This window comes from Xenopus laevis, chromosome 7S, assembly GCF_017654675.1.
Source record: "Xenopus laevis strain J_2021 chromosome 7S, Xenopus_laevis_v10.1, whole genome shotgun sequence".
Taxonomy (NCBI): Eukaryota; Metazoa; Chordata; class Amphibia; order Anura; family Pipidae; genus Xenopus; species Xenopus laevis.
Genome location: NC_054384.1, coordinates 110,562,229 through 110,835,816, shown reverse-complemented (window position 1 = coordinate 110,835,816; position 273,588 = coordinate 110,562,229). Strand labels below are relative to the sequence as shown.

The 273,588-nt window shown below is 43.1% G+C and overlaps 5 protein-coding genes, 14 non-coding genes and 1 pseudogene across 31 annotated transcripts; 8 read left to right on the top strand and 12 right to left on the bottom strand.

The window, feature by feature from the left end:
• Positions 1 to 35,098: 35,098 nt before the first annotated feature.
• LOC108697281 lies at positions 35,099 to 43,448 on the bottom strand (annotated as a pseudogene).
• Positions 43,449 to 44,510: 1,062 nt separating this feature from the next.
• LOC121396694 lies at positions 44,511 to 44,567 on the top strand. Its single transcript, XR_005963134.1, has one exon. It is a non-coding gene; the product is annotated as a U7 small nuclear RNA (small nuclear RNA).
• Positions 44,568 to 54,062: 9,495 nt separating this feature from the next.
• Positions 54,063 to 98,242, bottom strand: LOC108697869 (intermediate filament family orphan 2). Of its 2 annotated transcripts, XM_041571766.1 has the most exons (9): positions 97,625 to 98,240; positions 66,858 to 66,918; positions 66,470 to 66,565; positions 63,379 to 63,519; positions 62,767 to 62,915; positions 55,810 to 55,930; positions 55,541 to 55,633; positions 54,978 to 55,108; positions 54,063 to 54,384 (listed from the first exon to the last, which is right to left on the bottom strand). In XM_041571766.1, the coding sequence occupies exons 1-9, from the start codon at positions 98,119 to 98,121 to the stop codon at positions 54,279 to 54,281; spliced, it is 1,395 nt and encodes a 464-aa protein (XP_041427700.1). In that variant the 5' UTR covers positions 98,122 to 98,240; the 3' UTR covers positions 54,063 to 54,278. The 2 variants fall into 2 exon arrangements, with proteins under 2 accessions (XP_041427700.1, XP_041427701.1); XM_041571767.1 differs by lacking the exon at positions 63,379 to 63,519 and having other exon boundaries at positions 97,625 to 98,242.
• A 14,820-nt stretch (positions 98,243 to 113,062) lies between these two features.
• On the bottom strand, positions 113,063 to 206,363 carry ubr4.S (ubiquitin protein ligase E3 component n-recognin 4 S homeolog). Of its 10 annotated transcripts, none has more exons than XM_018228327.2 (106): positions 206,230 to 206,363; positions 196,879 to 196,976; positions 196,604 to 196,707; positions 195,240 to 195,369; positions 195,005 to 195,144; positions 194,826 to 194,925; positions 194,547 to 194,688; positions 194,331 to 194,455; positions 193,867 to 193,991; positions 193,719 to 193,778; positions 193,025 to 193,212; positions 192,668 to 192,767; positions 192,429 to 192,569; positions 192,088 to 192,205; positions 191,226 to 191,413; positions 190,650 to 190,809; positions 190,332 to 190,417; positions 184,319 to 184,488; positions 183,910 to 184,192; positions 183,655 to 183,781; positions 183,453 to 183,532; positions 183,227 to 183,355; positions 181,650 to 181,832; positions 181,292 to 181,414; positions 180,675 to 181,014; positions 179,753 to 179,850; positions 179,197 to 179,354; positions 177,467 to 177,679; positions 177,281 to 177,382; positions 176,794 to 176,894; positions 176,458 to 176,656; positions 176,156 to 176,344; positions 175,876 to 175,939; positions 175,605 to 175,796; positions 175,165 to 175,235; positions 174,873 to 175,020; positions 173,330 to 173,554; positions 172,904 to 173,074; positions 172,457 to 172,639; positions 171,268 to 171,426; positions 171,031 to 171,183; positions 169,698 to 169,925; positions 165,474 to 165,631; positions 164,629 to 164,800; positions 164,342 to 164,543; positions 164,092 to 164,255; positions 163,787 to 164,003; positions 162,905 to 163,121; positions 162,721 to 162,753; positions 159,626 to 159,689; positions 159,386 to 159,520; positions 158,122 to 158,296; positions 157,894 to 158,037; positions 157,117 to 157,238; positions 156,884 to 156,995; positions 156,510 to 156,640; positions 155,011 to 155,188; positions 154,628 to 154,732; positions 152,554 to 152,709; positions 151,297 to 151,465; positions 151,109 to 151,205; positions 149,407 to 149,514; positions 149,184 to 149,300; positions 148,204 to 148,413; positions 147,970 to 148,119; positions 147,616 to 147,843; positions 146,955 to 147,033; positions 146,627 to 146,845; positions 146,368 to 146,536; positions 145,861 to 146,005; positions 145,233 to 145,318; positions 145,072 to 145,159; positions 144,776 to 144,969; positions 144,451 to 144,690; positions 142,915 to 143,053; positions 142,666 to 142,791; positions 142,450 to 142,578; positions 142,028 to 142,371; positions 141,583 to 141,673; positions 141,399 to 141,483; positions 141,039 to 141,166; positions 140,786 to 140,915; positions 139,426 to 139,583; positions 139,235 to 139,344; positions 138,892 to 139,033; positions 137,550 to 137,631; positions 137,291 to 137,464; positions 136,982 to 137,103; positions 135,218 to 135,415; positions 134,926 to 135,006; positions 134,273 to 134,360; positions 133,498 to 133,625; positions 132,213 to 132,320; positions 132,015 to 132,134; positions 129,985 to 130,175; positions 128,389 to 128,562; positions 128,038 to 128,137; positions 126,695 to 126,913; positions 124,920 to 125,033; positions 122,718 to 122,860; positions 122,493 to 122,618; positions 121,363 to 121,557; positions 119,142 to 119,366; positions 115,359 to 115,449; positions 114,245 to 114,407; positions 113,063 to 113,397 (listed from the first exon to the last, which is right to left on the bottom strand). In XM_018228327.2, the coding sequence occupies exons 1-106, from the start codon at positions 206,352 to 206,354 to the stop codon at positions 113,333 to 113,335; spliced, it is 15,492 nt and encodes a 5,163-aa protein (XP_018083816.1). In that variant the 5' UTR covers positions 206,355 to 206,363; the 3' UTR covers positions 113,063 to 113,332. The 10 variants fall into 10 exon arrangements, with proteins under 10 accessions (XP_018083816.1, XP_041427698.1, XP_018083819.1 ...); XM_041571764.1 differs by having other exon boundaries at positions 152,566 to 152,709; XM_018228330.2 differs by having other exon boundaries at positions 152,554 to 152,691.
• Positions 206,364 to 209,730: 3,367 nt separating this feature from the next.
• emc1.S (ER membrane protein complex subunit 1 S homeolog) lies at positions 209,731 to 231,831 on the bottom strand. 2 transcript variants are annotated; one of them, XM_018227049.2, is made up of 24 exons: positions 231,588 to 231,831; positions 229,995 to 230,119; positions 229,720 to 229,785; positions 229,543 to 229,633; positions 227,848 to 227,976; positions 227,154 to 227,280; positions 226,876 to 227,025; positions 225,539 to 225,709; positions 224,436 to 224,507; positions 223,792 to 223,845; positions 223,573 to 223,695; positions 223,396 to 223,492; positions 223,201 to 223,317; positions 222,203 to 222,211; positions 221,775 to 221,974; positions 221,114 to 221,263; positions 220,138 to 220,299; positions 219,909 to 220,028; positions 219,482 to 219,619; positions 219,184 to 219,357; positions 218,893 to 219,103; positions 212,698 to 212,782; positions 212,210 to 212,339; positions 209,731 to 211,873 (listed from the first exon to the last, which is right to left on the bottom strand). In XM_018227049.2, exons 1-24 carry the CDS (start codon positions 231,677 to 231,679, stop codon positions 211,694 to 211,696), a joined length of 2,973 nt encoding a protein of 990 aa, XP_018082538.1. In that variant the 5' UTR covers positions 231,680 to 231,831; the 3' UTR covers positions 209,731 to 211,693. The 2 variants fall into 2 exon arrangements, with proteins under 2 accessions (XP_018082538.1, XP_018082540.1); XM_018227051.2 differs by lacking the exon at positions 222,203 to 222,211.
• A 147-nt stretch (positions 231,832 to 231,978) lies between these two features.
• Positions 231,979 to 238,908, top strand: mrto4.S (MRT4 homolog, ribosome maturation factor S homeolog). Of its 2 annotated transcripts, XR_005963097.1 has the most exons (9): positions 231,979 to 232,159; positions 232,243 to 232,301; positions 233,100 to 233,203; positions 235,569 to 235,650; positions 235,960 to 236,027; positions 236,577 to 236,728; positions 237,116 to 237,192; positions 237,850 to 238,461; positions 238,767 to 238,908. XR_005963097.1 is itself a non-coding variant. In XM_041571763.1 (8 exons), the coding sequence occupies exons 1-8, from the start codon at positions 232,132 to 232,134 to the stop codon at positions 238,000 to 238,002; spliced, it is 723 nt and encodes a 240-aa protein (XP_041427697.1). In that variant the 5' UTR covers positions 231,979 to 232,131; the 3' UTR covers positions 238,003 to 238,908. The 2 variants fall into 2 exon arrangements, 1 of the variants encoding a protein (XP_041427697.1); XM_041571763.1 differs by having other exon boundaries at positions 237,850 to 238,908.
• Positions 238,909 to 241,839: 2,931 nt separating this feature from the next.
• akr7a2.S (aldo-keto reductase family 7, member A2 S homeolog) lies at positions 241,840 to 266,928 on the bottom strand. The gene is made up of 7 exons (XM_018228337.2): positions 266,523 to 266,928; positions 263,045 to 263,232; positions 261,809 to 261,913; positions 260,960 to 261,056; positions 243,513 to 243,612; positions 242,896 to 243,025; positions 241,840 to 242,175 (listed from the first exon to the last, which is right to left on the bottom strand). The coding sequence occupies exons 1-7, from the start codon at positions 266,728 to 266,730 to the stop codon at positions 242,014 to 242,016; spliced, it is 990 nt and encodes a 329-aa protein (XP_018083826.1). The 5' UTR covers positions 266,731 to 266,928; the 3' UTR covers positions 241,840 to 242,013.
• On the bottom strand, positions 245,157 to 245,213 carry LOC121396692. Its single transcript, XR_005963133.1, has one exon. It is a non-coding gene; the product is annotated as a U7 small nuclear RNA (small nuclear RNA).
• LOC121396691 lies at positions 245,706 to 245,762 on the top strand. The gene has a single exon (XR_005963132.1). It is a non-coding gene; the product is annotated as a U7 small nuclear RNA (small nuclear RNA).
• LOC121396690 lies at positions 247,601 to 247,657 on the top strand. The gene has a single exon (XR_005963131.1). It is a non-coding gene; the product is annotated as a U7 small nuclear RNA (small nuclear RNA).
• Positions 248,237 to 248,293, bottom strand: LOC121396695. The gene has a single exon (XR_005963135.1). It is a non-coding gene; the product is annotated as a U7 small nuclear RNA (small nuclear RNA).
• On the bottom strand, positions 248,881 to 248,937 carry LOC121396697. The gene has a single exon (XR_005963137.1). It is a non-coding gene; the product is annotated as a U7 small nuclear RNA (small nuclear RNA).
• Positions 249,653 to 249,709, top strand: LOC121396685. The gene has a single exon (XR_005963126.1). It is a non-coding gene; the product is annotated as a U7 small nuclear RNA (small nuclear RNA).
• Positions 250,285 to 250,341, bottom strand: LOC121396686. Its single transcript, XR_005963127.1, has one exon. It is a non-coding gene; the product is annotated as a U7 small nuclear RNA (small nuclear RNA).
• On the top strand, positions 251,059 to 251,115 carry LOC121396683. The gene has a single exon (XR_005963124.1). It is a non-coding gene; the product is annotated as a U7 small nuclear RNA (small nuclear RNA).
• On the bottom strand, positions 251,933 to 251,989 carry LOC121396699. The gene has a single exon (XR_005963139.1). It is a non-coding gene; the product is annotated as a U7 small nuclear RNA (small nuclear RNA).
• On the top strand, positions 255,207 to 255,263 carry LOC121396698. Its single transcript, XR_005963138.1, has one exon. It is a non-coding gene; the product is annotated as a U7 small nuclear RNA (small nuclear RNA).
• Positions 255,845 to 255,901, bottom strand: LOC121396689. Its single transcript, XR_005963130.1, has one exon. It is a non-coding gene; the product is annotated as a U7 small nuclear RNA (small nuclear RNA).
• LOC121396688 lies at positions 257,500 to 257,556 on the bottom strand. Its single transcript, XR_005963129.1, has one exon. It is a non-coding gene; the product is annotated as a U7 small nuclear RNA (small nuclear RNA).
• Positions 258,560 to 258,616, top strand: LOC121396687. The gene has a single exon (XR_005963128.1). It is a non-coding gene; the product is annotated as a U7 small nuclear RNA (small nuclear RNA).
• Positions 266,929 to 273,588: the final 6,660 nt, after the last annotated feature.

The window sequence follows — 273,588 nt, the reverse complement described above, 5'->3', positions numbered from 1 at the left end:
TAAAGTGTGTTTATTTTAGCCAGGAGACACAAAGTGCTCCTATTTCAGCCAGAAGACAAAATAAAGTGCTATGATTTCAGCCAGGAGACAGAATAAAGTGCTCTGATTTCAGCCAGGAGAACAAATAAAGTGCTCTGATTTCAGCCAGGAGGTACAAAGTGTGCTGATTTCAGCCAAGAGACAAAATAAATGTTCAGCTTTAAGCAAGGAGACAAATTAAAGTGGATTTCAGCCAGGAGACAGAATAAAGTGCGCAGATTACAGCCAAGGTGCACAATAAATACTCTGATTTCAGACAGGAGACAGATTAAAGTGCTCTGATTTCACACTGGCGACACAATAAAGTTTGCAGATTTCAGCCAGGAGACACAATAAATGCATTTTCAGCCAGGAGACAGATTAAAGTGCTCTGATTTCAGACAGGAGACCATAAAGTGGTATGCTTTCTGCCAGGAGACACAATAAAGTGTTCAGAATTCAGCCAGAAGTGATAAAAAAGTGTGCTGATTTCAGCCAGGAGACAAAATAAATGCTCTGATTTCAGCCAGGACACTGAAAAAATGTTCAGCTTTAAGCCAGGAGACAGAATACAGTTGTCTGATTTCAGCCAGGAGGTACAAAGTGTGCTGATTTCTACCAGGAGACACAGTAAATGCTCTTTTAGCCAGGAGACGGATTAAAGTGCTCTGATTTCATATAGGAGACAATAAAGTGCTATGCTTTCAGCCAGAAGCCATAAAAAAAAGTGTGCTGATTTCAGCCAGGAGATAGAATAAAGTTCTCTGATTTCAGCCAGGAGACACAATAAAGTTTTCTGATTTCAGCCAGGAGACAATAAAGTCGCATGCTTTCTGCTAGGAGACACAATAAAGTGTTCAGTATTCAGCCAGAAGTCATAAAAAAGTGCTCTGATTTCAGCCAGGAGACACAATAAAGTTCTCTGATTTCAGCCAGGAGACAGAATAAAGTTCTCTGATTTCAGCCAGGAGACACAATAAAGTTCTCTGATTTCAGCCAGGAGACACAATAAAGTTCTCTGATTTCAGCCAGGAGACACAATAAAGTTCTCTGATTTCAGCCAGGAGACACAATAAAGTTCTCTGATTTCAGCCAGGAGACACAATAAAGTTCTCTGATTTCAGCCAGGAGACACAATAAAGTGCTCTGATTTCAGCCAGGAGACACAATAAAGTGCTGTGCATCCATTCAGGGAACAGAATCAAGTATTTGGATTTCAGCCAAGAAAAGGAGTAAAGTGCTTCACAATTGGGAACTGAATAAAGAGATTTGCATTCAGTCACAGAACATAATTCAGTGAGATACTAGGAATACACAATTTTAGGATTTCACTTCTCCTGAATCCAATCAGAAAAGATTTGACTGTATCCAAATCCTAAATTGCATATGCAAGTTCTGGGAACATTCCCATAATAATTAGAGTTTGCTTCAGCCAGGCGCCAGGTATTTACCAAATCAGAATTTTTCAAAAATTGTCTCCTACTGGATTTTTATCTAATACTAATAATTATATAATCTGGAGTCACAATACATTTGCATCTAGCGTCACTTTCTATAACTTTCCCTTTCCATAAAACATTGCTGATCTCCTTTGAACTTCCTAACAATTCCCTAACAAATAAGAGGCATAAGGGGTCGGGGCACACAGGCAGATTCAGAGAGATTAGTCGCCCGAAGAAGAGGAGATTCTCTCCAAATCTCCCCAAATCTGCCTGTGCGCCCGACCCTAAAAGGCAAATGGGAATAAACCTGAAACCAACGTCGGAACTAATAACTGAAAACTTAGAAAAACTAAAATCACAGATAATTGACCCATAAAGAATAAATATGTCTAAAAAGAAAGTGTTCCTGCAGAGCTGAGCAGTAAGTCACATGAATAGAATAACAAGGAGCCCCAGTCCTGTCAATCATCCAGTCTTCAGTGATAAAGTAGAATTCTACTCACCTTGTATTTAGGGCAATGACACACTGTGCTATTTGTTGTCTGTGTTTTATAGTGACTATAAATGCCCTATAGACTATAGACACTACTGAAGTGCCCACATCATCTAATTCAGGGGTGCCCAGACTTTGTCACCTCCCAATCTGCTCTTGCCCAGTGGCCTGAGTGCAATAAAATCTTCAGAGAGGCCCAGCGCACCCCCATCCCCATTCCCCGTCTACCTTCCACTTCCGCCCATTTCCCACACTGACCCCGGATTTAATAAAACTCTAGTTATTGATATACATTAAAAGGAAGAATTGGAACAGCACCGTTGCTGCCTGACGAAAATTCTGGCTTCCTATCTCTTAGGGCAGAGACACACTGTCACATTTCGGGGAGATTAGTCGCCCACCGACAAATCTCCTCTTCTTCAGGGCAATTAATCTCCCCAAACTGCCTTCCCCTGCCGGGCGGGATGGCAATCAGAACGCTTCGTTTTCCAAAGTTGCCCAAAGTTTCCTCATGAGCCAACTTCAGGCAAATTTGGAAAACGATGTCACTGGGCAACTAATCTCCCCTAATCTGACCGTGTGTATCTTCCATAAATCCTAGGCATGCAGTAGAAAGTTAGTACACACATATACGTGAACCAAAATGGCACCCTCTAGTGGAAACAATTAGATACACTAATGCACGGGTGTCCTTAAAGGGACACTGTCATCAGAAAACATGTTTTTTTCAAAACATAGTGCTACTCCAGCAGAATTCTGCACTGAAATCCATTTCTCAAAAGAGCAAACAGAATTTTTTATATTCAATTTTGAAATCTGACATGGGGCTAGACATTTTGTCATTTTTCCAGCTGCCCCCAGTCATGTGACTTGTGCCTGCACTTTAGGAGAGAAATGCTTTCTGGCAGGGTGCTGTTTCTCCTTCTCAATGTAACTGAATGTGTCTCAGTGGGACCTGGATTTTACTATTGAGTGTTGTTCTTAGATCTACCAGGCAGCTGTTATCTTGTGTTAGGGAGCTGCTATCTGGTTACCTTCCCATTGTTCTTTTGTTTGGCTGCTGGGGGGGGGGAAAGGGAGGGGGGTGATATCACTCCAACTTGCAGTACAGCAGTAAAGAGTGACTGAAGTTTATCAGAGCACAAGTCACATGACTTGGGGCAGCTGGGAAATTGACAATATGTCTAGCCCCATGTCAGATTTCAAAATTGAATATAAAAAAATCAGTTTGCTCTTTTGAGAAATGGATTTCAGTGCAGAATTCTGCTGGAGCAGCACTATTAACTGATGTGTTTTGAAAAAAAATGTTTTTCCCATGACAGTGTCCCCTTAAAGCATGCAAACATATCCACTGTAATGACACAAAAGAGAAATCACCGATATTTTTAACACATAATACACAAAATCAAAGACATAATGTTATTGCTGCTATACAGTAGAAATCCAATCAGCTTCCATAGAACATTACACATTTTGGGAACTCTCTACAGAACTCCATGACAAACAATAAAGTCCTTGGCCAACTTACTGGATCCTTTTGTGTCACCCACTGACAGCCAATCACAACCTTTATCACAGGCTCTTAAACAGGTTTTCTGTACATCTATTGGACCTGTTATCCAGGGGTTTCTGGATAACAGATCTTTCCGTAATTTAAGGTGTTTAAGTCTACTAGAAAATCATATAAACATGAAATAAAGCCAATAGGCTGGTTTTGCCTCCAATAAGGATTAATTATATCTTAGTTGGGATCAAGTACAAGCGACTGTTTTAATATTACAGGTATAGGACCCGTTACCCAGAATGCTCAGGACCTGGCGTTTTCCAGATAACGGATCTTTTTGTAATGTGGATCTTGATACATTAAGTCTACTAGAAAATCATATAAACATGAAATAAAGCCAATAGGCTGGTTTTGCTTCCAATAAGGATTAATTATATCTTAGTTGGGATCAAGTACAAGCTACTGTTTTATTATTACACAGAAAAAGGAAATAATTTTGAAAAATTTGGATTATTTGGATAAAATCGAGTCTATGGGAGATGGCTTTTCTGTAATTTTTAGCTTTCTAGATAAAGGGATTCCAGATAATGGATCCCATACCTTTACTATATCTATATCATAGCATCTATTCTGCAGTTTATAATTGTAATAGTGTCTGTATTGTATAATGTCTATTGCCTGAACTTGGTTTTACAGAAAACCCTGGATGAAATGTCATCAATGAATTCATCTCTCCCAAAATCTAAATCTAAATCTAAATCTAGAAGCTGATTATCAGTGGGAGGGCATATCATTTCACTGGGGTCATTGGCACGTAAATATGCTACAAAAAATTCCAATTTAAAGGGAAGTTCATCTTCCAAACACTTTTTTCAGTTGAGTTTTTCAATTACTTTCCATTATTTATTTTTTACATTGTTTTCAAAAGTTAATGTTTGTGTCTCTGGCGTTTGAGTCTGGCAGCTCAGTAATTCAGGAGCAGATTCTGAATTGTTGCAATTAGATCCATTTAATTGATACATTTTGGAGGTTTTTTATTGAGATCCCTATTTTTCTAAGTATTTCTAAGTTAAAAATCCGACCAACTCCGATTGCCCGAATGGACCTTATTTATTTTAAAAAGTCCGAAAAAATAGGTTTGGGCAAAAATCCAATAACTTCGGGGCTTTGCTAAAAAAGTACGAATTTTTCAGACTTTTCCACAAATACTACAAATTTTTCAGAATTTTTGGTCTGAAATCCCCAAATTCATCAGATATTGGTACGGACCTTCCCTATTGACTTATACAGGACCTCGAGAGCTTTGAGATGCTGGACTTTTGGAGTCGGAATTTTAAGACCATTAGACTTTAATAAATTCGGAAAAATTCAAGTTATTGTTTTTTAATCCAAAAATTATGAATTATTCGAATTTTGGATAGTCGGAGCTTGATAAATAACCCCCTTAATTGATACATTTAGTAAATACAATTAGTTGATCCATTTCTCAGTAGGATCTATGGGGAATATCAGAGGCAACTATTGTATCAAGTCTAACAGTTGCCTTTAATGAAACTCAGGGATTCTGCTCAGCAGGGACAAAGATAAGAAATGTGTCAACTAAATGTATCAATTTAGAACAGTTTATAGGGTCGGCGACCCCCCACTCCCAGAGCTGCTTTAGAAGGGGAAAAATAAAACTTTATACATCAATATCAGAAAAACAGTCACACACAGAAAATAGAAAGTAATTAGAAAGTCTTTATTTCTGGTGATCAGTCTGAAAACAAGTGTTTGAAGTTGAACGACCCCTTTAGGGCAGGGGCACACGGGCAGATTTGGGGAGATTTAGTGGCCTGGTGACTAATCGCCTCTTCTTTGGGGCAACAGTCTTCTCGACCTGCCTTCCCCCTGCCTTTTGCCTGCTATAATGAGAAAACGCCATACACCGGGTGTTTCAGTAAATCCATTTCACGCGCGGATCATCCTACTGAGAGGTTGGAGCTCATGAGTGTCGTGTAAGGGTAAAACTGCTCTGTACATGGGACTGATCAACAGCTGCCCTGCGTGTATTGTAATAACCTTTATATCAGATTTAGCTTATTAACTATCCCATGCCGCCCAGCCGCTCTGTGGGGAGCCTGTGCTTTTGCGCCAACGTGTGGTAGTGCGGGCGGGCGCTAGGACCGCGTGGAGCGCACAGCCTAGGGGCGCCCGCCCAGCGAATCCGGCACTGTCTATCTATCTCTCTATCTATCTATCTATCTATTATCTCGATATATCTATCTATCTATCTATCTATTATCTATCTGTCTATCATCTATCTATCTATCTATCTATCATCTATCTATCTATCTATCTATCTATCTATCTATTATCTCTATCTATCTATCTATCTATCTATCTATTATTATCTGTATAACATCAGTACATACCATGGCACTAGGGTTGCCTCCTGTTTGGTTTTGACCCGAACAGTTCGGTTTTTGTAAGGTTTTCAGCTTTATGAAACCTGAAGAATAAATTGGCCAATACATGAAGAACATTTAAATACTAAGATACTCACCTAAACATGGCTTAGTAACTATCAAGTCCAGTTCATTTCTTATTATTATAGATAAAAAAAAAAGCAAATCAATCAAAAATAAGTATTTTTTTTTCTAAATTAGCATTGCAGTATTTCAGAGCTTTCTGGTTAATTGATTTCTGTATAATAGATCTCATACCTGTAATTAAAGGATTGGGTTTATTCATCAAGCAGAATATAGATAGAGATCATAGGGGTGCCATCTCTGTGGTCTTGAACTGTGGATAAACCATTGAGAATAGTGGATAGAAATCCAGCCAATTGAATCTAAGTGATGCAATAACCTTGCCCTGGTGTCATAACTCCACTTACATCATTGTGCTCATCTCTGATGTCATCATGCCTGTTCCTACATCACTGCCCCACCCCCATGTTCGGGTTTAGCCATCAGCAAAGGTGGCAACCTTCCATGGCACATAGATCCCTTTAGTTGTGTAGTAAGTCAGGCAGTGGAAGAAAAGGCCATACTATAGTTTAATATATACAATGTTATAATAATGAGAAAATACTATATTTTTGCATAGGATTGGTATGAGGGGTTTGTGCATGTTGCTTCATTTTTCCATTTATGATTTTTTATGATTTTTTTTATGATTTATGATTCCATTTATTTGCATAGATAACCATTACTAAAAGGCAAAAAGGCATGAAGGTTGGTGAGCGCGGGATCGGCCAATGTGATATTTGCAGATAAGAGAAATATAATTTCTGACAAATCTCACGTACTTGATACATCTCGTGTCGCACGCCTGCCTTTGTTTTGTGTTTTTATTCATTTTTACTTTCCCTTTTTCTTCCCCTTCTCCTCGCTCCTATTTTATCTCACGAGGCGGATAGAGGGGAGGGGAAGTTTAATCTGCCGACACTTTTCTTTTCTTTTTAATGTGTTTTTTTCTTCGGGGAGGTTGGGGCCAACAGCGGCCGGATCTGCTTCGCTTGTGTATTTTAAAGGCAGCGGAGAAAAATCAAAATATTTGAAAATGTATTTCATGGTAATTATGTGGGATTTTGTGTCTGGGTGACAGTACTGAGAGGCAGACTGAATGCCTTAATTTGTATAGAAATTGTAATCATTTGTTCATTTCAAGGTGAAAATTGCATTTTTTAATTTAAATTGTATCCTGCCTGATAGTCTATTATGCAGTGAAATTGTCTGTACGAATCAGAACGTCACGGCTGTTACTGAGCCACTTATTTGCCTCATTCGCTTTGTACACAGTCACTGCCTGGGCTTAGGGCTCGGTGGCCACATTGCCTGGCCAACGGGGGAGGGGCATTCATTTTCACTTGCTGAGAGTTTAGATATTGAAGTTTTTTTATGAGAAACGGAAAGAATTAGTGTCGTCTCTTTTCCGGACAACAGGGATATTAAAATAAAAATAACAGGTTTTTCTTATTTACGCCCCACGTGTTGCGTTGGTATCACTCTGAGCTTTACAGTAGCCACGGGTATTATATGGGTAGCCCATGCTCATTGCTCATTGATTGCTACAAGCTTCATAGAAATCAATCATTTAAATACTAATCTGCTATTTACTATTGGACCCAACGTTTCTGAGGATAAATATAGGGGCATCTGATAATCCTCTTTTAGTTTATATAACGCCAAGATAACTTCAAAATTACTCCTCAACCTGCAGCCTCCAACTTAATAACCTCACAGGTATTTCATGTGCAATATTCAACACTGTACTGTCTGTAAATATACAGAGAAGGAATGTTCTGGGCACACAATAAGCTATACCCTCATACTGTACTGTCTAAGGGAATCAATATGGCACCTCCTCCCATATGTATAAATACAAATATACAGAGAAGGAATGTTCTGGGCACACAATAAGCTATACCCTCATACTGTACTGTCTAAGGGAATCAATATGGCACCTCCTCCCATATGTATAAATACAAATATACAGAGAAGGAATGTTCTGGGCACACAATAAGCTATACCCTCATACTGTACTGTCTAAGGGAATCAATATGGCACCTCCTCCTCCCATATGTATAAATACAAATATACAGAGAAGGAATGTTCTGGACACACAATAAGCTATACCCTCATACTGTACTGTCTAAGGGAATCAATATGGCACCTCCTCCTCCCATATGTATAAATACAAATATACAGAGAAGGAATGTTCTGGGCACACAATAAGCTATACCCTCTTACTGTACTGTCTAAGGGAATCAATATGGCACCTCCTCCTCCCATATGTATAAATACAAATATACAGAGAAGGAATGTTCTGGGCACACAATAAGCTATACCCTCATACTGTACTGTCTAAGAGGAATCAATATGGCACCTCCTCCTCCCATATGTATAAATACAAATATACAGAGAAGGAATGTTCTGGGCACACAATAAGCTATACCCTCATACTGTACTGTCTAAGAGGGAATCAATATGGCACCTCCTCCTCCCATATGTATAAATACAAATATACAGAGAAGGAATGTTCTGGGCACACAATAAGCTATACCCTCATACTGTACTGTCTAAGGGAATCAATATGGCACCTCCTCCTCCCATATGTATAAATACAAATATACAGAGAAGGAATGTTCTGGGCACACAATAAGCTATACCCTCATACTGTACTGTCTAAGGGAATCAATATGGCACCTCCTCCCATATGTATAAATACAAATATACAGAGAAGGAATGTTCTGGGCACACAATAAGCTATACCCTCATACTGTACTGTCTAAGGGAATCAATATGGCACCTCCTCCTCCCATATGTATAAATACAAATATACAGAGAAGGAATGTTCTGGGCACACAATAAGCTATACCCTCTTACTGTACTGTCTAAGGGAATCAATATGGCACCTCCTCCTCCCATATGTATAAATACAAATATACAGAGAAGGAATGTTCTGGGCACACAATAAGCTATACCCTCATACTGTACTGTCTAAGAGGGAATCAATATGGCACCTCCTCCTCCCATATGTATAAATACAAATATACAGAGAAGGAATGTTCTGGGCACACAATAAGCTATACCCTCATACTGTACTGTCTAAGGGAATCAATATGGCACCTCCTCGTCCCATATGTATAAATACAAATATACAGAGAAGGAATGTTCTGGGCACACAATAAGCTATACCCTCATACTGTACTGTCTAAGGGAATCAATATGGCACCTCCCTCCTCCCATATGTATAAATACAAATATACAGAGAAGGAATGTTCTGGGCACACAATAAGCTATACCCTCATACTGTACTGTCTAAGGGAATCAATATGGCACCTCCTCCTCCCATATGTATAAATACAAATATACAGAGAAGGAATGTTCTGGGCACACAATAAGGTATTGCATTGATATATATATATATATATATATATATATATATATATATATATATATATATATATATATATATATATAGTATGGAAGGTAACCCGGGGATGTTGATTGAAGCTAAACACTGCAGGTTGCACAGTCATACATACAGTTCTTTCCCAGAGGAATGTAAATTGGTGATGCCCCATTGGGGGGGCCAGTATGTGCCCTGCTGAAGGAGACTATAATAAACATGAAAATAATAATCAGGATTCTGTTCTTTTTAGCCAATTTAGTGTTGTTATTTTTTTTAAGTGCTCTAATGTCCCATTAGCCTGTTCTGCCCAATTCCGGCACAGCTGAGCAACTGTCACTTTAAGTCTGGCCCCAGCTGTGAGACGCCACTCGGCTTTGGGAGAAGAGACCAAATGAAGTTCCGTGCGACTGTGGATGTGCAGGAAACAGGCTGCTTATGTATTCATGAGCTACGAGGCGGATAAATAAAAGGATTCATTACCGAGGGAAGTGTTACTAATGACATATACCTGTCTCCGCTCCCCTCCGAAAATCGAATGCGACACAGTCAGATGGAAAATGCGTTCTCTTTATCCAGGATCCTCCGCTCAATGGGAAATTTCCACCGCCGGCCTCCAGCTAATTCTCTATTCACTAAAGGCCACATTTATAATTCCGTCGCTATTATGTCCTACCAGGGCCTCTGTACCCTCGGCCGCGACCTTACGATTAGCTGCAAATTGCAAATGGGTCACTTCAGCGAGGGAAATGGGATCTGGATTTATATCCCCTTTACACAGACTGAGGTTTCACTGAGAGCTGGAGCAGGACACACAATGTAACAATCAATTTGCTTTGTGTTACTATAGTGTAATATTGTAGCTCAGGATGGAAAATGACACTTCCAATTGCTCAAGTGATTTCTAAACTGGAAGATCCCAACTATCACGTTTTTCCCGTGATTTTTACAGCTCCTGAACCAGCAAGTGTATTTAGTTGTAATATTGGTGTGTAGGTGCATCTCAGGTGATTTTGCCTGGTCATGTGATTTCAGAAAGAGCCAGCACTTTAGGATGGAACTGCTTTCTGGCAGCCTGTTGTTTCTCCTACTCAATGTAACTGAATGTGTCTCAGTGGGACCTGGATTTTACTATTGAGTGTTGTTCTTAGATCTACCAGGCAGCTGTTATCTTGTGTTAGGGAGCTGCTATCTGGTTACCTTCCCATTGTTCTGTTGAGGATAAAAAATAGCCACACAATATTAAAGGGAAACAAAACTAGAAATGTATTCAAAATCAGTCATCTGCCCTAGTAAGTTTGATCCGCTCAGGAGTGTTTGACATGAATAACTCGGCCTGTGAGACCAGTGCTTTGAGCAAGAGACGAGCAACCGAGCAGGAAGGTGCCAGTCTATCACAAATATGAGGTAAATGATTAGGGTTCACCAGGGCCGTTATCAGGGGGCACTGGGGGGACAATTGTCCCGGGCCCGATGGCTTCTGTATGTTAAGGGGGGCACGGCCATGCTGCATTTCCTCAATTAGCTGGGCCCCCCTTGAGCTGCCAAAGTAGGTTTTGAGTTGCAATGAAGTAGGAGCCCAGTTGCACCAAAGAATTAGCCTAGTCGTTCCAACTAGGAGTCAAGTTGCACCGAAGTAGGAGCCGGTTTGCGCCAACTAGGAGCCAAGTTGCTTTGAAGTAGGAGCCAAGTTGCACCCAAGAAGGAGCTGAGTTATGCCAAACTAGGAGCCGAGTTATTCAGTATAAGCCGAGTTGCCCCAACTAGGAGCCGAGTTGCGTCGAAGTAGGAGCAGAGTTGCACTGAAGTAGAAGCCATGATTCACCCAAGAAGGAGCTGAGTTGTGCTGAAGTAGAAACTGAGTTGAAACGAAGTAGGAGCCGAGTTGCATTGAAGAAGGAGCTGAGTTGCGCCAACCAGGAGCCCCACAAATTCTGATGGTGGCGTTGGCTTGGTGATTTTATGAACTTGCAACTAAAAAACTTCTCTGTCTGCACTAAATTTGAACCCTAAAAGTCAGGTGAACTTTTATATACGTCTTTGCCCCTCTAATGCCGGTGGAAGAGGGAAACGAGGATTCTGTCCTACCCTCGGGCACTGACACTAGTGTTTTCCTATTAGCAAAGAAGTGTCTGAAGTTACACAAACCATTAGCCATTGGCTGGACTGGTAACACTGTCTGTACAAGTACAGGTAGAATCCCCCCCCCCCCGCAACATTCACACTTGGGAATTCCCAGGGCAAATTCCATGTGAATAACAGATAGGGGAGGTGATTATTCAGGGGGTGTTCTCACTGTTCTGGTCCCTGTCTGCATATCCAGATCTCCTTGTTCAGCACCTCCATATAAACCTCTATTAACCCCCATCTCAGGTAAAGTCTATTCCATCATCCGCAATGCGAATCTTTTCCTCTGACATCACCGCGCGTCCCCTAATCCTTCTTCTCTTCCTCGTGTTCCCGTCTCTGGGATTAACTGAAACCGACATTGTATAGAAACTGTCATCCCTGTGTATCCAGTGTCACCCAACTCCCTCTGATTAATTCACACAATGTTCTCTCTCCCGTCTCACATCATCCGCTGCACATTCCCTATTCCCCCCAATACTCTGGGATTTCACATTGTATTGTCTATTTAATATGGGAGGGAAATGACCCCCCAGTTTTATTTACACAAAGTCCAATATGTCACTAATAGGATTCTGTGCCTGAAATATTCACTGGATTATACAGACAAATAACTGATTATATTTTATTATTATTATATGTAATACAGGATACTGAGTATAGTTGTGTATGGATTTAACCCCCAAATTCAACACAATGTTTCCCTGGGTACCCCTGGAACTATAGCAGGGTGACACCCCAATGTTTCTATATATCTGTAACCTTGTTATGAGCTAAGGGGGCCCAGTCTGAAGGTCAGTTAGGGGGAGATTTGGGGTGAGTGCTTATTTGTACCCTGGGTACCCCTGGAACTATAGCAGGGTGACACCCCAATGTTTCTATATATCTGTAACCTTGTTATGAGCTAAGGGGGCCCAGTCTGAAGGTCAGTTAGGGGGAGATTTGGGGTGAGTGATTATTTGTACCCTGGGTACCCCTGGAACTATAACAGGGTGACACCCCAATGTTTCTATATATCTGTAACCTTGTTATGAGCTAAGGGGGCCCAGTCTGAAGGTCAGTTAGGGGGAGATTTGGGGTGAGTGATTATTTGTACCCTGGGTACCCCTGGAACTATAGCAGGGTGACACCCCAATGTTTCTATATATCTGTAACCTTGTTATGAGCTAAGGGGGTCCAGTCTGAAGGTCAGTTAGGGGGAGATTTGGGGTGAGTGATTATTTGTACCCTGGGTACCCCTGGAACTATAGCAGGGTGACACCCCAATGTTTCTATATATCTGTAACCTTGTTATGAGCTAAGGGGGCCCAGTCTGAAGGTCAGTTAGGGGGAGATTTGGGGTGAGTGTTTATTTGTACCCTGGTACCCCTGGAACTATAGCAGGGTGACACCCCAATGTTTCTATATATCTGTAACCTTGTTATGAGCTAAGGGGGTCCAGTCTGAAGGTCAGTTAGGGGGAGATTTGGGGTGAGTGATTATTTGTACCCTGGGTACCCCTGGAACTATAGCAGAGTGACTGTTACCCCAATGTTTCTATATATCTGTAACCTTGTTATGAGCTAAGGGGGCCCAGTCTGAAGCTCAGTTAGGGGGAGATTTGGGGTGAGTGCTTATTTGTACCCTGGGTACCCCTGGAACTATAGCAGGGTGACTGTTACCCCAATGTTTCTATATATCTGTAACCTTGTTATGAGCTAGGATTCTCGGCCTGTGCCTAGTTAGTTCCATTCATCTAGATTTGGTCTCCAACATAAAGAGAACAGTTTGTATATCAGAAGTCAGACACAAATGACCCTGTAATAAGTCCTTAACCCTTTGTGCTCCTGTCTGTAACCAGTAAAAGGGAAGGAATAGGCAGAATCCTGACCTGAAACTTGGCAAGGCCCCAATATACCTTTTATATGAGCTCTGTCCCTGAATTCATCTGGGGGTATCAGTTGCCTTTTTCCCCAAAAGCCGCTGTGTTTCTCCTGGTGCTCAGCCCTCTTTGTGTTTAAACTGAACGGACAAGCCCCGAGCTCTGAATGAAATAGGAGAGAAACATAATAGTAGAAAAATCCAGAAATTTGTATATGTATATATAATAATATATTTATATATATATTTATAATATATATAAACTCCTTGATAAACATTTGTTATTCCAATCATTCCTGTTTCCCAGGGCACAAGGCTGGTGACCAGAGTGAGTTCCATACCTCCCAACTGTCCCTTTTTCAGAGGGACAGTCCCTCTTTTGACAGCTCAACCCGCAGTCCCTCATTTGTACTGGAAAGTCCCTCTTTTCTCTGCACTGAACAGCCAGAAAAAGAAACAAAGTTTTTCACTTGATTGGCTTTTAGCAGAGAGCCCAGAACAGCTAACAGGTGCAAATAAGATACTTTGTAACAATTTTGAGACACAAAAACACAGTTAAGATAAGGAGAAATATTTTCAATATTTTCATAGCGTGCCAAATTTTGTAAAACAAACATGGTAATTAGGGGGTGTGGCCACAGAAAGGGGTGTGGCCAAAAATTGTGCCTCTTTTTACTTCCAAAATGTTGGGAGGTATGGTGAATTCAAGTGAATCAGGACCTTGCGTCTGCACTTTACTCGCACACTTGGTTTTCGGGGAGATGTTTTCCAGGCAGAATTCCTTTGAAGCTTTAGGGTACATTTTGGAATTGTTCCATTGTCCTTTGATGGTCCATCGGTAACATATTCAATTTCACTGAAGTTTTAACATAGACATTCAGATATATCCCAAAATATCAATATTATTGACGAGAGAATCAATAGAGAAATAACTTATCTCTCTGCTTGGAATGAAAACAACATGCCAGAGTGTATATATATATATGGAAAGTTGAATGGATAGTAATATACTATCAAGATGTGGTCTTGTTACTAGGACACAATACAAGGAGAATCAATTAAAGGGTTGTTCACCTTTAAATTAACTGTTAGTATGACGTAGAGAGGGATATTCTGAGACAATTTGCAATTGGTTTTCATTTTTTATTATTTGTGTTTTTTGAGTTATTTAACTTTTTATTCATCAACTCTCCAGTTTGTCATTTCAGCCATCTGGTTGCTATGGTCCAAATTCCCCTAGCAACCATGTATTGATTTGAATAAAAGCCTGTGATATGGATAGGAGAGGCCTGAATAGAAAGATGAGGAATAAAAATTAGCAATAATAGAACATTTGTAGCCTTACAGAGTATTCATTTTTAGATGGGTCACTGACCCTCATTTGAAAACTGGAAAGAATCAGAAGAATAAGGCAAATAATGAAAAAAAATCAGAACAAATAAATGATAAAGACAATTGAAAAGTTGCTTAAAATTGGCCATTCTATAACATACTAAAGGTTAACTTAAAGGTGAACTACCCCCTTAAACGGGAAGTAAAGTGTAAAATAGAATAAGGCTAGAAATGCTGTATTTTGTAAACTAAACATAAACATGAACTTACTGCACCACAAGTCTAATCAAACAAATGATTTATGCTTTCAAAGTTGGCCACAGGGGGTCACCATCTTGTAACTTTGTTATACATCTTTGCAAGACCAAGACTGTGCACATGCTCAGTGTGATCTGGGCTGCTTAGGGATCGTCATAAATGATCAAAACAGCACAAGTCAAATAATATCTGCCAGAAGCCGATACAACAAGACTGATTAATAATCAGAATATACAGACTGCACTGGGTCCTGTGTTGTCATGTAATCTAATGTGGATTTTATAGTTTTTGTATTGTTTAATATAAACTTTCTCCAACTCTGCAGAACCAGTGGCTGCAGCAAAATAATCCTCCAAATAGAATCCCAGTTTATCTGTTTAAATCTGGCTCCATGATCTTTGTCCCTGCAGCTGGAGTTGGAAACAGTAAAGGGGATGTAAAGGCAAAAATAAAATCCAATACAAATCTCTACACAGTCGCTGACTGCTCTACAGGGAAACAAACAAAGCTGCTTGAGTTCTGCATGGCTGGGAAGTAAGGCGGGGGCTCCCCCTGCTGTTCATAAGTATGATTGTTTCCCTGCAGAGCAGTTAGGGACTGTCTGACAATTCCTATCCACAGCAGTAAATGAAGGGAGAATTTCACTGCATACAGTCAGGTTTCTTATAAAAACGATACACATTATTTAATTAAAGTATATTGGAGATTCTTTTTCATTAAAGAAAGTAAAAATGGGATTTGATTTGTTTGCCTTTACATGCCCTTTAATGCAGGTGTCCATCTATTTTGCACGCCCTCTTCTCATAGTGAAACTGAAGCTGTTTAGGAGTCATTTCCAGGTTGGCCGAGTCCCTGCGCTTCAGGTTATTGTCTGAATTCAATTAGTGGCTCCCAGTGACTTGGAACCTGATCCGCTCCAACCCCAGGCTCAGGCCATTCACCTTTTCACCGTTTCCAGCTCTTCTCATTGACACTTTGTTACCAGTAAGTCCCAGACATAAGACTTTACTAATGAGCGGAACCACACGCATGAAACAGCCGCCCGGCAAAGCAAACCCGACCCCTAATTCACTTTATACACAATGAGCTTCAGTCCATCTTCAAAGCCTTTAGCTACAAATTAAATGAACCTGCTGAGTCCCCCACATTCCCCATTGCACAGACTCCAGGTCGTCTAATTGCTCCATCCATTCCCACTAAATGTATTTCCAACCAAATATAAGGAAATGATTTTATCTTAATTAACCCCAATCTGCCTCCAAGACCCACAGGTTAAGTCAGTGACCCAAAAGTATTAGTTATAGGAGAACGGATTAACCTGGATGGGTAGAACAGGACTGTCTGGCACCCAGGGGGTTAAGTTAGGGCACTTGTTGATATTTTTTATTTTTACCTTAATATTTGGGCCTTTAAAATCTATAAAATACTCAGCCTCACTGAGATCTCAAAGGGGTAGTTTACTTTTATAGAAACCGTAACAGCAAAAAATTAAAGCATTTTATAGGAATGACAATATAATATAGTATTGTCCTGCACTGGTGATACTGGTGTGTTTGCTTCAGAAACACTACTATAGTTTATATAACTGGCAGCCATTCAAGCACAGGATAGACAGTAGATAACAGATAAGTACTACTATAGTTTATATAAACAAGCTGCTGTGTAGCCATGGGGGCAGCCATTCAAGCCCAGTAGATAAGAATCTCATTGTATACTACAGAGCTTATCTGTTATCTACTGTGTATCCTGTGCTTGAATGGCTGCCCCCATGGCTACACAGCAGCTTGTTTATATAAACTATAGTAGTACTTATCTGTTATCTACTGTGTATCCTGTGCTTGAATGGCTGCCCCCATGGCTACACAGCAGCTTGTTTATATAAACTATAGTAGTACTTATCTGTTATCTACTGTGTATCCTGTGCTTGAATGGCTGCCCCCATGGCTACACAGCAGCTTGTTTATATAAACTATAGTAGTACTTATCTGTTATCTACTGTGTATCCTGTGCTTGAATGGCTGCCCCCATGGCTACACAGCAGCTTGTTTATATAAACTATACTAGTACTTATCTGTTATCTACTGTGTATCCTGTGCTTGAATGGCTGCCCCCATGGCTACACAGCAGCTTGTTTATATAAACTATACTAGTACTTATCTGTTATCTACTGTGTATTCTGTGCTTGAATGGCTGCCCCCATGGCTACACAGCAGATTGTTTATATAAACTATAGTAGTACTTATCTGTTATCTACTGTGTATCCTGTGCTTGAATGGCTGCCCCCATGGCTACACAGCAGATTGTTTATATAAACTATAGTAGTACTTATCTGTTATCTACTGTGTATCCTGTGCTTGAATGGCCCTGTAGCATCAGCTTATATTACAGCCAGGGAAGGTCATTTTCTGCTGGATAATTAGTGACGAGCCCTAAGCTTAGCTTCTCAACAGCCAATCAGAGCCCACTGAGCATGTGAGTGTCACAGACACTTTCCAAGATGGTGACCCCCTGTGACAAGTTTGAAGTCCTGGATCATTGCTGCTATTGACAAGCTGAAACTTTAGCCTCGTGCAATAAGTTCACTATAGAAAATATGGCACTTTTAGCCACATTCATTTTTAGAGTTTAGTTCTCTTTTAAGGCGATACCCAAAGCTGCATTATTGATTATTGTTGGGCTCAGGAGAGAATTGTTAGTGATTCCTATGGAGGTAAAACTGACGGGGCTCAGTGCACAAGCAGTAGCCAAAGTTAGAGGATATGTTTAGTCCAAGTGTTACTGGGTTCCATCACTGTGACATTGCACTGGCCGAGCAGAGGGAGGCAGAGATTGGGCACATGAGGGGTCGCTCAGGTTTCACTAGTCCCAGGGAAAAGTTGACAGTTGCTCAGAACTAGTTGTGAGGAGGGTGGGGGCGGCAGTTTCCCAGGCTGGGAGAGAGAACGGGCAGCTGGACTTACTCTACCACCGAAACGGGAGAAAGTGTGAAGTTGTGCCAAGGGCTTATCATGTCATGAAACAACGGGGTTAAAAGGGCAGAGTGGCCCCGGCCAGACTTTAGTGCAGCTGTTTGTCCCCCGGCCCAACACTCATTGTTTGTAAAGACTCTGATGTGAACCCCAAGCTCCTGAAATGCCTCAACTCCAGCTCACGGGTCCACGTTATTTGGGCAAGTAGTGGCCGGGGCATTGCTGCACCTCTAGTGGCTCATAGATCCCTCGCTGGCCTCCAGGGGGCGCCGTTGTACCTCAAAACTGCCACTGAGCTGTGACATAAATGAATGTTCTGGAGGGGCCAGGCCTTGGTTTGGGCATTAGATGAGCAGCGATGACGTCATCATTACACACTGGGAAGAGTATGACATCATAGTACAGGGATTAGTGACTTTTCACTCGTCGTGACTGATCACTGCCGGCACCAATCAGTAAGTACCTGACAAATTCCCTTTTAGTCTCACCCAGGAGGGAGAATCCACAAAAATAAATACATTGAATTTATACGGATTTACTTTAAAATATTTTATTTGATTTTCATATTAAACAAATGACAGCAAATGTTCTGCAGATGAAGAAAATATGTTGCATAATATTGATTTACTTATCAACGATTAACTCGAGAGGGATGTGGCTCTTAAAGGGGAACTAGCGCAAAAATGAAAATTCAATAGAAGCTTCATCAGACTGAAATATGAAACTTTCTAAATACAATCAATTAAATATTCTTTAGTGTTCCTGAAATAATCAAGTTTATCTTCACTATTCCTCTCTCAGCATCTGTTTCTCTTCATTCTCTCTTCGTGCAGCAGTTGGGTGTCAGATATTCATTCGGTTCAGGATTCGTCCGAATTCTTCTGTCTGGCCGAACCGTATCCTAATTAGCATATGCAAATTAGGGGCGGAGATGGAAATTGTGTGACTTTTTGTCACAAAACAAACAAGTAAAAAAGTCAGTTCTCCTCCAGGTCTGTCCATCCGTTTGCCTCTGCTACACTACTTCAGGAGTCAGAACCAGCAGTGCAGAGAATATAAACCGCTGCTCTCAAATACATTTACACATAACCTTAAAGGCACGGAACATGTGTAATGAATCCTGATTGGACAGGACATTGATTGGGTTATTCTACTCAGTACAACAAATAACTGAGGTCTCGGGGTCAGAGACCTGTTCTAGGGATCATTTAACTGGGGATTCCAGTTCCACAATTTCCTACTGCAGAGTGGGCACAAGCAACTCCCACCCTTATATGGTGAGTCCCAGAATTATTTTGCTGGGGGGAGGGGTCCGTGTCCCTAATATTAAACCACTGTCACCCACTTATACCAGCGGCAGTGCCATTTATTCCCCCAAACCAACCCACCCTTTGTGTGCCATTTATATGTGTCTAATGTTCAGCTCTCCCAGAACACAGAGGGTTAACGTGACCCAGTGTGGGGCAAGGAATTCTGGGAAAGTTCCCAAGTTTATAGCAGGTGAGGGGGCGCAGGGAGTTGTCGGGAGCAGCTGTCTCTGTCCGTCCCCAGCAGTCTCAGGATTAATCACTTGGCAGTGGAGGTGTTGGGGGCGGAAGAAGGATTTTGGGGCAAATTCTTTGGGAACAACGTCAATGTCGGATAAATTCTCCTCTAACTCTTTTTTCCTCTTTAATGAGGAGCTGATCTGAGTCTCCCCATGTGGTCCCAGGACTCGGGCCCCTCATGACTCAGACGTATCAGTGACTCTTGTTCCTTTACCGGAGATTCCACCATATTGTGTGAGGTCACCGGAGATATTTCTAAATCTCCTCTCTCTTTGTCTGAAAGGGAACGTTTGGGACTTTCTATTTAGTGTGACTGCCAGTAAAGTGAAAATAGACCCTTTCTATGCTGATGGTGAGATCTCCTTTCCTCCCCACCGATGAATCACTCATTCCCCCTCTCTTGGTAGGGAATCCCATAACCTGACTGTCCTTACAGTAAAGAACCCCTTCCTATGCTGATGGTGAAATCTCCTTTCCTCCCCACCAATGAATCACTCATCCCCCCTCTCTTGGTAGGGAATCCCATAACCTGACTGCCCTTACAGTAAAGAACCCCTTCCTATGCTGATGGTGAAATCTCCTTTCCTCCCCACCGATGAATCACTCATTCCCCCTCTCTTGGTAGGGAATCCCATAACCTGACTGTCCTTACAGTAAAGAACCCCTTCCTATGCTGATGGTGAAATCTCCTTTCCTCCCCACCAATGAATCACTCATCCCCCCTCTCTTGGTAGGGAATCCCATAACCTGACTGTCCTTACAGTAAAGAACCCCTTCCTATGCTGATGGTGAGATCTCCTTTCCTCCCCACCAATGAATCACTCATTCCCCCTCTCTTGGTAGGGAATCCCATAACCTGACTGTCCTTACAGTAAAGAACCCCTTCCTATGCTGATGGTGAAATCTCCTTTCCTCCCCACCGATGAATCACTCATTCCCCCTCTCTTGGTAGGGAATCCCATAACCTGACTGTCCTTACAGTAAAGAACCCCTTCCTATGCTGATGGTGAAATCTCCTTTCCTCCCCACCAATGAATCACTCATCCCCCCTCTCTTGGTAGGGAATCCCATAACCTGACTGTCCTTACAGTAAAGAACCCCTTCCTATGCTGATGGTGAGATCTCCTTTCCTCCCCACCAATGAATCACTCATTCCCCCTCTCTTGGTAGGGAATCCCATAACCTGACTGCCCTTACAGTAAAGAGCCCCTTCCTATACTGATGGTGAGATCTCCTTTCCTCCCCACCAATGAATCACTCATTCCCCCTCTCTTGGTAGGGAATCCCATAACCTGACTGTCCTTACAGTAAACAACCCCTTCCTATGCTGATAGTGAGATCTCCTTTCCTCCCCACCAATGAATCACTCATTCCCCTCTCTTGGTAGGGAATCCCATAACCTGACTGTCCTTACAGTAAAGAACCCCTTCCTATGCTGATAGTGAGATCTCCTTTCCTCCCCACCAATGAATCACTCATTCCCCTCTCTTGGTAGGGAATCCCATAACCTGACTGCCCTTACAGTAAAGAACCCCTTCCTATGCTGATGGTGAGATCTCCTTTCCTCCCCACCAATGAATCACTCATCCCCCTCTCTTGGTAGGGAATCCCATAACCTGACTGTCCTTACAGTAAAGAACCCCTTCCTATGCTGACAGCATATCAATCCTTATATGTAGCCTTTCCTTATCAAGTTAGATCTCCTTTATTAATTTAATTGATCTCATCTAAACCTTTTATAATTCTACAGTAATGATTATTTGTAAAGAGTAGCAAACCTGTAGCCTGTACCAATGCAAGGCTTCCAACTGTTTCATACACAGGCAGAAAGGCTTATTAGGTAATAATTATTGCAATTTTATTTTTTATGTAACATTCAGGGGGTTTCAGGGCCCAGAGCAGGATTTACTGCCCTTTATGTGTGTGACCCCCATAAGTCTTATAAATAAATAAAACGATATTATATAAACACAACTGTTTCCCTAACCAGGTATAGTAGCAGTGCCCTCCTCTGGCAGCATTGAGGTACTGCGGGGTCTGAATACTGTCACTTCTATCTGCCCAATCAATCAGCTTTTTGTCAGGTTATGCCTGGGGCACATCTCCTTCTTTACATATTTCCATTCAGATGAACAGGAGATAAGTGTTGAGTCAGAGCTGGGGAATGAAGTGCATCTCAGGGAGAGATCTATAACTACACGGTTATCTCTCCAGCCAATGTCATTATATTAAATCATTATATGTCATTATATGAAATCATTATATGTCATTATAGCACTGACGTTCCTGAGCAATGTCCTTGGGTTCAAGGTGAAACGGGCCACATCTCAGCTTCTTTTTGCCACGTTTCTCTTGCCTTCAGGCAGCGCCACAAACCCAATCAGATTTATCTTAATGTTAAAAATACAGCGACGTCCCGGTGCATCTGATGCTATTGCTTCTCTCCTGCAGAAATTCCACCTTTTCCTATATACGTGCCGAGAAATCTCTAGCGTGAAAATAAAAATGCTACCTGGTTGATTGAAGAAATGAAGAGCAGAAATAATATTTTGTTGCCAGACCCAGACCCCCATGTGGACCCCAAATATTGTGCTTCCAGCAAGGTTATCGCTTCTATGAAACAGGTGAAAGCTGCTATAGCCAAACCCTTTCATCATCAATTTCATTTCAAAAAGTCCAACCAGTTTCCTTGATCAGATGCCAAAGATCCAGATGTAGAGAAGAGCCACAATTGCTGCCTCCCACCACTGAGGAGGAGGAGGAAGAAGAAGAAGAAGAAGAAGAAGAAGAAGACAATGACTGCAGGGTATAGGCCATAGCCAATGTGTGTGAGTTACTGGGAGACCCCACTGGCTGCAGTACGATGAGAATGAGACAGCACCTCATTGAATGCCTGGAGAGGGGAGAGATGACCCCATTCCCCAAAAAGGCTCAACGATCCTCACAGAGTGTAACAAAGAGACAGAAGAGAGACAAAAAAGAGAGAAATGCTAAATGCAGTAAGGTCCAGGCAAAGACACCAACAGATACAAGTGTGGCCCCTACACACAGTAATGTGACCTTACAGTGGCTCCTCATTGAGTGTGAGTGTGAGCTGATACTGCACCTCTCATGTTATGCGGTACTTGCATTTATGCACCTCTAGTGCAACTATTCAGCCTTTTGCTTCCTCTACTCAACTGAACTGCACCTCCCATCAGCCTGGAGGAACATGCCCAGGATCCCTGCAACCTCCCATCACTAGTTGCAATGGGTTAATGAAGATCTGGAGGAAAGAAGTGAGTGCAAATGAGACAAATACAGATGTGGGTCTGTATGGCATTAAATCCATGGCCCCCACTAGGCTAAGGCCCTGGCTATGAATTAGGGCTCTGGGGCCAGAACCTCAACCCAAATCTACTTACAGATTCCTCCTTTTCCTCTGGACACAAGATCAACTTGTGGGGTCCCAATTAGCCAAACTCCCCAGTCTGATTTTGGCATGTACAGTATGACTGGCAGTAGCCCTGCCTCTGTCCCCCAGTCACCCCTCAAACTGCAGGGCCCCCTATAGTTACACCAGTGATGTCCTGCAAAACCCGACTGAGACTTTATAGAAACCAGTTTTACATTAAGGGGCTGATCCTGCTCTAATGCCCAACAATTCTCTCCCTCCTCTTATTTTATCCCAAACTCTCAGACCTGGATTTCACTTTTTGTGCTGAAAGATCCCCCCCCCCTTCTCCTGCGCTGGAGCCTGAGATGCAGAATATGCCCGAGAGCCACTGCCGATGCAACATCTCCGCTGCACTGTGGGTTCACCCCTGCAATTTCACCTGCTTTTTTGTCTTTTGTGACGGAAGGGGCCGGCATAGAAAGAAGCAAATCCTATAACTATTGGGGTACTGATGCGGCTGCACTATGGGGAACAGGGGATCACAGGAATCTGGAATCACATCTCCAGGGCTAAAGGGCTTAAAGGAGAACTAAACCCTAAAATGAACGTGGCTAAAAATGGCCTATTTTATATAGTGAACTTATTGCACAAGGCTAAAGTTTGAGCTTGTCAATAGCAGCAATGATCCAGGACTTCAAACTTGTCACAGGGGGTCACCATCTTGGAAAGTGTCTGTGACACTCACATGCTCAGTGGGCTCTGATTGGCTGTTGGGAAGCTAAGCTTAGGGCTCGTCACTAATTATCCAGCAGAAAATGACCTTCCCTGGCTGTAATATAAGCTGATGCTACAGGTTTGCTGATTATTCAATTCTGATGCTAATTGCACTGGTTTCTGTGCTGCCATGTAGTAACTCTCCCCCATCCTCCCTCTTCTCTCCCCTTCTATATTTCTCCTCTCCCCCATTTGTCTCTCTACTCCCTAACCCCCTTTCCCTTCTCTCCTTCTGTCTCTCATCCCCTCTCCTTTCCTTTTCTCCCCCAACTGTTTGGCTTTACTCTCCCCCATCCTCCCTCTTCTCTCCCCTTCTATATTTCTCCTCTCCCCCATTTGTCTCTCTACTCCCTAACCCCCTTTCCCTTCTCTCCTTCTGTCTCTAATCCCCTCTCCTTTCCTTTTCTCCCCCAACTGTTTGGCTTTACTCTCCCCCATCCTCCCTCTTCTCTCCCCTTCTATATTTCTCCTCTCCCCCATTTGTCTCTCTACTCCCTAACCCCCTTTCCCTTCTCCCCTTCTGTCTCTCATCCCTCTCCTTTCCTTTTCTCCCCCAACTGTTTGGCCTAACTCTCCCCCATCCTCCCTCTTCTCTCCCCTTGTATATTTCTCCTCTCCCCCATTTGTCTCTCTACTCCCAAACCCCCTTTCCCTTCCCTCCTTCTGTCTCTCATCCCCTCTCCTTTCCTATTCTACTCCCAACTGTTTGGTCTTACGCTCCCCCATCCTCCCTCTTCTCTCCCCTTCTATATTTCTCCTCTCCCCCATTTGTCTCTCTACTCCCTAACCCCCTTTCCCTTCTCTCCTTCTGTCTCTCATCCCCTCTCCTTTCCTTTTCTCCCCCAACTGTTTGGCTTTACTCTCCCCCATCCTCCCTCTTCTCTCCCCTTCTATATTTCTCCTCTCCCCCATTTGTCTCTCTACTCCCTAACCCCCTTTCCCTTCTCTCCTTCTGTCTCTCATCCCCTCTCCTTTCCTTTTCTCCCCCAACTGTTTGGCTTTACTCTCCCCCATCCTCCCTGTTCTCTCCCCTTCTATATTTCTCCTCTCCCCCATTTGTCTCTCTACTCCCTAACCCCCTTTCCCTTCTCTCCTTCTGTCTCTCATCCCCTCTCCTTTTCTCCCCCAACTGTTTGGCCTTACTCTCCCCCATCCTCCCTCTTCTCTCCCCTTCTATATTTCTCCTCTCCCCCATTTGTCTCTCTACTCCCTAACCCCCTTTCCCTTCTCCCCTTCTGTCTCTCATCTCTCTCCTTTCCTTTTCTCCCCCAACTGTTTGGCCTTACTCTCCCCCATCCTCCCTCTTCTCTCCCCTTCTATATTTCTCCTCTCCCCCATTTGTCTCTCTACTCCCTAACCCCCTTTCCCTTCCCTCCTTCTGTCTCTCATCCCCTCTCCTTTCCTATTCTACTCCCAACTGTTTGGTCTTACTCTCCCCCATCCTCCCTCTTCTCTCCCCTTCTATATTTCTCCTCTCCCCCATTTGTCTCTCTACTCCCTAAACCCCTTTCCCTTCTGTCTCTCATCCCCTCTCCTTTCCTTTTCTCCCCCAACTGTTTGGCTTTACTCTCCCCCATCCTCCCTCTTCTCTCGCCTTCTATATTTCTCCTCTCCCCCATTTGTCTCTCTACTCCCTAACCCCCTTTCCCTTCTCTCCTTCTGTCTCTCATCCCCTCTCCTTTCCTTTTCTCCCCCAACTGTTTGGTCTTACTCTCCCCCATCCTCCCTCTTCTCTCCCCTTCTATATTTCTCCTCTCCCCCATTTGTCTCTCTACTCCATAACCCCCTTTCCCTTCTCTCCTTCTGTCTCTCATCCCCTCTCCTTTCCTTTTCTCCCCCAACTGTTTGGCTTTACTCTCCCCCATCCTCCCTCTTCTCTCCCCTTCTATATTTCTCCTCTCCCCCATTTGTCTCTCTACTCCCTAACCCCCTTTCCCTTCTCTCCTTCTGTCTCTCATCCCCTCTCCTTTCCTTTTCTCCCCCAACTGTTTGGCCTTACTCTCCCCCATCCTCCCTCTTCTCTCCCCTTCTATATTTCTCCTCTCCCCCATTTGTCTCTCTACTCCCTAACCCCCTTTCCCTTCTCCCCTTCTGTCTCTCATCCCTCTCCTTTCCTTTTCTCCCCCAACTGTTTGGCCTTACTCTCCCCCATCCTCCCTCTTCTCTCCCCTTCTATATTTCTCCTCTCCCCCATTTGTCTCTCTACTCCCTAACCCCCTTTCCCTTCTGTCTCTCATCCCTCTCCTTTCCTTTTCTCCCCCAACTGTTTGGTCTTACTCTCCCCCATCCTCCCTCTTCTCTCCCCTTCTATATTTCTCCTCTCCCCCATTTGTCTCTCTACTCCCTAACCCCCTTTCCCTTCTCTCCTTCTGTCTCTCACCCCCTCTCCTTTCCTTTTCTCCCCCAACTGTTTGGCCTTACTCTCCCCCATCCTCCCTCTTCTCTCCCCTTCTATATTTCTCCTCTCCCCATTTGTCTCTCTACTCCCTAACCCCCTTTCCCTTCTCTCCTTCTGTCTCTCATCCCTCTCCTTTCCTTTTCTCCCCCAACTGTTTGGCCTTACTCTCCCCCATCCTCCCTCTTCTCTCCCCTTGTATATTTCTCCTCTCCCCCATTTGTCTCTCTACTCCCTAACCCCCTTTCCCTTCTCTCCTTCTGTCTCTCATCCCCTCTCCTTTCCTTTTCTCCCCCAACTGTTTGGCCTTACTCTCCCCCATCCTCCCTCTTCTCTCCCCTTCTATATTTCTCCTCTCCCCCATTTGTCTCTCTACTCCCTAACCCCCTTTCCCTTCTGTCTCTCATCCCTCTCCTTTCCTTTTCTCCCCCAACTGTTTGGCCTTACTCTCCCCCATCCTCCCTCTTCTCTTCCCTTGTATATTTCTCCTCTCCCCCATTTGTCTCTCTACTCCCTAACCCCCTTTCCCTTCTCTCCTTCTGTCTCTCATCCCCTCTCCTTTCCTTTTCTCCCCCAACTGTTTGGCCTTACTCTCCCCCATCCTCCCTCTTCTCTCCCCTTCTATATTTCTCCTCTCCCCCATTTGTCTCTCTACTCCCTAACCCCCTTTCCCTTCTCTCCTTCTGTCTCTCATCCCTCTCCTTTCCTTTTCTCCCCCAACTGTTTGGCCTTACTCTCCCCCATCCTCCCTCTTCTCCCCCCTTGTATATTTCTCCTCTCCCCCATTTGTCTCTCTACTCCCTAACCCCCTTTCCCTTCTCTCCTTCTGTCTCTCATCCCCTCTCCTTTCCTTTTCTCCCCCAACTGTTTGGCCTTACTCTCCCCCATCCTCCCTCTTCTCTCCCCTTCTATATTTCTCCTCTCCCCCATTTGTCTCTCTACTCCCTAACCCCCTTTCCCTTCTGTCTCTCATCCCTCTCCTTTCCTTTTCTCCCCCAACTGTTTGGCCTTACTCTCCCCCATCCTCCCTCTTCTCTTCCCTTGTATATTTCTCCTCTCCCCCATTTGTCTCTCTACTCCCTAACCCCCTTTCCCTTCTCTCCTTCTGTCTCTCATCCCCTCTCCTTTCCTTTTCTCCCCCAACTGTTTGGCCTTACTCTCCCCCATCCTCCCTCTTCTCTCCCCTTCTATATTTCTCCTCTCCCCCATTTGTCTCTCTACTCCCTAACCCCCTTTCCCTTCTCCCCTTCTGTCTCTCATCCCTCTCCTTTCCTTTTCTCCCCCAACTGTTTGGCCTTACTCTCCCCCATCCTCCCTCTTCTCTCCCCTTCTATATTTCTCCTCTCCCCCATTTGTCTCTCTACTCCCTAACCCCCTTTCCCTTCTCTCCTTCTGTCTCTCACCCCCTCTAATTTCCATGGACAAAGGTTCCAGCCATTACATTCGTTAGTTTGAGGTTGGAGATTTAAGACCAGGGTGTGAGGGAAACGTCTTCTTTACCCACTTGAGCAGGTCCAAGTCACTGGGCTTTGATTCCTCTGAGACTGGAGCAGATGAAATGGGAAATGTATTTTTCTTTCCTAGAAATAAAGTCCATAAGAATGAGAGATGGAGGAAGCTCGTTTATGTGTAACAAATGGCAGATGAGAGGCAACTCCTGAGCCGGCAGCTAATGGATTTGGGCAGAATGTATCACAGAGACCCGGACAGACATAAAGAAACTCAACTCTCTCTTTTATGCTTCAAAAATAAGAAAATTAATCTCTTAAACGTGATTCCGGGGATGAAATTCAGAGAAACGAGTCGACAGAAGAATCTGCTGAGCCGACAAAACTCTCCTATTTCAGGGCGACTGTAGATCGGGGGGCAGAGGTTACGGGAATGGGACACTGGGAGATTAATGTGTTTTATTTTGGCCCAGTAGGAAGTAAATCCATTAATGCTACAGATCTATCAGGTGAATCTAAATAGAGAAAAAGCTTTGAAATCAGAAAGTGAGAAATTGTTACCGTTTCTTCACTCCAATCTGGAATCAAACCCGGGAGATTTTCCTGGCGACTGAAGCTGAGCCAAAGTCACATCCCATTTGGGAAACAAATATCCTAAACCCTCATAAAACTGCAACTAATTCCAGTACGTGACTCAGACTAGACCTGTGGGCTGACACTCACAATATCGATCTCGTGCCATTGATACTGAGCTGGAGGAAGACTTTGCTACTGTTAATGGTCTTGATTTTTCTGGGAAGGTAAAAATGGCAGCCAACGGAGGAGGGGCCACAGTATTTGTGGGCGGGGCATATTCATTGTTGTTCCAACTTTGAGTTTGGTTTAATAGAAAGAGAAATTAATGTAGAAACTAAATGTAAATATTCCAAACTGAGTGGTCCTTTAGTGCAGAATTAGTCAGGATTTACCTACATCAGTCTCACCTGTGATGTTTCACATATTCCTAATCCCTCGTGGGCTGGACCAGAATTCAGAACAGTCTGACACCAGTTTCCAATCCCTAGTGGGATGGGCCAGGATTGGGCAGAGAGAGAATTCCGACACTTGTCCCTAGTGGGATGGGCCAGGATTGGGCAGAGAGAGAATTCCGACACTTGTCTCTAGTGGGATGGGCCAGGCAGGGCCGCCATCAGGGGGGGACAGGGGGGACAAGCGTACCGGGCCCGGGCATGAAGGGGGGCCCGGCAGCGCTGCATTTTTTTGAAGATCCGGGCCCCCCTTACGAGCGCCCGAGCCGTACGTCTTGCCTCTTCAGTGCCGAATGCGGAAGTGCCGAAAAGCCGAAGCCGATGCGACGAAAAGACCCGAAGTCACGGAAAAAGCCGAAGTCCCGAAGCGCCGAAAAGACCCGAAGTCACGAAAACAGCCGAAGTCCTGAAGCGGTGAAAAGACCCGAAGTCACGAAAGGAGGCGAAGTTGAAGTACTGAAGCCATGAGTTCAATCCTACTGAACACCAGTTTGTGTTTTTTTTTTTTTAATCCCCTGGCCACCAATGTATTATTTTAATATTCTATAGGCCCCTGCCACCAATCTTTTTTTTAAAACTTTTGTTTTTGGGGCCCCAATTTTTTTTTTAACTCGTAAGGGGCCCCTTGCCACCATTGGTTTTTTTTGGTTTTTTTTTAAAAAAAAAAAATTAATTTTCTTTTTGGTGGCCCCAAATTTTTTTAACTTGTAAGGGGGCCCCTGCCACCAGTTTTTTTTTTTTTTCAAAAAAAATTTTTTTTTTTTAAATTTTTTTTGGGGCCCCAATTTGTTTTTAACTTGTAAGGGGGCCCCTGCCACCATTTTTTTTTTTTTCAAAAAAATTTTTTTTTCTCCAAATTTTTTTTTTGGGGCCCCAATTTGTTTTTAACTTATAAGGGGGCCCCTGCCGCCAATGTTTTTTTTTTTTTTCAAAAAAAAATTCATTTTTTTTCAAATTTTTTTTTGGGGCCCCAATTTGTTTTTAACTTATAAGGGGGCCCCTGCCGCCAATGTTTTTTTTTTTTTTTCAAAAAAAAATTAATTTTTTTTCAAATTTTTTTTTGGGGCCCCAATTTGTTTTTAACTTAGAAGGGGGCCCCTGCCACCAATGTTTGTTTATTTTTTAGTTTTTTTTACATTTTTTTTTGTTGGGGCCCCAAGTTTTTTTTAACAGGGGGCCCCTGCCACCAATGTTTTTAAAAAAAAAAAAATTTTAACTTAGAAGGGGGCCCCTGCCACCAATGTTTGTTTATTTTTTAGTTTTTTTTACATTTTTTTTTTTTTGGGGCCCCAATTTTTTTGATAAGGGGGCCCTGACCATCAATAGCTTTTTACAACTTGTGTGGGGGGGGGGTTACTTTTTTAGCGCTGATGTCTGTGTGGTCTTTTAACTGCTATGTGGGCGGGATATGGGGCGGAGCTTGGTCGTCAGTGTGGGCGGGGCCCAGGGGGCCCCAAAAATTTTGTTGTACGGGGCCCCGTGATTTCTAATGGCGGCCCTGGGGCCAGGATTGGGCAGAGAGAGAATTCCGACACTTGTCTCTAGTGGGATGGGCCAGGATTGGGCAGAGAGAGAATTCCGACACTTGTCCCTAGTGGGATGGGCCAGGATTGGGCAGAGAGAGAATTCCGACACTTGTCCCTAGTGGGCGGGACTAGGATTGAGCAATCAGAATCCCAACGCTCGTTACAATGTTTCCAATCCCGGGATTGTGGAATGAGACGGGTCTGACATTAGTTACAATGTTTCTTGCGCCCACAGCCCATCCTGGATTTATTAGAGGAATGATTTTTATTACCGGTTGGGAATGAGTGACTTTGGGATCCATCCAGATCGTGTCATACGGAATCTCCCATTACTTCCCAACACGGGACATCAAATGGTTTCAATTGGCTCCAGGCGGCTCCACTAACCTGAATCAGATGGAACTTGTTTTATCCTGAGCTCCTTCTGTTTCTTATCAATGTTCTACTAAAGGGGCAATTGTTTTATTTCCTATTACTTGTTGAGTGGAGCCTCAGTAAGAACTCACCGACCCCCCTTTCCAGAAAGGATAGAAAATATGGAATTGTATCAGCTTTGGTCTAAGGTCGTCTCTGCTGAGAATATTTTGGGGATAACGCTGACATGTCATTGGCAGAACCTCCTATCAGGTACAACTTATTCCCCTTCAACATCCAGAATAACCGGCACTTCTCAGAGTATTCACCAAACATCTCTGATCCCAGTTATATAGTAGTTCTGATTCTCTGTACTTCCTGCTCCTGGGCTGTTCTCTTTCCCATGGTCAGACAGGAACCTCCCCCTGGGTAAGTGAATCTCCCCCAGTACTTACCCAGGTACAGAGCTCTGATTCTCTGTACTTCCTGCTCCTGGGCTGTTCTCTTTCCCATGGTCAGACAGGAACCTCCCCCTGGGTAAGTGAATCCAATCTCCCCCAGTACTTACCCAGGTACAGAGCTCTGATTCTCTGTACTTCCTGCTCCTGGGCTGTTCTCTTTCCCATGGTCAGACAGGAACCTCCCCCTGGGTAAGTGAATCCAATCTCCCCCCAGTACTTACCCAGGTACAGAGCTCTGATTCTCTGTACTTCCTGCTCCTGGGCTGTTCTCTTTCCCATGGTCAGACAGGAACCTCCCCCTGGGTAAGTGAATCCAATCTCCCCAGTACTTACCCAGGTACAGAGCTCTGATTCTCTGTACTTCCTGCTCCTGGGCTGTTCTCTTTCCCATGGTCAGACAGGAACCTCCCCCCTGGGTAAGTGAATCTCCCCCAGTACTTACCCAGGTACAGAGCTCTGATTCTCTGTACTTCCTGCTCCTGGGCTGTTCTCTTTCCCATGGTCAGACAGGAACCTCCCCCTGGGTAAGTGAATCTCCCCCAGTACTTACCCAGGTACAGAGCTCTGATTCTCTGTACTTCCTGCTCCTGGGCTGTTCTCTTTCCCATGGTCAGACAGGAACCTCCCCCTGGGTAAGTGAATCCAATCTCCCCCAGTACTTACCCAGGTACAGAGCTCTGATTCTCTGTACTTCCTGCTCCTGGGCTGTTCTCTTTCCCATGGTCAGACAGGAACCTCCCCCTGGGTAAGTGAATCCAATCTCCCCCCAGTACTTACCCAGGTACAGAGCTCTGATTCTCTGTACTTCCTGCTCCTGGGCTGTTCTCTTTCCCATGGTCAGACAGGAACCTCCCCCTGGGTAAGTGAATCCAATCTCCCCAGTACTTACCCAGGTACAGAGCTCTGATTCTCTGTACTTCCTGCTCCTGGGCTGTTCTCTTTCCCATGGTCAGACAGGAACCTCCCCCGGGTAAGTGAATCTCCCCCAGTACTTACCCAGGTACAGAGCTCTGATTCTCTGTACTTCCTGCTCCTGGGCTGTTCTCTTTCCCATGGTCAGACAGGAACCTCCCCCTGGGTAAGTGAATCTCCCCCAGTACTTACCCAGGTACAGAGTTCTGATTCTCTGTACTTCCTGCTCCTGGGCTGTTCTCTTTCCATGGTCAGACAGGAACCTCCCCCTGGGTAAGTGAATCCAATCTCCCCCAGTACTTACCCAGGTACAGAGCTCTGATTCTCTGTACTTCCTGCTCCTGGGCTGTTCTCTTTCCCATGGTCAGACAGGAACCTCCCCCTGGGTAAGTGAATCCAATCCCCCCAGTCACATGACCAGGGGCAGCTGGGAAATAGACAAAATGTCTAGCCCCATGTCAGATTTCAAAATTGAATATAAAAAAATCTGTTTGCTCTTTTGAGAAATGGATTTCAGTGCAGAATTCTGCTGGAGCAGCACTATTAACTGATGTGATTTGAAAAAAACAGGATCCCTTTAAGGTAACTTTGATTATGTTATAGAACGGGCAATTCTACGTAACTTTTCAATTGATCTTTATTATTTATTTGTTATAGTTATTTGTCTTTTGCTTCTGACTCTTTGCCGCTTTCAAATGGGGGGTCACTGACCCCATCTAAAAAACAAATGCTCTGTAAGGCTACAAATGTATTGTTACTTTTTATTCCTCATCTTTCTATTCAGGCCTCTCCTATTCATATTCCAGTCTCTTATTCACATCAGTGCATGGTTGCTAGGGGAATTTGGACCCTAGCAACCAGAAAATTGCAAATTGGAGAGCTGTTGAATAAAAAGTTAAATAAGTCAAAAACCACAAATAATAAAAAATGAAAACCAATTGCAAATTGTCTCAGAATATCCCTCTCTACATCATACTAACAGTTAATTTAAAGGTGCAAAAGGGCTCATTTTCAGCCAGTGGGTAAAGTGCAATTTCGGATGCAAATCACCATAGTTCAGGTCTTTTTTTACCCACAATGCATTGTTTTACATCAAAACAAACAATTTCGGGAACATTCGTTGGTCGCGGTGGTTTCTACGGAAGCGGATTTGCCTGTACACCGCCGCTGCCTGAGGAGATCTCCTCAAGGGTTAAATTTATAAGCCAGTATAACCAGAACGGGGGTGTTTCATGAGATATGGGGGTTCATTAGCAGCACATACAAAAAAATCAGAAATATATCGACAGGAGAAGCTCCAGCCCCAGATCTCTGCAGCCCCTGGATCTAATTAATTTCATGTTAAATTAACAGATAATGATGTCGGCGAGGAAACAATGCGCGTCCAATTGTGAGCGGGGGATTGTGTGTCCGACAAATAAAAGCGTCCGATACGCTGGGGGAGACAGAATACAGACACACGTCAGCCCTCGACATCGAATAGACTGACGGAATTAAAGTTAAAACTCTCCAATAAAGAAATGAGGGGAAAGTGGAGAAATTAAAGGGGAAGCTAAACCACAGCATGAGTTTCCCGATTATATCGGCTGCAATGTCAATGTATAGAGGAAACACTCCCTGTAAGTACTGGGTGTAAGTATAGAGGAAACCCTAATTCATATACAGTTTCCATAAATATTGGTAAAACAGGTGTCAACCTCTGGGCATTTTGGGAGCCTGAAAAGTAATTAAAAGGGGAGGTTCACCTTTAAATTAACTTTTAGTATATTATAGAATGGCTAATTCTAAGCAGCTTTTCAATTGGTCTTCATTATTTTATTTTATTTTTTTTGTTTTTCAATTATTAGCCTCCTCCTTCTGACTCTTTGCAGCTTTTAATGGGGGTCACTGACCCCATCTAAATACAAATGGTCTGTAAGGCTACAAATGTATTGTTATTGTTACTTTTTATTCCTCATCTTTTCAGGCCTCTCCTATTCAAATTCCAGTCTCTTATTCAAATCAGTGCGTGGTTGCTAAGGGAATTTGGGCCCTAGCAACCAGACGGCTGAAATTACAAACTGGAGAGCTGCTGAATAAAAAGCTAAATAACTCAAAACCCACAAATAATAAAAAATTAAAACCAATTGCAAATTGTCTCAGAATATCCCTCTCTACATCATACTAACAGTTAATTTAAAGGGAAACAACCCCTTTAAACGGTTTGGGGGTCCTAATGTCCCTTTGTCTGGGACGTTCCACTGATCTTACCAATCCCCTACAGCAACCAATCAGTGCTTGCTTTTAATACCACACCTACTATGGGTCACAAAACAAATAATCACTGTGCTTTTGTTATTGTCTAACACAGTAGACATTGTGTGAACTACAACTCCCAGCCAGTGCCACAGATAAACACAAACATATGAGCCTAGGAATTAGCATCTGAGGGTTTGGATTTTTTTTAAAGGGGAAGTTATCACTTATGCATTGTCGCGATTGTCCAATTAAAGGAGATGCTAGGATCAAAATGCAAATATTAATGAACTAAATTAATATTAATTAATGAATATGTGACTTGTAGTTGCACCTTTAACCTGTTGTTGGCAGCACAACTCCATAGACCAGCGCCTCCCACTTTTAAATAACAGCAAATTAAATTAAATAACTGATCAAAGTTGTTTTCACCAGCAGGGGGATCTCTGCAGCGCCATTAACTTTCATGAAGGTATTACTTCCCCTTTATCCCGATTTCCAGTTCCCAGTCGGTCACATGACAACGTGTGACATGAAGCCTTTCCCCGAGTTTCTCCAGTGAATTAGGATTGGGCATAGGGCGCCCCCTTGTGTTATTATTAAATAATGACATTCATGGATTCAGTTCAAATAAAGTTACACTATTATAATCCACTTTAAAAAAAATAAAATATTATTCTGATAAAATCTGTAAAATGAGACGTTTGGGGGATTCTTTGTGTCCATGTTCCAGAGGAACAACCGGATATTGGCTGCAGCTCCGATTTCTCCCCTGGGCACTTGGAGTTGGTACAGCCCTCCAGTGGGTACAGGCAGGACCGCCATCAGAAATCACAGGGCCCCATACGACAACATTTTCTGGGCCCCCTGGGCTGCGTCCACCGCAAGCCCCACCTACAGGTCCGCCCTCCCCACCCCACAGGTCCGCCCCCACCACACGTTAAAAAATAAAAAAAATATTGGTGGCTAGGGTTCCCACATGTTAATAAAAGATAAAAAGATATTGGTGGTCAGGGCCCCCCATAAAAAAAAACATTTGTGGCCAGGGCCCCCCCATTAAAAAATATTGGTGGCTAGGAACCCACATGAGAAAAAAAATTGGTGGCCAAGCCCCCCCCCCACATTATAAGAAAATTGGTGGCCAGGGCCCATTAAACATCCATGCCTTCACAAAATCAGCAGCTGGGGGGCCCGGCTAATCAAGTAAGTGTGACGTGGCCGGGCCCCGAGGGTCCTTACCCTCGGGGCCCCCCTACAACTCTCCCCCCTGTCCCCCCTGTCCCCCCTGTCCCCCCCCCCTGATGGCTGCCCTGGGTACAGGCACAGCTCACTGCAAATATGGGTAATTCCATTCTGTCAGGGGCACGTGGGTCTCTTTAATGACTTGTGGTGAGGTCCATCTGAGGATGAAGTGCCGCCCCCCCGGGCTTGTCATTGGTTCCTGGAATGGAATAAAACTCAGAGTGGGAGGTGCTTATCTACTGAATAAGAAGGGGAGGGGATACACAGCCACTCCCAGTGCAGGAGGTACAGTGGGTTCCTGGGTATCTGGGGTGCATGTGGGGGAGGGGTGGGGATTACATGGTCTCATTTTGGGACAATATTTGGTTTTTTATCACTTACCAGAAGCCCGAGATCCCCCAAAAGGCTGCTGAGCCACAAGTGCGCCTGTGGATTTATCATTTATATAGAAATTCCCAGCCGAGTGCCGAAGAATCTGAGTCGCCTCCATCACTACATTCCTGAGACCAGACACAGAGATTTCATTACAATCTGATACATTTATTTCCCCTATAGATACATGTGTCTTTACTCAATTCAGCAGGAACAGACCCTAAGTTTGCTCATAGTCTGTACAGAGAGATCCCATAAAACTATGGCAGCATAGGTATTCCCTGTACTAAGCACAATTCAGCAGGAACAGTCCCCTAAGTTTGCTCATAGTCTGTACAGAGAGATCCCATAAAACTATAGCAGCATAGGTATTCCCTGTACTAAGCACAATTCAGCAGGAACAGTCCCTAAGTGCTCTGTGCTGGGCAGTGACTGCAGGGAGTTCTATACAGTTTATTGGGACGGAGCAGCAGCTTTACGTTACGGGTTCTCCCCTATGTTTGGGGTCTGTTACTCTCATTTCTCATCTCTAGATTTGCTCATTAATATTTAGTCTCATTAGAGCCGAACGTCCCCCAGTATTGGGCAGGTATCAGCGCTACTCACTTGTCCTGAGCAAACACTGCCCCCGTGAGGCCGTATGGGGAGGTGGAGTCAATAAGGTGCAGGACTTCTCTGTAATTGTTTTCTGGATAAACGTAAACCGCCACCACCGGCCCAAATATTTCCTGTAAGAGAAGGAAGAAATAAATGAACAGGGGCAATGAGGCACCAGGGGGTCCAATCAGAAGCAAAAGCCCCAGGAACAGGATGTGGGGGGGTGTGTTAAAGGCAAGTGGGCAAAATAGGAGATTTTTTTTATTCTTAGTTGGCTGGTCCCATGGCCCAGTGGGTGATATCTGAGGCACCTGGAGGGCAAGGCCCTGGTAGGTCACATTCTTGCATGGGGGGAGTGTATTTCCTGGTGCACATGTGCTTTATAGCAGCGACTTCCCCTTTACAAAGGGGAATAAGGACGTGGTGAGGTCACATATTATATATACAGTGGGTGCTGCCATACTGCCAGGCGTTGCTATGGAAACAGGCGCTCGTACCTCCTGCAGGATCTTCTCCTTGGGGTTTTTGCTCTCAATGATGGTCGGTTCCACGAAATACCCCTCGCTGTCGTCACACTTCCCCCCTGCTAGAATGGTGAGGTCCGGGGAGGATTGGGCGTGTTTCATCCAACCCTGTATCCGCCTGAAAGACTGAGGAAAGGGCAAACGTCATGAATTCGGCCCCTCGACCCTTATTGGCAACTGCCATTGACCAGGTCTTGTGCCCCAACCCCCCACCAGCCAGAAACCTGCTTGATCTTCTTCAATTGTGCCCCTGTAGTTACGCTATTGCTGTTCATTTGGTTGCACTCTACCTCCCAGTGCAGTGCTTGGGCTCTGCCCCAAAATCCTCTAGAGCCACCAAAGTAGTAACAGAGATCAGAACCGACCCATAAACACTGCTGTGCTGCCCTCCTGCTCCCCATACTCAGCATCATCAGCCTGTGCAAAGATTAGGGAGTCCTGCTCCCAAGAGCTTTCAATCTAGAGGGATAGAATCATATAACAGATTCCCCTGGATAGAATAATGCAGAATATCCCCAAATCTTGTGAAACCCCTCGCTGGGGCAGAAGGAGGTCCCTTACCTTTTGGTCGATGACAGCGGAGAGGAAGGAGGTGAAGTCGTCAGGCTGAAAGAAGGAAAGAAGTGTCAGCAGTGCGGATCAAACAGCACAAGGTGGAACTCGACACAAATCCCACAGCTGAAGGGGCGCTCGGCACCTGACATCGGGGAGGGATCAGATCCGGCTCCCCCTAATCCAGTGTCAGGTTCAGAGAGAGGAGGATGAGAAGCGCTTGGCGGAATTAGCGGCGACTTTAATCTCATCAAAGAGCAGCTGAGCGGGGGGGATAAATGACAAATTCACACTCACGTTCCCCACTTTGATCCCAGCGAGTTCCTCCAGCAGCCGCTCTCTCATCCGGGGCCACAGTGAGTCGGACACGTAGAGCCGGGAATAGGCCGAGCATTTCTGCCCCCGAATTCGAACGCCGAGCGGATCGTCCCATTCACCGCACTCTCCAAGTCGGCCGAGCTGTGCACAAAATGGAAATTCTTCCCTCCGCATTCTGTCCGACCCGGGGGAGATTTATACATCAATTCCATCCCATTCCCATCAATGTGCCTGTCCCCCTATTCATTACCTGCCCCCCACCTCCCCAATAACGGGGTGCAATGCTGATGATCTAAAGCACAGAAAGGAGGATTGTGGGCAATAAACTGGGCACTTTGTGCACCCCCTGTTCCCCAGTATTGAACCCTCATATACCCGAGGGGGTAAAGTCAGTGAATCTACTAAAGGAACAAGCAGCGAATCTCTCTATTGCAAAAGCCACTGGTGTATTGGGTCCCCTCCTGTAACATCAAGTGGGACCAAGTAAATCCCTTTATTTAGGGACCTGTCTGAGTCTCTCCCCCCTGGGACTGAGCCCTCACCTCCAGCCAAGCGGGGAAAAGTCCGATACACATCCAGGTTCTGTGCCACCTGCTTCCATAGGAGCTTGAAGGTTCTGAGTACAAAGAAAATCAAAATATTAATAAGATTATAGGAACTGCAAGGGCACATAGTAACCAACAACTGTTGGGTTTGGGTTCTACCAATCTTCCCCTACTGTTTTCATTTTTGTCTCTATCTTGTCCCCCATCTTGTCCTACTGTCTCCATCTTGTCCTACTGTCTCGATCTTGTCCTACTGTCTCCATCTTGTCCTACTGTCTCCATCTTGTCCTACTGTCTCCATCTTGTCCTACTGTCTCCATCTTGTCCTACTGTCTCCATCTTGTGGAGAGTTGGGGTGAGTGCTTATTTGTACCCTGGGTACCCCTGGAACTATAGCAGGGTGACACCCCAATGTTTCTATATATGTGTAACGTTGTTATGAGCTAAGGGGGCCCAGTCTGAAGGTCAGTTAGGGGGAGATTTGGGGTGAGTGATTATTTGTACCCTGGGTACCCCTGGAACTATAGCAGGGTGACACCCCAATGTTTCTATATATCTGTAACCTTGTTATGAGCTAAGGGGGCCCAGTCTGAAGGTCAGTTAGGGGGAGATTTGGGGTGAGTGTTTATTTGTACCCTGGGTACCCCTGGAACTATAGCAGGGTGACACCCCAATGTTTCTATATATCTGTAACCTTGTTATGAGCTAAGGGGGCCCAGTCTGAAGGTCAGTTAGGGGGAGATTTGGGGTGAGTGATTATTTGTGCCCTGGGTACCCCTGGAACTATAGCAGGGTGACACCCCAATGTTTCTATATATCTGTAACCTTGTTATGAGCTAAGGGGGCCCAGTCTGAAGGTCAGTTAGGGGGAGATTTGGGGTGAGTGCTTATTTGTACCCTGGTACCCCTGGAACTATATCAGGGTGACTGTTACCCCAATGTTTCTATATATCTGTAACCTTGTTATGAGCTAAGGGGGCCCAGTCTGAAGGTCAGTTAGGGGGAGATTTGGGGTGAGTGATTATTTGTACCCTGGGTACCCCTGGAACTATAGCAGGGTGACACCCCAATGTTTCTATATATCTGTAACCTTGTTATGAGCTAAGGGGGCCCAGTCTGAAGGTCAGTTAGGGGGAGATTTGGGGTGAGTGCTTATTTGTCTCTTCCATCTCTTACCTCTAAGTCCCTATAAACGATGGAGTTGGTGCTGACGGAGATGCTGATTGGCTGCTCGTGCGTCAGGTCCATGGCGTATTTGGCGTTGAATCGGAAGAAGTCGATTAACTCGGCAGCAGCATCAATTTCTGCCTGAATCACAGTTTCCCCTAGAACAAGAGTGTGAGTTTGGGGGTCACTTTGCAAGTGGATAATGTGGTCAGTTAGATATCAGGGGGGGGGGGTGGGAATGAATAAAAGAGGAAATTACTGCACTACAAGTCACATGTTTGTGTGGGTAGAAAAGAAAGAGTTAATCAGATCCAGTACGGACAACTCCCAGCACCCACAGATGATACAAGTCCTGTGTATGTGACGCTCACCTGCCCAATCATAGTCTTGGCCAGAATCTCCGCCCTCCTGGGGCCGCTCAGAAGATCCGCAGCTTTAAAGAAGATCTGCGCCCGGTCCTGTACGGGTTTCAGGTCCCATTCCTTGCGCACGGCCAGCGCCTGCATTGATGGCTTTATTCAGCAACTCCTGGGGGGCGACACAAAGTGGGAGGAGTCAGCTGGAATAAACGGCTGTACTATAGGGGCGACACTGGGGTTGGGGGGTGCAGAGATAGGAGCATGTGGGGGAACTGGGAAAATGATTGGGCAGAAATACATTGGGCCTGGCCTCCTTCTTAATGTTTCATATGTAGGGTATTTAAAGGGGAAGTTAAACTTCACATGATGTGGCAGACATTAGCAATACAAGCACAGTTGCTCGTTACTACTCAGCACAGAAATGCGGGGGTGCAGGGACCCCTTAAACAAGCAGCCATGTTGCGGGTGTAACACAGGGCCTGTTGAGTGGGGGAGAACACATCTGAGTAAGCACTCACCTTATCCGCATAGCAGTACTTGGCCACTCAGTGAGAATGCTTGAAGGGCTGAAATACACAAGGAGCCGGGAGTTATCAGTTAAAGTGACGGCAGCAGCATTTGAAGCATTGTGGGGGGATCTACCCAGTTACTCCAACTACAGATTCATTTTTCTATGTAGTGTCAGTGACGAATTATTGGCCCCCGATTTTACCGACACTTGGTACCGCACGTCCTTAGTCCAGACCTCCTCTCCCCCCATGACACACGGGATTTCTTCTGTTTTATCTGTCAGCTCCTGTAATGCCTTATAATACAATACATCATAAACTGGGGGTGCAAATGCACGGGGCAACTCTTTTGTATGGTTTTTCCAGTCTAGGAGCCATAGCCACCAATCAGATGCTTGTGGTGCTCTGATTGGCTGCAGGTTGCTCTAGCCCTGTGAATATTCCAATGCTCCGATTGGCTGCAGGTTGCTCTAGCCCTGTGAATATTCTAATGCTCTGATTGGCTGCAGGTTGCTCTAGCACTGTGAATATTCCAATGCTCCGATTGGTTGCTCTAGCCCTGTGAATATTCTAATGCTCCGATTGGTTGCTGGCTGCTCTAGCCCTGTGAATATTCCAATGCTCCGATTGGCTGCAGGTTGCTCTAGCCCTGTGAATATTCTAATGTTCTAATTGGCTGCATGTTGCTCTAGCCCTGTGAATATTCCAATGCTCTGATTGGCTGCAGGTTGCTCTAGCCGTCTGGATATTCCAATGCTCTGATTGGCTGCAGGTTGCTCTAGCCCTGTGAATATTCCAATGCTCTGATTGGCTGCAGGTTGCTCTAGCCCTGTGAATATTCCAATGCTCTGATTGGCTGCAGGTTGCTCTAGCCCTCTGAATATTCCAATGCTCCGATTGGTTGCTGGTTGCTCTAGCCCTGTGAATATTCTAATGCTCTGATTGGCTGCAGGTTGCTCTAGCCCTGTGAATATTCCAATGCTCCGATTGGTTGCTGGTTGCTCTAGCCCTGTGAATATTCCAATGCTCTGATTGGCTGCAGGTTGCTCTAGCCGTCTGGATATTCCAATGCTCTGATTGGCTGCAGGTTGCTCTAGCCCAGTGAATATTCCAATGCTCCGATTGGCTGCTGGTTGCTCTAGCCCTGTGAATATTCTAATGCTCTGATTGGCTGCAGGTTGCTCTAGCCCTGTGAATATTCCAATGCTCTGATTGGCTGCAGGTTGCTCTAGCCCTGTGAATATTCTAATGTTCTGATTGGCTGCTGGTTGCTCTAGCCCTGTGAATATTCCAATGCTCCGATTGGCTGCTGGTTGCTCTAGCCCTGTGAATATTATAATGTTCTGATTGGCTGCAGGTTGCTCTAGCCCTGTGAATATTTTAATGCTCTGATTGGCTGCTGGTTGCTCTAGCCCTGTGAATATTATAATGTTCTGATTGGCTGCAGGTTGCTCTAGCCCTGTGAATATTTTAATGCTCTGATTGGATGCAGGCTGATCCAAGTAATAACCCACAAACAGACAGGCTTTCGGTTATCAGCTTGTTAGAAAATATTGTATGTTAATCATTAATGAACTGTCTGGGAATCTCGCCGTCTGTACAAACTAACCAATTTAACAAAAAAAAAATTTAAAAAAAAAAACTCTAAACACTCAAAAGCCTGCCCTTCCCCTGGTAACAGATTAACCTGTGTCTATTTTGGCATCTATGGCCAAAATAACATTCCAGTCAAATATCTGCAGCCCATACAGGAGGCAATTGGGACATCTGATGGGTTTAGTATCTGTTTGAGGACCTCCCAGGAGCTGTGCAATCTCTCTCTTAACATGTCATACCTGCCCCCCTATAAGTACCATCAACATTTTATTATCTGCACTGTCCCTTTAATGTTTACAAGCAAAAAGGCAAGTTACGTACCTGCTGGAGGGCCGCCCTTTCCAAGCTGCCAGGTTTAAACTCCAGGATTGGCTCGTTCTTCACTTCCACTGCTGCACAATGATGCCGGCGCCACCTACAGGAAACAAGAGACAAGATCAGGCTTTACCCATAAGAACCCCAAATACCCACTGTATCCCCCACTGATTTACACTGACATTGTCTGACACACACACTGGAGCCCCTAAATCAGCCCTCCAAGTCCTATATCTCTGCTTTATAGAACCAGATGGAGGGGGGTGGGGCACCCAGTGAGATTGGGGAAAAATAATTCTGTTTGAAAAATAATCCAGTTTTGTGAACCCTACACAGGTAAATACCCCCCCCCCCCCGGCCACCACTAACACTGTCTAAACACAATAACAAATTATCAGTCCCCCCCCTTCCACCTGTTTGTAGATTTGTCTCTGTTACAAACTGAAAACATTCTCCCCTCCCACCAGAACTGACAGTCGCTGCCTCCCAATGCAAGTGCCACATAGGAACATACTGACACCACAATTAGGATAAGGGGCAGGGGCCCCCAGTTGTAGCTGAGCAGGTTGGACATGAGATTGTGGCCCCAGTTAGTGCATTAGGGGCCCCAGTGTAGCAGCATTTTGTTCCCTGTCAGTCAGAGAAGCTGCAGAACCTCTTGGGAGCGGCAACTGTCAGTCATTAAAGGGATCCTGTCGTCGGAAAGCATGTTTTTTTCAAAACACATCAGTTAATAGTACTACTCCAGCAGAATTCTGCACTGAAATCCATTTATCAAAAGAGCAAACAGATTTTTTATATTCAATTTTGAAATCTGACATGGGGCTAGACATATTGTCAATTTCCCAGCTGCCCCTGGTCATGTGACTTGTGCCTGCACTTTAGGAGAGAAATGCTTTCTGGCAGGCTGTTATTTTTCCTTCTTAAAGGGATAGTGTCATGGGAAAAAAGCAGTAAAGAGTGATTGAAGTTTATCAGAGCACAAGTCACATGACTGGGGGCAGCTGAGAAATTGACAATATGTCTAGCCCCATGTCAGATTTCAAAATTGAATATAAAAAAATCTGTTTGCTCTTTTGAGAAATGGATTTCAGTGCAGAATTCTGCTGGAGCAGCACTATTAACTGATGTGTTTTGAAAAAAGTTTTTTTTTCCCATGACAGTATCCCTTTAACAATTAAGAGAAGCTTCAGTTCAGCTGCAGAAGACGAGGTTTCATAGATACTTAGTTCTAGTCGTGCAACCACAAGAGCTGGTGATCTAACCCCGCCCCCTGCAGGCCAGAGATCATGTGACAGTTTTGCTCTGCAGTGGGGGTGCCCCAGGGGGTGCAGGAGCAGATCTGGACACTTACCCGGCACAGGAGCGAGTGAGGAGCCCGCGGAGCTGCAACATGTTCCTGCCGGGTCAGTGACTCCCCTGGGACTGAGCTCACCTTGCGCTTCACACACAGAACAAGCTCCGCCCGCTTCGTGTTACTAGGAGGCGTTCCAGCAGGCGGCAGAGCAAAGGGTTAATGTAACGAGTATTTGACCCGCTCCGGGGGCAGGAGAATAACGCAGGAGTGTCACACACCGGGGGAGGAGTCAGCACGGTATAAAGTAAGACAAGTGAGTCATTGGAGCGCAGAAATAATTAGCGTCTACACACCAGCCAATCGGAAGCTCCGTTACGTCTCTACGTCACGCTTAGCCCTGTGTTGCAGGTTCTTGGAATCATCCATTCCCACACATATAGGGGAGGACTGCTGCCGTAAAACCACGGGAAGGGCTCAGGGCGGCCGAATCTATTCCTGGATGACATTCTAGTTAATAAACAAATCTCAGACTGATAAATTAAAGGCGCATTAGGCTGCGAGAGAGCTATAATCGCGTGCTGTATTTCTGGCGTGCGACTTTCCCTCCCTCGCCTCGTTTTGACCACACTCCGATGTAGGCGTTGAGAAACCATGAGAACCAATCAGCTGTCTCGCGGAGGAGCTGTTGTCCAATGAAATCGTGAGCAGTGACAGACGCCTCTGTGGTGAACTGGGGCAGACCATTCAGTTGCAGGGGGGCAGCTGTTATTGGGTCACATCAAGAGGCCCAGGGTAGTGGAATATCAATTCTTGTCTTGGCTTCTCTTACTGGGGCAGTACGCGCAATGCGGGGCCCCAAATGGGCAATAACGGACTTTGCTAATGCAGCACGCATGCGCACAACACATGGGATGAACTAATTTACATATTGAAAATTCACCACCAATCAGAAGCCTGTATTCTGCACATTCATCATTTAATGTTATTTATTGGATTATTTAAGGGTTTAGGTGCCGGTACATTGTATGTCGTTTCCATATATACCTGATGTGTAAGTGGGGGATCCCTTGGAGCCGAACTGGAGAATCACGTGACTGTGTCTCCCTAAGGAGCACAAGGGAGGTACTGAGTGGGATACAGTGAGTAGGGAGAGTGTAGGGAAGTGTTACAGCTCTTTTACTATTTGTCTAGCAGGTTCTTACTCTGTAGGAGCCACACACTGTGTGTAATGATAGAACTGAATAATTATATGTGAATTTAAAGGGGAAGTCAATCCTGCGTAACATAACTTTGCTCAGCTGTTGTTGGACTACAAATTCTAGGAGGTTTACAGTATATAAAATTGAAGCATGCTGGGAACTGTAGTCTTAAAGGGGCAGTAAACCCAGCTACATCTCCATCCCACAGCGCCCCCTAGTTTTACATAGAGTTTGCCAAAAACTGTCATTTTCTGAAAATTCACCAATGAGAATTCTACTGCTCAAAAATTATAAATGCAAAAGAACTGACCAATGAGAATGATTCCCAGTCCCATGTCAGACCTGTTGCTGTTATGTTACATATAGAGACAATTATGTCTGTCCTTCATTATATCAACTATTAATAATCACAGATCCGCACACACAAAGTGATCTGCAGTGAGGAAAGTGCCCCTTCTTTTTATTTCTTCAAACCACCAATATCAACGTTTCGGGGGGTACAACCTCCCTTCATCAGGATTTAAGTACAAATGTGACCAATCACCTTTATAGACGTAACCCCGCCTCTTCCCTCTTACTCACCCGATCACATGTAGTAAATGTGTTAATTGACTCTTCGTGTAAAAAGATATTTTTGATTAAAAAAATCCATTCTCAAAAGTCCAAGTCCCACATAAATAGTGAATTTTCTCCAAAAGCCCAATCCCCAAGTGTTAAACATAATTCAAAATACTTTCCAACAACCTTAATCAAAGGGGTAACAAGATACTTTAGCATTGCTCTTTAATACCTCTGATGTTCTTAGTATTATTCTCTATCCATTGACGATAGATAAGATAGGCTTTTTTTACTATTATTTTATTTATTATATATTTTTATTATTTTATTTAAATCAGTCACTGGCTGCGGAGACTGGGGGTTCATAGGAAGCAGACAGGCCTGTGATTGGTTGGCTTCTACGCATGCAATTTCAAAAAAACGAAATAAAAACGGTTTGTCTTTCCTGTCTCACTGGTGAGTTGGTTCTCCTTGTGTAAATGTGTTTTCATCAACTTCTATAGAGAAGCAGTTTGGCACGTAAAGCAAATGGAAGCTCAGGGGTAAAGCTCCGCTGACCAACTGCCACATTGACCAATAGAAATGTCTGTATGATAATAGCAAGGTGCCTGACATGGGCCTGGGATTAGCATTCTCATTGGCCAGTTCTCTTGCATCTATAATTAAGTATTTCTTTAACTTCTGCAGAGAATTAGGGGGATCTAAAAAAACCTATACTGGAAGGAATTCTATAAATGATAGAAACACAGGCACATATACCTTTATTACAGCATAGCTTGACACTAACAACATGGAAATTAAACTACTCTCACAAATAAAACCAGCAGCCCAGTATGAGGTGCAACTACAATGAATCAACACGGGGAGAGTATAAAGTCACTATGCAAATCAGTATATTACATATAGAGAAAACTTTACAATGGGGAAATTTCTTCCCAGATGGACTGTTTTGCATATGCAAAGTGACTAAACTGCTGGTCCCACTTTGTGCTCTCCCTATAATAAACAGACTGTGTATTTAACCCCATTCACTTTGCCTTTATTGCAAAAAATGAAAAAAATAAATAAATAAAAAGAAAATAAAATTGGGTCCTTATATTTTGACAGATACAATGAGAGCTCCAATTTGTATAATGAAGAATATAATGCTTTTAGCAATTGTGCAGAGTTACATTTCCAATCTTTGTGCTCATCCGCTAATTTGCATTGGTGCAAATAGGAGAGTGCAGTGTAAAGCCTGATATCCTGCTCCAAAGACAATGTATGATAGGAAACTGCAGTCTCAATTCCCAATCAGTCTTATCATAGAATTCAACTAACGTCCAGCTCTAAGTGCCAATGCAGGGCTTTAGTTTTTAAGTGAAGCAGCCAGACAGGACTGTGATTGGTTAGTGTGTATGCATGTTTAATAGTGAAGGCGGAGACTAGAGCAAGCAGCCGGAGGAAAGAATAATATTGTCAGTCCCTTAGCTCAGGTCACTATCAGCGAAGAGCAGACTGAGCATGTGCAGTAGTTTGGCAAGAGATGGAGAGATACTGTGGGAACCTTCAGAAACATGGATCTTTATTTCTATAGAGATTTAGTCACTTTGGGTTGGTACAAGAGCCCAAAACACACATTTGTTTAGGCTTTAGTGTCCCTTTAAATTTCTTCCTGTGGACTTAAAAGAAAACTAAAGTAGTCTTATCCAAACTTCCCTGTCCTTATTAATTCAGAGGCCTTAGGGTCAGGCCACACAGGGCGTTTTGGGGAGATTTGGTCACCTGGTGACTAATCGCCTCATTTTTGCGGCGACCAATCTCCCCAACCGCCTTCCCTGAATATGCGCCGGCTAAAATGAAAAAAACCCGGCGCTAATCACACGCGGGGATTCGTTTTCCAAAGTCGCCCAAAGTTGCCTAGTGAGATGACTTCGAAAAACAAACTGCCGCGTGTGATTAGCGCCGGCGTTTTTTTTGTTTTTCATTTCACCAAATCTCCCCAAAATGCCATTTGTGGATTGACTCTCAGAGTTTCAGACTTGAGGGTTTCTAATCTTGTATCTCTCACCAGAAATCTTACTGAAGGGGCAACTGGAAGTAACGGATTCATCAATTCCGACGTTGAGATTTCCCATGAGCTCCAGGCGAATATATTGGCTATTTTACATTAAAAAAATTGAAAGAGTTTCCTTTGGATTTTAAAAATTATCCTTTATTTATCCTTTATCCTTTAGTGGAAATCTATTAAATTGGCATCATTTTTTTTGAAAAAAATTAACGAGTTGAAATCTAGTGACCATTGTGTGTATATGGTTTATATTAAGAAGGTTTTCTTGGAGTTCATAATAGAAATGGATTTGCCCGACACAAGTGTTGCTTAGATGAAGCTCTCGTGGATTTCCTCATTTCATGAATATGTTGGTCTTTAGCTAAGAAACAAAATCACCCACTTAAAAAATGGGCTCATAAATGGTCAATGTTATTTGAAATCTAATACAGGTATGGGACCTATTTAATTTCAGGACTTTCCTGATAACGGATCTTTCCGTAATTGGGATCTTTAAACCTTAAGTCTACTAGAAAATCATATAAACATTAAATAAACCCAATAGGCTGGTTTCGCCTCCAATAAGGATGAATTGTAATTCAGAACTTCCTGTATAACAGGTTTCTGGATATCGGATCCAATACCTGTAATGTCAAGAAGTAAATGTAAATTTATTATTAATGGAGTTGCCTGAAACCCAGGAAGGTCTGGTCGAGTATTGAATGTTTTCTGCAGCAAAAAATAAATATTAAAATCAAATTATCTCCCTCATTTGCTTTAAAGAATTTTGGTTTTAAACTGCCAGTTCCTTGCATTGAAATTCTTCCTAAACTCAATTCCTTATTCATCGCTGCCACAAAAAAAAAATATCTTTTGCTTTTTTGGTTGAAATAAGCTACTTTCAACCAATCTTATATGTTTTGTATTTTCAGCCATCTGGTTTCTAGGGTCCATATTCCCCTAGCAACCATGCACTGATTTGAATAAGAGACTGGAATATAAATAGGAGAGACCTGAATAGAAAGATGAGGAGTAAAAAGTAGCAATAACAATACATTTGTAGCCTTACAGAGCATTTGTTTTTTAGATGGGGTCAGTGACCCCCATTTAAAAAATGGCAAGAGTCGGAAGAAGGGAAATAATTAAAGAAAAACTATAAAAAAGCAAAATGTAAGACCAATTGAAAAGTTGCTTATAATTAGCCATTCTATCGCATCCTGAAAGGGAACTTAAAGGCAAAGCACCCCCTTTAACAGTAATTTTGTATCTTTATTAAACTTCGTGCTTTATGTTATGTGTATCATTCTGCATTATTGGATTTGTATAAAACTCACGTATGTCTGAAAAATAATAAAAATTTGAAGGAAAATGAGAAAAAACATCTGGACGGCTTCATGCGATTGTTTAGAAACCCCTATGAGACCGAGTGCAGCAATGTTTGTCTGTTTGGGAATAAAATGCACAACCCCATTGTATTGTTGGGTCAGTCTCTATACACAGTCTCTTATACAAAGAGGGGGACTGGGTTCTACCCATTTCTCCTGATCATCAGAACTTCTTATCATTTTACTTTGTAACATAAGGTCCTTATATTGTGGAACTGGTGTCCCATGAGCACTGGGGCAGTATGGCGTCAACCGGGGCAGTATGGTTTCAACCGGGCAGTATGGTTTCAACCGGGCAGTATGGCGTCAACCGGGGAGTATGGCTTCAACCGGGGCAGTATGTAGTCAACTGGGGCAGTATGGCTTCAACCAGGAGAACATGGCATCAACCGGGGAGTATGGCTGCAACCAGGGGAGTATGGCGTCAACCGGGGAGTATGGCTTCAACCGGGGCAGTATTGAGTCAACCGGGAGAACATGGCTTCAACCGGGCAGCATGGCGTCAACCGGGGCAGTATGGAGTCAACTGGGGCAGTATGGCTTCAACCAGGAGAACATGGCATCAACCGGGGAGTATGGCTGCAACCAGGGGAGTATGGCTTCAACCGGGGCAGTATTGAGTCAACCGGGAGAACATGGCTTCAACCGGGCAGCATGGCATCAACCGGGGCAGTATGGAGTCAACCGGGGGAGTATGGCTGCAACCGGGCCAGTATGGTTTCAACCGGGCCAGTATGGCGTCAACCGGGGCATTATGGTTTCAACTGGGGGAGTATGGTGTCAGATGGGGCAGTATTAGGGAACACCCTACCAACTGTCATGCAAATGTATATTGGGTGCAGATTGATTCTGACTGACCCAGATCCTGTATTTGTGACGCCCATTAATTTTTTAATACATTCATATTATTTATGTAAAAAAAACCGACACACAAATCAAGTTCCTGGGATTTTTGGCATTTATTGAACGTTTTTTTTTTCTTTATTTTGTAACCAAAGACTTCCATTTTTAAACCCCCAAATTTGTAGGACAAACTTAACAAAAACAAAAAAACACAATTATGTGACTATTACAGTTAGAACCAGAAATACCCCAGGGGCAGGGGGAAATAATATACCGAAAAAAATATTCTTATAAGACTTTTTCTGTACAAAAAACGCTTTCCCACGACAGTAACACAAAGTGAGACACAGAATAAACTGCAGATATTGCGAATGAGAGAGATTTGCTTTTTGAACATAAAATCACTTCCGATTCTTTAACTTTCTCCAACTCTGCAGAACCAGTGGCTGCAGCAAAATAATCCTCCAAATAGAATCCCAGTTTATCTGTTTAAATCTGGCTCCATGATCTTTGTCCCTGCAGCTGGAGTTGGAAACAGTAAAGGGGATGTAAAGGCAAAAATAAAATCCAATACAAATCTCTACACAGTCGCCGACTGCTCTACAGGGAAACAAACAAAGCTGCTTGAGTTCTGCATGGCTGGGAAGTAAGGCGGGGGCTCCCCCTGCTGTACATAAGTATGATTGTTTCCCTGCAGAGCAGTTAGGGACCGTCTGACAATTCCTATCCACAGCAGTAAATGAAGGGAGAATTTCACTGCATACAGTCAGGTTTCTTATAAAAACGGTACATATTTTTTAATTAAAGTATATTGGAGATAGGTTTCTTTTTCATGAAATAAAGTAAAAATTTAATTATTTCGCCTTTACATGCCCTTTAAACCTAAAATATTTCCTATTTATGGGGTTTTAGCGAATGGCGACGTCTGACTGTTACCTATGGCTTGACTTCATCCCAAGAAACAAGAACGACAGAGGTCAAGGATTTATAGATGAAAATCCCATATTTCTGTAGTTTTTGAATTATTTTCCAGAAATTTGAAAAGGTTAAAAAAAAAGATCTAAAAATAAGGATCCAGCAAATCCAGGATTCCAATATTTTTTTGGAGGATTTGGATGCTGCCCAATCCTTAGATTTGAATGTAAAAAATACTCAGCATTCCTGTACCCACCCATCCTCTACAGAAGCTCCTAAAGGTTCAAATGACAATTTTTTTTTTCGAATTTTTGAAAACTGTAATACAAATTTAAACTGGGCAATGTCTCAAATTGTGAAAAGAAAATGACCTCAATATTTAAGGGCAGATTTATCAAAGGTTGAATTTCAAAGTTATGTGAACTCAACTTAAATGGGAGGTTATTTATGAAAAAACCGTGAACGTCTAATATTCGTTCGAATACGAACCACCCGAAAATTTGAGTCAAAGTTTTCCTCCGAAAAACAAAAGCATGGATGTCAGGAAGGCAATTAACATCTGCAAAAGGTTCAATTGACCCCTGCCCTTGACTTGTTCATGAACTCGGCAGGTTATAGGTGGCGAATATTTGAATTAAAACAAAGGTCGAAAAATCTCACTTTCAAATTCAAATTCGCGTTGGTGATTGAAAATTAAAATTTGAGTTTTGACCAAAAAAAAAAAAAAAGAGAATTCTAATTTACCATTCGAACCTTAATAAATCTGCCCCTTAATAAACTCTGTCTTAAAAAAGAAAGAACTGAAACAAACACATTTTGTCTCACAGATCAAAAATTTATGACAAATGTTTAAAAAGGAGCTTCGGACAGTTGTTTCGGCAATTTCTGTGGGAAGGGGTCAGTATTTCATGGAATTCTGGATTTGGGAGGTTCCTACTGATTTCTGAAGTGAACAATTGGTTTAGCATTTTCGATGTTTCGGGAAAGAGAAATAACAGATAAATACGGAAATCTCTAAAAGACGATAAAGAAGGAAATCTCTTGGATTTATGAATTCAAAAAGCAAATCTGGAGATTTCAGATTTTAGACTGGGAATAATCGCAAATGAGAGGAAACAGATTCACATTTTTTTCTACTATTGCTTTTTCTGAAAATTTCGAATTCTTTTTCAATAAACTCGCCGGCCACACGAGGTACTAGCGCAGCGAATATTCAACATTTGCTTCAATTGCCCCGAAAACAAGTAGGGATGCACCAAATCCAGGATTCATTTCTGGATTTTCAGCAGGATTCGGCTGAAGCTTTTTGCCCGGCTGAACCTGATCCTAATTTGCATATGCAAATTAGGGGCGGGAAATTTCATGACTTTTTGTTACAAAACAAGGAAATAAAAAATGTTTTTCCCTTTCCTACTTGTATTCGGATTCGGTATTCGCCAGAATCTTTCGCAAAGGATTCGGGGGTTCGGCCGAATCCAAAATAGTGGATTCGGTGCATCCCTAAAAACAAGGATTTTAAACAAATGAAAACAAATGAAATTTTTAATGAAATTTTTAATGAACAAAAACACTCATCGGATAGGGATTTTTTTTTTTGTAATATTTGTAAAAATTTCTATTGCCTTTATTGTTGCCTATTAACCCCAGTCTATATTTTAACCCTATAAAACCACCGTAAAAAAACTCCAGTTAACAACGGTCTCTGTGAAACGATTCCTGATTGGCTCCTTGGAGCGAGCGGCACCCGCTAACAATCTCGTGCAATAGAAATCTGCCGCTAACTATAATAACAATGGGGTCTGAATACTGAGAGAATACGGAGAGAGAGAATTTTTTTAATATTTTTTTTATCTTTTCAAAAAGTTTTATTCATAAAAATAGAATATTCACAATTTTTTGCTTTATAAATAGATTACAGTGAGTTTATGGTTATAGGTCAATTTTCCCAGGAATTCAATATTTTTATTTTTCTGTTTGAAATACATTCCACCCCAACATGTAAATACAATTTCCCAATAACACTCGTCCGCGATTCTAACGTTAAATTCCAACTCCTTAAAATCTTTGGACTTTCTATACCTGCACCGACATAAAGCAATACTTATATAATCACCACCACCCCTTCCTTATGTGCACACTCGGCTTTAGTTAGGGCCAAAAGGGGCCCCAATTTAAGACATCAGTTCTATGGCTTCTGCCTTTGGTTACATTTTTTGGCTGGTAGCTTTAGGGTTGTTGTCGGCATCTGGAATATCCCCCAAAATTCAAGAAAAACCAAAATTCTAAAACAGCCCCGGGAAGACGTATCCGGACTAACAAATTCAGAATTCCTGCCAGGAACGGCGCAAAGCCGACCCAAATTTCAACTTCTCCGTCACCGACGGCCGGTCTCTTCCAAGCATCGGATCTAAGAAATAAACATCTGTTCCCCTACAAAAAAAAAAAAAAACCTTGTACGAGGCCAAAAAAATTCTACAAAAAAGGTGTCAATGTGACACAAAATCGCGTAGAAAATACGAAATCTATTTACAACTCTGCTGATACAGAAAAGGAATGATTGGCTGCGCATGAGGAATTTCTGACCCGGGAGGAATTCATCATTATTTTTAAAACATTGCAAAATTTTTACAAAAATCAAAAAAATTAAAGATTTTTTAAAAAAAAAAAATTCGCAAATTCTGATTTGGGGAAAAATTAAAGGGGGATTCTTCCCCACTCCCTTCGATATTCAGGGCATGGCTTAAAGCTTTGGCTACAATACAGGGAGGGAAGTCTGTTCCGCGGGGGCGGAGTTCTAGCGGAATTCATTATAATCACAAGGCCACCGAGGTTTAATTAATAACAAACAAACAAACATATCTTATATACAGAAATGGCTTTAAAGGCAAAGTTATGCATTAAAGAAGAAATAATGTTTATCTCCTATTTGTATTACGGGATTGCAGGAGTCGCTGCCTCAGGCAGGTCGTGGGCTCCGCTTTATCCCGTCCTGATACTTTAAGGATTCGCCATCACCCGCTCCGGGAGCCAGGAGGGGCGTTTTCATAGAAGTAGAGGTGCAAAGTGGGGTGCAAATATCCTGCCCTGCCACCGGCATCAATATATATCATCTCTTCTTAATCAAAGGGAAAGTAAACCCAAATATTGTAAAAAAAAAAAAAAAAAATCGAATTAAAATTGTTTAACTTTAACTCCTTGTTACGAGCTCCACCCATTCTGTTTGTATGTGTCACATGACAGAAGGTAGAACCCACCTGGATAGGAAGAACGAACTTCTTTCCAATAATATTTGGTTTAACTTCCCCTTTAATGAGTCACTATGCCTGAGCGCAGGGCAGGAAAAAAATAAATCTGCTTTTTGTCATCATTGTCAAAATATAATTTCCCCCATTCGTGGAACGGGTTAACCCTATAAGTGCTACAGTCCGAGCCCCAGCTCCGGAACACAGTCTTTTACTCCTGGAACTGGATCTCGTGGTACCAAAGAAGCCCAACGTGTAGAACCGTAGGCCGTAACTCCAATAAAAGACAGAGGCAGCCCCTCCTGGGGCAAATAAGGCAAGCGTTTTGCATAGTATTCCTACACAGCGCAACTGTCATCTGCCTTTTCAACTGCAGCGCCACCCGGGGGCCTTAAAGGGGAACTGCCCCTGAGAATCCATAAAAACCTTTCCTTGTTATATCTGGGAGCCAACAGCTTTGTATTGATAATGGGAGGTGAGAAGACTTTAACACCCTATACCCATTGGGGAGGAGGCCTCAGGGTGGCGCTACAGGGGGGAAGGCACATTTAAACAGCGCGATTGTGTTTTCTTTAGAACAAAAATCAAATGAATTATTTACACCTTTTGTTTCCATAGAAGAATAGACATTTACAGCACCAGCATCAGGGGAGGGAGAGTCTGTCGGGTGACTGGAACCCTCTACAGTCCCCTCTTGCGGGAATCAGGGTCTGTGATTGGTTCATGGTCTGCTGCCACTCCCACAAGGCGGTGCTTATCAGCTAATGGCGCTGTCCGATTCTACCTCCTTCTCAAACTCGTCCTGAATCTCGTCTGAGTTCCCGGAGTCGCTGCTCGACACGGAGCTGACGGACGGAGAATTTCTGCATCAGACAAAAGGAAAAAGAGAGAAGAATAAGTCGGTCACCAGTGGAAAAGGGTTTGGCAGCTGCCACCCACTCACCCACTAAATGGCAATATAAGGGGCTGAGTTCAATGAAGCAAGTGCAGAACAAAAGGCTAAAAGCTTGAGACAGGGGTCTTCTTCCAGTGGCTACAAGGCTAGAGATCCAGAGCATTGGCTGCTGGTGCATGCTGGGAGCTGTAGTCCAGCTACAGGCTAAAAACTAATGATGCACCGAATCCACTATTTTGGATTCGGCTGAACCACTGAATCCTTTACAAAAGATTTGGCCGAATACAGAACCGAATCTTAATTTGCATATGCAAATTAGGGATGGGAAGGGGAGAAAATTTATGCTTCCTTGTTTTGTGACAAAAAGTCACTCGATTTTCAGCTGGACAGAAGGATACGGCCGAAAAAGGCCGAATCCCAAACCCACGGTGCATCCCTACTAAAAACCCTTGAAGTAGAAGGCCAAGCTCTATATAATATAGTCAAGGGATCTAAGTCAGTGTAGGATTCCCCTATACAGGCAACAGAAAAGCTTGAAATGCCCCATATGGCATCACCCACCTGCCCGCCGACCCCTTTATGAGCCTCCGGCAGGTTTCCATCTGTACGTCGAGCCCTCGTTTCATGCTGCACATTTCCATGTATTCGTGTAGGTGTCTGTTCATGTCGCTTTTTGCCGTGGCCAATTCCATCTGTCGGAAACGGGAGAGAGATAAAGACAAGACAGGAGTCAGCTAAGGGTTAAACCAACTCCTTGTTATCCTGCACGTTCCTTTCCCACCACTAGATGTCACTATAGTCACACACTTGGGACTTCTGCGTCGGCTGCTGCTCCCCTAGTTCCTTTCACCAAAATTAATATTTAATAGGGGGATTATTACATGAAGCTTCAAGGATTAGCAGTGACACAATACAGGGGTTAAAGCTGCATTTGTGCATATGATTATATATACAGGTATATAATATACACTTTAACTCAGTTTGTTGGACTCTCAGGCTCAGCTCATTTATTATGGTCAGAATATAATTGTAGTGAGAGTAATTTACAATGGAACCATTAATATTGATTTTATTCCTCCCCTCCCCCCATACAATCTGTAAGACTTGTGGGGTCCCTGTCTCACCTCTATCTGCCCAATCGTTTCCTGATATTCTTTGTCCCGGGTTGTTAGGAAAGTCTCTGCTTCTTCGATCAGATCCCCCAGGGTTTCCTCTTGCTAAACGGCAGGGGACAAACAAAGGCACATTAAGGATGTGATCAGCTGAGGATTCTGGGAACTTGAGGCAAAGGCAGATGGTGAACCAAAAATTTTGCACCTCTGACAAATGTATCAGTAATGACTGCTGAGTATCAATAACAATCTGGGCACAGGGGCATCACTTGGGCACTTACCTCTCCCTGTGCCTCGACTGTCGGGTTGCAGTTGGTGAAATCCTCCCAGAGAAGCAGAGTGTCTTCATTCTCCTCCCACGTCAAACTATCACAGTCGTCATCAAAATCGTACGTCTCACGTCTGTCAGGGGCCGGAGAGGAAAATTGGGAAAATACATCAATTTTACATTTCTTAAAGCAAAACCCTCTGTATTATTACTATTTGTGAGACAACAGCTCGTCTATTGTATACAGTAAGGAGAAATAAATTGTTATAATTTAATTAATTGTTATTGTGTGACTGTGAGATAGCAGGTATAGTAGGGAGAGATGTGTCTATGTAACAGTGGATATAAGTCTCTGGGAAGGGAGGTGAACTGTGGGATAGCAAGGTATAAGTAGGGAAGAGATGGTGTCTATAGTAACAGTGGATTAATAGTCCTCTGGGAAAGGGAGTGTGACTGGGGGATACAGGTATAGTAAGGTGAGAGATGGTGGTCCTATAGTAACAGTGGATAATAGTCTCTGGGAAGGGAGTGTGACTGTGGGATAGCAGGTATAGTAGGGAGAGATGGTGTCTATACGGTAACAGTGGATAATAGTCTCTTGGCAAGGGAGTGTGACTGTGGGATAAGCAGGTATAGGTAGGGAGAGATGGTGGTGCTATAGTAACAGTGGATAATAGTCTTCTGGAAGGGAGTGTGACTGTGGGATACAGGTATAGGTAGGGAGAGATGGTGTCTATAGTACAGTGGATAATAGTCTCTTGAAGGGAGTGTGACTGTGGATAGCAGGTATAGTAGGGAGAGCTGGTACCTATAGTAACAGTGGATAATAGTCTCTGGTAAGGGAGTGTGACTGTGGGATAGCAGGTATAGTAGGGAGAGATGGTGTCTATAGTAACAGTGGATAATAGTCTCTGGAAGGGAGTGTGACTGTGGGATAGCAGGTATAGTAGGGAGAGATGGTGTCTATAGTAACAGTGGATAATAGTCTCTTGGAAGGGAGTGTGACTGTGGGATAGCAGGTATAGTAGGGAGAGCTGGTACCTATAGTAACAGTGGATAATAGTCTCTGGTAAGGGAGTGTGACTGTGGGATAGCAGGTATAGTAGGGAGAGATGGTGTCTATAGTAACAGTGGATAATAGTCTCTGGGAAGGGAGTGTGACTGTGGGATAGCAGGTATAGTAGGGAGAGATGGTGTCTATAGTAACAGTGGATAATAGTCTCTTGGAAGGGAGTGTGACTGTGGGATAGCAGGTATAGTAGGGAGAGCTGGTACCTATAGTAACAGTGGATAATAGTCTCTGGTAAGGGAGTGTGACTGTGGGATAGCAGGTATAGTAGGGAGAGATGGTGTCTATAGTAACAGTGGATAATAGTCTCTGGGAAGGGAGTGTGACTGTGGGATAGCAGGTATAGTAGGGAGAGATGGTGCCTATAGTAACAGTGGATAATAGTCTCTGGGAAGGGAGTGTGACTGTGGGATAGCAGGTATAGTAGGGAGAGATGGTGTCTATAGTAACAGTGGATAATAGTCTCTGGGAAGGGAGTGTGACTGTGGGATAGCAGGTATAGTAGGGAGAGATGGTGTCTATAGTAACAGTGGATAATAGTCTCTTGGAAGGGAGTGTGACTGTGGGATAGCAGGTATAGTAGGGAGAGCTGGTACCTATAGTAACAGTGGATAATAGTCTCTGGTAAGGGAGTGTGACTGTGGGATAGCAGGTATAGTAGGGAGAGATGGTGTCTATAGTAACAGTGGATAATAGTCTCTGGGAAGGGAGTGTGACTGTGGGATAGCAGGTATAGTAGGGAGAGATGGTGCCTATAGTAACAGTGGATAATAGTCTCTGGGAAGGGAGTGTGACTGTGGGATAGCAGGTATAGTAGGGAGAGATGGTGTCTATAGTAACAGTGGATAATAGTCTCTGGGAAGGGAGTGTGACTGTGGGATAGCAGGTATAGTAGGGAGAGATGGTGTCTATAGTAACAGTGGGATAATAGTCTCTGGGAAGGGAGTGTGACTGTGGGATAGCAGGTATAGTAGGGAGAGATGGTGTCTATAGTAACAGTGGGATAATAGTCTCTGGGAAGGGAGTGTGACTGTGGGATAGCAGGTATAGTACGAAGAGATGGTGTCTATAGTAACAGTGGATAATAGTCTCTGGGAAGGGAGTGTGACTGTGGGATAGCAGGTATAGTAGGGAGAGATGGTGCCTATAGTAACAGTGGATAATAGTCTCTGGGAAGGGAGTGTGACTGTGGGATAGCAGGTATAGTAGGGAGAGCTGGTACCTATAGTAACAGTGGATAATAGTCTCTGGTAAGGGAGTGTGACTGTGGGATAGCAGGTATAGTAGGGAGAGATGGTGTCTATAGTAACAGTGGATAATAGTCTCTGGGAAGGGAGTGTGACTGTGGGATAGCAGGTATAGTAGGGAGAGATGGTGTCTATAGTAACAGTGGATAATAGTCTCTGGTAAGGGAGTGTGACTGTGGGATAGCAGGTATAGTAGGGAGAGATGGTGCCTATAGTAACAGTGGATAATAGTCTCTGGGAAGGGAGTGTGACTGTGGGATAGCAGGTATAGTAGGGAGAGATGGTGTCTATAGTAACAGTGGATAATAGTCTCTGGGAAGGGAGTGTGACTGTGGGATAGCAGGTATAGTAGGGAGAGATGGTGTCTATAGTAACAGTGGGATAATAGTCTCTGGGAAGGGAGTGTGACTGTGGGATAGCAGGTATAGTAGGGAGAGATGGTGTCTATAGTAACAGTGGGATAATAGTCTCTGGGAAGGGAGTGTGACTGTGGGATAGCAGGTATAGTACGAAGAGATGGTGTCTATAGTAACAGTGGATAATAGTCTCTGGGAAGGGAGTGTGACTGTGGGATAGCAGGTATAGTAGGGAGAGATGGTGCCTATAGTAACAGTGGATAATAGTCTCTGGGAAGGGAGTGTGACTGTGGGATAGCAGGTATAGTAGGGAGAGATGGTGCCTATAGTAACAGTGGATAATAGTCTCTGGGAAGGGAGTGTGACTGTGGGACAGCAGGTATAGTAGGGAGAGATGGTGTCTATAGTAACAGTGGATAATAGTCTCTGGGAAGGGAGTGTGACTGTGGGATACCAGGTATAGTAGGGAGAGATGGTGTCTATAGTAACAGTGGATAATAGTCTCTGGGAAGGGAATGTGACTGTGGGATAGCAGGTATAGTAGGGAGAGATGGTGTCTATAGTAACAGTGGATAATATACTCTGGGAAGGGAGTGTGACTGTGGGATAGCAGGTATAGTAGGGAGAGATGGTGTCTATAGTAACAGTGGATAATAGTCTCTGGGAAGGGAGTGTGACTGTGGGATAGCAGGTATAGTAGGGAGAGATGGTGCCTATAGTAACAGTGGATAATAGTCTCTGGGAAGGGAGTATGACTGTGGGATAGCAGGTATAGTAGGGAGAGATGGTGTCTATAGTAACAGTGGATAATAGTCTCTGGGAAGGGAGTGTGACTGTGGGATAGCAGGTATAGTAGGGAGAGATGGTGCCTATAGTAACAGTGGATAATAGTCTCTGGGAAGGGAGTGTGACTGTGGGATAGCAGGTATAGTAGGGAGAGATGTGTCTATAGTAACAGTGGATAATAGTCTCTGGGAAGGGCGTGTGACTGTGGGATAGCAGGTATAGTAGGGAGAGATGGTGTCTATAGTAACAGTGGATAATAGTCTCTGGGAAGGGAGTGTGACTGTGGGATAGCAGGTATAGTAGGGAGAGATGTGTCTATAGTAACAGTGGATAATAGTCTCTGGGAAGGGAGTGTGACTGTGGGATAGCAGGTATAGTAGGGAGAGATGGTGTCTATAGTAACAGTGGATAATAGTCACTGGGAAGGGAGTGTGAGACTGTGGGATAGCAGGTATAGTAGGGAGAGATGTGTCTATAGTAACAGTGGATAATAGTCTCTGGGAAGGGAGTGTGACTGTGGGATAGCAGGTATAGTAGGGAGAGATGGTGCCTATAGTAACAGTGGATAATAGTCTCTGGGAAGGGAGTGTGACTGTGGGATAGCAGGTATAGTAGGGAGAGATGTGTCTATAGTAACAGTGGGATAATAGTCTCTGGGAAGGGAGTGTGACTGTGGGATAGCAGGTATAGTAGGGAGAGATGGTGCCTATAGTAACAGTGGATAATAGTCACTGGGAAGGGAGTGTGACTGTGGGATAGCAGGTATAGTAGGGAGAGATGTGTCTATAGTAACAGTGGGATAATAGTCTCTGGGAAGGGAGTGTGACTGTGGGATAGCAGGTATAGTAGGGAGAGATGGTGCCTATAGTAACAGTGGATAATAGTCTCTGGGAAGGGAGTGTGACTGTGGGATAGCAGGTATAGTAGGGAGAGATGGTGTCTATAGTAACAGTGGATAATAGTCTCTGGGAAGGGAGTGTGACTGTGGGATAGCAGGTATAGTAGGGAGAGATGGTGCCTATAGTAACAGTGGATAATAGTCTCTGGGAAGGGAGTGTGACTGTGGGATAGCAGGTATAGTAGGGAGAGATGTGTCTATAGTAACAGTGGGATAATAGTCTCTGGGAAGGGAGTGTGACTGTGGGATAGCAGGTATAGTAGGGAGAGATGGTGCCTATAGTAACAGTGGATAATAGTCTCTGGGAAGGGAGTGTGACTGTGGGATAGCAGGTATAGTAGGGAGAGATGGTGTCTATAGTAACAGTGGATAATAGTCTCTGGGAAGGGAGTGTGACTGTGGGATAGCAGGTATAGTAGGGAGAGATGGTGCCTATAGTAACAGTGGATAATAGTCTCTGGGAAGGGAGTGTGACTGTGGGATAGCAGGTATAGTAGGGAGAGATGTGTCTATAGTAACAGTGGGATAATAGTCTCTGGGAAGGGAATGTGACTGTGGGATAGCAGGTATAGTAGGGAGAGATGTGTCTATAGTAACAGTGGATAATAGTCACTGGGAAGGGAGTGTGACTGTGGGATAGCAGGTATAATAGAGAGAGATGGTGCCTATAGTAACAGTGGATAATAGTCTCTGGGAAGGGAATGTGACTGTGGGATAGCAGGTATAGTAGGGAGAGATGGTGTCTATAGTAACAGTGGAAGGGAGTGTAACTGTGGGATAGCAGGTATAGTAGGGAGAGATGTGTCTATAGTAACAGTGGATAATAGTCTCTGGGAAGGGAGTGTGACTGTGGGATAGCAGGTATAGTAGGGAGAGATGGTGTCTATAGTAACAGTGGGATAATAGTCTCTGGGAAGGGAGTGTGACTGTGGGATAGCAGGTATAGTAGGGAGAGATGGTGCCTATAGTAACAGTGGATAATAGTCTCTGGGAAGGGAGTGTGACTGTGGGATAGCAGGTATAGTAGGGAGAGATGGTGCCTATAGTAACAGTGGATAATAGTCTCTGGGAAGGGAGTGTGACTGTGGGATAGCAGGTATAGTAGGGAGAGATGTGTCTATAGTAACAGTGGGATAATAGTCTCTGGGAAGGGAATGTGACTGTGGGATAGCAGGTATAGTAGGGAGAGATGTGTCTATAGTAACAGTGGATAATAGTCACTGGGAAGGGAGTGTGACTGTGGGATAGCAGGTATAATAGAGAGAGATGGTGCCTATAGTAACAGTGGATAATAGTCTCTGGGAAGGGAATGTGACTGTGGGATAGCAGGTATAGTAGGGAGAGATGTGTCTATAGTAACAGTGGATAATAGTCTCTGGGAAGGGAGTGTGACTGTGGGATAGCAGGTATAGTAGGGAGAGATGTGTCTATAGTAACAGTGGATAATAGTCTCTGGGAAGGGAATGTGACTGTGGGATAGCAGGTATAGTAGGGAGAGATGGTGTCTATAGTAACAGTGGAAGGGAGTGTAACTGTGGGATAGCAGGTATAGTAGGGAGAGATGTGTCTATAGTAACAGTGGATAATAGTCTCTGGGAAGGGAGTGTGACTGTGGGATAGCAGGTATAGTAGGGAGAGATGGTGTCTATAGTAACAGTGGGATAATAGTCTCTGGGAAGGGAGTGTGACTGTGGGATAGCAGGTATAGTAGGGAGAGATGGTGCCTATAGTAACAGTGGATAATAGTCTCTGGGAAGGGAGTGTGACTGTGGGATAGCAGGTATAGTAGGGAGAGATGGTGCCTATAGTAGCAGTGGATAATAGTCTCTGGGAAGGGAGTGTGACTGTGGGATAGCAGGTATAGTAGGGAGAGATGGTGTCTATAGTAACAGTGGAAGGGAGTGTGACTGTGGCATAGCAGGTATAGTAGGGAGAGATGGTGTCTATAGTAACAGTGGAAGGGAGTGTGACTGTGGGATAGCAGGTATAGTAGGGAGAGATGTGTCTATAGTAACAGTGGATAATAGTCTCTGGGAAGGGAGTGTGACTGTGGGATAGCAGGTATAGTAGGGAGAGATGGTGTCTATAGTAACAGTGGATAATAGTCTCTGGGAAGGGAGTGTGACTGTGGGATAGCAGGTATAGTAGGAAGAGATGGTGCCTATAGTAAGTGGTACTTACCCAGGTACAGAGCTCTGATTCTCTGTACTTCCTGCTCCTGGGCTGTTCTCTTTCCCATGGTCAGACAGGAACCTTCCACTGGGTAAGTGAATCCAATCTCCCACAGTACTTACCTCTGATTGTTCTTGTCTGACCATGGAAAGTAGAGCAGCAAGAACTGCCCCCTGGGAAAGAAATTTTAATCTCTTCCCAGCACAAAGTATGGCACAGAGCTCTACTTCTATGTACTTCCTACTCTAGGGCTGCTCTCTTTCCCATGATCAGATGTGATGGCCCCGCCCCTGGCCACGGGAAAGAGAGCGGCCAAGCAACAGAAATAAGATCTCTGTACCTGGGCAGATGCTTAAGAGAAATTACAGTCACTGGGTATTGCTAATGGGACCATATTTTAACCCCTTAACCCTATTTAATAATGAAAGACGATGACACTTACAGTTGGTTAAACATCCGTTTCATCTCGTCGGTGATGTTGAGGGAACAACTGACTTCATCGTCCGAGAACCTCCCAGTGTCGCCGTCCTGTTCCGACATGTCGTCCTCCGACGTCAACTTACGCTCTCGCTTTTTGCTCACCGCCCCCACCTTAAGGAGAGACAGAGCCAGCGGCTGGCAGTTAATAGACAGTCCAGGACAGGGGGGAGAAAGGGTTAAAGATCAGATGATGGAGACAAAGACAAAGTACTAGCAAGTAGCCAATCAGCAGCCGGGGGAAGAGATACAGCCGGGGCAGCATGCAGTGAGTATTTAAGGGCAGAATACAGAGGGGTGCAGTTCAGCAGTGAAAAGGAGAAGGCGATGAAACGGGTTTACTTCCCCTTTAACAGACAGGAGTAAGATCTGAGCTCAGGTGCTGTGGAATTATGACTCCCTGCAACCCCAGACAGACGAGGGGACTGGGAGTTACAGTTCACTAACATTTGCCCCCCTTGTCTCTATTTTTCCCATGTAGCAAATGGGGGAGGGGCCATAGGGAACTGCAGAGTTTCAACTCCTGAATTTTCCCCTAATCCCAAGAAACTGAAAAAGGGGGCGGAGCCCAGTTCACCTGGAACATGGTGGACACATCCTCAGAGTTGCGCTGCTGAGCCACATCACACAGTTTGGCGGTGATATCAATCCGCCTGCAGATGTCCATATCCACCTTCATTGCCTTCTCTTGGATCTTTGAGTCCAGATCGGTCATCGGCTGCAGGGGGGACATTTGTGGATTATATTCCCTCCCAATAATACTCTGGCAAAAATGTTTACATTTAAAGGTGTCGCACTAACTTGCCCTTTAGTTCCGGGATCTTATATCACAGGGGCCACACAGGAACCAAGACCAATGTAGGCAGGTAATTACAGCAATATCACAAGTGCCAGCAGAGACGCTACAACTGCCAACAGAGACGTCACAATTGCCCGAGACGTCACAATTGCCCGAGACGTCACAATTGCCCGAGACGTCACAATTGCTGGCATTTCTAAACTTTACAATAATTTATGCAAATCTATAACGTTTTTTTGTTTTTTTAAACAAAGCAGTGACATAAATCCTAGAAAAGTGAGTCTTCTCAAATAGTTCCTGAGTATTGCCCAGGGCTTGTCAGAATCAGCTCTGAATAAAACTTAAAAGATTCTTCAAAATAAAGTTAGAAACCCTCTAAATAAATGTGAGTTTGCTCAGATAAAGCGGCCGCTCAAAGTGAATTCCGTAGAAAGATCTGAGCATGCCCTAATCCTGTAGAATAAAGTGAGCCTGCTCAAGTAACATGGTATAAATTCACATAAATACATTCCATGATAGACACGGAGAAAGCTCATATAAGCCCCTAAAATAAATCTGACCCGCTCGTATTAAACCCCACCGAATAAAGTGAGCATGCTCAAATCCAATAAAATAAAGTGAGCATGCTTAAATGCAATGAAATAAAGGGAGCATGCTCAAATCCAATGGAATAAAGGGAGCATGCTCAAAACCAATGAAATAAAGTGAGCATGCTTAAATCCAATGAAATAAAGTGAGCATGCTCAAAACCAATGAAATAAAGTGAGCATGCTCGAATCCAATGAAATAAAGGGAGCATGCTTAAATCCAATGAAATAAAGGGAGCATGCTCAAAACCAATGAAATAAAGGGAGCATGCTGAAATCAAATGAAATAAAGGGAGCATGCTCAAATCTAATGAAATAAAGGGAGCATGCTCAAATCCAATGGAATAAAGGGAGCATGCTCAAATCCAATGGAATAAAGTGAGCATGCTCAAAACCAATGAAATAAAGTGAGCATGCTCGAATCGAATGAAATAAAGGGAGCATGCTTAAATCCAATGAAATAAAGGGAGCATGCTCAAATCCAATGGAATAAAGGGAGCATGCTCAAATCTAATGAAATAAAGGGAGTATGCTTAAATCCAATGAAATAAAGTGAGCATGCTCAAATCCAATGGAATAAAGGGAGCATGCTCAAATCCAATGGAATAAAGGGAGCATTCTCTGGGAAGCTCCATGAACAAAACAGAGCAGGTTCAGTTAAATTCCATGGCATTTGAAGATCCTGAAAAACCATGATCTTACCCTGCCCATAACAAATCCCATGGAATAAACGGAGCATGCTCAAATGAAATGAACAAATGGAGCCTGCTCAAATGAAAACAAAACTGATCGTACTTGAAATAAGTCAAATGAATGGATTTGGTTCAGGGCAGGTTGCTGAGAAACAAAGGGCCCAGTGATTACACTCAGGACAATACAGCAGTGATGGTTCACCTGGACTACAACTCCCAGCAGCCTTAAAGAGCCAGCTCCCTATAGAAGAGTTGTGAAAGGATCCAATTGCTAGCACAGTGCCCCAGCCTATGGCCCAGTTCATCCAGGCCCAGGGTATCTGCTATACATTAGTGGATTCCACTCATATAGTCATGTGACATCCCATATAACCCAGAGCATGGATTCCAGATGGAGCAGGGCAGGGACTGCGTGTGTGAGGTGGAGTCAGAGAAATGTCTCTCAGCAGAGCTGGTAAGCGCCAATAAATACATTTCCATATGCGCTGGAACGAGGCCAGGAGCGAGACACGGCCGGGGTATGTGCTGAGCTCATCTGTGCGCTAGGAATGCGGTTGCCTAACAATTGTATGACATGAGCAGCTCTTCGACACAAAGCATCTGCCGCTCCCCCTGTTTTATAGATAATGGTTCTGACTTGTCCCGACCTGTCTCATAAAACCAATCACCTGGGCAACAGGCACGCATGGTATAACCCAGTCGTGCAACTGACCAATCTCTGCTCTGGAAAGAACTCAAGGGGTCTCATGGGAGTTGTAGTCCAACAGCTGGAGGGAAAATAAATCGTGGAGGTCCCACAGCCTCGACTGACAAACAAAAACGGGATAAAAATAGCAAAAGCAATAAACATTGCAAAGGATCCTGGGATGGAAAGCACGAAATGTTAACCTTTACAATGCCTGCACTATAGGGGTCCGACTGCAGGGAGTCTCTGTTAGACTTATACAGACTAAAGCGAGTTCAGGGGGTACAGCCTTATACTGGGTCTGCTTCTCTCTATGAATGATGGGAATTGTAGTACAGTAAACCCTAACGACTGGTAACCCTTGCTTTGCAACACAGTTCACTCTCGGCACTGCTGCTTCTGACTACATGCACCAGATTAGCAGTAGTCGGCTCTCTTCCAGCAAAGACTCCATTTCCCACAATGCCGTGTGCTCATTCTCCTTCTTCAACCCAAATTGAATCCAAATCCGAATACAATTAGGAAACAATAATGACTAGAGCTTATAGCATTTTATCCAACAGATACACAAAGGTTAACTTTCCCTTTAACAGTGAATCTGCCCCAAAGCACCAGCCTGAATTGCCTATACATCCCCCCAGCCAGACACACGGACCCCATGCAAAGAGCAGTGTTAGGGACCTGCCCAAGAGGAGCCACAACTGCAGAATGGGCGGAGCTGGGACAGAACTGGCAGTCGGAAAAGACACAAGCTGTCGGGATTTAGCCTTAAAGAGACAAGCGGCCCATTAATGTGTCACATGAGCTGGTGATGAAGCGAGTGAGTTGGCATCTGCCGTGGGAGCCATTGTGGCCCCTCCCATACAAACATGGAGTGAACAGTGTGATGCGCTGGGGGAACTTACATCACTCATCAGACCCTTGAACACCACCAGTTCCGACTTCAGCCTCTTGATCTTCTCATTGAGCTCATCATGGACATTGTAAGACTCCTGCGCCTCCTGGGGAGACAAATCACTGATTTAGTGTATTTCCCAACTGCCACCTCCACGGAACCCTCCATCACTGCACATAAGGGGGGGGGGACGATAACTTTCATATTTCATTTTATTCCCCGATATGACTTAACCGGACAAATTCAAACCTGCAACAGTTACATGGGGAATTATTCCTGCCTGTGTCTTGTCTACAATCCCTGCCATAAAGCAAGAGACGACTGCTGCTGGGTCTCCAGAAAGGAAGTAAAGACAGAGGGGAGAACCATTAATACTACAATGAATTAAAGCCACTTACCTCTTGTAGGGTCTCCACCATAGACTCCAAATTCATCCTCTTAGCAAGTTCCTCCTCCCACCTGCAACCGACACAATAGGGAACAATGAATATGATTTACTCTAATGCACAGCACCTCCCTCCTCCCATATGTATAAATACAAATATACAGAGAAGGAATGTTCTGGGCACACAATAAGCTATACCCTCATACTGTACTGTCTAAGGGAATCAATATGGCACCTCCTCCCATATGTATAAATACAAATATACAGAGAAGGAATGTTCTGGGCACACAATAAGCTATACCCTCATACTGTACTGTCTAAGGGAATCAATATGGCACCTCCCTCCTCCCATATGTATAAATACAAATATACAGAGAAGGAATGTTCTGGGCACACAATAAGCTATACCCTCATACTGTACTGTCTAAGGGAATCAATATGGCACCTCCTCCCATATGTATAAATACAAATATACAGAGAAGGAATGTTCTGGGCACACAATAAGCTATACCCTCATACTGTACTGTCTAAGGGAATCAATATGGCACCTCCCTCCTCCCATATGTATAAATACAAATATACAGAGAAGGAATGTTCTGGGCACACAATAAACTATACCCTCATACTGTACTGTCTAAGGGAATCAATATGGCACCTCCCTCCTCCCATATGTATAAATACAAATATACAGAGAAGGAATGTTCTGGGCACACAATAAGCTATACCCTCATACTGTACTGTCTAAGGGAATCAATATGGCACCTCCTCCTCCCATATGTATAAATACAAATATACAGGAATGTTCTGGGCACACAATAAGCTATACCCTCATACTGTACTGTCTAAGGGAATCAATATGGCACCTCCCTCCTCCCATATGTATAAATACAAATATACAGAGAAGGAATGTTCTGGGCACACAATAAGCTATACCCTCATACTGTACTGTCTAAGGGAATCAATATGGCACCTCCTCCTCCCATATGTATAAATACAAATATACAGGAATGTTCTGGGCACACAATAAGCTATACTCTCATACTGTACTGTCTAAGGGAATCAATATGGCACCTCCCTCCTCCCATATGTATAAATACAAATATACAGAGAAGGAATGTTCTGGGCACACAATAAGCTATACCCTCATACTGTACTGTCTAAGGGAATCAATATGGCACCTCCTCCTCCCATATGTATAAATACAAATATACAGAGAAGGAATGTTCTGGGCACACAATAAGCTATACCCTCATACTGTACTGTCTAAGGGAATCAATATGGCACCTCCTCCTCCCATATGTATAAATACAAATATACAGGAATGTTCTGGGCACACAATAAGCTATACCCTCATACTGTACTGTCTAAGGGAATCAATATGGCACCTCCCTCCTCCCATATGTATAAATACAAATATACAGAGAAGGAATGTTCTGGGCACACAATAAGCTATACCCTCATACTGTACTGTCTAAGGGAATCAATATGGCACCTCCTCCTCCCATATGTATAAATACAAATATACAGGAATGTTCTGGGCACACAATAAGCTATACTCTCATACTGTACTGTCTAAGGGAATCAATATGGCACCTCCCTCCTCCCATATGTATAAATACAAATATACAGAGAAGGAATGTTCTGGGCACACAATAAGCTATACCCTCATACTGTACTGTCTAAGGGAATCAATATGGCACCTCCTCCTCCCATATGTATAAATACAAATATACAGAGAAGGAATGTTCTGGGCACACAATAAGCTATACCCTCATACTGTACTGTCTAAGGCAGGGGTCCCCAACCTTTTTTTACCCGTGAGCCACATTCAAATGTAAAAAGAGATGGAGAGCAACACAAGCATAAAATAGTCCCATGGTGTGCCAAATAAGGGCTGTGATTGGCCATTTGGTTGCCCCTATGTGGACTGGAAGCCTACAAGAGGCTCTACTTGGTACTATACTTAGTTTTTATGCAATTAAAACTTGCTTCCAAGCCTGGAATTCAAAAATAAGCATCTGCTCTGAGGACACAGAGAGCAACATTCAAGGGGTTGGAGAGCAACATGTTGCTCGCGAGCTACTGGTTGGGGATCACTGGTCTAAGGGAATCAATATGGCACCTCCCTCCTCCCATATGTATAAATACAAATATACAGAGAAGGAATGTTCTGGGCACACAATAAGCTATACCCTCATACTGTACTGTCTAAGGGAATCAATATGGCACCTCCTCCTCCCATATGTATAAATACAAATATACAGGAATGTTCTGGGCACACAATAAGCTATACCCTCATACTGTACTGTCTAAGGGAATCAATATGGCACCTCCCTCCTCCCATATGTATAAATACAAATATACAGAGAAGGAATGTTCTGGGCACACAATAAGCTATACCCTCATACTGTACTGTCTAAGGGAATCAATATGGCACCTCCTCCTCCCATATGTATAAATACAAATATACAGGAATGTTCTGGGCACACAATAAGCTATACCCTCATACTGTACTGTCTAAGGGAATCAATATGGCACCTCCCTCCTCCCATATGTATAAATACAAATATACAGAGAAGGAATGTTCTGGGCACACAATAAGCTATACCCTCATACTGTACTGTCTAAGGGAATCAATATGGCACCTCCTCCTCCCATATGTATAAATACAAATATACAGAGAAGGAATGTTCTGGGCACACAATAAGCTATACCCTCATACTGTACTGTCTAAGGGAATCAATATGGCACCTCCTCCTCCCATATGTATAAATACATATATACAGAGAAGGAATGTTCTGGGCACACAATAAGCTATACCCTCATACTGTACTGTCTAAGGGAATCAATATGGCACCTCCTCCTCCCATATGTATAAATACAAATATACAGAGAAGGAATGTTCTGGGCACACAATAAGCTATACCCTCATACTGTACTGTCTAAGGGAATCAATATGGCACCTCCTCCTCCCATATGTATAAATACATATATACAGAGAAGGAATGTTCTGGGCACACAATAAGCTATACCCTCATACTGTACTGTCTAAGGGAATCAATATGGCACCTCCTCCTCCCATATGTATAAATACATATATACAGAGAAGGAATGTTCTGGGCACACAATAAGCTATACCCTCATACTGTACTGTCTAAGGGAATCAATATGGCACCTCCTCCTCCTCCCATATGTATAAATACAAATATACAGAGAAGGAATGTTCTGGGCACACAATAAGCTATACCCTCATACTGTACTGTCTAAGGGAATCAATATGGCACCTCCTCCTCCCATATGTATAAATACAAATATACAGAGAAGGAATGTTCTGGGCACATAATAATCTATACCCTCATACTGTACTGTTTAAGGGAATCAATATGGCACCTCCTCCTCCCATATGTATAAATACAAATATACAGAGAAGGAATGTTCTGGGCACACAATAAGCTATACCCTCATACTGTACTGTCTAAGGTAAATGTTCAATATAAATGGAGTCCAGAATAAAATCCTATTATCCAGCAGAATAATTAATGTCACCCTGAGATTCTCAGACACAGGCACTTAAATCTGTAGGTTCATGACTGATATATGGGCACGTTGGCCAGTTATTTGGGCTCCTTTCCCAGTTATTTGGCTGCCCTCCAGCTTCTCCCTGCGCCTCCAGCCAAGGGCCACAATGTAACTGCACTAAAGGCATAAATCTAGTTTTAGGTTAATGAAGATTTCTCCTTTACAGTCACCCATGGGAGAGAGGGCGGAATAAATCAGGAAAACTGTTGCTCTGCAGCCGTTGCAGAACTACAACTCCCTAAATCCCACAACAGCCAAGTAGAATTACATTTTTAAAGGGAAAGTTATTTTTTGATGTAATTTCCAGCAGACTCTCTCTCTGTTTAAAGCCAAGCTCAGGTTCAGATCACTATATTTAGGCAAGTTGAACATGCAATAAAAGAAAGAGGGTTTCCAGAAAAGCCTTCTCAGCGGCATCCAAAATATGTTCCTCCTTCATGCATTCCCTCTCCGGCCTGTGAGACCTGCAGAGCTGCAGTTGGGAAGGGAAGCAGAGCAGCATGGCAGCCCCCTCCTGGCATTAAGGGGGAGGAGCTTATGGAATAACTGGATATTGAATTAGTTTTAGGCAAAACCAGTGTTTGGGTGGAGTTCCCCTTTAACATCAGGGTTTCTCAACCAATCAGATGATTCTAAAAGTCTTTACTGTCCTTGCCCAAAGAGTAATGTTCCAATAGTATCAACTGGTTAATTATTGGTTTGTTATTACGATCATGAAATAAAGGGAATTCAGGATTTTAATTGAAATTATGCAGATTCCGTTGATTTGTTGAGTCGGTTTATCTGAGGGACTGCCCCCAATATTAGAAACTGGTTGTAACTATTTCCCTTCTTTAAGTGAATCATTCCCTAATGCCCCGCGGCAACAATTTCACCCACGGGTGCAGGAGAACAGTCACATCTGAGTCGGCTAAACATGCTGGGACTGGTCTGTGATTGGTTACTTCGAGATTTGTGCAAAACAGCAGCACTAATTCAAATTGCACTTTATATTTCTGCTCGGAAATAGTCTGTAATGAAGCAGCAGTCCTGTCCTGCTTTATGGCAGCTGAGATTCTAGCTATCTGTATAACAGAACATTCTGTCCCAGTGGCTGCACAGATCCTATCTGATCCCCATTGTAAGCAGCAGTCCTGTCCTGCTTTATGGCAGCTGAGATTCTAGCTCTCTGTATAACAGAGCATTCTGTCCCAGTGGCTGCACAGATCCTATCTGATCCCCATTGTAAGCAGCAGTCCTGTCCTGCTTTATGGCAGCTGAGATTCTAGCTGTCTGTATAACAGAACATTCTGTCCCAGTGGCTGCACAGATCCTATCTGATCCCCATTGTAAGCAGCAGTCCTGTCCTGCTTTATGGCAGCTGAGATTCTAGCTATCTGTATAACAGAACATTCTGTCCCAGTGGCTGCACAGATCCTATCTGATCCCCATTGTAAGCAGCAGTCCTGTCCTGCTTTATGGCAGCTGAGATTCTAGCTATCTGTATAACAGAACATTCTGTCCCAGTGGCTGCACAGATCCTATCTGATCCCCATTGTAAGCAGCAGTCCTGTCCTGCTTTATGGCAGCTGAGATTCTAGCTATCTGTATAACAGAACATTCTGTCCCAGTGGCTGCACAGATCCTATCTGATCCCCATTGTAAGCAGCAGTCCTGTCCTGCTTTATGGCAGCTGAGATTCTAGCTATCTGTATAACAGAACATTCTGTCCCAGTGGCTGCACAGAAGTAGAAATGATTAGGGTGTGAGAGATGAAAGTGATTCTCTCCTCGCACGGATCACTTGGAGGCTTTTTTATGCTTTTGTCTGCGGTGGAGAGAGAAGCCACAAAGAAAGGGAGAGATTGTCTGGACAATATTTGTTCTGATTGGTGCAATGACTGAGCTGCTCTGTGTCTTTAACACATGTTGCTCTAATAACATTCCCTTTCTTTCTTTTGAAATTCTTTTTATTGAGATTTTCAATAAAATACAAGTATATGACAATATGATAAACATACAGTGTTTCAATAAGGAGCAAAAGAAGTATTCATGAGCATTACAGTAAACATTTGACATGAAAGACAACAAAATAAATAAACAAACAAAGAAAAAGGGGAAATACAAATAACATAAAATAATGAAATATCAGAATAATAATAATAAAGTAAAATAAAATTAATTTAGATAATTTAGAAAAATAGACCTGGTATTCTCTCCTACCAATTAAAGTCTGACAATGCCAAAAAATACATGAAGAACCATTTTTGTGAATGAAGGCATTAAATATCTCTTTTAGCATTTTATTAGCATAGATCTTGTCCCATAAGACCAAGGATAAATGACCTCTTATCAGCCTCTAAAGATGAGATATAAAGAGACCATCTATTCCTTATTCTATTTCTCTGGAGAAGATCATCCATTCTAAATCTAATTTAATAACATTCCCATGTCCAGAACATTCCAGACCAATAGGTCAGAGATTTGGGGGGTTCCTAACAAACCGACACCACCAGTCATTTTTGGCTTAGTTGCCCTTTAAACATAGTCACAGGCTGTTTTTACATTTTGCACATTGTTGCTTTTTCTGTGCCTATCCCTTTAGGGAGTGATCTGTGTCACGTTATTTACTTGTACTTGAAATATCTTGTGGGGTGAGGAGGGGCCGCACCCTGGTGACTTTGTACCGAACCCCCAACAGCCAAATTCCTCCCTCCTAATGACTAACCCTTAGCAACTTGCACCTCGCACGAATAAATGCAACAAATCTCTGTCGGGCAGGTGAGGCTGGATTATTGGAAACACACACCTTTCCCATGGCTCCGCTTCAAGGGCAAGTTAACCACTAGAGTGAAGTGGATAATGGAAGTGGTAGTGGTTCTTGCTCAAGAGATCGGAATATTATAATATTGCTAATGTGCAAATGGCAGAAAACTGCAATTAAAACGAGACGTTTAACGGCTTGTCAATCACTTTTGTGGTTGCAAACCTGATCCTGGCTCACCTTTCAGTTAACTTGTAGTATGTTATAGAATGGCTAATTTTAAGCAACTTTTTAATTGATTGTCATTATTTATGTTTTAAAGTTTTTGAATTGTTTTCCTTCTTCTTCTCACTCTTTTCAACTTTCAAATGGGGGTCGCTAACACCAGAAAATAGGCAAATGCTCTGTGAGGCTACACATTTATTGTTATTGCTACTTTTTATTGCTCATCTTTCTTTTAATGTCTCTCCTATTCATATTCCAGTCTCTTATTCAAATCAATGCATGGTTGCTAAGGTAATTTGGACCCTAGCAACTGGATGGCTGAAATCACAAACTGGAGAGCTGCTGAGTAAAAAGCTAAATAAGTCAAAAACCACAAATAATAAAAAATAAAAACCAACTGGAAATTGTCTCAGAATACCCATTTCTACATCATTTTAACGGTTCATTTAAAGGTGAACAACCCCTTTCATTAATTTTGTCCCCAGTAGCCAATCACAGCATTAGAATCTTCAAGGCTAGAATAACCATTAGCCAATCGCAGCATTAGAATTTTCAAGGCTAGAATAACCAGTAGCCAATCACAGCATTGCAATTTAAAACGGCTAGAATAACCAGTAGCGAATCACAGCATTAGAATATTCAAGGCTAGAATAACATGTAGCCAATCAGAGCATTAGAATATTCAGGCTAGAATATCCTGTAGCCAATCAGAGCATTAGAACATTCAAGGCTAGAAAAAACAGTAGCCAATCACAGCTTTAGAATATTGAAGGCAAGAATAACCTGTGTAGCCAATCTGAGCATTAGAAAGTAAAGATCCCATATATTTAGTCTCTCTCTTAGAATCAAGTGATTTTAATTGAATAGGGGATATTTTCTAACTTTCTACATCTCATGAGTCTGAATCCTATGCTCAGAGAATAGATTTCTTACAGAGTTGAGCTCTAAACAAAGTATTTACGTAAAGGAGGACATCGGGGAGCCAGCAGTTTAAATTTCCATTATTTTCAGCATATTTCTATTTTTACATAGGATAAGCTTGGCTGTCGACCATTGTATTTAATTGCAGCAAATCCTGTCCGTGAGGAGCACTGGCCAAGGTCCAGCCCTTTAATTACAGTGTGTTTTAGCACCGAGCGCCAGATGCTGCTTCTTAATCTGCACCAGTTCTGCCAGATGATCCTCCAAGTATTGAACTGATAAAGTCTTTCCCTCTCCCCTACAACTGGCGGCTGCGCCTCTGTACCAGGATCCAAAATCAGGGGCCCCCCGGGATCTGGAATAACACACAGAGCAGTAAGTGGAGGAAGCAGAAAGGAAATGTTACTTCCCCTTTGTTGTAATGGGACCGAGGGGAAGGTGCCAGGATCTGTGCCAGACGCAGTGACGCGGGGGCAGGAGGAATGTGGGGGAAATGGGTTTTATTTGGACAACCAATCGCATTCCTGATACTCAGCAACTGCCGTCTCACTTACAGTCGGAAGCACAGACATCAGCCGGGGCCCAATCCTGTCCTGGGAATACCGGAGGCGGCTGGAAGATGCTGTATGTACAGATCACACGGATCCCCAAATATTCCTGTGGGCCACACATTGGGTGTTATTGGGGCACCAGAAGTATAATTTGCCCAGGGATCCTGCATTGCACCTCAATATAAGTAAATATAATTACCCCCTAATTCATTACAATAAGTCGGCTGGTTTTGCTTGGTGCCCCCAGGAACATCCCATTCATGCTGTACCCATCCCCCACTGCCCCTGTATATAGTCATTTTAGTGGGCACTACAAGGTATTATATAATAATAGGGATATATAATAATCTGCATTCCTCGCCGGGTAGGAGGGGACACACATACCATAAAACCCTGTTTGAGCCAATTCTGATGCACAATTACCAGCAGATCACACCAGGCACAACTTGTTATTCCAATGAAAAGTCCAATTCTGCAAATGCAAATGACTCCGCACTTATTGCCAACAGTCATGCCGAGCAGTGCACTTTTATTGCCAGAGGCAGACCACCGAACGCACCAGCATTGCTGATTATTATGCCAAATGCTCCAATTCTGCCCTCCATCCCAATGAGAAAAACGCTAGAAAATAAAGTTTTTCCCTACAATGATTACAATGTGTACCTTCACTTTCCTGGGCTCTCGCTGCAAAAAAAAAAAAATTGGGGGCCCTTCACATCCTTTTGACCTCCTCTTCAAAGACGGATGAGCTGATAGGTAGTTAAGCCACTGCATGTTTATATTCTCTGCAATGCTGGTTCTGACTCCTGAAACAATGTAGATGAAGGCAGCTGATAAAACTGGAGGAAAAGTGACATTTGCTCCATTAATTATTCCTTTAAGGGCAGAGCCACACGGTCAGATTCAGGGAGATTAGTCGCCCCGCCACAAATCTCCTCTTCTTCAGGGCGACTAATCTCCCCGAACTGCCTTCCCGCCAGCTAGAATGATAATCGCCAACGGGATGGCACTCTGAGCAATTCATTTTCCGAAGTCGTCCGAAGTTTCCTCGTGAGGCAACTTCAGAAAATGAAGCCGTCAGGAGGCAGTTTGGGGAGATTAGTCGCCCCAAAGAAGAGGAGGTTTGTCGCGGGCCGAGTAATCTCCCCGAATCTGACCATGTGGCTTTGCTCTTAGGGCTTTAGCACACGGGCAGATTCTGGAATATGGCCTCTTCTACGGGGCGACTATCTCCCCGAACTGCCTTCCGCCTGCTAAAATGAAAAGACGCCTGCGGCAATGCAATCGCGGCGATTTGATTTCCGAAGACGCCCCCAAAGTTTCCTCGTGAGGCAACTTCGGACGACTTCAGAAATCGAAACGCCGCAAGTGCATTGCCGCAGACATTTTTTTTCATTTTAGCAGGGGGAAGGCAGTTCGGGGAGATTGTCGCCCCGAAGAAGAGGCCATTAGTCGCCAGGCGACTAAATCTCCCCGAACCGAAAGTCGGCACTTGTGATTCTCTCTATTTCCATTTGGCTTCATGGAGGTGATTCATTGCTGATCAGAGAGTTATAGTCATACAAGGCACATGGGGAGGATGAATTAGACTTAACCCGTCCATAGACGCAAAGATCCGATCGTAGGAATCATCGTACAATCGGACGTCCCCATCTCCAGACCTGCCACTAACCATTCAGATGAAATAAAGTAGTAAAAGAAGAGATGAGCCGATGTTCTGCCCCTGACAGTAATCGTATGAAAGTTATGTCTGAAAATCGTACAATCGGCAATACACGCAGAGATATTATCAGTAGGGATGGGCGAATTTTTTTCGCCTTGTTTCGACGAAAACATGACGCCCATAGACTTGTATGGCTTTGTGCGTCAAAATAGAAAGTCGCGCGTCAAAAAAATTTTCGCCGGCGGCTAATTTTTGGCAAAGTGAAACGGGTAAAATTCACCCCTAATTATCGGCAGCCAACAGAAATCTTTTAACCTGACCAAACGACCGATCTCCGCCGGATGAAAAATCTCGGGACTCTCCACACGGCCCGAAAATCGTAGGAAGCCTCGATCTTTGCGTCTACGGCCATCTTACGTTGGTTGTCATTGCTATGGTCTGTCACTATCACTATCGCCTGCCTGGCTCTTCTCTGCGTCTGACTCTTGAAATAATGTAGCAGATTAAACGACCCGGAGGACTGACTTCTGCTACATTGTTTCAAGAGTCAGAACCAGAGAACAGAGAGGGAGGGACTCAGTAGCGACACGGTGTTGTTTAAAGGTGAAAGGGTAAAAGTGCGACAGGACTGCAGACAAGAGGTTAATCCCGCTGAGCTACAAGTTCAATCAGTTTTAATCTTTTGGGATCAACTAAGTAAATAGACTAAACAATAAAATTTTTGTAGTGAGAACCCCCAGTGCAGACGAGAGAAATGCAACAAGAAAAGCCACTTCCTTAGCAAAAAACAAAACAGAATTCTGTTTCCTCTCCAGAAATGAAACACGAAAACCCAAATTGATACATTTTACACCTATGAATTCATTTGCGCTTCGGTGAGAAGAGTTTAGGGATCCGAGTCCATTATCAGCCCCGTAAGCAACATTTTCCAGCATCTTCCCTGCGATTGGTCTGACCCAGATACAGGTCTAGTTCTGCACCGTCAGTTGTGGTTTGGACACGTTTCCTGCTCTCAGGTCTATGGTTTCCCGTGTTTCCCTTTGTAACCATGGTAACCAAGGCGCCTTTTCTCTATTTAGGGGATGTGATGCAATTTACTTTACTAAAGTTACCTTTAATCTCAAAATCTGAAATCCTTTTCAGAAATCAGTGATTTATTCTGTGCAGCCACTGGGACAGAATGTTCTGTTATACAGATAGCTAGAATCTCAGCTGCCATAAAGCAGGACAGGACCGCTGCTTACAATGGGGATCAGATAGGATCTGTGCAGCCACTGGGACAGAATGTTCTGTTATACAGATAGCTAGAATCTCAGCTGCCATAAAGCAGGACAGGACTGCTGCTTCCAATGGGGATCAGATAGGATCTGTGCAGCCACTGCGACAGAATGTTCTGTTATACAGATAGCTAGAATCTCAGCTGCCATAAAGCAGGACAGGACCGCTGTTTACAATGGGGATCAGATAGGATCTGTGCAGCCACTGGGACAGAATGTTCTGTTATACAGATAGCTAGAATCTCAGCTGCCATAAAGCAGGACGGGACTGCTGCTTACAATGGGGATCAGATAGGATCTGTGCAGCCACTGGGACAGAATGTTCTGTTATACAGATAGCTAGAATCTCAGCTGCCATAAAGCAGGACAGGACTGCTGCTTACAATGGGGATCAGATAGGATCTGTGCAGCCACTGGGACAGAATGTTCTGTTATACAGATAGCTAGAATCTCAGCTGCCATAAAGCAGGACAGGACTGCTGCTTACAATGGGGATCAGATTGGATCTGTGCAGCCACTGGGACAGAATGTTCTGTTATACAGATAGCTAGAATCTCAGCTGCCATAAAGCAGGACAGGACTGCTGCTTACAATGGGGATCAGATAGGATCTGTGCAGCCACTGGGACAGAATGTTCTGTTATACAGATAGCTAGAATCTCAGCTGCCATAAAGCAGGACAGGACCGCTGTTTACAATGGGGATCAGATAGGATCTGTGCAGCCACTGGGACAGAATGTTCTGTTATACAGATAGCTAGAATCTCAGCTGCCATAAAGCAGGACAGGACCGCTGTTTACAATGGGGATCAGATAGGATCTGTGCAGCCACTGGGACAGAATGTTCTGTTATACAGATAGCTAGAATCTCAGCTGCCATAAAGCAGGACAGGACTGCTGCTTACAATGGGGATCAGAATGAGATTGAAAAACTTCAGAATTTGTTATAAATTTCAAATATTTAGAGAGAAAAATGACTTTCAGTAACAGTTGCTATGAATGGAGTCCAGTTACAAAGGAAAACAAGAAAATGACACCACATTGTTCCTAAAATATCCTCGGATCAGTATCACACCAGTAAATGGGATTTGGGCCGAAGATGAATTTCAACGCTGGGTAATCAATCAGGTTCCAGTGTCCCACGTCGGCTATAGGATCTCTCAGTCTGAATCAATAGTCGATGCTCCCGACATTGGACGTCAATATAGGACGGGGGAATCTGCCGGAATTATATCCCTCATGGGATCCGCCCACGATTATAAAACTGTAACACTCAGGAATTGAAAGCATTGTGGGAAGAAACTCTAGAGTAGAGTCAATGTGAAGAAGGTCCGACTGTTGCATTGTGGGAAGCAGCCCTAGAGTAGAGTCAATGTGAAGAAGGCCTGACTGTTGCATTGTGGGAAGCAGCCCTAGAGTAGAGTCAATGTGAAGAAGGCCTGACTGTTGCATTGTGGGAAGCAACCCTAGAGTAGAGTCAATGTGAAGAAGGCCTGACTGTTGCATTGTGGGAAGCAACCCTAGAGTAGAGTCAATGTGAAGAAGGCCTGACTGTTGCATTGTGGGAAGCAACCCTAGAGTAGAGTCAATGTGAAGAAGGCCTGACTGTTGCATTGTGGGAAGCAACCCTAGAGTAGAGTCAATGTGAAGAAGGCCTGACTGTTGCATTGTGGGAAGCAACCCTAGAGTAGAGTCAATGTGAAGAAGGCCTGACTGTTGCATTGTGGGTGAGCCATAGTAAAATAAATGTGAAGAGGTTGGAAGACTTGGCCCTTCCAGGGATTAAGCTCCTCGTCTCGCTTCCCATGACATCATTCGTGACTTTATGAGAACGCGTCGCTAATCTCCTCCTAATGTACCGGATAACACCCAGTCTACCTCTCCGAGGCACAGTCGCGATGTCTCTTAATGCCCTGGCCCGGGGCCAATCTGCCCAAATCCCCTGACTCTACTGGTTTTAGGCTGAGAGTCAAGAATCTGATCCAGATTCCAACCACTTCCCTGGGCGCGTCTGACAGAATAAAGGCAAAGTGTTGCGGTTCTACCTCACTCTGCCTTTATATATTAGGAGAACAGATCATAAGTCTCCCCAATTGATACATGGTCAAGGGCTGACCTCCATCTCATTCCTGTTGACACTTAATATGAGTTTTGGAGACAGCACATCTTGATCATTCACTTTGAACTTCTCCAAGAAGCCTCCTTTCTCTCTTGAACCTCCACCTGTTCAGCAGCCTTAGTTACTCCCCTTTCTCCCAAGCTCCACCCCTCTCAAAGCCCTACATAGATCCCCCCTTTTTGCCCCTTATCCATCTCATCATCCATAAAGTTCTTCCTCTTATCTTCAAAGAGCTTTAGTCAACGGCTCCTCCAAACATCTCTGCCCTTATCTCTTTATGTTAGGGGTGTCTTCAGAAAGCTCTCCTGGTTTTCAGGGTCTTCTAAACATGGGACACCCTCCAATCAAACAGCTAGAGGGTCAAATAGAGGTTGAAGGAAGGTCTGGGGGTTCAGCTACTATTTGCCATTGGGGCAATGACTTCCCTGCATGTAACCAGATGTCAACAGTAACTAGAACTTGTCCTTGGAGCAACTCATGGAGCAATTGTGGACATTGCTGCTTCTTGTTTGTATGGGGGAGGGTATTTGCGGATACTCACATGACCAACCACCTCCTTTCTGGAAAAAACTACAGTCCTGCCTTGGTTTATGGCAGACAGATAAACACTGGTACCTGAACTTGTAAGTAAGAACATACTCACTGATTTTGCCCGGACCATTCATCATGGCAGCACCAGGTGTCCCTAATAAATACTGTATCCTAGTGACGGAGCCATGGTGAAATGCCCAATGTCCATACACAGAGCACTAGAGATAAGGCAGCGGAGTATCTACAAGCAAAGGACATGTTATGATTGGCTGCGGCTCAGCATGATTTTGGCCAAGGGAACGTGTGAAACTCCAGGAATTCAGACATGGCTCCCGGCCCAGGGAAACGCTGCTTCCTGCACCCCAATTCACTAGGGACCCCAACAATGAATCCCGGAGTCATTACAGAGAAATTCAGGCTCTAATATTGAAACCGTTTTAGTACCGACTAGCACCATGGGCCCAAGTAAGGGCCACCAGGGCCCCCAAACCAGAAGTAAGGGCCCCTTATAAAAATGGCACTGCCTAGAAATGAACAGAATTATCCTGACAGGGGACTGGATCAGTTTCCCCATAAGAATAATATATATCCCGTCGGGAGGTTGGAGACGTTTAATGGATTTAATCCGGTGGATCCAACAGTCCCGGGAGCACAAGATCCGACCTGTTCCTTTAATTACTGAGGAATGAAAGAGACGGAGCTGAATGTGAGCCCCAGTGACACCTTCTCTCACCCACATGTGATGTAACGACTCCCGCGGGCAATTGTGACGCATCCGGGAAAATTTTTACAAGCAAAAAAAAAAGGGAAGATCCGGCAGGAACTTGAATGTGCCCCGGGGAAAAGGGACACCTTTATAGGTTATTTTATAAGTGCAGAATACCACATATTAACCGCTGATTTATTGAATTATTTGGCACGATTTAAGTATCTGCACCGGGCGTTCAATGTGTCATTAATACTTCTGTGATCTTCTGTTCCTAAACTCCTCATCCCAAATATACAGCCCCACCTTGACTTACTGTACTCATTCCCCCTCTAGAACAGAAGCATCACCCTCCTACTGTTTCCACAATCCAAACCGTGTACTGCCCCTTTAAAAGACGCTAAAAAACCACTGAACCCTGGGAAGTTCTGGCAGGTCCGTAAGTGCCAAGGCTAATACAGTGGGGCCCCTGTCAGGACAATGAATGGGCCCTGTGTGCCGAGGGATCGCTGACTACTCATTCCTTTCTCTGCACAAAGCCACCAGTTTCCAGGACAAACAGTCTCAAGAATGAGTGGAACCCAAAACCTCAAGTATCTGATCCTGGTCACAGACGTAACCCTTTCATTGCCAGAACCTTGTGTGAGGAGCTAGTACAGAACCAACCCAAAGATCCATATCCTCTGCTCACTATTGTGACGTCATCCCTGTGATCTGTCTATTCAAGCCATTTCTTTGGTAGGATTCAGCACATACATTTGTCTATAGAGATGGGTAACAGTCACCCTGCTATAGTTCCAGGGGTACCCAGGGCACAAATAAACACTCACCCCAAATCTCCCCCTAACTGACCTTTAGACTGGGCCCCCTTAGTTCATAACAAGGTTACAGATATATAGAAACATTGGGGTGTCACCCTGCTATAGTTCCAGGGGTACCCAGGGTACAAACAAGCACTCACCCCAAATCTCCCCCTAACTGACCTTCAGACTGGGCCCCCTTAGCTCATAACAAGGTTACAGATATATAGAAACATTGGGGTGTCACCCTGCTATAGTTCCAGGGGTACCCAGGGTAAAAATAAACACTCACCCCAAATCTCTCCCTAACTGGTCTTCAGACTGGGCCCCCTTAGCTCATAACAAGGTTACAGATATATAGAAACATTGGGGTGTCACCCTGCTATAGTTCCAGGGGTACCCAGGGTACAAATAAGCACTCACCCCAAATCTCCCGCTAACTGACCTTCAGACTGGGCCCCCTTAGCTCATAACAAGGTTACAGATATATAGAAACATTGGGGTGTCACCCTGCTATAGTTCCAGAGGTACCCAGGGCACAAATAAGAACTCACCCCAAATCTCCCCCTAACTGACCTTCAGACTGGGCCCCCTTAGCTCATAACAAGGTTACAGATATATAGAAACATTGGGGTGTCACCCTGCTACAGGGGTACCCAAAGAGTATTGTGCCATTTAGTGGGCCCCTGTATATCAGACTGTCCCTGTGCATTGTGGGAAGTATATAAGTCGTCTCCCTGTCGCTAGGGAATTAACCCATCATTCTCATTCTCGTTCTCATTCTCTTTCCGATCCATAAATAGGAGCCGCAGGGGGATGAGCTCAGGGCACAGAAGCTTCAGACTGAGAGAAAACAGGGAGTGATTGGGAAAACATGTGCCTCTTGGACAGGGAGGTGCTGGAGCTCTGGGAGCAGCGCAGTTATTTGGCTTCACTCATTGTGACGTCACTCAGTTTACACCACAAATCATTCATGAATTCAGGCTCAAAACAATTAGCCGGTTCCTAAGTGGCTCGTCCCTGGCACTCTAATGTGTAACGAGCTGCGGGACCCTTGTCAGGAGCCACAGATAATGCCCAGATGGCTCGGCCCTCCAATGCTTTTCCTGAAAAAGTGCCGACCTCCGATATGACTTGTAATTCCCTTTCTTGAAACCGTCTATTGTATCCACCATTATTTCTATTGCATGATGGGAACTGCACCACTCCCTGCCTGGGGACAGTGTATTTAAATGCATTGTTTCTGCAATTGGTTTTCTTTTTTAATTACATTTGTGGCTTTTAAGTTATTTAGCTTTTTATTCAGCAGCTCTCCAGTTTGCAATTTCAGCCATCTGGTTGCTAGGGTCCAAATTACCCTAGCAACCATGCACTGATTTGAATAGAAATATGAATAATAAAAAGTAGCAATAACAATACATTTGTAGCATTACAGAGCATTTGTTTTTTAGATGGGGTCAGCGACCCCCATTTTACTGCTGGAAAGAGTCAGAAAAAAGGCAAATAATTAAAACACTATGAAAAATAGATAATGAAGACCAATTAAAAGGTTTCTGAAAATTAGCCGTTCTATAACATAATGTACGTTAAAGGGGTGGTTCACATTAGATAACTTTTAGTATGTTATAGAATGGCCAGTTTGAAGAAACCTTTCAATTCGTCTTCATTATTTATTTATTTTTTAATTATTTACCTTTTTCTTCTGACTCTTTTCAGCTTTCAAATAGGGGGTCACTGACCCCATCTAAAAAACAAATGCTCGGTAAGGCTACAAATGTATTGTGATTGCTACTTTTTATTAATCATCTTTCTATTCAGGCCTCTCCTATTCATATTCCAGTCTCTTATTCAAATCAGTGCATGGTTGCTAGGGTAATTTGGGCCCTAGCAACCAGACGGCTGAAACTGCAAACTGGAGAGCTGCTGAATAAAAAGCTCAAATAACTCAAAAAACGCAAATAAAAAAAAATGAAAACCAATTGCAAATTGTCACCGAATATCACTATCTACATCATACTAACAGTTAACTTAAAGGTGTACAAGCCCTATAAATAAGGCCTATAGATAGTGACTGCCTGTGGCTCTGGATTACAAATTGTCTCTGAATATCCCTCTCTACATTATATTTGATGTTCATTTAAAGGTGATCCACACCTTTATAACGCAGTGATACATTGTTTCATGTTTCAGACAGGTCACCTGTTCTGCAGGTTGTACATATGGTCCAACTACAACTCTCTGCACTTTCCTGTAGACGTCACAGTTGCCAGCGTCTCACGCACGTTAGCAACAGCGGCTGCAGGTGAACAAGGACAGAGGTTTGTTACATAAAAGCTTTCTATGGACGACACCTGATCAGTGGGGGAAACTGGATCCAACTGGGAATTGCTGGGGAATAAAGAGAGTGGGAGGCCGGACATTCCACAGGACAAAGGCAGAAAACACCACAGATAATAAATACCTAAATCCACCCATTGTGACATCAATCGTTTCCCTTTTAGACTAGAATTTGTCTCTTTCTTTTCTCTCCTCTTTCTGATTGAGTTACGAGACTGGGAGAGATAAGAAAGCTCGGCTGCAGCAGAGGAAAGAAAACCTGGAGGCATTTAAGTGGCCCCGTGAGTGTGGCCCCTGCACAGAGCTTCCCACGTGGCCAACGATTAGACAAAGAGCAAATGCGACCGCAGGGAATGTGAGAAATGCGACCGAGACTCATGAATAATCAGCAGCTTTGAATGCACATGTGGGACGAGGGTCGGCATAAAGAGGGATATTGATTTCTGTCCTGGAAGGGTCAAGAGCCAAAGATACGGGGTGGCTTCTCTGTGAGCCATTAACCCCATCAATGCCAGATAAGGGTTAATTCCTCCTACCACTAAATGACAGGTCCCCCGTGCAGTCTGTCCAATTTAAATTGTTTTCTATTTTCTGCCCTGCTGGTTCCGACTCCTGCAACAATGTAGCAGACCTGGAGGAGAAGGGACTTTGCTGCACTGATTCAGGAGTCAGACACAGAGATCAGAAAGGGATAAAACACAAGAAATCCGCTCAGTTCTGCATTTCTCTCAAACAGCCACAAAGACTCCCAGATCTGATTGTTAATTCCCGACACTCACAGGAAAATCCACAGACTCCTGAGGAAAACCAATCACTGTCCTGTAACTGTATAATGATGCACGAGACCCCGCCCCCAGCTGCCATACTGGAGGGTTAAGGGTAAGGACACACGAGGAGATTCAGGGAGATTTTGTCGCCTGGCTACTAATCTCCTTGTCTTTTGAGCAACTATCTCCCTGAACTGCCTCAGCGTTTTTCCCCATAGGCTACAATGAAAAGTTGCCTGCGTTAATGCACACAGGGCGATGCGTTTTCAATAGTTGCCTGAAATTGCCTCACTGAGGCAACTTTGGGCAACTATTGAAAACGCATCACCGTGTGTGCATTAACGCAGGCAACTTTTCATTGTAGCCTATGGGGAAAAACGCTGAGGCAGTTCAGGGAGATAGTTGCTCAAAAGACAAGGAGATTAGTAGCCAGGCGACAAAATCTCCCTGAATCTCCTCGTGTGTCCTTACCCTTAAAGGGGAAGTATTTCCTCATCACTCAATTCCCTCAAAGAGGGTTCTGATATTTTGAACAGCACAAACTTCTGCTCAAAATGCAACAAATCACAGTGCCCTGTGCAGTGCTGTGTTTTACTAGAGGCAAATGTATTTAACCCCTCTCTTGGGAATCCCATAACTTGACTGTCCTTACAGTAAAGAACCCCTTCCTATGCTGATGGTGAGATCTCCTTTCCTCCCCACCAATGAATCACTCATTCCCCCTCTCTTGGTAGGGAATCCCATAACCTGACTGTCCTTACAGTAAAGAACTCCTTCCGATGCTGACAGTGAAATATACTTTCCTCCCTGCCAATTAATACAATTAATAACACCCCCCCTCCCATAACCTGACTGCCCTTACAGTAAAGAACCCCTTCCTATGCCTATGTGAGATCTCCTTTCCTCCCCTGCAATGAATCACTCATTCCCCCTCTCTTGGTAGGGAATCCCATAACCTGACTGTCCTTACAGTAAAGAACCCCTTCCTATGCTGATGGTGAGATCTCCTTTCCTCCCCACCAATGAATCACTCATTCCCCCCTCTCTTGGTAGGGAATCCCATAACCTGACTGCCCTTACAGTAAAGAACCCCTTCCTATGCTGATGGTGAGATCTCCTTTCCTCGCCACCAATGAATCACTCATTCCCCTTCTCTTGGTAGGGAATCCCATAACCTGACTGCCCTTACAGTAAAGAACCCCTTCCTATGCTGATGGTGAGATCTCCTTTCCTCCCCACCAATGAATCACTCATTCCCCCTCTCTTGGTAGGGAATCCCATAACCTGACTGCCCTTACAGTAAAGAGCCCCTTCCAATGCTGATGGTGAGATCTCCTTTCCTCCCCACCAATGAATCACTCATTCCCCCCTCTCTTGGTAGGGAATCCCATAACCTGACTGCCCTTACAGTAAAGAACCCCTTCCTATGCTGATGGTGAAATCTCCTTTCCTCCCCACCAATGAATCACTCATTCCCCCCTCTCTTGGTAGGGAATCCCATAACCTGACTGCCCTTACAGTAAAGAACCCCTTCCTATGCTGATGGTGAAATCTCCTTTCCTCCCCACCAATGAATCACTCATTCCCCTCTCTTGGTAGGGAATCCCATAACCTGACTGTCCTTACAGTAAAGAACCCCCTTCCTATGCTGATGGTGAGATCTCCTTTCCTCCCCACCAATGAATCACTCATTCCCTCTCTCTTGGTAGGGAATCCCATAACCTGACTGTCCTTACAGTAAAGAACCCCTTCCTATGCTGATGGTGAGATCTCCTTTCCTCCCTACCAATGAATCACTCATTCCCCCTCTCTTGGTAGGGAATCCCATAACCTGACTGCCCTTACAGTAAAGAACCCCTTCCTATGCTGATGGTGAGATCTCCTTTCCTCCCCACCAATGAATCACTCATTCCCCCTCTCTTGGTAGGGAATCCCAATCAGCAAAGCAGGGGTTACAGGCTGACCATTATATTGATTGTGTGTAAATACCAGATCCTTCGACACAGAATATCATATTGAAACACTGAACTTTCCTTTTTGTGCTTCACTCACTGCCCCAAGACACCACAGACAGAAAAGAAAGTGTCAGAACAGGTAATAAATGTAATAAACAATTACTGAACCTACAATTAGTGGCACAAATATTCATTATAGTCTGTAAACTCATTTCAACTTCAGTTCCCACAATGACACATTAGACATTCTGAGACAGTGGTTTAAACCATATATACAGACTTATACAGGGAACTCTGAGTATCACTCATGTATTATAAGGGATAATGTACCCCCTACTGTAAATGATAAGGATATTAGAAGTCACTGAGGGGTTGTTCTGTGACCATATAAAGGCACAAGGCTGCAGGCTGAGTTATACAGGGAACTCTGAGTATCACTCATGTATTATAAGGGATAATGTACCCCCTACTGTAAATGATAAGGATATAAGTCACTGAGGGGTTGTTCTGTGACCATATAAAGGCACAAGGCTGCAGGCTGAGTTATACAGGGAACTCTGAGTATCACTCATGTATTATAAGGGATAATGTACCCCCTACTGTAAATGATAAGGATATTAGAAGTCACTGAGGGGTTGTTCTGTGGCCATATAAAGGCACAAGGCTGCAGGCTGAGTTATACAGGGAACTCTGAGTATCACTCATGTATTATAAGGGATAATGTACCCCCTACTGTAAATGATAAGGATATTAGAAGTCACTGAGGGGTTGTTCTGTGACCATATAAAGACACAAGGCTGCAGGTTGAGTTATACAGGGAACTCTGAGTATCACTCATGTATTATAAGGGATAATGTACCCCCTACTGTAAATGATAAGGATATTAGAAGTCACTGAGGGGTTGTTCTGTGACCATATAAAGGCACAAGGCTGCAGGCTGAGTTATACAGGGAACTCTGAGTATCACTCATGTATTATAAGGGATAATGTACCCCCTACTGTAAATGATAAGGATATTAGAAGTCACTGAGGGGTTGTTCTGTGACCATATAAAGGCACAAGGCTGCAGGCTGAGTTATACAGGGAACTCTGAGTATCACTCATGTATTATAAGGGATAATGTACCCCCTACTTTAAATGATAAGGATATTAGAAGTCACTGAGGGGTTGTTCTGTGACCATATAAAGGCACAAGCTAATTAATTAGGGTGGGATATTAACCCTTAATCCCATCATGATTTTCACACAGGACCCTCCCATGCACCCAGTGAGACCCCTTGTAGAGATTCAGACACAATGGGAGGGAGAGACAGATTTCCTTTCACTCTGTCTCCTGATCACAAACCACAATAGTCTATGGCACATCCCCCCCTCCCCCTCCAGCTTGTGAATATCACAATGGTGTCAGGCGTGGAATAGTGACGTCCTATTTCCTGCTCCCCCCCAATCATAATCAAACTCTTCCACTGCTCCATAACCTCATTGGCAAGGACTGGGGGATTTGCCTTCACACGAATATATTTATGTATTTGCTACAGGTCTTGTAACCCATAGCAACCAACTGGTCAGTATCATGTACCAGACAGCTGTTTGGTTGCTAAGGCGTAGGGAAACATTGCCCTTTTCATTACATTACATCTTCCATGTTATAACTGGTACCAGAAGGTATTTTTAGGGTGCTCTCCGGCTGTGCCCAGTCTGTAAGGGAAGAGTCTCTGTTGGATTTAGAAATCTAAAAATGGAGAATGAGCTGAAAGGAAGGTTAATGATCAGCCCCGGGCCCCGTGCCATGTGCACTAATAGACTTATAGTTCCGGCTGATTTCGGCTTCCTCAGCAGAACTTGGGTCGGTGCCGGTTCCCTCCAGCTCACACCAGGGGTAGAAATAAAATCAGCAGAAACCTCTATAAAAGGAAACCGCAGAAATAGGAGCAGACGCAGCAGGACGTAGAGAATAGCACTGACTCCGCCCACGTGCTGGAGGGCTGCCAGTCGTACCAAGTAGGAAACAGATGGACAGGGTGAATGGGAGTTGTAACTTGTTTTTTTTCTGCTGTTCCTGTTCTCTCTCTAAATAATGCACCTGCTGCTGAACTGCAACTCCCAGCAGCCACGCTGCAGCTATAGAATCAAAGGGCAAGTAAAGGAGCGATAAAAAAACGTAATGTAGATACTTGTTACAGCCGATAAAGTGCCCGAGACTCTGGAAAGCAGAATTCCTGGATGAAAAGAAATCACTAGGAGACCTCACTTTCCATTACCTGGCGCTGAAAAATCGTCTGCCGCTCATTGGCTCCAGTTACAGATCCTTTCAGAGGAGGGGAAAGAAAGTGGGTTCAGAGGAATCCTGAGAGTCACATGTTATAACACAAGTACCAGGCCCAGAGAATCCAGAGCCACAGGCAGTCACTATCTATAGGCCTTATTTATAGGGGTTGTACACCTTTAAATTAACTGTTAGTATGCTGTAGAGAGGGATATGAGGAGACAATTTGCAATTGGTTTTAATTTTTTATTATTTGCGGTTTGAGTTATTTAGCTTTTTATTCAGCAGCTCTCCAGTTTGCAATTTCAGCAGTCTGGTTGCTAAGGTCCCAATACCCCTAGCAACCATGCACTGATTTGAATAAGAAAGCTGGAAAGCATTAAGACGAAAGAAAATAATTCAGAAAACCATTAAAAAAAATAAATATAAATTAAGACCAATTGATAGATTAGAGGTGAACTAGTCCTTTAAGCCTTATCCTGTATATTCACTGGTTAACGTCCCCTTTATGTAACACAATGTTACAATCACCTAAAGATACAAATGTGTCACTTCTCACTCAAGTCTTTACCACTTGACCCTCATCATATTCTCATTATTTGACCCAAATTGGGCTTCGACAGACTCCACTCATTAACCTTCAGACTGGAACTGGGCCCAAACATTTTCTGCTTGGACACTCACGTCTGCTCGATTTAACTGATTACTGAAGCATAACGACTTCTACATGTGCAACACAATGCGACAAATGACTCGTTAGGCCAACACACGTACTAACGACCAATTATTTCATCTCTTAGATTTCTCTGTACATCATTAGGTTAATGAACAAGAATGCAACCAGAGAGCTGCCATATTGATTCCCTCTTAGACAGTACAGTATGAGGGTATAGCTTATTGTGTGCCCAGAACATTCCTTCTCTGTATATTTGTATTTATACATATGGGAGGAGGTGCCATATTGATTCCCTTAGACAGTACAGTATGAGGGTATAGCTTATTGTGTGCCCAGAACATTCCTTCTCTGTATATTTGTATTTATACATATGGGAGGAGGTGCCATATTGATTCCCTTAGACAGTACAGTATGAGGGTATAGCTTATTGTGTGCCCAGAACATTCCTTCTCTGTATATTTGTATTTATACATATGGGAGGAGGAGGTGCCATATTGATTCCCTTAGACAGTACAGTATGAGGGTATAGCTTATTGTGTGCCCAGAACATTCCTTCTCTGTATATTTGTATTAATACATATGGGAGGAGGAGGTGCTCAGTGTACAGTAGATTAGACAGGAGTAATTAATCAAGTAGTGATTACAGTTAAAATCAGGGAGTTTCAGCAGGAGAATGTTCTGCCCCACGTCCCACAGTAATTGCCCCTTTAGGGGGTCAGAATAACCCTGTGCCTATAAATCAGCGGCCAATAAAAGCAAATAAACCAATGTCGTTCCTCAGCACTGGGCAAATCTGCACCCAGGCAGTAACCAATAACAACCAATCAGTGCAGCCGGCTTCAGGCTGAACAATAAAAGCAAAAACGTGATTGGTTAGTGAGCTATGAGGACTCACAGGATTTCCATCATTTGAAAAACCCCAACTTGTTTAGAAGAGGGGATGCTGGGAGTAGTAGTTCTGCTATAGTGTTAGACGCTGCTCTCACCTCCTATAGACCCGGAGCAGAGGAAGGTGCCAGAGCTGAGACTATGGGTGCGCTGGTTTGTGCCATTTGTATTTGGGGCGGAGGCTGATAATGTTTATTGGGAGACACCCAGGGTGGGGGCAGGAGGGCCACATAACTCACATTGTTCTGTCTCTTCTGGAATGTGTGAGACACCTGCGAGAGCGCCCGGCTGTCCCATAATAAGCCCGTCATTATCCCTAAATACCAGCGACCCCTGACTGGGAATGTCTGGCCTGTGCCAACACCAGCACTTATTCTTTCCAGCCTTCTGAGGGTCGCTGACCCGATGGCTGAAATTTCAAATTGAAGAGCTGCTGAATAGTGATGGGCGAATAAATTCGCCTTGCACGAATTTCACCACCAGCGAATAAATTCACTAATCTCCCGCAAAAATTCGCCGGTGAAAATTTGTCGGCGTCAATTTCCGATTTTCACGATTTTTTATTGAAGACCTTCAAATTTGACTATTTTTTTGTGAAATCATTCAAATTTCACTTTTTTGAGTGAAAATGTCCGAATGTCGTGATTTTTTTGTTAAAACGTTAAAATTTCACGATTTTTTGCGAATTTTTCACAGATTCGCGAATTTTGCGTGAAATTGGCAAATTTTTTGGCAAAGCGAAATGGGACAAATTCGCTCATCACTACTGCTGAATAAAAAGCTAAATAAGTCAAAAACCACAAATAATAAAAAAAGAAAACCAATTGCAAATTGTCTCAGAATATCCCTCTCTACATCATACTAACAGTTAATTTAAAGGTGAACAACCCCTTTTAACAGTCGCACAGCAGGCTCTTAATCCCATGAAACGCCCAGAAGAAATATTTGTGTTCTGGTTCAGCCTCTTATTATCTCACCCCTCCTGGGGGGTAAATATGTACTGAGCAAACTGGGCCACACAGCTGACAGTCTATCAGCAGATAAGGAGCAGATAACAGGAATGTGGATACATTTGGTTTCTTAAAGGGAAAATCACACCACAATTAGCACATTTTATAATGGCACTGGGACCCTAAATACTTTGCAGTTGGTCTTTATTTTTATACAATAGGCTTCTGTGCAACGAACCCCCAAAACCAGCCAATGTGTCGCTCATTCACACGCCGCTGTTTGTCTTGTTGCCTGGCAGAAGGGGTTTCTGGGTAATGGAATGTCACAGGCGCAGCTGCTGATTGGCTGCCGGAATTCCACTGCAGAATCCCTGTCCCTTTGCCATAGTGATAAATATTCCCCCATTGTTAGAGATTCCCAAATCACTGTGTCGCGACCCCTCCGACATCCCAACCATAAAACTGTGTTGTAAACCGCGTGGGAAAGGGACGCATGATTTACGTAAAAATCCCATAAGTCTTTACTCTTTATGGGGGATAAAATAACATTTATAGGCTGTAATAAAGCAGCAGGGGGCACATCCAACCCTATGAGCCTCCGTGTCTCCAATGAAACGGTTAATTTAGATACAGGAGTCACTGCATTATATGTTTGTTTCCTCGGCCAATAGCATTAAAGCTCCGCCAATCCCCAAAATAGTTTCCCTTTAACTGGAATCCCACCCAAGATCAAAGCAGGTTTAACCCCCGTGCACTTTATATAGTGAGGCTTCTCCTTATACAGAGTCATCAGTGTAGCCAATAGAAACCACTGGGCTCATTAAATGGGGGTCGCTGACCCCCAACTAAAAAACAAATACTCTGTAAGGCCACAAATGTATTGTTACGATTTGTCTTTCTATTCTGGCCTCTCCTATTCATATTCCAGTCTCTTATTCAAATCAGTGCATGGTTGCTAGGGGAATTTGGACCCTAGCAACCAGATGGCTGAACTTGCCAACTGGAGAGCTGCTGAATAAAAAGCTAAATAACCCAAAAACCACAAATAATAAAAAATGAAAACCAATTGCAAATTGTCTCAGAATATCCCTCTCTACATCATACTAACAGTTAATTTAAAGGTGAACAATCCCTTTTAATAAACACTGGGCAAATTTGCACTTGGGCAGTAACCAATAGCAACCGACCAGTAATTGGCTCTTTTTTTTTTTTTTTGCTGCAGGTTGAACCTTACGAGCAAACATTTGGATTGGTTGCCATGAGTTACTGCCCAAGTGCAAATGTGCCCAGTGTTTGTTAATGAGCCCCTATGAGTCTTTCTGTGAATCAGGCTTCATTATGGAGAAGTTGCTTTACTGCAGAGCTGCAAATACACTTCCATGGCATGGATACAGATATAGGTACCTACAGGCAGAGCAGCGCTATGTGATTGGTCAGGAAAGAGTAGAGGGACGGTCATGTGATTAGCGGGATGACTTCAGACACCACTTGGGGTGTAAAACAACGTTCTTAGCAGGTGAGTCTGGGGCCCCCACAACAAACAATGAGTTAACTGGTAGGGATCCAATGAGATTGAGTCAGGCTGCTCTAGAACTCTCCCTATCTGCTGCAATGGGGAATAAAGGGAAACTTTGCCTAAAGAAAGAACAATTTCAGCAGCTTCCCAATCATTAAGGGGTCACTAAACGCAGGAACAGCCGGAGGATCGGCCACTGCAGGGCGTTCAAAGGGGAAGTGAGAGTTTGTCCAACTCAAGGTTTATTTGCTTTGGAACAATATCTGAAGGCCGAGCGGCATTTAGTTGATCTGGGCCAGGATCTCCCCCAAGGACAACTGGAAGAGGGAGGTCAATGAACCAGCAGCCGGGGAGAGGGATATGGGACTCAATACTGATGTTTATAAGAGACCAATGAGGGAGGAGCAGCTGGTGTATCAGTCTGAGAGCAGCAATAGTAGTAGATCACTAGAAGGGCCGCCCTGCACAGGTGGATAATGCCGAGAATTCTAGAGATTCTGACTCTAAAGGAAGGAATGTCCCGTATAAATAACGAGCACATGAGCCAGTGGATCCCACATTCCTCATCCCTGTATGAGCCGCTGGTTTCCACATAATGACACTTTCATTCATTGAAGGGTGGAGTTGCCCTTTAACTCTGCTGCCTGAGGCTCCGGCCTTGGGGTGTGAGACAGAGACAGGGGGCTGGAATGAGTTAAATCCCATAATCCCTCGGGAGGGGGAGCAGCGGGGGAATGAGAAAGACAAATATGTTTCCCTTGATCCAGACACAGACCCCCCCTTCCTAAGTCCCCCGCTGCCCCCAATAATAACAATCCACTGCCTGGTACCCCTGTATCCCCCCCAACAGGAACCCACCAGTGCCCGCTTAAAGGGGTGGCTCACCTTTAATATAACTTTTAGTATGTTATTATAGAATGGCTAATTCTAAGCAACTTTTCAATTGGTCTTCATTTTTCTTGTGTGTCATTTTTTAATTATTTGCCTTCTCCTTCTTCTGACTCTTTTCTGCTTTCAAATGAGGGTCACTGACCCTATCTACAAAAACAAACGCTCTGTAAGGCTACAAATATAGTTACTTTTTATTCCTCATCTTTCTATTCAGGCCTTTCCTATTCATATTCCAGTCTCTTATTCAAATCAGTGCATGGTTGCTAGGGGGATTGGACCATAGCAACCAGATGTCTGAAATTACAAACTGGAGAGCTGCTGAATAAAAAGCTAAATAAGTCAAAAACCACAAATTATAAAAAACAATTGCTATGGTCCAAATTCCCCTAGCAACCATACACTGATTTAAATAGGAGACAGGAATATGAATAGGAGAGGCCTGAATAGAAAGAGGAATAAAAAGTAACAATAACAATACATTTGTAGCCTTACAGAGTATTTGTTTTTTATGGGGGGGTTAGTGACCCCCCCATTTGAAAGCTGGAAAGAGTCAGAAGAAAAAGGCAAATAACTATAAAAAATAAATACTGAAGACCAATTGAAAAGTTGCTTAGCATTGGCCATTATATAACAAAGTAAAAGTTACCTTAAAGGTGAACCATCCCTTTAATATAACTTTTAGTATATTATAGAACAACCAATTCAAGCAACTTTTCAATTGGTCTTCATTGTTTATTTTTTAATTTTTTCCCATCTTCTCCTGACTCTTTCAAATTTTCAAAGGGGGTTAACTGACCCCATCTGAAAAACAAATACTCTGTAAGGCTACAAACATATTGTTACTTTTTATTCCTCCTCTTTCTATTCAGGCCTCTCCTATTCAGATTCCAGTCTCTTATTAAAATCAATACACGGTTGCTAGGGGAATTTGGACCCTAGCAACCAGATGGTTGAATTTACAAACTGGAGAGCTGCTGAATAAAAAGCTAAATAAATCAAAAACCACAAATAAAAACCAATTGCTAAAGTCCAAATTCCCTAGCAACCATTTATTGATTTTAATAAGAGACTGGAATATGAATAGGAGAGGCCTGAATAGAAAGAGGAGGAATAAAAAGTAACAATAACAATACATTTGTAGCCTTACAGAGTATTTGGTTTATTAGATGGGGTCACTGACCCCTGTTTGAAAGCTGGAAAGAGTCAGAAGAAAAAGGCAAATAATTCAAAAACTATAAAAAAAATAAATAATGAAGACCAATTGAAAAGATGTTTAGAATTAGCCAGTCTAGAACATATTAAAAGGTTTACTTGAAAGTGAACCACCCCAGCCCCCCAGAATCTCTACTTTCTGTACAAATCCAGGTTGGGGGTCCGGCAGATCATTAACCAGGGGCCACATTGTCCTACATTTCTCATGAATAATATATAAAAATACCAGGAAAGTCAGATTTATTAGACAAGTGAGTGGAATCCCTCCCCCCGGGTGCCCTAGGGGTATAACACTGCTTGTACCCCTCCACAGATCTTCTGTATAAAAGGTTCCTGTAACTGCAGAGACTTACAGTTCTGCCCACGAGCCACACACAGACTCACAGATACTGTAAATCAATATACAGAGACACTTGCTACAATGTATCAGACTTATTTCAAGGAATTCAGTTGTGGGATTTATAATGAAGAAAAACAAAGTTTTCTTTTTTACCCTAAAATGGGCCAGAGTTGAGATTAAAGGGAAACTACACCCATACACAGATTTGTGGCATAATGATATCCATATTGGGATACAGAACAGTCACTGCTATTAACTGTCTGGCATTTTATATTCTCTGCACTGCTGATTCTGAATCCTGAAACAATCAAAAATCCTAAAGTTCCCCATAATGAATGTGGCTCGGCGACAGTGTCGCTTCCAAACTCTAATCAGAGTCAGGATAAAAATAAAAGGATTCGATTGGCTAAAATGAATGCACTTTTTGGGGTATTTTTCCCCTCTCTGTGTGTTAGTCCCTTGATTAAAGTCCAGGTCCCAGCAATGCCCGACAGGCCGAGGATGAGGAGAGTTTGACTTGGCCAAAGACTGGAAACCCCTGCACTAAAATAATCTCAGGTCGGGCCCTCAGCACTGGGGCCACAATTAGAAATGTCTCCCTGCTGCTCACACTCTTCTCCTGCCCCCAAACTCCATGGGACTGAGACATAATTAGGATCAGGCAGCAGTTCTACATGAGACACAACAGGAGACTTATGGGCTCAGACACTCGCCTGCTCCCCCTCACTATTCCTGGAAACCCTTCTGCTCCTGATCATGGGGCCCCTCACTCATACGTCCCAGCACCCCCGAAACACTCACTGCTGGGAACTGGGGGGATCACAGGTCTCTGGGGGGCTGTTCCACCTCGACACCCCCGTGGGTCTCCCATGAATTTCTATGGAAGGAGCAGAGGCTGCAGTGCAGATCCCTCGCAGCAGCATTACAACATCTTGCAGATACTCCGCAGGACCTGCCCTGGTTACTCGCTCCGAAATGTCTCACCCAGGCCCCCCATTAGGGACGTCTCCCCCATCTGATCTCAGTATAAAGACGGGTACCCCCAAAATAACGAGAAATATGAGAGAGCAGCAGAAATGAGCCGAGGGGAGGGTGCGATGGGCCTTAAACTTGTGTTACTGTAGTGTCAGCAGAATCAGCTCCCAATAATAGAATATCTGCCTATAATAATTATCTGCCTATAATATAATTATCTGCCTATAATATAATTATCTGCCTATAATATAATTATCTTCCTATAATAATTATCTGCCTATAATATAATTATCTGCCTATAATATAATTATCTGCCTATAATAATCTGCCTATAATAATTATCTGCCTATAATAATTATCTGCCTATAATAATTATCTGCCTATAATAATTATCTGCCTATAATAATTATCTGCCTATAATAATTATCTGCCTATAATATAATATCTGCCTATAATATAATATCTGCCTATAATATAATATCTGCCTATAATAGAATATCTGCCTATAATAAATATATTGGGCAGAGGGTCACAGGCACCCCTCCCCCCAACCAGTGTTGAGCTAAAGCTGCACATAGAGACACCCCCACATTAGAGCAGAACCCCCACCAGCCCCACTCTGACAACTGATGCCCAGGGATAGGGGGGAGATAGTGAGGGGGGGGTTCCCAGGAGTCACAGTAAAGTAACAAAGTGACAGTTAGAGAATCACCTGCAGGGGGGGGAGTGGCAGTTGGGGGACACTGGGGGTTCCCTGATTGTTGGAGGGACTGGGAAGTTTTGGGGGGCAGGTGTGAGAAATATTGGGGGGCAGAGAGAGGGGAGGATTGTGGGGGCAGAGTCAGGGGGTTCAGTTGGGGGAGGGGGTGAATATTGGGGGGGGGGGGTCACTTACTTGATTCTGTACTCGTCCCTCTCCCTCTTGACTTTGGCCAACACATTGTACAGGGCCCTGATCTCGGGGGTGATCGTGTCGATCTGAACCCCAACTCCATCAGGGTGAGACCAGGACACCCCGGGGCCCCTCACAGTCTCCAGGGAGCCCCCGCCGGTGCGTCTGACGTGGGAATAAGTCCAGATGGTCCCGGGGAGGCGGCTGTTGTTATTGGGGGTCGGGGGGTCGGTCTGGACTCCCTGTTCCCGGCGGAAGATGCGGCTGTGTCGCTGCTGCAGTTGCTGCTGATACTGATTGTGCAGTTGCTTCTCCAGCAGTCGGTTCCGCCGCTCCAGTTCGTGAACCTTCGCCAGGAAACATCGGAAACGAACGTTCAGAGTCTTCAGCGCGTGGATATTGGAGCCCAGGTCGTTGCGCAGAGCCGAGGTCGCGGCTGTTCCCGGAGGAGGAGGAGACTCCCTGGCCCGAGCCAATTCCCCGAATAAGAACGAGTTCATCCTCCGGCCGTGTCCGCTCAGTGTCCCGGGGACAGAGGAGAATCCGATGCGGCTCAGACTCTTCTCACTACTTCCATCCCCGCCAACTGCTCCTGCGCTTTCTACTCGCTCCGCCCTCTACTGGCCGACATGTGCGCGGCACCCCGCCCACTGACACTGGCCCCGCCCACTGGCACTGACTGCCCCTCCCACTGGCACTGACTGTCCCTCCCACCCACTGGCACTGCCCCACCCACTGGTTCTGATTGCCCCTCCCACTGGCACTGACCCCTCCCACTCACTGGCACTGACTGCCCCACCCACTGGCACTGCCCCTCCCACTCACTGGTACTGCCCCGCCCACTGGCACTGACTGGCCCAGGTACAGGAATGGCCCATGACAAATACAGACAACTGTCCCTTTCTGTTCTCCCCTCTAGGTCTGTTCAGGAGTCAGAACCAGCAGTGCCAGGCTCAGGGTGACAGTGGGGTAACAAGACATTTCTGGGCCCCACAGCAAATTATTTTTCAGGCCCCCAATATTTCTATGAGTTGACCTGTTTGACCAATATTTATTGAAATTCTATATGAATTAGGGTCTCCTGGGCCCCTGCATTTGCCCCTCTGGGAGGTGGGAAGGGATTTGTGGGTAATTTGGGGGCAATAAGGAGCGCACTGCTGGTTCTCAACATTGAGATCAATTGTGGGTTCAGGGCACTTTATACAGTAAAGTTTTTTGCAACTATAGAAGGAATTGGGTTGGGGGTTACAAATAACTCACTGTATTATTGGCCCGGGCTAATGTAGCCCCCCAAATCTGCAATGGGGGGGTTGGGGCAAAGGCACCCTGGGAAAATATTGGATTGACAGCAGAAATAGCAGTTCATGGGTTAAAGGATGGTTCACCTTTACAGTAATTTAGTACGTTATAGACTGACTAATTCTAAGCAACTTTTCAATTGGTCTTCATTAATTATTTTTTATCGTTTCTGAATTATTTGCCGCCTTCTTACTCTTTCCAGCTGCTAAATGGGGGTCACTGACCCCATCTAAAAAACAAATGCTCTGTAAGGCTACAAATGTATTGTTATTGTTACTTTTTATTACTCATCTTTCTATTCAGGCCTCTCCTATTCATATTCCAGTCTCTTATACAAATCAATGCATGGTTGCTAGGGGAATTTGGACCCTAGCAACCAGGTGGCTGAAATTACAAACTGGAGAGCTGCTGAATAAAAAGCTAAATAAGTCAAAATGAAAAATGAAAACCAATTGCAAATTGTCTCAGAATATCCCTCTCTACATCATACTAACAGTTAATTTAAAGGTGAACAAGCCCATTTTAATGACCAATCTATACATGAAGGTTGTTCTCTCATGGCCAAATATGTGGTGCAACGGTGAGATCAAGGATAGGGAATCTTTTGTCTGGTTTTAAATAGAGAATCACGTTTGGCTCTTATTTAGACACTTGGGGGCCCATTCACTAAGTTCGAGTGAAGGAATAGAGGAAAAATAGTTTGAATTTCGAATGGTCTAATATGGCTACTTCGACCTTTGACTACGACCTTCGACTTCGAATCGAACGATTCGAACTAAAAATCGTTCGACTATTCGGTAGTCGAAGTACTGTCTCTTTAAAAATTTCTTCGACCCCCTAGTTCGCCAACTAAAACCTACCGAGGCCAATGTTAGTCTATGGGGAAGGTCCCCATAGGCTTCCTAACAATTTCCTGATGGAAGGATATTCCTTTGAGCGATGGATTAAAATCCTTTGAATCGTTCGATTCGAAGAATTTAATCGTTTGATTGAACGATTATTCCTTCGATCATTCGATCGAACGAATTGCGCAAAATCCTTCGACTTCGATATTCGAAGTCGAAGGATTTTAATTCGGCAGTCGAATATCGAGGGTTAATTAACCCTCGAAATTCGACCCTTGATACATTTGCCCCAAATAGGGGTGTTATAATATATAGAAGCGGGCGGCATTTGTCTGTAACTGGTGCTAATCGGGTTTTTAGAAGACGTGATCTTGCCACAAATGACTATATGTGTAAATACAATATTGTGTTCTCTGGTTCTGACTGCTGAAACAATGTAGCAGAAATCTATTCCCCTCCAGGTCTGTTCATCAGCTGTTTCAGGAGTCACAAGCAGCAGTGCAAAGAATGATAACAGATGCGGCTTTAAAAAGTTTCATTTGTCTTGGTGTTTATTTTTCTTTGTATACTAATGAGTTTTTTTTAAAAAATTTTTGATGTTACTGGTCCTTTAACGGCGCCCCAGTCGGCACTTTCAGGCGCTTCACCTCATTGGCCGGAGGCAGTTTTGGGCACGTTGGCATCAGGCTGACGGGACAAAACTCCCGAATTCCACCCGGTGTGACAGTGTCCTGGTTCTGTTGTGGTTAATGTGCAGGGGAGTTTTTCTGTAATTGCGGCGCAGTAACGAGCAGATAAAAGGGATTAGGCAATGATTTACTCACAAAATACAAACAGAAAGGGAAAGTTAAAGGGATCCTGTCATGGAAAACATGTTTTTTTCAAAACCCATCAGTTAATAGTGCTGCTCCAGCAGAATTCTGCACTGAAATCCATTTCTCAAAAGAGCAAACTGATTTTTTTATATTTAATTCTGAAATCTGACATGGGGCTAGTCATATTGTCAGTTTCCCAGCTGCCCCTGGTCATGTGACTTGTGCCTGCACTTTAGGAGAGAACTGCTTTCTGGCAGGCTGCTGTTTTTCCTTCTCAATGTAACTGAATGTGTCTCAGTGGGACCTGGATTTTACTATTGAGTGCTGTTCTTAGATCTACCAGGCAGCTGTTATCTTGTGTTAGGGAGCTGCTATCTGGTTACCTTCCCATTGTTCTGTTGTTTGGCTGCTGGGGGGGAAGGGAGGGGGTGATATCACTCCAACTTGCAGTACAGCAGTAAAGAGTGATTGAAGTTTATCAGAGCATAAGTCACATGACTTGGGGCAGCTGGGAAATTAACAAAATGTCTAGCCCCATGTCAGATTTCAAAATTGAATATAAAAAAATCTGTTTGCTCTTTTGAGAAATGGATTTCAGTGCAGAATTCTGCTGGAGCAGCACAATTAACTGATGTGTTTTGAAAAAATGTTTTTTTCCAATCACAGTAACCCTTTAAACATGAAAGTTATTAATCAGTTTCCTGACTCTGCTCTTCTGCCAAATCTCACGTATCAGTCGCCCCCCCCTGCCTCAATCTTTACAATTTCACCTTCAAATCCCAACAGGAGCCCAAGTAGAAGCGCTGACAGGCAAGGGTTAAGTTGTGTCGCTGGTAATTGGGCTAAATATGTTGCACAATAATAATAATAATAATAATAATTCCCCTTTCACTTTTGCAGCCAATCAGCGGTGACCCTGCAGGAAATAAATTCTGTTTATTTGCAATTTGGCCTTTTGCCTCCAGCGATGAATATTTCCTAATCTGCCCCCAAAGGTCGACTCTGAGAATAAACACGCGGCACAGACATTTCATTGTCACTAAATTCAGCCCAATTTCACTGTTTTTTGGGGGTTTTCTTTGGTAACTTTTATTGTTCCTTTCACAGGGCCCCGGAATAAGAAAAGTGGGGGCCCCATGGTAAGAGTAAAAACATGGAATAATTCAGGGGTGTCCTCTAAATAAGGAATAAATAAATCATTACCAAACAATAATGACAATTATCAGCATTTATACCACTAAGTGGCCCCTGTGATGCTGATATTGGCCCAATACTAGAAACAGGCCCAGGCCTTACACTTCCCCTTTAGTTACAAAAAAAGAACATTAGATCTGTTAATCCAATGTGAGCTTTCTACACTCTGATTGGCTGCTCATTTGCCTAGTCCTGTGAGGGTCTAACACTCTGATTGGCTGCTCATATGCCTAGTCTTGTGAGGGTCTAACACTCTGATTGGCTGTTCATATGCCTAGTCCTGTGAGGGTCTAACATTCTGATTGGCTGTTCATATGCCTAGTCCTGTGAGGGTCTAACACTCTGATTGGCTGTTCATATGCCTAGTCCTCTGAGGGTCTAACACTCTGATTGGCTGCTCATTTGCCTAGTCCTGTGAGGGTCTAACACTCTGATTGGCTGTTCATATGCCTAGTCCTGTGAGGTCTAACATTCTGATTGGCTGTTCATATGCCTAGTCCTGTGAGGGTCTAACATTCTGATTGGCTGTTCATATGCCTAGTCCTGTGAGGGTCTAACATTCTGATTGGCTGTTCATATGCCTAGTCCTGTGAGGGTCTAACATTCTGATTGGCTGTTCATATGCCTAGTCCTGTGAGGGTCTTGTGCTGCTCCCTGTCTCTTACACCTGAAAATGAGGGGCGGGACAGGTTACCTGTGTTCAGGTAGAAATAACGTTTGTATTCAGGGGACAGGCAAACAGGTGCCGGGGCAGTTACACAGGGAAACACCTTGATTTGCTCTGCAGCTAAATGGGCACAATCTCATATATTTCATATATAGTAACAATATCTTAATTATCTGCAATAACGACATCACTTTAATGAAGCAGAATAATTGCACTTGTGTCTGGAGCAGATAAAGTCTCTGGCTCCTCGTGGTTTTGCCCCGTGGCACCCGGGTGACTCTGTAACCTCATCCCAAAAACACCCCCTCCATCCTGGGCCCAGCGGATTGAAAGTGTTAAGGGGGGCCCGGCCGTGCTGCATCTCTTGGATTAGCCGGGCCCCTCTTGATTCAATCAAGTAAGAGCCAAACAGCAGAAATGGGAGCCAAACCACAGATTCCTTAGCCACCAATGGTTATTTTTTTTTTGTCATATGGAGCCTCACAAATTCTGATGGTGGCCCTGGGCATAATTAATAAATGAAGAGACATTTGGATCAACTGGGGCAAGACAGGAGCCCATAGCCCCTTCATTGGAGACAAATGATGTTGGATCCAGTGATACATTATATATAATTACTGGCCTCAACAGTGCAACATACATAATAATAGGTGTAAACTGGTCTGGGATTATACACAACTAGGCACCTCCATTGCTCATATCATCTGACTGACACATTACGACTCGGCCACCATTGCTTTACATAACAAATACACAGAGATGCTGTATAACAGGGCAACCATAGGGCAAACACTGTGTGATGGAAACCCAAATAGATGTCCTTGTCCTCAAAGCCAAACAGGCACATTTGCATCTGATGGGACTATATTGGGGACTATATTGGGACTCTATTCGGGACTATATTGTGGACTCTATTGGGGACTCTATTGGGGACTCTATTGGGAACTCTATTGGGCGATATATTTGGGGACTATATTGGCAGTGTCGGACTGGGACACCAGGGGCCCACCAAAAATCCTTAGAACAGGGGCCCACCCAAAAACCTCTACACCAGGGGCCCACTCTAAGTATTCATTTCTTCCTTACTCAACATCTATTCTCCTATTGTCTTTTCTTTACATACTATTACTTATTATTCTGTCTACGTAGCCTCTTTATTCTCATAGAAATAGGGAAATGGCCATGAAATAAGCCAAATATTTAGAAGCGGGAGGGGCCACTGACACCTGGGCCCACCGTGAGTTTTCCTGGTATCCCGGTGGGCCAGTCCGACACTGTATATTGGGGACTCTATTGGGGACTATATTTGGGACTATATTTGGGCACTATATTGGAACGCTATTAGGGACTCTATTGGGGACTCTATTGGAGCTCATGGTCGTGCCCTTTGGTTGAAGATAAAATTCCTCTTGAAAAGAATTATAGAAAAGTAGAAATGACAAAAATCCCATCAAGAACCCATTTCGTTGTCCCTCTACATACAGGTATAAATATAATGTAAACGTGTTGTGGTCTCCATTGTGGGAGTATAGAGACACCCAGACTAATTGCACCTCATCACTCAACTGATCAATAGCTTTCAGCTCAGTCATTGGTGCCTTTAACATCAGCTCTTGTTTTACATAACAACGGGTTAAGGACCCCATCAAACAAGGTCACCCTCAATTTGTGCTTGACAACAGCCTGGAAATTGTAAGGAACTAATGTATGTGGCAGCGCCCTATTGGTCACCAGCGGAGGCAAAGATGCCACTCAATGTCACTTTAAGAGCCAAATTTTCCTCTCTCTCTGCTTTATCTCCCTGGACCCCCGGACAACCTCCGGCACCAAAACAAGTGAGTATGAGGGGGAGAGGGTGGGCGACCTCAGGAGATAAAGGGCCAAGGATCTCCACTGATCTTGGGGAAGATAAAGAAGAGTTGGAGGCAAACGTTTGTCAATAATATTATTAGTAGGGACCAGGGGTGATCGAGACAAGACGGCTTCTTGCTGCTGCCCCCCCTCACTCACTCACCTTTATGGCACTGGAGGGGGGCAAGACACTAGCACAGAGAAGCAATATTGTGCTCACTACTCTAGAAGAACTGAATTTCCAGTTTGAAAACCAGAAGTTTGGCTTTAAAGTTACCAATAATGGCATTTCTGGTGCCCCAAGTCACCAGTGAGGTTCTGTGATGCCAGTTCCTCAACTCACCTGATTGGTGCAGCTCCACGAATACTTCTCTGAATATCTACTATTCTTCTCTCTTCATTTATCATTATAGCTATAGGGGGCTCTCCATAGGGTCAACTCATTTGATAGTAATTGTTCCTCAACCTAAACACATCTCACTTCTCTTCTGTGCCACATTGAATTTCACATGGGAATGAACCATTAGAAATAGATTCCAACGTGTGTCTGTTTATCCTCAAGAACAAAGTCTCACTAAATGCCTAGGCAGCTATTATATACTGTATATATATATATTTAACTGCACTCCTGGGTCAGTGACTAAAGGCAATATTTTCTGTTAATATCAGAGACTTCTCCCCTCTCTGAGCTGTGATACATATAGAGAAGCAACATGTCCCATTTACATTTGCAGTACTGCTGCCTGGAGCTGCCTGTGATACATTGAGCTACAAGAGACATTATTGGGCTGAGGCAGATTAAATATAAAGTCAAGGGCTGGTTATTATATAAGGGAGCAGTGCAAGGTCATATAATAGAAACCCTGAGCACCTCAGCTTCAATTCTGCCCAAATGTACAAGTGGAGCCCATTGTGCCCATATACTCAAGTCTCCGCTAATTACTGCCCGGATCATTAAGTTACATCACTTTCTTCTTTATAATTAAGGCCGTGTTTCATAGGAACAATATCAAAGTCTGGGGAACAGCAGCCCCACATCTGTCATTATCTTCCTATTTAGGTTATTACACTTCTCTCAGGTGTAAATTAGTGGGTAGTAATGTAACCAAAGGGGAAAGAGATGGTGCAGGACACAAAGAAAACAGATGTTTATATGGGGCTGAAATAGGAACCTGAACGTGGGAAATAGTAAAGTAGGAGACAGAGAGAGGTCTGGCAGGTAGATAATGGCAAGATACAGTAAAAGTGAGAGGAGATGAGGGCAGAAGTGAAAGATAATGAGGCTTGGGAAAGCTGCTGACAGTAGGAGATGTGGCCAGAAAACCAAGAAAGAGTCAATAGAAGAGAAGGGCAGTAGTGCAAAATGGACACAGTAGGGTAAAATAGTGAGAGTTGGACGATACAGTATACAAGACAAAGACAGGAGGACAACATGGAGACAACATGACAAGATGGAGACAGTAGGACAAGATGGAGACAGTAGGACAAGATGGAGACAGTAGGGCAAGATGGAGACAGTAGGACAAGATGGAAACAGTAAAATAAGATGGAGACAGCAGGACAAGATGGAGACAGTAGAATAAGATGGAAACAGTAGGGCAAGATGGAGACAGTAGGGCAAGATGGAGACAGTATGACAAGTGGAGACAGTAGGACAAGATGGAGACAGTAAGGCAAGATGGAGACAGTAGGGCAAGATGGAGACAGTAGGGCAAAATGGAGATGTGACAAGATAGAGACAGTAAGACAAAATGGAGACAGTAGGACAAGATGTAAACAGAAGAGAAAAATGAAGACTGTAGGACATGTGGAGACAGCAGGGCAAAATGAAGACAACAGTGAAAAGCGGAGACAGCAGTAGATTGGGGTTCCTATGATTGATAAAATTGAATCTATAATATACATTGGAAAGGGATTTGTCAGTGGAATTAAAGGAGAAGGAAAATCTATTTAACTTTGGGGTGCCAGAAGTTGGTTACTATCAGCAGAAAACTGCAAGAATACAGAGGGCCCTAGTGGGGTGAAGACCAACTCAAAGTCTCAATATGCATCTCCTAAACCAATCATCTGCAGAGTATGAGATAGTGAGGGTATTTGTGCCCTTATAGTAAAACATGGTTTGTATAAAGATGGCCCTTGATCTGAATGGACAGTTTCGGATCTGTAGTATCTACAGGATCATGTATAATATTGGGAAGGCTTTTGACAGATTCGAGGAAAATTCTGGAGCCACATTCCAATTCACCTTCTGAGAACCTCTGAAGAACATAATAAATCTGTCAACAATATTTCATTAACAACCTTCCATGAGCGAAGTGTCTGCCAACCCTAGTCTATGGGCAGGAGCTTGATAACTTACTGTAGCGTGACTTGATTGGGGCAGCCATCCAACCAATCAGCTTAGTGTATTAATCAGTGGTACGGACACTTGACCATGGGAACTCCACCCAAAGTGGATTTCTGATAAGTTCCCTTTAGGATACATAGTTAGTGGTATGGGACAGGCAGCTCGTTGCATTATACTGAGTGTGTGCAAGAGGGGCACAATTGGCCCCATTCAGTGGCCCCAGCACCGTATCCTCCCTGACTCTGAGTTCTTTATGGGAACTCAATTTAGAAGAGTTGGGGGTGCAGCCGTCGGGGCAGGAACATCAGCCTCTTCTTTCTCAGTCAATGAAGGTCTTTGTTGCTAAAGTATCTCTCAAACCCAAGCACAGACGGGCTCTTGTCCTACACAAATGTCCAATATGGACGACAAAAGGACTTCAGTGCAAATGAAGAAAAAACAGGACGTTTTGTCACCGCAAACATTTTTAAAATGAGAGACTTTGTGTTATTCCAGAAATAGTTCTTCTCCAGTAATTCAGCTTCCACCAGACTCAGAAATGAGTTTGTTTTCTGACTTGCCAAGAAATATGGAGTTAAAGGGGCTGCATCCCCTCAGGCAAACAATATTTTAAACAACATGTGCAATAATGATGTTCTGAGGAACCCACCTGAGATACTTCCAGTGATGTCTCTTCTTCTTCATTTCAAACAAGCCCAGTGGTAAATTGAAGGAGCTTCTTACTGAGAACCTTGTTCTAGATTGGCCAAGCCAAGCCTCAGTGGTTTGCAGTGATGTCCTGTAGGTTCTGTTTCTATTTTAGCTTTTCTTTTTGGGTCAAATATTGCCCATTGCCATTAAACCCAATGCCAAGCATCACAATCATTGAACCCGCCATGTGGGACATCTTGAGACATCAGTCAGTTGTGCTCCAGTTTGTTTATCCGCTTCAGCTACATTGTTTAAGGCCATAGAAAGGGAAAGACAGACTCTGCTTTCAATAATAGACATTTACACAGAACTATATATTCCCCCCTCAAATGTTTCCCAAGTACATAGGAAGGAGGGAGAGCCCAGTTCAGCCCAGAAGTGATTAAAGTGGACCTGTCACCTACACATAAAAAACTGCATAATGAAAGTCCTTTCCAAATTAAATATGAAACCCCAAAAATTTTTTTCATTAAAACATCCATACCTGTTATTAAGGTGTTTAAATATCTAAACTGTCAATCAAATATTACCTGCCCCGCCTCCATGCCCGTGGCATAGAGGCGGGGCAGTCAATTACTTTCACTTTCCATTCAGCACTTCCTACATGTCACTGCTCTCCTCACATTCCCCCTTCCCTCCTCAGGCTCTATAATTGTGTAGGGCCCTGCACATGGACATTAGGTCCCCCATTCTGGTTCATACACAAGATTTTGGGGTGATACACAATATCCCTTAATAACCGTGTCCACAAAATGGCAGCTGCCTGCTTGCTGTGATTGTATAATTCCAAAACAGAAGGAAACAAAATTTAAATAATAAATACAGTGTAAGTAAAGTTTATTTTGCTCAACTAACATGATAGAAAAGAATTTGAAATTATTTCTTAGGTTGACAGGTCCCCTTTAATCCCCAGAAGAATTCAGTCTGTGACAGCACAAGTCATGGTTCCGTGTCTGGGCACCGGGGATTCATTATTGGAGGGAAGCTGAAGACATAAAGCAGATTGATCATGAGGTTGGTAAATCATTACCTTAAAAGGGTCAGTGTATGGGGGCTGCAGCGCTAAATGTGTCAGGCAACTCACAACTAAAACTGTCTGGCACTGCTCCCAAGCGACGTCACAATCTCATTAGCAGGAGAGACAATGTGCCAGCATCTATTTTCTGCCCAGTTCCTGCCGAACCATTAGCCAATCAGCTGACATGTTAATTTGGGGGAGCATCCTGGGCAACAATTAGAGAGGGGCCCCTAGCAACACAAGGGCCCACATTAGAACATGTGTTAGAGCACGGATAGCTCATGTCATAGCCCATGATTAAGTGTCCTGGTGGGTACGAAACGCGTAGGGCGGATGGAGATGCAAGTGTACATTTTTAACTTTGTAAAATAAAGATATATTTTTTAACTTAAAACTTTTCTGGTCCCGTGGATCCGTTTGAGTGCCGGGCAGCCCTGTTCTTTCTTTGATTTTTTTTTAGAGCATAGAGCTCAATCTCAGTGGATCTTCCACCTGGCACAGGTACCAAGCTTCTATCCGAATGCAGAGTCAGACATAATGGTGCAGTTGCACTGCAGAGCATGGTGGGAAATGTATAATGGTGGTTACAGATACTTAAAGGGATACTGTCATGGGAAATTTTTTTTTTTCAAAATGAATCAGTTAATAGTGCTGCTCCAGCAGAATTCTGCACTGAAATCCATTTCTCAAAAGAGCAAACAGATTTTTTTATATTTAATTTGGAAATCTGACATAGAGCTAGACATATTGTCAATTTCCCAGCTGCCCCCAGTCATGTGACTTGTGCTCTGATAAACTTCAATCACTCTTTACTGCTGTACTGCAAGTTGGAGTGATATCACCCCCCTCCCTTCCCCCCCCCCCAGCAGCCTAATAACAGAACAATGGGAAGGTAACCAGATAGCAGCTCCCTAACACAAGATAACAGCTGCCTGGTAGATCTAAGAACAACACTCAATAGTAAAATCCAGGTCCCACTGAGACACATTCAGTTACATTGAGAAGGAAAAACAGCAGCCTGCCAGAAAGCATTTCTCTCCTAAAGTGCAGGCACAAGTCACATGACTGGGGGCAGCTGGGAAATTGACAAAATGTCTAGCCCCATGTCAGATTTCAAAATTGAATATAAAAAATCTGTTTGCTCTTTTGAGAAATGGATTTCAGTGCAGAATTCTGCTGGAACAGCACTATTAACTGATGTGTTTTGGAATTTTTTTTTTTCCCCATGTATCACTTTAAAGGTAATTTTGAGACGTTTTTGGCCACAACATGTCCATGGCCAGTAAGCTCCACCCAGGCCCAGAACACAAGTCTGGGAAATTGTGGATAAAAAGAAACGGATTCATCTTGGGGGCTGTTGCTATAATCCAAAATAAATATTTATATTTGAGTGTTTTGAAGCCAAAATCTGTACCCATGTTGCAGTTCACTCAATTACAAGTGACAGTGACATAATTCTGCCAGTGGAGAAAATGCTACATGCACCATAATCCTTACCTGCCCTGGAACCAGGGTCAGACTGGGTCTTCCAGACCAAAAAGAAGCTTCATTGGAAGGGCTGCTGCTGCTGTTGAGACCCCCACCACATGTAAAGTATGTGAGGAAGCCATAGTAGTTGCCCTGCAGGTTCCTTCTGAGGTAGTGCCAAGCTCATTGGCCCAAGAAGTGGCAATGCTTTTGGTCTAGTGGCACACCTTGGAAGACTGGCATCTCTGTAAATGTTCCTCGAGATGCTGAAATGGAGTCACGGAGTGTTTCAGTTTTAGGAGGACTAATTCTTTATGCTGCAATAAAGGAGTATTCTATTAATGTATCTAGGACAAGACCTTAGCCAACAGTATGGTACTTTGAGCTGAAAATGCTCTAGAAAGTTCATCCTTGTTGAGGTCCTCCTAAATATCCAAGAAGTAGATTAATTACCGGGACCTTAGTTCCTCACCAAAATTCCCAGCATGGGGTGTGTGAGATAAAGTTCTATAAGATCTTTCTATGCTGGCATAGCGGCAGCCATGACAGTTCTGAGAGTATAGTTTGAGAATAGCCAAACACGAGGCATTGTGGCATGGTTCCAACATCTCCTTCCACTGGTTGAACAATCTGGTCTGGTGAAAACAAAAACGATATTCTGTGGCCAAAAAGATCCATGGGATTGTCCCAACATCTCATGCCTAAACCAAGGGAGTTATAATGAAGCCCATTTTAATTCTGCTGCTATAACTGCCCCATCTCTTCTGGGAAGGTTCCCACTAGATGTTGGAACATTGTTGCAGGGAGTTGCTTCCATTCAGCAGCAAGAGCGTTGGGTGAGGTTGGGCACGGATTCTGGGGATCAGGCTCATTGTTGTTGTTCCTATTCATCACATAGAGGTTCAGTTGGGTTGTGGTCATGGCTCTATGCAGTCCGGGTCTTCCCAAACCATAGAAAAATTCTAGAGTTCTGACTACTCAGAAGCTGGTGCACCACTGTGAATGTTCTTACAATCCAGTCGGCTAGAGGTAGCTACTATCATTGTATGGTCCAATTGGTCGATCCCCCTGAAGGCTAATTTGCACTAACCAGCTGCTGGTTGGTCAAGCCCTAAGAATATTTCAATGCTCTGACTGGTCCATAGTTATTTCTAAAATAACCAGAAAACACCAGTGGAGAATAAACTGCTTATTCAACTCAATATTAGTTCCTTCGTTTAAAGGAACAGCTTTCACTTAATACAGTCGATGAGTTGGGAAAGAACAATGAAGGACTAATATTCCCTTCACTTTCTCTAAAGGAATAAGACAATTTTCATACATTTTTCTTCAGGCTTTGATTTGGAATAGAATGTGCAGTGTTCCCAATGCATTTGCCTGGATGGAATTAAAACTTATTATAAGGATTTTAAGCTTTATTCATTTTTTACCACACTGCTATTATCCTGAACACAATTATAATGGCATATTTGCCCTTATATCAAACCTCTACTCTAGTTATTAAACATTAATGATATTTGGGAAGTCACATTTATCAATCGTTGAATTTCAAATTTGTGCGAGTTTTTTTAAACCCCCCCTACTTAAATTTGAACAATCTAAATTTATTATTAAAAACATTTTTTTTTTTTTTTTTAAAGTCGGACGAATTGAAAAGACCCGAAAATTCTATCAAATTCTGAAAAAAAACTTGAATGTCAGGAAGGCTGCAAACATCTCCAAATTGATCCCTGGACCTCTCCCATTGACAATTTAGCAGGTTTTAGGTAGCGAAAAATCCAATTAGAATTCTTAAAAAAAACTCAAATTGAATCTGGATAACTCTCTAGTTGAATTTGAGAATTTTGACCATAAATTTTTTTTTTTTGAAAATTCGAATTTTCAATTCAACCTTTGATAATCTGCCCCTTAGTGATTTCACTAAAGGATAACTGTACCTCAACCCTAGAATATTTGGAGTAGGATGTGGGTTGTCTCCAAAGCCCATTAGATATTTCTCCAGGAATTTCTAGTAATGTGTATAACTCAAATCATAGCCCAGAAGACCACTGAGCTGGCCATATAGGAGACCACATAAACATTCTCTCTAAACCTCCGCACAGTCAGTGCTCTGGCCACCCTAGGTCCACCTGAATTAAGGATGAATCCAGGAAGCCACATGAAGTTGCTCCTCACAGAAAACCTTGGGAGCAACATACCTGTTGTAGAATGCATGTGACAAGTTCTTCTTAGGGCTCATGACAATTAGATAGAGAGCTAAAATGTAGAGATGTTATATTGTGGAAATATGAATAGAGTAATGGGAATTTTCCCAACCTGGACCCACTGGTAGATCATCTGGTGAAGCATTTCCCTTCCAATTAGGGCAGCAGGAACGTGAAGCTCAGGGTGCTGGTTTCACCATTTCAACTCCATTAGGAAACAATTAATTAATTTATGGCTTGGCATGCCAGGGCATGTGCTGGCTGCTAAATTATACTGTGCAGGTATCAGTCGTCAGATAATTTTGGAATGGAATCCAGACATTATTACTCCACCCTACTCTATAAGTAGCACTCACCACCTTGTAAATAAGTGCTCAGCCATTCCTGAACCATAAATCCCACCATCCAGTAATCACTGAATGACATTGTACAGTCTGTTGACTGAAATCGTAATCCCTTTTTAAATATTGGAATAACCTCAGCTTTTCTCCAATCCATAGGCACCATACCAGATGAAAGTGAATCTGAGAAAATCAGAAATAGGGGCTGGTCTAAAACTGAACTAAGCTCTCTTAGAACCCGGGGGTGTATGCCATCAGGCCCTGGAGCCTTGTTTACATTAATTTGTATTAAAGCTTTATGAATCATATCCTGAGTCAGCCACTGACTAGATTGAGCTGAGCCATCAGTGCAGCTATAAAGTGAGCCTGGGAACTCACACTCCTCTATTGGATATTGAATAGAAAGACGAGGAATAAAAAGTAACAATAACAATACATTTGTAGCCTTATAGAGCATTTGTTTTAAGATGGGGTCAGTGACCCCCACTTGAAAGCTGAAAAGAGTCAGAAGAAGGCAAATAATTCAAAAACTATATAAAAAAAAATATAATAAAGACCAATTGAAAAATTGCTTAGAATCTGCCAGTCTACAACATACTAAACGTTAACTGAACCAGTCCTTTAGGGGCATGCAGTAATGGAACCTCGGGATGGTGGAAATTCTATGGCCGGTCCAGTCCCCACTCACATTACACAAAACCAATTAGCACTGCAGATCTTTTATTGAATCAGATTCTTGCACAGTGAAACCCACACACAAAAAAGCCAACACCAGTGACATCTCAGGGTCTCGGGGTGTAAATGACAATAACTAAGGTAAAACAAGGTGCCGCGGTTCTGCTGCTAGAGGGGTCTGGGCCCATTACCTCTCACACACACACAGCAGAGCTGATAAAGGGGGGACACGTTACTGCAGCAGTCGGAGGGAAGCAACACAGACAGGCAGAGGCTTAAATGCAAATTCTGCAGGAGCTCAAGGGACTGAGTTGAGAAGATCTCGGAGGAAGCCGTCAGGGTCTTCGATTTCAGATAAAAGCCCTACAGAGAGAAAATGGATATTAGTCAGGTACAACACTGTAAAGCAGATATGGGTAACCTAATCCAGGATTTGGTTCAGGATTCAGCCAGGTTTTGGCCTTTTTCAGCAGGATTCAGATTCGGCCGAATCCTTCTGCCCGGCTGAACCGAATCTGAATACTAATTTGTTTATGAAAATTAGGGACAGGGAGGGAAACTGCGTGACTTTTTGTCACAAGACAAGTAACAAAATGTTTTCCCCTTCCCATCCCTAATTTGCATGTGCAAATTAGGATTTGGATTCAATTTGGTATTAGGCTGAATCTTTCGCGAAGGATTCGGTGAATCCCTAGTTACCCACAACCTTGGACTGCAACTCCCAGCTGAATAATATTGGGTTATGCTGGGAGTTGCCCGTGTGTGGGGCAAAAGCTCAGTTCTACTACCTGAATAGATGAAGAAGGATGAGCCACTGGGACAGTCTACAGACTATAAAATACAGTAATATCAGCCCCAAATGACAAAGGAATTCATTCGGGAATATATTTAACTACCAATAAGTGCAACCAAGTACAAACCAACCTATTTGTTACTATACGGGGCAATTAAAGGGAAACTATTATTACTCCTCTTTATTGTTTTACCTTTGCCACACTGGTGCTGTAAAGTCTAACGGGTGAGGTTCACTTACTGTCAGTCTGTGACATCCCCATAGCGGGCCAGGAACGGCAGCCATATTGCAAGTCACCCTCCCAAGCTGCTGCTAAGGGGAAGCTTTTTTATGTGTAGCCGTTTCAATTGACAAGTTAGAAAAGGTGTACTGTCACTTTTAATCAAACCCCAATACAAAAAGAAGAAAGATACGAACCGGCCACATCTATGAACTCGGAAAAGGATTCGACCGGCATGAACTCGTCCTGGAAGGTTTTTAAAGCTTTGTCTGCAGCCTCGTAGATGGGCATGTCGCTGAGTCGGATGTAATCTGCCAGGGAGTAAGACCAGCCCCCCTCTGTGTTACTTGATGGGACCTTCTGCAACAGACAGGAAGAGAAGGAAGGGTTAAAATCAAAGGTCTTAAAGGGATTCTGTCGTGATTTTTATGATGTAGTTTTTATTTCTAAATTACACTGCAAATAATTCACTGTACAATATAAAATGTCATTCCTGAAGCAGCAAGTGTATTTAGTTGTAATATTGGTGTGTAGGTGCATCTCAGCTCATTTTGCCTGGTCATGTGATTTCAGAAAGAGCCAGCACTTTAGGATGGAACTGCTTTCTGGCAGGCTGTTGTTTCTCCTACTCAATGTAACTGAATGTGTCTCAGTGGGACCTGGATTTTACTATTGAGTGTTGTTCTTAGATCTACCAGGCAGCTGTTATCTTGTGTAAGGGAGCTGCTTTCTGGTTACCTTCCCATTGTTCTGTTGTTAGGCTGCTGGGAGGGAAAGAGTGACTGAAGTTTATCAGAGCACAAGTCACATGACTGGGGTTGCTGGGAAACTGACAATATGTCTAGCCCCATGTCAATTAAATATTAAAAAAATCAGTTTGCTCTTTAAAGAAACAGTGAAGAAGTCTATTAACTGATGTGTTTTGAAAAAAAAAAACTTTTCCCATGACGTTATCCCTTTAACAATATGATGACAACAAAAGCGTGCTCCCTCGTGCCAGTATGGAAATGGCTGATGGGGTCACCGTTTTGGGCACCAGAGAGTCATTACTTGTTCAGAGATAACACACATGGAGACGTGCCCTTGTTACTTGGCTGCATATGAGCTGGATCACAGTGTAGGACAATGTCTGTTGTGCCAAGGGAAGAACTTGGAACCACAACAGTTTGGCACACAGTGTCGGTGCTCAGCTTGACAGGAGATTTTTTGGATCTGGTGAAACAAGTTGATGTTTGGATGTACAGAAAAGCAACAAGTCATAGGAACAGACTATGCAGCCGTTTCCTAGAGAAAGGACAGTGGGATATTTACCTTATACATGTTGTAAATGAGGTCAACCAGGGCCCAGAAGAGCAGACTGGAACGATACGCTGAGTAGTCCTTTATGGTCTTATCTGTCAGCCTTAGAAAGAAAAGAGGAAAGGGTTAAAGGGATCTTGTCATCGGAAAACATGTTTTTTTCAAAACACATCAGTTAATAGTGCTGCTCCAGCAGAATTCTGCACTGAAATCCATTTCTCAAACGAGCAAACTGATTTTTTTATATTCAATTTTGAAATCTGACATGGGGCTAGACATATTGTCAATTTCCCAGCTGCCCCCAGTCATGTGACTTGTGCCTGCACTTTAGGAGAGAAATGCTTTCTGGCAGGCTGCTGTTTTTCCTTCTCAATGTAACTGAAGGAGTCTCAGTGGGACCTGGATTTTACAATTGAGTGCTGTTCTTAGATCTACCAGGCAGCTGTTATCTTGTGTTAGGGAGCTGCTATCTGGTTACCTTCCTATTGATCTTTTGTTTGGCTGGTGGGGGGGGGGTGATATCACTCCAACTTGCAGCACAGCAGTAAAGAGTGATTGAAGTTTATCAGAGCACAAGTCACATGACTGGGGGCAGCTGGGAAATTGACAATATGTCTAGCCCCATGTCAGATTTCAAAATTGAATATAAAAAAATCAGTTTGCTCTTTTGATAAATGGATTTCAGTGCAGAATTCTGCTGGAGTAGCACTATTAACTGATGTGTTTTGAATTTTTTTTTCCCATGACAGTGTCCCTTTAATGTTTGACTGATATATCAGCATGGATCTTATTGGGGCAGGAGCAACAGAGCGAGTTTCATTTCATTGTCAAAATATTGCACCATATTCATGTACCTGTCCCAAATATCCTCGGCCCCTCTATGTCCATGTATTAAGGAAGCGGGAGTCTTGTTGTACTGCAGTTTATACAAATGTGCTGGGGCAAATATTATGGAATAAAGATTCCCCTAATTGCATGGGGAGAGGCCGGGGTTCAGTCCTGAAGTTGTACTCTATGTACACAAAGTGTTATTTCATCTTTAATAAGGCTATCCAGCCCAGAGAGGTGCACTCTACAAGCCTCCCCATCCATCTTGCACCGACAGGCAGGGCCGTGGGAGTCTCACACTCACCATTCCTCTAATTAAAGGTCTGATAAAGTCTCCGGGAGCTTTGCACATTTCCTTGGAATGTTATCACATCAATGAGCCAAGCCTGTTTAGTCTGGGACAGGACACACCTCTAGTGAAATCACTGTATTAGGACAGGACCTACCCAGCATTGGAATGTCAATCACTGGGCTCCAGACTGGCCAAACACAGTCACTTCCGCACAGACTCAGGTATCTTCCCTAATATGCGTCAATGACTGGGCTTAAAGGAATTGTTCAGTATAAAAATAAAAACTGGTAAATAGACAGGCTGTGCAAAATAAATAATGTTTTCAATATAGTTAATCAGTCAAAAATGTAATGTATAAAGGCTGGAGTGACTGGATATGTAACATAATAGCCAGAACACTACTTCCTGCTTTGCAGCTCTCTTGCTCTCCACTGATTGGTTACCAGGCAGTAACCAATCAGAGACTTGAGAGGGTGTGGCACATGAGTCATAACAGTTGCTTTTGAATCCGAGCTGAATGCTGAGGATCAATTACAAACTCACTGAACAGTTACAGTCGTATGAAAAAGTTTGGGAACCCCTCTCAGGCTGCATAATAATTTACTCCGCTTTAAACAAAAAAGATAACAGTGGTATGTGTTTAATTTCCCAGGAACATCTGAGTACTGGGCTGTTTTCTGAACAAAGATTTTTAGTGAAGCAGTATTCAGTTGTATGGAATTAAATCAAATGTGAAAAAGTGGCTGTGCAAAAATGTGGGTACCCTTGTAATTTTGCTAATTTGAATGCATGTAATTGCTCAATACTGATTACTGGCAACACCAAATTGGTTGGATTAGCTGGTTAAGCCTTGAACTTCATAGGCAGGTGTGTCCAATCATGAGAAAAGGTATTTAAGGTGACCAATTGCAAGTTGTGCTTCTGTTTGACTCTCCTCTGAAGAGTGACAGCATGGGATCCTCAAAGCAACTCTCTAAAGATCTGAAAACAAAGATTGTTCAGTATCATGGTTTAGGGGAAGGCTACAAAAAGCATCTCAGAGGTTTATTAAACTGTCAGTTCCAACTGTAAGGAATGGAATGAGGAAATGGAAGGCCACAGGCACAGTTGCTGTAAAACCCAGGTCTGACAGGCCAAGAGAAATCCAGGAGCGAGATATGCGGAGGATTGTGAGAATGTTACAGACAAGCCAAAGATCATCTCCAAAGACCTACAAGAAGATCTTGCTGCAGATGCAGGTGTATCTGTACATCGTTCTACAATTCAACACAATTTGCACAAAGAACATGTGTATGGCAGGGGGATGAGAAGCCCTTTCTGCACTCACACAAACACACTCGCTTGTTCTATGGAAAAGATCATTTACACAAGACACAGGCATTTGGGAACAAAGAGCTTTGGACTGAGGAGACAAAATTTAGTTATTTGCTCATAACAAAAAGTGATTAACATGGCGGAAGAAGAACACGGCATTCCAAGAAAAACATCTGCTACCGACTGTCACATTTGGTGGAGGTCCCATCATGCTGTGGGGCTGTGTGGCTAGTTCAGGGGCTGTGGGGCTAGTTCAGGGGCTGTGTGACTAGTTCAGGGGCTGTGTGGCTAGTTCAGGGGCTGTGTGGCTAGTTCAGGGGCTGTGTGGCTAGTTCAGGGGCTGTGTGGCTAGTTCAGGGGCTGTGTGGCTAGTTCAGGGGCTGCGGGGCTAGTTCAGGGACTACTGGGGCCCTTGTTAAAGTCCAGGGTGGGATGAATTCAACCCAATATCAACAAATTGTTCAGGATAATGTTCAAGCATCAGTCACAAAGTTGAAGTTCCGCTGCAGGGGTCGGATATTCCAACAAGACAATGACCCTAAACTCACTTGGAAATCTACAAAGACATTTATGCAGAGGGACAAGTACAATATTCTGGAGTCCCCCGACTTGAATATGATGGAAAATCTATGGGATGATTTGAAGCAGACTGTCCATGCTCGGCAGCCATCACATTTAACTGAACTGGAGAGATTTCGTATGGACCAATGGTCACAAATAGCCACATCCAGAATCCAGACACTCATCAAAGTCTATAGGAGGCGTCTAGAGGCTGTTACATTTGTAACTAAGTATTGATGTCATATCTCTGTTGGGTGCCCACATTTATGCACCGGTCTCATTTTGTTATGATGTATATTGTATATTTTCTGTTAATCCAATAAACTTGATGTCACTGCTGAAATACTACGGTTTCCATAAGGCAAGTTACATATTAAAAGGATATTGCTCAGCCAATGATGAACAAAACTCCAAAGAATTAAGAGGGGTTCCCAAACTTTTTCATGTGACTGTATGTCATCAGATGGGGACGCCTCCCGGTGTGATTTTGAGCATAATAAAACATGCAGCACAAAGAATGGTTTGTAGAACGTTTCCGCTATGATCTTTCGTGTCCAAAGTGTTATCAGATCACACACAATCTGCCCACAATCCAGGACAGATAAATTGCACTGATCCGATTGGCAGACTTGTGACTACAGAATCTGATCACATGGGTAGTGGGAGGTGCTGTACCTGTCTCAGGTGAGAGATCATAGGATTTCCTGTCCAGGGATCACAGAACAATATTACCTAAGGGTGACACAAGCTGCCTGGTCACATAGCTGTGTCGGCCAATGCAAGTGAGAGGGGTACAATACCTGTTAGCTCCGCCGGGTGACACTGCTCGTGTGTGACTGATGACAATTAGCCGGCGTAACACGTCGATTCGGATGGCTTTCCACCTCTCAGTGGGCAGAAGGTGAAGTGCTAGCACTGTGTAATAATGGGGTCCATCTACATCAAAGGCACTTTCCACCCATTTCTCTTTGGGCTGCTCTAGAAATGTCTGTACGTTTTTCTCTTCTCTGGATATGGCCCGGGTTCTGCAGTAACAAAGTTTGTGCATAGAATTATCTTTTGTTAACTAACAAAGCAACTGCCAATTTCCTACCACCCCTTCACAGTCTGTGTCCTCTATACCCCACTATACACCAGCCCTCAGCAGAACCCCAAGGGGGGAATTCACAAAGGTGGAGAGAGCCCATTTCTGGAGTAAAAGTGGTGGAAAACTGGATTCAAATACTTTCTCCATATTCACAACCAGAAATCTGACTTAAAGGGATCCTGTCATCTGAAAACATGTTTTTTTCAAAACACATCAGTTAATAGTGCTGCTCCAGCAGAATTCTGCACTGAAATCCATTTCTCAAAAGAGCAAACAGATTTTTTTATATTCAATTTTGAAATCTGACATGGGGCTAGACATATTGTCAATTTCCCAGCTGCCCCTGGTCATGTGCCTGCACTTTAGGAGAGAAATGCTTTCTGGCAGGCTGTTGTTTCTCCTACTCAATGTAACTGAATGTGTCTCAGTGGGACCTGGATTTTACTATTGAGTGTTGTTCTTAGATCTACCAGGCAGCTGTTATCTTGTGTTAGGGAGCTGTTATCTGGTTACCTTCCCATTGTTCTGTTGTTTGGCTGCTGGGGGGGAAGGGAGGGGGGTGATATCGCTCCAACTTGCAGTACAGCAGTAAAGAGTGACTGCAGTTTATCAGAGCACAAGTCACATGACCAGGGGCAGCTGGGAAATTAACAAAATGTCTAGCTCCATGTCAGATTTCAAAATTGAATATAAAAAAAATCAGTTTGCTCTTTTGAGAAATGGATTTCAGTGCAGAATTCTGCTGGAGCAGCACTATTAACTGATTCATTTTTTCCCATGACAGTATCCCTTTAACAGACACTTTTCTTATTTTAGTGAAAGAAAACAGTTTTATGAATTTGTCTTTCAAACGACATAAAATGGAGCAAATACAAAATGGAGCAAATACAAAATTTTAAACGACATTTTCTCCCGACAAAGTGTAACTCATCTGCATCTGTCAGATCAATTCTAAACTAATCTGCTCTGCTTTGGTTCAGTCAATCTTCATTTCACCCCTCTTGTAGGTGCCCCATTGGGGAATTATTATCGTATTAATAGGGATCAGCATTTTATAGTCAGGGCACAAGTTTGTGTCTAACCCTATAGGTGTAAAAGCCTCATTAACAAAACAAGTAAAACACTGATTCAACAAAAAAAGTGTATTTTATGCAATTTTATATGTAAACATTTTTTAACTCAGATTTGCATTATTTTACTAGTTTTAGCTTAATGAATGAGGCAATATTAGCAATTAGTGTGAAAATATCTAAAGGAAAAGTAAAGCCTTTCCAGGCATTTTTTTAGTTTTAGCAGCAATTAGACACTTGATCTAAGTTTATAAAACCCATTTCTGATACAAATCTCTATATTATGCAAAAAAGTATTCCTTGTATTCTTATATCTTGTTACAGAATTGGAATTACACAAACACGTAGGCAGATTTAGAAAGCCCCGGTTATGCTGAAACAAATGATGTCTAATTTTCCTAGTTAAATAAACCCCCTCACCAAAAAATTCCATTTCAATGGCTGACTGACAGGCGTAGTAAGAGCTAAAGACAAATTCGGAAAAAATGTCTATACAATGTCGTGCAAAAGACGAAATCTGAAATCTGTTTAAAACACTAATTCACAAAAGTGGAGATAGAGGTGTGTGAATTTGGTGGGACATTTTTATCTCCACTTTTATTTTGTCTCAGTATTACCACTTTTGTGAACTCCCACCCAAGTGTCAACATACAAACCAACAAGATGGATAACAAACCTCACTCATCTCATTTTTGGGGGTCCATTTAGGCCCACGGATGGTCTAAACATATTTGAGTTACCAAAAAGAAAGTGCAAAAGCCACTTCCACCAATGAAAACATCTTTAGCTGGGGGCTCTCAACCAGATGTTATTTCTGGATTCTATTTTTGCAACAGAGCCGTTAGTAACGAGTGGAAGACTTACGTGTTGAGGACATAAAGCACGGTGTGAATGATGTACGGGATGAGATGTACGTTGCTTTCCCTCCCTCCTCCTCCTGTGTCGGCGCTGAAGGATTGCTCCATGGCGAATCGGAGGAACAAGAGCTTGAGATCGTGTATGTTGAGCTGGTAGGTGGGTTCTCGCTGACCTGTGCACTCCTGTAGGTAAGTGTTGTGCCTTAGGGGAAAGCACATAAACATATTCAATATCTGCAACACATTTGTCTCATTTAGATGATCAACAAAACCAAACTATCATTGTACCGTATATACTCGAGTATAAGCCGTCCCGAGTATAAGCCGAGGTACCTGATTTTACCTCCAAAAACTGGGAAAGCTTATTGACTCGAGTATAAGCCTAGGGTGAGAAATGCAGCAGCTTCTGGTAAGTTTCAATCAAAGATTGAGGGTTTCTGCTCCCATTGGAGGTGCCGGCATCTCGTTTTTGAATGCCGGCAACCATTCTTGGAAGCCGGCGAATATTCTTGGAGACTATTCTTGGACGCCGGCGACTATTCTTGGACGCCGGCGGCTATTCTTAGACGCCGGTGACCGTTTTTGCGCTTCACCCGAGTATAAGCCGAGGTAGAGTTTTTCAGCATATTTTGGGGGCTGAAAAACTCGGCTTATACTCGAGTATATACGGTACATGACCTTTATTTTGCAGCACATTCCTGTACTTTCAGGCCTGACAGTTTCCTTTCCTCTTGGGGAAACACAGGAACACGTCGCCTTTATTCATTTTGCAAAACGTTCCGTGATTAAGCACCAATAAAGGCTGCAGACTAAAGCGCTGCCTATGTCCTAGTCTGTTTAAATTTTATATATTTGTGAATAATCTTTTTCTCTCATATGACTTATCAGGGAGTTTCAGCCCGTGGCTCTCCAGCTACACTGCCTCCTCCAACAAGAAAGCCACAGACTCTAATGGGTTGCTGGGAGTTGTAGTACACAAATACCCAGTGCTCTACTGCTACCAGATTCCTGGCCTGTTACAAATGCTTTCAGCCAATCACAGTATCCCTATCCACTGCAGCTTCTATACCAAACCCTTAGATAATAAGATCCGGGTTACAGAAGTCAGGATACAGTAATGGGCCAATGATATGTTACCTGGCTAAGCAGGTGGCAAACGCAGACTCAGGTACGTGGGGACCCCAAACTGGCAGCAAGCCGTTGCATTTAGTGTTGGCGTTCTGCAGCGCTGCGCTGTCCCATTCTTCCCGACCACGGGCCAACCTGCAATGCAACATGTAGTATTAGTAAATATAAAGAGACGTGGAGGTAGGACCGAGAATTTTGGCTGGAGTGGAGGCAAATGTGACTACATTACTGTACCTGACAGCTGCCAAGTGACAGTCGTAGTGCACAATGTTGAAGTGAGACACGGTGCTGTATCCCTGCTGCTTGCGGGGCTTGTTCTCCAATTCCTCCAGGTTCATGCGCTTGGTAAAGGTGTAAATGCCGAGCACTTTGGTGGGCTGCAAGATAGAAAGTGTGTAAGACCCCCTGCACAATTTTCGTATCACGTCTGCATTCTCTATAGGCAGGGACTGAGCTACTGCCCTGACTGCACTCAAATGAGCAGCGTTTGGCTTTACATCCTCAGAAGCCCTCAAACAAAAAATCCCTTTCTGCTCCACTGAGCACTTTTGCAGTTTACATTAGAGCTTCCTGAGATATGAGCAGTTTTAGCATCCAATGACATGAAATAGGTTCCCCAGGGCTCCTCCCTTCTAATGTCTGTCCTTTTGGTACGATCGAGTTCTTAAAATACATCATATTTTTTAATTTATAATTTGTATTACTATATTTTTTATTATTATTGCCTATTTGTATTACTTTATTTTTTATTCAAGGTCCATGGCGGTGTCCGCTATTAAAGGGATACTGTCATGGGAAAAATGTTTGTTTCAAAACGCATCAGTTAATAGAGCTGCTCCAGTAGAAATCCATTTCTCAAAAAAGAAAACAGATTTTGTTATATTTAATTTTGAAATCTGACATGGGGCTAGACATATTGTCAGTTTCCCAGGTGCCCCCAGTCATGTGACTTGTGCTCTGATAAACTTCAGTCACTCTTTACTGCTGTACTGCAAGTTGGAGTGATATCACCCCCCCCAGCAGCCTAACAACAGAACAATGGGAAGGTAACCAGATAGCAGCTCCCTAACACAAGATAACAGCTGCCTGGTAGATCTAAGAACAACACTCAATAGTAAAATCCAGGTCCCACTGAGACACATTCAGTTACATTGAGTAGGAGAAACAACAGCCTGCCAGAAAGCAGTTCCATCCTAAAGTGCTGGCTCTTTCTGAAATCACATGACCAGGCAAAATGACCTGAGATGCACCTACACACCAATGTTACAACTAAATACACTTGCTGGTTCAGGAATGACATTTTATATTGTACAGTGAATTATTTGCAGTGTAAACAGTGTTATTTAAAAATAAAAACTACTTTAAAAAAAATCATAACAGAATCCCTTTAAGTACTTGTCATAAATGATCCATGTGCCTTTTGGTTTTAGGTTCCCTTGAATACAAAGATGGTTGACTCATTATTGAGCGTTTATGTTTCTATAAAGGCATGTATGAAAACAGGGGATAGCTTTGTGTGTCATTATATTTGAGATCTTGGCGATGATTGGCAAAGGTTTTTAAGGCTGTGTCATACGTTCCACCCAAGCATTGAATACTTATCCACTTTGGTCATTAATTAAACTGTTTATTCTGAAGGGTGTCACTTCAATGGAGCTGTTGGGAATATCATTCTTGTTTGCAATATCAGTAGGAAAATAAGTCTGTAATGCATCAGAGTCTCCCTCTAATGGGCACAAAATGCACTGCACCCCAAGACTACAGGCAATATGATGAGTCAAGAGAGAAGGAAGGCTCTGTGGGTAATTATGGACACATTTTAGGACGTCATCAGAAGAACAAACGTTCCTGCATGCGCTCTTATAAAGAAGAAGTATACAGACTTGTCTCTTATTATACTCACTTATCCAAAGAAACTGCAGTCACACCTCCGTGCTGCCCATATTTGCTGTTCACAATCTCCCCCTCGTGGCTCATTCCTGGTTTACGAGCTGAGGTCTGAGCACGGAGGGCTGAGGAGGGAGGGCTGAGGAAGGAGAGATGAGGAAGGAGGGTTTTTGTAATGAGGGCTGAGGGCCAAGGAGGGAGGGCTGAGGGCCAAGGAGGGAGGGCTGAGGAATGAGCAATGAGGGGGGAGATTGCAACAGCAAATGTGGGCAGCATGGAGGTGTGACTGCAGTTTCTAGGAGTATAATAAGAGACAAGTCTGCTACTTCTTCTATACGAGAGCGTATGCAGGAGTGTTTGTTCTCCTGATGACGTCCTAAAACGCGTTCCGTAGGTAATATCATGCTTCTATATACACCATCATACTCAACGGCTATTTTAGAAATGTTTAGTATTTAAGTCAAGTCTGCTTCCAGGTGAAAGGCTCAACTGCAGCAAAATGCTCTGTATGAATGAGCCAAGCACAAAGTATCACTGCCGGGATTGTACCTGGAATTTGTAGCCTTCTCTGCAGATGCAGCAGGTCAGACCAGGTTCCTCAATGAGTTCCTCCATCTGCTTCAGGAGAGTGGTCTTAGTCACCACCTGGCCCTTCTCGTTTGTCTAGGGAAGAGAACAGGTAATTGTTACCGACCAGTAGGATTTTGTTCCACAAAGAAGCGAGACGTGTGTTAGGGGCCCACTTTATGGATACGGATGGAGTAAGTTGTTCCTATTTAGCCTTGTGGGTAATAGAGTTCTTATAAGTCCAATCATGTCCTGTGGCCATAGCCTGTACAGAGAAATACCAATTTAGGGATTCACCTACACTAAGAAATATTCAGCAACAATTCCTTAAAGGAGAAGTAAACCCTTGCTACTAAAACTCCCTACTCTACCTAGACCCCCTCCCTGCTCCTGCCCTGCCTAAGCAGTTCCCTTGCTTAATGCCCCTGACCCTTTACTTACCCCTCGGTGCAGATTCAGGGCCTCGGAATTTATGGCAGCCATCTTCTTCTCTTCGGGAATCTTCTAGAAGTACGTGCCGTATGGGCGCATGCGCAGTTAGAGCAAATGTGCATGCGCTGAAACTCACAGAAATTGCCAAAGCGCTGGAAGAAGATTACCGAAGCGGCTGAAGATGGCTGCCGTGAATTCCGCTGGACAGAATCTGCACCGAGTGTTAATTAAAGAGTTAGGGGAATTTAGCAAAGGTATCACCTAGGCTGGGGGGGGGGCAGGGAGGGGGGTCTATGTACGGTAGGGGATTTTAGTAGCAAGGGTTTGTTTCTCCTTTAAGTTTGCTCATAGTCTGTACAGAGAGATCCCATAAAACTATGGCAGCATAGGTATTCCCCTGTACTAAGCACAATTCAGCAGGAACAGCCCCCTAAGTTTGCTCATAGTCTGTACAGAGAGATCCCATAAAACTATGGCAGCATAGGTATTCCCTGTACTAAGCACAATTCAGCAGGAACAGTCCCTAAGTTTGCTCATAGTCTGTACAGAGAGATCCCATAAAACTATGGCAGCATAGGTATTCCCTGTACTAAGCACAATTCAGCAGGAACAGCCCTAAGTTTGCTCATAGTCTGTACAGAGAGATCCCATAAAACTATGGCAGCATAGGTATTCCTCTGTACTAAGCACAATTCAGCAGGATAAGGGATCTTTCCTTAAGTTGGCTCTGCATACTTTAAATCTACTAGAAAATCATATAAACATTAAATAAATCCAATAGGCTGGTTTTGCTTCCAATAAGCATCAATAATATCTTAGTATGGATAAAGTACAAGGTTCTATTGCATTATTATAGAGAAAAGGGAAATTATCTTTAAAAATTTGGATTATTTGGATAAAATGGAGCCTATAGGAGACGGCCATTCAGTAATTTCGAGCTTTCTAGATAAAGAGTTTCCGGATAAAGGATCCCATACCTGTACTAAGCATTAATGTTCTATTAGAGCATAATGTTCTATAGGCAGAGGCTATTAGTAGACTTTGTTATAAATGACTAAATTAAAGACTTTGCATAGAGAACCATGGCCTGTCCTGAAAGGGGAATCTTTTTTTGGGGAGTGATCAGCAGGTAGGTACTGAATTAATCAGCAGGTAGGTACTGAATTAATCAGCAGGTAGGTACTGAATTGATCACCAGGTAGGTACTGAATTGATCAGCAGGTAGGTACTGAATTGACCACCAGGTAGGTACAGAATTGATCACCAGGTAGGTACTGAATTGATCAGCAGGTAGGTACTGAATTGATCAGCAGGTAGGTACTCACAGTCATTCCCAAAGTGCCCAATGCTTTCTGCCTCATTGCCATTGCCATTCGCTTCTTCTCCGAACGAGTCTCTTTCCGCGCAGCATCGATCTTTTTATTGACATCTGGGTGTTCCCGCAGAGCCTCCAGGAGATTCTCAGCCAGGGTCCCGATTCCTTCATCACTAGAGACCTGCTCCAGTTTGTGCAAATTAGAGATGGAGTCCGTACCGATTAGGGCCTGAGAACAACAAGAGGCAAGAAAAAGCATAAGATTTATACGATTCTCATCAGAGTGCCGGGAGCCTGGGGCGTAAGGGAGAGGAGATGGGGTGCCAGGAGCACACGATACGGAGCAGATTAGGGTGACTGACAACCCCCTGGACACATAGCACCCTCAGAATTATGATCATTATCTATTTATTTAACACAGGTGGCTTGGGTTAATTGTGCACAGTCTCAATCTTATGGAAGAAATGTGGGCAGAGAACAAAATAATTATGTGTTTGCCACAAACTGATTTCTAGGACACATTAAAGGGGTTTGCTCCCCTTTAAATTAACTGTTAGTATGATGTAGAGAGGGATATTCTGAGACAATTTGCAATTGGTTTTCATTTTTTATTATTTGTGGTTTTTGAGTTATTTAGCTTTTTATTCAGCAGCTCTCCAGTCTGTAATTTCAGCCATCTGGTTGCTAGGGTCCAAATTCCCCTAGCAACCAAGCAATGATTTGAATAAGAGACTGGAATATGAATAGGAGAGGCCTGAATAGAAAGATGAGGAATAAAAAGAAGCAATAACAGTAAATGTGTAGCCTTACACAGCATTTCTTTTTTAGATGGGGTCAGTGACCCCCATTTGAAAGCTGGAAGGGATCAGAAGAAAAAAGCAAATAACTCAAACAGTATAACATATAAATAATGAAGACCAATTGCAAAGTAGCTAGGCATTGGACATTCTATAACATATTAAAGTTACCTCAAAGGTGAGCCACCCCTTTAATAAAGGATTAGGGATGCACCAAATCCACTATTTGGAATTCAGCCGAATCCCTGAATCCTTGGTGAAAGATTTGGCTGAATATGGAACTGAATCCTAATTTGCATATGCAAATTAGGGCAGGAGAGGAAACAGTGGAAAAAAAATCTTCATGTGATTTCCCTACCAGCCTCTAATTTACATATGCAGATTAGGATTCGGTTCAGCACAAGGATTCGGCCGAATCCGAATCCTGCTGAAAAAGGCCAAACCCCAGATTCAGTGTGTCCTTAGTACTTGTGGCAACAAATTAATTTGGAAAATCGAATGAAGAACTGCAGCCAGCACATGCCAAGGCAACATGAGGAGCCAATACAAAACATACCTGGGAGGGAGGGTGCTGTGTGGCCAATCCTCGCAGCAAGCGCAAGATAAAGGGAAGAGCAGGCCGGGACAGGAACTTCTTCCATATATCAGCATCCAGGCTGCAAATAAAGACTCACTTTAGAGGAATAACAGAAGCAAACAAATAGTGCGCCCATGCTCTGTGCCAACATAAATCCTTCCACCCCCTGTGGCACGTTCTGTCATTTGTCTCTCCCGTAAAGCAAACTTATATATCCATATAGAGGCATTGAGAAAAGTAACACCCCGATATGATTGGTTGTTAGAAACCTAAGGTGATGCCCGGGGCTTGTTACATAAAGCAGGGGCCTGTAAATGCCACTTTACTTACTTCTTGGCACTAGGAATGTGCTTCTTCATATAGTCCAAAGCATTCTGGGTAATGCCTTTCTGAAGGATCAGGTCCTTTAGCTGGTGCCCATTGCTGTTGTTTTTGATGCCGGCAGTGATCTTGCAGAAACAGTCGAGGAAGACTTTGTCGTCAGCACTGTGCTCATCGTCGTACCTGCCCGGGGAAAACAATTAGTTCAACATTTTACCAAGACAAGGTCAAAACCAAGAATTTACAGGGACTACTAGTGAGCACACTCAAGTAATAGGCCATTTCCAGGCCATTAAAAATAAGCAATTAAAGGATAAGTAAGCCTAAAAAAATAAGGGAATGTAAAATTGATGAGTGCTATTCCAAGCACTTTTATAAAGTACATTTTTTTCTATTCCAAGATATTAAGGGATACATGTGCTGTTAATATGAATGGATTTTGTTACAACAGCGCCACCTGCTGGTCAGTTTCCCACCAGTCTGACCAGCAAGTAGTCAAGGAAGTTGTCAGGAGAAAGAAAGAGGCTGATGTTCTTCTGCTTAGGAAAGATGTGAGAAAGGTTTCTAATTTTATTCCTAAGCAGAACATCAGCCTCTTTCTCCTGACAACTTCCTTGACGACGTGTAACAAAATGAATTCATATTGACAGCAGATTTATTCATATCTGTTTTTTCCTTGAAGACGTTTCATCCAACCGGCTTTCTCAATTCAGAATGACTTGTACATAGGATCTTTCTTCGGTATCTCTCCTCTGCAATGTTGCTCCAATCAGCATAATCTGTTTATCATAATCCACAATGATGTCATTAAATTAGGTGTTGATTGTTAAAACATTTTAAATATCGGCCTAACGCCTTTCGTGCCTGTTGGGGCACTTACTCATAGGCTTATGAGCCTATGAGTAAGTGCCCCAACAGGCACGAAACGCATTAGGTTGATATTTAGCATGTCTTAATCAACTTTTGTACTTTTTACCATATTGAATGGTTTTCATAGGGACTCACATCTATTTTTGTTTATCCTATGTATTTGCACCTTCACTTAATAATCGCCATGCTTTATTGTGATTTAATTATCTTTTGGTAGTGCCTAAATTGGCTTTTGGCAACTATTTTACTTTGTTTTGGATTAGGTGTTGATTGTATTGGAGCTTTAATGTGTTATTAAACCTTCCAGGTACCTTCCAGGTAGAGGAGCCAAAACAGCATTGTATGTGGCAGACAATAGATGTCGTACCCCACCCCGCCTCTATTCAAACTTGGTTTTTCAGTTTTTACATATATGCATTTACATGAAAAATCCTATGTACAAGTTATTCTGAATTGAGAAAGCCAGTTGGATGACTGGTGAAACGTCTTCAAGGAAAAAAAACACAGCAAGTCCAGTTGATTTGACTTATTTCTACAGATATACCATGACCTGGGTGAATGAGAATCTTCACAAGCAGCAGATTTATTCCTTAATGTATTGGAATTAAAATAAATAAAAAATGAATGTACATGTTTAAAATAGCACTCTCGTCATTTTTACATTCACTTATTTTTAGGTTTTACTTATCCTTTAATTCTACAAAATAAAGCGAGAGATTATTGGCCAGGACGTACTTCTCAAAAGTGCAATATGGTTTAAACTGATCCACCAGAATCTGCATCTTCTCCATCTCTCCAAAGGACAAGTAGGGGATGATGCGCAGCAGACCCTGCAGGACACTGGGATTGGAGCGCACAAAGGTGCTGTTGATCTGGTCCAGTAACATGACTAGTTGATCCTTGTCTCCCGTCAGCAGCAGGTTGCCCTGGGGAAAGAATGAGGACATGGGACACATTGAGAAGTCTGAATTAAGAGTATTGTAGTTTCCCTACAGCAGGAACACTTACCTGTGGCCCTTTTAATACAAATACCTACAATCTGAGCAGTTCTATTACCTCCTCTGATGTTATATGTTATACAACTTCTGAATTATTAAAAAAAGAAGCTGGATGGATTTTTCATTTAGGGACCAGACAACCATTGGGGTTGAACTTTGAATTTGATGTCTCTTGTTTTACTCAATGAAACCTTTCCTTGTATGTTTTGCATTGTGTTTATAACATTTACCTTATATATTTACATAGTATTTAACTAGCATGTATTTCAAATAGTGAGCCAATAGAGGTTAAGATATACAGAAGGCTATTGGTTGACTGTACAAACTCCGCCCATCTAACGCCTTAAGGTGGCCATAGACTCAAAGATCTGCTCGTTTGGGGACATCGCCAAACGAGCGGATCTTTCCCCGATATGCCACTAACGGCATGGCTATATCGGGGGTGATTCGAACGTTCGGCCTTATGGCCGAACGATCGAATTACGATGCGCCAAGGGGCTCCGACGGGTCGATCGGTTAAAAATCAAACCTTCCTGATCGATATCGTGGTCAGATATCGATCGGGAAGACCCGTCGGAAGCCCCCATACACGGGCAGATAAGCTGTCAAATTGGTCCAAACGACTGATATCGGCAGCTTTATCTGCCCGTGTGTGGCCACCTTAACTGGCTCCTTTTCCGTTAACTATTTTTGGTCTGTCTACAAGAGTTTAGCCTATGATAAAGTGCCCCTTGGTGACACGAAACGCGTAAGGCTTCCTGTTTTTATACATAATGTAAAATAAAAGTTTTTGTATTATTTGAATTTCAGGCTCCTGAATTCTACTCCTTGGTGTTCCGGATTGATACCTGCCTGCCTGCAATTACGAATTCCTACTTAACCGTAAAACCTTACTTTTTGTGTAATGCCACCATAGGCTACATTTTCCTTTAGTGTCAGTAAATACATATACATCATCTCATTTAGTCTTTAGGGGTTACTAAGCAGTTGTAGCTTTCTATATGCACTTCGTGGAACAGTACCGAGTCATCTGATCAGACTGTAAGTTCTTGTATTAAAAGGGCCACGGGTGATGAGCCCTCAACCCCCCACAGTAAAGCAGTGGGTAAAACTGGTTAATAACAGGCTACCGATGATAAAATTAACATATATAGCCAGACAATGCCCCAAAAAATTTGAAAAAATCTGGGAACCCTGGTTAGAGGTCTGTCCTGAAGTAGACCCAGAGACTCAGTAAATGCAAATGTATGAGATAATATATGTAATATACCTATTTCCTTCTCAGTACACTCAATCTCATATATGCACGTTCTGTGAGAACAGAAGTACAACGTACTACGCACATTAACCTAATATGTACCATACTCTATGCTCCAAATGTATAACTAAATGATTTAATTCACTCGGTTGTGGTCCTGCGTGACCAATTGCATCCTTCATTAACAATGCTTACATTTTGTTTGTTTCAAACGCAAAATAAAAACCTTTTAAAAAAATAAATAAATTAAAAAAAAGGGCTACGGGTAAGTGTTCTGGATTGACGCCCGTCTGCAATTATTATTATGAATTCCTAGTGAACTGCTCCCTATGCTGAATGTCTGGGGCATGAGCACCAGGACGTACCGTAAAAAGCGGTAAACTTATACATTCATAAATCCAAGGACTGTTCAGCTTCTAGCATTTCTATTAATATATATTGATCTAAGGTTAAGAATTTTAATTGGACTGGTGTTTGGGCACAATTTGCCAGATAACCATAACACTAACCTTGTCCTCACTCAATGGCTCTGCATTGGACTCATCCAAGATAATCTCCATGATACTCAGCACCTGCTCGGCTACGGCTGCTCCTCCGCTGTCCTTGCTCTCCTGCTCAGCAACCAAGGCCTAAGGGAGGGAACATGGGAGTCAGTTGGAGGTAAGAGATGCCAAAACATGTTAACGGTGGCCTTTGGCTATTCTTACCAAGTTCAACGTGCCCAACATAACATTCAGCGTGTTCATCTCCAGCTTCACTAGCTGCTGTCTGTTGACTTTCACCTTCACGCAGTAACTGAACAGTTTCAGGAGGACCTGAAGGAGGAGATGTTGGAGGTTAAATTGATAAATCAGACTCTCTCCAAAAGAAAAGGAACCCCTATCCATATTGCAGTCTCTAATTCAAATCAATGCATGGTTGCTAGGGTGATTTGGACCCCAGCAACCAGTTTGCTTAAATTACAAACCGGGGAGCTACTAATTAAAAGCTAAATACTGTAACTCAAAAACCACAAATAATAAAAAACGAAATCCAAGTGCAGATTGTCTCAGAATATCCCTCTCTACATCAGTGATCCCCAACCAGTAGCTCGTGAGTAACATGTTGCTCTGCAACCCCTTGGATGTTGCTCCCAGTGGCCTCAAAGCAGGAGATTATTTTTTAATTCCAGACTTGGAGGCAAGTTTTGGTTGTATAAAAACCAGGTGCACTGCCAAACAGAGTCTCCTATAGGCTGCCAGTCCACATGGGGGCTACCAAATAGCCAAACACAGCCCTTATTTGGCACCTGCAGGAAATTTTTGCAAGCCTGTGTTGCTCCCCAACTCTTTTTATTTTTGAATGTGGCTCATAGGTAAAAGAGGTTGGGACCCCTGCTCTACATCATACTTAAAGTCAATCTAATGGTGACCAGACCCTTTTAAAGGATAAGTAAACCTTTAATATAAGTGAATGTATAAACGATAAGGGTGCTATTATAAGCACTTCTGTAATTTACAGTCATTATTTATTTTGTTTTTATTCCAAGATATTAAGGGATAAATGTGCGGTTAATATGAATGAATTGTGTTACAACAGCGCCATCTGCTGGTCAGTTTCCCACCAGTCTGACCAGCAAGTAGTCAAGGAAGTTGTCAGGAGAAAGAAAGAGGCTGATGTTCTTCTGCTTAGGAAAGATGTGAGAAAGGTTTCTAATTTTATTCCTAAGCAGAAGAACATCAGCCTCTTTCTTTCTCCTGACAACTTCCTTGACTACTTGCTGGTCAGACTGGTGGAAAACTGACCAGCAGGTGGCGCTGTTGTAACACAATTCATTCATATTAACAGTACATATTTTCAGAATCTGTTCCTGGATCACTTTGCTGCCAGACAAACACCAGAGACAGGAACATTAAACTTTAATTTTGGAAAAACAGCAAAAAAATAAAAGATGGAAAGCAATTGAAAAAAAGTCTTTATTTCTGGAAGGTGAACAACCCCTTAAAGACTTACAGTCAGAAGGTGACGTCCTTGTTTAAAATCCTTGATTCCTGTGAGACGATTGAGCATGCACTCCAGACCACCACACTGTGCCATGACTCCTGCCATCTTGTACACTTCTTCCTCGTCCTCCTCTTCATCTGTAAGTAACCAACACCACCAAAAGGTTATGTAGTGATACGGGCAGATAGTTATATTGTATATTATAGGTTGATGGGTCTAAATTTACTGTATGTACTGTGACAAAGAGCTCTGTCCCAGTAGGCTGCCTGTATAAGATGGGAGGTATATAGCACCCAGCCTGAGGTATTGGCTCCTTTAAATCTCCAGGGTAAGACAGGCTGGGACCCTGCAGCAAGGCGAAACCAGTACACTGTCCAATTAATCTGCAGGTGAGGCTGTTTAAGGGAGTCTGGCTGTGCAGTGTATTAGTATTAGTATAGAGAGAAGCTCTGAACACACACTGCGATTTATTGTGAACAAACTGTGTATTCTACGGGATCTCCAAAGCAGCGGATAGCAGTAAGGAGAGGTTTCTGCTTTCTATAAAACTGCAAATCGGTGAGGTTTTCACTTGTTTAATGTTATTGCACAGAACTTGTGACTATTTAAGTTTGTTTGGTTTGAACAATAAACTCCAGGCAGGAGCCTGTCCATTATGTTGCAAACCTAAGCCCCCTGTCTCCTCTGTAAGAACTGTTTTACCTGAGCCCAACCCGCCGTTATGAGCAATTCCCCACAGGATGCATAAGGAAGAAGGTCAGTCAGGCTGTAGGTTCATCAGTACCTGTGGTGGAATCCAAGGATTCAATGAATTCCTCTGTTGCATCTCCCAACAGACCTCGCATTCGATAGATGATTCGCATTGGCTCTCCCTGCACAGAACACACATTAAAGGAGACTTTTTGTGTAAAAAATAAGAATGTGCCAGTGTGTTATATTCATTTAGATATAGAAGAATTGTGCTTAAATTTTTTTTGATTTATTGAATATTTCTGCAAAAACCCTAATAATCCCTCTCTTCTCTTCCACTTGCTTCTCCCTGAATTCCCAGGCTGTGCACTCAGCTCACTGCACTGTAGGACAGGACCAATCAGCAGCTAGCAGGACCTGATAGGGAACTGAAGCCTGTCTGTGCTTGTGTGACTGCAGGGCTGTGATTGGCTGTCCCCTCCTACTGTGCTTCTGGCAGGGACACGCCCACCCCTCATTTGAAAAACAGACAGGGACCAAAGCTCCAATAAAGGGGCTATTTTTAAAGATAATATTCATTTTTAGCACCATGTAAAAGCAACACCATATATACTCATGATTGCCTACAAAATTATGTTTTTTTTCATTTATCATATATGTCTCCTTTAAAACATTTCATTATTCATTTTTTTTTTTTTTTTTATTTGCTAGGTAAACAGACCAAAGAAAAAAACTGCAGCAACACACCTCATTGGTTGGGCACCAAACCCTCTTGTAAACTTCAGCAACAGGCAGGTCCAGGCTAATGATCTTGTTATTCACCAGTAGCTGTGAAAGAACAGAATAAATAAATCATTGTGAGTAACACACACAATTAACCATAGATAAAAAAGTTTTTTTGCAATACAATGCAACACAGGGTTTAAAGGCCACCAAAAATAACCGACGTACAGTAAATGACACTCACAATTTTATACAGGACAGAAGCTGTATAGACAAATGGCCGCACATTTCTGGCCCTGAAGTTCTTTCTACCCACCTCCATGCCACTGTCATCTTCCAACAGGGCCACAAGGTCACAATCCTGGCAGATTTTATTCTTAATATCCCTCATGAGAGGCCCAATACCGGGTTCATTGCTGCTGTACGGGTTCCCCGGCATGCGGCCCTGTAGGAAATCCTCCTGTTGGGGGTCTTTCTCAAGAGTAACAAAGAATTCCGTCACTTCATTCTCTTCCTGTTTGTGAAAGACAGCGGATAAATATGGAGTCAGTAAAAGATATTTATAACAAGGACAAGGTCAAGAAACAAATAGATGGACTATGAGGCATTGCCCTAGGTTTTGGGTAGAAAATAAACACAAAAAGCTCTTAAAGAGGTGGTTCACCTTTAAGGTAGTATGTTATAGAACGGCTCATTTTAAGCAACTTTGCAATTGGTCTTCCTTAGTTTTATAGTTTATTAATTATTTGCTTTCTTCTTCTGACTCTTTCCAAGCTTTCAAACGGGGGTCGCTGACCCCCATCTAAAAACAAATGCTCTGTAAGGCTACAAATATATTGTTATTGCTACTTTTTATTTGTCATCTTTCTTTTCAAGCCTCTTCAGTCTCTTATTTAAATGAACGCATGGTTGCTAGGGGAATTTGGACTCTAGCAACTAGATTGCTGAAATTGCAAACTGGAGAGCTGCTGAATAAAAAGCTAAATAACTCAAATAATAAAAAGAGAAAACCAATTACAAATTGTCTACATCATGCTAACAGTTAATTTAAAGGTGAACAACCCCTATAATTAACTACTGCCTACCACAAGGAAATTAAGTCCATTCTTGCTCCAGAACTTGTCCAGGTAGAGAGTTCTGATTCTCAGTATTTTCTGATTATGGGCTGCTTTACTTTCCAAGGTCAGGAAAAATAATTCTACTCTCTAGGTAAGTAAATCCAATCACAATTACATGTACAGTAAGTTCTGTACTTTTTGTTTCTGGGTTGTTCTCATTTTGATGGTCAGAAAGAAAGCACCACCTGAACCCAACTAGGTTTTTCCCCTGCATTTATCTGTATGGACAAATGAAGGGTGTTTCAATTGTAGGCCCAGAGGCCATATGTTGTCCTCCAAGAGATTTTAATGGCACCTACCACCACCAAGGGCTCTGCAGGCCTCTACACATAACATCAGCGTCAGACTGGGGGGGACCCAGGGTCGACTGGGCCTCAGGGCCCCCCAGCCACGGTCTTCTCTCCCCTAGCCCCTCCCCCCATGCGCGTACCTTTATCAGTCAAGTTAGAGACGTGACGGGTTCAGAAGGAGAAGGAGTCCAGGGAATGGGTCTGGGCCGGCAGGCCAAAAGACCCGGGGCCCACCAGGTTTTTTTTTTTTATTGTAACCAAGCCCCCGAAACATCTCGCAAAATGAACAACTGCTTGACTACATTGGAGACAACGGCCTGATTTTGGATATGATTGCAAGATATTGCAACGTGGCTTCAGGTTGGGGTAGGACTTGGAGAGCATGAGGCACCGTGAATGGCTCTTTGGCTCCTTTTAACCCTTCTTACCCTAACCAGGTTTCACTAAATTGAAGTATTTAAACAGCATTGATTTATGACGAAACAAGTGTTAACAGCAGTCTGACAGAGCAAGAACTCCCTCTAGTGGCCGAAGCTGCATCTGCGCATGACCAGTACAATGTTGAAACGGCCAAGAGAATAATCTTATGTAGTCAATGCAAATAGGCATAACATTATGACATTCTTATTAAAAGGTAAGAACATTTTAGTCAGAATTTTATCTCTTACTCACAGGGTATATGATACTGCAGAGCCTTTCAAATATAAATACAGGGGTCCGATAATCATCTAGGCTGTAGCGCTTGGCTGTCTCAATGCACACTGCCATGAAGGCTTTGGTCTCCGATTCGGTTCCTAAAGGGAAGGGCAGAATATGTCAATGTAAAATGCACCTTTTTGCTCCACATTGCTGCATTGTGTTTCCATGCATCAAATATTAATAAAATGAATGCACAAGGGAATTCCTGATCAAATGTAAAGCAGAAAAAAAGCAACCAAAATGTTCAGCCTTCTGTTCCATCGCAAGTGTATGTATGAATACCTGTTGTCATATCCTCCAGCATTTCCAGTAACATATCCTGGGTCTCATCGATCAGCTTCGTTCTCTGCACCACCAGCTTCCGGAGGCACAGGTATCCGTTTAACACTGTGCCAACCAGGCGGCTTTTGAAGTGCCGTTTGATTGATTCAACCTCCACAAATGAGGAGAGAAGGCCTAAAAGAACAAGATGTAGAAATAAAATATGTAAAGGTACATGAAAAAGAAACACAATGTGGCTGCACTTCCAAGTCCAAGTTACCTGTGAGGCTCTTCAAGGCGAAACCCTGCTGCAAATCTGTACTCAGAGTCGCTTCTTCCAGTGCAAGCAAACGTGCAATTTCCTGGAGGTGAAACATACACACTAGTAACTACTAGCATCTACATGAATATGCTTATAAACATTAGACTAACTGGAATATGACAAATAATTTCTGGAGAGACATTCATTGTGGAGTGTGGTAAGAGATGGGGTTAACTTACCAAAAATGATGGGGGGTGCAGGTGCTCACGCCCCAGACCTTCAGCTCGGGGAGGCAAATGATATGCTAATATATAGTAATAGGCAGGCACAGACCGGACAACACTCAATTAATTATGCAGTTAAAAAAAGGATTTATTTTAGCAAAATAAATCTGAGAAGAGCCTTAAGCGTTTCGTGCCATGCGGGTAGTTAGTCATAGGCTTTGACTAAGTGCCCGCAAGGCACGAAACGCATATGGAACTTGAGATTTTTTTTGCTAAAATAAATACTTTTCTTAAAGGGACCCTGTCATCGGGAAAACATGTTTTTTTCAAAACACATCAGTTAATAGTGCTACTCTAGCAGAATTCTACACTGTAATCAATTTCTCAAAAGAGCAAACAATTTTTTATATTCAATTTTGAAATCTGACATGGGGCTAGATATTTTGTCAATTTCCCAGCTGCCCCTGGTCATGTGACTTGTGCCTGCACTTTAGGAGAGAAATGCTTTCTGGCAGGCTGCTGTTTTTCCTTCTCAATGTAACTGAAGGTGTCTCAGTGAGACCTGGATTTTACTATTGAGTGTTGTTCTTAGATCTACCAGGCAGCTGTTATCTTGTGTTAGGGAGCTGCTATCTGGTTACCTTCCCATTGTTCTTTTGTTTGGCTGCTGGGGTGGGGGAAAGGGAGGGGGTGATATCACTCCAACTTGCAGTACAGCAGTAAAGAGTGACTGAAGTTTATCAGAGCACAAGTCACATGACGGGGGCAGCTGGGAAACTGACATTATGTCTAGCCCCATGTCAGATTTCAAAATTGAATATAAAAAAATCTGTTTGCTCTTTTGAGAAATGGATTTCAGTGCAGAATTCTGCTGGAGTAGCACTATTAACTGATTCATTTTGAAGAAATGTTTTTTTCCCATGACAGTATCCCTTTAACTGCATCAATTAATGGAATGTGGTCCTGTCTGTGCCAGCCTATTACTATAGATTAGCATAACTGGAATATGTGCCCTGTGCTGAGACTGAAGAGTGTGCAGCCAATCAGAATATATTGATGCTATCCTGTTGCCACCTAACAAAGAGTTCTATTTCAGTCCCCCCAACACTGATGGGATACCCTTGATAGATAAATACCTTTGTGATGAGATTGCCTACATAAGGCAGGACCCCTCTGGCTGCAAGATACCCCTTCCAGTGAGCTGGTTTGATCAATTTCTGATAAAGGGCCAGATACTCAGCAGCACACTCCCCTGCGATGCTCAGCTCATCTAAATAGCTGAAAGAGGAAGGTGGAGAGAGTAGAGGATGAACACAAGAATAAGGAGGCCCATACACATTCATATGTTGTTATCTTTACGTACAATATCTGTGCAATGCATGACCTATTTATATTGCTCATTCCATAGCAGATACCAAAGCAGAGCAAAATGTTATATATGTTAATGGTTACGGTTGGGTTTCACTGATCCCAGCTGACCTGGTGAGAAGATCCAGGACTTGTTGCCTGCGGCTAGGAATGGTAGCCAATGCCTCCACGATGGTGCACGCAGCCTGGCGAGCGGCTTGGGTGGCAGGTGTGAATAAAACCTGTGCAAAAGATCACGGTTTACTATTTCTGTATTCAAAAAGGGAGAAGAGCAGAGGAAGGCACAATTACAATTCATTCACCTGTCTCAGCCAGTTGTTGTGCCCCAGTTTGAGATCCAGAGGGGATGTCCTTTTGCCCTTCCTGCTCATGAACTGTTTCCATTTCCAGACATATTTCTCCTGCAGGTACATCTGCCTCCTCTCACCTTTACTGGGAGACTTGCCACTGGGATCAGCACCTGCCAGGAAAAGAAGTTGTGATTCATTTCTGTTGATGGATACAGACCCTACCACTTCCACAGGGACTTTGCCCTTTAATATGGGGCCACTCTATGGTTAAACCACTTTCAATTATTGTTCCATCTCCTTGTGGAGTTGGACAAGAGTCGTTACACCTGTAGTCGATGTATTACGTTGCAAGTTTCTCAGGAATTTAAATCTACAGTTACCAATAAAACATATAATATTTTATTAATTGTATAAGCATAGGAGTAATTTATTTGATTATTTGTAGAAAGTGTAATAGACAATACGTGGGATGCATTATACGGTCTCTTAAGAACAGATTAGGGAGCATATAAATCAGATTAGAAATATTAAATATTGTAATAAAACCAATGTGACTAGACACTTTATGGAATGTAATAATAGGGACTTAAAATATTTTTTTTCGGTACAAGTGACTGAGCAAGTCAAAATGGGTATAAAAGGAGGAGATACTCTAACCAGGTTACATAAACTTGAGGTTTATTGGATTTTTTACTTACAGACGCGACTACCACTACTATGAATTTTACATTTGATGTGATATGTTTTGTATAATTCGCAAGGTCATAGTGAGTACAATTTGTGTAATTTACATTTAACTTGTACTGTTGATATTAACTTAGTAGGGATGCACTGAATCCTGGATTCGGCACTTCATGCTCAGCACTATTGTTCCCTCCCCCTCACTAATTTGCATATGCAAATTAGGGTTCGGATTTGGTTCGGTATTCGCCGAATCTTTCACGAAGGATTCGGGGGGTTGGTCGAATCCAAAAAAGTGGATTTGGTGCATAACTTAGTCTTTTATACTATTTTTACCCCTGAACATGGATTTCTGTAATACCCGATATGCATGTTTTTAGTGGAGTGGGTCAGTTTGGAATATCTTTGATGAGGTATTTATGCAACAGTGGTTCTACTTAACTATGATTGGTTTTAGTTGATGCGAGTGTTTATTTGTATATGTGTCCTAATTGGGATTGCCGATGATTTACTAAGCATGAAACGCTTTGGGCTATATGTGGGTTTTTTGTTGTGTTTTAATATGATATAATAAACAGTTTTTATCAATAGCATGATTATAGAGATATTTTTGTGTTTGATCATTAAACCTGTAGCCCCAATGTTTGAACAGGCATTTATTTGCCACCGGTCACAATAGAATCCACCTTACCCCGGGCAGAGAGGCATTTCTTCCAAGCTTCATATGAGGCCTTTGGGTCTCTCTTCAGCCACTGCGGGGCCTGAGCATGAATCTCATTGCTGTAGGGTTTGACTGTTGTCAGGGTGTCCACGGGTACCTCCTAGCCAACACAATATAATATTATTAGCAGCTCAGTATCAGTTTTTACACACTACTGTTAAACAGATCTGTTTTATTACATAACAGTAAGACCAGTGTGTTTATTATGTGTGAAGATGGGTACCTTGTTCTTCTTGCTGGTTGGAGATGGGGGTCTAATTAGCTTCTGAAGGATCCGTAGGCACATTAGAGTGATGTTCTCCACTACTACTGGGGTTTTTATATTTACAGCCATCAGGAAAAGGCTCAGAGCTACAGGTAAAATACATAAACATAAAAGGTTTACTTTTTAATGCAGAGAATATGTTAAGGAGACAACAGGTGGGGTTTGGGGATGTCCTAAGGAAACAACCCCATACAGATCCACCTTATCACTTGAAAGTCCGTAAACATTCAACAGCAAATAGTAATAGTTTCCCTTTATTAAAATGTGGGTGATGGTGGCATAAACCCATTGTTGTTTCTGCAGAGCTGGTAAACTCACCACAGCGCAGGCGAAGCTCCCAGCAGTTGTCCTCTTTGGATATAGAGTCTGTGAGAAGCAGCATCTCATACTGAAGGCTGCTGGCCTAAATGACACAAAATAGAATGGAGTGTTATATCACTTATTTTCTCACACTTTCTAAGCAGCCAATAAGATACACAGAGTGAAATATTAATGCAATTACCAAGTCTGGGTTGGCCCAGTGGCCTTTGAGAGCGGTGGAAACCTTCCCTATGATTAGATCATTCATCTGCTGTGTGGCTTCTGGATTGTCCCTGTGGATGGAACCATTAAAGGAGAAGGAAAGGTTAAAACTAAGCAAGCATCATCAGTAGGGACTATATAAATAGACCAGTAAACCCTCAAAGTAATGCTGCTCTGATTCCTCTGCAGGCCCTGATTTGTGGAAAGGCAACCTAGGCCCGGGCATAAGGTGGCAGGATTTTAGGGGGGCGGCGTACTGCCCAACCACACCCACATTGGTTCAAAAACAAACACAGGGGATGCGCTGGAGATACAATCATTTTTTAAATTTCCCATGCGCCAATTCCCATTGCTCCAGTCCAGATGATGAAAATTGGCACGAATAAAGGGGAGGGGACAGGGGCGTTGAAGAGGTCCTATCATACCTGGTGAGAAGGCACATGACCTGCCGCACTTCATCCCGCATGGTGGCAGGCCCACGTCGCAGGTTATAGTCAAACAGCTCCCGGATCAGCCCTTGTGATACCAAGATGTGTCTGATTGTACTGTTGGTGGCCAGGGCACGGAGCAATGTAATACAGTGTTCAGTCACAGCCGCGGCACATCCGTAGCACTTAGTAGAGGAGGTGTGACCACAACCCAAAACTGAGAGGGATCTGTACTGGCTGGCGGTGAAGGTGGGCTGCTCTGTGGTGCGGGAAGATTTAGTGGCGGCTTCTCTTTGCTGAAGGTCGTACTCCAGCAGCTCCTTCCGAGAGGCAAACACTTTCTGGAATGGCATAAACAATGGGATGTAAATAAGCAAATCTTCCTCAGGCTTCAGAATAACTCAGGCAGTAACAGATACCTGAATGATCTTGGAGAGCTCATCGAAAGAATTCTTGCAGTCTCCACAGTATTCCTGGGCCAGCTGTAAGATGTATCTGTTCACACTGGCAGATGTAGAACTTATGCTTCCGGCATTTGCAGAGTCATCCTGTAAGGCACAAATCATAGAGTTTTATTAGTTCAGAAAAGGGCCACATAGAACGGGCACAAGAGGGACGTGGAAGGGTAAAGTTACCTGTGGTTTCTCTGGCGCAGCCTCGTTTACTTTGCAGAGCAAATTCTCCAGCTGGGGTCTGTGGCCCATCAACTGGTGGTACACACGGTCAGCTTTGTCCAGCAGAGTGTTGATATTGGTCACAGCCTGAAGGGGAGTATTTGAATAAGAAAGGACTGTGAAATCTGCATTTGATAAGTTGTTAGGTAGAGGGCAGAGAGTCAGGACAGAGGTAGAGCGGACGCTTCAATCAATATAGATAAAACCTACTTTCTTACGATCTTCTTCATTTTCAATGGGATCCACAGCACAGCAGGGCCTGGCGTACAGCATGAAATCAAACCGGGCGTACTTGCAGAACCCGCAGGCGTTGCACAGGAAAGGATCCTTCTCGTCGTAGTTAATGGATCTATGAGAGGATCGTTACTCAAAGTAGATACTATTGAAAATAGACATCCATCCATCAATTGCAACCTATCAACCCTTTTCTATCTATCTATCTATCTATCTATCTGTATCTATCTATCTATCTATCTATCTGTATCTATCTGTATCTATCTGTATCTATCTATCTATCTATATCTATCTGTATCTATCTGTATCTATCTATCTATCTATCTATCTATATCTATCTGTATCTATCTATCTGTATCTATCTGTATCTATCTATCTGTATCTATCTATCTGTATCTATCTATCTGTATCTATCTGTATCTATCTATCTGTATCTATCTGTATCTATCTGTATCTATCTGTATCTATCTATCTGTATCTATCTGTATCTATCTATCTGTATCTATCTATCTGTATCTATCTGTATCTATCTATCTATCTATCTGTATCTATCTATCTATCTGTATCTATCTGTATCTATCTATCTATCTGTATCTATCTGTATCTATTTATCTTTCTGTATCTATCTATCTTTCTGTATCTATCTATCTTTCTGTATCTATCTATCTTTCTGTATCTATCTGTATCTATCTGTATCTATCTGTATCTATCTGTATCTATCTGTATCTATCTATCTATCTATCTATCTGTATCTATCTATCTATCTATCTATCTATCTATCTATCTATCTATCTATCTACTGTATCTATCTATCTACTGTATCTATCTATCTATCCATCCATCTCTCCACCCCTCTATCTATCTATCGATCTATCTATCCATCCATCCAAGTGAAATTTGTTTTTAAAGTATTTTAACTAAAACAATGGTGTTACACTATTCTAGATTTGTATTTCTCTCCATTGGAGCACAAGAGCTGACCCGGAAAGAGAGTGGATCTGCTAATACTACAAGCAATTTTAGCCAAATGGTGGTGGTTACGGATTGGATGTAAAGAATTAAACGTGTACATCACTGCTGGAAGTGGAAAGTTTAAAGGGGAAAATGCACCTAAATTAGCAAATTTTGACACCGGGTGCCCTCACAATATTTAAACCTACTACACTATTTTGGTTTTTCTATTGCCATAGGCGCTGATCTATATGCATTTTTTTGAAAACTTTTGGATACAGTGGAGAGACTGTTTGACGATTGGCAAGAGAGACTAAACTTAAAAGACAGACTTTTTTCCCTAAATTTTTCTTAATTTTCGTTTTCTATCTAGTCCGCTGGGGGCACACTAAGTCTGAACCCGAGCAATTTAAACCCTCTGTCGCCAACAGAGACTGAGAGCAACAAAGGGCTGAATTTACTTTTACAGCCAAGACTCCATTTCCCACAATGTCTTGCGCGTTTCTAGGACAGTTCAAAACAGAACCTGCACTGTGAAAAGCTTGTGGTTTTCATTCTTACCTGCATTTGTGACACTGGTACACATTCTCCCCACAGTTGCCACAGACTCCGGGATTTGCGGGTACAGAGGCGCTGCAACGAGGACACTGAAGGGTCTCCGAGGAGGCCTGATAATTCTCATAGAAGTCGGCAAACTCGATCATCAAGTTAGATGCCACAATAGGCAGCGGAAGGTCGATTTTTACTTCTGTTTGTCCAGGGGTCAGTTGCACTTTCTTAGCCTTGTGCCAGCGGGCAGGCCTACGAGGAACGGGAGATTTTTATTAGGAAAACAAGAGACCTGAGAGTTCCCATGGAATGCTTTACAAAGGAACGTGACACATACTTGTTTTTAAGTTCAACAATAGCCTGTACGGTGCGATTGTTATAGTACAGGTTGATGGTTCGCACCATCTTGGTCCGTTTAAGGTCTCCAATCTTAACAGTCACTTTGCTGATAGTGTGGCTACCAATGAGTTTAACCACCTGTTGGGTTGTAGTGTAGCGGGTGTCCACCTTTATAGAGGATAGCTTGATGTTCTGCCATACAAGAAACAAACGTTGATTTTGATGCCAATAGTTCTCGATAGGGAATTTGCTGGCTTTCCAGGCTCATACAATTAGAGAAATAAGGATACTTACACACAGAGGAACCTCTGGGTTATTACACACCAGACACGGGTCACTCTCCAAATAATACCCATCAAATTCTACCAGGCCAGAAAGGGTGCTGCAAAGAAAATGAATCTGTGATTAACTCTGAAAACTGAAATGTAATACAAATGGTTGAAAATAAGACTTACTTGTAAATGTTGGAGTTAGGATGGTTGGTCAGGATGTAGTTTTGTGCTCGCAAGATTTCCACAGCCTTCTGGGAGTATTCCTTGAACTGAAAGAAGAACGAGCATTTTGACTTAAGTATACACATATTATTTTCTGTACATCATTGATATAAGTCACTAGAAGCCATCATATTTTTGCCCCCAAGTATGAAATTATAATAGTGTTCAAATCATGATTTCATTCTTAATGCTTATTTCTCACGCAATAGCTTGAGAGACCCGAGGGTATAGGGTATAGCTTTCACCTGTAGGAGGCAGGAAAAAACAAATACTCCTCCCTCTCCAGCAATGCCCCTGTACGCAGGCTCTTTTTTTCCCCCCAGTGTCAGGAGGGGAGGACGTGGCCTTGCACCTAGACGGTTTTATCGGTCCAGAATTAGCCTGGAATATCAGTCATATCCTAATTGTATATACTGGGTATGCACTGTACAAGCACCCCCACCCTTTGAATTACTCCTTAGTCACCTAGCAGCTCCTGCTCTCAAATGCAATTCAGACGGCTAGAGGAATGCAGCATTGCTGGCACTGACTGCCCCAATAATGCCTATTTACATGGGACGGCACAGATGTTACGGTCACAGGCACTTACCTTCTTCTCACTTTGAGGGGTCTTCAGTGAAAAGTATCCAAGCAGATCTACAAACTGGGCAGCTTTGCGTCCATAAGCTGGAAGTTCAGGCCAAATGGACCACATTAGATCTAGTAAGAGTTCTTGCTGGGACTTGTTAGAGTTTCTGGGTAAGAGGAAAAATAGCAGTCAGAACTCAGTATCAAAATCAATATGAAAAGACTAAGCAGCGGGCCTGCCAGCACACAGAGGAGGCAGGAACTTGCTCACCTGTATATATGGAGAGCTAAGCACTAGACGTTGTTAAAACTCAGAGGAGGCAGTAATTTGCTCAACTGTAGATATGGAGAGCTAAGCACTAGACGTTGCTAAAACTCAGAGGAGGCAGTAATTTGCTCAACTGTAGATATGGAGAGCTAAGCACTAGGCCTGTTAGAACACATAGGAGGCAGTAACTTGCTCAACTGTAGATATGGAGAGCTAAGCACTAGGCCTGTTAGAACACATAGGAGGCAGTAACTTGCTCACCTGTAGATATGTAGAGCTAAGCAATGGGCCTGCCAGCGCACAGCAGAAGCATTTGATTCTAGTAGGAAGCAGCGTAGGAACTGGATAAGAGTCTCCTTGTCTGCATATTTATTAAGCTGATTGACCAGGGCAGTGCAGAGCTGTTCCTCTTGACTGTTTGAACTTTCTCCTGCCATGAGAGAGACAAAATATTTGGAATGTTGGCTTTGCTCTAGGATCGAAATCAACTGCAACCAACTTTCTATTCCATAGCCTTTACCTTCTTTCTCTTTCTCCTTATCCTCCTTCTTGCTCTTCTTAGTGGATGACTTGGTCTGGGAAGCAGTCTGGCCGGAGGAAGGCTGAGCATTAGAACTGGAGAATGACGATGTAGAGAGAACTTTACTGCCGCACAGAGCACAGGAGAGAAGCTGCAGCAGTACCGGAGAAACCCCTTCATCCACCAGGAAACTGACTTGGAGCAGGAAGTACAGGACGGCTGAAGGGAAACAACATGGTTTAGTCATAATTCTTTGACCACAAGGCATCTAGGGACAGAGATAGCTTAATAAATGCGGTCTTAATATCACATGCAGGAAAGCGCTTACAGTCATCTTTGATGCAAAATTTTTGCCAGTTAACAGTTCTCTGGGATGCGATCTCTGCACAGGCTTTGAGATGTTCCATCTGAAACACAAACAGCTCTCAGAACGTATAACATAAATGTCTGGTTGCTTTAAAATACTTACATTTTTGAGCTGTTTCTCCAGAATAGGGGTAATTTTTTATTCCCTGGGGCACAAGTGCACCAATGATAGCAAGTGTTTGTGTTAGCTCTTAGGGTAAGGCGACACGAGGAGATTCGGGGAGATTTTGTCGCCTGGCGACTAATCACCTTGTCTTTTGAGCGACTATTTCCCCAAACTGCCTCAGCATTTTTCCCCATATGTTGCAATGAAAAGTAGCCTGCGCTAATGCACACGCGGCAATGCATTTTCTATAGTCGCAAAATTTGCCTCGCCAGGCGACAAAATCTCCCCGAATCTCCTCGTGTGGACTAGCCCTTAGAGTAGGAAAACAATCTTTTGTATTCTAATGGGCAGTGTGCATTTTAGGGTAGAACACACTAGTCTGCAGAAACAGTCTGGATAAGCACACAGGGTGTTGTCCTCTCTAATGTCCAGACAAACAAACTTGCAGAAGTACTGGTAGGAGAACCCATTATTCTGGGATGATTAAAGGGAGAATAGGTAATACTAAAAGACTTACCAAGTTAATGAGTGTGTCGTACTGCAATGCGGATCCTGAACTGGCAGTGACTACCCCAGCACGCAGAAAAATACCATGTTCCTCCAATAGTTTTTTTATGCTTTTGACATGGGAATCAAGAGTGTGCAAGTCCCTCAGCTGCCGATATTTCTCTTTGGAGCCGCAGATGAAGAGGAGGAGTTTGCGCACTTGTCGGCGAACAAATGGAGTCTGTTGAATCATAAGGTACTGTGCAAGAAAAGAGTTAGATGAGCACAGGACTTGGAAGAATTATCCCAAATCACCAACTTTTGACATTAGACAGGAGCACTGGCATGAATATTATCAAGAACTGGGCATGTTAGAGCTACTTACCTCTGACAGGAAGTAAAACCAAGAGTGATCAAACACAGGAGGGGGGATCCTGGAGCTGGTATCAGCAATTTTTTTAATTTGGTAGGGAAGGCGTAGAACCATCTCTGTCAGCAGCTGGGTGTATGCCTGGAAAACATCAGCAGCGTGGCCCTGCAAAGGAAAAGCCAACAGGTCAAGAGAAAATAGCCCCCAAAAACAGCCAGACAAACCTATCACAATTGTCAGCTCACACACCTTAACATACTGGCGCAGGAAAAAAGGGCTCATGTCCGGAGGGGAGGAAGTGGTGTGGGGTTTCAGGAGCTGGCTGGTAGCCACGGGCTCCTCATCACTCTGTTGGCTCTTCCAGTAATCAAGGAGAGACTTGAGCACATGCAAGCAGTAATCCACAGCTCCCGAGCTCAGCAGGGCAGTTGCGGTTGCACTAGAGATCAGCGATGAGGACTTTAGAGAAAGAAAGAAAGAAAGATGAACGAGTGATTGTCCATCGTGTGCCATGAGTTCTCATTATAATTATACTTTGTTAAAGGAGAAGGAAAGGCTAAAATTAAGTTGCTTTATCAGAAAGGTCTATATAAATACACCAGTAATCCCTCAAAATAATGCTGCTCTGAGTCCTCTGTCAAACAGCACATTTCTTTCCTTCTATTGTGTACTCATGGGCTTCTGTATCAGACTAACTGTTTTCAGCTTAAACCTCCAGGGCTAGGGCTTGAGCATGCTCAGTTTGCTCCTCTCTCCACCTCCCTGCTGTAATCTGAGCCCAGAGCTATGAGTGAGCAGGGAGAGACTCAGGCAGGAAGTGATGTCATACCAGGTTTATATGGCAGCTGATATCCTTAAAGAGTTTCTAGAGCCGTTTACTCAGGTATGGTAATACATTCAGCAGAATAAATATAGTGTTATAGCGTGCACTACTGTGGTTATTCTATTGGCAATAAACTGCTTTGGTAGCTTTCCTTCTCCTTTAAAGGATTATAAACGGGTCATGTATCCCCGCCCTCTGCACACAGAAATGGAGATGGCAATCAGGTGACCCTGTACCTGCTAAGAGGAAGTGACTAGGTAACCCAACTACCAGCAAAGAGCAATGAAAGTGGCCAAGTAACCCCACACTTTGCATACAGAAGCGGGAAGTAGTGACTGTGTAACCCCAATCTCTGGGAGGACATAGTCATATGATCCCACCTGCTTTATGCAGCCAAATAATTTACCTCACAGATGGAGGATTTGGACCCAGATTTTGTTCTGGACATGAAGACGCTGAGCAGCCTCATGATGACCAAGTGAATTTCGTTTAGCGTTGTGCGTTCATTCTTCTTAGACACATCCTGGGACAGAGGATTAAACACATTGCAGACGTATTAGGCTCTGTAGCGGGTAAGAATTGAGCATCACAGTGAGATATTGATGTATGGCAGTCAGACGGATTGTTACCTTTTTATCCAGGCCAAGCTCTGCAATCAGCTGGGACAACAGGTAATCCAATGCACCTTTATCCTTCTCATCCTCCCCATCAAGATCTGCCGTCAGCATCAGTAGCACCTGAGTAATAAAACACAGACAGCGTCAGCCCTTTCCTCTCTCCAGCCCACCCACACTACTTGGCTTGAGATTATGGGGCAAATTCACTAAGGCGCGAAGCGACGAACGCTAGCGTTAATTCGCTAGCGTTTGGCATTTTCGCTACTGCGAACGCTGGCGTAGTTTCGCTAGTGTTACTTCGCAACCTTACGCCAGGCGAATCTTCGCTAGCGACGAAACTACGCAAATTCACTAACTTGCGCAGTGTACTGAACGCTACCTTTTACGCTAGACTTCCTTCGCCACCTCAGACCTGGCGAAGCGCAATAGAGTAGATAGGGATTGTTTCAAAAAAAGTCAAAATTTTTTCTAAGTCCCAAAAAACGCTGGCGTGTTTTCTACATGATGGCTGATAGGCTGAAAAAGATCGAAATTTTTTTGTGGCTCCCCATCCTCCCCCCTACATTTCCTGACTCATGGCAACTTACCTAGACAGTGGGCACATGTGTAGGGCAAAATAAAATTTTTATTTGCAGATTTGAAGGTTTTCTAGGCATTTGTAGTGCTGATACGTGTTCCTCCATTGAAATTTGAATTTCACGCCGTATGCAAATTAGCCTTCGCTAGTGCAACTTCGCTTTATATAGCGAAACAACGCTAGCGCAACTCCGCAACCTTACGCTACCCCTGTGCGCAACTTCGGATTTTAGTGAATTTGCGAAGCGCTGGCGAAACTACGCCTGGCGAAGTGCGGCGAAGTTGCGCCTGGCGCAACTTCGTATCTTAGTGAATTTGCCCCTATGTCTTTCCATTGCCCCTTAGTCTTGTCTATGCTGCTCCTCTTCATCCTCCCACTTTATATGAGCAACGTGTCCCTCTCGTACAACCCCAAACTTCAAAACCACTATAGGCCCACCCTATACATGTCACCATTTTAAGATATTCCAAATGCAACTAGTCCATGCCCAGTTACTCCCAGACACCTCTCTAATCAGCCCATAACCCACCCACTAAGACATGTCCCCTTTCCGGACTATTATCTGGCACACCTGCAGCTCCAACTTTCTAACCAGCTATATGTTGTTCCCTTAAAGGAGAACTAAACTCTAAAAATGAATGTGGCTACAAATGTCCTATTTTATATAGTGAACTTATTGCACGAGGCTAAGGTTTGAGCTTGTCAATAGCAGCAATGATCCAGGACTTCAAACTTGTCACAGGGGGTCACCATCTTGGAAAGTGTCTGTGACACTCACATGCTCAGTGGGCTCTGATTGGCTGTTGAGAAGCTAAGCTTAGGGCTCGTCACTAATTATCCAGCAGCAGAAAATGAGCTTCCCTGGCTGTAATATAAGCTGATGCTACAGGTTTGCTGATTATTCAATTCTGATGCTAATTGCACTGGTTTCTGTGCTGCCATGTAGTAATTATGTGTATTAATTACTAATCAGCCTTATATTGTGACATTTCTATTCTATGTGTACTGTATATTGTGAGTGGCTCCCTAAGCTCAGTAAGTGACAGCAGCACAGAGCATGTGAATCAGTGAATCAGCAGAAAAGAAGATGGGGAGCTACTGGGGCATCTTTGGAGACACAGATCTTTACTGTGTTACCTGCATGTATGGGATGGCACGGACCCCTCCAACCCCTCGTAGACTAGGCAGGGACTGAAGCAGGCGTTCCAACAGCATAAGACGCACCATGTGGAGTCTGGAAATAGCAAAACAAAAAAGGGGTGAATGAAAAAAAGTGAACTGAGAATCATGTCAGGTGCCATAGTTGTATTAAAACTAATGCTGACCTGTTGCTGGTATGAGTGTCGCCCTCTGTCTCCCCTTCGCCTTCAGAGCCATCGCCTTCATGTTGGCCTGTAGTAGTGCTGATTGCTCCAGTGCTGGAACTAATGCTTCCCAGTCCTGTAGGGTGCCCTTCAACTGTAGTGTCACCATAAGCGCTGCTTCGTCCTGAAACTAGAACAAAAACGAGAAGGTGGCAAAATCAAGAGTGGACACAGCTTCCAATTTATTAAAAAACACTGCTAGGATTTTCAAAAGCCAACAGCCACAGGCTCACAAACATCCAGGCTGCAGTCACTCTACAGTGGTTTTTAAGCGGACCTGTCACCTACACAGAAAAAGCTGTATAGTGAAAGTCCTTTGCAAATTAAACATGAAAAAAAAGTTATTTTTGTCATTAAAACATCCATCCATGCTATAAAGGTGTTTAAATATCTGAACTGTCAATCAAGTATTATCTGCCCCAACTCTATACCTGAGGCATAGAGGTGGGGCAGTCTATTACTTTCACTTTCCATTCAGAACTGTCTGCATTTCACTGCACTTCTCACATTGCCCCTTTCCTCCTCAGGCTCTATAATTATTTAGGGCATTAGTTTCCCCACACAAGATTTTGGGGTGACACACAATTAATAACACTGGGGCTCATTTATCAAGACTTGGAAAATGTGCCCATGGGCAGTTACCTATAGCAACCAATCAGTGATTAGCTTTTTAAAGCCAACTGCAAGTAGAACAATGAAAGCAGCAATCTGATTGGTTGCCATGGGTTACTGCCCATGGGCAAATTTGCCCAATGTTGATAAATGACCCTCAGTGTCTATAAAATGGCTCCTGCCAGCTTGCTGTGACTTTGTAATTCCAAGACTGAAGAAAACAAAATTTAAATAATAAATATAATGTAAGTAAAGTTTATTTTGCTCATGATAGTAAAAAATTGGTTAAAGCACAAGAAGTCATTACTGTCTTCTACAAGAGCACGTAGCAACTGAACTGCTCACAGCCATCCCTTGGGGATTCAAATAAGTATATTGGCGCTGCTGTACTGTAGATAACATTGGACAATTTTCAAAATGCTTTCAGTTTCCCTTTAACCAAAGCATAGAAACATGGATTTCGAGACAACAACTCGTACCTTTGTAATAGTCACATTGTCTGTAGATCTCTCAAGTAACTTCAGTCTAATTCCCAGTGACCTCTCATTCAAGCCTGACACTATAATGGCTGTGGCGCTTTTCATGACGGACACAAGACAGACGTACCACTATGCTCACCAGCCACCGAGTCCACTGCACTCCCACCACTTTCTGAGCCCACGCTGCCTCCATGATCCGCTGGGGAAGTGCGTAGAGTGGAGCCGTCTGTTGCTGCGGTGCTTCCTTCATCGTCTGAGGCTGGAGCTACAAGCATGAGGAGAGCTGTTACAGGTAAAAACACCGTCTCTAACAAACACGTCAGCGGGATGCAGACCACTAACCAGCAGGACACGTAACCCCCGGCTACAAAATATATTCTTTATTTTCCAGGAGCAGGAGGGACCTTCCAGTCATAGGTCCAGCTGAAAAAATGTTCAACCAACAGAAGCTTTGTGGAAAGTATGCAAGTTAAAGGGGTTGTACGTCTTTAAATTAATTGCAAGTTTGCTGTAGAGAGGGATATTCTGAGACAATTTGCAATTGGTTTTCATTTTTTATTATCAGTGGTTTTTGACTTATTTTGGTTTTTATTCAGCAGCTCTCCAGTTTGTAATTTCCAGTTTGTAGGGTCCAAATTACCCTAGCAACCATGCACTGATGTGAATAAGATACTGGAATATGAATAGGAGAGGCCTTAATAGAAAGATGAGGCATAAAAAAGTAGCCATAACAATAAAGATGTAGCCTTACAGAGCATTTGTTTTTTAGATGGGGTCAGTGACCCCTGTTTGAAAGCTGGAAAGAGTCAGAAGAAAAAGGCAAATAATTAAAAAAAAAACTATAAAAAATAAATAATGAAGACCAATTGTAAAGTTTCTTATAATTAGTCATTCTATACATACTAAAAGTTAAAGGGTGGTTCACATTTAAATTAACTTTTTGTATGTTATAGAATGGCCAGTTTTATGTAACTTTTCAATTGGTCTTTATTATTTTTTTGTATGTATGTATAACTTTATTTGTAAAGTGCTGTTAAGGAGCCTTTGTGCTGTACAGTTCATAAAAGTACAATATATATATATATATATATATATATATATATATATATATATATATATATATATATATATATATATATATATATATATATATATATATATATATATATATATATATAACACACAGGGAAGACTAATAACATAATAAATATACAGAATAAATTTATACAGAATCATATCAAGACAAAGAGCTATGTGGTAGGAGACATAGTGGGAAGGAGGTCCCTGCCCCGTAGAGCTTACAGTCTAAGTGGATGGAAGGCTAACATACAGGTACAAATTGGAGATGAAAAAGTGCACTAGATAAGGCAGGGACAGGACTAGGCTAATGTTCTATTGCTCCAAAACGTAGACTCTTGTTTTTTCTTGAAGAGATTGAGAGAGGATTCCTTACGGTGGAATTCAGGGATGGAATTCCAGAGGTAAGGAGCAGCAAGAGGGTTTTCTTTTAATTATTTGCCTTTTTCTTCTGACTATTTCCAGCTTTCAACTCAAAGGTGACCCACCCCTTTAATAATCAGTCTGAGCCCATACCTCAAACTGCTGGACAATGGCACCGGGCTTAGAGAGAGGGGGATTCACCTGCAGTTACCCCACAAGGAGGTACGATGTGGGCTAAACAAGTGCCACAACAACAGCTTTGTTTGTAAGTTCAGGGAAAATAACCCTTTTATGGGGAGATACAGTAGAGCAGGGGTGGCCAAAAGGTATATCAGGATCTATCAGTAGAACTTTAGCTGGGGATCAGTAGATCTCAAGACACTGTCAACAAACAGCTTGTCTACATCACCCTCCTGTTTAATGGTTTTTATTCTGATTACTTTAAGGTCACACAAGAAATAGTTGTTTGCTTAATAGAACAATATACATTTTTCCATAAATCAGTATTTAAGTAATATTTTCTAAGGAATAGAATGCTAACAATGCTTTTATGGATGCATTGAATTTGGATTAATTCTATGCTTTTCATACACACACGAGCAGATGTACAGTATATACATGGAAGTAGATGCAGACACGATGCACAAGTCTGTGTAGAGCTAGACCAAAACAACATGGAGTAACCAGAAACAAGTACCCACAGAAATGCAATTGTATTTGATCTGTTTATGAACACGTCTTTAGGACTGAGCTGCAGATACCTGATGCGGTGGTGTCTGATAAGGTTCCTGCGTCCAAGGAAGAGGAGCTTGGAGCCTGCCCAGAGAGCCCTAAACTCTGTAGCCCTAGGGCACTGCTGCTGCTCCCTGTGAAGAGAACAGAGAATGCTACAAAGGCTGCATTTAAAATCTGCTCCCCGCATCACACAGCTGGTACTTAGAACTGGAAAAAGGAACTCAGCACAGCCAATCAGATGTTAGGGTTCACTTTACTAACTTGTTAAAAAATAGAAGTTGCTATTGGTTAGAAATCTTGGGCAAGTACACGTGTGCATGAGGGAGGAAAGCTCAGAGTTTGCCTCTTGTATCCATTGCTGGATTGGAAGGGACCCAGATAAATATACAGAGATAAAGGTAAAACGTACCCTGCTGATCCTGCTGCAGGCTGAGAGCAATTGCTAATTCCACCATGGTCTCGTCATCAGCATCAGGAGGAATATCCAGCATTGGTGGGAAACCTTCTGCTCCGGCAAGGAGAGCCTCCAGAGGTGATGGGTTCCCATTGTTTACACGGTCTGCACTCTCTAGCACCATAGACTCAGACTGTAAAAACACAAAGCCATTCTCACAAAACTGGTGTTCCCTGCATCGCTACAGTTACAGTTTAACAACATCAAGAGCGGGTCTTAGACGTTAAAGGGATTCTGTCATCATTTTTATGGTGTTGTTTTTATGACTAAATGACACTGTTTACACTGCAAATAATTCACTCTACAATATAAAATGTCATTCCTGAACCAGCAAGTGTATTTAGTTGTAATATTGGTGTGTAGGTGCATCTCAGGTCATTTTGCCTGGTCATGTGATTTCAGAAAGAGCCAGCACTTTAGGATGGAACTGCTTTCTGGCAGGCTGTTGTTTCTCCTACTCAATGTAACTGAATGTGTCTCAGGGGGACCTGGATTTTAGTATTGAGTGTTGTTCTTAGATCTACCAGGCAGCTGTTATCTTGTGTTAGGGAGCTGTTATCTGGTTACCTTCCCATTGTTCTGTTGTTAGGCTGCTGGGGGGGAGGGGTGGTGATACTCTAACTTGCAGTACAGCAGTAAAGAGTGACTGAAGTTTATCAGAGCACAAGTCACATGACTGGGGCAGCTGGGAAATGGACAATATGTCTAGCCCCATGTCATGTGACTTGTGCCTGCACTTTAGGAGAGAAATGCTTTCTGGCAGGCTGTTGTTTCTCCTACTCAATATAACTGAATGTGTCTCAGTGGGACCTGGATCTTACTATTGAGTGTTGTTCTTAGATCTACCAGGCAGCTGTTATCTTGTGTTAGGGAGCTGCTATCTGGTTACCTTCCATTGTTCTGTTAGGCTGCTGGGGGGGGGGGGGTGATATCACTCCAACTTGCAGTACAGCAGTAAAGAGTGACTGAAGTTTATCGGAGCACAAGTCACATGACTGGGGGCACCTGGGAAACTGACAATATGTCAGTTTGCTCTTTTGAGAAATGGATTTCAGTGCAGAATTCTGCTGGAACAGCACTATTAACTGATTCATTTTGAAATAAACATGGCTTTTTACCATTGAGTGCTGTTCTTATATCTATCTTGTGTTAGGGAGCGGTTATCTGGTTATCTTCCCATTGTTCTGCTGATGGGGGGGGACAGGGGCGATATCACTCCAACTTGCAGTACAGCAGTAAAGAGTGACTGAAGTTTATCAGAGCACAAGTCACATGACTGGGGGCACCTGGGAAACTGACATGTCTAGCCCCAATTTCAAAATTAAATCTTTAAAATTTAAAAAATGTAAAATTAAATTAAAGAAAATCAGTTTGCTCTTTTGATAAATGTATTTCAGTGCAGAATTCTGCTGGAGCAGCACTATTAACTGATGCGTTTTTTTTAAGCCACTCACCACCATCTCAAAGTCGCCATGATCCGTTTCATTCTGTTCTTGGCTCTGCTGCCGAAGATGCTCCCCATGAGGGATACCTGAAGTCTGCATCTTGTCTTCAGCTTCGTCGTCGTCATCATCGTCCTTGTCTCCTGGGCCAAAAATAATGATTGCTATTGAAAACAGTATCTGTCTGTGCCTTTCAGTTCCCTGGTCCCGACTCTTGAAACATTGTAGCAGATGGCTTCTGTTAGATTGTTGCAGGAGTCAGAGCCAGCAGTGCACAGAATATATGCTGAAATACATAGCAGTGTCTGCCTTGCTATTACATTTACATTTAGGTCACAGAAAGGCAACCTAGTCAGGCAATGTGTAGAGAAGGAGAAGAGCCGTACCAATGGGTGTGTTACTGCGTGGAGAAGATTGCAGGGTCACGTGGCGGCGCTTATTGCGAGGTCGCAGCACACGAATAAGAGCTTGCTTGCAAGAGAAACTCACAGCAGGGTCCTACAATGAAAATCATCATTATACAGTTTAGTCAAATGTGGTTTCATCCAATGATAGCCAATCACCTTGGACTACGACTATAAACCATGGGGTTGGTATGAGAAATAAAGCAACCACTTACCGGGCACAGCAGCATCTGCATATAGATCTTGGATGCCAGGTTGATACAGTCCAATTCACACGTACAGTATCCGTGTATGATGTCCACCAGGGCATTGACTGTGGCTTCCACGTGAGCGAGCCCTAACGTGGTTATAAACAAAAATCTCTTTATATAGTGAATAAAGTAGCCCCTATTGTAAAATATAAGGATATTATAAGTCACAGAGGAGTTACATGACCATATAAAAGCACAAGGCCAAAGGTCATGAAACTCCAAGTTGACTTCTAATTAGGGATGCACCAAATCCAGGATTCGGTTCGGGATTTGGCCAGGATTCGGCCATTTTCAGCAGGTTTCGGATTCAGCCGAATCCTTGTGCCTGGCCGAACCAAATCTGAATCCTTAAAATCATGTGACTTTTCATCACGAAACAAGGAAGTAAAAAATATTTTGCCGCGCACGATGCAAATTAGGTTTCAGATTCGGTTCAGTATTTGCCCGAATCTTTCACAAAGGATTCAGGGGTTCTGCCGAATCCAAAAAAGTTGATACGGTGCATCCCTACTTCCAATATCTTCATATTTTCCAACATGGGGAACTTTATTATAATACAGAAGTTTTAGTGAGTCATGTGACAACAATGACATCACTGCTCACCGTTTATATCTGATGACATCACCAGTCACCGTTTATAAGGCAATAATTTACAAGATATTCATGGATTTTGTGTATTATAGTTTTATATAAAATAACAGCAGGCAGAGATAGATCTTTAGGACAACTCTCAGAACTCACCGGGCAAGCAGGCAGGAGCAAGGAAAGCATTTTTTGGTTTGGATGCGTGAAGTTTCCAGAACTGGCTGACTAGCTGGGTGATGAAAACATAAGCCTCGTCTCCATCTGCAGCTCTCGGCGTCTCTTTCGCTTCGTCAGGAATCTCTAAAGAGAAAGAATATAGACATGTGTGTGCACCGGGTTGATGCGAAGAAATTTCACATGTGCAAAGATCTGCCTGAATCTCACCTGCTTCTCCCACTGGCAGTTTGGAATCTGTGAAATGGACCAGGTTGTTGGGACGCATGATAGCGATAGACCGAGCGGTGATGACCAACCTCTGGAATACATCTGGATCAAGGTCCTTGGCTTCGTGAACGCAGGAGGACAAACATTGCACGGCATTGCTTAATAGCGCCTGGTCCTGGGGGGAAAACCAGAACATAAAGATAATAAATAAGCAGCAATAGCTGTGCTATAAAGTAGGGATGCACCGAATCCAGTATTTTGGATTCAGCCGAACCCCCGAATCCTTGGCGAATGATTCGAATACCGAAACGAATCCTAATTTGCAAATGAAAATTAGGGGAAAAAATTTTGTTTTGTGACAAAAAGTCACGTCATTTCCCTCCCCGCTCCTAATTTGCATAAGCATGTGCAAATTAGGATTCGGTTCTGCCAGCAGAAGAATTCGAATCTGAATCCTACTGAAAAAGGCCGAATCCCTGAACCAAATCCTGAATTCGGTGCATCCCTAATATAAAGGCAGAGGGTGGCTGGCCACGGACTGTACCACTCCCTGCAGGTTTGTGGAGCTTGTCTCTGAACAGATGCACTGATATAAAGCAGGTAAGCTGTTGAGAACACACCTGTGTAATAAAAATACCTGTGCGGCGGGGACGCCCGCCGCATGGTCCAGTCCCGGCGCCATCTTGCTCCTCTAAGGGCGCACGCGCGCCTCCGTGTTTCTTAAAGGCGCAGGTTCGCTGGGTCGACGCAGGCGGATTCAAAAAGTATAAATAGTGTGAAAGGGCTTCCAGAGTTTGCCCGTGATAGAACTTGTTCTTTTGGTTTCCTGAGCCTTGTGCGTCTGTCTTTGAATTCTGAGCTGATTATCCGTGTTTGACCCAGCCTGCTTCCCGACAATCCGACAATCTGTATCCTGACCTTTGCCTGCCTACGACAACTCTTCTGCTTAACCCTTTGTTTGATCACCCGGTATGACCCTTTGCTTGTTTGACAATTCTGATATCCGCCTGCCTCGACCCAGCCTGTCAACCTTTGGCCTAACTGACTAACAACGGTCGTGCCCCTTTGCCTGCCAGAACTCCTCGCCTTGCTCCTCTCGAAAAGTCCAGGTGGCATCTGAGTACGCTGAGGGCTCCTCCCGAAGCCAAAGGCGGTCACACTACTGGTGAAGCCAAGAAGAGACCAGGGCACTAGTTCTGGTTTAGGGTGCCGACCGTGACAACCTGTTCCCATGAGCTCAATAGAAAATGATCTACATTTTTACCTTGTGATTGTGATAAGCAGAGCGGCTGGTATGCAGACTGGCCAGAAGATTCTTGGTCTGTAGCTGAACACTGGATGGGGTGGGCATGGACAGCAGGACAGTGGCCAGTTCAAGAGCAGAGGCTTTGCTATTTTCCTGAATCAAGATAAAGGAGTATTTGAATTTACAACGTTTCAGTACCATCTGGGAGGCTGCACATTGCTTCTCCTCTAGTATACTCCTGTACTACTCATGACCTACCTTCTCCGGCACTGGTCCATAGGCAAAGCAGCTTTCTAGGGCTTCCAAAGAGCTTCCAACAAGTCTATAGAGGAGAAAAATATTTTGTCCAGATGAGAACTTACATAATCGACAATATCCAAAGTCAAGGCCTAGGGTTGTTATTGATCTTAAAGGGGAAGGAAAGACTAAAAGTAAGTAACCTTCTATTGTGTACTCATGGGCTTCTGTATCAGACTTCCTGTTTTCAGCTTAAACCTCCAGGGCTAGGGCTTGAGCATGCTCAGTTTGCCTCTCTCTCCCTCCCCTCCCTGCTGTAATCTGAGCCTAGAGCTATGAGTGAGCAGGGAGAGATTCAGACAGGAAGTGATGTTACACCAAGCTAATATGGCAGCTGCTATCCTAAACAAATAGAGAGAGTTCTAGAGCTGTTTACTCAGGTATGGTAAAGCATTATGCAGAATAAATATAGTGTTCTAGCTTGCACTATTGTGGCTAATCTATTGGCAATAAACTGCTTTCCTTCTCCTTTGACATCTTAAACAAACAAGGCAAGTTTGATTCTGGGTCAGCACACTGGGCATATTTAAAAGGGTGGGAAATGAATGCCAGAGACCACTGCAAGCCACAGATCTGTGGCAGTTTGTTGAGATGCACGTGCTGGATTTACTGCGATTCCTTTGCTGGAGCTTATTAAATGGCGAATGCTAAATTGATAATAAAGGGACACTTGGTTTTAAAGGTTTAGGATTATAACACACACACAATTTGCTTCTACAAAAGCTCACTAAGGCCCACAGCACATTATGAGCTCTGTGATATCAGGGAGTTAAAGGGGTGGGTCACTTTTTTCAGTTCAATTGTTCTCAGAAAGTTCCCCAGAAATAAAGACTATTTCAAATTACTTTCCTATTTGTGACCATTTTTCTAATATTGAAGTATAAAGTTTCATCTTTCTCCTTCTTAATTGTTTGTGAAGCAGCTCTGGGAGGGGGGTCAGTGACCCTGTAAGTAAGTTGATCCATGTGTAGGCTGAGCAGAATCCCTGAGTTTCATTTAGGGATGCACTGAATCCAGGATTCCGTTCGGGATTCAGCCTTTTTCAGCAGGATTCGGATTCAGCCGAATCCTTGTGCCTGGCTGAACCGAATCCTCATTTGCATAAGTAAATCAGGGGCAGGTAGGGAAATCATATGACTTTTGGTCACAAAAGAAGATTTTTTCCACTTTTTCCTTTCCTGCCCCTAATTTGCATATTCAAATTAGGATTTGGTTTGGTATTTGGCTGAATTTCACCAAGGAATTGACCGAATCCCAAATAGTGGATTTGGTGCATCCCTAGTTTCATTAAAGGCAGCTGTTAGAATTGATACAATAGTTACACTTATATTCACTATAGATCCTACTGAGAAATGGATCAACTAATTGTATCAACTAAATCCAGTGTCGGACTGGCCCAGTGGGACACCGGGAAAAAACCTGGTGGCCAAGACCCCCTCTACCAATATAAAAATTTAGAAAAAAAAAAAAGTTTTTGGGCATGCGCATCGCCGCTCGTGCATGCGCACCGAGAAGCCCCGTTTGCGCATGCACATGGTGCCGTTCGATCTGCGCATATGCACAGTCGCGCAGAGTTCAGCGCATCGCAGTAGGGGGGCGGGGGGCCCTGGACCAGCAGTCCCGATGGGCCCTGGGCCCCCCAGTCCGACCCTGACTAAATCTAGCAAATTGTGACAGTTCAGAATCTGCACCAGGATCACTGAGCTACCAGACTGAAATACCGGAGAAAGGGACTTTCAATTTTAAATTTTATGGAAAATTATTTTGGAAAAACGGTCAAAAATAAAACATGGGAAGCAACGTGAAAAAAGTCTTTACACGGATACCAAAAAAAGCTGGAATCCTCCATCTCCCTCTATATCCCCTCTTGCTTAACTCCCCCACATCAGTTTCGATAACAAGCCCATAACAAGGAACTATATGTATATACAAAAACTAGAAGAACTAGAAGAACAAAAGAATCAGGGGAAGTTTCCATGTAAACCCTACAACGGGGGTACGAGGGTGTTCCTGTGTCCCCCAAGAGCCTAGAGAGAAAGAGAATTAACGGTAAATTCTACTAATAATCTCCTTTTCTCTTATGACCTTGGGGGACACAGGAACTTAACAAAGCAGTCCCATAACCCCATATTTGAAGGAGAAGAAACGGAGACCAGCTCGCTTCAGCAGAAGAGTATGTATCATTTCGGTAAAACATTGTTAGGGCTCCGACTCACGAGTGGTTGTAGCTGCGCTCCCCTGCGTTCCGTTTTTCTGCGTTCAGCCACAGGGGAGCGCAGGAATAGACGCATTACATTTTTTCCAATGGGGCTGTACTCACACAGGTGCGTGTAGGCGCCGAACGCAGATTGAGACGCAACATGCTGCATTTTTCCTGCGTTCAGTGCCTACACGCGCCTGTGTGAGTACACACCTTGATAAAGAGCCATAGATGGCTTGAAACGTTGCTACTATTGGTCTGTGCCATGTTTGAATAAAGGCCTTTTTATCATATCAAGAAGGTGCTGTTCTCGTTTATATACAATTATTAGCACACCAATACCCACACTTTCATTCTGTGCCAAGACTTAGTAATTACAACTGCAGGTTTGGGATTTGTTATCCAAAATGCTTAGTAGCAGTGGGTATAAGGGATATTTCCTTTATTTGGAGTATTGTGTTTTAAGGACAACATAATTGTTGGCCATTAATAAAGATTCATGCTGGTTTTGTTTTATCAGGAAGTAATTGTTTGTTTTTTTTTAAAAAAGTGTTGATTGCTTTATATGCACTGCCATACTGCATAGTTTTTTGGATAACAGGTTCCAAGATAATAAATCCCATACCTGTATAAATATGACAGTTGTTAGCCTTTCATTGTAGCACAGGAACCCATTCGAATGTAGTGAATGGAAAGATTACCAGCATTGAGGGTAGAACCTATAAAGTTTATCCAGTTGCCGCCATGCAAAAAGGGGCCGAGATGTTTATAAAGCAAAAGAGGCACACTAGCAGGGGTGGGTCGGGGGAGGATTGTGCGCACACTCACTCGTGCATAGAAATGAGAACTTACTAACCGGTCAAAGATCGATAGGGGTTCAGGGTCAGGACTTTGATGGAGCGAAGAAAAAAAAAAAAAAAAAGGGGAAATGTGAAGTCAAAAGAGCCAGAGGGGTTTAGAGTTTGGGGACTACCTAACACAAGGGATCCCTTCCACCACACCAAGATGATTTGTGACTGGCAAAGCAGCTACTCTCATACCTTTCAATGACAGTGCCATTGCTCGAGGGCGGAGCCGCTGTCTCCACATCTGTTGAGCCGTTCCCTTGGTTCAGGTTGGGGGGGCACACGCTGCTCACAGACGCAGATGGGAACTCATCTGGGGGTTCATCAGGCCAACCAAATTGTTCCTTGGTCTTCCCATAAATTTTAATGGCGTCGATCATGGTGACTCCAGCTGGATCCACAGAAGCACCGACTGCAAATAGTATAATTTTTTAAAGGGATTCTGCAAATAATTCACTGTACAATATAAAATGTCATTCCTGAAACCAGCAATTGTATTTAGTTGTAATATTGGTGTGTAGGTGCATCTCAGGTCATTTTGCCTGGTCATGTGATTTCAGAACTTCCAGCACTTTAGGATGGAACTGCTTTCTGGCAGGCTGTTGTTTCTCCTACTCAATGTAACTGAATGTGTCTCAGTGGGACCTGGATTTTACTATTGAGTGTTGTTCTTAGATCTACCAGGCAGCTATTATCTTGTGTTAGGGAGCTGCTATCTGTTTTCCTACCCATTGTTTTTAGGTTGCTGGGGAGAAAGGGAGGGAGGTGATATCACTCCACAATATGTCTAGCCCCATGTCAGATTTATAAAAGAATTTAATATAAAAAAAATCTGTTTGCTCTTTTGAGAAACAGATTTCAGTGCAGAATTCTGCTGGAGCAGCACTATTAACTGATGTGTTTTGGAAAAAAAAAAACTTTTTTAATTAAGTGTAATCATCCTAGCATTTCTATGCAGGCGCACAAAATGTTAAAGGAAAGTCAGCTGGGGATAAGAGGTGAAAATTGGAGATAACAGATTGGGAAATAAGTTCTAGAAGTGTCCCTTTAATAAGTAAACGAGCATCCAAAACTTACTGAATAAGGTTAGCTTTTTGTCTGCTTGCAGAGCTTCTTCACGGGTAAAGGGGAAGTCAAACCATCGAGCGCGGCTCAGATTTAACTGCATAGTGCGGCCAAACATCTCAATGTAAGACGGGGCCCTTTCAACGGCCTGGGTGCCAATCTGAAGGCGCATTCCAGTCATAACCATGGTGCTGTTGTTGTTTGTTACTTCAACTGTAAATCCACCAGGCTGGAAAAGGGGAACATAATGTTTAGAGTCAAGTAGCAACAAACCTACGTCCGGTGCTGACCACCAACTGGACTTGAGTTGTACTTACCTTAGTGTTTGCAACGTACATCCCAGTAGAATTGAGTCGGTGCTTTATCTGCTGTGCATTGTACAACTGCAAAAGGTCGTTGCCTCCAAACTCCACGTCCGTGAGCTGCTGATTGTGCTCGAAGAAATCAATAGGAAAGGTCACCTGGCTGGATGCACGGGTCACTAGAAGTAGGTAAGACTAAGATTAGACACGGAAATGCAACCAGTAAAGAAGCACGAGAGTCCTAGGGGTGAAGTCGGCTACTCACTGACAGCGGCAGGCTTGCGTTTACGCACTGGTTTCAGGATACTAATGCTGCTGCTGGGCTGCAGAGAAGGCTGAAGCCAATAGGATGTGTTCTCTACATTGGCCATGTAGATGCGCAGACTTCCATCCTCACACAGAAGGATCATGGTGGTCCTCTGCTGGTCATTGCTGGCCGTGTGCCGAATGGCAACCATGTCCTGAATCTACAAGTAACAAAAAGCAACAGGAGTCAAATACATGGAACAAACCAAGACTGTCATCAAACCCGCATTCTCTCTCTCTGATTACCTTGGCTTTAGCCGGCAACGTCTTAATCTCCTGAATGAGGAAACTGTCAGGCTTTACCATGACTACAAGAGGAATTCCTGTCGTCTGCTGGACACAACACACCAGACCAGGATGGTTCATTACTTCTGACCACTGGCAAAGGGCCGGAGAGGTCTTAGTTCCTCCATTAGAACTGCAGAAAAGGCAAGGAAGCTTCATTATAGATCTTCCTTTAGTCTGTTAAAGGAGAACTAACCCCTAATAACTAATATGGCTAAAAATGCTGTATTGTATATAATGAACTTAAAGTTTCAGCTTGTCAATAGCAGCAATGATCCAGGACTTCAAACTTGTCACATGGGGTCACCATCTTGGAAAGTGTCTGTGACACTCACATGCTCAGTGGGCTCTGATTGGCTGTTGAGAAGCTAAGCTTAGGGCTCGTCACTAATTATCCAGCAGAAAATGAGCTTCCCTGGCTGTAATATAAGCTGATGCTACAGGTTTGCTGATTATTCAATTCTGATGCTAATTGCACTGGTTTCTGTGCTGCCATGTAGTAATTATGTGTATTAATTACTAATCAGCCTTATATTGTGACATTTCTATTCTATGTGTACTGTATATTGTGAGTGGCTCCCTAAGCTCAGTAAGTGACAGCAGCACAGAGCATGTGAATCAGTGAATCAGCAGAAAAGAAGATGGGGAGCTACTGGGGCATCTTTGGAGACACAGATCTTTACTGCTAAAGGGCTGTGGTTGCCTTGGGCTGGTACAGAAGCACAAAACACCATGTACAACATTTCTACCGACTTCTTTAGTTAAGCTTTAGTTCTCCTGTAACGACTAGTAAAAGGCAGCCCTACCTCTTTATGTTAATGGAGAAAAGGCGCAATATCTCCAAAGTCACTCGGTTTATGGTGGCAGCGAAGGATTTGCCTTGACTGTAACTGAAGAAGAGCATCTGAAGGACGTGAGAGTAATAGACGGACACTCCTCCACCTGCAACTTGCCCGTTACTGTCCTGTATGAGATTCAAACAAGGTAATCAAGGAGAAGTTAGTTAGGTTCAACAACTAACAAAAGCTAGCACTTTACTAATGGCCCATACAGGCCATATAAAAGGGGATTGCATTGATCACCCAACACAGGGAGCGACAGTCAAACTTAATGATTATGCTACCTGTGACTCTAGTCTAAAGGAGTCATTTATTTGCTTAAAGTTCGTATATATAGGGCAACAGCAAGGTGTATCAAAACAAGAATAAAGGAGCACAAGAGTGATATATGGAATTTCAGGCATGACACTCATACAGACACAGCAGTTTCCCATCATTTTAATGCAGCTAAACATACACATGGGCAATTAAAATGGGTAGTCTTGGAGGTAGTTCAACCATTGATTAGAGGAGGTAAGTTTAAATAAACAATGCTTCAGAGAGGCTAATTGGATTTGGAAATTAAATGTGTCAGCCCCTAAAGGTCTAAATGAAGCATGAAGTGTTAAATGCTTTTTATGATTAATCATAGTCTGCAATTTCACCCTTTTTTCAGACTCCTTTTTTTTTTAAATTCAGGTAGCATTTATTGAGCAAATTCTGAATTATACATTGACACATATGACATTATGTGCAGCACATTTGTCTTGTATGTAGAAGAAAAACCATTTGGTAACTTACAAGAGGATGACCAAAATGACATCTTTAGCATAATCATATCAGGAGCATACATGTGATACTTGACTTTCACATAACATATATTCTTTTATTGGTGACATTTCAAGTGTATTTGGCTATCACACCTACAGTCATGCAAGGTACCTACACTAGTGAGGTAAGTATTGCTTTTTAAACATTATTCAGCTGAACCTGAGGGTTTTGGTCAAGCCATTTAGCCCATATTTTGTGAAATTTAGCAATTGAGCCTCTTTTGAGGTAAATTATACGTTCCAGGTTACACGTTTCATTTACAGTGTTTATCCATATTTGGGTCTCAGGGGGACTTCTACTTTCCAGTTTTGTGTTATTGGCTTTTTAGCCAAGAAGAGTGATTCTTGGACAAATATTCTGATTGATTGGGAACTGCAAGGCCCAGTTTATTGAGTAAACAGACTTTAGGTTAGGCCTGTTTTTTCAGACTCCTTTGATAACGACTCTCATATGTTACATTGTTAATGATCTAAAGTTGGGGTACAGTAAGGTTTATTTATTTACTTACCTGCTTATGCGATAAAGATATAATTACTGTAAATAATAAGTTAAATATGTTAAGTTGATTTTGTTTGAATGACAGACGTAAGGGATATTTTCTTCTTCGGAGAGATGTTTTTGGATCTGAATTGGTAGGTAGACTCCAGTGTGAGTAGTACCGGTAACTAGTTTCAAGTATGGTATTTTTTATATCAGGTTATTGAAACTGTGTTTATTTACTGCAACAACTGTTGCAAGGATATAACAAAGGTTACATTTTAATGTTGCAGTGTCTAAAGTGTGGGGAAATGATACCGTCTATTTAAATCAGAAAACGACATGTTATCGTTGTGCAGCAAAACACCCCTTTGGACTTGGCTGCACTTTAATTGTGGTCATGAAAGAACGAAAGAAGGAGTTGGCAGCACTTTTGGACTAATTCAAGATAATTTGATGTCACATAGGGAGGAGAAACTTTGTGGGTTTGGTGTTAAAAGGTGGATTGTCAACATTTGTATTTTACACTTAAAGGATAAGAAAACCTTAAAAATAAGTGAATGTAAAAATGTTGGGGGGGGGGGGCTATTCTAAGCTCTTTTGTAATTTACATTCATTATGTATTTTCTTTTTATTCCAAAATATTAAGGGATACATGTAGTGTTAATATGAATGAATTGTGTTACAACAGCGCCACCTGCTGGTCAGTTTCCCACCAGTCTGACCAGCAAGTAGTCAAGGAAGTTGTCAGGAGAAAGAAAGAGGCTGATGTTCTTCTGCTTAGGAAAGATGTGAGAAAACAGGATTTTTGATACTCACCGTTAAATCTGTTTCTCTGTGGTCGATAGGGGGACACAGGGACTATGGGGTTAAGCTCCACCCTCCAGGAGGCAGGACACTTATTCAAATGAAAAAAGGGGGCGTGCCAGTACTGTGGCTTAACCCCAGGCTAGAGCCAATGTATTCAGTTGGTACCAAAGACCTGCTAACCAAAGAACATAAGGAATGCTCATAAAAATATATTAACGGCAGAACAGATAACTCAGGAAGAAATTCCACACAGACCAACATGGTCAAACTCGCATAGGGCGGGAAGCCCTGTGTCCCCCTATCGACCACAGAGAAACAGATTTAACGGTGAGTATCAAAAATCCTGTTTTCTCTGTTGTCTCAAGGGGGACACAGGGACTATGGGGACCTAACAAAGCAGTCCCAGAACAGCAGGGTGGGAGCGAGAGAAAAGACACATTATTGCACCACAGAGTGCAACACCTTGCGGCCAAAAGCGGCTTCCGCAGAGGAAAACGTGTCAATTTTGTAAAATTTTGTGAAGGTGTGAACGGAGGACCAGGTAGCCGCTCTGCAGATCTGGTCCAAAGAAGCCGAGTTGCGCCAAGCCCAGGAGGCTCCCACCGACCTCGTGGAATGGGCTCGGACGCCCTCCGGCGGAGATTTACCTTTGGCTAGGTAAGCCTGACGAATGGTCTCCCGTAACCATCGAGCAATGGAGGTCCTGATGGGGGGCCCGATAGTTCTGTGTGAGGGAGGTGAGAGCCCCCTGAACCAGGTACAACAGAAGCTCCCTTGGAGCAAGATCTGCAAAGGGGTTCCCCCTGACCCCCTGGGATTTTGGATTGGCAATTCTTGCAGGCAAAATAGGTGATTTGTCCTGCTGTTGCTGGTGCTCTGCCCCCCCCGCCCTGGGGAATAGTCCCCCAGACTTACCTTCTGCCATGAGCAGTGTCTGTGGTACCTGCTGAATAACTGGCTGTGTGCACTGGAGTAAAGTAGCTTTGTCCCCAAAAGTATAGGCTGCTGCAAGGGCAATGCGCTGCAAAAACGGACTCTGTAGAGGCGCTAGAGAGAAGGATGCGCTCAATAGTTACTAAAGGGAAGGAGAGAAGCGTGTTGAGGAGCGCAAAATGGCCGCCGCAATGGAAAGGGCGCGAGATGCGGCATGAGAGAGAGGCTTGGAACGCGGTTCCGCCCCCTCCTCACCCATGCGTTCCAGGGGAAGCGCGCTGAAGCGCTAATGGCGCCAACAGTAAGGAGACGCCTAAACAGTACCCCTGGAGCAGCGTGTTCCTAGAAGATAAACCTTCCCCACATGCAGCAACAGCCAGAGCAGTAATAGATTGGGTAGGGGGGAGAGCAACCACAGCGTGAGGTAAAAGTAGCCTTTATACTCACATGCAGCCACACTGTAAGGCCCTCTGCTCCCCCTCAAGGAGTGCAGGCATGCCTAACCGAGTCTGTTATAGCCTATGGGCCAGGGAATGACTCCAGTGGGCCTCCCACGGAGGGGGTGTACACAACAGATACAGGTAACCCTGATTGTGGTAGCACCCCTGTCTACTTGAAGCTTGAAAACTTGGAGCTTGCAGGTTGTCCATCCTCCTAGTAAGCAGGACACTTAAAAACTGAATACATTGGCTCTAGACTGGGGTTAAGCCACAGTACTGGCACGCCCCCTTTTTTCATTTGAATAAGTGTCCTGCCTCCTGGAGGGTGGAGCTTAACCCCATAGTCCCTGTGTCCCCCTTGAGACAACAGAGAAAGGTTTCTAATTTTATTCCTAAGCAGAAGAACATCAGCCTCTTTCTTTCTCCTGACAACTTCCTTGACTACTTGCTGGTCAGACTGGTGGGAAACTGACCAGCAGGTGGCGCTGTTGTAACAAAATTCATTCATATTAACTGCACATGTATCCCTTAATATCTTGGAATATAAAGAAAATACAGAGCTTAGAATAGCCCCCCATTAACTTATTTTCAAGGTTTACTTATCCTTTAAAAAAGATACATGTGATCCGAAACATGTTGTGATCAAATAACGTATTTTGCAGCAGAGTCATCCCAATCTTTGTTGTTTCAAGCATATACCGGCCATGCTCTCCTTACAAACCTTAAGGTCCTCATGGTTCACTTCCAGAACGTTGGTGACATAAAATGGCCCGTGTCTGGCACTGCTGGCCTCCTCCATTAACTGAGTGTACACATAACCCGCAGAGGACATAATGACAATGATGTTTTTCCCTTCCTCGTTGAAAAGGAAAGTGACGTCCCGTATTTTGGAGCTCGGCAGCAGGAAGTAAAATGTTGGACTGAGAGCATCCGAAGACAAGTCGTAAACCTTTAACAAACAGAGAAAGTTGCATTATCTAGCAACACACTGCAGAATACTCCCATTGAAGATACCTAGGTCACACAAGTTCCTCACAGACATTCTAAATCAACAGCAATTATTGTGGGAGATGTACTTGCTAAGATGCTTGCTTAAAGGGGTACTGTCATGGGAAAACAATTGTTTAACACGTCAGTTAATAGTGCTGCTCCAGCACTGAAATCCATCTCAAAAGAGCAAACTGATTTTTTTATATTTAATTTTGAAATCTGACATGGGGCTAGACATATTGTCAGTTTCCCAGCTGCCCCCAGTCATGTGACCTGTGCTCTGATAAACTTCAGTCATTCTTTACTGCAATTTGGAGTGATATCACCCCCTCCCTTCTCCCCCCAGCAGCCTAACAACAGAACAATGGGAAGGTAACCAGATAACAGCTCCCTAACACAAGATAACAGCTGCCTGGTAGATCTAAGAACAACACTCAATAGTAAAATCCAGGTCCCACTGAGACACATTCAGTTACATTGAGTAGGAGAAACAACAGCCTGCCAGAAAGCAGTTCCATCCTAAAGTGCTGGCTCTTTCTGAAATCACATGACCAGGCAAAATGAGCTGAGATGCACCTACACACCAATATTACAACTAAATACACTTGCTGGTTCAGGAATGACATTTTATATTGTACAGTGAATTATTTGCAGAGTAAACAATGTCATTTAGAAATAAAAACTATATCATAAAAATCATGACAGAATCCCTTAATATAAATTATAGTTCCAGTTTGGGATTTGGCAGAATCCCCAAATCCTTTGTGAAAGATTCAGCCGAATACCAAACCAAATCTGCATATGCAAATTAGTGGCGGGAAAGGAAAAAGAGGGAAACGTTTTTTTTACTGCCTTGTTTTGTGATGAAGTCAAGTGCTTTCCCTGCCCCCCCCCCCTAATTAACATATGGTAATTAGGATTTTGGAACAGCCAGGCACAAGGATTCTGCCGAATCTGAATCCTGCTGAAAAAGACCAAATCCTGGACTCAGTCTTAGATTCTGTGCATCCCTAGTTCCAGTTACCTAAGCCGTTCTAATATACAGATATTCTCATCCTATTTACCTTTACAAAGTCTGCGGTTACAATGGCCAGTTCAGTCTGAGAGCCTGGCAACCACACAGCTTTAATGATAAAATTTCCAGTTGCCAACTGAGGATGAAGCACCAAGTGATCAGAGACTGATCCAGAGCTGCTGAATGTCAGAACGTGACAGTCCTAGGGAAGAATATAGAAAGCTTTAGAGCACTCGAATCAATCTGGGAAATAAAATACCTATTAAACACAACTCCGGGTACCCACCTTAAGACCACACACAGCCAGGTAATCCTCTTTGCAGGGGTTCCCAGTCAAGCTGAGAACAGTGAAGGGAACAGGGGCAGAGGCCAGGCGAGTCAAGGTGAGTTTTCTCTTGCTGGAATCGGCTTGTTTCAGGAGAGCAGAGAGTTGTAACACTGTAATCTGCAAAAATGTGGAATTATGCTACTATGGTTTAATCTGGATTATGTTCTTCTTGTTACCTTAAAGGGGAAAATGCCACTTGCAATCTTTTTTTTTTTTTTAAGATATTTGTTTTTAATTTCAGCTATTTAAAGGGATTCTGTCATCAGAAAACATGTTTTTTTTCAAAACACATCAGTTAATAGTGCTACTCCAGCAGAATTCTGCACTGAAATCCATTTCTCAAAAGAGCAAACACATTTTTTTATTTTCAATTTTGAAATCTGACATGGGGCTAGACATATTGTCAATTTCCCAGCTGCCCCTGGTCATGTGACTTGTGCCTGCACTTTAGGAGAGAAATGCTTTCTGGCAGGCTGCTGTTTTTCCTTCTCAATGTAACTGAAGGAGTCTCAGTGGGACCTGGATTTTACTATTGAGTGCTGTTCTTAGATCTACCAGGCAGCTGTTATCTTGTGTTAGGGAGCTGCTATCTGGTTACCTTCCCATTGTTCTGTTGTTAGGCTGCTGGGGGGGGGGGGAATACTGCAGTACAGCAGTAAAGAGTGATTGAAGTTTATCAGAGCACAAGTCACATGACTTGGGGCAGCTGGGAAATTGACAATATGTCTAGCCCCATGTCAGATTTCAAAATTAAATATAAAAAAATCTGTTTGCTCTTTTGAGAAATGAATTTCAGTGCAGAATTCTGCTGGAGCAGCACTATTAACGGATTCATTTTGAAAAATGTATTTTTTTCCCATGACAGTATCCCTTTAATGTTTCAATAATGATCAATAAGCAGTAAAACTCATGTTACAAGCCCTGGTTGTACCAGAGGAAAATTAGGCTAAGGAAGCGTGTGTCAAAAATACAACCCATCCCCTCCAATAAGCATTCACGTGACCCAGGGACCTATAAGCATGTCACTGCCTCCAGAAGTACCTCCCTCTACGCTTAGCTGCATCTCCTGTTTATTCATTCCTAAACCCACCCACTGCCCAACAACCAATGACCCCAAAGAAAACAGAAGAAATATGTACACACTCACTTTTCCCTTTTCATGGCTAACAGCAAGATGCTGCCTCCGGCCGTGGGGGGAGGACAGAACACACATTGCAACTCTGCGCAACACATGAGCGCTAATCAACTGCCGGATCGTCTGTCCCTGATCTCCACTGTAATTCATTCTCACGTTCTCGAAAGCTCCTTCCTGAGAGCCAAGTGTGGGAACCTAGAGGGGGGGAAGAAAAAAATCACACAGAAATGTACCTGTATTCAGTGACAATAATATTATAATGGTTCATATAATGGTATAGATTATACAGTGCTTTACAGAGATTGTTCTCATGGCGTTCAAAATCGAAGGTCCCCATCACTCGCACAGTAAGATCATATGTGGCTACATGAAGTCAGACTCTAGACCCTAATACTACACAGCAGCAATGATAACTGCTGCACAAGTGTCTTAAGATACTTCAGTCTCCCCGGCACTTACCATCAGCTGATCGGTCATTTCCACATTCTTGTCCATAGAGTGTAGCTGATCCAAAGCCTGCTGGGCTCGGCTGCTACTCCCAACTGCAGAAGCCTGCTGAAAGTTATTTTGTATGGCACCCATCAAGAAGTTCAACATATCCAGGACTATGGGTGCAAAGGAGACATTAGTCTGGAAAAGAAGGAGGAACACACATTTGTTACATGTACCTCACAGTCGCACAAAATCCTGCATTTAAAATGAATTTATTGCTTCTTGTGTTGTTTATACTTAATGCTGTTCCACTTTCTACAAACACCAGTTATGTGCGGCTCCTTACTGCTATTTGCTGGATGTATGCTCATCAAGTAACCAGTAGCCAACTAGTGAAATGGTGAGGGCAAATTTTAACCAGTGCAGATAACAGGCAGCTTTCTCTCCACTCACCTGACATGCAAGATCCTCTCTGCAACCTTCGATGTTACGGCACAAGTTGCTCCTCTTTGGTTTGTCGTCGTCTCCCTTTCCATCACTGATGGTGACCTTGCCCTTATCAGTCAGGGCAGAGCCTATGTGGCGAATTGCGCTGTCTGGAAGGCGGGGCTCGTTCTGGAAAGCAGATTCTTTCATGGTGGAACCTATTCCACTGCTGGGGGTTCTCTTAACCAACGCCTATGAGAGGGTAAGAGAATGAGGAGATGTTACCTTAAAGGGGACCTGTCATCTTAAAGGGATCCTGTCATCGGAAAACATGTTTTTTTCAAAACACATCAGTTAATAGTGCTGCTCCAGCAGAATTCTGCACTGAAATCCATTTCTCAAAAGAGCAAACTGATTTTTTTATATTTAATTTTGAAATCTGACATGGGGCTAGACATTTTGTCAATTTCCCAGCTGCCCCTGGTCATGTGACTTGTGCCTGCACTTTAGGAGAGAAATGCTTTCTGGCAGGCTGCTGTTTTTCCTTCTCAATGTAACTGAATGTGTCTCAGTGGGACCTGGATTTTACCATTGAGTGTTGTTCTTAGATCTACCAGGCAGTTGTTATCTTGTGTTAGGGAGCTGTTATCTGGTTACCTTCCCATTGTTCTGTTGTTAGGCTGCTGGGGGGGGGGGGAAGGGAGGGGGTGATATCACTCCAACTTGCAGTACAGCAGTAAAGAGTGATTGAAGTTTATCAGAGCACAAGTCACATGACTTGGGGCAGCTGGGAAATTAACAATATGTCTAGCCCCATGTCAGGTTTCAAAATTGAATATAAAAAAATCTGTTTGCTCTTTTGAGAAATGGATTTCAGTGCAGAATTCTGCTGGAACAGCACTATTAACTGATTCATTTTGAAAAAATGTTTTTTTCCCATGACAGTATAATTCAAAATTCTTTTATCATGCAAGTTCAGTAAAATAAAATGTACGAACAATATATTTATTAGTTACATTTTGTTTCCCCCAGTCTTGGAGGAAACAAAATCACAGCACAAGCAGACACAATCACAGCAAGCAGAATATTGTTTATTTTGGTATCAAAAAATGCTCATGTACAGTGCCGTACACAAGTAGAGGAGGGAAGGGGGAATGTGAGAAGTGCAGTTAAATTCAGGAATTACTGAATTGAAAGTGAAAGTAATTAATAAATGCCTCAGGCATCGAGGCAGGGCAGGTAAAATTTGATTGACAGCTCAGATATTTAAACACCTTTATAACAGGTATTGATGTATAAATTAAAAAAAAAAAAAAGAATTGGGGTTCCATGTTTAATTTGCAAAGGACTTTCATTATACAGCATTTTATGTGTAGGTGGCAAGTCCACTTTTATTTATCTAAAGGTTAGCATTAGTAGAAAGAATTTTCAGTCTGGACAGACATTCTATGGGATTCCAGAGCAAGAGTTAACAATAGAATCAACCCTGGTCATCTTTCATTAGAGCAAGGAGATGAGCAGAATATTTGACAGCTCTCAAAGGAAGACGATGCTGTTCATTTAAACTTACCAGACAGCTGCCTTCTTCCTTTGCTCCACAGTCACAGAAAAAGGAGCCATATTTGGCATAGGAAATCTCGTGATCCTTGTGGCAGACTTTAGCACACACCGTACACACACCCACTCCATCAACCATTCTGCATGTGTGGCAGTGATACCTAAAGAATGAGGAAGAAGTAAATCATCATCACAAGCCCCGGATTATATACTATACTATACGTTCAGCATAGATGTATTCAGGGTGATGTGTTAATTCAGACAGAGCAAATAATGTCATAAAGGATAAATGGCCAAGTTCTCACCAGTGTTGATTCATGAACTCTTTCTGGGTGATTGTAAATGTGCAAAGTTTATTGCACAGGGAATCTTCATCCTATAATTAAAGAAAAAATAAAAAATAAACCAGAATAAAAGGGGTACACAAACAATGCATATGCATTCATGCCTCACAGAGGGTTTAATGGATTTCCTGCAACTTGCCACAATTTGTGGGGTGTGCCTGCAAATTTGGCAAGGCTGGACTCTTTTGTCCCAACTGAGGTTACCCCTAAAGTGCAGATGCAGATGTTGGAAATCTGACTTTTTAATCACAAACAAATAAGAAAACATGTGACATATTGGAAATGAGCTTCTATAGAGGGGAATTCTACACTGGAATTACACGAGTATGCATATTTCTTCTTTGAGAATTTTGATGCAGCCTGATGTATCTGCGTTAGGATGCAGGGGATCGTGTACTTACAGAGTCCTCAGCCTGAGAGTCATCTTCTTCAACTGCCAGTTCCTCCACCCAATCAGAATCCACCTCTATTGCTCTCTCCTCTCCATCAACAGGAGGATGGCTGTGTCCATGTCCCGAACTGTGACTCAGAGCATTGGTGACGTCAGAGAGATAAGCCACAATGTGACACGTGCACTCCAAGATGGTGACATGCTGAAAGGAACATCAACTTAGTGATGGCAGATGCATAAAAGGAGCAGCCATTCATTCTGGAGACACACTGTATGCTTACCTTCCCCTGCATCACGTTGTTGTTTATTTTCTCCACAACATTTTTCTGCGAAAGGTACTTCTTACTGCAAGAGAAGACTTACATTCAGGAGCTAAAGAAAACGTTTCCACGGATAAGGCCACTAGCATAGATAAATACTGGATACAAGTGTTCCACAGAAAAAACTCAGTAGCTTTACTTCCATAGAAGAAAGCCGAATTCTCCCAAACCTAACAATCCCTTTCAAATTGGTCCACAAAAACCCACAGCAGACTTTGTAATGGTCAGATTCCTTGCTCACCATCTTGACAACCAATCCATGGCAGCTCTGTGCAGCTGTAGATGTCCAGCCCCTTGTCCAGCACTAGCCAAGGTAGCCATGACCACCATCAGCTCTGGGAAGCCTGTTCCATCGCCGTTAGCAAGAAGGTCTGTGGCCATGGGTATGAGGGTGCTCAGAAGCACTGTACAAACTCCTTCTCCAACTTGGCTGCAGGTAAACAAGAAGCAAGAGGTTACAATAATTTATACTCCCAAATAAAGATGAGATGGCAGAACTATATTCTCAGCAATAATCCCATAAGGATGGGAGTTTCACTTCACCTGTTCTCTCGCACAATGTAAGCGGTCAGCAGTTGTAGTAACTGGCGGTTCTCTTGCACAATCTCTGATTGGTCCGAGTCTTTGGGCGGCGCTGCTGTCATACGGATGAGCCAAGACTGTAAGCGGGGTTGCTCCACACAAGCAAGCTGAGCCAGTGTTCCACAGAGACGCAGAAGGCTGGGATTGGGGCTCTTCTCGGCTGCCGAGAAACAAAGCACAGCTTACAAAGAAGCTTTAGAAAATATTCTTTTCTGACCGGTATCATAGCTACTATTTTTCTAGATGTTATAAGCTTGTAGTGTTACATGTTCAAGAATATAAATATGGTACACTCACTTAATTGGAAGAGTTTGGTGAAGAACTTCAGGACTTTGTTACAGAATTTGGCTGAAAGAGCCTCATTTGCAGTGGCCATCATGATCTGCACCAGTTCCCCCCTGCAAGAAACCAGAGACATAAAGAGTAAGCAAAAGATGGATTTGGGGTCTCATAGCAGAAATGCATGCAGACAGGGCTCCAAACAAAACATACTCTTGGGTTAACAGGAATGTTATAGAAGAGCAAGATAAGTAATGAAAGTGGGTCAATGGAGGTGGGACACACACCACTGGTTGGCTGCAGCACCACTCAAGGCCACGGTAGAGATACTGAGGTCATTAACTGAATTAGCACTTTAGGGATTCTTTCACCATGACAGTATTTTTTAATATTGTATCTAACAGGCACATGGAACTACAATTCTGAGCAAACCAGTTTAATTTAATAACATCAGGTTGTTCATCCTCGTGTTATAGTCTGATTACATCCTCCAAACAACGGCTACCTGTCAGTGAAGAATTCCTCCATTGCTTTGCGGGCTTGGCTGCTTTCTAGTTGCTTCTCCAAGTGTTGCAGACACTCCTCTAAAATGGATTCGTCGAGACCACTGGGAAGTCCAAATGAGAAGGATCAGTATCAATCTCCTATTGTGTGGTCCCAGGCCCCATTAACAAATCTAAAAAAAACTCACCTTGCTGGGTCCGAGTAGTTGGCCAGGATATTGTAACAGCCGGTGATGAGTTTGTCGTACACCCGGGCGAGGAAGTCATCGGACTCTGCAGGGCCCAGGACTCGCTCCAGGGAGGTACTGCATAACTCAGCCACACTCTCTGTGCTGCTCTCCAGGAGAAGGGGCAGCAGGGATTGTATGAGTTGGTGTGAATTCAGATCCTCAGGGCACCATCTGAAACAGTCATTAAGACATGGTACTCAACGAGGGGTGATGTTATCTGTGGTAGCACTTATGTTACTGGCTCAGTAGTAACAGTTGCTTACAGTCATGCTCTCAAACTTACACCTGCTCATACCCAATGTTCTTTTTTAAAACAAAGGTCTATGCACAAAACAGTCAAAGGCTACCCCAGCTTTCTTACTCTCACTTGCCTGTGTTAGAGCAGAAACTAAACTACATATACAATTCACTGGTATGGCAGATGGATATGGAAAACTCTGAAATTAGATATTGAAGATGACCAGTTATAGCTCTTCAAGGAGAAGTTAAACCTAACTAAAGAAGTAGCTAGAAATGTTGTACATGTTTTGTGCTTCTGTACCAGCCCAAGGCAACCACAGCCCTTTAGCAGTAAAGATCTGTGTCTCTGAAGATGCCCCAGTAGCTCCCCATCTTCTTTTCTGCTGATTCACTGATTCACATGCTCTGTGCTGCTGTCACTTACTGAGCTTAGGGAGCCACTCACAATATACAGTACACATAGACTAGAAATGTCACAATATAAGGCTGATTAGTAATTAATACACATAATTACTACATGGCAGCACAGAAACCAGTGCAATTAGCATCAGAATTGAATAATCAGCAAACCTGTAGCATCAGCTTATATTACAGCCAGGGAAGCTCATTTTCTGCTGGATAATTAGTGACGACCCCTAAGCTTAGCTTCTCAACAGCCAATCAGAGCCCACTGATGTCCAAGATGTCAGTGTGTTTGCAAAGTCTTAAAGGGATCCTGTCATCGGAAAACATGTTTTTTCCAAAACGTATCAGTTAATAGTGCTGCTCCAGCAGAATTCTGCACTGAAATCCATTTCTCAAAAGAGCAAACAGATTTTTTTATATTCAATTTTGAAATCTGACATGGGGCTAGACATTTTGTCAATTTCCCAGCTGCCGCTGGTCATGTGACTTGTGCCTGCACTTTAGGAGAGAAATGCTTTCTGGCAGGCTGCTGTTTTTCCTTCTCAATGTAATTGAATGTGTCTCAGTGGGACCTGGATTTTACTATTGAGTGCTGCTCTTAGATCTACCAGACAGCTGTTATCTTGTGTTAGGGAGCTGCTATCTGGTTACCTTCCCATTGTTCTTTTGTTTGGCTGCTGGGGGGGAAGGGAGGGGGGTGATATCACTCCAACTGCAGTACAGCAGTAAAGAGTGATTGAAGTTTATCAGAGCACAAGTCACATGACTTGGGGCAGCTGGGAAATTGACAATATGTCTAGCCCCATGTCAGATTTCAAAATTGAATATAAAAAAATCTGTTTGCTCTTTTGAGAAATGGATTTCAGTTTAGAATTCTGCTGGAGCAACACTATTAACCGATTCATTTTGAAAACATTTTTTTTTCCCATGACAGTATCCCTTTATGTATAAAATTCAATGCTGGAAACATACACAATGAGTACATAAATCCCTCCCCATCCATCAGTCCAACTTGCCATACACTGATCTCGAACAGAACTCACACAATCAGATCCCCAGTGAGCCTGACCAGCGACAGGAGAACGTGCTTAAGAGAGGCAGCGAGAGACAGAGTCGGACTACACAGAGTCCCCAGGTGAGCTGCTTGTACAGCGCCGATATAACTCTCTGAGGGGATTGTGTCATTGGCAAAGGCATTGCGCTGGAAGACAAACAAATCTGCTGTTAATATCAGAAAATGTAAAAAGTCTGAATGACAAACAATCTTCAAAAAAAAAAAAAAAATCATCTAAAAAAGCCAAAACTCCTATAAATAATAAGCTCTTCAGAGCAAGGGCCTCATCCCAATGGAGTAGAGGATCTCCTAGCACCTAAGTAGTTATACTCACTGTTTAATCAATAATAACTGTACCTGCATTGTGTTTACGCCTTGAAAAGAACAACGTAAATTTGTGGTGCTATAAATAATGAATACATAAATACAACTCTCAGCAAATCAAGCTTTAAAAGATGCTGACAAAATTTGGATTTTACAGGTTGCTGTGAGGGACACTGATCCCAGAAAGTTGCTACAAAATGTAAAAAAAGTTCAACACTTACCCATGAGCCAATGCTGGGAAACTCATTAGTGTAGATGGTATTCCAAGAATCACACAGAGACTGCACGGCAGTCGGAAGATTTTGCACCAAGACTGGGCCTGGTATGGAGAAAACATATTCTAGTAAGAGGATATAAATAAAGATTCACTTTTAGCTCTACAGTATATTTAACTGGAAATGGGGACATTTTAAGATGTGAAAATAGGTATTTATGGGCACAAAAATATGAAACAAAAGACCACTTATCTGTTGTTCTGGAGAGGATAATTCTACAGCTCTTTAAGTTATAGGGATTCTTTAACTTAGTTTTTATTCCTAAATGACACTGTTTACACTGCAAATAATTCACTGTACAATATAAAATGTCATTCCTGAACCAGCAAGTGTATTTAGTTGTAACATTGGTGTGTAGGTGCATCTCAGCTCATTTTGCCTGGTCATGTGATTTCAGAAAGAGCCTGCACTTTAGGATGGAACTGCTTTCTGGCAGGCTGTTGTTTCTCCTACTCAATGTAACTGAATGTGTCTCAGTGGGACATGGATTTTACTATTGAGTGCTGTTCTTATGTCTAACAGGGAACCGTTATCTGGTTACCTTCCCATTGTTCTGATGATGGGCTTGTGGGGGGGGGGGTGATATCACTTCTTGCAGTACAGCAGTAAAGAGTGACTGAAGTTTATCAGAGCACAAGTCACATGACTGGGGGCACCTGGGAAACTGACAATATGTCTAGCCTCATGCCTCATTTCAAAATTAGATATAAAAAATCTGTTTGCTCTGTTGAAAACACAGAATTCAGTGCAGAATATTGCTGGAGCAGCACTATTAACCAAGATGTTTGGAAAAAAAAAAAAACATGACAGTGTCCCATTAACCTACTGGATATAACATTTCTAGTGGATTCATTTTCTTGCTTATTACCCAGGGTATTAGACTTGCACTTGGCAGAGCCAACTGCCAGCACAGCAGCATATCCCAGAAGCTTCTGCTCGTCTGATCCTTCCTCGGGGAGGTTCTGCAGCAGGTAGCAGCGTGTGAGAGATGCATACATATCCAGAAGCTGTAAGGCAGCAGGCAGAAGGTTCTTGGCTACTTGAGAGGATTTTTGTGGGTCGGTCTCGGTTGAGAGCCTAGAGAAATGCTCGTCCAGAGACACCTGCACCTTGCAGATAACAGCGTCCAGTGTATAAATGCATTGCAAGTTGGGCCCCTGTCGCAGCTGCTCAAATGTGTATGCACCGGTGCTACAGTATGTAGAAATCTGTTAGAGAACAAATCATATTTCAGTACTGGGAACTTAAACACAAACAGGACAGACCCCCAGTTTCAATTTGTTCTGATGCTACAGCTACTGTAAGACTTAACTCTCTGCATCCTCAAGCCCAAAAGCTGTATCCTGCTCCATATATTCTGTCTTTAAAAAGACAACAAATGCAACTGAATGTCATGTTCTATTCATTACAATGCTAGCCTTGGCCAGTGCTTGAAGTGTGGACCCACCATACCAGTAACTCTCCCACCATGCCAGTAACTCTCACCTGTTTGGCTATGTATTCCTCTGCCATCTCCACGTCGTACTTGTTGGAGTCGCATTTGGCAGACGTTTGCTCAATTGTAGTGGCAGCCAACTCAGGCTTCATGCCTTGTTTTACAAGGTGATCCTGTACGAAGCACAAAAATATCAATATTGAAACGGAATTGAATAAACCATAATAACCAGAGACTGGATCCTCTCTGCTGTTCAGTCTCAGAAATTGAACAGTCCTATAAGAATATAATATATCCTTTGCAATTTTACCTACCCCTTCTGGGACACCTCTGATTCCAAGGGACCCCTGTCGTAAGTCTTGGGTGCAATTGATTTATGCAGATAGTAATACAACAAACATTCCTCACCTTTATCCACTGCTGGTATGATGACACTCGAAGGCGGGAGGCCCAGCGCAGGGTGTGTAGGATTTCACATTCAGTAGAAGTGGCCCCATTTAGGGACAGCTGTTTGATGTAGGCCTTGGATGGAGGCAAAATTCCCAGAATTCTCCACAGTATCAGAAAATGATATTGCAGTGCACAAGCCTCCTGGACAAAGTCAAAACATACAGTGTTACAGTCATACAGCCATAACAGCTATTAGTTCTATGCACGGACCACTCCAGATAGCTGCACCTGCCCCCCTACCTCAAACAGTTTGAATCTGCCCATAATGATGGTTCTTGGCCTGAAAATATGCACAGAGAACCTCCATTAGGGTTGCTTTCAGTTCCCATTAGAGTCACTGGGAAGTGACAGGGGCAGTTTCAGCAGCTTCTCTGCAAGTTAAAATACTCCCTGCAAGCCTTTAGCCTAGGACTGGGGAAACAAGACTTTGTAGGTTTGAGGATCCAGCAGCTGCTTGTTCCTGTGTGCAAATGATAATACACAAGCATGTAGTATACCTGGAGGAGTGAGGGATAAGCTGAACCTGCACCTCAAAAGTGTAGGGGGGAGATGGGGGATGACATTACTGCTATGAATGAATTCCAGTAACTGGCTGAAATCTTAAAGGAATTGTCCAGTATAAAAATAAAAACTGGTAAATAGATAGGCTGTGCAAAATAAATAATGTTTTCAAAATAGTTAATCAGTCAAAAATGTAACATATAAAGGCTGGAGTGACTGGATGTGTAACATAATAGCCAGAACACTACTTCCTGCTTTTCAGCTCTCTTGGTTTCCACTGATTGGCTACCAGGCAGTAACCAATCAGAGACTTGAGGAAGAAACACATGGGTCATAACTGTTGCTTTTGAATCTGAGCTGCATGTAAGGATCAATTGCAAACTCACTGAACAGTTATGTCTCATGTGGGACCCCTTATAGACGACTAGCTGACTAAAGATGGCCATACACTGAGAGATCCGCTCGTTTGGCGATGTCACCAAACGAGCGGATCTCTCTCCGACATGCCCACCTTGAGGTGGGCAATATCGGGCTGATCGGATCGTGGGCTCTAGGGCCCAACGATCGGATCCTAGCGAACGGGAACGGCAGTCGGATCGCGGGACCGCATCAACGAACAGATGTGGCCGCGATCCGAAGGGATTTTTAGTCCCATGCGATCGAGATCTGGCCAACTTTCGGCCAGATCTCGATCGGGGAAGCCCGTCGGGGGCCCCCATACACGGGCCAATAAGCTGCCGACTCAGTCTGTGTATGGCCACCTTAACTTAGAGTTAGAGAGCTGAAAAGCAGGAAGTAGTGTTCTGGCTATTATGTTACACATCCAGTCACTCCAGCCTTTATATATTACATTTTTGGCTAACTAACTATATTAGAAACATGTTTTATATTTTGTACAGCCTATCTATTTACCCAGTTATTATATTTACACTGAACTGTTAAAAGAATAACCTAAATGCAGCTACATACATCACATCCTTACATGCCCCCCCCCCCCCACAAACCCAAAAGGCTGCAGAACACAAAGCCCATACCAGGGGTGTAATGTTTTTGTTTTCATTTCGTCGCACTGTATCAAACTGAGATCCAGCAGCAAGCAACCGAATTAGGGATGAGTACAAATCGTCGTACTTTATGACTCGAGAGAACAAGACTTCGCACACCTTAGAGGGGGAGAGAAATAAAACGGGAGTCAGCTGGTTGTCACAGAAGATGAATATTTGTATAGAGATATATATGTATAAGGCAGTGTTCACTTACAGTACTGTCCAGCCGATGGAGGTCATCCTCTGAAGCTTCCTGAGACAGAATGCTATAGAAGCGCGGCTGTGGGGCAGCATCTTGAGACCAAAGAGATGCAATTAGAATACTGACAAGGACTTCTGCTTGGCTTACTTACACTCACCCACTAGGGTGCACACAAAAACAAGCTAGAATTACTAGTATATCATCATTTCCACACCTGCTGAACAATGTTTGGTCCAGTTTTCTTCAACTTCTTTAAATCCATGGTATAATGGAGAGCTGCGAGCAGAACTGTCCTGAGATGTTCCAGACACAAATGGCGGAGTAAGAAGGTTATGTTGCACCTAGAAAGCAACAGGAGTGGTTATTTCTTATAGTTTCTGCTGTGCACTTGAAACTACGCGTATACAATACAGAATGCTGATGTGTATGTGTATATATATATATATATATATATATATATATATATTACCTGCTCAAACAGATAGAGAGGGGGCTTTGAGTACTGGTGCAGCAGGTAATCAAACACAAGTAGCAGTCGGCCGAGTAGCAGAGGTACAGTACAGAGCTGGGACTCCAGGCTGATTGACAGCTCCTGCAGAGTCTGGACACACAGTAAGAGGATCGTGCCACGTCCTCTCTCTGACAAGTTGTGGAAGATCAGTAGAAGCAGCTGAAGATGATCCACATTCACATCTTCTGTGTCACCAGGAAATACTCCCTGTAGCGCATTCTGTTTCAGAGTCCCAACAAACCTGCAAGACAGCAGTTACATATAAGAGGGGAAGCTGGACAATCTACACCCGTCTGTTAAAGGTTTTGCACCTTTCTTTAAAATAAAAGCTGGACATTGTTATAGCATGCATATCATGTATTCTTACCTCTCCCAAACTCGTAGACATTCAGGCACGTCTGGCTCTCCCTGAGCGCTTGCCTTGTGCTGCCAGAGCAGGAGCAGTCGTGACAGCACAGAGAGGCTTTGAGCGTGAATATAAAGGGGCCATGGACCCTCACTTAAAGGAGCAACTCCCAGTTGCTGTAGGAGAGCATTCTGCCAGTAGAAAAGACACAAACAACAGCAGATAAGAAAGGAGAAATACCATCAAACCAAGAATCCTAATAAATGTATACTTTAAAGAAGAACTAAAGCCTAACTAAAGAAGTAGCTAGAAATGTTGTTCATTATGTTTTGTGCTTCTGTACCAGCCCAAGGCAACCACAGCCCTTTAGCAGTAAAGATCTGTGTCTCCAAAGATGCCCCAGTAGCTCCCCATCTTCTTTTCTGCTGATTCACTGATTCACATGCTCTGTGCTGCTGTCACTTACTGAGCTTAGGGAGCCACTCACAATATACAGTACACATAGAATAGAAATGTCACAATATAAGGCTAATTAGTAATTAATACACATAATTACTACATGGCAGCACAGAAACCAGTGCAATTAGCATCAGAATTGAATAATCAGCAAACCTGTAGCATCAGCTTATATTACAGCCAGGGAAGCTCATTTTCTGCTGGATAACTAGTGACGAGCCCTAAGCTTAGCTTCTCAACAGCCAATCAGAGCCCACTGAGCATGTGAGTGTCACAGACACTTTCCAAGATGGTGACCCCCTGTGACAAGTTTGAAGTCCTGGATCATTGCTGCTATTGACAAGCTCAAACTTTAGCCTCGTGCAATAAGTTCACTATAGAAAATAAGACATTTGTAGCCACATTCATTTTTAAGGATTAGTTCTCCTTGATGGCATCCTGGAACTGGTTCATAATTATGGAGACAACAAGTGGTCCTGGCACTCAGCCTTTTCACAGTTGAGGGCCTGAGCAGACAGGCCAGTGTAAGTGACACAGTAAGGGACAAATCTTGGCTGTGTTCTATTTAGAAAAATACAAGGGGGGTTGTGGGAGCACTCCAACGAGTAGAAAAAATGTTTACTCAAACGAGGAGTAAAAATGTGTTTAAATGGAAGTGCTACTGATTTGGCCAATTGATCAATTCACATTCCCTGGTCCATTGTCTCATAAGGGATTCAGTATAAATGCAAGTGCATGTGTTTACAGAAACAGGGTTTTTTAGTTACAAAGTTATAATCATAAAATTGGTAGCAATTCCATTGTAGTTAAAGGTATTCCGACATGATTTTTATGTATTTTTTATTTCTAAATGACACTGTTTAAACTGCAAATAATTCACTGTACAATATAAAATGTCCTTCCTGAAGCAGCAAGTGTATTTAGTTGTAATATTGGTGTGTAGGTGCATCTCAGCTCATTTTGCCTGGTCATGTGATTTCAGAAAGAGCCAGCACTTTAGGATGGAACTGCTTTCTGGCAGCCTGTTGTTTCTCCTACTCAATGTAACTGAATGTGTCGCAGTGGGACCTGGATTTTACTATTGAGTGTTGTTCTTATATCTACCAGGCGGCTGTTATCTTGTGTTAGGGAGCTGCTATCTGGTTACCTTCCCATTTCTCTGTCTGCTTGGGGGACACAGGGACAGTGGGGTATAGCTGGTACCAGTAGGAGGAGGACGCAACAATATGAATAATTTACTAGCTCCTCCTCTGCTGGCTATACCCCCTCAGCAGGCGGAGCCCAGTCAGTTATTTGTTGTGTCCTCAGGAGGACGACGTTTCCTATTCAATCAGCTAGTCTGACACCTGGAGAGATTCGGCAGCCCTACACTAAGTATGTGGTATGGACCGATATCTTCCTACGTGGGATGGTCTCCGGGGTAACAGAGTGTACTGAACACCTACCATCCAGTCTTACTTGGCAGGGCAAGAGCGCTGACAAATCCACTTCAGCATGACTATCCATTGCCGCGGCCCGAAAAGGGGGCCATAGGGGGAGGCTACGCCATTTCAGCAAATCATGGCATTCACTCACCCGGAACACCTGGGTTCACAAAATCGTAACCCTAGGTTACCACATAGAGTTCACTGCTCCTCCTCCTCGTCACTTCTTTAGGTCCAGAATCCCTCAGGAGCCAGCGAAACGCAAGGCATTCCAAGACGTCATTCAAGGATTACTTCAGAAAGAAGTAATCATTGCAGTACCGTCCACAGAACAGTTCCAGGGTTACTACTCAAACCTTTTTATAGTACCCAAGAAAGACGATTCATTTTGACCAGTCTTAGACCTCAAGGAGCTGAACAAGTTCATCCTCTCAAGCAGGTTCAAGATGGAGTCGCTCCGCTCTGTCATCACAGCAATGTCTCCAGGCGAATTCCTGACCTCTCTCGGCATGAAGGATGCGTATCTGCATATTCCCATTTTCCCTCCTCATCAGAAATACTTACTCTTTGCCTTTCAAAACCTTAATTTTCAATTCACAGCACTCCCGTTTGGTCCAACATCAGCACCTTGGGTATTCACAAAGAGCATGGCAGTAGCTACGGGCATCTCAATTACTCCGTATTTGGATGATCTGCTAATCAAGGCACCTTCAGGTCCAGAAGCACAACAGGTGCTCTGCCTCACCATGACAATTCTTCAGGACCTGGGATGGTGTCTCAATTTGGACAAGTCTTCTCTCAACACCAGTCAATCAATGATATTCCTGGGGATGCATTTCAACACCTTGACACAGAGGGTGTCTCTCCCTCACGAGAAGATACTCTACCTACAATCCCTAGTCAGGTCCTTGAGGGTGAAGCAATCACACACAGCCAGATTCTGCATGAAGGCGCTAGGAGTGATGGTCTCAACAACAGTGGCTGTGTCTCTAGCTCAGTTCCACCTCAGGGATCTGCAATGGAACATTCTTTCAACGTGGAAAAATAAATCACTGTTTCAGATGATCCACATTTCCAGCAAGACCCTGTCATCACTCCTTTGGTGGCTAAAGGTAAACAACCTCGCTACCGGCAGACCGCTCGGAAACCCACAATGGCGCATCCGAACAACGGATGCAAGCCTCTTCAGTTGGGGAGTGGTACTGGAGGGCAGAGCAGCGCATGGTCTATGGACAACAGAAAAGAGCGTATTATTGATCAACACTCTCGAGATTCTGGCAATCCGCCTGGGCCTCAAGCATTGGCAGAGGGATCCGTCAAGGTTCAGTCAGACAACTCCACGGCAGTTGCTTACATAAACCATCAAGGGGGAACAAGGAGAAGAAGGGCACTAAACGAGGTCAAGCTCATTTTCCACTGGGCGGAAGCCAACCAAACCCTGCTGTCCGCCATATAGATCCCGGGAATCCAGAACTGGGAAGCAGACTTCCTAAGCAGACAATCACTAGACCTGGGTGAGTGGTCACTAAACCAGGAAATATTCCATGAAATAGCGAGATTGTGAGTACCGGAGGTGGACCTGATGACCACCCGGCAGAACTGGAAGGTATCAACGTTCTTCTCCAGGTACCGGGATCCTCTAGCCTTAGGCGCGGACGCCCTAAGATCAAAGTGGGATTTTCAACTCGCTTACAAATTTCCACCAATCCCTCTTATTCCAAGGACAATAAGAAAGCTCCAAGGAGAACAGACAACACTCATCCTCATAGCTCCCACATGGCCACGGCGAACATGGTTCTCTCCATAGAGGAACCTTGGAGCTTCCCTAACCTGCCGGATCTTCTCTCTCAAGGGCCCATTCTTCATTCAAAGCCACAAAGTCTCAACTTGACGGCGTGGCTTTTGAAACCCACATTGTAAAGAGTAAGGGGTTCTCTGACAAGGTGGTGAAGATTATGGAGCATGGAGCACATAACAGGACTGGTGTACTCGACACAACAAGGTTTTCAAACGTTTTTCCATCTCCAACCTTCTGAATTCCTACAGGAAGGACTATCCATGGGCCCATTGATGGGATTGCTAAAATCCCAAGTCTCCACTCTGTCTATTCTTTTCCAAAAGCGCTTAGCCCTCCTCCCGGATGTCAAGACCTTTATGCAAGGGGTGGCTCACATAGCGCCTCCAACTCGAACACCTGTTCCCTCATGGGACCTCACTGTGGTATTGCGAGCCCTTCAGGATCCACCTTTTGAGCCGTTGCTATCGATTCCATTACAGTGGCTTACCTGGAAAACGGTATTCCTACTAGCAATTGTGTCGGCAAGAAGAGTTTCAGAACTCAGCGCTCTTTCCTGGTGTTCCATCAGGGCAGAGCGGTACTATACCTTCCTTTCTCTCAAAGGTAGTTTCGTCTTTTCACCTCAGTCAAAAGACAACCATACCAACCTTCTGTCTGTCACCATCCAACCCTAAGGAAGTGGCACTGCATTCTCTGTATCCGGTATGAGCTCTCAAGTTCTATTTGCATACGGTTAAAGACAATCGCAAAACAGATACTGTTTATTGTTCCAGGAGGACCCCTACACGGAACTACGACCTCGAAGGCTTCCATTTCACGCTATATTAGACAGGCCATTCAACGAGCATACACGGCAAAGGGGGGGGGCAAACACCCCCACAATGGGTCAAGGCACACTCAACAAGGGGGATGACCATGTCCTGGGCCTTCCAGAATCAAGCCTCGGCTGAGCAGCTGTGCAAAGCAGCTACCTGTACATCAATCCACTCTTTTGCAATATTCTACCATTTCGATACCTTTGCGACTTCTGACTTAAGCTTCGGCAGGAAGGTTCTTCAAGCCGCAGTGGCACCTTCCACATAGGCCTATCCTTCCCGCCCTATTCAAGGGGACAGCTTTGGTACGTCCCCACTGTCCCTGTGTCCCCCAAGCAGACACTGGAGAAAAGGAGATTTTGTGTACTCACCATTAAATCTCTCTCTTCAGTCGCTTGGGGGACACAGGGCTTCCCTCCCTGGATAGGGGGCATTCTGCCAATCAGACATGGTCTGGTAATTAATCATTGTATTGCCTTATTAGGTTAAGTTATATTCAAGTTATACGAGTACTTTGTTAAAAAACTGACTGGGCTCCGCCTGCTGAGGGGGTATAGCCAGCAGAGGAGGAGCTAGTTAATTATTCATATTGTTGTGTCCTCCTCCTACTGGTACCAGCTATACCTCACTATCCCTGTGTCCCCCAAGCGACTGAAGAGAAAGAGATTTAATGGTGAGTACACAAAATCTCCTTTTTTCTGTTGTTAGGCTGCTGGGGGGGGGGGAAGAGAGGGGATGATATCACTCCAACTTGCAGTACAGCAGTAAAGAGTGATTGAAGTTTACCAGAGCACAAGTCACATGACTGGGGGCAGCTGGGAAACTGACAATATGTCTAGCCCCATATCAGATTTCAAAATTACATATAAAAAAACCTTTGCTCTTTTGAGAAATGGATTTCAGTACAGAATTCTGATGGAGCAGCTCTATTAACTGATGTGTTTTGAAATAAAAAAAAACAAAACTTTCCCATAACAGTATCCTTTTAAACACTTAGCCTTGGAGTGCTCCCACAATCCCCCTTGTATTTTTATATTGTAGCCAGAAGCTGTAGGCTAAGCTTCCATGTGGTTTGTAGCACCCCCCCCCTTCAACAAATGGTGGTCTCATGCCTTTAAAAATAGGTGTTTGGTTCGGGAAGTTGCAAAAGCTAGTGGCGGGGGAGGATCTAGCCCTCTGATAAAAATCAGTGCCAAGGTCAGGAGACACTTATCCCAAGGAATGCTACTATGCAGGAGGTACAAGCCTTATAATACTATGACCAGAGGTAAATATTTAGGGACCACCGTATGGGGTTTACCTTGTCGTAGTATGGTGGCTTACCAACTTTATATTTATAACTTTGCAACTAAAAAGCCCTGTCCATTGATTAATTGGCCAAATCAGTGGCACTTCCATTGTACTTAAAACACATTTTTATTTAGCCTTGGAGCGTATTTATAACCACCCTTGTATTTTTTGTGTTCTATTTAGAACAGGCTTTGCTGATGGCAGGGCTTCCCTGGAAATGAAACGGCCCAGTGATAATGGTAGAGACATACCTGTAGTGTAGGCGACTGCAGATCTGAAGTTACAAGGCAGTGGTTAAACTGGTAGAGAGCAACTGCAAAGTCTTCATCAGACGAGCCTAGGAAATGGATTAATGGAAGATACAAGTTAGCTGATGGCATCATCAGGCACAGCATCCTTTTTGGGATTGCACTATTAAATGTCTGCCCAGTTAAAGATATCTTCTATCATTCTATCCATGTGAACTTTACAGTCCATCCCAAAGTTCATCTTTATTATCTTCAGTCATCAGGCAGCCCACTGTCCTCCCTCATCCTAACTACCCCAATTCTTATGTCTTTTCTCATTACCTTTCAGACCGTCTTTATCCATGTCCTTGATGATACTAGCAAGTGTGGCCATGTGCTGCTCCGTCAGAGAAACGCTCAGATAGTTCCGGATGAAGTTGCTACGACAATTCAGCATGCAGCCGGTGATAAAGTTCAAAGTGCTGGAAGCCAGGCTAAGGAACTGAGAGAGGGAGAGAAGTCTCTCATAATCTTGTCCAGCATTTGATCTTTTTCTCATGCTAAATGTCACCATCAGTGCTGAGGTACAAGAATTACCACAAGAACTCAAGCAAAAAATCTGTGGTTTAAGGACAATGGCACACGGACCAATTTTGTGCATTCTGACCCCAGTCACCTTCATATCAAATTGTGAAAACCTGACAGAATTCAGTGTATGTGGTGGACCATGCTGAATCAGGAGGATGAGAAAAGCCACTTCTTCTACCTACCCCTTTTTACTAATGTAGTCTTGTACCATGTTCTGATTATCCCAGTGCAATATGTATAAACATTATGCCCCAACTACAGCACATATCAGAATTAGTTTTAGTTTCTCTTTAAGTCATCCTTAAACCACAATGTGGATATTGTCCTCACCAGTTCTGGATCCTTGCGGCTGGCCAAAATATTGCCGTTTTCCCCGTTATTTTGCTTGCTGGGGCTCTTTGCCCTTGGGGAGCTCTCTAGAGGCGGTGGAGGAGGAGGTGGAGGAGGAACAGCTTTTTCTTTGCTTGGGGAGATTGTCTCCTCAAACCACAGCCCCAAGATTGGCTCACTGTCATCATCTGAATGGAGAGAGCAAACAATATAAATGGAGAGAGCTTAAAGTGGAACTATCGTGAACATTTAATATAAGCTTGCTCATAGTGAAGTAAGAAACTTCTAAATACAACTCAAATTCTGCATTTTTAACTAATAAATAATCAAGTTTATATTCACTATTCCTCTCTCAGCATCTGTATCTCTTCATTCTGTCTTAATGCAGCAGCTGGGTGACAGATGAATGATCCACTATATCTTATAGGGGGGCTCCTTTCCTAGCAGATGTATGAGAGCTCACTCAAATAACTGATTCCAGTAAAAACAAAATCTAACAAAATAACTGCCTTTTGCACAAATTCTGCATGTAGAGAGACATGATGTCTGGTGATTTGAATAGATTGAGCTCTAATACATCTTCTATATTGGATCATTCATCTGACACCCAACTGCTGCATGAAGAGAGAATGAAGAGAAACAGATGCTGAGAGAGGAATAGTGAAGATAAAGTTGATTATTTCAGAAACAGTGCAGAATATTTAATTGATTGTATTTATAAAGTTATTTCAGTATGCTGAAGCTTATATTACATTTTTATTTTTGCGATAGTTCCCCATTAATGCAGACATTATAAAGTGGCCTAGTTCAAGAGAAGGAAAACAGCAGATTGGGAAGCTATATCTGCATATCATTGGTTTACCCTGACTGCTGTCCTCTTCTGTGCTGCTGAAGTCATCCTCATAGTAAGTATTTGAATCTGTAGAGGCGCTGACATCGCTGCTCATGGAGCCCTTCCTTTGGCGCTGCAGGACACAAGCCTGTGAGACAAAACAGTAAATTGAATGTGAATGCGACAGAACTACAAGGCACACCACAAGTAAACAGTTTATTTAGCAACCCAAATGGGGTAGCAGGGGTCATTATGTACTTTAACATAGATAACTCACATGTCACACTTACTTTTGTTCTCGATTTTAATTTTTGGAGCTTTCCTGGTTAAGGCTAAGCTACATGCACAACAAGACAAATGAAGTGAGTCACCTTGCGATAGGATGTAGACAGGATGGTGAAGAGCAGGTTGGTCAGAGGGATGGAATCAATAAGCCTCTGGATTCTTTGAATAGATGTGCTCTGAGCTGTGATGTTTAACTCTGCCAGGGGTCCGTCCGTGTCCAGGGGCTGCTGTGAGAAATATTGGCAAAGCTCAGAATGACACTTCTGTACATGGGATTGGAGCATTGGGGGGAGGGTTTCAGTTAAAAAAAATGGTTGTCAGTCACCTTGTGCAGAGTCTCCACTTGTAGGTCCTGGAACAGTGATGTGAGCAGTTTGATTGCATGGTTTGCTAGAACTACTGACAGGACCCCAAACCCCTGGTGTCTATGGGGAAAAATAATCAGAATAGATTTTATAATCCAGTATTTATGCAGTGACTGATTACCAGGGTACCTGATTAAATACACACTGTGCTATAACTGTTTAAGGAGAACAAAATGGCATCTTCCTCCCATATGTGTAGATAAAAGGGAAGGAATGATATATGCATACAATAAGTATGATACATGGGATAGCACATGGAAGAAAATATCCTCCAGTAAGGTAAATGGATGAAGGTAGCTAATTTAGACGAGACTTACCCTTTCACAGGTACCACTTTTGGGGAGCCCACTGCCTCTTTGGACCGAGCAATGTCCCGAACTCTAAGCGCTGCCAGGGGATCTTTCTCCTTTCCTTTATCAGCAAGAGCTGTGGGACTCAGGTTCAAAATCAGGTAGATGCTGTTCACCAGGCACCAGGCCCCCAAGAGCTGGAAGTTCTGGTAATGCTGCAAGAGACAATGGACAAAAGAGAAATTTGACTTGGATTAGGATTTAACCCAAAACTGAATCTGATATTTACCCCAGTGCAACCATACAGACAAACTACAGGATAACTACACAGGTTGCTACAGACCAATAAAGACAGGGGACTGCTGGAGCAAGCAAGCTTCTAAATTGCCCCTAGGATAGTTCCCCAGATTAAACATATGCATTTTTAAATTCTAAGGAGAGATTAGCCTTGCCCATGGCTCCATACTAGAAACACAATAAATAAACAGCTGCTTTAGATATAGTGGACGGATACAACAAGGAAGGGCAGCTGTTTTAATTCTATAATCCTGCCTCCTATTGATGCAAGTTATACCCCAAGATGAAGAGGCAAATGTTCCAATACTAATTATCATATGCTTAACTTATAGTGATAGCAATAGATATCATTCCACTGTAGTAAATACAAGAATGAGTGGTAAAAAGTTGTACCTTGAATTAGTAATTAATTAGTAATTCTTACCTCTCCTCCAGCTCTGCGGGAGCTGTTAATGGCCTGTCCAATCATCTCATAGATTTCAAGCTGCAATGCAAGTTTACAAAGATCAGCTGAGAATGAGAAGCATTCAGTCGGTGCAAGTAGCAGCTATAGTCTGTCATGTTATACTTACACATTTCTGCACAATGGTGGCAGCATCATTCTCATAGTCTTCTTCTTTGCAGCTAGTGGATCCTGTTCGAACTTGTTGGGTGCTTCCAACATGGAGGATTGCCATACATGTTGCTACACTCACACCTTTTACAGAAAAAGAACCAAAAAAATGATATAGTGAATAAAAGCACGAGACCATATAAAAGCACGAGTCTGAAGGCTGAGTGTTTTTTAACAGGTCTTTGAACTCTGAGGTGACTTCTAATATCAGGGGGTACTTTTTTTTATTATAATACACAAGTTTCAGTGAGTCATGTGACAGAAATGACATCACTAAGCTCCGATTATAACCGATTACATCACTAAGCACCATTTATAAGGATATAATTTACAGGATATTCATGGCTCTTGTATATTATATATATTACAGATTAAACAAACAGGATGCAAAGAAAAAAAGATGGAAGCAGCGTGTGGGCCTACCTGCATACAAACAGCTGAGGGCCAACAGGGTAACATCCTTGAGTCGTTGGGGAGTAAGTGGTTCCATTACAGGCAAGGAGAGTGTATCAAGGGCCATAGTCACGTCAATCACAAGAGAGTGGAACCTGCAATGTAAATATTGGAAAAGACCATTGAAATATTAATGTTAATATCTTTTCAGATTCCCATTTTCCAGTATGCCGGACTCGCACTCACCCATTGCGCACAGCAGTTGCGTCTCCCACAGTAGCTGGCATGATGAAAAAGGAATTCGCTGAAACGGCGTCCTGAAACCGGTTTATGTACCTCAGGAAGTAGGGGAGGTTTAAGCAAACGCGCAGCAGCTTCTCTGACCCCCCTGGCAAGAAGGAAAAACACCAACGAGAATAAATAATTGCAAATATATCATATATACACTATGGGTCATATCCTCTGTTCACAAGCAGAGTTAATATAAGCATTAATCAGTTGAACGCTGACAAAATCTGGCCTTACCTAGTTCTTGGAGATTGGCCACATTCTGGGCTATGAAGATGCTTTTGGTTTTGGCATTAGATACTGGATCAGCTGTAGAATCTTCACTCTCACTTTCCACCTGAGGACAAGGTTTGTTACTAAAAACAGCCACTGCATTTGGTTAGGTTGGGTGAGGAAACAAAGGGAATGAGCCGAACCTGTGCATGTGATGTAAGAGGTGAAGATCCTGCCCCTCTGGGATTAAACACAGAAGTCAGCTGGTTCAGGAAGTTCATCTGGACCTCTTTCTGGCGCAGCTCTGGGCTTGGCAGAACCACAATTTCTTTCTGATCCTCCACTAAACAAATGAAGGGAAAAAAAAGAAGATATTTGAAAGGAATGTTATTGGGAAGACATCAGCTAAAGACAAACTGTCAGAAGGTTTGTACCAACCATCAGAGAGAGTCTGCACAGTCTGCGGGAGTTTGGATGATTTCATCATTGCTGTAAAGGTGATGATCTCGGTTCGGTCCAGGCGGCTGGTACCACTGCATAATCCCTTAATCAGTAGGATCAGGTGTTTCTACAGAAAAGAAAATGTGTGTGTTAATGTAAAGCTTGCTGTGAAACAAACCCTGATACAGGAGGGGATTCTTTTATTCTTTTTATTCTTTTTAAATTGATGTTGCTCGTCCTTTAATACAGGAGTGCCCACACTTTACTAATTTAAAAAGGGATCCTGTCATCAGAAAACATGTTTTTTTTTCAAAACACATCAGTTAATAGTGCTACTCAAGCAGAATTCTGCACTGAAATCCATTTCTCAAAAGAGCAAAGAGATTTTTTTATATTCAATTTTGAAATCTGACATGGGGCTAGACATATTGTCAATTTCCCAGCTGCCCCTGGTCATGTGACTTGTGCCTGCACTTTAGGAGAGAAATGCTTTCTGGCAGGCTGCTGTTTTTCCTTCTCAATGTAACTGAATGTGTCTCAGTGGGACCTGGATTTTACTATTGAGTGCTGTTCTTAGATCTACCAGGCAGCTGTTATCTTGTGTTAGGGAGCTGCTATCTGGTTACCTTCCCATTGTTCTGTTGTTTGGCTGCTGGGGGGAAGGGAGGGGGTGATATCACTCTAACTTGCAGTACAGCAGTAAAGAGTGACTGAAGTTTATCAGAGCACAAGTCACATGACTTGGGGCAGCTGGGAAATTGACAATATGTCTAGCCCCATGTCAGATTAGAGTAGAGTAGAGTTCTACTTTTAGGGATGCCCCATTATGATCTACATTCATAAAAGCATTGATAACATTCTGTTCCACGGAAAATATTACTTAAATATTGATTTATGAGAAAACATATATTGTTATATTTAAAAATCTATTTCCTATGTAACCTTCACATAAAAATATCTGAATGAAAAGAATGAAACAGGAAGGTGATTTAGTCAAGCTGTTTGAGGTCAAGTATCTTGAGATCTACTGATCCCCAGCTCAAGGTCTAATGGTACATCCCGATCTACCTTTTGGGCACCCCTGCCTTCATATCTTGGAATTAACAAAATAAATAATGAATGTACATTGCAAAAGTGCTTAGAATAGCCCCCTCATCAATTTTACATTCACTTATTTTTAAGGTTTAGTTATCCTTTAAACATTTGGGGGGAAGAAATTAATTCAGTAATTGTTTGGTGCAAGAGTAGGTAGCCTATCAAAATCAATCAAAATCAAAAACTGCATAATGAGACAAGGAAGTGTCTGACAAAGAGATGCCTGGAGGATATTGGGAAGGTGCTGCCATACAGGTTTCTCTCACCTGAGACACAGCGCAGGCCTCGTCGGGACTCTCCAGTCGTAACAGGGAGAATTCAAGCAGAACTTTGCAGGCAGCAGCGACAGACTGCAGCTGATTCCTGGGAACTGCAAGGAAGTGAAAACAAACGGAGAGAAACATTAAAATTAGTTATAGAGAAAAAAAACACACTCATTGCTTATATGATGCCAACATTCTAATAACACAAAGATCTCCCATTATACCAAGAATTCCCCCAGTTTCCAGCCCTTTGGCTCTCAGGCCATTCCAGTACTTACTCTGACTGCAAACTGTAGTTATATAGTGAGTGGAGAGCGCCACAAAGGAGGAGTAGAAGGGTTCATACTGTTTGTCATGATGCAGAATCTCTGATTCACTGGGGAGAGAGAGAGACAAAATATGTTATTAATGGCATTGTCTGTCCCTTTCTCTTCTCTGCACTGCTGCTTCCGACTCCTGATACAACTTCCCAATATCCATTCATTCCTCATTCTCACTGGGTTTATAGTTCTGTGTAACTGTCATTGTGTCTGTCCCTTTCTCTTCTCTGCACTGCTGCTTCCGACTCCTGATACAACTTCCCAATATCCATTCATTCCTCATTCTCACTGGGTTTATAGTTCTGTGTAACTGTCATTGTGTCTGTCCCTTTCTCTTCTCTGCACTGCTGCTTCCGACTCCTGATACAACTTCCCAATATCCATTCATTCCTCATTCTCACTGGGTTTATAGTTCTGTGTAACTGTCATTGTGTCTGTCCCTTTCTCTTCTCTGCACTGCTGCTTCCGACTCCTGATACAACTTCCCAATATCCATTCATTCCTCATTCTCACTGGGTTTATAGTTCTGTGTAACTGTCATTGTGTCTGCCCCTTTCTCTTCTCTGCACTGCTGCCTCTGACTCCTGATACAACTTCCCAATATCCATTCATTCCTCATTCTCACTGGGTTTATAGTTCTGTGTAACTGTCATTGTGTCTGTCCCTTTCTCTGCACTGCTGCTTCTGACTCCTGATACAACTTCCCAATATCCATTCATTCCTCATTCTCACTGGGTTTATAGTTCTGTGTAACTGTCATTGTGTCTGTCCCTTTCTCTGCACTGCTGCCTCTGACTCCTGATACAACTTCCCAATATCCATTCATTCCTCATTCTCACTGGGTTTATAGTTCTGTGTAACTGTCATTGTGTCTGTCCCTTTCTCTTCTCTGCACTGCTGCTTCTGACTCCTGATACAACTTCCCAATATCCATTCATTCCTCATTCTCACTGGGTTTATAGTTCTGTGTAACTGTGTCTGTCCCTTTCTGTTCACTTGTTCTGAAGTAGCAGGAATTGGTTTATTAATCACCTGGAAATCTGCTTACAATTAAATTTTCTTCATTTTCTTCATTATGCAACAAAAATCCAACTTTAAAGGAGGAGTTCACCTTCTAAACACTTTTTTTTCAGTTGGTTTCAGACATTTGTGACCATTTTCTCATGTTGAGCATTAAAGTTTTTGTTAATCCCCTCATTATGTCTGATACATAAAGTTGATCAATTTCCAATCTTTGTCCCCGCTGAGCAGAATCAGATTTTAAATAAAAGGCAGTGGTTACAGTTGATACAATTGTTACAAATATCCCCCATAGATCAGACTGTGAAATATATACAATGTAGCCAATTGGAATAGAATCTGCAGCTGAATTACTGAGCTGCCACTCACACACCAGAGATAACATTTTAAACTTCAATTTTGGGAAAACATTCAAAAATGAAAAAAAAAATGAAAAAAGCCTATTTCTGTTGAACAATCTGAAAACATTCGAACTGAAGAAAATGTGTTTGAAAATGCCAAATAAGCTACAGGCAAAATGCCTGAAAATCAAATGGTCTGTTAAAGGGCTTCTGTGTCAGAGAACTAGAAGAGAGTTAATGTTGTGTTGCTTTGTGTGTTCTGCCTCCTCCAATGAGTGCGAGTCATGTCTGGACTCAGAGTCAAAACAGGACCTGCATTTCAAGCACACAAAGGCCCAAAAAGCCTTAAGGAGCCCTATCTGAAGGCCAGTTAGGGAGAGATTTGGGGTGACTGCTTATTTGTACCCTGGGTACCCCTGGAACTATAGCAGGGTGACACCCCAATGTTTCTATATATCTGTAACCTTGTTATGAGCTAAGGGGGCCCAGTCTGAAGGTCAGTTAGGGGAAGATTTGGGGTGAGTGTTTATTTGTGCCCTGGGTACCCCTGGAACCATAGCAGGGTGACACCCCAATGTTTCTATATATCTGTAACCTTGTTATGAGCTAAGGGGGCCCAGTCTGATGGCCAGTTAGGGGGAGATTTGGGGTGAGTGTTTATTTGTGCCCTGGGTACCCCTGGAACTATAGCAGGGTGACACCCCAATGTTTCTATATATCTGTAACCTTGTTATGAGCTAAGGGGGCCCCGTCTGAAGGTCAGTTAGGGGGAGATTTGGGGTGAGTGCTTATTTGTACCCTGGGTACCCCTGGAACTATAGCAGGGTGACACCCCAATGTTTCTATATATCTGTAACCTTGTTATGAGCTAAGGGGGCCCCGTCTGAAGGTCAGTTAGGGGGAGATTTGGGGTGAGTGCTTATTTGTACCCTGGGTACCCCTGGAACTATAGCAGGGTGACACCCCAATGTTTCTATATATCTGTAACCTTGTTATGAGCTAAGGGGGCCCAGTCTGATGGCCAGTTAGGGGGAGATTTGGGGTGAGTGTTTATTTGTGCCCTGGGTACCCCTGGAACTATAGCAGGGTGACACCCCAATGTTTCTATATATCTGTAACCTTGTTATGAGCTAAGGGGGGCCCCGTCTGAAGGTCAGTTAGGGGGGAGATTTGGGGTGAGTGCTTATTTGTACCCTGGGTACCCCTGGAACTATAGCAGGGTGACACCCCAATGTTTCTATATATCTGTAACCTTGTTATGAGCTAAGGGGGCCCAGTCTGAAGGTCAGTTAGGGGGAGATTTGGGGTGAGTGTTTATTTGTGCCTGGGTAACCCCTGGAACCATAGCAGGGTGACACCCCAATGTTTCTATATATCTGTAACCTTGTTATGAGCTAAGGGGGCCCAGTCTGATGGCCAGTTAGGGGGAGATTTGGGGTGAGTGTTTATTTGTGCCCTGGGTACCCCTGGAACCATAGCAGGGTGACACCCCAATGTTTCTATATATCTGTAACCTTGTTATGAGCTAAGGGGGCCCAGTCTGATGGCCAGTTAGGGGGAGATTTGGGGTGAGTGTTTATTTGTGCCCTGGGTACCCCTGGAACTATAGCAGGGTGACACCCCAATGTTTCTATATATCTGTAACCTTGTTATGAGCTAAGGGGGCCCCGTCTGAAGGTCAGTTAGGGGGAGATTTGGGGTGAGTGCTTATTTGTACCCTGGGTACCCCTGGAACTATAGCAGGGTGACACCCCAATGTTTCTATATATCTGTAACCTTGTTATGAGCTAAGGGGGCCCAGTCTGATGGCCAGTTAGGGGGAGATTTGGGGTGAGTGTTTATTTGTGCCCTGGGTACCCCTGGAACTATAGCAGGGTGACACCCCAATGTTTCTATATATCTGTAACCTTGTTATGAGCTAAGGGGGCCCAGTCTGATGGCCAGTTAGGGGGAGATTTGGGGTGAGTGTTTATTTGTGCCCTGGGTACCCCTGGAACTATAGCAGGGTGACACCCCAATGTTTCTATATATCTGTAACCTTGTTATGAGCTAAGGGGGCCCCGTCTGAAGGTCAGTTAGGGGGAGATTTGGGGTGAGTGCTTATTTGTACCCTGGGTACCCCTGGAACTATAGCAGGGTGACACCCCAATGTTTCTATATATCTGTAACCTTGTTATGAGCTAAGGGGGCCCAGTCTGAAGGTCAGTTAGGGGGAGATTTGGGGTGAGTGTTTATTTGTGCCCTGGGTACCCCTGGAACCATAGCAGGGTGACACCCCAATGTTTCTATATATCTGTAACCTTGTTATGAGCTAAGGGGGCCCAGTCTGATGGCCAGTTAGGGGGAGATTTGGGGTGAGTGTTTATTTGTGCCCTGGGTACCCCTGGAACCATAGCAGGGTGACACCCCAATGTTTCTATATATCTGTAACCTTGTTATGAGCTAAGGGGGCCCAGTCTGATGGCCAGTTAGGGGGAGATTTGGGGTGAGTGTTTATTTGTGCCCTGGGTACCCCTGGAACTATAGCAGGGTGACACCCCAATGTTTCTATATATCTGTAACCTTGTTATGAGCTAAGGGGGGCCCCGTCTGAAGGTCAGTTAGGGGGAGATTTGGGGTGAGTGCTTATTTGTACCCTGGGTACCCCTGGAACTATAGCAGGGTGACACCCCAATGTTTCTATATATCTGTAACCTTGTTATGAGCTAAGGGGGCCCAGTCTGATGGCCAGTTAGGGGGAGATTTGGGGTGAGTGTTTATTTGTGCCCTGGGTACCCCTGGAACTATAGCAGGGTGACACCCCAATGTTTCTATATATCTGTAACCTTGTTATGAGCTAAGGGGGCCCCGTCTGAAGGTCAGTTAGGGGGAGATTTGGGGTGAGTGCTTATTTGTACCCTGGGTACCCCTGGAACTATAGCAGGGTGACACCCAATGTTTCTATATATCTGTAACCTTGTTATGAGCTAAGGGGGCCCCGTCTGAAGGTCAGTTAGGGGGAGATTTGGGGTGAGTGCTTATTTGTACCCTGGGTACCCCTGGAACTATAGCAGGGTGACACCCCAATGTTTCTATATATCTGTAACCTTGTTATGAGCTAAGGGGGCCCAGTCTGATGGCCAGTTAGGGGGAGATTTGGGGTGAGTGTTTATTTGTGCCCTGGGTACCCCTGGAACTATAGCAGGGTGACACCCCAATGTTTCTATATATCTGTAACCTTGTTATGAGCTAAGGGGGCCCCGTCTGAAGGTCAGTTAGGGGGAGATTTGGGGTGAGTGCTTATTTGTACCCTGGGTACCCCTGGAACTATAGCAGGGTGACACCCCAATGTTTCTATATATCTGTAACCTTGTTATGAGCTAAGGGGGCCCAGTCTGAAGGTCAGTTAGGGGAAGATTTGGGGTGAGTGTTTATTTGTGCCCTGGGTACCCCTGGAACCATAGCAGGGTGACACCCCAATGTTTCTATATATCTGTAACCTTGTTATGAGCTAAGGGGGCCCAGTCTGATGGCCAGTTAGGGGGAGATTTGGGGTGAGTGTTTATTTGTGCCCTGGGTACCCCTGGAACTATAGCAGGGTGACACCCCAATGTTTCTATATATCTGTAACCTTGTTATGAGCTAAGGGGGCCCCGTCTGAAGGTCAGTTAGGGGGAGATTTGGGGTGAGTGCTTATTTGTACCCTGGGTACCCCTGGAACTATAGCAGGGTGACACCCCAATGTTTCTATATATCTGTAACCTTGTTATGAGCTAAGGGGGCCCCGTCTGAAGGTCAGTTAGGGGGAGATTTGGGGTGAGTGCTTATTTGTACCCTGGGTACCCCTGGAACTATAGCAGGGTGACACCCCAATGTTTCTATATATCTGTAACCTTGTTATGAGCTAAGGGGGCCCAGTCTGAAGGTCAGTTAGGGGAAGATTTGGGGTGAGTGTTTATTTGTGCCCTGGGTACCCCTGGAACCATAGCAGGGTGACACCCCAATGTTTCTATATATCTGTAACCTTGTTATGAGCTAAGGGGGCCCAGTCTGATGGCCAGTTAGGGGGAGATTTGGGGTGAGTGTTTATTTGTGCCCTGGGTACCCCTGGAACTATAGCAGGGTGACACCCCAATGTTTCTATATATCTGTAACCTTGTTATGAGCTAAGGGGGCCCCGTCTGAAGGTCAGTTAGGGGGAGATTTGGGGTGAGTGCTTATTTGTACCCTGGGTACCCCTGGAACTATAGCAGGGTGACACCCCAATGTTTCTATATATCTGTAACCTTGTTATGAGCTAAGGGGCCCAGTCTGAAGGTCAGTTAGGGGAAGATTTGGGGTGAGTGTTTATTTGTGCCCTGGGTACCCCTGGAACCATAGCAGGGTGACACCCCCAATGTTTCTATATATCTGTAACCTTGTTATGAGCTAAGGGGGCCCAGTCTGATGGCCAGTTAGGGGGAGATTTGGGGTGAGTGTTTATTTGTGCCCTGGGTACCCCTGGAACTATAGCAGGGTGACACCCCAATGTTTCTATATATCTGTAACCTTGTTATGAGCTAAGGGGGCCCCGTCTGAAGGTCAGTTAGGGGGAGATTTGGGGTGAGTGCTTATTTGTACCCTGGGTACCCCTGGAACTATAGCAGGGTGACACCCCAATGTTTCTATATATCTGTAAACTTGTTATGAGCTAAGGGGGCCCAGTCTGAAGGTCAGTTAGGGGGAGATTTGGGGTGAGTGCTTATTTGTACACTGGGTACCCCTGGAACTATAGCAGGGTGACACCCCAATGTTTCTATATATCTGTAACCTTGTTATGAGCTAAGGGGGCCCAGTCTGAAGGTCAGTTCGGGGGAGATTTGGGGTGAGTGCTTATTTGTACCCTGGGTACCCCTGGAACTATATCAGGGTGACACCCCAATGTTTCTATGTATCTGTAACCTTGTTATGAGCTAATGGGGCCCAGTCTGAAGGTCAGTTAGGGGGAGATTTGGGGTGAGTGCTTATTTGTACCCTGGGTACCCCTGGAACTATAGCAGGGTGACACCCCAATGTTTCTATATATCTGTAACCTTGTTATGAGCTAAGGGGGCCCAGTCTGAAGGTCAGTTAGGGGGAGATTTGGGGTGAGTGTTTATTTGTACCCTGGGTACCCCTGGAACTATAGCAGCGTGATACCCCAATGTTTCTATATATCTGTAACCTTGTTATGAGCTAAGGGGGCCCAGTCTGAAGGTCAGTTAGGTCAGTCAGTGAGGTTGCAACACTAAAGTCAGGGGCACTTTAGTAGGAGTGTTGATACAATAACAAAGCCAATGGAAGTTACAGCTATAAGTTTATCTGGCCTGTGATGTGACACAGAAAGTGAAGGATCAAGTACAAGATACGACACAACCAAAAGTCATATTTTCAGACTGGGCAGAATGGAAACTGCAGAGTGAAAGCTAAATAGCCTGTCTCTGTGTGAGGAATAGGAGTGCCACCCATGTGGTTCCTGAATCAGATAAAACATTAAGGGGCACATTTATCAAGGGTCGAATTTCGAGGGTTAATAAACCCTCGAATTCGACGCTCGAATTTAAATCCATTGAATCCGAGTTGGACAAAATGCAAATACAAGTGGCCACAAACTAACACTCGCCAGGGCAGCAGGTTTAGGTTGGTAGAAGGGGTGATGGTGGTACAGTAAGTCAGGATTGGTTCACACACAGTTTATATCAGCAAATGACAAACTGCAACCCCTTCAACTCCCGGCGACCCCCTTCAGTAACGTTCCAAGTCTTGTGGCTTTGCGGCTTTCTCAATAATAATGGATTTTACTTAAAGGGATAGTGTCATAGGAAAACATGTTTTTTTCAAACGGGTTGTTCGCCTTCCAAACACCCAGTTCAGTTGTTATCAGATTGTTCCCCAGAAATAAAGACTTTTTTGAATTACTTTCCATTTTTTACCATTTTTTCAAAATCTAAGTTTAAAGTCAAATGTCCCTGTCTCTGCTGTTTGAGTCTGACAGCTCAGTGGATACGTTTAGTGGATACAATTAGATAGTACATTGAGTTGATACATTTAGTTTGATATAACTAGTTGCTACGTTGAGTTGATATAATTAGTTGATACATCTAGCTGATACATTTCTCAGCCAGATCTATGGGGAATATCAGTGCAACTATTGTATCAAGTCTAACAGTTGCCTTTAGGGTAAGGCCACACGAGGAGATTTGGGGAGATTTTGTCGCCTGGTGACTAATTGCCTCGTCTTTTGCGCGACTATCTCCCCCTTCACTCACTGAGGCAACTATGGGCGACTATTGAAAACGTATCACCGCGTGTGCATTAGCGCAGGCGACTTTGCATTGTAGCCTATGGGGAAAAACGCTGAGGCAGTACAGGGAGATAGTCGCGCAAAAGATGAGGCGATTAGTAGTTGCCAGGCGACAAAATCTCCCCGAATCTCCTCGTGTGGCCTTACCCTTAATGAAGCTCAGGGATTCTGAGTCATTGAATCCCACCCCTGTTCCCCCGCCTCCCAGAGCTCTAGATAACAGCTGCCTGGTAGATCTAAGAACAGCACTCGATAGTAAAATCCAGGTCCCACTGAGACACATTCAGTTACATTGAGTAGGAGAAACAACAGCCTTTTTTATTTTTTTAAACTCGGATGAATGTAATCAACCTGAAATCTCTAATCAAATTCTCGATTTTCAAAAACTTGATTTAAGTTTTTTTCTCTGAAAAAAACGTTAATGTCAGGAAGGCAGCAAACAACTCCAAATTGTTACCTGGGCGTCTCCCATTGACTTAAACAGCAATTTGGCAGGTTTTAGCAAATAGCAAGTATGATAAATATCAAAAATCGAAACTCGAATCGAATTTGAATAACTCCCTAGTTCAATTTGACAGCTTTAACCATAAAAAAAAATCTGAATTTCGAATTTTCAATTCGATCCTTGATAAATCTGCCCCATAGTGTTCGGATTAGGCTAAATAATAAATATAACGAAATTCCTTCAAATCACTAAGTAAATGCTGAATATCCAATAATATTAGGACCAATGCTTCATAATAGATTGTAAGCTCTACAGGGCAGGGACCTCCTTCCTATCTCTCTTACCCCATGGCCCTTAAGCTCTATGTCTTTATATAAGCTCTGTGTACTTTGTGTATATTTAATGTATTTAATAGGTCACTTGTCCTCTGATATATTATACAGCCCAGCAGGGCCCAACAACACTTTACAAATAAAGTTATACAGACATAACATCTCTGCTAAATCCAAGAGCTGACAATCTACTGCTTGCAAACCAGACGACTTCCTGAAAACAGAGCGAACAGAGAACCTCATAAAACATCCAGCATTTCCTGGTTGTGCCCAGTCACTGTTTGTAGAGGAGCAGGTAGTAAAACAAGTGACCGATCCAGAGATAAAACCTCTGTACAATAAACTGCAACTTGTCACAAAGTCTAACTACCAGTGTAGGTTTTGTTTATACAGAGCTCATTATTGAGCCTTACTTACAGGGGGGAGGGGAGAAGTGGGTTGAAGGGGAAAAAGCCAAAGCAGTTTCCTATAAGATCATCAGAATGGGAACAAATAAGCCAAATCCTGATTTCTTTTAATATAAGCACAGGGACATCCTATAGAACTGTGTACTGTCTCTTTAAATCAATGTCTGCCAGATTGGCTCGCCAAGAGGTTCTGAGGCAGTTGTAGTCCAGCTACAAGGGGAGGAGCAGCCCATCTATCAATCAGGAAAACAATCAGCTGACAGGCCACAATTGATTGTGTTGGTGAGGACTACAAGTCCCAGAAGCCAGTGGCAGCGGTCAGGGCGTGGCTATTGAAGGGGTTCCATTATATGTAGAGACAGGGCAGGTGAGTGAGTGACAGCAGGGATGTGGCTCCTGTCAGGGCCGCAGTGACACAGCTCTCCTGTACCCGCCCCTCGCCCAGCCCCGCCGCGGCACCCACCTCTCTATGACCGAGGCCACCAGCTGAGGCAGCTCCTTCAAATCAAACGCCGAGTAGGAGGCTGAGAGCAGCGGCCGCACCGCAAACTCCCAAGCGGGCCCCGAAGAGCCTCCGCTAGACGCCATCTTTCTCTGACTGAGCCGCTTCCGGAAACTAGCGCATTCTGTACCGGATATAGGAAGCAGCTGAGTGTCCCTCACCCGGCGCCGCCATGTTTGTAGAGGCAGAACGTGAGTTCCAGTCTTCCCTGGCCTATATAATAACACTGCTTTGTTTAGCGCTGGAAATGGATCCTTGAAGTTAATGGGGTGCACTTTACTAGTACGGCTTTCTGGCTGCTGCTGCCCCATGGGACCCCACATCTCCTAACGTTGCCTTTAAGTGAACTTTTAGTTATAGAATGGCTAATTATAAGCAGCTTTTCAATTGGTCTTCATTTTTCCTTTTTTGAATTATTGGCCTTCTGCTTTCAAATAGGGGGTCACTGACCCCATCTAAAAAACAAATACTCTTTAAGGCTACAAATGTATTGTTATTGTTACTTTTTATTTAGGGATGCACCGAATCCAGGATTCGGCCAGGATTCGGCCTTTTTCAGCAGGATTCTGGGCCGAATCCTTCTGCCCAGCCGAATCCGAATCCTAATTTGCATATGCAAATTAGGGGCGGGGAGGGAAATTGCATGACTTTTTGTCAGAAAACAAGGAAGTAAAAAGTGTTTTCCCCTTACCACCCCTAATTGGCAAATTAGGGTTCGGATTCGGTTCGGTATTCGGCTGAATCTTTCACGAAGGATTCGGGGGTTCGGCCGAATCCAAAAAAGTGGATTCGGTGCATCCCTATTTTTATTACTCCTCTTTCTACTCAGGCCTCTCCTATTCATATTCCAGTCTCTTATTCAAATCAATGGATAGTTACTAGTAGGGCTGCCCTGGTCAAAACTGTCTGCCCAGTTTTCCAAATTAGGAAAATCAGACAGGATTCCCTATGATTGACAGAGCCATTGGCAAATTGCCGATCATCACGGCATAGCCCCGCGCCTGATGTCACAGCCCCGCCCCCATTGCATCACAGTCCCGCCCCCGGCCCGGATTCAACTGAGCCAAAAGGTCCCTATCAGACAAATACAAGGCGTCCTCTGCACTCAAAATTCAGGGGGAGGTTTAGTGGAAGCACTCTTAAGGCTAAATCAAAATATATTTAATTATAATGGAAGTGCTACTTACAAATGCATATGTTTACAAAACAGGGGTTTTTAGTTACAAAGTTATGATGATAAAGTTGAGAAGCCAACATACCACGTCAAGGTAAACCCAATATGGCGGTCCCTAACTTACTTAACTCAGGTCATAATATAAAAAGATACTTCTCTGCATAATAGCATTACCTGTACACAGTGGGGGTCATTTATCAACACTGGGCAAATTTGCCCATGGGCAGTAACCCATGGTAACCAATCAAATTGCTGCATTCATTGTTCTGCTTGCAGCTGGTTTCAAAAAGCTAATCACTGATTGGTTGCTATAGGTAACTGCCCATGGGCAAATTTGCCCAGTGTTGATAAATGAGCCCCAGTGTGTGTTGTGCATTGGTTTCAATCTGAAAGCTAAATCCTCCCCCACCAGTAAGGGCTTTTAAGAGAGAGAGAGAGAGAGAGATTGCTCAAACCAACGCCCATATTTAAAAGCAAAGGCCCCCCTTGAGAGCGCCCGAGCTGTGCGGCCATTTTTCAAGTGCAGAACAGCTGAAATGCGGAAGTGCCAAAAAGCCGAAGGGCCCGAAGCCACGAAAACAGCCGAAGTGGCGAAAAGACCCAAAGTCACGAAAAGGGAGGCGAAGTTGAAGTCCTGAAGCCACGAGTTCAATTCTACTGAACACCAATTTGTGTTTTTTTTTAATCTCCTGGCCACCAATGGATTATTTTAATACTCTATAGGCCCCTGCCACCAGTTTTTTTTAAAAAATATTCTTTGGGGCCCCAATTTTTTTTAACTTGTAAGAGGGGCCCTGGCGCCAATGTTTTTTTATAAAAAAAGATTTGTAAGGGGCCCCTGGAGCCAATGTTTTTTTTTTTAACTTATAAGGGAGCCCTGATCATCAATAGCTTTTTATAACTTGTGTGTGTGTGGGGGGGGTTACTTTTTTAGCGCTGATGTCTGTGTGGTCTTTTAATTGTGATGGGTTGTGGGCGGGGTCTGGGGTGGGGCTTGGGTGCCGGCATGGGCGGGGCCCCGTGATTTCTAATGGCTGCTACAAACAAGGGAAAGTTGTGCTCACCACTAATTGTTAAATGAAGCGATGAGGCTGTGACCACAAAAGAGTCCTCTGGACTCATCACATGACATCTCAATGTCTTCAATATATTGATAATGGGCTGAGGGCAGAGGACCTCCTGTATTTGTCTATTCCATATCATTTGTAGTTTTTTGTTTCTTTATTCTGTTGATTTCTTTCCAGATTTTATAAAGCAAACGATCCTATTCCACCCTTCCTTCTTATGGCCACAAAGCAACTCCATTTTCTTCTTGGATAGAGAGTCCCCCCATCTCATGTTAATTCCCTCAGCCTTCTACTAATTACCTTATTTGGATAAACTTTATTTCTATCCATATAAAGGTTTAGGCACCTGTTGATAGGAGAGATGGGAAGCGATTGCTCAGACTCATGTTCCTGAAGAAAGAGCGGGCGGATCTTTGCTTTGGAATCACGTCGGACATTGGCACAGGAAGTGGACAAACATTATTTTGCAGAGAAAGAGTGTAAGTCTTGAGTGTTGACATGTTCACTTTTATATGGATCTCTGAGATACTCATATGGGCCCAACTCATGTACTCGGCTCATGCTCATGTGTAGCCATGTTTTACCCTCAGCAGACTCAGGTTCCCTGATAGAAAAAGGGCCAAAAGGTTCCTCTACGGCAGGGGTCCCCAATCTTTTTTTTACCCATGAGCCACATTGAATTCTAAATAAAAGTCACTTTCTGTTCTTTCTAACATGGCAATTTGATGTTCTGCCCTTTAAAGGAGAAGGAAAGGCTAAAAGTAAGTAAGCTTTATCAGAAAGGTCTATATAAATATACCAGTAATCCCTCAAAGTAATGCTGCTCTGAGTCCTCTGTCAAACAGCACATTTCTTTCCTTCTATTGTGTACTCATGGGCTTCTGTATCAGACTAACTGTTTTCAGCTTAAACCTCCAGGGCTAGGGCTTGAGCATGCTCAGTTTGCTCCTCTCTCCCCCTCTCTCCTGTACCCTGAGCACAGAGCTATGAGTGAGCAGGAAGAGACTCAGGCAGGAAGTGATGTCACACCAAGCTAATATGGCAGATGCTATCCTAAATAAACAAAGCTTCTAGAGCTGTTTACTCAGGTATGGTAAAGCATTCTACAGAATAAATAGTGTTATAGCTTGTACTATTTTGGCTAATCTATTAACAATAAACTGCTTCGGTACCTTTCCTTCTCCTTTAATCTTTTGAAAAAAATGAATGAACACATTGAAGGAGATTGTAAAACATGTTTATTTTACCTTTATTTTATACCCGTGAACTGACATTTTTCTCTTTCATATCAAATAGCATCTTAGGAATATCAGTTCCAACAATAAACCACAGGATCTAGAAAATCAACTCCAGTGAGGATATATTGGGCCACCCTCTCCTCTATTGGGTGGGGTTTCAGTGCAAAGATAGAACATATCCCAAGTAGGGTCAAATCTATTAAAGGAAATGCAAAACCTTGTAAACCAGAGTGCTCTATTTACAATATTTTTTATTCTAGTTTTCAAGATATCAGCAGTTTTTACTCCAATATAATGAATCTCAACAACAGCGCCAACTGCTGTTCAATTCGGCGCACAGCAAGTCAAGTCAGCAAAAAGGGGAAAGTCCTGCGATTACTCCAAAAATGACATTAGATAGCCGACGTCTCTCTGTTCAGGTTTGAGCAGAATAACATCACAAGACTTTGCTCTTCTCACTAACTTAAATCTGGCAATTGGTAGAAACGAACAGCAGGTGGCGCTGTTGTTCGAAATTCATTATATCAGCAGTGTAGTAATTGTGAATACCTTAAAATCTAGAAAAAAAAGGGCTCAATGCAGAAAGCAAAAGTGCTCTGAGCACTGGTTTTTATTTCCTTTAATGCTGCAAAATAAATAGATCAAATTATTATACAGCCCTAAATGCAAAAGAATTTTATTTGAACCTATTGGTTGTGATTGCTGTAGGTTAGGACAATTAGACTAATTAACCACAGCTCGGTGATTAGGATGAGAGTTGTAGTTAAGCAAAAGCTAGCAGGTTGCGAGTTCAAATCCCAACTAGAGGTGACAAATTCATGAGCATTATAAAAGGGACCTTTATCCTACTTCCTGCAGAAATATGGAACCTCGTATGGAATTTAAATCAATGGGTTAATATCTCACTAATGATTAATCCCTTAGACGAGCCATTTATGTAAGATGTTGCTAAACTATAACTCACTGTATCTCCTCCTGCCTGAATTATACAGTAATCTTTTTGGTCTCATGGAAGGAATAAATGGTGCCGTTCATTCACAGTTCTGCTGGCTAGAGATGCCTGGTTTGATTAGTGGATCAGATAAGAGGAAACAAAACTATTGATCCTTCTAAAATGACGTCTGCTTGAAAGCTGCACCACAAATGGGAAAGAAATGGGACTACTGGGGAAATCCCATTCATTTTTCATTTCATTAGCGGAGGGAGAATTAATCTGAATGCTAAAAATGACAATTATAGATTTAATTTCAATATAAAAGAGCTGAGCCCCAGTTGCAGTCACAGTTGGAGGCCTAGTCGAATTAGGGATGGGTTAACAGGTACCTATATTGTCTGGGTCTTTTTGTGTAATCACTTTTGGTGGCACTGAATGTATTTAATTCTGATGGCAGGACTATCCAGTATAGTAGGGAGCAGATATAATTAGGGTTAATTTAATTTATAGTAAAAGATTTGCCCATGCTCTTTAATGCAAGGTGTTTGGCTTTTACCATCTTATAATTTTGGGTTGTCTGTATGGCCAGTAGATATCTAGACAATTTCTGCTAATTAGGCTGCTTTGAGGTGTAAGGACCATATTAACCCGTTGATGTCTCCAGGGGTCTAATTGAATGGATCACCCCATTTCAACCAATCAATAGGATGTACAGTGGCCATTTTCCAGGCGGCACATGATTCGAGGTACCTTTAGGGCAGCAACTTGTTACGAGTTTAGACCCGTAATTCACACGTTTCAGTTCAGACCAGACATTTCAACCTCAGCTGGTGTCAGTTTCACGGAAATTCAATTTGAATCAGTTGGTGGCACAAGCCCAGATTTACTTCTTGCGCATCAGGATTTAATAGGAATATCTCTGCTTATTTGTCGACAAGAAATATGCACAGTGGTACGAGATGGGTTTGTCCATGAAACAACGAGGAATCTGGTCTTGTTGGACGGAACAGATTTAGCGCCAGGCTCGGTTCAGCAGCTTGACCTGGGCCAACCTCTTGGTGATCATTGTAGCAAAGACCAGGCCAATCAGGACGCTGCTTATCAGGATATAATCATAATCATCCTTCAGGACATCGAACTGCTTCGAGGGGTAAACTCGCGTCTGGTAAAGGTCAAGTCCGTAGGCCACAACCTATTGAGAAACGGAAACAGAGATCAGCAAATGTGGTTGGTCACAGGAATAAGTTGAACAGGCACTCAAATGAAGGCAATCTTTCCCAGGTAGTAGAATTCAGTAAAAATATTTGTCATTATTAGCCTCACGCATTTCTCTAGCCTATGACTAAGTGTGTATAACACGAAACGCGTAAGGCAAATATTTCTACTGAATTCTACTGCCTGGGGAAGATTGCCTTCATTTGAGTGCTCTTCCTTGACTTTGGTGCGTTGCCTTCATGTTACTGGACCGTTTGTTCTTTATTTGGTCACCAACTAAGACAAGAATGGCACCTTGAACCAAAACCCTTACCAGGCACGTTGACTCCAGTCCAGAGGGGGCCGTGTAAATTCCGCGCATGCGAGAGATCGTCTGGTTGTAATTTATAAAGCGTTCAGCGTGGATCTGAATGTCTGGAGTATAAGGGATTAAATTCTCCTCTCTGAAAATTTAAAGAGACATTGGAAAAATACAGCAGAATTATTATTGCTCTCAATGTAGATTTACAATAGTTAAAGCGATACCGAGACCAGAATTTGAACCGTGTTTTACATCTACCATAAAATTGACTTTGCATCTCTCTCCGTTAGTATTAGAAACGGACAGGCTGAGATGGGACAGTCAGGTTGGCAAAACAGTCAGGTTTAGGAACTTCAACTAACAATTACTTACAAAAACAAACCTCTCAGCAAAAAAAAACAATCAGCATGACCTACAGGTAACTTTTAATGTACATTCATATTTTAAAAAGTAGTTTTTTAGTGTCAGGATTGTAGTGGAGGATTGGCCGCAGATCTCACCTGGTGTATTCATTTGGTATCTCCGGTCGCCTTGGGTCCAGTAATGCTTTAGGGAGGGAAAGGATCGCTCCGGAAGGAAGGCCAACTGCATGGAGGAACAATAATTACAGGTGTTATTGGGATACAAGTTTCTTATGCTCCAGTTCACACTAAAAGTAGATGCAAGAGATGACTTTGTTTTCTCTTGCCTAATTGGGGGACACAGGCACCATGGGGATGAAGATCCTGCAGCTGGAGACTGGACACTAAATAGTTAACTTTAAACTCCTCCTCCTCCTGCTCTGGGCTTCATCCCCTGCCTCCTCCTACAATCTCCAGTTTCGTTAGTGTCCTCAGAAGGAGAAGACACATAGTTAGTGGCTGGAGCAATTGATCAGGACTGCGTGTTAGGATCATGCCACATTATGGGGCCACTGACACACTCAAAGAGCCTCTCCAGCTGACAACTACTCTCCCTTATAGCCTTCCCGCTCTACGGAGGTCTGCAGGCTCGCTCCCTTCTTTCCCTACGCTGTCTTCCCGCTCCACGGAGGCCTGCAGCAGCGCTCTACGCCTCTTAGGTGTATATCCTTACACAGACAATTATATATGTGAGTCTTCACATATATTCTTGTTTGTGTCTGTGACAGGGAAACCGATTAAAAGGGCACAGTACAGCTGGCAACGGTGGTGAGTACATTCCACCCTTCTACCCTCTCTTTTCTCTACATAGCCTGGAAGTATTTATGTAGAAAGTGCTTGGAATACAGTGTTGAAACAATGTTTTGTCTGTCTGTCTAAACACTGTCCTTGCTGGTGTTCCCTACAGTGCTCCATTGCTCCCTGTTCTTTTCAAATGCCCCTGGAGCCCTCTTGGTATCGCCTACCTTCCTATAGGCGCATCGCTACTCTTCTCGCGCCCTTTTTTCTCCTGCTTCGCCGTCAGCGCCAACGTGCGTTCCACCTTGGAACGCACTTCCGCTTCCGCCCAGTCTCTGCCTCATGCGCATTAGGATTTTACCGCTCCCGCGCTGAGACGGCTCTTCTGGCGCCAAAGTCCCCTCACTCTAACGGCTGCTGCCTTCTCTCCCAGCACCTCGGCCCACATTGCTCCTACTTGGGGCCCCTGCTTCTCAAATCTTCAGCGACCGCGCTCCAGGCAGTCCAGGCAGACGGTTACAGGCAAGTATTCCTTCTCTTAAAGGGGCACTACACCTGGTATACATGGGTTTCCCCAGGGACTCTAAACCCTCTATTCTCTGTCTCCACAGCACCTTCTAGGAGGTTCTTATCCTTGCATTTGCTGGATTCCCCTGCCTCAGCAAAATTTAAAAAAAAAAAAAAAAAAAAAAAAAAAAAGATTGGAGAATTTCTCTAATTGGAGAAAGAGCATCATGGCAGATAAGACAGAAGAGCCCAGGACCTCTAAGTCCTCAGCTCACACACGCCAAAATACTCAAATCACGTTTCTAGCCTGCACCAAATGTAAGGCTAAATATCATTCGGCTTCGGCTGAATCCGTGTGTATGGCCTGCAGACCTTCAGATTCCTTGCCACCACCTTCGGCCAGTACATCTGAGTCTGAGTTGATCAGGGCCCTCTCCCTCTCACTTGCAGGCATCCAAAACCTGGCCCGCATCCCAGAGACATTAGACAAAGTCCTAGAGCACCTTTCTCAACCTGCTAGAACTGCCGACCTCCCTTCAGGTTCCAAACGCCTTGCACCTTCGCCACCTGATTCCCCTAGGGAACCATTTTCTCCCTCCGATGAGGAAGGCCAAGTCCTATCACAGGATGACTCTGATCAGGAACACACTGATCCAGATCTAGACACCCCTAGAACCCAAAAGGAGGTGGAAGGCCTGATACAAGCGGTGCTTAGTACCCTTAACATAGAGGAGCCCGTCTCTGTTGAGCCAGCGAAAAACATCTTTAAGAGACAAAAGAAGAGTTCCTACGTCTTCCCAGCTTACGAACAGCTGGACGACCTAATCAAGGCCCAGTGGAAACATCCAGACCACAGGGTTCAAATATCAAGGCGCTTCTCACAAACTTATCCCTTCCCTCAGGAGTGCACTGAGCTCTGGGCTTCACCCCCGGCGGTTGATCCCCCAGTTTCCAGACTTTCCAGGAATACCACCATTCCGGTGGCTGATGCAGCAGCATTCAAAGACCCTATTGACAAGCGACTGGAGGGGTTTTGCAAATCTTCCTTCACAGCGTCCGGATCCGCCTTTAGACCTATCTTTGCTATTGCCTGGGTCGCCAAGGCCATGGAGGTCTGGGTAGAACAGGCTGCGCAACTTCTCGGGTCCGAGGACCCTACCACCGACAATCTCCTCTCTCAAATAGCCGACGCTACCAACTACATTGGAGATGCGGCTATCGACGCAGCAAAGATGGTGGCACAGGCCTCAGCCCAGTCGGTGGCAGCTCGCCGTTTCCTTTGGCTGAAGACATGGTCTGCCGACCTCACATCTAAACGCTCCCTAGTCAGCCTGCCCTTTCAAGGAAAACTACTCTTCGGGGCCGAATTAGACAAGATAATCTCACAAGCAACTGGCGGTAAGAGCACACTACTCCCACAGGCCAGAACCAAAAGACCAGCCTTCAAGAGACGCCCCTTTTTTCGACCCTTTCGGCAAGGCCAAAGGTCAAAGACACAGTCAGACAAACCCAACACCAATTTCCGCTCTCGCTACCAAACTAAACAAAGGTCCAGTTGGTCGTCCAACAAAGCACCGGCCAAGTCCTCTCAGGACAAGTCCGCTTCCGCATGAAGGGGTGCCCACCCCCGAAGGGATCCCACTAGGAGGCCGCCTCCAATCCTTTCGGGAGGTGTGGGAACTCAAGATACGGGACCATTGGGTTCTCCAAGTCATCTCTCAGGGACTACTAATAGACTTTACCCAACCTCCTCCCCACAGATTTTTCGTATCCAGACTACCCCGACAACTTCACAACAAGAGCAAATTTCTCTTGGTCATTCAAGACCTTGTCACAGCAGGAACTATCCAACCAGTTCCACAATCCGACCGGGGAAGAGGGTACTATTCCAAACTCTTTATGGTCCCCAAGAAGGACGGCTCCCTGAGACCTGTGCTAGATCTCAAAGATCTCAACCCTTTCGTCAGGCGCTGCCACTTCAAGATGGAATCTATCCAATCAGTTTTGGCGTCCATGGAAGACGGGGAGTTCATGACGGTCATCGACATAAAAGATGCTTACCTCCATATCCCCATCCACCCAGCTCACCACAGGTTTCTCAGATTCTTTGTGCACGGTCAACACTGGCAGTTTGTCGCACTACCATTCGGACTGTCATCAGCCCCCCGCACATTCACCAAGGTGATGGCGGCAGCTCTAGAAGAACTAAGACTACAGGGCATTCCTGTCATTCCCTATTTGGACGATCTTCTCGTAAAAGGCGAGTCGGCAGCAACAGCCCTTCACCACACGTCTCAGGTCCTAAAGACCTTGACAGAACTGGGATGGACTGTCAACTTCAACAAATCGAAGCTCATCCCGACTCAAACGATAGAATACCTGGGGCTGATACTGGATTCCAGGAAAGGGAGAGCTTTTCTTCCGAGAGACAAGACCAGCACCCTCCAGGGCAGGATTCGAACCCTCCAGAGTTCCCTCAGGGTCCCTCTCCGGACGGCCATGCAAACCCTGGGCACCATGGTAGCATCCTTCCCAGCCATCCCTTATGCACAATTCCACACCAGAGCCCTTCAACATGCAATTCTGATGCACCAACGCACGGATCGCACCAATCTAGACCGCCGGATAGTCCTTCCGGAACAGGTCAAACGCTCTCTCTCCTGGTGGACTCAGCCACTACGGACAACTGTAGGGCGACCCTTTCCTCCTCTCCACTGGATGGTTCTTTCGACGGACGCCAGCCTCCGGGGCTGGGGAGGCGTGTTGGGCCAGACGACAGTCCAAGGTCTTTGGAATCAGGAGGAACGTTCTCTCCCCATCAACCTTTTAGAACTGAGGGCAATTCGCTACTCACTGGAACGCTTGACGCCCCTCCTCCGCGGCCACGCCACCCGGATCCAGTCCGACAATGTAACAGCAGTCGCTTATATAAACCACCAAGGCGGCACAAGGAGCCCGGCAGCCCTACGGGAGGCACAACACATTCTACTGTGGGCAGAAAAACACGTTCCGGCAATCTCTGCAGTACACATACCAGGGGTAGACAACTGGCTGGCAGACTACCTCAGCAGAGAAACCCTAGATCAGGGAGAGTGGAGCCTGCATCAGGAAGTTTTCCAACTCCTCGTGGACAGATGGGGTCTACCGGAAGTAGATCTGATGGCATCCCGAAGCAACTGCAAGGTCACTCGATTTGTGGCTCGGAGCATGGACCCACTTGCACTCGCGACAGACGCCCTAGTGATTCCCTGGCTTTTTTCCCTGGCCTACATCTTTCCTCCTCTGGCACTGCTTCCAAAGGTTGTCAAAAAGATAAAAAGAGAAGGCACTCCGACTATCCTGGTGGCCCCATTCTGGCCCAGGAGGCCGTGGTTTGCAGACATTGTGACACTCGCGAGGGACGCTCCGTTTCGCCTTCCTCTCCGGCAAGATCTGCTGACTCAAGGCCCTGTCGTCCATCCGAATTCTCTTCAGTGGGCTTTAACGGCATGGCTCTTGAAGCCCTAGTGCTGCGAAGAGCGGGAGCCCCATCGGACGCACTACCTACCATGCTCCGTGCACGCAAGCCGGTCTCTTCCAAGATATACCATAGAGTCTGGAAGATTTTCATCACCTGGTGCGAACGCAGAGGTACAGACCCACAGAAGGCTACAGAGACTGAGATTCTCTCCTTCCTACAGGAGGGCTTGCAGAAGGGGTTGGCCTTGAGCTCCCTGAAGGTGCAGGTATCTGCATTGTCTGTTCTTCTTCAGAAAAAACTAGCCCTAAGGAGCAATATCAGAACGTTTCTTCAAGGGGCTATCCGGTTAATACCACCGTATCGCTGCCCAGTACCACCTTGGGACCTAAACCTGGTACTCTCAGTACTCCAAGAGGATCCATATGAACCTATTGACATGATCCCTCTGTATACCCTTACAGAAAAAGTGGTTTTTCTTCTGGCCATCACATCAGCTCGCAGAGTCTCGGAATTGGCGGCACTCTCCTGCAAGTCACCCTTTACCATCTTCCACAAGGACAAGGTGGTCCTCAGACCTACTCCAGATTTTTTACCGAAAGTGGTGTCGGACTTTCACCTTAACCAGGACATCGTAGTGCCTTCCTTGTGCCCAGAACCCAAGAATCCTGGAGAGCGCAAGCTTCACAACCTGGACGTTGTTCGGGCTCTCACCTCATATCTACACACTACCAAGGAGGTCAGGAAAACTGATGCCCTGTTCATCATTCCCAATGGACCCAAACGTGGTGCCAAAGCAGCCAAGTCTACACTTGCTAAGTGGATTCGTGCTACCATCATCAGAGCATACGCACTTAAGGGTAAAGAATCTCCACTTCAAGTGAGGGCGCACTCTACTCGCTCGATTAGCACTTCCTGGGCAGTTCGGCATCAGGCATCGGCGGAACAAGTTTGCAGAGCGGCCACCTGGGTGTCCCTTCACACATTCACGCGATTCTACAGGCTACACACACAGGCTTCAGCCGAAGCTGTATTTGGGAGGAAGGTGTTACAGGCTGTCATTACTTAAACGCCTACTGGGGCTTACAGTGTCCCACCCTCATGGGTTGCTTTGGGACGTCCCCATGGTGCCTGTGTCCCCCAATTAGGCAAGAGAAAGAGAGATTTTTGTACTTACCGTTAAATCTTTTTCTCTTGTCCTATATTGGGGGACACAGGCCTTCCCTCCCTGTACCGACACTGGTTAAATTGTAGTTTTACCGACTCACGTTGGAGTTCGGTTCGGTTATATATGTTTTTTCAACCTTGTTTCTAAGTGGTTTGGTGGGGGTAGAGGTCCTCCTCTTCTGTTTTTGGTCATCATGCTCCTTCTTCGGTCGAAACTGGAGATTGTAGGAGGAGGCAGGGGATGAAGCCCAGAGCAGGAGGAGGAGGAGTTTAAAGTTAACTATTTAGTGTCCAGTCTCCAGCTGCAGGATCTTCATCCCCATGGTGCCTGTGTCCCCCAATATAGGACAAGAGAAAAAGATTTAACGGTAAGTACAAAAATCTCTCTATCCGGCTATAAACAAGCCCCACCCCCATTTACATACTGAGAATATGGCGACTGGTGATGCCTCGCTCAGTTATGGTGGCCTGCATGGCACGGATAGCTGAAGGGAAGATGTAGGACTGCTGTAGAACATGGGGGAGAAGTGGCCTATCCAGGGAGCTGAAGTTAGTGCTGTTATACTGTTCTGTTCCTTCGTAAAGCTCTAGAACGGTCACCTCACTGCGGCGAGCTTTGCTGTTCCAATATTGATACTGAGGGGAGAGAGCAGGTGTTACAGTAGAAGCAAGATGGCAGTGGAATCAGGTAAACAGTAGGATGTCTGTGATCTTACCACCACCCAGTTCTCTGAATGGACAATCTGTACAGGGCCCCGAGCTCTTCTCTGCACAGATGAATGGATAATGCGTCCTGTGACCCCATCAATGAGATAGATCCCAATAAAGCAGCGCTCTGGGTGTGTGTCTGTGCTCTCCGTCACCAGCACCAGCAGGTTGGGATTCAGGTACTGGAGAAGAAAGAAGCAGTTCTGTAACTTTTCCCTCTTGGACCCCACGCATGTAGTAGTTTAGATGTTACCCGACAACTAAACCATAGGAAGAGAATCTTCTTAAACTTGGAAGTTTCCTTACCTTGTAAAGTACGCTGCGGTCACCCATTACACGCCCTTGGGAATGAACATGCTCGTTGGATCGCTTTCCCTTTACAACAGTGATCCTCTGCAAGTCTGGTGGCAGCAAAACTTCCCAAATCTCCTCTGTAGAAAGGTCCTTTAAGGAACAGATAGAATAACACATATATACACACACATCATTTAATTCTCAAAAGTTATTCAGGTGCTTCAGTAAAATGTAGGATAGGACGGTGCTTAGCATTGCTGCCTTGCAGCACGAGGCCCTTGGTTCGGATAACTGGCTCCTTATAGGGAACTTAGATTGTAAGCTCCACTGGGGCACTGCGAATGATGTACATAACCAGTGTAAACACTGTCAAATATGTGGGCACAATATAAAAGATGATAATAATAGTAGGGAACCAAGTATTTTCAAAGGCACTCACCTTATGCAGCCGCAGGCCGGATAGTTTGCCTTTTTCCACATCAACCAGATAGAAGAATATGGTGGAACGCAGTTCCTGTAGCTGCTGAACAACATACTTTGTAGCAGGGAAAGCAATGACCTGTGAGAAAGAAGAGATTCCAGACATAAGTCCCAAACCACCACCAGATTAATGTTTAAAGGCCTCTCACTTCTTTCACCGCTTTGTAATAGTTTCTCCTCTTTATTACCTTGTGCTGATCATCCAGGAGCAGCAACACTTTAGCATAGTCATTGTCCATGATGGGGAGGAGCAGAGACTGGAGGATGGGGCGCTGCAAGGTGGGAGGGGCCAGCTGGCTCAGCTTTCCAAAGATTGGGTTAAACACGTACATTGCACTTTTCTCGGTCACCTGATATTAAACAACACATAGGGTCACAAATGAAAACATTGAATAGAAAAGGTAATCAAAGACTACTGCTTTGTTTTAATGGTACAAGGCAGACAGACAGACAGTGACAGACAAAAGCAACAACAATTACACAGAACTATAAACCCAGTGAGAATGAGGAATGAATGGATATTGGGAAGTTGTATCAGGAGTCAGAAGCAGCAGTGCAGAGAAGAGAAAGGGACAGACACAATGACAGTTACACAGAACTATAAACCCAGTGAGAATGAGGAATGAATGGATATTGGGAAGTTGTATCAGGAGTCAGAGGCAGCAGTGCAGAGAAAGGGACAGACACAATGACAGTTACACAGAACTATAAACCCAGTGAGAATGAGGAATGAATGGATATTGGGAAGTTGTATCAGGAGTCAGAAGCAGCAGTGCAGAGAAAGGGACAGACACAATGACAGTTACACAGAACTATAAACCCAGTGAGAATGAGGAATGAATGGATATTGGGAAGTTGTATCAGGAGTCAGAAGCAGCAGTGCAGAGAAGAGAAAGGGACAGACACAATGAAAGTTACACAGAACTATAAACCCAGTGAGAATGAGGAATGAATGGATATTGGGAAGTTGTATCAGGAGTCAGAAGCAGCAGTGCAGAGAAGAGAAAGGGACAGACACAATGACAGTTACACAGAACTATAAACCCAGTGAGAATGAGGAATGAATGGATATTGGTACATTGCTTAGAATTAGGCTTTCATTAGAAAAATTTTAATTGTTTTATTATTTGATTTGAGTTACCCTTCATTGTATTTCACGATTACCTTATCCTTGACCAGCAGGGTGCACTGAGGTGGGTGAGGGAAGTGAGCCGTCGTTCTCTGGACAAGTAACTTGAAGGAAGAGCCGGGGTGAACTCCATGCAGGTAAAACTTCCATATGACACTACCAGAGCTGCTCTCAATGCCAAACAGCTGCAGACACAGAGAAGGGACAAATGAAAGGAGAATCAACCAATCCACTTCAAGTAACCAACACTGTTACCCCATGTGTCCCCAGACTATATCCTCTGAAAGATAATTTAAGGTACAAGAGAGATTAAAGGGGTCTATGAAATCAGGAGACTTTGTTCAGAGACGATGAGCTCTGCATAAACAAGCCCCTCCCTTCGCTAGCTGCCAACTGTGTCAGGTTCACAGATAAGGGAGTTAATTAATCAAGGGTTTTAACAGAATGGGCTAAATTAACTGCCTTCTTAATATGAATGGTAAGAAATAACAAAAGCCACAAAAAAAAAAGGGAATGGTATGTCCCTTAAGTGTCAGGGTACACAGTCCGTTTTGGAGCGATTCAGGTTAGTCAATACAATCAGCTGGGGGTGCCTAACATTTGGCACCCCAAGTGAACCAAGCCTTTCCTTCTCCTTTAAGAGCTTGAGAACCCCCCATTTCAATCTCATCCCCATCCTTGGCAGTTATTTTTCACCTTTCCAGAGGCCGTCACCATAACCATCATCTTCTGCAGGTTGAAGTCATCCCTGGCCAGTGTGTCGACGTTGATCTCATTGCGGATTTGGCTGCGGGGCTTACGGGCGTCACAGAACATCTTCCAGAGGTGGGCGCTCCAGGACTGCAGTAAGATCAGCTGGGACGACAGTCGCTTTAGCACCATCCCTAGCAGCCCGTCTGAAGTGGAGAAACACAGTCACTTATGGGTAATCTCAAAGCCCAGCATGAGAGAATATCAACATAACCAGCCCGAAATTCTTTTTTGTCCATTTACTGTCTAACCCTCTGAGTAGGTACCCCACCAACCCCCCATACCTCCATCAAGGCCACAGTACAAACAGTCCTAGAGAGAAGGTGTGGGAAGTGCTGTACAGATATATTAGAAGAAACAGTTCATGCAGTTACCTTGTATAGCTGGGTCCAGGCAGCAGGGAAGCAAAAAGGAAACATTGGAAAACAGAACTGTGTGTGAGAAAGTTGCTGAAACATGGATTATTTAGGGATCCTCCCAAACCCTCCTGAAAGCCACTTATAGATATGCTAACCACAGAAGTATCCCTTGCTTAGTTATGCCTAGTGCATGCTTATTCTGGGCAAACATTAGCAAATCCTACCCTCGTAACAACCTACAATCTATTTGCTTAACCTATTCCACCTGATTGATTGCTATAAATACAGGGTTGGCCAAAGTTGTGTATATCCCAAAGTAGTTCCTCCGATAATGGCCATGCCCCAATAAGATCAGACTATACTGCCTTGATGCCAGATGTTGTGTAACCTGAGCCTACTCTCCTTTAAATGGCTGCCCCCATGGCTACACAGTGGCTTATTTATCTAAACTATAGTAGTACTTATCTGTTATCTACTGTGTATCCTGTGCTTGAATGGCTGCCCCCATGGCTACACAGCAGCTTGTTTATATAAACTATAGTAGTACTTATCTGTTATCTACTGTGTATCCTGTGCTTGAATGGCTGCCCCCATGGCTACACAGCAGCTTGTTTATATAAACTATAGTAGTACTTATCTGTTATCTACTGTGTATCCTGTGCTTGAATGGCTGCCCCCATGGCTCACAGCAGCTTGTTTATATAAACTATAGTAGTACTTATCTGTTATCTACGGTGTATCCTGTGCTTGAATGGCTGCCCCCATGGCTACACAGCAGCTTGTTTATATAAACTATAGTAGTGTTCCTGAAGCAAACACAGCACTTTTACCAGAGCAGGGCAACACTGCATTATATTATTTTGATGTATTTTGATGTTACTCTTCCTTTAAAATGACCTTTATAAAAGCAGCAGAAAGGTCTACAATACAATCCTTAGTTTTCATTCTTCTTCCAATACCTCCATAAAACATAAAGCCAGGGAAAGTTTGGGTGCCCCTCTGGGATTATTTACCCGCTTTCTTGCCAAACTCCCCTTCCAGTTCAGCCTGGGCTCCTGTCAGAGGTAAATCGACCATTTCCATGGTGACCACATCAGCCAGAGATTCCTCTCGCAGCCAAATTGATTTCCCTGTAAAAGTAAGATGAAAATGAGTGGGGCCCATGTTGGAGGCAAATGAATAGACAATAGAGCAATATCAGGAATTACCTGGCTGCTGGAGGAACAGGAGCTGGTTATCCTCAGTCTGTACCAGGGCTCGATAACCCACTGAATCGTCCTTTCTCAGGAATGTTTGGAGGTAGAACTTAGATCAAGACAAGAAAGGAAGTGAGTATAAGGGAAAGGCAAGAGAAGAATTAGAAACCTTTTGTCTATTCAACCTACAGAATCCGGTCGCACACAGCTCTGATCCAGGGTGAAGCTCATGGTGGTCTCTAACAGTCGCCTGCCGCTATCAGCCATGTACAGATTGATGCTGTAGGTGTGTCCAGGGCAGTACCAGGGCTCCTGTACCGACACAAAGAAAGCTGCTGTATCAGCATGGGGCGCTACACCCAATCAAACACCTGAATAGAGACCAACTGCAGATCTGCACAGCTTTACCTCAGCACAATTTTGTCCTGTTGGATCCTCAGGCTCTGGTCCAGATTTCTGGTTCTGAAAAGAAATATATAAATGAAAATCAATAAATGTACAGAAGACACAATAATCAAACGGATTATTAGATATTCTCTATTTGGATTTGGGCGAATCCCAAATCTCACAGGCAGGATTCTGGCGTATCAAGAACCAAATCCAAACCCAAATTTGCATATGCAAATCAGTGTTAGGTTTTGGAAGAAAAAAAAGGTGTATTTCAAGCAAAAAAATTTCAGATTTTCTTAGGGTTCAGATTCAGTTCAGCTAGGGCCCTTTGAATCAGACGAATCCTAATCCTGCCGAAAAAAGGAAAAATCCTGGATTCGATGCACCTTATATCTTATATACTGAACTCACTGTACCAGCCCAAAGGTACAGCCACCATATAACTGCACTGACCAAGGCCTTTAAACCTGTTCACAGGAGCTTAGCATCTTAAATCTTGTTAGACCATCTTTTGTGTCAGTGGCACTGCACATTATAAGAATGCTCTGGGCTGCTGATGGGGTTCAGGGGGTGATCAAAACAGTACACACCTCTCATGCTAATTAATGAATGTGGATTATGGGTTTAAGACATCAGATGAATGTATATTCTGGAAGACTTACCCCTTCGGTTTTGCACTGCATCACTGCAACAACAGTTTTCTCTCCGGTGGTAGCAAAGTTCACCAGTGAAACCTGTAGGAAAACAAAGAGTGAAACACTGGAGAGATCACCCCCCATTCTTACCCCTCCTACCAATTCAGAAGCTCTTACTAATCCAAGCAGGAAAATTACCCCTTTATAAAGAGATTTGCCACATTTACATGGCATTATGCCTAAGAAGCATTTGGCTAGCCCTAGGATGTACATTTCGCTTGTTGCCTTAAAGGTGGCCATAGACTCACCAATATTATCGTTCAAAACTGATTAATTGATATAATTAGGTGCTTGCTTATAAATGTAGAACACCACAGGCAAGTAAAAGGAAGCAGTGTCAACAATTTATGGTGGAACAAGAGCCGACCAATATCGGCAGAAGACTTGGATATCGGTAGGCTTGTTGGCTTGATCAGGCTGGTTGGAAAATTTTGATTGGACAATTTGAAGGCACCTGAACATCGGCCACTGTTACTGCTGAATCATCAGATACAGGTAGAATTGTATTGTTTCTATATGTCTATCTGACCATTCAGCTCTACACGTGTGTATTGAAATGAACCCTCTTTCCTGGAAACATCTTTTCCCAGGAAAGATCGTAATTGTAATGTCTTTCTTGGAAAAGATCTTTCTAAGAAAGATTGTTAGTTTCAATACATAAGTGTAGAGCTGGATCGTCAGATATAGAAACAATAGAATTCTACCTGTACCTGATGATTCAGCACTAACAATGGGCATGTTCAGGTCCCTTTAAAGGCACCAGATGAAATTTTCTGTCCAGAGCGACCGACGAGCCGACCGATATCCAAGTCTTCTGCCGATATCGGTCGGCTCTTTTTCCACCATAAATTGTTGACACTGCTTCCTTTTACTTGCCTGCGGTGTTTTACATTTATAAGCAAGCACCTAATTATATCAATTAACATTGTCAGAGAAAAAAACATACATATAATATGTGTAAATCACAGCCAACTTGTGGAGGCTAAAAGATGAAAATGCTAAGCTGCTCTCATTGTCTTGTTAGCAGAACAGAAGTCTGTCAGACTAAATGTCCGACGTGGGGGTGATACCTGGGAGAAGTCGCGCAGAGGGGTGAGGACTCCATCACGGTGCTGCATTAACACAAATCGTCGGGGTGCAATCTGCAGGAAGAACTGTGAAAGGCTCTCCCCTATACCATTTTGAGGTGCTGTGATTACATCCAACTGAGTAAGTTCTTCAGCCAGTTCAATGCCCAGGGACTATAAGAGACACACAGGATTTATTAGGCACCCTTGGGTAAGAAAGCATTAAAGGTGAACGATCGCGAAAATAAAAATTTAAAATAAGCTTCAACATACTGAACTAAGAAACTTTCTAAATGTTCTTCTGCTTAGGAATAAAATTAGAAACCTTTCTCACATCTTTCTTAAGCAGAAGAACATCAGCCTCTTTCTTTCTCCTGACAAATTCCTTGACTACTTGCTGGTCAGACTGGTGGGAAAATGACCAGCAGGTGGCGCTGTTGTAACTAAATTCATTCATATTAACAGTACATGTATCCCTTAATATCTTGGAATAAAAACAAAATAAATAATGAATGTAAATGACAAAAGTGCTTAGAATAGCCCCCTCATCAATTTTACATTCACTTATTTTAAAAGTTTACTTATGCTTTAAAGGGATTCTGTCATGATTTTTATGGTGTCGTTTTTATTTCTAAATGACACTGTTTACACTGCAAATAATTCACTCTACTATATAAAATGTCATTCCTGAACCAGCAAGTGTATTTAGTTGTAATATTGGTTTGTAGGTGCATCTCAGGTCATTTTGCCTGGTCATGTGCTTTCAGAAAGAGCCAGCACTTTAGGGTGGAACTGCTTTCTGGCAGGCTGTTGTTTCTCCTACTCAATGTAACTGAATGTGTCTTAGTGGGACCTGGATTTTACTGTGCTATTCTTAGATCTACCAGGCAGTGGTTATCTTGTGTCAGGGAGTTGCTATCTTGTTACGTTCCCATTGCTCTGTTGTTAGGCTGCTGGAGGGGAGAGGGTGATATCACTAGAACTTGCAGTACAGCAGTAAAGTGTGACTGAAGTTTATCAGAGCACAAGTCACATGACTGGGGGCAGCTGGGAAACTGACAATATGTCTAGCCCCATGGCAGATTTCAAAGTTAAATATAAAAAAATCTGTTTGCTCTTTTGAAAAATGGATTTCAGAGCAGAATTCTGCTGGAGCAGCACTATTAACTGATGTGTTTTGGAGAAAAAAAAGTGTTTTTCCACGACAGTACCCCTTTAAGCATCAAAACAAAGAGATGTGTTATAAAGCAGGACTGCCCTCCCTCTGCTCTCCAACAGCTTTTGATTTACAAATGCCAGGATACCCTTTAACAGGCCCATTCTACAACCAAGGGACCCACCTGCAGAGAATGGCGTGTTGTCTCCTCACCGGAGAGTAAAGAAACAATGTGAACAGAGGCCATTGGTGCATCACCACAAACCAAAACACCTTCTCCAATCACCCCACAAGTCCCATGCAGGGTACGCAGCCATGGAGTCAAGACCCGAACCTGCAAAGAGATACAAAGATATGTATTGCTAGGACACAGGGGAAGCTTATGTTTCTACTGAACCTGTGAGGATACAAAGGCAACATAAAGGATGTCTCATGTCTCTGAGCAGGACACCCCAAACTGACCTGGTGGCTGATAGAGCCGTCTTCCACGCTGAATGTGAGGATAGTCAGGTGACTCTGAGGGACAAGTCCCACGACATGGACATAACCTTTGTATGGAGAGTGGAGCAGCTGGTACTGTACAGAGTCACTGGGGGAAACAGCTCAGGTTAAAAAGCAGGGAGAGATACAAAAATGATATGAACTTAAAGGCAAAGGAAATTGTGACAGTTCAGGTGGCCTTACACCTAGCATGTCCCTAAACTTAAATAATAAAGGTAACCCCGTGAGAAAGTGAAGAAAATATCTATTTGTAGAGATAGGGTGTTCCATCCTGTAATATATATCGAGGAATGAAGGAATGAACCCTTGTGTGTAGGCCAACTTCATTTTTATTTGAACCCCTATGTTAAATTATAATAGATTATAACACTATATGGCATTCAATTGTGTTTGTTGATATGTTTTAGTTGGTGCAAATAAAGTCATAATTGGAAAAAAAAAAAAAAAAAAAGCCTAAAGGAAACACAAGGCCAATGGTACAGCCCAAATCCTCAGTAGCCCCCCAATGGGTAAACCCATCTTCTAGCTGTCCACTCTCAGAGCAGCCCCAATACTTTACATTGTGTTCTTATTTCCTTTTTCATCAATTCGTGAGGTTGTAGGAAACAAACAGCAGAACAGTCGCATCCTGTGAAGTCTGACATCCACTTCTTACCTCTCTGGGATCGACTCCGACCACTTGAGATGTCCATTGGAGAGAAAGTGGAGAGATAATTCTGAGTTCTTCAAAACTGCCACGTACCGAGCTGTATCCTGACTGCCAGCAAAACTCAATGCCTGAAAACTGAGGACAAGAGATTGGTTTAGCAGAAAGAGCTGGAACCAAAGCAAATAGGAGGGTCTGTATATCACAAGAGTGAAGCCTTTATATTAACCAGATGGTTGTGATACTACTTATGTCAACAGGCTATTTTACTTGGACACAGTCATGCACAGACAGGATTATTACTGTTATTAATAACATGTATTTATAAAAAACAACATATTCTGCAGCAGAATGTTCAGTGGACACAATAAGGAATAACCTCATACTGTACTGTCTAAGGGAATCAATATGGCACCTCCTCCTCCCATATGTATAAATACAAATATACAGAGAAGGAATGTTCTGGGCACACAATAAGCTATACCCTCATACTGTACTGTCTAAGGGAATCAATATGGCACCTCCTCCTCCCATATGTATAAATACAAATATACAGAGAAGGAATGTTCTGGGCACACAATAAGCTATACCCTCATACTGTACTGTCTAAGGGAATCAATATGGCACCTCCTCCTCCCATATGTATAAATACAAATATACAGAGAAGGAATGTTCTGGGCACACAATAAGCTATACCCTCATACTGTACTGTCTAAGGGAATCAATATGGCACCTCCCTCCTCCCATATGTATAAATACAAATATACAGAGAAGGAATGTTCTGGGCACACAATAAGCTATACCCTCATACTGTACTGTCTAAGGGAATCAATATGGCACCTCCCTCCTCCCATATGTATAAATACAAATATACAGAGAAGGAATGTTCTGGGCACACAATAAGCTATACTCTCATACTGTACTGTCTAAGGGAATCAATATGGCACCTCCTCCTCCCATATGTATAAATACAAATATACAGAGAAGGAATGTTCTGGGCACACAATAAGCTATACCCTCATACTGTACTGTCTAAGGGAATCAATATGGCACCTCCTCCTCCCATATGTATAAATACAAATATACAGAGAAGGAATGTTCTGGGCACACAATAAGCTATACCCTCATACTGTACTGTCTAAGGGAATCAATATGGCACCTCCTCCCATATGTATAAATACAAATATACAGAGAAGGAATGTTCTGGGCACACAATAAGCTATACCCTCATACTGTACTGTCTAAGGGAATCAATATGGCACCTCCTCCTCCCATATGTATAAATACAAATATACAGAGAAGGAATGTTCTGGGCACACAATAAGCTATACCCTCATACTGTACTGTCTAAGGGAATCAATATGGCACCTCCTCCTCCCATATGTATAAATACAAATATACAGAGAAGGAATGTTCTGGGCACACAATAAGCTATACCCTCATACTGTACTGTCTAAGGGAATCAATATGGCACCTCCTCCTCCCATATGTATAAATACAAATATACAGAGAAGGAATGTTCTGGGCACACAATAAGCTATACCCTCATACTGTACTGTCTAAGGGAATCAATATGGCACCTCCTCCTCCCATATGTATAAATACAAATATACAGAGAAAGAATGTTCTGGGCACACAATGCATTATACTCTCTGTACACATGGGAAAATAAACGACACAATTGAGTATATTATGGTGTCTCACCTTCCAGGTTCCAGCACAGCCTCCCAGTTTAGGGCCCCAATGTTGGTCTCCCATGAGCGCAGCAGGCGCCCCCCAGACACTGTAATAGCATCTGAGAAAAGAAAGAGATAAACTGAAGCAAATGGCCAGAGGAAACCTTACAAAAAAAACAAAAGTAGAACTGGGAGGAGACCTAACCTTGGCCAATCATCATCAGCGCATCCACTGTTCCCTCAGACGTGTCTTTATCAACATGGCGCCACACTGCAGGGGCAGATTGTACAACAAGTAAAAAGGCGAAAACATTTTTTGTTAAATTAACAATTAATTAAAAGTAGCAATACACTCACTTTTATAGCATTCACATGACCAACTAACAACCCTCTAAATTATACTGCAAAACTCCCAGAACCCTCTCATACTGCAAAACTCCCAGCACCCTTCTGAATTGAATCTACAAGTATTTCACTTACATAGATCACCAGTCCGGGAGTTCAGAGCCGCAACAATGTTCTTGTCAGTAGCCGCAATGAGCTTTTTGGCTCCCAAACCAGATTCCAGTGATGCAAACTTGATCCTCCCCATGTACTGCTGCCTCCTGCACAGGGGAAGAGCCACGGTTAATCCAAATAAATGGTGAAACAGCATTGAGACCTCTTTAATTCCACTAGGGAAAGCTTCCAGTGATCCTTTAAAGGGGTCCTGTTGGAGGCAGCGCATGCAAAGTCGCATAACACTAGCCATTGGGTGGGCACATTAGCTGATTTGGCAGCAATCACCCTCAGGATTGTAAGGGTAACTCAATTCAAAAATAAAAATTTGCCTAATTAAAGAAGAAGTTTAATTCTAAGCAACTTTCCAATATACATGTTTTAAAAAAAAAAAAAAAAAAAATTTTAGTACTTTTAAAATTATTTGTAAAAATAATTGCTTTTGAAAGCAGCATTAGCTTAAAGGAAATGTTCACCTTAAATTAGTGAAATTCAGAGACAACTTGCAATTGGTTTTCATTTTTTATTATTCGTGGCTTTTGCGTTATTTTTATTCAGTAGCTCTCTAGTTTGCAATTTCAGCCGTCTGGTTGCTAAACTCCCCTAGCAACCATGCACTGATTTGAATAAGAGACTGGAATATGAATAGGAATGGTCTGAGTTTAATGTTCGTGTCTCTGGTGTTTCAGTCTGGCAGCTCAGTGATCCAGGAGCATCTGAACTAATACAATTTGCTACATTCAGCCGATCCATTCAGCCGATCCATTCAGCCGATCCATTCAGCCGATCCATTTCTCTGCAGCATCGCTGGAGTATTAGCAACTATTGTATCAATTCTAATAGCTGCCTTTAGGGTAAGGTCACACTGGGAGATTTAGTCGCCTGGCGACTAATCGTCTCTTCTTATGGGCGTCAATCTCCCCGAATTGCTTTTCCCTGCCTTTCCGCCGGCTATAATGAAAAATCGCCTGTTCAATGGCAGTCGATTCGATTTCCAAAGTCACCTCATGAGGAAACTTCGGGCGACTTCGGAAAACGAAGTGCCGCGAGTTCCATCCCGATGGCGATTTCTCATTATAGCCGGCGGAAAGACAGGGGAAAGCAATTCAGTGAGATTGTCGCCAGGCGACTAAATCTCCCCAAATCTCCCCGTGTGACCTTACCCTTAATGTAACTCAGGGATTCTGCTCAGCAGGGTCAAAGATAACAAATGTATCAACTAAATGTAACAATTTAGATCAGTTACAGAGTCCCCAGAGCCTCCTTCTTTACACCTTTGTGTCTTTACTCCTTTGTTTATTCACAGGAGGAGTTGGAGAAGAACCCCTAACTGTAAGTTGAGGGGATCCACAGGGCAGACAGACCCCCATTGGTCTCATTCCCTCCTGTGGTTCCTTCTCTCAGGCTGTACCCCAAGAGGCTGCACAGAGACTCCCCTGATCCCACTACTGCCCCTCCCCCAGTCCCAGGCCAAAGACTGACAGGAAGACTCCTATAGACCCTGTGACACCCTACGAACCCTTCTCGCCCTCCCCTGAGTCAGGAGCAATAAGGACAATCCCCTGCCCCACTCACCAATCAAACTTGCCCACTTGGTCCTCATACACAGCCCGACTCAGTGCCACGGAGGCCAGGAGCAGCGAAACCCAACACAGACCGGCCGCCATGACACCCGGGGGACAGCAACTCCTCCACAGCACAATAGATACGAGCAGCGTTGGGCAGAGCGACGCTCTGAACCATAGAGATTGATGACGCTTCACTGTCAGAGAGGCCTACGATCAGAGCTAACCAATGAGTGCGCCTCTGGTACCATAGAGTTCTGAGGCCTCCACAACGCCATAGAATAGCGCCGGGGAATGAGCGTCACTAAGCGGCTTAGTTGCATGCAAAATACTTTTGATAATCTATGATTAAAATACGGTAAACAAATGCTGCAGGTGTTGCTGGCTTGTAAAACGGCGGCGAGTAGTAACACTGCCCGCGGGGACTTGGATTGTTCAGGCTTCACGTTAAACAGCTATGGTATCCCACAATGCACCGAGCGGGCTAAGGTCCTCAGGAATGAGGCGCATGCTGCCGGAGCAGACACGTGACTGTACTCGCAGAGTCTCCAGCCATGCCCAAGTCTAAGAGGGATAAGAAGGGTGAGACGGGGGCGCTCGGGGCTGGTGATGTGGGAAGATTTGTCTGTTGCCTTGATATTCATTCTCTTCTTCTTTCCCTTCAGTTTCCTTAACCAAAACAGCCAAGAAAGGACTCGAGGTGAAGCAGAATCTCATAGAAGAGGTGAGAACCCCCAGGGCCAGTTATTTATATGCCCCCCCCACCACGAAAGCGAGATCTGTGTCTCCAAAGATGCCCCAGTAGCTCCCCATCTTCTTTTCTGCTGATTCACTGATTCACATGCTCTGTGCTGCTGTCACTTACTGAGCTTAGGGAGCCACTCACAATATACAGTACACATAGAATAGAAATGTCACAATATAAGGCTGATTAGTCATTAATACACATAATTACTACATGGCAGCACAGAAACCAGTGCAATTAGCATCAGAATTGAATAATCAGCAAACCTGTAGCATCAGTTTATATTACAGCCAGGGAAGCTTATTTTCTGCTGGATAATTAGTGACGAGCCCTAAGCTTAGCTTCTCAACAGCCAATCAGAGCCCACTGAGCATGTGAGTGTCACAGACACTTTCCAAGATGGTGACCCCCTGTGACAAGTTTGAAGTCCTGGATCATTGCTGCTATTGACAAGCTCAAACTTTAGCCTCCTGCAATAAGTTCACTATATAAAATAGGACATTTTTAGCTACATTCATTTTTAGTCTTTAGTTCTCCTTTAAATTGTGTAAGTCTAGGGGCCCAGTGATGTTGCTATGAAAAGCTCATGTAGAAGACACTCCTCTAATTCAGTAAATAGATCCCAATATACCCCAGAGAGGAGCAATTCTTAGAAATTATTTGCACCGACCCAGGACACCAAGTTTCCAGATTTGCGTCACTGAGGGTGGAGAGGGGGACAAAAATTTTAGTTCTCCTTGGATTTTTTGTCATTAATCAAACTGGCACTTGTTGTAGCTGCGGAAATGCGTGGACACCTACAAGTACATCTTTGTGCTCTCTGTGGAGAATATGAGGAACAACAAACTGAAGGACGTCCGAAACGCGTGGAAGCACAGCAGGTAAGTGATTGGTGTTTTGAGGGTCCCCTTCCTGTGTGTGTGGGGGGGGGGTCACTGCACATTGTTATTCCTTCAGCCACCATTGCCTGTTATACTGCCAGAATGTCATTCATCCTTATTCTGTATAAAAAAAAAAAAATTGTTTTTAAAGTGGAAGTGCACCTAAAAACTGTTGTTTGCACAATACAAATAACTATACTAAGTAACTTAACAATAAACATGCAGTCCACAATTTCATTGGTTTCATATAGAGATGCACCAAATCCAGGATTCGGTTTGTGATTCGGGCAGGATTCAGCCTGTTTCAGCAGATTTCAGATTCGGGCGAATCCTTCTGCTCAGCCGAACCAAATGCAAATTAGAGGCGGGGAGGGAAATAGCTTGACTTTATATCACTAAACAAGGACGTAAAAAAATGGTTTCCCCTTCCCACCCTAATTTGCATTTGCAAATTAGTATTTGTTTCAGTGTTCGACCGAATCTCTCGCGAAGGATTCTTGGTTCGGCCGGATCCAAAATAGTTGGTTTGGTGCATCTCTAGTTTAATACCTGTGAGACTGTTGAAATAACAGCGCACGTTAGTTCTACTTTAGTTCTGTTAATCAGCTGAATTCTGCGGCATTGTCTCAAGGGGTAGAACCAGACACCAGAAATAAAGACTTTTTCCAGTTACTTTCTACTTTCTATTGGTGACTTTCTATTTTCACCTTCTAAAGCAGCTCTGGGAGGGGGGTCGCTGACTCTTTAACTAATCTAAATTGATACATTTCTTGTGTTTATTCCTGCTGAGCAGAATCCCTGAGTTTCATTAAAGCAGCATCTCTGGAGTATCAGTAACTATTGTATCAAGTCTAACAGCTGCCTGTAATGAAACCCAGAGATTCTGCTCAGCAGGGACAAAGATAAGAAATGGATCAACTAAATGTATCAATTTAGACCAGTTTACAGGGTCGGCGACCCCCCACTCCCAGAGCTGCTTTAGAAGGTGAAAAATGACACTTTATACTTCAATATTAGAAAAACGGTGACGCACAGAAAATAGAAAGTCATTGGAAAAATTCGTTATTTCTTGTGATCTGTCTGAAACCAACTAGTTGTTTAAAAGTGACCCACCCCTTTAAATGCAGCTGTTAGAACTGATATAGCTGTTAATACTCCAGAGATGCTGCTGAGAAATGTAGAAACTAATTGTAGCAACTAATTGTAGCAACTAATTGTAGCAACTAATTGTAGCAACAGTGTAACAGTTTATAGTCTGCACCTGAATTACTGAGTTGCCAGACTCAAACACCAGAGACAGGGACAAGAGTCCTGCGTTAACTTAGCATGTTCTAGAGAAGCCAATCCTAAGCAACTCTTCATTTGGTCTTTATTTTTTCCTTTTTTTTCATATGTTTTGAATTATTTGCTGCCTTTTCTTCTGACTCTTTCCAGCTTTTAAATGGGGGGGAGGGTCACTGACCCTATCTAGAAAAATAACTGCTCTGTAAAGCTGGCCATAGACGCAAAGATCCGATCGTACGAATCATCGTACGAATCATCGTACGAATCATCGTACGAATCATCGTACGAATCATCGTACGATCGGACTTTCCCATCTCCCGACCCTCCACTAACCATTCAGATCTCAAGTCTTACCAGTCAGATTAGTTAAAGAACAGATCAGCAATGTTCTGCCCCTGACAGTAATCGTACGATATCTATGTCCAACCAAAGCTGGTGACAGTCTCCCACTGAAAATCGTACGATTAGAGATATTATCGGCAGCCGACAGAACATTTTCTAACCTGTCCCATCGACCAAACGACCGATCTCCGCCAGACGAAAAATGTCAGAACTCTCCGCACACGGTCTGAAAATCGTACGAATCCAAGATTCGTACGATCGGATCTACGTCCATGGCCAGCTTTAGGCTACAAATGTATTGTTATTGCTACTTTTTATTCTTCGTCTTTATATTCAGGCCTCTCCTATTCATATTCCAGTCTCTTATTCAAATCGGTGCATGGTTGCTAGGGGAATATGGACCCTAGCAACCAGATGGCTGAAATTGCAAACTGGAGAGCTGCTGAATAGAAAGTGAAATAACTCAAAAACTAAAAATAATAAAAAATGAAAACCAATTGCAAATTGTCTCAGAATATCCCTCTACATAACGGTTAATTTAAAGGTGAACAACCCCTTTAATAGCAACGGCCGTTACACAACTATAGAGCGAGTGAGAATAAAGAATGAATGGAGAATGGGAAGTTGCTTAGAAATATCTTTCATGTTGCAGAAAATGAGTGTTTGGGTGAGCCACTTGCTATTTGGAGGGAGGAGTGGCATTAACCCACTGCATTCAGACTGTTATTTTGGTCGGCAGGTTATTCTTTGGGAAGAACAAGGTGATGATGGTGGCGCTGGGGAAAGGTGTCAGTGATGAATACAAGGATAATTTACACAAGGTAACGCTCCTATGAATCCTCTTTTATGTTAAAGACACAACACTGAAATCATAGCAACCAATCAGATGTCTCATTTCATTACTGTAACAGTGCTGTGCCCATAAATTCTAACTGCTGATTGGTAGTTACAAGGCTGGGGCAAATCCTGGCAGTGTTTTATATTAACTGTGATGTTATAGTGACATCAGTACAATAATTGTATCCAGTTTCTGTGGGTTTGGGGAAATACACACGCACTGCATTGAGTAGAGAGATACCGCAGAGCCCAGATGTGCAAGTTCAATGCTTTTTCCTTCCGTTTCTCTTTAGCTGAGCAAGTGCCTGAAAGGGGAGGTTGGACTCCTGTTCACTAACCGGACAGAGAAAGAAGTGGAAGAGTGAGTATGTCAAGTCTAAATAGTATACGTGGTCCAAAAAGGCTCACATTCTTACTTACTAAAAGTGCACCCGACCCTTTCTTAGAGCTGTCTAATGTATCTGCCAGTACAGCTGCCCTTCCCAGCTCTCACTGTAATAACCTTTTTACTGTCGGGGGATCTTGTCCTGGACTGGACTGAGGTGCTGATACATTTTCGGTAGGGATGCACCGAATCCACTATTTCGGATTCGACCGAATCCACCTTAGAAGATTCGGCCGAATCCACCTTAGAAGATTTGGCCGAATCCCGAACCGAATCCTAATTTGCATATGCAAATTAGGGGCGGGGAAGGAAAAAGTGGAAAAAATTGGTTTCCTTCCTTGTTTTGTAACAAAAAGTCACGAGTCATGTGAAATCCCACCCTCCCTGCAATTTACATATGCAAATTCGGATTCGGTTCGGCCAGGCACAAGGATTCGTCTGAATCCGAATCCTGCTGAAAAAGGCAGAATCTTGGCCAAATCCTGGATTCGGTGCATCCCTAATTTTCGGGCTCTGTGTTTGCAGGTGGTTTGATCAGTACAAGGAAACTGATTTTGCCAGAGCTGGAAAAAAAGCCACATACTCGGTGGTACTGGATGCCGGGCCTCTGGATCAGTTCACTCACTCAATGGAACCACAGTTACGGCAACTGGGACTCCCCACTGCTCTGAAAAAAGGTGAATACAAAATCGGCGTGAAGTTGATTCATAATTATTGTATCCTCACCCCTCTCCCACCTACACAGAAACAACCTGCCCACATACCTACTGTACTGGGACTTTGTATCCCACACCCCTCCCCCACCTGCACCCTATATACCCAGGGAACCCACTGTACCTACTGTACTGGGACTTTGTATCCCACACCCCTCCCCCACCTGCACCCTATATACCCAGGGAACCCACTGTATCTACTGCACTGGGACTGTATATGGGAGTGACTGGGTATCCCCCACCTACACAGTAAGTAACTAACTCAGATACTCAACCAACTGTGCTTTTCGGTGCTGGGAGGAAGCAACTGTCAGTGCAGTTTTCCAAACCTGATGCTTTTCTCTCCGGCAGGAGTCATCACGTTACTGTCAGACTATGACGTGTGTAAAGAGGGGGACGTATTAACACCAGAACAAGCCAGGATTTTGGTAAGTAAAAGGGCTTGAAGGGGTAGATTTTCTTTCATGTTAACTTTGGTATGTTATAGAATGTCCTATTCCTAGCGTATTTTCTATTAGCCTTTATTTTTTAAAGTTCTAGAATTATTTGCCTCTGCCTCTTTTCAACTTGCAAACAGAGGTCACTGACCCCAGCAGCCAAAAAAAAAAAAATCATCTGAGGCTGAAATGTTCCTTTTTATTGCAATGTTTTTCACACCACTGGCTGGTTACTAGGGTAAATTGGACTCTAGCAACCAGCTAGCTGCTGAAATACCAAACTGAAGAGCTGTTGAACAAAAAGCAAAATATTTCCAAAACCATGAAATAAAGAATATCCGTCTGCATCTTACTTCAAGTGAATTTAACGGTTAACAAAAACCGGTTTAAAGGGAAACTAAAACCTGATAAGGTATCAAAGTAAATATGCAGAAATGTTTCCCTCTCTGCACTTTTACAATTAGTATGTTGATTACTGGTTCCAATAAAGCCTTATGTGTACCGTAAGCATTTGCTTTAGATGCCCTTTAATGAAGCCAAATATGTCTGGCCCTTCAGTTTATTCTGTGATCTATGGACCCCCATTTCCCTGTCCTGTGGGCACTAACTCTTGTTCCTTACCCCCTCCCTTTCCTTGTTCCCATACAGAAATTATTCGGCTTCCAAATGGCCGAGTTTAAAGTCTCCATCAAATCCATATGGACTGCAGAAACAGGCGAGTTCCAGAAATTTGGAGATGAGACGGAGGAGAAGAGTGAAGAGGAAGACATGGATGAGGAGGAAGGGGATAATGATGATTAACAACACTCTCTTTACCCCCCGGCTGGAATTTGTGAGATTAGGTCCGGTTCTGGTTCAGGACACTTATCCCGCTCTGGGTCTGCTGATACTGACAGCCAATCCTATAACAGGATGTTACTGTGTTTTAACAGATGAAATTTTGCCCTAAAATGTATTACAATGGGCGGCGGCTCCCACTGACTGGCAGTTTGTTTTGATTAAGGTCATCGGGCCCTCGGTCACAAGGATTAGAGCCACTCTCTGAGCTGCATTTTAGGAATAAAATCATGTGATCTGGTTACAGAACAAGTTTGTTTTTGTTAAATCCATCTCCCTGCACCCCTAGTGCGCCCTGCAGAAAAAAGATTTTGGGTGCCCCCCCTCCCCCTTGTTTTGGAACAACATAAACCAGGATTGATATTTAAAGGGGACCTTAAACCCTCTTTGTTTAACCACATTATAACCTTATTAAGGGTTAAGGCAGTGATCCTCAACCAGTAGCTCGTGAGTAACATGTTGCTCCCCAACCCCTTGGATGTTGCTCCCAGTGGCCTCAAAAGCAGGAACTTATTTTTGAATTCTAGTCTTGGAGACATATAAAAACCAGATGTACTGTCAAACAGAGTCTCAATGTAGGTTGACAATCCACATAGGGCTACTACATGGCCAATCACAGCCCTTATTTGGTACCCCAGGAACATTTTGCATGGTAGTGTTGCTCCCCAACTCCTTTTACTTCTGAATGTTGCTCACGGGTTCAAAAGGTTGGGGATCCCTGGGTTAAGGCATATGCTGGCAGCTTTAGTCCAGCCACTTCAGGGTTAAATTCTTAAAGCAATATTGTACAATAACACGCGCAGATCTGTGTTTTTGGGCTGATGTCATTGCATATGTTCCGGGGGATTATATTAAACTGTTTTGTACAGAGTTGTCTGGAGTTACTGGGTTCCTTGGAGGAGGTATGAAGTTCTATATAGAATATGAGCAGCTCAGGGCAAGTGTATGGGAGACAGAACTGTGAAATGCACCAAAATGTCCCATAGCGACAGGAATATTTGTTTTTCTTATAAAGCCCAAGGTGCTTTATTCACCCAAGTGCAAAAGTGCAAGTGTAAAACACACATTGCGCATCAGGGGGGCAACGACTTCGCATTAAAGGGGTTCTAGAGTCCTGCGCGGGTCCATTTTTTGGGACCGGACCCCAACCCGCATTCTTACCCGCTACCCGACCCTACTCGCAGGTACCTTATCCGCAACCCGCGACCCACTGACCATCAAGAATCAGTCATTGTAAACCAGAAGTGACGTCATCGGAATTAGACGTAACCAGACGAAAGGAGTGAATATCGATATTGAGAAGACCCACGGCCCGACCCACAGAACCGCCGACCCGTGGTTATCCTCACACCTGGAACTTCTAAACGCAACTCGCATGGTACCGCAGGTTTTTGCGGGTAACCCACGGGTACCCGACCCGCTGCAGGACTCTAGTTGGTTCACTTTTAAAGGGTTTTGTTCACCTTCCAACAACTAGTTGGTTTCAGACAGATCACCAGAAATAAAGACGTTTCCAATTACTTTCTATTTTCTATGTGTCACTGTTTTTCTAATATTGAAGTGTTTTTTTTTTAATCACCCTCTAAAGCAGCTCTGGGAGTGGGGGGGTCGCCGACCCTGTAAACTGTTCTAAATTGATACATTTAGTTGACACATTTCTTATCTTTGTCCCTGTTGAGCAGAATCCCTGAGTGTCATTAAAGGCAACTGTTAGACTTGATACAATAGTTGCACTTATATTATTATATTATATACTGAGAAATGGAGCAACTAAATACAGTTTAGAATCTGCACCTGAATTACTGAACTGTCAGACTCAAACACCAGAGACATTCAACTTTACACGTAGGGGCACATTTACTTAGAGTTGAATATCGAGGGTTAATTAACCCTCAATATTCAACTGTCACAGTTAAATCCTTCGAATTTCTAAGTCGAAGGATTTAGCGATATTTGTTCGAACAATTCAATTCTTCGAATCAAACTGTTCGAAGGATTTTAATCCATCGATCGAACGATTTTCATTCAATCAGAAATTGCCTAGAAAGCCTATGGGGACCTTCCCCATAGTTTGACATGTGTGCTCGGTAGGTTTTAGGTGGTCGAAGATTTTTTTAAAGAGACGGTACTTCGACCTTCGAATCGAACAATTCGAACTAAAAATCGTTCGACTATTCGATAGTCTAAGTAGCCAAAAAAAAGTTCGAAAATCAAAGTATTTTTTATTCTGTTCCTTCACTCGAGCTAAGTAAATGTGCCCCTTAGATTTTGGAAAAAAAACTGTAACAAATAAATAATGGAAAGTAATTGAAAAAAAGTCTTTATTTCTGGAGAACAATCTGAAATCAACTGAACTGAAAAATGTTTTTGGAAGGTGAACAACCCCTTTAAGTTAATTTTTAGTATGTTTAGTAGCCAATTCATAAGCAACTTTTCAATTGGTCTTCATTATTTTTTTTTTTTTATCGTTTATTAGTGATTTGCCTTCTTCTGACTCTTTCCAGCTTTCAAATGGGGGTCACTGACCCCATCTAAAAAAAAAACAAATGCTCTGTAAGGCTACAAATGTATTGTTATTGTTACTTTTTATTCCTCATCTTTCTATTCAGGCCTCTCCTATTCACATTCCAGTCTCTTATTCAAATCAGTGCATGGTTGCTAGGGGAATTTGGACCCTTGCAACCAATTGCTGAAACTAGAGAGCTGCTGAATAAAAAGCTAAATAAGTCAAAAGCCACAAATAATAAAAAATGAAAACCAATTGCAAATTGTCCCAGAATATCCCTCTCTACATCATACTAACGGTGGCCCAAAATAACCCTTAATTCTTCAGACTACCCTTCACCAGAGTTAGGGGACCCCCTTTATCACCGACCTGCTCGGCCAACAGGCACAAGGGAGCAAAGGGTCTTCAGACCCACGTCGCCCATCTCCCTCCAGCACAAAGGCATATAGGGGGTCGGGAATCAGGATTACCAATGGTCCCTCCAAGGAGAACCTGTAGATTCACAATGAGACAAGGGTTTAGGGGGAAGGAGCCCAACCCCTTCCTCGATCCATGCTTGACCCGGAGGTTTTGCACCACAATCCAAGTGCCAGGGTAAAAATATAAAACCAGCAATGGGACCCGTTATCCAGACTGCTTCCAGTTAAGGGATCTTTCCATAATTTGGATCTTCATACCTTAAATCTACTAGAAAATCATTTAAACATGAAATAAACCCAATAGGCTGGTTTTGCCTCCAATAAGGATTAATTATATCTCCGTTGGGATCAAGATTCTGTTTTAATATTACAGAGAAAAAGGAAATCATTTTTACATATCTGGATTATTTGGAGAAAATGGGAGTCTATGGGACATGGACTTCCCATAATTAAGAGCTTTCTGGATAACGGACCCAATACTTGTATCATAAGAAAGTGGAAGTGCCCCAGCCTATCAGCCGCATTATAAAAAAGCATTTGCTTCCAAGGTCAAAAGGCTGAGGCTAAAGAGCAAAAGTGCATAAAGGAAAGATTGTGTAATTCACCCCCGTGATCTTCCTGCCCCCCAAGTTTGCAGGGCCCGGGGCACATTCTCAGGCCCAACCTAAAATGGGGGTCCTTTGGCCAGAGGATCGAGTGCCTCTCTGCTCCACCAACAGATTGGGACTGCTATACCCCCCTTAGCTTGGAGATATCCCACCCACTGATATAAACAGATACGACACTTGATCTTGGCCAATGGTTAGTGATAGGAATAAAGTATTGGGGATCAGGCCCCCAGTTCATTAGTTGGGGGTGTGCACAGACAGGATCTAATTAGAAACTATTTATTGAGCTTTCCAGCTTGTAATCAACAACTAATGGGTCTGGGGTTTGGTTTTGAGGTTCTACCGATCTACCCAGGTCCCACTTTACTTTAGTACAAATCCCTGAGTATCAGCAGTTGGGCAGTCAGATCAGATAACCACTACTCCAGCGCTTGGGCTTCACTTAGCGGAAATAATTAGGACAGTCGTGGGCAACCAGATTCCAGGCTTCATTGAAAGCTGCTACAACTGGTGGGAGAAGGGGACCCCCTTCCAGCCCAGCCATGTTCTGCAGGTACTGATCCATACTGGACATTCCCAGGATAACTGCATCTCCAACATTACCCTGGATGGGAAAGAAATCACATGTAAGTATATTTGTACAGTAGGACTATGTCTCTCAAAATGCAGCAGTCCTGTCCTGCTTTATGGCAGCTGAGATTCTAGCTATCTGTATAACAGAACATTCTGTCCCAGTGGCTGCACAGATCCTATCTGATCCCCATTGTAAGCAGCAGTCCTGCCCTGCTTTATGGCAGCTGAGATTCTAGCTATCTGTATAACAGAACATTCTGTCCCAGTGACTGCACAGATCCTATCTGATCCCCATTGTAAGCAGCAGTCCTGTCCTGCTTTATGGCAGCTGAGATTCTAGCTATCTGTATAAGAACATTCTGTCCCAGTGACTGCCCAGATCCTATCTGATCCCCATTGTAAGCAGCAGTCCTGCCCTGCTTTATGGCAGCTGAGATTCTAGCTATCTGTATAACAGAACATTCTGTCCCAGTGGCTGCACAGATCCTATCTGATCCCCATTGTAAGCAGCAGTCCTGTCCTGCTTTATGGCAGCTGAGATTCTAGCTATCTGTATAACAGAACATTCTGTCCCAGTGGCTGCACAGATCCTATCTGATCCCCATTGTAAGCAGCAGTCCTGTCCTGCTTTATGGCAGCTGAGATTCTTGTTATCTGTATTACAGTCCTGCCCTGCTTTATGGCTACAGTATTGGACTCATGTTATTAAATGAATGTGACACAGAGCACTTAGTACAATATGTGACTATACCTGCAGGATTGAGTGGTGGTACATCCATCGGAGAGCGGCAGATGTCAGACTGGGTTTCTCTGACCCGTATGTTTCCTGCAGGGACTTTTGCATCAGATCAATGGCATCAAAGTGATGTTTCTTCCAGTATCTGTGTAACAATCACAGGTCCAGTTACAAGATATCTCTTGGTGGGTAACTTTTTACAACTGACCCCTCTGGTTATACTGTGTTGTAATTAAAGGGGCTTTCCTTTGTGCTTTTGCAATGCATTATTTTTTCTTTTTACGCTGCTAATATTACGAATGTGTAACAGGAGGGCCCCCTGCTGTTCTATTGGCAGTTGGACAGATCTGCAAAAGGGTAAGTTACTGATGCAGGGAGCGACCCCTGAGGATTCTTTGCTCTGTTCTCTCTTTCCGGTCACAATAAATAATAATAAAACTGAGCAGAGAAGCAGTGGAAGAATTGTGTGGTTAGGTCTATGTCTCCTTTTAAATGATGCTCAGGACCTGCAGTACCACATTACGCCTGTTAAAGGCAGCAGATCCCCCAGCAGGTGAAATGAATTCATTCTTGTTGCACCAAGAAGGTATATTTGTACCTGACCCAAAAGCACTGGCAGGATTGGGCCCTACCTGTTCCTGTAGACTTCTGCCCATCTGTTTCCAAAAAATCTGCACGTGGCCTGTTCTTTGTCTTTATCTTCGTACTTGTACCTCCCCGTCAGCAGCCCCCCTGCACAGAGAGAACATTGGGGATTTCATATACGGCCCACAGAGAAGGGAACTGATGGTTCTCACACATTTTGCTCACGTATCCTACGAGTATAGAAATGGATGTGGCGGCCCAGGTTGGGTTATGGGACTGACTGGGTGTGGGTTGAAAATCTTTGACCCAAGCACCAGTTTGGACCATTTTACTAAAGTGTCTTCATATACCTGTGCTGTAAGCTGGGGATCCATCAGTGCATCTCTGTCCCTCACACACCTATTGGAACATTAGTGACCCCTTTACTTACCCTTTAATCCCCCAGTCAATTCTATCACTAGCGGAACCATGCATTGCCCACCATTGTGCAGCTCTCAAAGAACCCAGAGCCATTGAATCTCAAGCACTGGCCACTCCTGTCCCTGAGAAGCAGCACAAAACATTTTGATGTGTCTGATACATTTGCAGGATTTTGAGACTCAGCGACCCAAGTACTAACTGAGTACAGAAACTACATTAACAGTTTGGGTTGTGGACGCGCCGACCTTTAACAGGAACCTGCTCCACTACAAACCTGGTTCTAGCAGCCTAAAACTGCTAATATGTGAGCAGGACCGCCATCAGAAATCGCAGGGCCCCATACGACAAAATTTCCAGGGCCTCCTGGGCTGCGCCCACCGCAAGCCCCACCTACAGGTCCGCCCTCCCCACCCCACAGGTCCGCCCCCCACCACACAGTAAAAAAAACAAAAAAATATCGGTGGCTAGGGTTCCCACATGTTAATAAAAAATAAAAAGATATTGGTGGTCAGGGCCCCCCATAAAAAAACATTTGTCGCCAGGACCCCCCCATTAAAAAATATTGGTGGCTAGGAACCCACATGAGAAAAAAAAATTGGTGGCCAGGGCCCCTTAAACGTCCATGCCTTCCCGAAGTCTCTCAGAAAAATGGGGGGCCCGGCTAATCAAGCAAGTGTGGCGTGGCCGGGCCCCCCTTACCCTCGGGGCCCCCTACAACTCTCCCCCCTGTCCCCCCCTGATGGCTGCCCTGTATGTGAGAAACCACAAGGAACAGAGAAAATGAATGGCAATGGAAAAGGATCACTCAAAGGAAGCTCAAAATCCACTTTCTGTTCGTATATTCTCCCACAAAAGGTGTAGATAATAAAGCCAACATTGTGGTTGGGGGTAAAAGCAGGGTTTTTTTTTTTTTTTTTTTAAATTGACCCCAGCCCAACCGAGTCTCTGCAGCCCTAACGGCCTCTTCACTTCCTAAAAGCAGTTAACCCTAGGGTTGCTGAGTCTCAAAAGCCTAGCAATAGCAGTCTAAAACTGCAATTATCTTAGAAAATGACAAATGGAAATGGATTGAAAACCTGTTGTAATACTCTCAGCAACACTTTACGCAAATCCATTTCTTAGGAATAAAAGATTTTTAAATTTATTTTTGACAGTGATTTAACATCCCTATTGATGAATAAAAGATATTTTTTAACCATTATATTTGCATCCACAGCTTAACTTTTCTTTTAATGTAACAGAACTAAATAAATCTGTCATTATACACAGTGTGTGGCTCCTACAGAGTAAGAACCTGCTAGACAAATAGTAAAAGAGCTGTAACACTTACCTACACGCTCCCTACTCACTGTATCCCACTCAGCACCTCCCTTGTGCTCCTTAGGGAGAGACAGTCACGTGATTCCCCTCCAGATCTACATCAAAGACCCTCCACTTACACTTGATGTATATGGGGAAACAATATAGAATTTACAGGCATCAAAACCCTTCAATAAGGCAATAACTAAATCTATATGTTAAATGTGCAGAATACAGGATTCTGATTGGTGTTGACTTTCCAATATGTTACTTAGTCTCGCATCTCCCTTAGGAGAACAATAGGGTAGACCTACACAAGGTGCTGCTGAGTTAAATGCCTGATACTTGCTGTCTAAAACTGCTAATATCCCTGAACCCATTGAGAATTGCAAAAGTTGCTCAAAAACCTTGTGATCAATGTATGGAGGAGACAAATTTGCATATTTATTTACATACTGTCTCTCCCTAAGGTGCACAAGGGAGGTACTGAGTGGGATACAGTGAGTAGGGAGAGTGTAGGGAAGTGTTACAGCTCTTTTACTATTTGTCTAGCAGGTTCTTACTCTGTAGGAGCCACAAAGTGTGTATAAGAACAGAATGATATATTAACAGCAATATGTAAAAATGTATTAATATAGTTACGTATTACTATCCTTATGATCTGTGCTAGAAGGAGATGTGTTAAGTCCAAAACTGTGCTTGTTAACCCATCCATAATGCCATCCCACAGCTCCCCCTAGTTTTCTGTAGAAGTTGCTACAAACCCAAATTATAGATGCAAAGAAAATTCACCAATGAGAATTCTACTGATCACAAACATCATTATAAATGCAAAAGAACTGACCAATGAGAATGCTGATTCCCAGCCCCATCTCAGGCTGTTATGTTACATATAGAGATAATTACGTCTGTTCTTCATTATATGACACTGGAATGAGACATGAGGATAAAGGACAGACTTGTTCAGTGCTGGGAAACTGGGCTTAAAGCTTCCAACTCCAGTTGCAGGAACAAACATGGAGCCTGATTGATACAGATCAGCCGGGATTCTCATTGGAGGATTTTTTTTCTATTTTAAAAATGATATTTGGAGATCCAGAAATATTTCACTCTTTAAACATGATATAAAAAATTGTATTTGAATTGCTTTTAGTGAAATGTATATTTATTTTTTACGAGATAAAAAAATCTCGGAAATGAAAAGGCAATGTCGATTTGGGGGTTTAAATTTTGGAATAATGTTTGAAAATAATTTTGTCAATTACTTCTGTAAAATGGTCAAACTACTATGTATTTTATTCAGTTTTTATGATGTTCTTGTCAATACATTTGTTGAAACCTTCTTCTATACATGTGAATAAGAACAGAGTCATTAGAATTAAAGTCAGATGGAATAGGACTTAATCACTGTCCTAAATGCAGTGGTTGGGGCAATAGCTTAAAAGGGTAATAAACTGCTCTGCTCTGCTTTCCTTTACCTTTACTCGGTTGTTGGTGTTACAAGTCATAGTTGCCCATGTGGGTTTTTTTTTACAGGCACAGGGCAGCCCCTCAGCATCTCATGACCAACATTGATATTTTCAATTTTAGACTGCTATTAGTCTTTTGTGGGTCAGAAACCCTACAGTTAACTGAATAGAGGAAGTGCAAAGACAGTTGGTGCTGCAGATATTCTAACCTACACAAGGTGATGCTGAGCTAAAAGCCTGATACTAGCGGTTTAAAACTGATAATACCCAGAAACCACCAGTAAACAGTGCATGGGGGGGATAATTTGCATACTAATTTACATTTTACTATTTGTTTAGTAGGTTTTTTCTCTGTAGGAGCCACATAGTGTGTATAATGATAGAATTATATGATTACACAAGCAAAACAGAGTTTTGAATTGTTGAATAATTGTAATGATAGTTATTTAAAAATTTTGTTTATGTAAACAGATTTAAAAGTCAGGAATAAAATGATTACAGTAAATGTCCAACCTAAGGTGCTGATGAGCTAAATACCTGCTACTGGCCGTCTAGAACTGCTTTTTCAGAAACCAACAAAATTAGAAAATGGAAATCGAACAAGTGCTCATATGTTTTGTGATGAGTGCATGGGGAGAACACATTTCCATACTAATTTACATACTGGTTCTCCCTAAAGTATGTGCCCAACACATGGGAGAGACTAATTTACATATTGAAAAGTCAACACCAATCAGAATCCTGTATTCTGCACATTTAACATATAGTTTTAATTTTTGCTTTATTGAAGGGTTTTGATGCCTGTACATTCCATATAGCTTCCCCATATACCTGATGTGTAAGTGGGGGATCCCTTGGAGCAGATCTGGAGAATCACGTGACTGTGTCTCCCTAAGGAGCACAAGGGAGGTACTGAGTGGGATACAGTGAGTAGGGAGAGTGTAGGTAAGTGTTACAGCTCTTTTACTATTTGTCTAGCAGGTTCTTACTCTGTAGGAGCCACACACTGTGTATAAGAACAACATTATATATTTACAGCAAAAAATTTAAGTTATCATTGTGCTCTGTGTGGCAAGGAGTAATATTAATCCAGAACTAGTGATTTAAGTGCCCGGGTATCTCGCCACATCTAATTGCAACAACAAAAAGAGACTGCTAATTTGTATTAAAGGGGTGATTCAATTTTAAGTTAAAAGGGATGTAAACTCAGCCCTAACGCTGTCCAAGAACATGGAGCCAGATTGATACAGATCAGCTGGGATTCTCATTGAAGGATTTTTTTGTATTTTAAAGCAGTCGCTGGCTGTGGCTATTTGGAGAAACGTTTTGGAAACATTTTATTGCGCAATATTACTTTAAGAATACAACCGTGATGTTGCTGGACTACAGCTCCCAGCATGCCTCAACCTTAATCATTTGTTCATTGTTCTAGAATTTGTAGTCAGCAACAATTTAGTAAAGATTGGTTGAGCAGCAGAGTTACTGCCCCTCTAAGCTATTACCCCCAACATGGCATTTATACCAAAGAAAAGCCATATTTCAATTGATTTTAATTAGTAATATATCTGTTCTTATACACAGTGTGTGGCTCCTACAGAGTAAGAACCTTCTAGACAAATAGTAAAAGAGCTGTAACACTTACCTACATGCTCCCTACTCACTGTATCCCACTCAGTACCTCCCTTGTGCTCCTTAGGGAGACACAGTCACGTGATTCTCCAGATCTGCTCCAAGGGATCCCCCACTTACACTACAGGAATATGGGGAAACTACATATAATGTACAGGCATTAAAGCCCTTCAATAAGGCAAAAAATTAAAACTATATGTTAAATGTGCAGAATACAGGATTCTGATTGGTGTTGACTTTTCAATATGTAAATTAGTCTCTCCCATGTGTTGGGCACATACTTTAGGGAGAACCAGTATGTAAATTAGTATGGAAATGTGTTCACCCCATGCACTCATCACAAAACACATGAGCACTTTTTTTAATTTCCATTTTCTAATTTTGGTGGTTTCTGAAATAGCAGTTCTAGACTGCCAGTAGCAGATATTTAGCTCATTAGCAGCTTAGGTTGGACATTTACTGTATTCATTTCATTCCTTACTTTTATTAAATATGTTTACATAACGATAATTCTTAGGTTATCATCTTTGCAATTATACAGCAATACTAAGTTCTGTTTTGCTTGTACAATCATATAATTTTATCATTATACACAGTGTGTGGCTCCTACAGAGTAAGAACCTGCTAGACAAATAGTAAAAAAGCTGTAACACTTACCTACACTCTCCCTACTCACTGTATCCCACTCAGCACCTCCCTTGTGCTCCTTAGGGAGAGACAGTCACGTGATTCTCCAGTTCGGCTCCAAGGGATCCCCCACTTACACTACAGGAATATAAGGAAACGACATACAATGTACCGGCACCTAAACCCTTAAATAATCCAATAAATAACAATAAATGATGAATGTGCAGAATACAGGCTTCTGATTGGTGGTGACTTTCCAATATGTAAATTAGTCTCACCCATGTGTTGGGCGCATCTCCATTGTATTAAGAGATAGATAGATGGATCTATATCTATCTATAGATCTATCTAAATATATGCCCTCCTCCAGCATTTGTCAAGTCATAGTTGGCCCCCTGTGTTTTTTTTTATATGCACAGGGCAACCCCCCAGCATTTCATGATCAGAACAGATATTTCCAGTTCTAGACTGCTATTATCAGTTGTTTGAGGGTCAGGAGGGTTAACAGAATAGAGGAAGTGCAGAGACAGTTAAGGCTGTAAACACTCTGCCCGATACTAACTGTCTAAAACTGCTAATATCCCTGAAACCAGAAAGTAAATACAAATTGCAAAAGTTGCTCAGAAACCTTGTGATTGGTGCATGGGGGGGAATAAATTTGCATACTAATTTACATACTGTCTCTCCCTAAGGAGCACAAGGGAGGGACTGAGTGGGATACAGTGAGTAGGGAGAGTGTAGGTAAGTGTTACAGCTCTTTTACTATTTGTCTAGCAGGTTCTTATTCTGTAGGAGCCACACACTGTGTGTAAGAACAATGTTATATATATTTCCAGCAATAAATTTAAGCTGTCATTGTGCTCTGTGTGGCCAGGAGTAATATTAATCCAGAACTAGTGATTTAAGTGCCTGGGTACGTTGCCACATCCAATTGCAACACCAAAAAGAGACTGCTAATTTGTATTAAAGGGGTGATTCACTTTTAAGTTAAAAGGGATGTAAACTCAGCCCTAACTCTGTCCAAGAACATGGAGCCAGATTGATACAGATCAGCTGGGATTCTCATTGAAGGATTTTTTTGTATTTTAAAGCAGTCGCTGGCTGTGGCTATTTGGAGAAACGTTTTGGAAACATTTTATTGTGCAATATTACTTTAAGAATACAACTGTGATGTTGCTGGACTACAGCTCCCAGCATGCCTCAACCCTCATTATTTGTTAAATTATTCTGGGATTTGTAGTCAGCAACAATTTAGTAAAGATTGGTTGAGCAGCAGAGTTACTGCCTGTCTAAACTAATGCCCCAAACTTGGGACTAAAAGAAACCCTATTTCCATTGACTTTAATTAGTAATAAATCTGTTCTTATAAACAGTATGTGGCTCCTAAAGAGTAAGAACCTGCTAGACAAATAGTAAAAGAGCTGTAACACTTACCTACACTCTCCCTACTCACTGTATCCCACTCAGTACCTCCCTTGTGCTCCTTAGGGAGACACAGTCACGTGATTCTCCAGTTCGGCTCCAAGGGATCCCCCACTTACACTACAGGAATATAAGGAAACTACATCTAATGTACAGGCACCTAAACCCTTAAATAATCCAATAAATAACAATAAATGATGAATGTGCAGAATACAGGCTTCTGATTGGTGGTGACTTTCCAATATGTAAATTAGTCTCTCCCATGTGTTGTGTGCATCTCCATTGCATTAAGAGATAGATAGATAGATAGATAGATAGATAGATAGATAGATAGATAGATCTAAATAAATGCCCTCCTCCAGCATTTGACAAGTCATAATTAGCCCCCTGTGTTTTTTTAACATACACAGGGCAACCCCCCAGCATTTCATGATCAGAACAGATATTTCCAGTTCTAGACTACTATTATCAGTTGTTTGAGGGTCAGGAGGGTTAACAGAATAGAGGAAGTGCAGAGACAGTTAAGGCTGTAAACACTCTGCCCAATACTAACTGTCTAAAACTGCTAATATCCCTGAAACCAGAAAGTAAATACAAATTGCAAAAGTTGCTCAGAAACCTTGTGATTGGTGCAAAATAAATTTGCATACTAATTTACATACTCTCTCTCCCTAAGGAGCACAAGGGAGGTACTGAGTGGGATACAGTGAGTAGGGAGAGTGTAGGTAAGTGTTACAGCTCTTTTACTATTTGTCTAGCAGGTTCTTACTCTGTAAGAACCTCACACTGTGTGTAAGAACAGAATGAGACATTTATAATAATAAGTAAAATTGTATAAGGTTATTAATAAGACTTAAGTATAAATTAATATCCTTGTGCTCTGTACTGGCAGGGGTTGTGTTAATTTGAAAACTGTGCTTGTTAACCCATCAATAATGCCATTCCACAGCTTGCCCTAGTTTTCTGTAGAAGTTCCTGAAAACCCAAATTATAGATGCACAGAAAATTCACCAATGAGAATTCTACTGATCACAAACATCATTATAAATGCAAATGAATGGACCAATGAGAATGCTGATTCCCAGCCCCATGTCAGGCTGTTATGTTACATATAGAGATAATTACGTCTGTTCTTCATTATATGACACTGGAATGAGACATGAGGATAAAGGACAGACTTGTTCAGTGCTGGGAAACTGGGCTTAAAGCTTCCAACTCCAGTTGTAGGAACAAAGAATTGATCCAGACCACATGGGATTCTCATTGGAGGAGCAGTCACTAACTGTAGAGATCTGGGGGAAAGATTTATTGAGCAATATTGCTTCATGAATACAAACCTGATGTTGTTGGACTACAGCTTCAATCATACTTCAACCTTCATTATTTGTTAGATCAAGTCAAGTCGTTATTTATTGCTATTTGTAGCAGGAGAACATAGGACTTTCTTTTGCCGCATAGTACAGTACAGCTACTGAGTAGGATACAGTGAGTAGGGATTATTCCAGGATTTATAGTCCGGTAACAACAGAGTTGACAGCACAGCAGGGATTACTTCCTCCTTGTTCCATAAGAACATCAAGATTCTGTCATTATACACAGTGTGTGATTCCTACAGAGTAAGAACCTGCTAGACAAATAGTAAAAGAGCTGTAACACTTACCAACACTCTCCCTACTCACTGTATCCCACTCAGTACCTCCCTTGTGCTCCTTAGGGAGAGACAGTATGTAAATTACTATGTTAATTGCCCCCCCCATGCACTGATCACAAGAATTTTGCTGTTTGCATTAACTTTCTAGTTTTAGTGGTTTCTGAGGTATTAGCAGCTTTAGCAACCTAGTATCAGGCTTTTAGCTTTTGTAGCCCTGTCTCTGCACTTGCTGTATTCAGTTGTCTAGTTTATAGGTGTGACAAGTAGCTGCTACTAGTGGCTCTGTGTGTCTTTGCCCTTATGGCTACAGACCCTCCAGCCTTCAAAAAGAAAATCACAAAATCTTTGGCCACAGACTGCACTTCTATAACAATGAAAAAGCCCCATAGCAACTGAATTGCACTAGTAATAACTCTCTTCTTATACACAGTTTGTGGCTCTTGCAGACATTAGGGTTCAGCCTACACTAACTACACCTACTATGAGTGAGCGAGGAGTGGGGCTGGTTATAGGAGACACTGAAACATTTGCTGAATTACCATTTCTTTATGCAGCAGGGATACACCCAAAACATGGGTGAGACTAATTTACATATTGGAAAGTCACCACCAATCAGAAGCCAGTATTCTGCACATTCATCATTTATTGTTATTTATTGGTTTATTTAAGGGTTTAGGTGCCTGTACATTATATGTAGTTTCCTTATATTTCTGTAGAGTAAGTGGGGGATCCCTTGGAGCAGATCTGGAGGAGAATCACATGACTGTCTCTCCCTAAGGAGCACAAGGGAGGTACCAAACAGAAGCCTTAATTCTGCACTTTCATCATAATTTAGGGATATGTCCACATAATTTTTGAAAACATCTAATAAATCCTACTACATAGAAAGCAGCTGCTAGACAAATAGTTAAGAAGCTAAAACATGTACCTACACTCTCCCTACTCACTGTGTCCCACCTCCTTTGTGAACCTTAGGGAGAGACAGTATGTAAATTAGTATGCACATTTTTCGCTCCAATACACTGATCAAAAGGCCTTTAAACAACTTTTGCAATTTGTAAAAATTTCTAGTTTTCGTGGTTTCTGAGATATTAGTATTTTTAGACAGCTAGTATCAGGCTTTTAGCTCAGCCCCTCAGGGCTGCTGACTTTCAAAAACCTTGTATTAACAAATATGAAACTACAAATATCTTACAGCAGTTTTGCAATTCACATTGAAGCTCTAAGAAGCTCTGTAGATGCTACAAACTGTGGAAATGGAATATAATATTATGAAGAAAATATTATTTCTTCATGCAGCAGGGATGCCTCCAACACAAAGGCAGCCCTAATTTACATTATGGAAATACAACACCACCTAGAATCCAGTATTTTGTAATTTCATCCCAACTTATGATCATATAAAAATGTTAATGTATCGTTCATTATAAACAGTTGCAGATCCTACAGAGTAAGAACCTACTTTTCAAAGAGCACTTATCTACACTCTCCCTACTCACTGTATCCCTCAGTACCTCCCTTGTGCACCTTAGGGAGAGACCGTATGTAAATTAGTATGTAAATTTGTCTCCCCCATGTACTGATCATGAGCCGTCTCAGCACAGGTCCAATTGGGCAGACCAGTGCCCGACCTGAACTTCAACCCATACCTGACACCTACTATGCCCCACCACCCAGAGTCACTATTGAGTCTCCCCTTCTCATTGCACTTCAATACGGCCCAAGTCGTACAATAGCAGGGGTTCTCCTGGTCGGGTGCAATTCTCATGTCTACCACTAGACTAAACAATTTCTGACTGATTTTGATCTCTACAATGATGAAATCTTCTCCAGCCTTCAGGAGGTTTCTTTTTGGAAAGGTAAGGGGGTCTGGGGTGTCACAAATCACTGCCTTTTATTGTATTTAATGTATTTGAGCCTAAAGTTCCCACTGCCTATCAGTGTATTTTTGTATATGGGGCTAAAGTTACTACTGTTTTTTCATTGTATTTAATGTATTTTGGGTTCTACTACTTCTCCTCCTAACTGTTTAATGTATTTATGATGTGAAGTTATTGTTCATAGAAGCCAGAAGTGCATAATGTGTATATCTATATCTCCTTTACTGTACACGTTTATGGAGGATTGGGGCAGTTTTTCCATTGTGGCAGAAAATGCCTGAAGCCACCCTAAGTTATTGGGAGACAGTATAGACAGTTTTGCCTGTTCATTGCCCACTTGCTGAAATTCCGGGCAGTAGCAGCAGTGCTATTAGTCCATGGAGGCACCATCAGTTCAGGCAACTGAATCCTTTAGCAGAGATGTCAGGGAGCTGCTATCTGGTTAGCTGCCCATTGTTCTGCTGAGAGGGGAAAGGAAGGGGTGATATCAATTTTAAGGTGACCCATCAGAGCCCATTCGTAGTATTGTAATCCGATTGTTCGGCCCCAGGGCCGAACGTTCAGATTCCTCCGATATCGCCCAGTCATTAGTGGACATATCAGGTTAAGTTCCGCTGATTTTGTGACCTTGCCAAATCAGCGGATCTTATAGTGTATGGCCACCTTTACTTGCAGTGAAGCAATAAAGAGTCACTGAACAGAACACAAGTCACATTACCTGAGGGCACCTGGGAAACTAACATCATGCCTAGCCCCACGCCATATTTCAAAATTAGTTGTTACAAAGTTTTAAAAAAACAAAAAAAAATCTACAGGCTCTTTTAAAAAAAAACTAATTCCGGTGCAGAATTCAGAAGGAGCAGCACTATTAACTGATGCGTTTTGAAGAAAACATGTTTTCCCTCGTCAGTACCCCATTAAATTATTAAATAATAACCAATGAAGATAAGTCAAGATAAGAATTAAAAAATGGTTTTATGTAAAGTGAGGCAAAGAGCTTCTTAGAGCAGTTTTCTCAATTCATTTCAATTTCTTGTTTGTAGAGATATTTACAGTTATAGACTGATATTATCAGACATTTAGAGTCATCGACCCTAAGGTTAACTGATTACAGGGGGTCCAGAGACAGTTAGGGCTGCAGACACTCTGACCTACACAAGGTGCCGCTGAGCTAAAGCATAATAGCTGCCTAAAACTGATAATATCTCAAACGACTAAAACTAGAAAATAAAGTCAAATTGCAATAGCAGGAGACACATTTGCATACTAATTTACATACTGTCTCTCCCTAAGGAGCACAAGGGAGGTGCTGAGTGGGATACAGTGAGTAGGGAGAGTGTAGGTAAGTGTTACAGCTCTTTTACTATTTGTTTAGTAGGTTCTTACTCTGTAGGAGCCACACACTGTGTATAAGAACAGATTTATTACTAATTAAAGTCAATTGAAATAGGGCTTCTCTTAATTCTAAATGCTGTGTTTGGGGCAATAGCTTAGATAGGCAGTAACTCTGCTGCTCAACCAATCTTTACTAAATTGTTGCGGACTACAAATCCCAGAATAATGTAACAAATAATGAAGGTTGAGGCATGCTGGGAGCTGTAGTCCAGCAACATCACAGTTGTATTCTTAAAGTAATATTGCACAATAAAATGTTTCCAAATCGTTTCTCCAAATAGCCACAGCCAGCGACTGCTTTAAAATACAAAAAAAATCCTTCAATCAGAATCCCAGCTGATCTGTATCAATCTGGCTCCATGTTCTTGGACAGCGTTAGGGCTGAGTTTACATCCCTTTTAACTTAAAAGTGAATCACCCCTTTAATACAAATCAGCAGTCTCTTTTTGTTATTGCAATTTTATGTGGCGAGGTACCCGGTCACTTAAATCACTAGTTCTGGATTGATATTACTCCTGGCCACACAGAGCACAATGATCATTTAAACTCATTGCTGTAAATATATAATGCTGTTCTTATACACAGTGTGTGGCTCCTACAGAGTAAGAACCTGCTAGACAAATAGTAAAAGAGCTGTAACACTTACCTACACTCTCCCTACTCACTGTATCCCACTCAGTACCTCCCTTGTGCTCCTTAGGGAGAGACAGTATGTAAATTAGTATGCAAATTAGGCCCTCCATGCACTAGTTACTGGTGGTTTCTGGGTATTATCAGTTTTAGACCGCTAGTATCAGGCTTTTAGCTCAGCATCACCTTGTGTAGGTTAGAATATCTACTGCCTCTACCTCTAGGGCAGTGATCCCCAACCAGTAGCTCGTGAGTAACATGTTGCTCTCCAACCCCTTGTATGTTGCTCCCAGTGGCCTCAAAGCAGGAGCTTATTTTTGAATTCCAGGCTTGGAGACAAGATTTGGTTGCATAAAAACCAGATGCACTGCCAAACAGAGCCTCCAATAGGCTGCCAGTCCACATAGGGGCTACTAATAGCCAATCACATCTCTTATTGGCACCACCCAGGAAGATTTTTCATGCTTGTGTTGCTCCCCAACTCTTTTTACATCTGAATGTTGCTCACGAGTGAAAAAGGTTGGGGACCCCTGCTCTAGGGATTCTGACCCACAAAAGACTAATAGCAGTCTAAAATTGAAAATATCTGTGTTGGTCATGAGATGCTGAGGGGCTGCCCTGTGCCTGTAAAAAAAACCCCACAGGAGGCAACTATGACTTGTAACACCAACAACTGAGTAAAGGTAAAGGAAAGCAGAGCAGTTTATTGCCCTTTTAAGATATTGCCCCAAATAACTGCATTTAGGACAGGGATTAAGTCCTATTCCATCTGACTTTAATTCTAATGAATCTGTTCTTATTCACATGTATAGAAGAAGGTTTCAACAAATGTATTGACAAGAACATCATAAAAACAGAATAAAATACACAGCTGAGAGAGGAAAATAATATTTACAAAGTAGTTTGATCATTATACAGAAGTAATTGACAATTATTTTCAAATATAATTCCAAAATTTAAACCCCCAAATCGACATTGCCTTTTCATTTCCGAGATTTTTTTATCTCGTAAAAAATAAATATACATTTCACTAAAAGCAATTCAAATACAATTTTTTATATCATGTTTAAGGAGTAAAATATTTCTGGATTTCCAAATATCATTTTTAAAATACAAAAAAAATCCTCCAATGAGAATCCCGGCTGATCTGTATCAATCTGACTCCATGTTCTTATTCTGCAACTGGAGTTGGAAGCTTTAAGCCCAGTTTCCCAGCACTGAACAAGTCTGTCCTTTATCCTCATGTCTCATTCCAGTGTCATATAATGAAGAACAGACGTACTGGTAATTATCTCTATATGTAACATAACAGCCTGAGATGGGGCTGGGAATCAGCATTCTCATTGGTCCGTTCATTTGCATTTATAATGATGTTTGTGATCAGTAGAATTCTCATTGGTGAATTTTCTTGCATCTATAATTTGGGTTTGTAGCAACTTCTAAAGAAAACTAGGGGGAAGCTGTGGGATAGCATTATGGATGGGTTAACAAGCATGAAATTAACAAATCTCCTGCCAGTACAGAGCACAAGAATAGTAATTTATAACTATTACTATACTTCTACATTTTTACTTATTGCTGCAAATGTGTCATTCTGTCCTTATACACACTATGTGGCTCCTACAGAGTAAGAACCTGCTAGACAAATAGTAAAAGAGCTGTAACACTTACCTACACTCTCCCTACTCACTGTATCCCACTCAGTACCTCCCTTGTGCTCCTTAGGGAGAGACAGTATGTAGATTAGTATCCAAATTTGTCTTCCCCATGCACTGATCACAAGCCCTTTAACCTTTAAAATAAAGTTTATTTTTGATTCCAAGATATTAAGGGATACATGTACTGTTAATATGAATGAATTGTGTTACAACAGCGCCACCTGCTGGTCAGTTTCCCACCAGTCTGACCAGCAAGTAGTCAAGAAAGTTGTCAGGAGAAAGAAAGAGGCTGATGTTCTTCTGCTTAGGAATAAAATTAGAAACCTTTCTCACATCTTTCCTAAGCAGAAGAACATCAGCCTCTTTCTTTCTCCTGACAACTTCCTTGACTACTTGCTGGTCAGACTGGTGGGAAACTGACCAGCAGGTGGCGCTGTTGTAACACAATTCATTCATATTAACAGTACATGTGTCCCTTAATATCTTGGAATAAATATCTTGGAATAAAATCAAAATAAATAATAAATGTACATCGCAAAAGTCCTTAGAATAGTACAATCATCAATTTTACATTCACTTATTTAAAAGGTTTACTTATCCTTTAAAAGGTCAATATACTGTGCTGCACTGCTCTCCTCAACCAAGCTTCACTCACTTGTTGCTGTTACAAGTCATAGTTGCCACCCCCTGTGTTTTTCTTTTTTACGTTACTTTACTTTTTACTTTACAGGCACAGGGCAGCCCCATCAGCATCTCATGACCAGTGCAGATATTTCCAGTTTTAGACTGTGATTAGTCTTTTGTGGGTCAGGAACCCTATGGTTAACTGAATAAAGTGCAGTTAGGACAGTCGGTCCTGCAGATATTCTGACCTACACAAGGTGATGCAGAGCTATGCTGATACCCAGAAACCACCATTAACCAGTGCATGGGGGGCTAATTTACATACTGTCTCTCCCTAAGGTGCACAAGGGAGGTACTGAGTGGGATACAGTGAGTAGGGAGAGTGTAGGTAAGTGTTACAGCTCTTTTACTATTTGTCTAGCAGGTTCTTACTCTGTAGGAGCCACACACTATGTATAATGATAGAATTATATGATTACACAAGTAAAACAGAGTTTTGAATTATTGTAAAGATGCTAATTTAAAAATTTTGTTTATGTAAACAGCTTTAAAAGTAAGAAATAAAATGATTGCAGGAAATGTCCAACCTAAGGTGCTGATGAGCTAAATACCTGCTACTGGCCGTCTAGAACTGCTATTTCAGAAACCACCAAAATTAGAAAATGGAAATCGAACAAGTGCTCATATGTTTTGTGATGAGTGCATGGGGTGAACACATTTCCATACTAATTTACATACTGGTTCTCCCTAAAGTATGTGCCCAACACATGGGAGAGACTAATTTACATATTGAAAAGTCAACACCAATCAGAATCCTGTATTCTGCACATTTAACATATAGTTTTAATTTTTGCTTTATTGAAGGGTTTTGATGCCGATACATTCTATATAGTTTCCCCATATACCTGATGTGTAAGTGGGGGATCCCTTGGAGCCGAACTGGAGAATCACGTGACTGTCTCCCTAAGGTGCACAAGGGAGGTACTGAGTGGGATACAGTGAGTAGGGAGAGTGTAGGTAAGTGTTACAGCTCTTTTACTATTTGTCAAATAGATTCGTGCTCTGTAGGAGCCACACACTGTGTATAATGACAGAGTTATTAGTTAGTTATATGATAACACAAGCAAGTAAGAAATATATATTACTGGATAAGTGTAAAGATGTTTTAATCCTAAAAACTAACTTTAAGTAAACTAATTTAAAAGTCAGGAACCCTAGGGTAAAATGAATATAGGAAATGACTTACCTCAGGTGCTGATGCGCTAACTACCTGCTTCTAGCTGTCTAAAACTGCTATTGCAGAAACCACTAAAACTAGAAAACTAATGGAAATCGAAAAAGTGCTCATATGTTATGTGATGAGTGCATGGGGTGAACACATTTCCATACTAATTTACATACTGGTTCTCCCTAAAGTATGTGCCCAACACATGGGAGAGACTAATTTACATATTGAAAAGTCAACACCAATCAGAATCCTGTATTCTGCACATTTAACATATAGTTTTAGTTATTGCTTTATTGAAGGGTTTTGGTGTCTGTACATTCCATATAATTTCCCCATATACCTGATGTGTAAAGTTGGCCATAGATGTTGAGATTTAAAAGATCCGATCGTCATCCTGAGACCGCGATTATCTCGGAACGATCGTACGAATTGTCCATCAACTAAAAAGACCAATTTGCCAGGAAAACAAAGGGGAGCTGCTTGTCCCTGCAGACATAGATAGATTTAAAGATTGTTTAACCTGGCCGATCAATTTTCTGATAGATGTCGGCCGAAAAATCGTTTGAATCCCACTAACCGCATGATAATTTTGAAGGATTGGTCGGACTTCGCTAAAATCGACTGCATCTATGGGGACTTTTAGTGGAGGGTCTTTGGTGCAGATCTGGAGGGGAATCACGTGACTGTGTCTCCCTAAGGAGCACAAGGGAGGTACTGAGTGGGACACAGTGAGTAGGGAGAGTGTAGGTATGTGTTACAATTCTTTAACTACTTCTCAACTAGCTCTTCTGTTGCCATTAACAGACAAGACCAATCCCAACATATCAACTCTAATCAGTTTTAGACCGATTGTGTCTATTGTTCCTAATCCTTTAGATTATAAATCCTTCTAAAGAAGTCTCTCAGATCCTCCTCGCTCATTCTGTAACTCTAGTTTGTTAGTTTATCTTATCTATATTATTGTTAAGGGCTGTGTACATTATTAGCACTATATAAATCCATGCTAATTATCATGTCATACAGCCATAGAAATGAATCAAATATAAACGTTTGTATTGTCGTCTATAGTTACAGTGTTTACTGGGCAGCAGCCAACGTACTTCCCTCAGTGACTGATGAAACTAAATCAGTATGGCAGCTCCCAGTGACAGGTATAAATACAAAGGGACAGATAGGAATTCTCACTCCCCTACATTAATGGAATATAAATCGAATGGGCCTTTGTTTGTGCCAGATATTCCCTGTTGCACCAGAATTATATAAGGGGAGCTCTGCAGATAAGACATCGGGGTTCAGCCCACATTAACTACGTCCTTCCCGTTATCTGCAGCTCAAGGGCAGACACATTAACCCCGTTTACTTTTCAGATCTTGTGATGGTGCAAACAAAGACATTTTGATAACTGACCTCAAATGTGAATATGCTGTACATGGATTTGGATGGGGGAAGAAAATGTTACTATAATTGTACATTTGGTAAAAAACAACAACTGGTGCTTTATAATATTGTCAATGAATAAATGCAGGAATGATAAAAGAGAACAGCAGATCTGTATTACTCACCAGCCAGCGGGTTGTAGGCATAGAACTTCATTCCTAGTTGCCTCAGGCAGGGCACAAGCTCCGACTCCACTTGTCTTGTGATTGCATTGTACATTCCCTAAGTGTAAAATATATATAATTCACTTGTTAATTATAACAGTATGTCAATGAGGGGTTCATGTATTATAAGGGATAATGTACCCCCTACTGTAAATGATAAGGATATTAGAAGTCACTGAGGGGTTGTTCTGTGACCATATAAAGGCACAAGGCTGCAGGCTGAGTTATACAGGGAACTCTGAGTATCACTCATGTATTATAAGGGATAATGTACCCCCTACTGTAAATGATAAGGATATTAGAAGTCACTGAGGGGTTGTTCTGTGACCATATAAAGGCACAAGGCTGCAGGCTGAGTTATACAGGGAACTCTGAGTATCACTCATGTATTATAAGGGATAGTGTACCCCCTACTGTAAATGATAAGGATATTAGAAGTCACTGAGGGGTTGTTCTGTGACCATATAAAGGCACAAGGCTGATTGTTCCCCGATATGCCCACTAACAGCAGGGTGATATCGGATTAATCCGAACGATTAGATTACAATGGAGAGAATTGGTGCCGACGGGTCATAGGACCGAATCAACTACCCGATGTGATCCTCGATCGCAGGATAAATCAAACCTGATATCAATGGGGGGACCGGTCGGAAGGGCCAATATTGGCAGCTTTAATCTGTCCGTGTATGGCCACCTTTAGCCAAAGGACATAACAATGGAATGAAGACGTATTTGCCCAAACAAGAAGGTCGTAAGACAATGCCCACCCAATCCCCTCTATAGCATCTGCCAGTGAATTCAGTGTATTACCTGATACACCGTGGGCAGCAGCCAATTCCTGTGTTTGCAAATGCAGTAAATTTCCATCACCTCCCAAGCAGCGTAATTGGACAGACCCAGTTCCTTAAACTTGCCCTGAAAAGAAAATATTGATTTGTGTGACTGACAATGTGAATAGAGAGCAAAGTCCTACCCACCCCCTTATTATCTGACCATGGAGGCAGTTTTCATTTAATTCTTTACATAGAGGGACAGATTTATCAAGGGTTAAATTTTGAAGTTAAAAATACTTCCAAATTCGACTATCGAATTGAAATACTTCGACTTCGAATATCGACGTCAAAATTTTTTTCATCGAATTCGGATATCCTGCGGTCGAAGTAAAATCCTTCGAATCGATTCGAATGATTTCAGCGACCGATCGAACGATTTTACTTCGACTTCCAAAATCTTAGAAAAATGCTCTAGAAGGTCCACATAGGCTAACACAGCACTTCGGCAGGTTTAATTTGGCTAAGTATCGAAGTCGAAGTTTTTTTTAAAGAGACAGTACTATCGAATGGTAGAAAATTCGAACGATTTTACTTTTAATCGAAGTCATAGGGGCACATCTACCTAGGGTTGAATATCAAGGGTTAATTAACCCTCGATATTCAACCGTCGAAGTAAAATCCTTCGACTTTGAATATCGAAGTAGAAGGATTTACCAATATTCCTACGATCAAACGATCAAAGGAATAATCGTTTGATCGAACGATTAAATCCTTCGAATCGAACGTTTCCAAGGATTTTAATCCATCAATCGAAGGATATTCCTTCGATCAGAAAATTGTTAGGAAGCCTATGGGGACCTTCCCCATAGGCTAACATTGGCCTCGGTAGGTTTTAGGTGGCGAACTAGGGGGTCGAAGAAATTTTTAAAGAGACAGTACTTCGACTATCGAATGTTTGAATAGTTGAACGATTTTTACTTCGAATCGTTCGATTCGAAGTCGAAGGTCGTAGTCGAAGTAGCCCATTCGATGGTCGAAGAAGCCATATTCGATGGTAGAAGTATCCAAAAAATTACTTCGAATTTTAAATCTGCCGTTATTGTTGTGAACAATACACAGAGACAAAATAACTTGTACAATTCTCCCTCTAGGCCAAACATTTTATAGTCTTGCAAAAAAGCAGCATTTCAGTGCTGAATGAAAATGTATGAGACCAAAGAATAGCTACCCCTCCCCCCCCCGTACTATGATAAAATCAACTAAAGAGACTCACCTCCAGGTACAGCTGTTGGCAGGCAGCAAGTGTCTCCTCTACAGGAGTCTGGTGATCAGGTGAGTGCAGGTAGAACAGGTGGACACTGGGAGTCTGAAGCCGCTGAAGAGACGTCTCCAGTTGTTGGCGCACGCTCTCGGGCTTCAGAGTCTTCCCTTCCCTGGGATTTGCTTTGGTTGCCAATTTGGCTAAGAAAAAAAACACCATAAACAACAGTCCTGTCCTGCTTTATGGCAGCTGAGATTCTAGCTATCTGTATAACAGAACATTCTGTCCCAGTGGCTGCACAGATCCTATCTGATCCCCATTGTAAGCAGCAGTCCTCTCCTGCTTTATGGCAGCTGAGATTCTAGCTATCTGTATAACAGAACATTCTATCCCAGTGGCTGCACAGATCCTATCTGATCCCCATTGTAAGCAGCAGTCCTGTCCTGCTTTATGGCAGCTGAGATTCTAGCTATCTGTATAACAGAACATTCTGTCCCAGTGGCTGCACAGATCCTATCTGATCCCTATTGTAAGCAGCAGTCCTGTCCTGCTTTATGGCAGCTGAGATTCTAGCTATCTGTATAACAGAACATTCTGTCCCAGTGGCTGCACAGATCCTATCTGATCCCCATTGTAAGCAGCAGTCCTGTCCTGCTTTATGGCAGCTGAGATTCTAGCTATCTGTATAACAGAACATTCTGTCCCAGTGGCTGCACAGATCCTATCTGATCCCCATTGTAAGCAGCAGTCCTGTCCTGCTTTATGGCGGATTTTCTAGCTATCTGTATAAGAGTGAATGGGATGATCGTTATAAATGTACTACTGTGGGTGACAAGTCAGCCCAAAAATACCTTGCAATTTGTTAGGATAGGAGCACCGTGGTGTCCGATAAGTAAATAGAATCACTGGGGGGTGCCTAACTTTTGGAACCCTCACGTAGAAAATGCCTTTCCTTCTCCTTTAAATATTTGTGTATTGTGTGACTGTACAGGACGAGCACTAATAACACAGAAGGAGAAGAAATCAGACTACAGAGTGTAATTAGTAATAACTGTATATTTTCAGGCACTACACTACAGTGAAGAGAGCAACGCCTTATTTATTCCTCACTGTGGCTTTCAGACCTTCTTTGTTCAAGCACCTGCCCTCAAAATCCAACATTTGGTCAGGGCGCCTGTAGCCCATAACTCCCAACTGTCCAGTTTTCTGTGGGACAGTCCCGATTTTTGGCAGAGAACCCAGAATACGTGTCAGGTACACTTAGATACATTTGTAACAATAAATATGATAAGCAATGAATCAATTGTAACAATTTATGATAAGCAAATAAACAATTGTAACAATTTATGAAAAGCAACAGAATAATTGTAACAATTTAAGATAAGCAAAGAAACAATGGGAACAATTTAAGATAAGCAAAGAAACAATGGGAACAATTTAAGATAAGCAAAGAAACAATTGTAACAATGTATGATAAGCAACGGAATAATTGTAAAAATTTAAGATAAACAAAGAAACAATTTTAACAATTTAAGACAAGCAAAGAAACAATTGTAACAATTTATGATAACAAAACAATGAAAGATAAGCAAATAAACAATTGTAACAATATAAGATAAGCAGGGGAAACTGTGACTTGCAGCTTAAAGGGCAATTTATCTTCATTAGTAAAAATGTAATAAAACATATAAACCTCAGAAATGTGTTCAGACTTTCATAACCTTCCAAATTTTGTAAAATGAACATGGCAATTAGGGGGTGTGGCCACAAAACGGTAAAACTGTCTTTTTATTTCCAAAACATTGGGAGGTATGTATAACAAGGACACAGCCTCTGATATAAAAGGGGGTCTGGACTTCAGGGTCACCTTTTACTGTACAGTCACTTCCATCTAAAATCAGTCAAAGGCCTCCCCAGCCGGCAGTGCTGTAAATACACAATATTCCGGTGGTAATATTGCTCTGTGTATCTGGAATGGCTGCTGTAAATAGGGTTACCACCTGGCAGGTAAAAATGATAGCTGATCCCAATGTTATTAATAGGGAAAAAAATAAATAAATATATAGGAAGGTCAGTGATCCCAATGTTATTAATAGGGAATAAAGATAAATATATAGGAAGGTCAGTGATCCCAATGTTATTAATAGGGAATAAAAATAAATATATAGGAAGGTCAGTGATCCCAATGTTATTAATAGGGAATAAAGATAAATATATAGGAAGGTCAGTGATCCCAATGTTATTAATAGGGAATAAAGATAAATATATAGGAAGGTCAGTGATCCCAATGTTATTAATAGGGAATAAAGATAAATATATAGGAAGGTCAGTGATCCCAATGTTATTAATAGGGAATAAAGATAAATATATAGGAAGGTCAGTGATCCAATGTTATTAATAGGGAATAAAGATAAATATATAGGAAGGTCAGTGATCCCAATGTTATTAATAGGGAATAAAGATAAATATATAGGAAGGTCAGTGATCCCAATGTTATTAATAGGGAATAAAGATAAATATATAGGAAGGTCAGTGATCCCAATGTTATTAATAGGGAATAAAGATAAATATATAGGAAGGTCAGTGATCCCAATGTTATTAATAGGGAATAAAGATAAATATATAGGAAGGTTAGTGATCCTAATGTTATTAATAGGGAATAAAGCTAAATATATAGAAAGGCCAGTGATCCCAATGTTATTAATAGGGAATAAAGCTAAATATATAGAAAGGCCAGTGATCCCAATGTTATTAATAGGGAATAAAGATAAATATATAGGCAAGGTCAGTGATTCCAATGTTATTAATAGGAATAAAGATAAATAGTATAGGAAGGTCAGTGATCCCAATGTTATTAATAGGGAATAAGATAAATATATAGGAAGGGTCAGTGATCCAATGTTATTAATAGGGAATAAAGCTAAATATATAGAAAGGCCAGTGATCCCAATGTTATTAATAGGGAATAAAGATAAATATATAGGAAGGTCAGTGATCCAATGTTATTAATAGGGAATAAAGATAAATATATAGGAAGGTCAGTGATCCCAATGTTATTAATAGGGAATAAAGATAAATATATAGGAAGGTCAGTGATCCCAATGTTATTAATAGGGAATAAAGATAAATATATAGGAAGGTCAGTATTTTTCCCAGAAAAGGTGGCAATCTCAGCTGTAAAGCAAGACTGGGCTGCTGTGTTTCTCAGAAAGGAAATACACGCCCACAAGTTTTCAGACGTAAAACACATATTCCCTAAACTACTTTATCGTCATTTTTAAATAGAAATAAAAACTTTGACCAAAAAGAGCCCCGCCCCCGACTAAAGTCCAAGAAGCACTTCCCCACTTTAGCGCACCAAGCCTCGTTACGAGTTGTAGCCACGCCCGCCCATCACAGTTTGAGGTTAGCGATTGGTAAACATAAACAGGTGCGTTTTTTCAGCAGGGAGGCGTGAGACGCACAAGCCTGGCGTTCGCTTCCGGTTTACCTTGCGGTCCAAGTTGCATTCTCCCGAGTATCCGCTCGGACTCTCCCTCAGCATACATTAGCGCGGTGTCCAACTCTTCATACCCGCGCCCGAGGAACTCCTGCACCACTTCCCCGCTGCTCCTCGCGTCCATCCGTCTCCCGAACTCCATGGTGCCCAATACAGTGCGCGGGAGCTGAGGAGCCGGCGGGGGAGGAGAGCGAGACATTTGGGCCAAAGCTCGGGCTGAAACAATCACAGTGTACGAAGAGCATTGACTTCCCTCCAGTCACGTGCTGCCTTCCTGGGGCGAAGGGCAACAGGGGGAGGGGCTGTTTATATGAAGTCCTGCCCCCAAGGATCTGCCATCTTGTGTCCCTCCGCCCTGTGCCTCAAATACACTAGGCTTGGGCGTCTCCTTTTCTGGGAACATAGAATCATACAAGAGAGGGAAATTCTGAGACAATTTAGCCCAAGTTTGGAATGTCAGCTATCTGGTTGCTAGGGACCAAATTCCCTTAGAAACCATTCACTGATTTAAATAAGAGACTGGAATATGAATAGGAGAGGCTTTAATAGAGAGATGAGTAATAAAAAGTAACAATAACAATATATTTGTAGCCTTACAGAGTATTTGTTTTTTAGATGGGGTCAGTGACCCCCATTTGAAAGCTGTAGTCTAAGGATGAAGGCAAATAATTAATAAAAAGTTGATTAGAACTGGCCATTCTGTAACATACTAAAAGTTAAATGAAATTGAATCCCCCCTTTAATAACATTGAGATTGAGAATTATTTTTACAACATGGCAGCCCAACCGGCTCCCTCCTGCAAACTATTGCCCCTCCCCCTGAACCCCAAATATGATTGCCCCTCCCATTAAGCCTAAACAGATTTAATATACTTCTACATGATCTCAGGGGTGCGCCATCATCATACTGTGTTCTGGCCCCTTCTGAATCCCAAACTATTCTCTACCCACACAATGAACCCCAAATGTCCTGTTTCCTCTGTCTAATAAACCCCGTCTGTACTACTTTGTTTTTCCTGCAGCTCAACTGTACAGCTTTAGGGTTGCCACTTATTTCAGGGAAAATATCAAACCCCAACTGTGTTGTGCCCTTCTCAATAAACCCTATGCCCCTCACACTGAACCCCAACCTTTCTCTGCCCCTCCCACTGAACCCCAACTCTGCTCTGCCCCTCCCACTGAACCCCAACTCTTCTCTGCCCTTCCCCCTGAACCCCAACTCTTCTCTGCCCTCCCACTTAACCCCAACCTTTCTCTGCCCCTCCCACTGAACCCCAACTCTGCTCTGCCCCTCCCACTGAAACCCAACTCTGCTCTGTCCCTGCCACTGAACCCTCAACTCTGCTCTGCCCCTCCCACTGAACCCCCAACTCTTCTCTGCCCTTCCCACTGAACCCCAACTCTTCTCTGCCCCTCCCACTGAGCCCCAAATCTTCCCTTCCCACTGAAACCTAACCTTTCTCTGCCCTTCCCACTGAACCCCAACTCTTCTCTGCCCCTCCCACTGAAACCCAACCTTTCTCTGCCCTTTCCACTGAACCCCAACTCTGCTCAGCCCCTCTCACTGAACCCCAACTCTTCCCTTCCAACTGAACCCTAACCATTCTCTGCCCTTACTACGGAACCCCAACTTTTATCTGCCCCTCCCACTTTACCCCAACTCTTCTCTGCCCCTCCCACAGAACCCCAACTCTTCCCTTCCCACTGAACCCTAACCTCTCTCTGCATTTCCCACTGAACCCCAACTCTTCTCTGCCCCTCCCACTGAACCCCAACTCTTCCCTTCACACTAAATACCAACTCTTTTCTGCCCGCCCATTGAACCCCAAACCCTTCTCTGCCCTTCCAACTGAACCCCAACCTTTCTCTGCCCTTTCCACTGAACCCCAACTCTGCTCTGCCCCTCCCATTTCAAAAATCCAAAGATATATTCCAAATCATTCTCTCAAAGTTAAAAAATTCACTCTTTATTCAGAATAAATATTAAAAAGTAGCATACAGACCAATTGATGCTCCGCCTCACGCCTACTTTTTAATATTTATGCTGAATAAAGAGTGATTTTTTAACTTTGAGAGAATGATTTGGAATATATCTTTGGATTTTTGACTTGGGAGCCCTTTGGAGTTGGGGGTTATATTCCAGGATCTTTTGGCCCTTATTTGACAGGCCTTTATAGATTGCAGCAGCTGAGAAGTCATTTTTGGATTCTTCTGCCCCTCCCATTGACAAGGTGGTCCCACAATGTTTCTAGGAGCCTCTTTTAGTGTTAGGGGGCGGCTGCTACAACCAAATTCTTTACATATCTCAGAATCCAAACTTCAGTTGGGCTGAGAGAAATTACAACAAGTCCAACACGTTTTGCAAAATTTGCCCAAAAATGTCCTAATGGCTCGTCCATCCCATAATGACCGGCACAGCCACAAACTAAAGGCCAAGTCAGCCCTCCAACAAAGTGAATTGGGGGAAGGGGGTCTTTGTTTTTAGGTTTGTAATATAATTTGGATTTTCTTCTTTTTTCCTGATTTTTTTTTTAAAGGGATCCTGTCATCGGTAAACATGTCTTTTCCCAAAACACATCAGTTAATAGAGCTGCTCCAGCAGAATTCTGCACTGAAATCCATTTCTCAAAAGAGCAAACTGATTTTTTTATATTCAATTTTGAAATCTGACATGGGGCTAGACATATTGTCAATTTCCCAGCTGCCCCAAGTCATGTGACTTGTGTTCTAAAAAACTTCAAACACTCAATAGTAAAATCCAGGTCCCACTGAGACACATTCAGTTACATTCAGATGGAAAAACAGCAGCCTGCCAGAAAGCATTTCTCTCCTAAAGTGCAGGCACAAGTCACATGACCAGGGGCAGCTGGGAAATTGACAATATGTCTAGCCCCATGTCAGATTTCAAAATTGAATATAAAAAAATCAGTTTGCTCTTTTGAGAAATGGATTTCAGTGCAGAATTCTGCTGGAGCAGCACTATTAACTGATGTGTTTTGAAAAAACATGTTTTCCGATGACAGGATCCCTTTAAAGATGAACCACCCCTTAAAGGGATTTTAAATTGAATATAACACAAAAAGCCCAGAAACTGTTGATAAAAAGAAACATTTCCTGATTTAAAATTGTTTCTCAAGTTCCTTTCTCTGAAGTAAATAAAAGAATGAGGTTTGTCCGTGTGTATTCGGGTCACACAACATGTTTTTGTGTTTCCTGATTTCCCTGTGCCCTGAGGGACATTATTGAGCTGCTTTATGTTCCTTCCACTTCCAGCAAACTCTATATTCTCATTCTTGTTCTTCCTCCCGGTCTATAAAGTTAAATAGAATATACAGTCAGGCCCAGAAATCATTGGACAGCGACAAGTTTTTTTTTTCTAATTTTGGTTCTGTACATGACCACAATGAAGTTTAAATGAAACAACTCAGAGGCAGTTGAACTGCAGACTTTCAGCTTTAATTCAGGGGGTTGAACAAAAAGATTTTATAAAAATGTGACAAACTAAAGCCTTTTAACACAATCACTTCATTTCAGGGGCTCAAAAGTAATTGGACAAATGAAAAAAGTGCAAATGAAATGTTCATGTCTAATAGTTGGTGGAAAAGCCTTTGCTGCAATGACAGGCTGAAGTGTTGGACTCATGGACATCAGCAGATTGTGGGTTTGCTCCTGTTTAATGCTCTGCCAGGTCTTTACTGCAGCCGCTTCTTTCACTTGCTCTTTGTTTGTGGCCTTTCTGTCCCAAGTTTAGTCTTCAACAAGTGAAATGCAGCTCAATTGGCTTCACATCAGCTGAATATTCCACTTCTTTGCTTTAATAAACTCCTGGGTTGCTTTGGCTCTATGTTTTGGCTCATTATGAGACGCCTCCCAATCAATGTGAGTGCATTTAGCTGGATTTGAGCAGACAGTGTCTCTGAAGAGCTCACAATTCATTCTTGTGCTTCTGTCCTGTGTCACATGATGTTTCATTTAAAATTCAGAATGTACAGAACCAAAATTAGAAAAAAGTTGTCTCTGTCCAAAGATTTCTGGGCCTAACTGTATGTAGTGGAGGGGTGTCTCTGCACAGTGTGGGGTGTCTGCAGTCACGCTGCTGCTTTGTCTTTGCTGGGTTTTGGGTCTCTCAGAGGAGTCTTAAGATGGCCATACACAGAGAGATCCGCTCGTTTTTCGATGTCGCCAAACAAGCGGATCTCTCCCCTATGTGGGCAATATCGGGCTGATCCGATCGTGGGTCCTAGGGCCCAACAGTCGGATCCTAACAAATGGTAATGGGTGGTCAGATTGCGGGACCACATCAAAGAACAGATGTGGCCGGGATCCGACGGGATTTTTAGTTCCATCCGATCGAGATCTGGCCGACTTTCAGCCAGATCTCAATCGGGGAAGCCCATCGGGGGGCCCCATACATGGGCCAATAAGCTGCTGACTCGGTCTGTCTCCAGCTTTTATCGGCCCGTGTATGGCCACCTTTACTGTGTAGGCAAAGTAAATTAGGTTCAATACACTCACAATTAATTGAAATTGTAAATTCTTCCGTGGCGGTGCTATCTTCGGGTCGCGTGACTCTACGTGAAAAATGACATAAGGAAAAAAGAAGGCGCACTCATCCGGTGAGTTTTCCACACCAATAAAGCATTGGAGGTACCTTGAGTACACCGTCTTGAACCGGATGAGTGCATCTTCTTTTTTCCTTACTGTGTAGAGACAATAGGACTTTTCATTCTTCCGTCTCACTGCCCCTCCTTTCCTAATCAGGAATCCCCCGTACACATTCCTGTAGAAGCTTTTCCAGGTCCCCTACAGCACAGAAAGTACCAAATTACAAGAGCTGGAGCCACAACAGGGCTGCTGAAAGCATCCAGAGGGGTTGGGTGGTAGGGGGCATGTGGGTGTCTATGGGAGAGACCTCCTAACTGAGTCCCCGGGGGCAGGAGAGCCCTGTACTTCTCACTATGCAGACAGACATCATTGCCCTGGATGTATGTGAATGGGCAATAAAGGGGTTGTTCACCTTTAACTGTTAGTATGATGTAGAGAGTGATATTCTGAGACAATTTGCAATTGGTTTTTCATTTTTTCTTTATTATTTGTGGTTTTTGAGTTATTTAGCTTTGTATTGCAATTTCAGTCCTCTAGTTGCTAGGGTTCAAATTCCCCTAGCAACCATGCATTGATTTGAATAAGAGACTGGAATATGAATAGGAGAGGCCTGAATAGAAAGACGAGGAATAAAAAGCAGCAATAACAGTTCATTTGTAGCCTTACAGAGCATTTGTTGTTTTGTTTTTTTGAAAGCTGGAAAAAAAAATAAGGCAAATGATAAAAAATGAATAATGAAGACCAATTGAAAAGTTGCTGAGAATGGGCCATTCCATAACATACTAAAAGTTAACTCAAAGGTGAACCATCCCTTTAAGGGGTGAGCTATTGCTCTTCTTAGTGCTAATACATCTAGGGACCAATAGGCAAGGGATGGGTGAAGCTGTCTTATATGGTACAGAACAATTTAATTGCCTTTAGTTCCCCTTTAATGCTAAACTACAACATCTATAAATGCTGGTCTCACAGAGGGTGAGTTCAATGGTTATTGGTGGTTCTTAGGGACAACAGGACGGAATTATATGTGTGCCCTCCAGTTGTCATGGATTTTTAAAATCAATACATTAGGGACCCCTGTATTAAACACATGCTCTCCATAGAATGCAGTTTCCAACCACACTTTCAACCTCCCCCCTTCTGATTGGTTCCTCTGTTTGATTGCTGGGAAGACATGAGCCTGGGATCACTTTCCTGCTGCTACTGCTGCCAGCTCAGAAGGAATGAAAATACTGTGAGCAATAGACCCACAGCATTCCCATTTATTCAGGGTGTGACTGAGCCCATAATCCTAAAAAAAGCCCCTGTCTTAGGTGATAAGTAGTGATCTCTCTCCCAGCAGGAAGTGCTCCTTACTTTGCTTGCTCCGTGGTGCAGGGAGTTGTAGGAATCTTGAAAAATGTTTGTTTTTTAATTTTTCAGGTATTTAGAGCCCTGATACAGAAGGGCAATTACGCACGAATTCGGGGAGATTTAGAAATCAGAAATGCAGTATACAATATATAGATTTTCTAGTTGACCCAGGAAATGCCTCCAAAGCAAATGGCAAATGTTTGGGGGGAAATGACCCGGAGCTGAAAGGGTTAAGTGAGAGTGTTTGTATTGCAGTGAGTTTGCTCTCAGCTCTGCTGTGTTTGTTTAGCCCTTTTGTCTTCACTGGAGCCATTGGCCTGAAAATACTTGTCGTTGACTATTGGTAATGGGCAACTGGGCAAGTAGTTGTTGGGTCAGTTGTGCAATCCCGGCCGGGTGGAATCACCTCCTATTTATTACTCACTGGCTAAGTGATTGCCCCTCGCTGACTGCCAAATTGTGGGAAGTTGCCATAGTATTAAATTGGGGCAATTGTGGGGCAATTGTGTCTCAAGTTGGAAATCACTTGGGTGACAAAACTCCCGGAATTGCCCTAATGTAAATGATCCTGGGACATTGAGGTTCAGCCAGAAAATGTCCCATTTGAGCCAAAATCTTTCTGTACCAGTGATGCCAGCAGAATTCTTCCTACTATAGACTGATGGGAGACAGACTCGGATAATTTCCCGTGGTGGAGAGGGCACCGTGCGTGCCATGAGATTCGGATAACGTCCCATAGGGTGTTTTTTTAACCCCTTTAACAGAGGTGGTTATCGCATGTCCATTATTTAGTGCCCCAACGGGGTGTCTGAAACCCGAGCAGTCAAAGAGCCGAAATCCTGAACAGTCGAAGTCCTGAACAGTCAAAGAGCTGAAATCCCGAGCAGTTGAAAATCCGAAATCCTAAGAAGTCGAAGAGCCGAAATCCTGAGCAGTTGAAAAGCCGAAATCCTAAGAAGTCGAAGAGCCGAAATCCTGAGCAGTTGAAAAGCCGAAATCCTGAGCAGTTGAAAAGCCGAAATCCTGAGCAGTTGAAAAGCCGAAATCCTGAGCAGTTGAAAAGCCGAAATCCTAAGAAGTCGAAGAGCCAAAATCCCGAGCA

Bases quoted from the DNA above. Each gene is read 5' to 3' on its own strand.
- LOC108697869 (XM_041571766.1), bottom strand. From the start codon at position 98,121: ATGAACTCGTTCTTATTCGGGGAATTGGCTCGGGCCAGGGAGTCTCCT. The intron at 66,919-97,624 runs GTAAGTGACCCC...TGTCGGTTGCAG, and splicing joins AGGGACGAGTACAGAATCAA to GTGGGAGGAGGAACTTGCTA. The intron at 62,916-63,378 runs GTGAACTGGGCT...TCTCTCCTTAAG, and splicing joins ATGTGTCCACCATGTTCCAG to GTGGGGGCGGTGAGCAAAAA.
- ubr4.S (XM_018228327.2), bottom strand. From the start codon at position 206,354: ATGGCGTCTAGCGGAGGCTCTTCGGGGCCCGCTTGGGAGTTTGCGGTG. The intron at 181,833-183,226 runs GTATGGGCTTTG...GACTTTGTCCAG, and splicing joins ACAAAAACATTACACCCCTG to GAGGCTTGTGCACTGCAATA. The intron at 155,189-156,509 runs GTGAGTGGCTTA...GTGTTTTTACAG, and splicing joins ATGGCGACTTTGAGATGGTG to TCTGAGTCTATGGTGCTAGA.
- emc1.S (XM_018227049.2), bottom strand. From the start codon at position 231,679: ATGGCGGCCGGTCTGTGTTGGGTTTCGCTGCTCCTGGCCTCCGTGGCA. The intron at 223,696-223,791 runs GTAAAGCTGTGC...GTGTCGGTACAG, and splicing joins CAGGACAAAATTGTGCTGAG to GAGCCCTGGTACTGCCCTGG. The intron at 223,493-223,572 runs GTAGGTTGAATA...TCTTGATCTAAG, and splicing joins GCTGTGTGCGACCGGATTCT to TTCTACCTCCAAACATTCCT.
- mrto4.S (XM_041571763.1), top strand. From the start codon at position 232,132: ATGCCCAAGTCTAAGAGGGATAAGAAGG. The intron at 233,204-235,568 runs GTAAGTGATTGG...TTTGGTCGGCAG, and splicing joins AACGCGTGGAAGCACAGCAG to GTTATTCTTTGGGAAGAACA. The intron at 236,028-236,576 runs GTGAGTATGTCA...CTGTGTTTGCAG, and splicing joins ACAGAGAAAGAAGTGGAAGA to GTGGTTTGATCAGTACAAGG.
- akr7a2.S (XM_018228337.2), bottom strand. From the start codon at position 266,730: ATGTCTCGCTCTCCTCCCCCGCCGGCTCCTCAGCTCCCGCGCACTGTA. The intron at 263,233-266,522 runs GTAAACCGGAAG...TTTTTTTCTTAG, and splicing joins AATGCAACTTGGACCGCAAG to CCAAATTGGCAACCAAAGCA. The intron at 243,026-243,512 runs GTAGGGCCCAAT...ATTGTTACACAG, and splicing joins GCAGAAGTCTACAGGAACAG to ATACTGGAAGAAACATCACT.